The sequence below is a fragment of the Impatiens glandulifera genome, chromosome 9, assembly GCF_907164915.1.
Source record: "Impatiens glandulifera chromosome 9, dImpGla2.1, whole genome shotgun sequence".
Taxonomy (NCBI): domain Eukaryota; kingdom Viridiplantae; phylum Streptophyta; class Magnoliopsida; order Ericales; family Balsaminaceae; genus Impatiens; species Impatiens glandulifera.
In genome coordinates, this window is record NC_061870.1 from 33,941,056 (window position 1) to 34,171,989 (window position 230,934).

Here is a 230,934-nt window from a genome sequence, read left to right on the forward strand (position 1 = left end):
TTTTTATTAAATATATTTTATTTATATTTTTATTCATGGTGTAATGGCACACTATAATCTTTAAAGTTAATTAATAATGATAACATCCCTTTAGAACTTATCAGACAACATTTATTGAGATTATAAATAAAATACAAGGACTTTAAGGACTTTATTTTTATTGTTTTAATACATACTAATTAGTAGGGCAAGGATTCCTAATTAATTATTTTGCTAAAAACATCCATAAATACATGTATTATACTATATGTACATGAGTATTACTATAAACTATAAAGTATGAACTACACTTTCCATTTCTTGCTCTTCATGTCCCTGTTCTTCTTCTGGTCGCTGCGGTGAAATTTCTTCTTCTGGTCGCTGCGGTTGAATTCCACTTTTCCCCCAAAGGAGAGTGAACAAACCCGTAACAATGAAAAATGTACCTATTAGACTGATTAGAAAAGAGCAGTTAGGATTACACTATACAAAATATTTGTTGTTTCTGAATAAAATTTCATTAAAAAGAAATCAATTGAAATAATTTAAAACCTTCCAACATGAATGCTTTCACCAAGTGCGATGAAACCAATAACCATCACAAGAACCATGGATGTTGGGCTAAAGGCGGCTACAAAAACCGGGCCCTTTATTTGTGTCAACGCACTTATAATATATGCAATTACTCCCGAAACAATTACTCCCTAGAATTTGCAGTAACAATAAAGTTAATACTTTTTTTCGCTTAAACTACCTTATATTGACAAAAAAAAAAAATTACAAATATTACTTACTGTGTAGACATATGCCAAAAAAATGACATCCCACCCGATCATCCAAGAGCAACTCCAACATTCATAATTGCTCCCAAGAATGAGATTAACGATATTATTGCCAGAGGAGATGGATACTCCACGAGGACATTACCCTGGAAGGAAACAACCGACTCACCGAAGTTAAGACCAAAACAAAATTGGATTAAACAATCATAAGAAAAAAGATATACCAAGGTAACACAATAAACAACATAAGAGACATTCGCGATGATGACAAACACGGGCCCTTCAATCCAATTCTCTGTAAATCCTTCATGGGTAGTTGATGATTGAGATTTGGAAGAGACAGCAATAGCTGGTCCATTGTAAAGACAAATGAGAATAGCACCCCCAGCTGCAATCACTGTTCCTAATAACTTTGCTTGGCTGCGCCTCTCTTTGAAATTCACTTTCTCCATTCTATTCCATTCAAATTTGTTTAAAATGATTGAAATATATATCCCTTAAAAACCATTATTACATAAACATTTTAATAATAATTATATACCCAAAACTCCATGCTAGAAGAAATATGAGTGATGGAGTGACACCAGAAAGACATGTTGAGAAACTAGCTGGTGTCATCTTTGAACCAGCATAAAGGATGTTTTGGTCTATTACAGGTCTGCACCATAAATTTTTAAAAAAAAATTCAGAAATTTAATATAAAAGTTAAAGAATATTGATGATTACAATTCTTACTCGAGAATAGTTAGCATTAGAATTTTCCACATCACATTCCTACTCATTCTGGGTAGTGAATTTCTGTCAAATATAATAGATTTTAAATTAATTTAAAAGTATTTAAAATGATTAATAAATTATTAATAGAAAAATAATTAATACCTTTTGAAATATAGTAAAGGGATCAAGAATGCTGAAGCTATTATATTTCTATAAAGGGCAAAAACTGCAAATTGCATCCCTTTATTCAATGCTGCTTTGGTAATTAAGGAATTTGCTGCAGATAAAACTTGAACAAGAATCACTCCTGCCCATGGTATCAGAGCTTGTAATCCCGCAAATGACCTCATAACTGCTTCTTGATTACCACTGTATTTTTACCCTTGTATAGAAGATTGGACAATTTCAATTGAAGTAGAATTAATGAAAGTAAAATGGTTTATTTTGATTGTATTTAGAAAGTTCTCAGACTTGTCCATTTATATTATTATTGTTGCAAAGAATAATTAATAAATCTGTTAATATATTTTTATTGATTTCTTCTCATGACCAATAATTAATTATCCTCATGATAATTAATTAATTATTACATGACATAATAGATTCTCATAAAATCAAGTAAATCTTATATTCACCATAAATAAAACATAGTTAAATGGTAATAGATTTCTTTGATTTTTTATGTAAAAGAAAAATAACTAACATATTTTTTTTGTATTTTTCAGAAAATAAAAAATAACTAGCTTAATATGTTCTTAAAACATAATACCTCAAATTCAAGAGCTTCTAAATTATAATTTACATTCTTGATAACTCAAAATGTAAGAGCAGTATCAAAAAAAACAAAAATCCTTCATAAATTAAAAAAAAAAAAAATCTTAGAATAAATAACTTTTGACATTAAAATATAACTAATTTGAATTAAAATGCTTAACATTTATAATTTAGTATTTGAATTTGAATTTGCTCCATAACAAAATTAAAGAGCTCATATATATATATATATAACAAAGAACATAATATACCTTGTAAACACAAACAGATAAACAAACCACTATACACAATTTTGATGAACCAAATTGAGGAAAAAGAAATAAAATAGAAGAAAAATAAACTAAAATTTCCAGCAAATTGTTTACTCTCTTTCAATTAGACAAGGAATATTAATGTTCCACAGAAAACATAAAGAGTTGTTACTTCTTCTTCTTCAATTAGGCAGCCAAAGGTTCTTCCAACACTGCAAGTTCCATTGAACAAATTCAGATCATCGCCAAAGGATTAAACATTAACATGTCTTTGAGAGAAAGAGAGAAGAAAGACAGACCTTTCTTCTTTGGTACAGCTTCTGAAGCAACGGGTGCCTTAGTTGGCACATCAGGAAGGTCCAAAGTTTCAACTTCTTCTTCCTCTTTAGCAGGCAGAGTTGTTTGAGGAACCTCTGGAAGATCATTTATTGCCATCTGAGCCCAAAATTAAGAAGAACCAATAATGATGAAAAAAATTGAGATGTTGTTGTAAGAGACAATAGTTTTTTTTCAACTTTTAGCTTCATTCAAGGGGAATAACAAATCAATCAATTGGCACCATCTTCTTAGTTTAACATGTTATCCAAATTTTCTTTTGGTACTATTTGTAAGAGTTTTGAGTTTAACTTCATTGAAATGGAATTACAGCAAGAACAACAATGGTTATTGGCTTTTTGGCTTCGAGCAAGAAAAAAAAAATTCTTGTAATCTCTTATTTTAATGTGATGTTTTGAGTTATATTCAATGTCATTTGCTATAGATTTTTAAGAATACTAATTAAGGAAGAGACAAATCCAAAGGAAGAGAGTTTCAGAGAGATTTGTCTATAAAAGAGAGCATGTGAATCCTATGAAAGTAGGAGAAAAAGTTCATACCTGAGCTTCCAAGTTGTCAAATTCAGCTAGAACCTCTTCTTCATCCTCGGCAGTTAGCTTCTCACCCAAAATAGCATTCATTTCCTGCAAGAAGACATCAATATGAAGAGAAGTTGGTTTTAATATGGTCATCTTAAGTATATCAAAAGACATAGATTTGGAATTACAAAAAAAAGGTGATTTTGCAATCTCTTTATAAATGGGTACTTACATCTTGGTATGCTTTTGCTTCTTCAGTGTCATCCATCAGTTTCTGAACATCCTCCAACTTAACCTCACTTTGGATTGCTTTCATTGCACTACTTCCAGCTTTCAAACTCTCAAATACAGCTTTTTGCTTGTTTGCAAGTTCAATATCTGCCAACTAAATAATAAAAATGGTTTAAAAGATACATACTCATGTAATAACTTGTATTGAACTGTTTTTTTGATGGGTTTTCACCATCTTCTTGTGCACTCCACAAAAATTTGGATTAATGAAATAGGTTTCATCGTTTCAAAAAACATAAAATACATACTTGCTGCTCAACATTAATAAGCCAGGCGTCGATTTTCTTCAACAATTCCTCCTGCACCTTTTTCTTTTTCAATGCCAACAGTGCCCTATCTTTCTTCTTTTCGCGAAGCAAGTCTCTTGCAGCCTGTTTTTCAGCCTCAATCACAGTATCAAGCTGAAATAAAAAGGATACTGGTTTCTGAGTAACTGTAATAGTGATTTTCTGTATTCTATAAGATGCGTTGTGACAGCAACTTGGCCAGTATTGGCCAGATAATCCATTTAAAAAAGCAACTGAAGTAAACTTATGCATCTTACAATTGAAATGTCAAACATGCAAAAAAAACAAAGCAACTGAAGTGAACTTGATCTTGACCCTGCTAACAATTCAAACATTGGTGTCTTTTTTAGGTGTATCTGGTTTGAATATGGTCCGGGTTAAATTCGTATACACCTCATTATGTCTCATCCTCATCCATGAAATGGATTGATCAGCTTTTGAAGTAGCTTGCAAGAGTTTACATCTATGAAGTTCATATTCATAGTTGGTTATAAGCCCTGCTAACATGTATATTTGGCTGCCATAAGTTGCAAAATATGGAAAAATTGACCAGTTTTGGTAAGACAGTTATTGTTTCGAATCATAAGCGGGACATATCATTCTAACCTAACATTCAACCTTACAAACTACTACCACACAAAACCAAAGGCATGTGTTAGTTTAATTAGCATATTCCAACATCATGATTAACACTTAAACAAAGTAGTGGGGACATCGATCTTCAGAATTCAGATGAAGAAAACGAAATTCAGTTGAAAAATATGAAAAAAACAACAAAATTAGGTGAATCAGATCTACAGGAAACGTTACCTGGCGCTGATAGTCGGCGAGCTTACGTCTTTGGGTCTTGAGAGAAAGAATTGCTCTATCGACCTCCGTGATCTTGGGTTTCTTCACGAATATGTTACCCATTTATTTAATCACGAATTTCTCTACTGATTTATGGATGAGATGACTAATAGCGAAGCCCTAGGCGCAAGTCCCAGGTTAAAGATATCGCAGGTACCCGCCTCCTCCGATGATCTTTTAACTGAAGGATAAATTAAAAAATCAGAATAGATGAACCCCAAACGATAGTATTTGCTAGAATATCGAAGATTGTTAGGGTTAGGGTTTGGATTGAGAGGAATCTTAGTTGAATTTGACCCCCCAATAATGGGTTTTTTTGTTGCCCCCTGTTAAAGTGAGAAGAAGAAGAAGAAGAAGAGGGCCAACTTCAACCAAGATCGGATTTTTGGCTTTAGGCTGCACCTGATAAGTTGTTTCTTCTGTTTGAAATTTATTTAAGTTATAAATAAAGAAAATTCATAAATATCATTAGTTTTATAATTGTGTATAATTTTTAAAAAAATAATATTGATATATAATATATATTTTAACTATATAATTTTTCTCTTAAAAAAATAATTATATATTTAAAATTTTATTTTATTATTTACCAATAACTAAATAAAATAATTTATTGTTTACTTGTATAGAGTATATATATATATAATTATTAAGTTTATTTATTTCTCAATAAATGACTAAAATGTTATTTGAAGAGATAATTGATATTTTCCTTTGTAACATTGACAATTTGATTTTTTTTATTCCAATTTGTTTATTAAAATATATTCACCTAAAGAAAAAGGAGACCCACATCTGATATTTGATTAAATGTGAAAATAAAGTGATCTTAAATTTTGGTAATGTAAACAACAATATTGAACTTGGTAGTACAAGGAAGGAAAATAAGAACAAGACTGAAACTATACATGCATAGATGACCAACTAAAAAACTAGACTGAAAATAAGCATTACTCTCTGATGAAGCATTACTCATTGATCATCTTTTCCCTGATAAGGTATCCAGAAGGGCTGCTTCTTCTTCCTACAGAAGAAGATTCAAGTTCAACCAACCTACTGAGAACTAGATTAAACAAAAAAAAAACAAATAGCGGATCGCTTACCACCAAGGCATTGAATTCTGTCTCCTCATCTATCGCACCAACAACAGCCGGGTCCTCGAGTAGATCCTGCCCACCAAATGATCAATCAGCTCAAATAGTAATAATAAATTCCCTTTTTCATCAAACTTCTATTTCCAAATATAACCCCATATCAAACAAACCCAAAAAACCAAATACTTATGTCACTCACTCCCTACATAATTTGGTCAGTGAGGATCTGTAATTTGATTAATATAGGGCTTTCATTGTATTGATAATTTACTTTAGAATGGGTGATCAAGCTATAATATCTCTATATGAGTAGATCAGTCTACTTTTTCATGTCCTTCTGTTGGAAAAAATGTCAAGGCAATGGATAACATCAAACTGATAATTTACATTTCAGAAAAAAAAAATGATTTAAAATAATAATATCAAATTGATAGCTTACATCATCAGCAATTTGCAGTTGGCCACTCTGATCCTGTATCAAAAGAAAAATGAAAAAAAAACACCCTTAGCCATAATTTGTACCTAGCATTAGCAAAACTCAATCTCAAAAAATACACTATAGCAGAAGCAAATGCATCAAAATGGACACGAGTATTTGGTTTTCAGGTCATTTTGTGGCTCATAATGTAGGTTGTGATTCAAAGTATTAAAAATCCTGAAGCGTATCTTGCACTAGCTAGAAACTAGTTTTTTTTTTTGAAAAAGAGCTAGAAACTAGGTTGTCCAAGTTAAATGTGACAACTACTTCTTTGGATTCTCCTTTTTTTCATTTATCTTCTCAAACTATTTTACCCACTTTCAAATCAATGTGAATCTCAAGCATCATTTTTCTTCATCCCATGGATTTATCAGCAAGGAAGAAATTAAGGATATGCAAGAATCTGTTTTTTTTTTTAAATTGCAGATTGGTTAAGGATTTGCCAGCAATGTCTGGTGAGTGAACAAAGCTGTACAGTACAGATTCTCACTTGATCCAGAATAATGACCGTAGTTCCAAAAACTTACTGGTTATAATCAGAAAAGAAAAATTATTCAGAAAAACAAAATTATCCAGGAGGGCTGGTTCATACCTTCTTGACAACGAAGAGAAGGGGATCAGAAGGTGTATAAATCATATAATGGCTTCCATCCTGCAAGTGAATTTTACTAGTTAATGGACTTCAAAGTCACTTTTGTTCTAACATTAGAATGAAATGAATATCAAATACCTAATTTACATCAATGAAAAAACGACATCAACCATATAACTATATTCACAACCATTACCTCTACAAGAAACAGTACCAAACATAATGATATTGGTAGAGACACAATGCATTAAAAAAATCGACATTTGACATTCTCTGATCATTATAAAAAGCTATAGACTTCACCAATGTTCAAGAAACTGGTTGTGTAATAATAATGTGGGTCTGATGAGTGTAATGAACTGAATATCATTTTCCCATCTTAAGACATGGATGGAAATTACCTCCATTAGCATCAAAAGGTAGGACAAAATTTTATTCATTTTGACAAAGAAATCTTCAAAACAAGGATGGTTTTACAATAATTGAATTCAGCTACAAATATGAATTGATGAAATATAATACTTTTTTTTCACATTAAATCCACATCTTGTATGGCATTCTACAGAAAACCATAAATGTTTCCTTGAATATGTCCAAAAGGATGATTATAAAAGTTGCTAGGACTTAACTAAGACTAATGGTAAGGTTAATTTCAAGAATGACTATAATGGCAACATCCTACTAATCGTAATCCTTTAAGAAAGGTTGAATGTTTTTCTCCTCCACCCCCGGCAGTGGTACTTAGGGAATATTTTATTTTATTTTAGGAGTATAAAAGGTTAAATAATCAAGTTGGAGTATAGACATTCAACTGCACTGTAACTTGTTAGGATATCAGCATTTAAGGTATCAACATATATCCATTGCATCTCCAATGTGAAAATCACAGTGTATGGAATACGCACGATCTCTGCAAGCAGATGAGAATAGATCTCAAAACCTTACCATATGGAAGCATGTAATCTCTATGCCTTCAGTTGGCAAGCCATCCACATCTTGACCATCATCTATACAAGATCAATAAAAACATCAGTGACTGTCAGAGTAGAAAACACAAGTATTAACTATTAATAATGCAGATAGCTGCTCTGCACAGGAAAAGTACTTCTTTAATTAGGTGTCAAAGGCTCATCTTTTGTTAGCAGACATGAGATATAAAAAGCATTAATCTTTGAGACACATCATCTATAACACAAGAGTACAATTTGGACCAATCTACTCACTTAACAACTTCGGTATCTTTCTGTTAGAGTTCAAACTCTAGGGCTTAAAAAATCCAAGAAAAGGGGGTGAAAACCAAGAGTGGAAATTTGAGACGAATGTAGAACCTTTCATAAACGATAACAGATGATTATATTGCTAATACGAATGATAATTGTCCTAACCAACTAAATAAATAAGTAACAATAATTAAATATAATAAACTAATAATTTTAATTTGATGGACATGTTTCTTCATTTAGAACCCTAATTTCCGTTCTGTTTCACTTTCATGGCACAAAATTTCTAACATGTTTCACTGCACCGAAATGAACAGACTTCATTAATATATAAAGCATTTTACAAGATAAACTGAGGAAACTAAAATTAGATCCCTTAGAATGCCAAATCATCGAAGAAGCAAGAACAAAGATCTTCACCAATATAATACTATATTATATTCTTCAAAGCTATTTGACAACCAAAAGATAGTAAATGTCAGTAGAAAAATGGTCAAAATTTCATATTCGTCAAATTATTGATGTCCTAAACCAGTCCCTATTAAACTCGTCTCTACCAATATCCAAACTTTGTCCATGTCTCCTACAAAGACTTGCATAAATTCACTCTTTACTTCTGAAGTATCTTCATTCATCATGTAGGACAATCTTTGAAGTCTTGACCATATACAGAGGAGACCATGTCCTCTCCACTCAATGCACCATAACTCGGTGTTCAATTTAGCAATACTCTCAGACCAATAACAAGCCAGTTTCAATGAGAATAATGTGAATGAGCAGTTTAGTTGACAGGAAAGATGATGCAGGAAAATCATAATAGAAAGATCCCTGATCGCTACTTTTTTTCAAATATGATCAACTAATACACATTTTATGTCGAACAATGGAAAGACACTTTTTTTCTAAAAATTGTAGGCTGTAAATAAAAACAGTTCAATATCTTTTTCAATGATTTTAGTATTCTAAAAAGATGATTACCTGTATGGAATTCAAATATATCATCCTCAGTATAGCAAAACCCACCCCTTGCTGTATAACAAAATCTGTTTCAAAAAAAGGCACAAGAGAAGCTGTTTTAGCTCGTACTACATAAAATACATGACAGAAACAAAGGTTTGACAAAGAAAATAAATCTAGATTCAATGAAGAGTCATCGCCATACCCACTATGTACCAAATGCATGTGAATCTTGGCAAGTGCGTACGCAGCTGTGGGAAGAATAGCTTCAACTTCTTCATCACTAATCTAAAGTGAATCATGCAGAGAATTCAAACCAACAATTAGAAAGCAATGTGCATATAAAATTTCAGACAATTTCAAACAAGCCTCCCTTTTAACAAAGCCCTCTCTATTGCCAATTTGAGGCCGAGTTTCACAATTAAATAAAGAGAAATGAACAGAGGTAGATTCCACATAGATTAAGTTCAGTGAGTAACATACAGCTGACCATCCTTCAACGTTCTTGCTCTTCAGAATTTGAACAGGCCTGCGTTTACACCAAACTTAGCATTAGATTTTTGTTGCAATTGAATATATTTTGGGAGACCACCCAAAAACGCGATAATCCTTCCTTACGTATCAACAGGGCAAAGCAGCATACACTCATCCTCTCCTGAACTTCTAAACACCCTTCTGACAGAGCACTCCAGTGGGAAGTTATTACTGGGATCTATCTGTGGACCATTGTAACCAAAAATTAACATCAATAAGAAAGCTATATATAGTAGCTACTACGTAAGCAAAGCGAAAGAGAAAGATACCAAAGTTACGATTCGTTTGTTGGAAGCTATGAGAACCTTCCCTTGTTCATCCACAACAAAACCAGCTGGGGGTTTAGGAAGCGGCAACGGTTGGTAACGAACCCCGGAACGTACAATATCATGTTCATCCAATTCATCACCGAAAACGTCGCCCTCGTCTTCAATTTCTTCATCTACACTCCATTTTTTCGAAAACCCACCGCGGTCGTCTCCCTTTTTCTTCTTTTTGTTGGTGGCAGTGGATGAGTTCTTCTTTGTCGACCCGCTCTGTTGCTTGGCTGCTCGGCAGAGAGATGAGCTATGGGTTTTGGGGCAAGAAATCGAGATTGAAGTAAAAGAGAAAGATTGGCTCAAATGGGTCCTGAAATGTGTGAGGATAGTGGAAGCAGCGCTTGAAGGGGGATTTCGAGCAGAGAAAATGGAAGATGAAGCCATTTTGGCGGTGGGTATCAGTTGATTTGATTATTCCCGCTGTTCTTGCCTTGGGTTTCTGCTCATCCGATTTCTCAGCAAAACAGGGGAAGATATTTTCACTTCTTTTAGCGGTTTCTCGAGAGGTTTTCTGATGATAAAACACTTGTCAGACAGACAAAAGCCCTTCTGACATTATTATTATTATTATTTATTTTTTTATTTTTTTTTTTTATTATTTTTTTTTTTGGCTAAAATCAATTTTCTTAAATTTACTTTATACATTATTATATTTTTTTATTATTAAATATACAGTTCAAAATTATTTGCATAATTTAATTTATAAATATTTAAGAATATAAATTTTAAAATTCATGTGAAAACAAATAAATACAAGGGCTTGTTCTCTTTGAGTTTTTTTAAAAACTCAACTCAAATTAATTTTTCAATTAATCACTTCTCAACAATCACATCACTCATTTTATTAACCAAAATATCAAAATACCCTCTATTTTAAATTATTATTTATTATTTTATTTATATATATCAATACCATTTAAGTTTTTTTACCAAAAATAATCATCACCTCCTCAAAATCATTATCAATCATTATTTTTTTCTCCCTCTAGGTTTTTTAAATAACCCCAATCCAAACAAGGCCCAAGTTGTCAATTGGCATACGCTTCTTTCAATTTTCATTTTCAAGACCTTGTTTGATATATGGTTATTTGATTTGTTTTTGAAAATGTTCAGTAAATTATTAAAAATTACAATGACTTAAGTACAAGGAAACTAGGTATGTCATTAGAAAAATGAAAATCAATAGATAAAAGAACAATGAGCTCTAAAATGGATTTTTAGTTTTTCATATAATCTCATAATAACACTTTAGATGATATAAACAGCTCAAATACAATTAAAGTATTTTCAGGCAAATAATTATAAAAAACAATAAAAATATTAAGCCAAGATTCAAATTTTATATTTAACATCTTAATTCAAATCTAAAAAAAAATTAAAAAAAAATACATAGAGAAAAACTCAGTGTCTACTAATAATAAATGACCTAGTAAATTTAATTTTATATTTTTAGTGTATCTATCAAAATTTCATATCAAATAATTATTAACTAAGTAATATAATTCATTAAGTTAATTTCAGTGTCAGAAATTATTTCTAAAAAAATTAAATGTTACTAATTTTTTTTTACTTAAAAGTTAAAATGTCATGCATTAAAAATCATTATTCAACCTAATATTAGTTTTCTACATTATATAAATATTAATATAAAAAAGTTAAGGTGATCCACTCCTAATACATCTTAACAAAGTAATTAATTCAAAATCCTATTTATGTAGATACATTATTATTATTATTATTATTATTATTATTTCATTTTCTTATGAAGATGAATGAAAATAACTATGAACCAGTAAATAAAATATAAAATAGGCTCTACTAAGAATAAAAAATAGCCTCAATAATTCATCTTGCATTCATTTTTGCATTGACCTACTTTATAGTTTATAGCAATTAAACCAATATTGAATTGGGGATTACTAATTTACTATATAGTTGACCACATTAGATTCAATCTTACATCTAACGGATACATTTAATTACTTTTGTTTAAGGTCATTATTTAGTGTTAATCTCTATTAATCCCTAAACTAAAATTCTTTTTCATAAGTTAAATAAGTATAGAAATTAAAATGTTATGACTTAAGTGAGAGAAAATAAAAAAAGCAAATCTAGAATTAAACATTAAATGAAAGAGGTGTTATTTAAATAATCTAAAGTCTTTAATGATGATTAGTATATGAGGTCGCTACCCAATGGAATGGAGACACGTAAGCAAAAATACGTCGACGGGGATTCACGTGGCGGAATTGAGGTGAGTTAGAACAGTTTGTTGTCTCATTCACTTGGGATGGGGGGGTTTCTATTCTCTTTAATACCCGTGGGTTTTCTCTTGACTCTTCTTCATCCAAATTACAGACGACGACGACTTTAAGAAGACGATTGATCGGAGAACGGAGAAGAGAAGGTGCGGCGATGGTGTCTCGGTCCGGTATCTGCTTCTTCATCTTTGCAATTTCCATTTTCGTAAGTATTTCGTGTTCCGCTTCAGAACAAGAGCATGTTCTCACTCTTGAGCATTCAAACTTCACCGATACTCTCAGCAAACACGACTTCGTTGTCGTTGAGTTCTACGCTCCTTGGTATAATCTCTAATTTCACTTGTTATTTACCACCAGATCAAGCATTTACTTATATCAATTATCATCTGCATGTTTGTTTATTTCAATCAAGGACATGCCAATAACTGATTCGATTCGATTCAAGTCGATGTTCTTTAATTCATCTATGATGTATAACTAGTAATGTTCATATGGATAATCATCTTCATCTGCATCTGCATGGGGTCTAATTTTCATAACTTTGCTTTGTTTACACATAAAGTTCAGATCAAGCAAGATCCTTGCCAAACATAACAAATCAATTGTATATATCATCTATAAATCACTTAACCAGTATATATAGATAGTTTTTTTATTGCATGAGCTCGTTTATTTCATAGTTTAGTCAAAAGAGCTTATTTCCTAAATTAAGTATATATTTAAAATGGATAATAATTATCAGGGATCAATATTAATAGATCCATTGAATTAATCTCCATAAAGTTGCTTATATGGATAGAAATTGCACCTTTTTATCATAAAGAACCTGATATTATCTGTCCAGAGTGACTTTTACATTTATTTTGGCTAAATGTTTTCTGCTCATTTAGGAAATAAACAAGTCATTTTTGCTTCCACAGGAATTTCAAGATTCACATGCTATTTGTTTACTTTTCATAAACACTTGCATGCAATAACAGCAATTTCATTTATTTAGATTGGCTAGTGAGTTGCTGATTTTTATGTTTTCATATTTACCTTAAACATCATTTTCTTGAAGAAAAGACTGTGACTATAATGAATATATTTGTTGTAGTTGATTAGATTATAGATTCTTAATATGTATATAGCCATAGTAATTTGTCAGATACAAGAAAACATTAAAATTTAGATTAGATCTTGATCCGTTTTGTTTTAGTCCTTAAGTTTGATTGTTTTTGTTACTCTTATGACAGGTGTGGACATTGCAAGCAGCTTGCCCCAGAGGTGAATTACATGTTTCTGTTGAAGTATTAACAGAGATTTATCTTCTTGTCTAACTTAATAAATGCTATATCATAATCGGTGACATACAATTTGTTCCTTGTTTGTAGTACGAGAAAGCTGCATCTGTTTTGAGTAGTCATGATCCTCCAATTGTCCTCGCTAAAGTTGATGCAAATGAAGAAGCAAACAGAGAGCTTGCTACACAATTTCAAGTTCAGGGTTTCCCTACCTTAAAGATCTTTAGAAATGGAGGAAAGAACATTCAAGAATACAAAGGCCCTCGAGAAGCTGATGGTATAGTAGACTACTTGAAAAAACAAGTTGGTCCTGCTTCTTCTGAAATTAAATCTGCTGAAGACTCCGCCAGCAGAATTGATGAGAAAAAGATTTTTGTTGTGAGTAAACTTAACAAAAAAATCCAGATTTTAATTCATTTTCTTGTTCTGTTTCAGTAGCTAAAATGTTTACTTTTTAGGTGGGCATATTTCCTAAGTTCTCTGGAGAAGAGTTTGAGAACTTTACAGCTCTTTCTGAGAAGTTGCGATCTGATTATGATTTCGGCCACACTTTGGATGCTAAACTCATTCCTCAGGGTGAATCATCAGTCAATGGCCCCATCCTTAGGTTACTCAAACCATTTGATGAGAAATTTGTTGATTTCAAGGTATTGTAATCTGTTTCTGTCAGTTTAATTATTTGTTCATGCTTCCCTTAACCCCAAGTCCCTAACCTCTGTGATATTCGATGCATTTTCTTTTCTTTCCAGGATTTTGATGCAGAAGGTATGGAGAAATTTATTGAAGAATCTAGTCTGCCTACCGTGACTATCTTTAACAAAGACCCAGATAATCAACCTTTCCTAATGAAGTACTTTGAAAATCCTAATGCTAAGGTATACTCTAATTGAGCTGATTTTCTCAGATATATGTATAGTTTAGTTATTTCCATACATTTCCTAAAGAGTATGTGTTCAATATGTAGGCGATGTTAATTGTGGACTTCAAAAGCGATGCTTACAGTGGTTTAGAGTCAACATTCAAAGATGTTGCAGTGGCAAACAAAGGGAAAGGTGTAAGCTTCTTATTGGCTGATCTGGAAACAAGTAACGGTCTATTGCAGGTTATCTTTTCTTTTCATCTTATTAGATGTACTACATTATCAAAATGCATTTATCATAATCATAAAGACAGACAGCTAACCATTTTGTTTCCTTTGGCAGTATTTTGGACTAAATGGTGATCAGGCACCTCTAATATTCTTACAAAAGACTACCGGTGAGAAATTTTACAAGGCTCATTTGGAAGCTGACCATATTGCTCCATGGGTGAACGATTATCTGGTATTTGCTGCAACCTTCCAATGCTCTATTCCCCAAATGAATAACGTTTTCCAAGATTTCATTTTTTTTTGTCAAACTCGTTGCAGGAGGGTGCTTTGAAGCCATTCATTAAATCTGAGGCAATTCCAGAAGTAAACGATGAACCTGTGAAAGTAGTTGTTGCTAATAACCTCCAGGAACTTGTGCTAGGCTCAGAAAAAAATGGTTTGTATTTTTTTTATCCTTTGCCTGAAGTCTTACACAACTCACCCATAGATTAAGTGGTAAAAGTCTTGATAGATCAAGTTCGATTCTCACTTAAAACACATTGGTCTAAAAACAAAATATCTCAGACAACAGCTTAGTGATTAATCGTAAATAATTTATTTTTGTGTGTATGTAGTTCTACTAGAATTCTATGCACCATGGTGTGGACATTGCAAGCAATTAGCACCCATATTGGAGGAAGTTGCTGTCTCCTTTGAGAAAGATCCCAACATCGTTATTGCCAAACTGGTATAATTCTTCTTGAACACTATTTCTTATAAAAAAAAGATGATTTAGGTTGGTTTAAATAATAAATATGGATGATAAAATTGGTAGGATGCGACTGCCAACGACTATCCAACTGAGATATTTGAAGTTCAAGGGTACCCTACATTGTACTTTAGAACGTCAAAGGGGAGTCTAGTGTCATATGATGGAAACAGGACAAAGGAGGATATTATCGACTTCATTGTGAAGAATCGGGATACAATTGCCCAATCCGAAGAAGAATCCGCTAACGAGTCTGACCCATCCGAATTGAAAGATGAACTGTGATAAAAGAGAGGTTAGTGTAAATCTTGATGTTTAAGAATTATCTTCTTCTTCTGCTTGATGGCTGCCATTGATTTTTGATTAATAATTTTGCAGGTTACAAAGTTGATCATCGCAGGCGCTCTTTTTGTTTTGTTACCTTAGCCGAGTATTTATTTCCCACTATCCTGTCTTTGCAGCTCTTTGTTTTGTCGCGTTTTTTCTTTCTTGGAGAATATAGATAGATAGATGAATTAAGCAAATAATTATGTGTCCTTTGTTTTCAATTTTCCTGACTCTATCCAGTTTTTGAATAATATGCATTTTCATCAACTTTCTATTTTGACAGTTTTTTAATATGGTTGTGACTAAATAACAGTATTCAATAGGCTAACTAATTGGTATATAACCTTCATATTTGTGGTATTGATATAAGAGGGAAAATAATATCTTATTGAAAAGTACATCAGAATTATTTGAAAACTGATAAAATGATCCTCAAAAGAAGATTTATTTGAAAACAATTTAAATCTTATGTATTATCAAACTAAATGGGCTTTGATGAACCATATTGAAGAATTAATAAACTTTTTATGCAGTCACAACGTTATATGCGTTCATCTCAATTCCGTTGTGCATTTCTTTTTTAATAAAAGCTGATAAATATTTTAACGTTAAAAATGATTTAACTTAACTGAAAATGCAAGAGAATGAATACCACTTACCAAGCTAGTAAGTTCTCATATTTATAATAACAGAAAGGTTTTACTGTAATACATATCATGTATGTAGTTTCTATTATTACTATTTGGAGAAGAAGGATTTTAACAGTCAAACTCCATTAAAATGTGTAGTAAGAAAAAAATTGAAAATGGTTCGGGACGAAGACAATAATATATATATAGTACTTAAAATCGCCTTGATTTTGGTTGCGGAGGATATCCTGGCATTCCTTGTTCCTTTCTTCGCATCTAATCCAAATAAGAATCATAATTCATAACAAACTGTTTTATTATAAAAATATTCAAAATCTATGGCGACGAAACAAATAAAAAGAAGGAAAAAAACCTGCTGCTGCTGTTGAGGAGTAACACCGCGTTGCATAGGCATGTTGGGATTCATACCGCCACCCATCCCACTTTGTTGACCCATATTATTATTATAAGGTGGCATTCCTTGACCTTGCATTCTTTGCATACCTACCATATGTTGCATCGGTCGAGGTGCAGTTCTAGTTTGTACAGCATGAGAACCCGACACATTTCCAGATGACACCTGTCCCATTTTCATTCCATAACACAAATGTTAATTCAACAGATAGATTGATTTCTATTTTACTTAGTAACAATCAGTTATGGTTACTTCCTATAACTCTGAATTTCCTACTATGGAAGCAATTCATGAGAAGAGATAATATCCTTAAATGTGAAGAAAGTAGGCAGTTCAGTTTAGAAAGTAAGACTAGTATTAATAAATTAAAGCTTATTTTGACCTGCAGAACTAAACCCCAATTGGATGATGAACTCCGTCAATCTTGTATACTAGAGGAAGCTTGAAAAGAACCTATTGATAGAAAATCATGATGTTGGTTGAATTGAGACGGGGAAGCTCAAGCAAGAAGTGTTAACTTGAATTCACTCTTTAGGCTTTATTCAGGAGGAGGATTATTGAAGGAAGAATAATTTGATGTTTTAATTAATACGGATAGAGACAGAGAGGTATCCAACCCCTTAGCTCTCAACTATGTGTGTGGGAACTCGCAGGTAGCTAATAAAAGAAATAATTGGCTGTTTTATAGTTATCACATTTGTTACCAAAATACTAACTTATGGTTACTATTAGGCTGGAAATCAAGTAGCGGGAAAATAGCTAAATTAGGGTATAAATCGCCAATACTTTAAAAATCTCTATTGCTCATCTATATATTCTCTTTGTCATCTCCTTCTTAACCATTATGATTATGATTTGATCTTCTGGCGTCGGATTTCTCAAAACAAGTGTTCTTATCATTAATCTAAAAATATTACACACTTCATCAGCACCCATGTGTGTAAGCTACTAATATCCAATAGTCAATGTTTCTCTCTTGATTGTTGAATATTCACACAAGGCATATGAACTATAGGATATTACATCTGGAAGCTAATAACATAAGATGGAATTATGATCTTCACAAAAGTTCAAAATAAATAACATACCTGTTGAGAAGAAGATTGAAGGACACTTGTGCCTTCAAAGTCTGTTGTTGTATCCACTGGACGGACAGGATAATTGACAATTTTTTCTCCAGGTTGTATTGGGTGCAGGGAACTGAGAATTCATGTTTATATTGTCCAAGAAAATTGAGAAAATATAAAAAAATAAACTGAAGGAAAAGGTAGAAAAAGATGATTCCTCCTAATGTATTATAGATTAGGCACGTTCAAAAAAGGGAAAGAAAAAAACACTGAAGAAATTACTTTATGGAAAATGTAATACAGGATCATTAAACAGAAAGACAAAATATACAAGGGAATAGGATAATACATACTTTCGTCCATGAACAGGTTCGAGCTTGAAATACCTAAGAAAGACATGTTTCGTAAGTTCATGATAGGGTAGACAAACAAGCAATTTGACACAATCTTCATTTGAGATTGAAAAGAATAAAGAAAAGAGCTAAAATTTAAAAATAAAATAAAAAGAGAAGCTAAAACCAATCCAAATTGAACCAAAACCGATCTTTTTTCTTTTAAGAAAGGTCAACTTTCATTAACGGAAATAAAAAGGGGAACGCGAGGAACATTCTAATTACACAAAAAAAGAGCTAGAAATTACAGACAATTTTCGAGGAAACAAAATAGAGAAGAGTGACAGGGGTCTATTAAGATTTTCCTTTTCATTCCCGACTGAGAAATGGAGAAGGGGAGAAAAGTTCCTCCAGGCACTAGTGCAACTTTGTGTTCTTCTGACTAGAGGAATTCACTCAAAGTCCTTGAGCCTATATTTACTTGTGATAGCTTTGACCCAGAGGCTGTCCCCATTCCCTATTGGAATCTCCATACCATTTGCTATTTTTTGTGGTGTCCCACTTGATGCGAGAGGTCCTCATACTGCCCCAAAGGAAATTTTGCATCATCGTCTCAATCCTCTTAGCTGCAGCCGATAGAATGGGATAGACAACAAAGTTCTTTATTCTACCCTTTTTAAGAGTAACTTACACTAACAAAGTGCAAACCTTTGCTCCATCTACCGTCCATGGACTCTTAACTTCCCATGGCTCGCAGGGCTGCCTCCATAAGTTTGAGGCATTTGGTTTGTGGATTTAGGTCTGCGTGTTTCCATACACGCACACATGGCTGCCTCCATAAACATTCCGGAGAGTTAGAAATGGCATGGTTTTAGGATCTTAGGTTGTTAGGCAGGGTAAGGAGATTGAGGAAGGGAGGTCAGGGGTGGAACTCTCGCTCAGGTTCTCTCTCTCTCATAGTGTGTTAGATAAGTTATCCAAAATCGCATCTAATAATTGAAGTTGTTGACAACGATCTAAAAATTTTACAACAGTGAAAATAATAATATGGAATCCACTTGGGAATTGAAAAATAAATATTTGTGCACTGGTTTTTTTATCTTCCTCACTGGCAATGAACAAAATACTCAGTATGTTTCTCTGGTTCAGCTAAAGCATATCGAGCAAAGATAAAACATGTAGAAACAATCAAAATATTCAAAGTGCTTTAATGCAACGACTTATATGATCTAATGTAATGCAAAGTTGCATATAACAGATATAGATTTCATACTCATGGTCAAGAGCTTGTTGTGCAGTTAAACGCCTTTTAGGATCATATCTGCAGAAAAATATATACATTAGCCATGGACATAAACAAGGGGAGAATTTATAAGTATGGCTTAGAAAATAGAATACTGAGCGATAGTAAGCTACAACCCCAAGGAAACAAATATACTATGTGCTCTGTAAGTGGGAATGTGAAATTGGCGGTTATGTCACAAGAAAACAGGGGAATATAAAGTTAGGCAACTAAAGGTGCTTCTAAGATTAAACGAATAACCATAATTATTCCTTATCTCATCATTTATGAGAGAATTAGAACAATTGAATATAAAGTTAAACCAACTAGAGTTCCATACTCCAGCATCTTGGAAAGCAGATCAAATGCAGCTGACTTTGGAGACAGGTGCACAACACTGTGAAGTCCAGGACTCTCGCTGCAGATAACACATATATAGGGAAAAGTAATTAGGATGAATGAAAGATGAAACATCAACAGAAAGGACAAATGCTAGCAGACATAGTTACAGTCCAGAAGAAACATCGTACTATTTATGAGATTGAATATGTTGAACGTCTGCTTGCCAATGTGGATGATTCACTAATGTTGGCCACTTATCTGTTGTGGGATGACCTAGTACCACCATCAACAGAAGTTTAGAATGGAAAAAAATAGAAAAGATTGAGCAGACTAATTTCTTACCAAGGACTCGGAATATTTTGTCAAGTTGGTCAAGCTGCAAAAGTACCATTTACATGCATTATGAAAGACACAAAGAGGAGAATGCACAAAATATTTCAAAAATAAAGTTCATAAATAAAAGGTCAATAAAATCAGAGACATTCTATAACCTGAAAAGGATTTGGAATGGCTTTCACTTCTTGCCCTTGGAACAGTGGCTTCAATGTTAGAAGCTCAGCAAATATGCATCCTACAGCCCAAATATCTAATAGAAATTTTAAGTAAAACTATTCCCCTTAAAGAACGAATAGATACACACAAAAGTACACGAAACTGACAGGATGAATGGTGTATGCTAAAGAAAAATACATATTTAAACGCAAAAGGATACCAACAGCACTAGTATAGTGCTTTGCCCCAAGAAGCAACTCTGGTGCACGATACCAAATAGTCACAACCACCTACAGTAGTCAAAAGGTGCAAAAACATAATACTGCGTAAATAACAAAGAAATAAGCAGGGGTCCCAAAAGTTACTAACTTCCATTCTCTAACAATTTAATTAATCTTTTCCTCATTGAAAATCCACGCATAGTACATGGAGATAATTTAACTAATATAGTGACAATTTTGAAATTCCATTGAGATTTCTGCAAATTTATGGCATGGATCTAAAGTACCAACTAAACTTAACTAACATGTTAAAAGAGAAGTCATGTTTAGCTGTACTTCAATAAAAAAAAATATGAAATGACATGCTAAGGTCCTTAACAGTCATCCAATATCAGAAATAGCATTACCCCATTTTCGGATAATGGCTTCAAGGGACCTAGATAAATCCTTGCAAGTCCAAAATCAGCAATTTTTACTACTCCATGCTCTTCTCCCTCACCCATAACCTAGTTATTGAACAAAGTATGAGCACCTTTGGATATTGAAGATATATATTCCCATAACTTCAGAGGATGTTATTATTGATAAAAATCATACTAAGATATTTGACGGCTTCAGATCTCGATGTATGATCCAGTTGCTGCAGCAAAAGATGTAATCCACATAAGCACATACAGAGTTGTTGAAACTTTATCCAAAATTAGTGTTTAACAAAATACATCTTACCTGTGGAGATAGTTCAGCCCATTCAGTAGCTGCCAAAGCAATGACTTGACAGTATATGGATTGATCATTTGGCTAACCTTGTCCCTATGATGTCGAATTATTTCCTTCCATAATATGTACACAAACATTACTATTATTGCATAACAAATAATTAGATTCATCTTGCTTGGTCTTCCAAAACCATTAAAAAGTAGTGGTTTTAGTATTCAGAATAGGATTAAGAAATTGTTTATTTCCATTCTTTTGACTCATCTAAGGAATGGCTATACGACCCCTTCTAAAGATATTGTAGCCTTTAAAGGGACTGAGGGTAGAAAAGACTTTGTTTCGTTGACTTTACAGATTTTTAAGGCAGTAAATATAACCATGTAGAGTTTCTAAAATGCACCTCAGCATCATTGTTATTACAAATAAAAGCTCTAATCAATATTACTATTTCTAAGTTTTCCATGTTATGAAAAAAGTGATCATAACTTATTGAATGTCTACAAGGATAAACAGTTTACAAGGATTCTCATCTGAACCACATAAAGTCCAGGAAAAAGAGTTTCAGCTGAAACAGGTAGCTAGAACAGAAATATTCTTTATTAAGAAATAGCAATAATTTGTACTCACATAGAGATCATGCTCAGAATAATCAAAAGCCAGATAGAGTGACATGTCCATATGATTAATGTGCACATTTACAAGCTTCACCACATTCTCATGATTTATCTCTCGAAGCAACTGCATTATAAGACAACAAGATGCCATTATAATATGTAAATTGATTATACTCTCAAGTCCAATGTGATCCAAAATAGAACACCCATCTCATTATATGGCTGAATAAAACCTCTTAATACGTGACATGTTTCGATCTTATTGTTTTCATATTAAACACTTTTTTTTTCAGAACACTCTCAGGTAGATAGATAAGGTGGGAAACCTGCCCAACAAATAGTTGTCTCTGTTTTGAAATTATGCTTCTGATTCTGTCTAAACTTAGCCACTTTGCACCTCTATCAACCCTAACATTGACAACCAAAAAGCAAAATTATTGTCTTTACATTTCATTCCAAGCCAAAGAGAACTCATCAAATAAAAGGAAAAACTCAAATTTTGCAATGAAGGGTTGTTTTCTATGTTAAATAAAGTTTGAAAAATAGTTTCCCTTTCTCTCCCGTGAGTAATGAGTAATGGGTTCTCTCAATTCGACTTAAGAACTCATCCAATAATATTCAACAACCCAAACCCTTATAACAGAAGAAAACATAGATATCAAAAGAGAATAATAGATTAACCATGATTTCGCGGATAGCGGTAGGGGAAACACCGTCTCCATCCTTGGACTGCTTAAACTTTTTAATCGCGATACACTTGCTCCTATTGGACTTAATCCTCGCCAGAAAAACCAACCCGTAAGTGCCTTCTCCGATCTTCCCAATCAGATCGTACTGTTGCAGCCATTCGGGCTTATTACTGTTGCTGCCGCCGCCGCTGTTGCCTCTATTGCTAGAGCTAGAACCGATGTTGCCGTCTCCCATCTTTACCCTTCCCAATTCGCATTCACACAATCACTTGGAAGAGGAGGAAGAGATGTATTTATATTCAGTAGGATCAACACCAATTTATTGCAAAGGGATCAGCTTTTTCAAGCTTTCGTTCCGTTACCTAGTGTTCATAGAAGCGATATGGACTCACTAGTTTAAACTAATTTATAACATAAAATTTTGAATGATTTGTATTTATAATTGTTTTCAATTTATTTATTTTAAAAAATATATATAAAGAATTAATTAAAATTTAATTGAACACGCAGTTCATTAATTAGTAAATAATATAAAACAAAACTTATAAAATCAATATAAATAGTTAATGACCTAAATGAAATTTTATAATTAATTTACAATAAAAAAAATTCTCAATAAATTTTTTAATAATTATGTCATTGGTTAAGTGTTCAATTAATTGATAAACTCGTTTTTAGTTAAACAGAGCATTTAGGTTTAGGTAGAACAAGTTGAACTAGTAATAGTATTGCTCAAGAATATTAAATATTTTGAGCAATAGTTACAACTTACAATTATCATTACTCGAATGGTTGATAAAACGCCGAAAAAAAGTTTTGATATATATATAGATAAAATATTGAAAAACTCATGCAATTTATAAGAGGATGCCTGTACAAGGGTTTTCATATAAAAGATAAAATCAAAAAAGTTATTATTGAATATATTAAAATAATTCCAAATCCGATAATTTCGTCTTATTTGTTGTTAAAAGGTGACGAATACAGATTCGAGAAATAATCATCAACACAATCAAAGGGTATGAGTAATAAACGATCCGCGAATGGTTGAAACTATTATTCAGTTAACAAAAAATCAAGATAAAAAATTTAATTCAACTAAATAAGATATCGCACCTAACAAACTCAACACTAACTCAAATACATGAGTTTTCATTTTTTAAGGGCTAACAATAATAAGAAAAAGAGAAGAAAACATATTGTTTTTAATTTTATCTTTTGCTACTAATTAAAATAACATTATTTATTAAGATACACATAAAAAAATAAAGTATTATTATATTTAAATTAATGAAGTAAAATAATATATTCATGAATAAATTAATATTTGTAATAATGTAAAACAATATTAATAAATCATTATTATTTTACTATAAAATGATAACAGTAATAATATAATTTTGAGTGTCACTACTATTATTTGTTATGTAATTAGTTAATATTTAAGTTTAGAACAAATTATAAATATAAACTAATAACCCATAGTTATTAAAATATTATTCATAAAAGAAAATTTAAACATTAATGATAATTAAATAAATATAATAAAATGTACAAAAATATATATTACACTACAAAATCATGTCTTCATTTAGAATGTTTTAAGGGAGAATCGATCTTATTTTTTATTAAATTTATAATTTTTATTAAATAGTAAAATAATAATCTCTTTAATATAGCTGTAAAGAAATATAATTTAGAATGTTTTAAGGGAAAATCGATCTTATTTTTTATTAAATTTATAATTTTTATTAAATAATTAAATAATAATCTCTTTAATATAGCTGTAAATAAATTATATTTTTGGTATATAAATTGGATACTTTGACAAACAAAAATTGTCATCTAATGATTAAAAATATTAAAAAAAATATTTATTTATATTTATTTTATCCACCTTCATTAAATTCAATAATCATTAAATTCAATAACTATATTTTAACAAATATAAAAAAATTGTATGCATTTTTTTTTATCTTTTTCATTAATTTCATACTAATAAAGTTTCAATTCAATCACTAACTTTATATTAAAAAATTAAACTTATACTAGAAATCACTAACTTTATATTAAAAAATTAAACTTATACTAGAAATGTTGAAGCAATGATAACTAGATCTATTAACTTGTACTATTTATATTTAATTATAATTTATATACATGGATGCAACCTTTTATATTTACTATAACTATTAAACTAAACCTACTACTTGACTTTGATACTTTGAAAGTATATATATATATATATAAATCTAGATTTCTGAGTAATTAGAATAAATCTAGATTTCGGTATAATTATCTTAGTATTTTTTTAACAAACAATTTGACAACATTAATTTACTTTTGTTGGAAAGGCATAATTATTTAATTAGTCATTAAGTTTCATGAAAAAATAGTTGTCTTGCTCTATTACAATTTGAGTAATTATTTAATTTAACAAAATAGATATAGTAAGATCCAAAAGTAAAATCATGACTTTATTTTAAGTTAAAACATTTTTAGTAATAATTAAATATTTTTAATAAATATTACTCACCTCATTCATACAAATTTTTAATTTGTATATTAAAAAGAAAAAAAATAGGTGATTTCATCTACTTCTCTTTCTCAGCTCATAATTGATACCTTAAATTATTTAATTTAATTTAAATAAATAACCTCTTCTTTAATTTAATTAAATTAACAATTACTTTAAAATATTAAATACTATTATTTTAATTATTAAACTTAAATAAATTAAGTTAGTCTAGTTTCTTTATCAAACTAAGTTTTTTTTAAAAGAAAATATCTGTTTTTTTTTAAAAAAAAAAGCATAAATCAAACAACCACTAATATATAGAAAAGTGGTTGCCTACTTGCTTCTCATATTTAGGATTGAACTATTTTATTTTCTCCTTGCCTACCTGGTAGGCCTGCTTATAATTTGGCACGATTTGAAAACTATTGATTCACAAAATTGGCTAAAAAAATTCATTTTAAATGAGATTTTGTGAAAATTTAAAATCTATTGATTAATTTTCATCCTAAATTGAATTACATAATTGATTTAAAAAGGTCATTATGACAATAATAGTTTGGCTTCTTTCATACATTTACTCAAACCAAACAAATAAAGTAGTTACAAAATGGGTCTCTTCGATTTGAGAGATTATTCCAAGACTTTTTCACTATATAATTTAAGTATTTTTAGAATAATTTTGTTATGTTTTTAAACGATCAAATTATTTAATTGATAGTTCAGTTTCATGAAAGCTGCAAAATTATGGTGAAGCGAATGTAAAATATTACAAATTAATTATAACATTAAGAAATATAATAAATTTATGATAGTGTACAAAAGCAACCTATTGAGGGGTCTGGTGGTTTAGGTTTCATCTTGGGAAAAAAAAAATTACTTTCATTTATTCGTTTTTATCCATAATTTTTATTTTAAATTTTTTTAAGACTCTCAATTCTAATTTTTTAAGTCTATTATGATAATAATGTAATATATATGTTCTTAAATTTGTTTTTGTATAATAATTCATTAGAATATTTCAAATGACAATATTTTCGTAAAATAGATTTATAGTTCAATTTTCACAAAAGATGGTCTTAAACTAAAGTGGGTAATCATAAATTCTTTTAAATGTATAAAGTTTAGTTCACATATTTTGAATAAAATAAATTACTGAGTAATTTAAGATTTTTGAAGTTTAAAAAAAATAACTATTTTTTTTAAAGGAGGTTGATTAACAACAATTTTTTTTTTTATAACGAAACAAAATGATACAAAATAAAATATGTAAGTAAAGGAAAACTTAAATCTCTTATTTGGTGGCATTGGTGCCATCTTTTGCAAATGGAAAGTCGAGTCAATTTAACACATACATTATTAAAATATGTTCTTTTTTCTTAGGCCATGTAATAATGTATCCTTTACCTTTTTTAAACACAGACTTTTGTATTATTGTCTTCCCTACTCATTATTATATATTATTTTTTGAATGTTATTTTCTTATTTTAAATTTTATTATTTTTAGAATTAAAACTCAATTATAAAATCATTTTTCAGTTTTTTTATTGTTGTTAAATGAGGTTTTATTTGAGATTTTTTATTATTTTGAGTTAAAAATTAATTAATTAAAATTAATAAAAAAATCACTCGTTATCTATTTCTACACTATTTATTAATTATACCATTTAAACAAATTAATTAAAAAAATAAAATATATTTATACTTTTAATAACAAAATCATATCAAAAATAACTAAAATAAAACATTATATATGAATAAGTTAGTTAGGTGCAATTAAATAACAATATGACTGTTATATTAATTTTAAATATATAATTTTAATAAATAAATTAAATAATTTAAACAAATATAACAAATAATTTGAATCAAACTAATATTATTTAAATAATTAATAAAAAAATTTAAATGAATGATTAAAATAAAGATATTAGGTATAAACAAAAATAATGTTTTTATTGATATTTTATTTAAAATATTAAAGTAATAATAATAAAAGTCCGCCAACAGCTTACCAACATATTTAAAGGAGATGGGCCCCACTGGCGAAGATCAGTCCAAAAAGCAAAAGTACAATTTTTTTTTTTTTTTTTTTCTTTTCAGCAATCCTATTTGAATATACTAAATTCTTTTATTATATATTTTTTATATTCTCTTTCTATACCCCCACGACACGACCAATCTCTTTCTTTCTTTTTCTTTTTCTCTCTCTCTGTTTGTTGTATCCATGAATGCAGAAGAGAGAGAACTTCTTTTTCATCCATCCATCCATCTTCATCCCAAATAACAGTGAAAATTAAGCTGCCCGCGCCGACGATGGACATGGCGACCACCAAGCTCGTAGTTGAAGTTCTTGATGCAAGCGATCTAATGCCTAAAGACGGACAAGGATCCGCCAGTCCATATGTACAGATCGATTTCAATGGACAAGAACAACGAACACAAACCAAGCAAAAGGATCTCAACCCACAATGGAGCGAAACCCTTTTCTTCAATATCAACGATCATAAAGATCTCAACGACCAAACAATCGTCGTCACAATCTATAACGATACAAAATCCGGCCACCATAAGAATTTCCTTGGACGAGTTCGAATCTCAGGCGTCTCTGTTCCTACCTCTCAATCAGAAGCTTCAGTTCAACGATACCCTCTCGACAAGCGCGGGATGTTTTCTCATATCAAGGGAGATATTGCGCTCCGGGTTTATCTAGCCATGGTTTCTCTTCCGCCGCAGCCGCCGCCTGTCCAAACCCAGAATTGGTCTGTACCACAAACCGTCGACACCCAATTTGAGCACAACCACAACCACCACCACCAGCAGCAGCAGCAGCCGCCGCCATCAATTCCTCTCCGGGAAATTAATACAAACATGGACCCGATCGCCTCCGGCGGCGGGGGCGAGCAGAAGAAGAAGAATAAAGAGAAAGAAGTCAGAACGTTTTACTCCATAGGAGTAAACGGACCTCCTCCTCCAGTTCCAAATCCAATTCCGGCTCCCCTGCCTCAGATGAGACCAGCTACAGTGGAGATGCGGACTGACTTTATGAAACCAGGCCCGATTCCCATGATGCATATGCAGTTTCCAGGTCAAAAACCAGATTTTGGAGTTGTGGAGACGCGGCCGATGGTGCCGGCAACCGCTATGAAAATGGGTTATTATCGAGCCGGCGACAAGACAGCAAGTACATACGACCTTGTTGAACCGATGCAATACCTGTACGTTAGAGTCGTCAAAGCTAAAGAACTCCCGGCGATGGATGCAGTCTCCGGTAGCCTAGACCCTTATGTAGAAGTCAAGCTAGGTAACTATAAAGGACTCACTAACCATTTTGAGAAGAATCAAAACCCGGTCTGGAACAAAGTGTTTGCCTTTTCCAAAGACAATTTACAGGCGAATGTGGTCGAAGTCACTGTTAAGGATAAGGATATTGGAAAAGATGATTTAGTTGGAAAAGTTTGGTTCGATCTAAATGAAGTTCCTGTTCGAGTTCCTCCAGATAGTCCATTGGCTCCTCAATGGTACAGATTGGTTGATAAAAAGGGATTAAAGAACGGCGAAATCATGCTCGCCGTTTGGATGGGTACACAAGCCGACGAAGCCTTCCCGGAGGCATGGCATTCAGATGCCCACGACGTCGGTCATCAAGCCCTTCATTATACGAGATCGAAGGTCTATTTCTCTCCCAAATTGTACTATCTTCGTGTTTTAGTAATCGAAGCACAAGATCTCGTCCCTAGCGATAGAAGCCGGCCGCTGGAGACGTTTGTCAGGGTTCTCGTTGGAAACCAGACGAGAATGACCCGGCCGTCGCCACTCCGGCATGTAAATCCCGTCTGGAAGGAGGATTTAATGTTCGTCGCCTCGGAGCCGTTTGAAGAGATGTTAATGCTTAGCGTAGAGAACAGAGTTGGACAAGGTAAAGACGAGAGTCTCGGTTGTTTCTATATCAATGTTAAAGACATTCCACGAAGATTAGACACAACTAAAATGCTTGAACCAAGATGGTTCAATCTTCTTGATAATCTTGAAAGCGATAAGAAGAGGGAACACAAATTCTCTAGTAAGATACACCTCGGACTATGTTTAGAACAAGGGTACCACGTTCTAGACGAATCCACCCCTTTCAGCAGCGATCTACAGCCGTCATCAAAGATTTTGAAGAAACCCCCCATCGGAATTCTCGAACTTGGAATCTTAAGCGCCCGGAATCTCCTCCCAATGAAGGGCGGCGGCGGAGGAGGAACAACCGATGCTTATTGCGTGGCGAAATATGGAAACAAGTGGGTACGAACTCGAACTCTTCTCAACACTCTTAACCCACGATGGAACGAGCAATACACATGGGAAGTTTATGATCCTTGTACTGTCATCACTATCGGCGTTTTCGATAATCGCCATGTAAAGGGTAATCATGAGGAGATTAGAGATGAGAAGATTGGGAAGGTGAGGATTCGTCTTTCCACGCTAGAAACAGATCGAATCTATACACATTACTATCCTTTACTAGTTCTTCAGCCCTCCGGGCTGAAGAAACACGGCGAGCTTCAACTGGCGGTGAGATTCACATGCACGGCGTGGGTAAACATGGTGACTCAATACGGGAAGCCGTTACTTCCTAAAATGCATTACATCCAGCCAATACCCATTCGCCATATCGACATGCTTCGTCATCAGGCCATGCAGATAGTGGCGGCTCGACTTATCAGGGCGGAGCCGCCACTTAGGAAGGAAGTGGTTGAGTATATGCTCGACGCGAATTACCATATGTGGAGTTTGCGTCGGAGTAAGGCGAATTTCCAACGGATAATGTCGCTTCTATCCGGTGTGACGGCGGTAATTAGATGGCTTAACGACGTTTGTAATTGGCGAAATCCGATCACGACATGTCTAGTTCAGGTCTTATTCTTGATATTAGTGAGTTGTCCTGGTTTGATTCTCCCGACGATTTTCCTCTATTTATTCGTGATCGGGCTCTGGAACTACCGGTTCAGACCCCGACACCCGCTTCACATGGACGCGAGAATGTCCCAGGCGGAGTTCGTTCATCCGGACGAACTCGACGAGGAATTCGACAATTTTCCGTCGAACCGGCAGCCTGAGATCGTGCGGATGAGGTACGACAGGCTGAGAAGCGTCGGCGGAAGAGTGCAAACCGTGCTGGGCGATTTGGCGACGCAAGGAGAAAGAGTGCTGGCGTTACTGAGCTGGAGAGATCCAAGAGGGACGGCGATCTTCATAATGATATCGCTGATATGGGCGGTGGTTTTGTATGTAACGCCGGTTCAGGTTGTGGCGATTATTATAGGGCTTTATTTGCTCCGACACCCACGGTTCAGGAATAGGATGCCGTCGGTTCCGGTTAATTTCTTCAAGCGATTGCCGGCTAAGACAGATATGCTTCTATAACATATATTATTATTATTGTTAATTTTGTCGATAATAACTAAATTATTCTGAAAATAAAATCATTTTTTATTGCCACGAATGCTAGCTAGAGTATATATTTATATTATTTGTGAAATATTTAATATAGGTCGGAATGTCGGATACACATATATACTAGTAATGTCTGATCATGTATTTTTTGTTATATTATTTATATTCCTCATTTAGATCTGGTTGAAAATTCATCGAATGCTTATGCACAATAATTTGTTTATTATTTTAATTTTAGGGAGCTTTCATTGTTTTTTTTTTTAATATTTCTCTATCAACTTTAAGTAGTTTTTATGAAATTATATGGGAACAAAACTTATGAATTGTAGAATTCGGATTAGGGCATTGATACCATCAGGGATATACCATTCGGAGGATAATGCAATCATCTTAATTTTTAAGAATAATATTGGTGTTGATATTGCAGCTGAAGTCACTACAAATCAGAGTTTCGAGACTAAAAGCGGGCGAGAATGGAGTATGTCATGATGATAGAAATCGAGCGAGAAGACGACTCCACAAAGAAGACAATCGAACCAAATTTTGAGACACAATTCTTTTAGATCCTAATTGAATGTGATTTTTTTTTTAATATTTGGTGGGTGTTGATTTTATTATTATTTTTTGAATAATTTTGTTAATGAGGTTTAACTATTTCTATTTTTTCTGCAACCTTTAAAAATAATATTTTTTTTTATAAATTGTTAATGAATGAATTTATAATACTTTAGTTTTTTAGTTATACACTCATGTATCATTCAAATAATTATATATTTTTACTTTAATGTTTTTTTTATTAAAATAATTTACTTTTTGAATATTTAAATATAATTTCAAATAATTCAAAACCAAGCAAGGCCATAAATATAATATTTTGAAATAAAATAATTGATTTTTTCTCTATAAATTAAATTATTCACTAATAACTAACCATTGAAATTGAATACCAATAATACAAAAGTTAATGTGGGTGTCATCATCATTTCAATGAATATATATACAAACTTTTTCTATTTTTATTTATATTTTTATTTTTTGATTGTGACTTATTGTTGGTATACATGTGCTTATGGGGACCATTATTCATTTCTCATAATAACTCCATTTAATTATAGACAACAAATTTGCTTCTTTATAAAAGAATCTTATATATTAATATTTTTATATTATTTATTTCTCAAATTTAATTTATTAGAGTAGTTACTTGAAAAAATAAGGGATAATTAACTATAGAGCTTAGTGGAAAATAAATCATTTCTCAAAATTAAATTAATATACTCATATTCATCTAATCATCTTAATGCTGGTAGAAAGATATTCCCATGAATTTGATATCTTAATTATTGCTGAAAATGAAATATCAAGACAAAACAACAATTCAATTTATAAGATGAACTATTGAGAATGAGATTGAATTTTAAATTAAATAGTTAAAAGTTTTTTTAAAATAAAGAGTAAAATATATGGTTATATAAGATGCATACAATCCTCATCAAGTGTCATATATACCATTCAATTCAATGTTAGATCACATGTATTTAATAACAATTATACAATTATTAAAAATGTTAATTTTGCTATAAATGCGTGCAAGTATTTGAAAATATTATAATGATTGGATCTCAAAAATCTATAGACAATATTACAACTATTAATAAGTTAATTACCAAATTTCATATGTATATTAGACAATTTTATTGTAATATGAAATCCATATATGGAATCTTTATTAATTAGGTGATACCATTAAATGTTAATATTCTTATCACACATGTATTTAATAACATTAAAATAATAATATTAGTTACATAAAATATATTTAGTATAATAATATTTAATGATATGACATATTTGAAAATTTTATGCAACTTAATTTTACTATAAATTTTGTTTTCATCTACATTTTAGTTTACCAAGCTATTCACATTCTAAATCAAATATTTAAAAAAAAAAATGAAGAATCATTATGTTTTGATTATGCTTGGACTTGTCTTTCTCTCAATTGTTGGTATGATTCATTTTATTGTGTTTTTCTTTATTTATTTTAGTTCAAATCAATTGATATATTTGTTCTTAATGTTTATTCAATATAGCTAACATTGAGCTTTAAGAAAACTGAAAATCTTTTGTAACGACTTGCATTGAAGGAAGAGAAGTATCGGGATTAGCATCTGAGCTTGACAAGTATGAAATTGATTATAAGTATCCTTGGTGCGAGCATGCAATTGTTTATCCCGGTTTGTGTCAAAAAGACCAATGCAAAAAGGATTGTGTCAAGCTCAAGGGATCTCTAGCCGAAGGTTATTGTGCTACAGTGGATGGTTGCACATGTGGTTTCCCATGCAGTTTGAAATAATAACTATTATGATTGTTTGAAGAGTCTCTGTTTAAGAAGCTTATGTTTAGATACATATATTGATTTTGCAAAATTATAATAAAATTTAATGACAAATGAATAAGTTTATTTATTATTTTCTAAATCAACAAACTTATTGATTGGAAGATCTTCTTGTTACCAAAAAATAGATACTTGTTAGTCTTGTCAAATTGTTTTGAATTATGCAATACATCATGAGAATGACGGTAAATTTTCTGATTGTCTTCTATCATTGTTATTTACGACTCGATTATAAATGAAGTGTCAACAAATTTCACCTAAAAGAAAGTATGAAAAGCTAAAATTCTCTCCAAAGTCTATTTTTTCGACTGAGAAGATATTTAAGAAGGAGAATTTTGAAAACGGTTAAAATGAATATTCGCCTAAGAAGCTATTTACGGGGAGTTCTATAAACTGTTAAAATAAATATAATATTCTTAATTTTCAAATATATTTTATGGGAGCGAACATTACAAGCCACACAAATACAGGAATTTGAGTTTGAGTGAGATTAAAAAAAAAAAATTGTACGTGAACTTTAAAAAATAACGAAAAAATTATTGATAAACCAATGAAGAAAGGTATGTTTTTTCTCAATATTCAATAATTAAAGAAAATATATTTGTTTAATAATTAAAGAAAAGAATAATAAAATAAATAAATAATTAAAAAAATTATAGGTCATGTCACATTAATTTTTTTATCTGCTCGTTTATAACGAAAAACTAGATATTAGAAGTATCACGAAATTCATGTTTTAATTTTTATTAGGAAAAATAATTTTGTATAGGATAAAATTTCTTTAATCTTAATTGACACATCTAATATTTCCTTTGGTTTTATGATTTTTATTTTTTCACATTCTTTTGTTTTATTATTTTTATTTTTTTCACATCCTTTTGATTTATTGTTGGTACCTACATGTGCTTATGGAGACACATGGTCCCCATTTTTTTGGGCATCCCATTATTCATTTCTCATAATAACTTCATTTAATTATAGACAACAAATTTGCTTCTTTATAAAAAAATCTTATATATTAATATTTTATACTATTTATTTCTCAAATTTAATTTATTATAGTTACTCGAAAAATAAGGGATAATTAACTATAGTAGCTTAAGTGGAAAATAAATTATTTCTCAAAATTAAATTAATATACTCATATTCATCTTAAAGCTGGTAGAAGACGTCACAATTGGATATTTTAATTATTGCTGAAAATGAAATATTAAAACAAAACAACAATTAATTTCTAAGATGAACTATTGAGATTGAAATTTAAATTAAATAATTAAAAGTCAAAAAGAAAAGAAAAGAAAAGAAAAGAGAGAAAGCCAAATATATGGTCATATAAGATGCATATACAATCCTCATTAAGTGTCATATATACCATTCAATTAAATGTTAAGATCACATGTATTTAATCACAATTATACAATTATTAAAAATGTTAATTTTGCTATAAATGCATGAAAGTATTTGAAAAGATTATAATGATTAGATCTCAAAAATCTATAGACAATATTATATATATTTAAAATTGGAAACAAAATTATTAAAATTTACAACTACCAAATTTCATATGTATATTAGACAATTTTAGTGTAATAAGAAATGCATATATAGAATCTTTATTAATTAGGTGATAATATTAAATGTTAATATTCTTATCACACATGTATTAATAACATTAAAATAATAATATTAATTACATAAAATATATTTAGTATAATAATATTTAATGATATGACATATTTGAAAATTTTATGCAACTTAATTTTACTATAAATTTTGTTTTCATCTACATTTTAGTTACCAAGCTATTCACATTCTAAATCAAATATTTAAAAAAAAAATGAAGAATCATTATGTTTTGATTATGCTTGGACTTGTCTTTCTCTCAATTGTTGGTATGATTCATTTTATTGTGTTTTTCTTTATTTATTTTAGTTCAAATCAATTGATATATTTGTTCTTATTGTTTATTCAATATAGCTAACATTGAGCTTTAAGAAAACTAAAAATCTTTTGTAATGACTTGCATTGAAGGAAGAGAAGTATCGGGATTAGCATCTGAGCTTGAGAAGTATGAAATTGATTATAAGTATCCTTGGTGCGAGCATGAAATTGTTTATCCCGGTTTGTGTCAAAAAGACCAATGCAAAAATGATTGTGTCAAGCTCAAGGGATCTCTAGCCGAAGGTTTTTGTGATTCAGTGGATGGTTGCTCATGTGGTTTCCCATGCAGTTTGAAATAATAACTATTATGGTTGTTTGAAGAGTCTCGTTTAAGAAGCTTATGTTTAGATACATATATAACGTTGTTTTGCAAAATTATAATAAAATTTAATGACAAATGAATAAGTTTAACTTATTGATTGGAAGATCTTCTTGTCACCAAAAATAGATACTTGTTAGTCTTGTCTAAATTGTTTTGAATTATGCAATACATGGTGAGAACGGTAAATTTTCTGATTGTCTCCTATCATTGTGTTAGGATTTCCAAATTAATGCATCGGTCCTAGAATAATTCCAACACCTTCATCGGTCCCAGTGTGCACTTAGGCTACATTTCTGTTTTTTGTTTTAATATTCTGTTTTGTTTTGTTTTGTTTTCTTATATTTCTCAAACCAAATTCTGTTATGTTGTTACAACAATAATTTTGAATATTGTGGGGGCAAGACAACAACTATATAAGACTGATCTTTTTCCCCAAGGACCTATGAATGAAAGCTTTGTGAAAGTTTTTACTCATAATTATCTGTTCGGTCTTGAACCTCTATCTCGGACTGCTAGGTATATTCTAGTAGTATTCTCTTCTCATCTTGGTTTTTTCTTTCCTTAACCTCGAATTCTCTTCTCATATTATTTTCGCTGCGCTTGATTATAGAATTCCACACTCGGTCCCATCAATCAAGAATTCGTTTCTTGATATCAAGAACTCAGAAAGCTAAATTATAATTTCAATCTTAACAAATGTTAGGGTATCCAAATTAATGCATTGGTCCTAAAATAATTTCAGCACCTTTCATCGGTCCTAGTGTGCACTTGGGCTACATTTCTGTTTATTGTTTTATTATTTTGTTCTGCTTTCCCTTTCTATTTTACAAATCGAATTCTATTATTTTCTAAGTAGTTCTAATCGAATATTTTGGGCAAGACATCACCTATAAAAAACTGAATATATGAATCCCCAAGGACCCATGAATGGAATAATGAATATATGAAATTACTTGTGAAAGTTCTTCACTTTTTCACCCCCATTTGTCTATTATGTTTTGATTATTTATTTTGGATTGTTTTGTATAGACCAACAGTATTTCTCTTCTCACTCTTGGTTCTTCTATCCCCTCATCCCAAATTCTCTATTACAAAATTCTTCCGTTGCCCTTTGATTATATATTTCCACCCGGTCCTAGAGATCAAAAACTCAATTCTTGGAATCAAGAACCATAAACACAACTTACGAAATAAGGCGTAACACATTGTTATTTACAACTCGATTTACGACTTGATTATAAATGAAGTGTCAACAAATTTCACCTAAAAAGAAGTATGAAAAGCTCAAATTCTTTCCAAAATCTATTTTTTCGACTGAGAAGATATTTTTTTTATTTCTTTTAGAAAACGGTTAGAATCATTTCATTAAAATCCCAAAAATGGGAGGGTTAGAAATCAAAGTTAGACAAACCTTAGCTATGATTAAGGATGACAATCAAAAGACCCTAAAAAAACTGATTGGTAACATTCATACATTCTAAAAAAAAACAGAGATTACAAACAAAAAAGACTACATTCAAACTTAAATATCCCAGCCTAGCATTTCCCATGCCATCCGTTTTCAGACCTTCTTCCCCTTCCTCTTCCTTTTTCCGTTCCTCTGACGATGAAAGGAGATTGTATTAAAGATGATGATGAGTATTGTTGTTTCTCATTTTGAATTCTCTCTTTGTACGAGCCCGTTTTAATTTGATAGAAAGAATTGTTTCTGAGAATTTTAGGGCTTTTATCTTTGTTATCTTCAACTTGAATTTATGTGTTCTTGTCTTCATTATCTTCGGTTTCAGCTTCAAGCTCAGACTCCACATTGGTTTTAAAATCTTCTTTATCGCCTTTAGAATTCTCTGTTTCAGCTTTGAAATTTTGGGTATCTTTCTTTTGATTTCCTCAACAACAACTCGAGGTCATCTTCCATTTCCATTCTGATCTTTCGCATTATAGAATTTTGTTTTCCTCTTCACTTTGATTCCCTTTATTTTTTTTCCTTCACTGTATTCCTTTTTCTCAAAATCTTTCTTGCTTTTCCTCCTCTGCATTTTCCTCATTTTTGTCTTTTTTATCACTATCCTTTACTTTCACAATATGCTCCTCCATTTTTTATTCTTCCGTTTCATTTTCCTACTTTTTTGCTTCCTAACTTTCATGATTTTTTGTTCTTCTTCAATTGCTTTTGCATATTTAATATTAGCATGTTAGAAAGTATTGTAAAAAGCACACCTGGTTGGCCTCCATTCATATGAGATTTCCATTCTTATCAACAATGCAAAAAGTCATGTTCTTTGACAGTGTATTTTGAGGATGCACTTCAATGCTTATAATAGTAAAAATTGAGAAGATATTTAAGAAGAAAATTTTTGAAAACGGTTAAAATGAATATTCGCCTAAGAAGCTATTTACGGGAGTTCTATAAACTGTTAAAATAAATATAATATTCTTATTTTTCAAATATATTTTCTGGGAGCGAATAATAGTATCGATAATGATTATAAAACATGGAACATTGCAAGCCGGAAAGCCGGACGAATGCAAGAATTTAAGTTTGGATGAGATTAAAAAAATTGTTGTGCACTTACGGAAAAATTATTGATAAAACGAGTGAATAAAAGTTATATGCCCAATTTTTATTAATTATTATTTTCAATAATTAAATAAAAAAAATTAAAAAATTATGGTCCATATCACATTTTCTTGTTCAACCCACTTAAGTCTTAACATAAATTTACCCCTATTACAAGGAAAAACTAGACATTAAAAGTACCAAGAAATTCATGTTTTAATTTTTATTAGGAAAAATAATTTTGTATGGGATAAAATTTCTTTAATCTTATTTGACACATCTAACATATCCTTTGGTTTTGGTTTTATGATTTTTATTTTTTCACATCCTTTTGTTTTATAATTTTTATTTTTCCACATCCCTCCTCTATGTAATTTCAAAGCGCTTCTGAAAATGACCTTTTAAAAAAAAATAATAAACTTATCAGTTATTTTCTAACATAATTCAACTATTTTTTCCCTGGTAGAATAATAAATAAATCAAATGAAGTCTTGAAACAAGATATTGTACTAATGTATGGTACAGATTCATGGAACACAAGCTAAGTGAAAATAAAAAGATTTATACTACAATAAAGACAATGAAAGATCCTGAATTTCTTCTCTTCTAATAATGTAAACTATATATTATATATATTCTAGTCATTAACAATTGCCTATCAAATCTCCATCTAAATCATCAAGAAATTAGGTCAATTATTGATGTTGAAAGCAACTGTGCCGCCCAATCAATGAAATATAATCCGATGACAAATTCATTGCATTAGTCAAGTAATGTGGAGGATTGCGATACCTGCACACACACACATAATTTATTGACCACAAAATTAAATAGACAAAAAAACTAAGTATCGAGTGACATAATCAAGTGTTGTACCTTCGTCGCGTTGTCTGCTGAACAAAGTTTTCAGCCAGTCGAGAGTTTTCTGACCTTAAAATTTGACCTAATGAGCCAAGGTACTCGTGCAATGCATTTCCTCTTATTGACAAATATGATCTTGGGGGAACAATTGACTGAACTACAGAGCAGAGTCTTGATTCCAATCCACTGCATCAACAAAATATTGCAGATCTCACTGTGTAATTTTCTTATAAAAAAATCAGAATCAAGAAAATAGGAACATTAATTTCCTTTTTTATTATTAGGAACGCCTTCAACCTTTCATGATCCACTTGAGAATAAAGTCTTCCAAGCTTGTTAGATGTAAAGAGAGGTTTATTTGAATTATTTGGGTAAAATTATCAAAAAAATATCTTTAGTATTTTAAAAAGTTAGATCGGTGATTTGAATGATGGGATTGAGGATGTGGCAGTTAATGAGATGATGTGGAAATAATCACAAAGAATCCAAATCAAACAAGCTCTTACTCTACCAATTGGAATCTATGAGTAATGACATAAACATAAAAAGTTTGTGCTACTGTACATACATTAGTGTTCCAATGGGTCAATCACACGAGGGATTTATTAGTAGTAGATAATTATTAGTAATTGCATTAATATTTATTGTTTCATGTTTATCACTTAGATTAGCCTATAAATATGTATTGCTCTTATTTTTCATATATGATTGTTGATAATCATTTGATTAAAGTCTTGAATATCTCTATTATAATGACAGTGATTATTTTATCTCTTCATAAGAAGTGTAATGTGGAGTTGAATACCTGTCTAAATTTACAGCACATTCCAGTATCTCATCAACAGAACTTCTAATCGCCCCATCATTTGATGTGTCTTGACAAACCAACTTCCCTAACACCATTGACTTATTAGAGAATGCTAGCATGTCTGCAGCCAAATCTTTTAAGCTCAAGGAACCCATGTGAGCTCCTACAGATGTTATTTCTTTTGCGTAGAAAGAGATTCCTTGATGTGCAGTTACCGAAGCCATCTTCAACTGTTCATCGTACCAACAGAGTGAATGCAATTTGTCATCATGAATCATCTGTGGTTCTACATTGTCCTGAAATTAGTACAAACAGTCACAGATCAGAGGCTCGCGTTTTCAAAAGGTAAATGAACAATTGCATTTTATATATGCTAGGGAGATGATGAAATACTTACACAATTTAACTGTTGGCAGTCTCCAAGTAATAAATCAAGTTCCGAAACTATATTACTCACTCCACAAGCAAGTTTTAAGACATGGGAAACACCATTCAGCTCTAGTGAGGCACGCTCTTTTAAATCCGAGGAACTCTCACGAAGTTTTCTCCATGTTTCTTGAACAGAACTGGAGGGAAGTTTAGGCTTGTATATGCGACTGCATTCATCCATCACTTGATATCTTCTTGGATCGGTTTCAACATAAGCCACTTCTGTGTGTACATCTTCAGTAATTTCCATCATCTGTGAGTTGATGGTCAGCAATGGGATCAACGAGTCTACATGAGGATCATTTAACACAGTTGGCAGCTCATTTTGGTTTGCATAATTTGGTGTAGAAAATATTTCTGTCATATCAACATTGATCTCAGTCTCCGCAACAAAAGATGATTCTGATACATAAGACATATCAACTATATTGCATGCCATGTTGGTCCGAGAAGAATCTACAGTTTTATCTTCAAACCATGTTTCCTCCAGCACATGCCCTATAGAACCAAGCTGCTCTTGTGGGTAACTGATTTGTCTATTGGATAACAGACAATGAGAAAATATTGTGCTGTCTACTTCAAGGAGCGTGTTATCATTAGCACTGCCAGATATTTTATGATCATCTTCCAGAAATCCATCATTTAACTTCTCATCTTCATCTTCAGAACTGGAAAATAATATTGTGTCCAATCTTCTTCCAACGTTTCGGCGAGTAAATGCAATAGGCGAGCCAGAGGATTGGGGCAATTCACAAGCAGTATTATATTGAGTCATAAATATATTCTCACTATCAACAAGACAATGCCTGCTTAGTATGGCCTCCTTTTTAGCCTCAATACTGTTTGTTTCAATGTGATGCATGGCTGAGTAGCCATTAGTTGTTTTACGATGCAAATCTTCCTCAATGACCATCTCCAATGAATGGATGTCCATGAGATCATCAATCATTAAGGAACTTGTAATCTCTTTATCTACAAACTCAGATAACTGAGAAGGGAAGCCCCAAGGAATCATCTTTGGTAATATCTGATGAGCTGCATCAAGATCAAATAGCTGAGGACTGCATATTTCCAATTCTTCTTTCTCTGGCCCTGTATTTTCAGATATTAGAGGAACGGGAACAACATAATTGATAATAGAAAATTGATTGTATAACATAGATTTTTTTTACTTACTCTTTTCCTCCTTATGACCCTGACACCAAAATTGGATAAGCATGATTGTTTTACGAATATCTCCTCCACAAAGATCAACAAATCGTTTTGCTACAGATGATTGAATTATGGCTTTCTCGGTTGAACATACCTACAGAGAAATATATTTAAGTGAAAATAGAACCTACTTTGATTTAAACGAAAAAAGATGTTCAGCAAGTGACCTACCTTATTTATATGCCAAAGGACCTCTTGCAAGGATGGCGTCTCAAAACATAACTCAAGTCTACGCAAATTAGTTGGCAGGACAGGGTCATCTGAACTTTTGAGATGCTTGGTTAGAATCACAGGAAAGAAATTTTAGTATCAAATATAACCACTCAAACCAGTAAATGTTCTTACTATTGCAGGTCAATATTATCGGCCACTTTCCTTTAGATGCAATTTGTTGGATTGAAGCAACAAATCCACGGTCTTCAGGAAGAATGACGTCAACATCTTCAAAAAGAATCAAACATAACTCATTGTGATCCTCGGTGACTCTCTTATTTTGCCAGACACATGAAGATGTCATTTCACTTGTATTTTCTAGATTTTCCTCGTTGAAGGATTCCATTTGAATCACTCCATACTCAGATTGTGCTAACGTTTTAGTAGTTGAGTCTGAGAAGAATCCAAATACATTCTCAGTACTGGGACCTATGGAAGTTGCTGATTTACTTGAAGAAACCTCGCCATTTGGAATAGCATATCTAACCCATGACATAAGAAATGTCTCAAGAAACAAATATAAACTTCCAAATAAATAAATAAAACATACAATTTAATTGCTTTGTACTGCTTCACTAGCTTGACAGAATTGCAATGCAAAAGGATGGCTATTTTAGTTGAGAAGAGGCCATTAAAGTACATGAAAACAAACGACTATATGATGGTTTTTCCAAACAATCAGTGGATTCAAAATTCTGACTTTGGATAGATAAATGATTAATTCTTTCAGAAAGGAATATGCATATCATAGAAGACCTCTCTCATACTATGGTTCCAAGTGCTTTTTTTCTTAGAAAAGGTTCAAAGTGATTTTATGGTGCCCATTACTGAACCAGGGAAAATGTTCCAGATGAAAGGTTGAACCCCTTCCATGTTGGTATTTCCAGTGTCTAGGCAAACTAATTTTCCTAATAAAAATATAGGATTGAAAATGACAGCATTCTACTGACTAGGATTAATTTAGAAAATTCTCTACAACCTGATAATAAACAACATGAAGATGTCTTTTCCAATTGGCATATAAAAGAATCATTATATGATGATATAACAGAATAATAGATTGCTACTACCACCATTGATGCACCATGAATATTCATGAAATTAATCCCAACCAGCTTATACTAGAATTTTCTTATCTTCAAGGAGCAGACCTAGTGCAGCATCAACATTAGCCATAATTTTATAGTTTTTACAATACCTTAAATCTAATAAGAATCTGATATATGGATAGCAAAAAAATGTTGATCAGGAGTAACCTATTTCTGAACATATGTATGACTAAATCATCAAGAAACAAAGATAAGTTTATATGAATCAATTGGAGTTTTATCCAAGTACACAGAGTCTATCTTCGGTAAAAGAAAGATACTTATATTTAATCTGTCTAATTGACCATATTTAATGCCTTTATGCAAGCCTGTGAGAGGCTCATACTTTCCATGGTCCATGCAGTGTTTCAACATACATATACATGTTGAACATGTGGTACATGCTCAGGAAGAACTTAGGGACGAAGGAAAATAAAAAATTCCTAATACTCGATCTCTCGGACATAACATTTGTCAGTTAGACAAATGTGACCTCAAAATTTTATTTGTTCTATTAAAAACTTAGCAATGTTAGATGTTGAAATCAACTTGGACTCATTTCACCAAATCAAGAAAACTGCAGATTAATGCATGCAGATCCTCCATCAAAGACAGCACAAAAGGCCATACAGGATAATCAATCATCATTTAACAAGTATTTTCTGTGAGCAAGGAGATGTCGTTTTGAGCTTTGGTTTGCATGATAATTAGCAAATGTAATTATCACCCTATTCTAATTTGTTTCCCTATCTCTTTCCTTATTCAATATTATATATAAAACACATAAAAAGCAAGTACATAAAATCAACAAAGTTTTAGCAAAAACATACCAAAATAGTACTTCATTATATTTACAATTAGGATTTAACTTGCACAAAAATATAAAAAATAAACTAGTAACTATTTAAATTATTTTATATACTTCAAAATTAAAATTCTAAATAGATGGATGGTTTTATATAGATGCACACTTCCATGAATTTGTAAATTTAGATACAATTCTCTTTTTACCCAACATTTGAATTGGACTTGCATCCCTAATTCCAATTCTTGAGTGAAACAAACATAGCCTTTGACTTTTACATGATACAGAAGCTTTGGGGTTCGACTTCACTATTTGTCTTCTTATTCCTTACTTGAATTACTTTTTTTTTACAATATCTACCATCTAATTGTTTTTTTTTAACTACAGTTTATTCTCTGAAGGAAGCTAACATGACCCCTCAAGTTATGGTCACCCACTTCAATTTAAGGTGTTCTTAGTGCAAATCGAACCTGAGACATATAGTCTATTGGGAAAGACTTTTTTCACTTGAGTTATCCTAGTGGGTTGTCTACAATCTAATTGGAATTCTACATGATAGTGAATGACATATACTATATATTTCTTGGGGAAATAAAAATATTCTACAAATCATGGGTAGTTCTGAAATCTCTGTTTAGTCACAATACAGTACATCAAACACAAAAATGGGTTTATTTTTGCATACCTTTGAATTGAATGATTCTTAACACCCTCACCAAATCTTTCCAGGAGAAGACTTCCATTTCTCCAGTCAGATGTATTAACCTTCAAGCAATAGATAAGATATTTCAGTTCTGATGCTACCGATGCATTAACAGTTCCAAGTTCCAACAAGCAAGCATACAAACATTATATATCACAGAAAGTCAGTAGCTGCTCTTGAGGAGGGATGATAAATGTATGATATGCACACCACCCAGAAAGTCAAACAAAAAGCGGTAAAAACCCACCCAAGACCAAGCAATGCAATGGATCATTTTATGGGAATAAAGAAATTGTGCATAACAATTGTAAGTGCATTTGATATACCTCCAAAACTCTAAACTGGTGCTCTTTTGCACATGCATAAATAGCTGCAGACTTCCCACTCTGCATTAAAAAAAAATAACTTTTAAACCCTTACAGGTGGTGCATCTGTGAACGTATAGAGGGGATATAGGATGAGATAAAGTCCAAGGACAGTGAAAAGAATTTCCAGCATCAACTTGTCAATGCTCCAAAAGTAAAATTAGCAAAAACTTGTACCATGTCTAAAGGTCTAATATGTATCATTTCCCAAATTAGGTTACTATAGTTGTTGTATTTGCTGATTTACTCCATAACATTGTAGGAGAATTTGTAAACCAATGGAAAACCTTTGCATATTGATTCAAAAGCTCTTGGTACAAAATGTGACAACTTTCAATATGGCTTTTGTATACATCAAATTATGAGCTTTAATCATCAAGATCAAGCTGTACCATATGTTCTTCAGTTACATGGATATCCAAATATATACACTTATGATCATGGATATTAAGGATCTGTTAGCGAAGTTATGCGACTGATTACAATATAACAAACGAGGCGAGGCTCTTGCAAATAACTTTATCATTAAAAACTTAGGAAACATGTTCTTACCCCAACTGGACCTGTAACAAGAAGAACATTATCCAATTTTGTGTCTTCTTCTTCATCCTCATAATCAGTATCACTGTGGTAACTAGCATAACCAATGTTTTCTATCTTGTGTTTATCACTTAAAGTTGGATCTTTACATGATTTGGAACCTTTTTCACGCCAAAGACGTAGCCAATCACTCAGGAACCTAACGGGAGTTTCATTCCCACAAACCTGAGAAAAATACCAGTTACAACAGAAAATATGTTTTACAAAAATAAGTAAATGTATTTTACACATGCCCAACAATGTTGGGAATTGGGATGGCTATACCCATTTGCATATCTAACCTCAGTTGCCCTATCAGGACGATATTTGTTAGTCCACATGTTGTGTTCCTGTTGACAGTTGTTGCAAGTGTGATTGTTGGGCGATGCTCTGTACAGGCAACAATGAAATTGAACCCAACTACAGTCAAATGCTAGATCATGGTTTCAATTATCTCTTACACAGTAAGTATAGAAACAAATCAATGCACTATTCTGGAACATAAAAAGAAATTATGTAGCTGATAATAGAAGTCATGTTTGTACAAATACATAATCAACATCCTGATTTATGAACAACAAACATCTAAACAACTATGAATTTGCCAATCCAACACATATTTGAATGTTTACCTTCTCAAAAATAATTATAGTGACATCAGATATTGTAATAGTTAGAAAGGAATGGGATAATAGAATATAATAAGAGATGGGAAAGGAATGGTGTAAGCCCTTAGATGAGAAGCTTGGAGAAAACCCCCATAGCCTATATGAAATAGATGAGATAAGGGACAAAAATAATTGTGGCTAGTTTTGAAAGCGGGGGAACCAACAAGGGAGAACTCGTCAATGAGGAGTTATGTTGTGAGGATTTGAAGTCAATGAGGATTGAACTTTAGAGTAGAAGATGTTGCCTTTAATTTTTTTTTCCCTGTTTTCATACTCAAACCGAATGTGAGGTGGGGTTGTATTGTTGGCAACTCTTTGATTTCCTTGATGGGCCAAATAATTTCAATTTCAATGGGTTAGCATGCAATCATTTGATGTGAATAGATGCCAGGAAGAATAACATGTTTTGTGAATCATGCAACGATGGAGGTACATTTTAATATTAGGTTGTCTCTTCTGCTAGGAATTACTCTTGTACTTAAGCATATGTTCATCTCATTATTGAGAAGTATTCATCATACACTATATATATATATATATATATATATATATATATATATATATATATATATATATATATATATACAAAAATTCACAGACAACAAATATTTTAATAATTTTTGCTATTGCTATAATTGTAGCTAACAACAGACAACATCAAAATATAATAAACAAAAACCAATGAGATATTAGTGCTTTGAAATCACATCCGACATGTTTTTACTATCAAGGCATGCTATAAGGGCTTCAACAAATGATACTCAAGTGATTTCACTCACAAGAAATATATCTACAAACACAACATATATAAGAGCAGGGTTCAGTTTTGGTAGATTGCATGCACAAAGTTTTTGAGTTATTAGGAACTGGATAATGATAATCTGTAGAGATTTGAATAGAATGGTCACCTTTCCTCAAGAAACTCAAGCTGCACAACTCTGTTTAAATTGCTTTCATGGCATGCATCCCCTGTGACATTTTTCATTTTATCCTGCTATAGATGCAAATCTCACATTATCTAAACATAAATTTGCAGTACATGACAGTTTATGCCATTTCAAGTGCTTTAACTAATAACTCCATATAACTTGAAAGTTTATTATGGATAAATTGCTAACTTGCCAAAACTGCAGGTAATCTTACCCATTCATTTGATTGCTGAATAGGAGATTGACCCAAGACAACTTCATGTTGAATTGCTTCATGGACAGACACAGATGTTTTGCTTTGGTGTAGGCTAGGAAAACCATCAAAAGATAGAGTACCACTAGATATTTGGTAAATTGGTGAAGATTCATACTCAAGCTCGTAACTGCTACTAATAAAGCTTCTATCTAAAAAAACCCAATTTCCCCAGTCAAGGGAAACAACACTATCCTGCAAGAGACACTACACTGTCTTAACTGAAGAAAAATACGCCACTGAAGGAAAAATGCATTTTAAGAGTGTGCATATATTGGCAGTACAAAGGAAATCAATGAGTTCATACATCATCATCTTTGAACACATGAATGGAGCTGAACTCAGTGGTTTTAGCCCCACTATTGCACGGTTCATTCTTCGTTTCCGTTGTCTCGTCTCTTTTCTTCATTGTTTGTCGTGATGAGAAAAATGGATGTATTTGTCTTCCTGCAGATATACGGGCATTTTCCTGATACAGGCAACAGATGGTAAAAAAATCAGTACAAGATTATAAACTAACTATGTTGAGAAAATCATACAAGAATAAAAGAACATGTTTAACAAATAAATTGATTTCTAGCCATACTTCTTCACTGGATGAAATCATGAAATAGATCAAAAAGGTATAATGTCCACAAAAGCTGAATCCAATAGGAGGCATACATAAACAGTAACTATGTAAGAGAAGGCTAGACTAACACGAAATAATTGAAAAGAAACCTTGACCAACCTCAGCCAAAAATTTTGCCTCTAAACGGAGATTTGGAATTGGTCGTATTTTGTTGTCACTCTTTACTTGTGTGGAGTATGATTCCTTCGGCATTGGACTAACACTATTCTTTTTAGGCGTTCTCCTCTTCACTGGCTTGTCAGGCGTACAATTTACCCGCCTTTTCCGCTGTGAAGGACTCTTTGTGGCTTCCAAAAAAGAATTAACCAAAAAAACTTGATTAAAGTAATAAAAATAATGGCCTTGAAAGTTGGAACATAATTTATAAAGCAGTCTGAAGACTTCATTATACTAGATAAAACTACACAGAAACCCAAGGTTCTACTCACAACCTTTTAACCCAAGGCCTCGTTATACTAGATAATACCCCTTGCTAATTTGGAGCATATGATTAGAGAAAGTAAACATACCTGGTTTGGATTCTGATGGTGAGCATGTTCTCTCATTTTCTTCAGGAGAACCTAAGCACTGCTGGTCTATTTGTTTGTTTCTCTGAGATCGTTTTTCTGAATTTTAAGAAGTATTTTGAATGTAGAAAAATGCATACATACATCAGAGAAACTTAGATAGTATGTATGTAAATAAAGGAGAAAAAAATAAAGTTTCACTTACTGAGAATAGCAAGTGAGTTATCGTCCTCCCCTTTTATACAACTTGAACCAACCTAATGTGAAACAGAATGAACAGATATAAAACCCTACAATGAACATAACTAGTAACAAGGAAAAAAAATTCTATTGTCATTCCTTCTGGTTTGTAACGAAGGCTCTTCACAATCACAAAAACTACTTATTATTAATACAAAGTTGGCATTCTTTTAAAAAAACTAGTAACAAGAGAAATTCAGTAATTTGCCATTAATCAATGTTGCTATACTCCATCTATGGATGTCATCCTTTAAGAGGAATATTGCAAATATGTTCTAGGAGCAAAAAGCTTAAATTTGAGGAGATACATTTTCTCACAATGATCTATACCTATCTTCACATGATCTTCTCAACACAGCATATTTCTGAATAATCTAAAATCATACAGATTAAGTGAGGTTTATTCAAAAACATCAAATTACATAAAAAAATATTGTCTCCAACTTATTGTCAGTAATGTTAACTTCCCCATCCCCGGTTGCAAAGATATATACTGTACCTCCACTATATTTGTATTACCATAACACATTTCAGTTGTCACTCATGCAAAAACAAAAACATGCATGAATTATAATACTTAGGCATCATCCGTGTCCATATTATATTCACAAACATCCATACAGCACTCAACATATGAACATAATTCACATAACACAAGTTCATGAAACCTGTACTGATATGCAGCACCCATGAAACTTTATGATTGTAGCAACGTGCCAATCCAGTCAATCAGAAGAATGTGAAACCAATTGAAATTAAGGCCCAAAAAATCTCACCTTTTTACAAGCCCTCGGCTTTCTCCTTCTCTTTTGGTCTTGACTAGACTGACAATCCTCCTCTATACCATTCTTTTCCTCGCATTCTTCAGTTTCTCTCCGTGTATCATCCTCCTGCGGCTTGTGCGGAAAAAGCGTCGATTGAACAAACCTCCTCCGGCCGTTTCTGAGCTCCGGCTGGGAGATGTGACCATCTGCAATGGACTCCTCCATGACTATTTCATCTGGAACATCTTCCATTAGATCGGATCAATTAGGGTTCTAAATTAGAGTTTTCCTGGCGCCAAATTGAAATATTCACCAGTTCTAGCCGATCGCGAGATGATTTTATATAGAGAGAGAGACTGATAAGCCCTTGCGCGATTTTGCTGGGGATTTGTTTGGAATTTGGATAATACCGAGAAAATCTAGCCCTTGAACTTTTGATAAATATTTAAATCATACCTATACTTTAAAATCATACAAACTAACCCTTTTTTTCTGCAAATATACCGATTAACATATACACATCAAGGTCCTTTTATAATTTATAGTTAATTTTTATTATAAAATATTAATAAATTTATGAATATATATTATATTCGAAAAAACTAATATTATCTAATAAATTATTTGAAAAATATCATGATTGCGATTTGCAAAATATCAAAATTTTCACTTTAATAAAACATATTTTTCGCATATGAGTTATTTTACAAGTTATTAAACTAATTTATATATTTTTAAAGTTAAGTTACATATTTGAACCTTTAATCAAATTTCAGGGGCTGATTTAGTATTTGAGCATACCACCGAAAACAATATTGACGAATTTCCCGCGCACAAATATTCCGTTTTTTTTTTTTTGTAACAAATTAATAATGATAAATTTTGTTTATAATTATAAATTTGCTCCTAAATATTTAGTATTTGTATATATATGACTCCAAGCTTTTAAAAGTTTAATTTATGTCCTTAAAGAATGACAATAGTCGGATTATTGGTGACAAGTTATAATTTGTTGTGGTTGTGAATAATATTCAATTGTGTTAAGAAATGTAGTTTATTATTAAATTTACAGTTTCCACTTTAATATAAGTCATGAAATTATTTATAAAACATATAATTAATTTTGTTTGAAGAAACAAATGATGAAATTGAAATACAAGGAAATTGAGTCATTAAAGGTGATTTCATTCTAAATAGCTTATTTTTAATAGCAACAAAATTTTGTGGACAATATTTTAAGAAAACAATATGTCCAAATAAATATGAACAAAGTAGTCAAAGTCAATAATTTATGACCAGTTTAAACTCGGAACCGTTTCATTTTAAAAATATTAATTATATATATTTTTATATATATAATTAAATATTTTATATATGAACAATTTTAAATATATATATATAATTAAAAAATAATAATAAGTAAATGAGACTACAAAAATTATATTTATAAAATTAATTATATTAATTTATTTATTTAAATAAATTAGTATTTTATTTAAAATTTTATTATAATAAATATAAAAATTTTATTATTTAAAAATTTATCTAAAATTAAACTATTTAATTTTTATGAAACCATAAAAAATATATAAGAAAAAAAATATAATTTTGATGCAAGAGATTAATAAAGATAATTTCTCCTATACAGCAAAATAAGATTTGTATGTAATTTGTTTAACTTTTTATACAATTTGGTTTGTTTGTTGGACTTTTTACGGATTTATGAATATCATGAAAACATAATATTATTGAATTTTTTTTGTTATAAATTTATCATATTAATTAATATCTAGATTCTCATTAACTTTTTTATTTTGTTGTTATTTTACAAATTTTGATATATGTGATTCATTATTTAAATTAATGATAAAAAAATCATTTAGTAAAAACCATTTTCAACAACTTCTTTTAGGATGATTTTAAAAAAGTATAATTTTTTTACTTTATAATGTTTTATATAATTCAATTACTTTTTTATTTTTTTAAATCGTAGGATTCTAACATAACTTCTAAATTTTGTAATATTTAGTATCTTGTCAATTTTATTGTTTCTTAAACTATATTAACGAGTTATCAAACAAACTAATTTTTATTTTATACTTGATAATATTTTTAAAAATAATTATGATATACATATATTTTTTTTAAATACTAGTTTTCAAATAACATTGTTAAAATATTTAAAAAGTAATGTTTATATCTGATAATAATCTCTATATTTAGATTAAAGTCGGATGGATCATGATGTTGAAGCAGTTGTCAAATTGGCTAATTTAAAATCAGTGGGATTTTCCTTTTTTTTTTAATTACATATCTATAGCATAATCAATAACTTTCGACAATTATAAAAGAGATCAATTCACAACGCTATTACCATAACGTTTTCTGATGTGAGATCCGGTAAGAACGTAGATTCGACGGGTGATTTTGTATTTTTTTATAATGTTGTTTTTCAATTTTCTTTGTTTCATATAATAGTTTTGTCATTGTTTTAACAACAATTTCATTTTCATGAAACCTTTAAAATAAAGAAATAAATAATTTTAAAATCCGTGCTAATTTCTTAAATAAATAAAATATGTTCATACTAGTCGAGATATTCCTCTCATTCATGTGACATTTTTGTTTCATTTAAAATTCAAACAAAAATTTAAAGACATATTAGATATTGATCTATCTTCATAATTTTCATTATATCATTTGGATGTTCTATAGATAACATTTTGATTGTTTTCCTTTAGGTCAAAGAGTTATCATGTGGATTTGAATTATTAGTTTTTTTTATTAATTATACATTTACTTTGTAAAATTGATTGAGATAGTTGAACATTTCTTGTATTCTTTATTAGATTAATAGAAATTATTGAAAAATAAAATTTTTAAAGATCACTTCTTGTTTATGAAAAATAAAAAATAACTTTTTTGAAAAACCAAAACTTGGAGAGGATCCCTATTTCTGTTTGAATGGCGACTTCTTAAGCTCTTTGCTAAGTAGTTGCCTTCTCCATCTCTCCCAAGTTCCAATTTTTCTTCAAAGATTTTTTGTGGGCATAGAATAGAACCATACTAAAGCAAAATGGCACCGGCTAAACTTGCACCCAAGATTTATACAGGTTCATCCCTTCACTTTCTACGCTCATTCTTATCTTTCCTTCTTATAATCTACTAGAAAACCCATCGATTTAGTAATCTGGTATTGTCCCATATGTGAAATCTATATTGTAATTATGAAATGATGATACAACTTCTTTGCCGATGCAGATGACGTTAGCCTATTGTTGGTCTTACTTGACATAAATCCCTTCTTCTGGACCTCTGTCGAAGATTCATCTCTACCCTTCTCCAAGCTTCTCTCTCACGTAATCCCTCCAAAACCCTTTCTGTATTTCTCTTTAAATATTAAACCCTAATATTTTCAGTTGCCCTGGTTTATTATTATTAACATTTGCAGGTATTGGCGTTCTTGAATTCGATTCTCCTCTTGAACCAACTCAATCACGTCGTGGTAATTGCCACTGGCTTTAATACTTGTGATTATGTCTACGATTCATCCATGGAAGAAGCTGGGTCAAATCAAAGAGCTGAGGGATTGTTGCAGAAACTGCAGGACTTTGTGGTTAAAGATGAGAAAATGAGCAAGGTGGATTTAGTTGATGGTGTTGGGTCGTCTTTACTATCTGGGGCTTTGTCTATGGCACTTTGTTGTATCCTTTTGATGATGATAACACACTTTAGTACAGTTGAATGTGTTGATTTATGGAAATTAAGTATAGTAATAAGGTGATGTTTGACTTAATTTCTGATAATGATTAGATATACAGCGAGTGTTTCGATCTGGTTCACTTCATCCGCAGCCTCGGGTGAGTTTCTTTTTTTGTTCTAATTTGTAAATCGGTATTGCAAATATTTCTCCCCATTGAATTGTTATTCTGCGAAATTCTCTAGCATAAGTGGTGTGGTCTCTAGATTATGTAAGCTGTGTAATCCCTCCATTCTATTATATATCTCTTTTCTGAGGAAAAAAAACTTCACTAGAAAAACATAAAGACTTAAAACCAGGGAAGAATTAAAACATAAACAGATTATGAACCAGAATTGCCATGTCTTCCGCCATATTACCTCGTTCTTTGAACCAAATTGATTGTGCATATGGCACTGCCTCATTGTAGAGAATTGCCTGTTATATAAGTCTAGCAATAACATGTGTAGAGAAATCCAGCAGACTTTGGTCATGTAGCGACCTAGAAAGCACTCTTTCCTTTAAGTAAACCTAGTCTTCCAGTTAAGAGCTGGATCACAATAGGTGATGTTAAGGATTCTATCACTTCTCTCAGTTAACTATTACGAAGTCTTTATTAACAAGGCATTTACTTTTTAGCATCTTTTTTGAATGTCCATTATATTTTGTCTATAACTTCCCCTAATCAAAGCGGTAACAAAATTTTACAGATATTATGTCTCCAAGGAAGCCCTGATGGTCCAGAACAGTATGTCATATGATCTGATCTTCCATGCAAATTAATCTTCTTTTGTTACTAGTATTTAGCCTGTTAGTCTTCATCTTTGCAGGTATGTGGCAATAATGAATGGAATATTTTCTGCGCAGCGTTCTATGGTAAACGAGTCTGTTGAGTAGAGAAGATACACGAGCTTTTGCTCATGATTTATATCTCTTCGATAAATTTACCTTTCTATAAATTAAATATGCAAAAAACATAATGATCATTCTAGAAGGTGGTTTTGACTCTGCCATTCCCCTCTTAAAAACAATGTTTACATCTATTTTAGAGCAGCCTGTTGAGCCTATCAGCTCTTAATATGGTCTGAATCAGTATTCTTAGATGCAAATATTGACAAATCTGTATGATCTTGTTTTATTGTTGTTTATCCTTTTTATATTTATTTGTTCAGTTTTTATATAGGCTTGATTCTGTTTATGTTACAGGTACCAATTGATTCATGTATGATTGGTGCCCAACATTCTGCTTTTCTTCAACAGGCAGGCACTGTTTATTTCTTATGCAATCAACTCATGATTACAAGCCTTTTTTTACTGAACAATAACATGGACTACAGTTGTGTAACAGGCTTCTTACATTACTGGGGGTGTATATCTGAAACCACAGCAACTGGACGGGCTGTTTGAGTATCTTTCTGTATGTTCCTAGGTTTGTTTGGGTGTTTTTGATAGCTATAGTTCTCTTGTGTACTGATCAAATTTTATTGGATTCCAACTATTTGGCTTGCACTTAGTTTTGTGTGGCAGTATTAAGGTCTCATTCCTCTTTGCTGATCTAGGATAAACAGTGCTGAACATTTTCATAGAGAACAATATATCTCTTGTTATTTGAAATAGATGTTTCCATTAGTATTTTGAATTTTTTACCTTGTTTGTTTTAGCTAATCAAAATTCTATCTAAGTAAATAAATAAACTCTCATTCTAATGTCCTTTTGGTCTGATTTGATTTATATGATGTGAGCAATCTAAAAGCAGGCATCAAAATCATGACTACTTTTTTCTTTTCCTTATTTAATATTAAAAAACATAAGCAACTTATAGCTGTATATATGCTTATTTTGGGTAGTTGCATAAATATAGCTTGAACTTCACCTTTCCACCACTGGTATTCAAACTTCACCTTTTTTCTGCTTGCGATATTTGTGGAATATTGATCTTTTTCATATCACACCATGAGTTTTTTTTTGGCTGAAGTCCCTTCTGCTACATGGAGATAAAGGGTTATGCAAATTTTGAATTGGTTTTCACTTTTTGGTCAACTGTATTTCTTCTCCTTTTGTTTTCCTCCCATAAGATCATCTATTTGATATTATGGAATAAATATACAAGTTCTACATGCATTAATAAGATGAGAAAGATTTTGGCATGTCATGGATTTTCCTATCTTTCAGCTCATAGGTCTATTTCTTTGCAGACGGTATTTGCAACTGATTTGCACTCCCGTGCATTTTTACAGCTTCCAAAGCCTACAGGAGTTGATTTTCGTGCTTCGTAAGTTCTTTACTCCCCTCTTCTGCTTTGTTGAAGATTACATGCCGTCTTATCATTTGTGGTTTTCTTTATTAGGAAATTGAATATCAAATCTCTTATTTGTTGTTGCAACTTGTCTGTTCTCTACGAAGCTCCTGGAACCTTTTTGGTCATTTTGTGTTTTTGAAGCCAAAACCCTTTTATCAGAAGTTCAAAAGGTTGTGTAACTTGGCACTCCACTTTTTTCTATACTTAGAAAAATTTAAAGGTGGCCCATAACTCCAAGGTTGCCATTTTTCTCATTGTTTAGGTATTCACTGATTTGATTGATTCATGCAGAAGGTTTATTTGTAATAAATTAAAAAACTGAACTTCTTGGACCCCAGTAAATGCCTAGTGAAACATATTTTGAGTTGTGTTTGGCATCTGACAGAAACATAAGACAGCTGGTGAATCTTGCCCTTTAAAATCCGCATTTTGTAAAATCAAATCAATCACTTATGCTTAAGAGTTTATAAATGGCAATTTTTTCAAATTTTGAAAAAGTTCAAGAGCATATTTACAAGGCTTACCCTTTCAGCAAGTTTACTCCTGTAACCAGGGAAAACTGATTTGAATTTTTCTTTTCAACGAATGAAGAGAACTAGCCAAAAAAAATGAAGCAAGTGTAAGAGACATTGATATGGAAGTAAAAGCTGAATTGAAAGATAGAGATTCTATGTAAAGTTTTCAGCTTTTACATTATTGCTTCACATTTATCATTTTTTTAAAACTTGCAGGTGCTTTTGCCATAAGAACACAATCGATATGGGCTATATATGTTCTGTTTGTTTGTCTATATTCTGTAAAAATCACAAGAAATGCTCAACTTGTGGGTAAGCCAGCTTCTATTCTTCCTTTGATGCTTCATCATTGCTCTGTTGTTTCCTTGCTTTCTCCTGTTCATTTTTTGTATGCCGCGTGTTCCTATATATTTTATCATGTGAAATGCATTTATTGTATGTGATTTTCTCTGGTGAAATAGTTTCTATGTTTTCTAATTCCTGCCTAATCATGAAACAACCTTTAGAGTTGCATGTTTTAAGGTTATATGTTTTTGAGAGGTTTGAGATTGTCCGTTATCGACGAGTTATCTGCATAAAATTCAGTATTCATTTCCAAGCAAATTTTCCTCTCTTACTTTTTTGAATGCAAGTTATAGTCATCAGAATATATTTGATTTGAAAATGACCAGTTAATCATTGATGACATATCACATGGTTTAAAGTATTCTCAAAATGTTATGTCTTTCAGTGAATAACAGATCTGCCCCCATTTGGAAATGCTATTTGAATCTGGATCCGGATCTAGATATACATATACAAAACTAAATTTCTGAATATATCTCAAACTAAGTTTAGTTTCTAAATGATTTGTATCTAGATCTAAACACGGAACAAAAACATAATGTGTTTTCAAATGAGGGTGTGGAGCAAATGTTAGATTAGACTCTCTAATGTAATTATATACTAATTTCCTTGTCTCTATTTGTGCATGCTTTTCTCTCACATTCCTCTTGGTTTACACAACACACACTGCAGTTCGGTTTTTGGTCAGGCCCAAGCAAGCGATCCATCAACATCAAATAACAAGAGAAAGACTCCAGATTTATAAGGGTCCTTTTCTCTTCTTTTTGTGTTGGACGCAAATGGATTGTTCTATGATACCAAGAGCAAGAAAAATCTTGTACCTAAACGGTATTGTGGGAGGAATTAACCTTCAGTAAACGACTTGGACGAATTGAGGCCGTTACTGCCCTAATTTTGATGTGTCAAAAGATTCTATCCTTGATGTTTTGAGGGGTTCTTATTTGCTTCCTATGGTTAGGGTGATGATGTTCCTTACCGTTTGTCTGACATGATTTATTTTGAGTTTGATCAAGGCTTTTTTAATGAGCCAATATAGAAACTTCTATTTGGCATGATCTTTTAAAGGGAATTTTGGGTTTTATTAAGAATTCTTATATTGAGGAAAAAAAAAAGAAAATGATAAAATTCAGTAAAATTTGTATGTGATTCATTTTATAAATTTGACCAACTGATGATCCGAAATATAGGTTATTTTTTATCTTTTATTTTGGTATAAAGAATATTTTTGAATGATAATGAATATTATAGTTTGATTTTTTACTTTAATTAAATAAACATACAAATGGACAGAACATCCTTAATTTAGACATGTCAAACAAACCATGTTAGTTATATAAAAGAAAACACATGAGATTACAAGCAAAACTAAAGGCAAATAAATATTTGATCAGTTTTTGGCAAAAATAGGACGAGATTTGCAAACAAAAAATGCTAACAGTGTCGATGTCATCGCCTTCTTCTTGTAGCATCAAATATGACACACCCTAACCTATCAATTTGACAATCTTCCTTCAATAATCTAATGGATTTCAACTTCCCCATCCATGACCAAGTCCATATGCATCCATAAAACCACCATGCCCATGATCATGATCATCGTGAATATGGTGTTGGTTATCAATCGCTTCATCATTAATCTTCTTCACACGCTGCTCTACCAAAATTTCTTCACTCTCCTTAATGGGTTTTGGTAAACTTGACAAAAACCCATAAATACTTTTAGCCAGTTCATGAGCATTATCATCCTAACCATCATTCACAACAACAAAAAAATTAAGTATGAGATTTAGCCCCATTTCTTAAACCATATTTTTTTTGGTAAACTATTATTAAGTAAGTTAGTTAATTACCTGAGGCCACCTTCCACCCGAATGAGTAAGGATCGATGCATGTGGAAATGCAGTGGCTACTCGTTTTCCCTCTTGAACCCATTTATCAGTTGAGCTACTTGACCAGATAACTTGAATAGGCAAATCTTTCACACCTTCAGAACCACTCCATTCCATCAAATCAAAACTGCAATTCAATCTCTTTCCCATACCAACAATAGCCTTTCTCCCTTCTTTTCCCTTCAAAAGTATCCTATTTGCCTCCAAATCCAACCCATTGACAGATTTTGAGCAACATGATTCGATAACCTTTCCAAATACTGATGTCAGCCCTAGAACAGCCTCCCTAACCACAGGAACTTGCAATAACCACAAAGGCAAAGCTGATTCTGTGTTTGAAGAGGTATCGATTAGTGTTACGCTCCTAACCAAACCTGGATTTTCCGAAATCCAATTAGCACTCAATACCAAAGAGGAATCGTGTAAAACCAAATCGACCGGAGCCAATTTCAATGAATCAATCACCTGCCCAAGAACCCTACCCATCTGTTCTGAATCCAGTTCTATAGCATTCAAACTCTCTCTAGTATAAACCCTATTATTCTCTTTTGGATCATCATAGTTTACATATCCTTGTTCAACTAACTGATCGAATCCCCAAAACAATCCCTTATCTTTAATGTCATTATATACATCCCAAATCGTTCTTAACCCTTCTATTTCCTCGACCAATGTAATCGATTTATCAGAAAACCCTGAACCAGGTAGATCTATAGCGACGGTATGAAGGCCTTTATTGGCTAGAGATTTGAGCAATTTACGGAAATTGTATGAACTGCAACCTAAACCATGTAGTATAAGGACATTATCGGAGTTTAAGATGGGTCCATCTTGGATAGAGAATACCTCGATTGTCGGCTGATTTGAGAAGATTTGTATCTTGATAGATCGACCTTTGGAGTAGTGATCGCGGAGATTGGTGGGGAGGGAGAGGAACCATGATTTAGGGTCTTGTGGGGAGAGAGAAGAGAGAAAAACGAAAAGGAGGGTTATGAGAGAGACTGTAAGAGTGAAATAGAACCAAAAAGTGAATGGATTTGGCGCGGACGATGAGGGTTTGGGTGGTGATGATGGTGGGTTGGGGGTTTTGCTAGTTGAAGGATTCATTGGGTTTGATTCTGATTCTTCAGTTATGACTGCCATTGAAATGGGGGGTAGTGAAGCTCTCTCAAGAGAGAAGAAGAGAGCTAATATAAAAGGCAAAAAGTGATGTACTACACTAGTGGGGAAGTGTAGAAAGGGAAAAAGGAGTTACCTTTATTGGGTTATTGGGACTTAGAATGAGTTAATTCCCACAATTTTAAACAACTGCTTAAAAGCTTCTCTTCATCATCTTCATCTTTATCTTCCATGGAACATCAACAAACAGTTTGATTCAAAGAGAAATTTTCAGAATATCAAGATTACCCGTCAGTCGTCGTCGTCATCATCATCAAGCTCTCGCTCTCTCTTTCTTCGACAGAAATTGCTTGGAACAAAAACATGTCCCCTTTAACTTAAACAACCACCACAGTTAGGGAACCTTAAAAGTCTGCCTCTGCTTGCTCTGCCATGGTTGGGATTTTTAAAAGGGAAATTGGATGAAATGATTTGTTCATTCAACTATATTATTTTCTTCATAAGGTAATCATATATTATCTTAAAATTATAATTTTAAATTATTAAAAATAAATATTTAAGTATATAATTAAAAATAGACATTTTGAATGACATATTTTATGTATCAATATTTTTATATTATTTGACATTTTTTTTTTTGTTTAAAAAGTATTATTAATAAAAAAAAATTGTAATTATAATTTTATTATTGGTTCAAAGAACTTTAATTTAAATTATTTAATTGTAAAATTTTGTAAATCAATTGAAAAATTAAGTATTATTTCACCTTAATATTAAAGTTAATCATATAATTCACATCTAGATAACTATTTATATACCAAATAGATAGTTAGTCTATTATAACTACACTAGATTTTTGAATTTATTTTATTAATATTAAAATGATTATTTGTCATATATTTTCATTTTCTTGATTATTAATTATTTTTAAAAATCTGTTTATAAAAAATAAATAAGTTAGCACAAAAAATTTGCTAAATAAAAATAATAATGAAGGACAATGATATATTTTATTAGATTTGAGTTAAGAAAAAAATTAATTTTGTATTTTTTCTTGAAATACAAATAAAATTCTTTAAAAAATCAAATTAATGGCTCTTTTAACTTAATTATAACATTTCTTATTTTATAATAAATAATTAATAATTTATGTTTTTGTATGTACCAATAGATAATAGAGTAATTTTTAAATAATTATAAATAAATATTTTTGGGAAATTATCTAAATTGTTAAAGACTAATTGAACTTTAATTTTTATTGTTAAATATATTTTAAATATTTAATTTTAATAAAATAAAATCATTATTTTTTTAAATCTATTATTTAGGAATATATTTTATTAGAGATAAATACCAATTGTGAGGAATGACACAATCAGAAGTTGTGCCAATATTTGAAAAAACTAATTTAAAAAAACTGGTATCACTTGTAAAATTTGAGTAATAATTTATAAGTAGATGAATTATATATAAAAAAACAGATCATAATATTTAAATTATAAATTTTCTTAAATAAAAAACATTAATTTAAAAAAACTGTAAAAAACTGATGTTCATCTCTAGATATTGGATTCAACTTTCGTAGTTTTACTTGTTCTTCGTTCCCTTCATTCCCATATTATTTTCATTGATGATTTATGTTCATTTCCAGACTTTCATTCAACCCTCGTGTCAAGTCTCAACAATTGTCTTGCAATGGTTAAAGTCACACCAAACATGGTTTGTAATCGTGCCATGTCACCACGATATCAAGTAAAACAATGTAACAACGTGAGACCACAAATCGTGTCATTTTTTTATTTGGACACTACATCAGTTAGAATAATTTACAATAAATAAATATATATATATATATATAGAGTAATGATATATACAACACTTTCGTACATAGTACCTACTTCATTTCATTTGAAAGAGAAAATATTTTTTTTTCTCTTGTATTTTAAAAAAAAATATATATTTTTTTTTTTCTAAATGAGGTAGGTGTTGTGTAAAAATACAGTATAAGATTGTAATATCATATTATGATAATATAAAACATATTATGATATATATATATATATATATATATATTTATTAAAATTTAGAAATAGTAAAATTTAATAATATGATAGAAAATTAATTACAAAGATTATATAGTATTGCCCAAGCCTCTTCACAATAAATAGAGAAATTAATTACAAAGATTAATATAGTGTTTTTTATATTTTATTTTTAAAGTTGTTTTAAAAATTACTCATTTCATAAATATGACTTATAATAGAGAGAGAATAATTGATTTAAAAGTTATGAAAATATTGTAAGTATTAAAGATATTGTACAATTTTTAAGTTTTAAAAAATATTCAAGATCAAAATATTTTATAGATATAAATAATATTTATAAAGATAATAATGTTTTGTAAAACAAACTCAGTATGATTGTATTAAGAACAAAAAAAATGATTTTTTAGATATTTATTAAATTAATATGACATATTTATATATTTAATTAAAATTTTAGAATAACATGTTACAAATATTTTTATAAATTAACAAAAACTATTTAAAAATAATAAATTATATAACAAAAATATTTTAATTATTATTATTTTTATAAAATATTATTAATTTAATTTAAATAAATGACATAATTTATAAAATTATTAAATGAATAAATTTAATATTTAACCCATAATTTATTTTATTTGCTTAATTTGATATAATTAATTTTCAATTTCATTTGGTTAACTTATCTATATTCTCAAATATAGATATTTTATTTTAATTTGCTAAAAGTGTTTAAACTTTTATTTATGAAATGAGAGCAGCAGTTAAAGAAGGCCTAAGAAATTCCTATATTGGATTAGATATCTCAAAAAAAAAAATCAAAGATCACAAATTTAATTTCAACTAAAAAAACACTTTAAATTGAAATTAAATTATAAAATCATTAGTACATAGATCTGCTAAACTAGAAAGAAAGAAAATAATAATAATAATAATAATAATTCAACTATCCCGTTCAAGACCTTATTATATTACAAATCATTAGTCCTTAAGTTAGGTTCAGATCAATAATCCCCCATTTTATCATCAACATTTTTTTTAAAAATTAAAATACACTTAATTTATTATTTACAACATTTTAAAATAAAATATTTTGATTATTTAACTCAAATAACTTCAAAAATCCCCCCTAAAAAAAGATAGCTAGAGATATATAAATAGATCATTCAACCAAACGTGCTTAAAGAGAGCTCATAACAGAATTCAGCCAACATAAGACAAGTTAGAGAGATCAAATGAATGGGTTCAAGAAAATGTTCAAGCCCAGTTTAATGGAACCCTAAATTTGGGAAATATGTCATTTGCCCAAGAACTAGTAGTTTCCATGTTCTTTCTGACATATTTATTGTCAAAACTAACAAAGGAAAGGAACCAACAAAACTCACCTCAAACAGTGTTTGTTTCCTAACCCGAATATTCATCCAAGTTGAACTACCATTTGAGGTCCAATTCATTTATCCATCTCTAATTCCAAGGATCTTTTGGACGCGAATACAAGCCAAGCTTTAGTCGAAAATACAAAAAAGCAAATAGATCCCTAGCGCTGCAGACATAGACACAACCAACACAATCTAATTTAAAAAAAAAAAAAGAAAAAAAAAGAGAGAAAGATATGGAGGTGTATTTTTCAATACTGTTGAAGTAAACACAACAATAATATAATGTTTTTTTTTTTTATCCCTATGCCTCGCCAAGTCCCACGTCAGAATTAACTTCTCGACGGGCAATAGCAGATTTTAACCTAATGAAGCATACTTTCTATCCCAAAAAAACAAGTCTGGAGACTAAACAGGTACAAAACCTAGAATCTGAATATGAGGAAAAAGGCAGAAAAATAAATCTCAAGCTGAAAAATCACAAATTACCAAAAAAAGCAATTTGTTTGGAGTATAACATAAAGGAATGTCTTTTGAATTTGACTTGCCTTCATCAATTGGATGTGAGTTCTTAACCAGAGGTGTTTTTCCTTGCAGCATAAACTCGGTAAGCAGCGAGCCCAACTACACCGACTGCGACTCCAACTATAGTGGAAGAAAAACAAATATAACATCCATTAGCAACCTCAATACATAAAAAAAATTACATACTAGAATCCTAAAGGATGAAGAACAAAAAAAATCTTGAATCCTGGTATACCTGACACAAACACGAGGGATCGGTTAATAAACCTATTGTATTGCTTTCTGCTTTTTCCAGCTTCAGTTTCAGGAATGTTCAGATGTGGACGCTCTGCAGCTCTAACAATCCTTTGGTATATATTATTGAAATCTCCCAACTTTGTGCTTATGGGTATTGGAGCCTCTATACCAAGATCCTGGCTTACCTATCAAAAAACAAAATTTCTATTGATGTTACAATTTAATACTGCAGAAGTAGCAATAAACAAACTATAGTAATTCCTCCTTTCCATTTTATGACAGGTAATTGAATAATTGACCCCTATTAAAGATTCAAGACTCAAGTGTCCAATAACTAAAATCAGACATCAGGTTTTCTTGTCTCATTTAATATGAAAATTCATCATCATCATCAACATCAATCAATCATCAAAATGAGACAACGGATTAAGTATGTAGTTCACAAACACACTTAACCAGGCGCAGAATTTGCCGCCTGACGGGCTCAAACCCTTCACTTATTCTTCTTCTAGTAGATATCTTTTCTTTTCAATGCAAAATTTGATACAAATGTCTCATAATTTCTAGAATTTGATACGTTTTCACAATCAAATCCAACATTTTTTTCACACTTAACTTTCCTACTTTTCAAACTCACGATCTTATGATATATTACCAGACTAGATAGAGAAAACAGTGAAAAGCAATGTGTAAATGGTCAATGATTATATACATTTGAGAGCCATAAGATACTACTACTCAACAAAGTATTTACCCTATGAATTGAGGGAGCTTTGTATGAACTCTCGGACTAATTGAGCTAATCATGGTCTAATGTTCTTTCTTTTTTAGTTTTGCATGTAATCATGTGCCTTCTCAAGTATCTTTACAAGATTCAACTCTTAACAACCCCAGCCCTTGTGAATCCATTTTGTATTGAATCAATGACTTAGGTCTAAATGGAGGGACTCTTTCACAATTGACTGTTTCATTACTTCAATAGAAAAAAAAATCATAATAAAGGTAAAGCAAAATGCTTGCAGGTATGAAAATGATTGCAACATTCATGATCTATTATTACCCTAGTTGAGTCTTGTATCTCGGTTGGAAATGGATCAAGGTCATCCTTAGCTGCAATAATGAGACAGGGAACCTCATATCCGGTAGCTTCTCCATGACTAGCTACTTCAAGAAGCAACTCTGCTGCTCTATTCCAAGAAGACTCAATTGAACTGGAGGGAAAAGTCAAAAGAGAAAGAACAGGTTTGTTAAATCAGACTAAATAGAGGAACAGATGCAGAAACCAACAGTTCTCAGATGTCTATGAAAACAATTGTCTTTACTTTAATGAAAACAGTATTTTGACATTCTCCGTTATAAAATATAGAAGCTTAATGAAAACCAGGAACCAAAATTTTCTGAGGAAATTTGTAAAACTCGGAACAAATATTTTTTATAATCCTCTTTTTAAAAAAACACACCGTAAATTCTCTTGGTGTCCTACATGGGAATCTCGAATGCTGCATTCATATTTTTGAATTCATGCCAGCCACGATTAAGTAAAGCATAAGTGGTTGATTACCTGTCATGGACAAATATAGCTACATCACAGTCTGCTAATGCATCCTTCTTGTGTAAGAGATCCTTAACATCATCTTCAGGAATATCCCTCAGAGCAAGAATTTTCTTAGTTCCCTGTCGAGGAAAAAACATTCTAAGCTAAAATACTTTGATGATCATTCATCAGTTATGGCATGCAAACAAAAAATTAGCACTTAAATATTGGGGGTGGAGTCAACATGTGGTGATTTGCTTCAGAGCCCAGACTGGGAAAGAACTATGGGTAATAAATTAGAATGATTATCATATTTCCAACATTATCACATGTTCCATGGGTAAGTTCAATAAATATGCATAGCAAGCTGAAGACAAAGATAATGAAATTATAAAAAGACTTGAGAAAAGTTTCTTACCCCGGGTTGGCTGACAAAGTTAACAGCATAACGCTCTTTACTAGTTGGAGTGTATGCATCAAAGAAAGGCCTGCATTTGAAAGAGGAGACAAGAGAACAATAAAAGACTGCAAACAAGATGAGTCTAGGAAATGACCCAAATAAGTGCATGAAGTAATGAATTAGAATGAATACCTCCCAATGAAAGAATTCAACAAGGAAGATTTCCCAGCCAACCTTGGCCCAAAAACAAAACACTTGTAAGAACTCCTATCTGATTGTTGTTTTTTGCGATCTAACCGCCTTCTTCGTGTGACACGGATGGCATAGGATGGATCACCAGCATATCCAATGTATACAAGATATTCCACACTACGGATTGGATCCAGAAGTGTCATAAGAGCCCACTGAATGTTAGAATTTTAAATAAACTAAATCAGTCCTTGTAGATAAAAAAGAATGAAATTCAAGTCAAGGAGAATTTGACAGCCTATTAAATGATTCAATAAACCATCAGATCTGATTATACTATTATTCTTGTACAGAAAATCTGAAACCATGTTGCAAAGTGTTGTGTGATAGGATATCAACTCTTGTTCTTCATTAGCCAATAGTTACCTATTTAGCTACTATATTCAAAAATTTTAATGTTAAGGGTTATTCGATGTGGGACATTGTTAGGTGTTGAGGTTAAGCCGCTTACATATCGAGTATTAGATAGTGTTTTACAAGATTATTCAATGATGAGAGTGAGAACAAGAACAGTTGAGACTTTAAGAAGACCAAGAGGAGACTCAGATCAGATAGTAATGAGAATCAGATATCTTGCCTAAAGGCCAACGCCATCATAATCTCCCCTTGGTCTTCAATTAACTATATAGAGAGAGTTTCTTACAACTGAGGCCACATCAATCCGGTTTGCCTAAATACCAAGTTTACCCTTACTAATACAATGTGCTAAATGTAAAGAGTTATCCGTCACTAGTCACTACATAGTCTTCCACATGTCACGCATGTGACAGAGGTATTATGATATAAAGTCAATTTACTCATCTATCCATAGTCAAACTAAGGCTCGAGACAAGCTTGTGAAGACAAATGGTCATCTTAAATCAAACATAATGGAATAGAAAACAATAAAATAGGATGAAATTGCCTCACTGAGTAGGCATCAAGTGCAACACAAAGAGAAGAGAAGCAAGGATTCTGCATTCATCAATTTTCAATTTATTTCTGTTGCGCGCTTACCAGTTTACACTTATGATCAGAAGATTTACATAAATTATGAACTCAAAGAGGAATTCAGCAATGTTTGGAGGAAAACACATAAAACATATCAAATTTAGTTCAGCTCAAATATTTCAATGACAATGAAGATGTGAAGATGACACTGCCTAGTAACTTCAGGTTTTCAATAAATCATCAAGATGTCTTTTCAGTTATAATCTTCTAGTCAATGTATAACTCATAGCATATACTTATGCAATCTCATTAATTATGCTAGTGAGGATTGCAGCAAATTTCAGAAAAATGGAGAAGCAACATATTTCTACCTAGTTTTACATCCATAGAACAAAAACATGCCAAATGAGGCAGTTGAATTATGGAAGATTGCTAAAACATGAAAGAAGAATTGAAGAAAGAAAAAATAGTACATAGCAAAAGGGGATTCAGGAGATGTACCTCTGACAAGAACCCATCAAGGGTTAGTCCACCCAAGGCCGTCTTCTCAGCAGCATCTGCATATGGAGCATTATCCCACGGACTGCAGGGAAAGAGGTGTAGTATAGATGAGTGAAAATGGAGAACACAAAGGTGAAAAATGATTAGCAATGAACAGGGGACCACTATATTTGGAAGTAATAAAATCATACCAAACCTACTTAGTATGTTCAAAACATTACAATACAATTACCTCCATTTTGTTAATTTCAATCGAAGAAGACAAACAAAACTCAAAGAGAGAAAAAGAAAACAATATTATGAAATGGGTGAAGAAAGAACACAGGACAACACCGACAGTTGCACGACAAAAATTAAATACCAGTCCGGTGCAGTAGAAAAAAGATCTTCCAGCTCAGCCAGTCGAAGGGCACCATCCTGGTAAAAGCACAATTTCATTTAGTGAAGGAAAATGGATAATAAACAAAGTGCCATGCGCGCCATACATCACTATACAATTTAGGAAATTACTAGCTTAATCATACTGCTTTCCATATTCACGAGGAACAACGCAAATGGAAGTACAAAAAGATTTTAAGTTACTTGCATACAACACCATTGAGCAGAAAGTTTCTTAATGAGAACTTGGAAGTAAATCAAACAACCTTTTTTTCGGGAAAATGTCGAACCATTGTATTAAAAAGAGTCTTTACACGACAAAGTAAAGAAATTGAAAACACATTCCGTTTCCAAGCAAACAAACAACAAGCAAAGAAAAAGAAAAACAGTTTTTTTAGCAAACAAACAAACATAACTAAGTTCTTTTCTTTGATTATCTTCTCGCATGGCTCTTCATCAAACAACTTATGGAAGTCCATGAAACATATCGAATATTAGGTTAGGTACAATAGAGCTACATTATTGCTCTTCGAGCCAATAGTTCCAATTAAAAAATCAACTAACTTAAAGAGCTGTTAGTCATTGTATAACAACAGGAATAAAATTAAATACCCTATAAAGATTATGAATCTAAGATAAACTTCAGTTCTTAAAGTAGCACATCTCAGCCATGCCCATGCACACTGAATCCAGTAAAATAAGCAATCAATAGATCAGTTATAAACTAAAAAATTACACCATTCAATTTTAGGATGATGCGTTGAAAAAAAAATGAACAAATGATGCTTGAAAGTCCAGTGATGGGCATTAGGAAGTCTCAACTCCCTGAAGATTTTCGTTGGCCCCAAAACAACAATGAATATGATAACGAAGTCTCTGGCAGTCTGTAGCATCTCAATATGCCCTTTAAATTTTGATATCTGGCTTCATTTTTTCAACCAGACATAATGTTGCATCATTAAACATATCAAAATGGTTTCATTTTCTTGAATAACTAAATAACATACTGGATTAATGTAAGGTTAAGCTCCGTATAGGTGACTCAACACTCTCAACATGTCATTTTTAAGCAAAGAATATGTTCTAAATGTCACGACCAAACCTCTGAAACCATACTAGGTGAACATTTTTGCGACTCGGTGTGCGTACATAAAAATGGACTGAAACCCAAAAACAAATAAGCATAATCTAGGAGCATGCCAATAAACAATATATTTGCAAAGAGAATAAATGGTGATTACCCCGTCAATGTCATACATCAAGAAGATTCCACGAAGAAAATCCATAGCTTCACTTGTCAGCTCCACACTCTACACCAATCATGACGTCAATGAAGACTTTAAAATACAAATTGCTTGCAACACACCAAGAAAACAAATGGAACACCAAGAAAGAATTAAAGAATCTAGACTTAATTAATCAGTATAGTAGCTACATGCTAGGCTAACCATGAAGCTCATTGCCCTTCTCGCAGTTACAAGACTAAAATATAAAGCATACGGAAAATAATCATAATGAAACATGCCATATAATATGGTGTGTATAAGGGAATTGAAGTGAAGAGTCAAGAATGTGTATGAGTGGGAGTAATATCCATATAAATGAGTATACAAATAAAATATACGAACACACATAATAAATCTTACTCTAGAAGCATTCATCAATACCAGCCAGTAAAGGGGTCCAGGGTGGATTTTTACCCCTTAATCAAGAGTTTACCTGATCAGGCGCAAAATTAATTGGGCCTGGAAGATGATCGTCACCAAGTCGGATATCATTATTATATCCAAACTTCCGCAGGACAGTCCATGTTGTCTCAAGGCGACCCTTTTCAATGAATAATGCATGGAGAAATAAGAAGCCTGACAATGTCAGGCCACAATCATTTACACCTTCGGGCAACTTTTCTTGAACAACCCTCTTGACACCAACTATTTCAGAAGGTTGGAGTGGAGCATTGAAACATTTAACCTGTTACAAAAACAATCATGAGAGTAAGTGAACTACATAGCATAAGACCACATACATACTATTTCATAATGCATACAGTTATCTACATAAGTAAAATATGCAAAGTACCTGAAAATCATTCAATTCTGCATCACTTAGTGCACCATCCCTGTCATTATCACAAAGAATGAATATTCGTTTCAGAGCCCTAACACAACGTGGCTTCAAAGTTTGTGCCTCCTGATCAAACAGTGGACCTGTAGGATGAAGTACTGCTTTCTGTGCATAATAGAAAACTTCGGAGATCTGCAAAACAAGGTATTGCATTTAAGTTAGATTATGTTTTTTCTCAGAAAATAAAAGAAGAAAAGAAGAGAGTTAGATTATGCCTGTGATTATAAAAAAAAAATGAAAATAGAAAAACTGAGATGACTCAAAAATAGGTGTTTGATGTCACCACTTTCAAATTAAATCAAATAAGAGTTAATTTGACATTGTTTTAGAATTAAATTTGGATTTACCTTATACCAAAGAAGGCCTACATTATTCATAGAATACACTGATAAACAAGATCATAGAACAGAAGGAAAAACATATATGATTTATAAGAATAATTACACAAGTATTTTACCAAAGATGAATGCACGAGCAATGATTTTACTAGTCAACAGTAAAATAGTTGAGTAGAAAGTCATTTTTAAAACAAGATACCACAAATAATTTACATCTATTTGAGCACTAGAAGATAGGGCTAGATCATAGACTCACTAGTGGAAAAAGTGTAAAACAGATTAATACAACGAAATAAGGAAGTGACCAAAAGAAATTTCAATATTCTCTATGAGATATTCAATCACAGAATGAGGGTGGGAAATTACTTAAAAGGCACCATTTTTTTAAGATTAAGCCATGAGACAGAGCCCTCAATTTGGTAGCAAAATGTCACCTAACCATACCTGAATATGTTTATAAGCAGAGCATTCGATACAAGTCTCAATCTCCCGAAATTGTTGCATTATCGGTGACATTACATGCTCCAATGTCACAGGATGTTGTTCATCTCTCAAATCCAGTTTACAACCAACTAATATAACCGGAACCTTGACCTGCTCAGATACAAGCAATCTGCATTAGTCTCGAAATATATTGTATGAAAAAAGAAAACCAGTTCCAAAAGAAGTCCAACATTAACCGATAATGCAATAAGTACTCAATATCTATTTCATTCCAAACTTCCATTTTAACATACCAACCTCCAATTGTCGAAGTTCTGGCAGCCAGAATGTACTCAATTTATCCAAAGTTGAAGGCTGATCACATGCATATGTAAGAACAACAGCATCAGCTTTCTTCAGTTCTTCTGCCAGTTTAGCTCTATTCTCCATACTGAATATCAAAGATCATAAATTGTCCAATGTTCAGCACAAAACAACAGATTTTAAACGGATATGAAAACAGAACTAAGTTTTGCTATAATATAACTCAGTTCTGTCATCAATCTTGTTCCGTTTACCATTTTATCTTAAGAATGAAATGCGGAGAGAGGCATACATAAACACATACAGTCCTCAATGAATGAATGAAGATTGAGATAGAAGAAGAGGGAAACCTAGAAGGTGTGTCAATGATAGTGACGGGAACACGGTCAGGATAGATATCATCTGGCATCCTCGTGGGCGGCAACACTGGAGGTACATTGGTAGGAAAAGATTCAGCCGCCGCAGTTACAATCAAGCTCGATTTGCCAGTGTTTTTGTCACCGGCGACGACGATGCGGACGCCACTTCGACCACCGGGTCCTGTCTTCACGCCTACGCCGCCCTTCACCATTATCACCTATTCACTCAGAGCTCAGCTTAGAAATCAAAAGTGAAGATCGATCATACACAATTACGGCGTGCAAATGGGCTTGGGTAGAAGTGAGTAACCGAGTTGATGAGGCGGGGAGGGGCCCACCCAAACCCTATGGTAAAGATGGAGACTTGAAGAAGAAGGTAAAAATAAAAATGGAGATCTTTGTTTTCTCTTGCAGTGTATAATAATGATTGATGATGCAAAACCGGATTATATTTCTTTGGGGGGAAATCAACGGCTGAGATCTTACGAACGGCGTACTCCTTTGTTAAGATGCGGAATGAATCTTCCTTTTTATTTTTAAATATTTATTATTTATTACTATTACTTAGGGTTTTATTTTATTAATTAATATTTTGAATGTGAAAATTATTTATTTAAATTTAGTTTATACATATTTGGAATGTAATTATCAGATATATAAGATTGAAAATATTTGAAAATAAAATATTTTATCAATCAAAATATAAGATCTTATTTTTTTTTATTTCATTATTATAAAATTCATCTTTTGATTCTATCACTATAAAAAAATAATATATAAATCATTTAAATATTTAGAAGTGTTAAACACGTTGATATTGAACACCAATCATACATTTAATATTTATGCAAAAACATAAAAAACATAATGTTTATTGAATAAGTCACATTTTTTTTCTTACCCATATCTATTTTGGAGGGTCGAAACTAATTACAAATAACTAATTTGTTTTTTATTTTAATTTGAAACGAACTTTTAAAAATACCGTTTATTTTATAAATTAACTTTATTGAATAAGTCACATTTTTTTCTTATCCATATTTATTTTGGAGGGACAAACTAATTACAAATAACTAATTTGTTTTTTATTTTAATTTGAAACGAACTTTTAAAAATACCGTTTATTTTATAAATTAACTTTATTGAATAAGTCACATTTTTTTCCTTCCCATATTTATTTTGGAGGGACGAAACTAATTACAAATAACTAATTTGTTTTTTATTTTAATTTGAAACGAACTTTTAAAAATACCTTTTATTTTATAAATTAACTTTATTGAATAAGTCACATTTTTTTTTCATTTTTTTTCCTACCCATATTTATTTTGGAGGGACGAAACTAATTACAAATAACTAATTTGTTTTTTATTTTAATTTGAAACGAACTTTTAAAAATACCGTTTATTTTATAAATTAACTTTATTGAATAAGTCACATTTTTTTCTTACCCATATTTATTTTGGAGGGATGAACTTAATTACAAATAACTAATTTATTTTTTATTTTAATTTGAAACTAACTTTTAAAAATACCGTTTATTTTATAAATTAATTTTATTGAATAAGTCACATTTTTTTTCATACCCATATTTATTTTGGAGTGACGAAACTAATTACAAATAACTAATTTGTTTTTTATTTTAATTTGAAACGAACTTTTAAAAATACCGTTTATTTTATAAATTAACTTTATTGAATAAGTCACATTTTTTTCTTACCCATATTTATTTTGGAGGGATGAACTTAATTACAAATAACCAATTATTACCAATTTATTTTTTATTTTAATTTGAAACGAACTTTTAAAAATACCGTTAATTTTATAAATTAACTTTATTTATAAAAAAAAAATAAGATATCTTAAAAAGAACGTTTTTTTAAAATTTAAAAATAGAATATTAAAGATTTTAATTTATAAAATAAATAAAAATATTAGTTTCTATTTTTTTTATTAACCGGATACTTGACCCGAATGAGACCGATTGTCATGCATGAATACCTCTAAATATTTTTAAATAAGTGAAAAAACAGAAACCCTGGTAATAGTAGTTCAGTTCTCACTTCTAAGCAATGTCAACTTTCTTGGAGAGTTGCATAAATTTTTCTCACAAGGTTCAAGAGAAATCCATCTGCACCATGTTTAGCCAACAATGAAACCGCCACCGGAAGATTATCGTGCATTCCTAACGGTATACTCACCTGCATATTCTCACCAGGTCGGTCTTCATCAATCAAACAATCACCATAGAAAGAACAAAAGAGAGAAAATAAATGAAACCTGGCAGAAACCGGAAATTCCAGCTATAGACAACAAGCTAAAAGCCCTTGAACGATACGTTTCCAAGCTACCACCTTCGGTTGCTATCTTCGGTGGAGGACCAGGAACTGTTGGAATTGCAAGCACACAAAAATCCTGCATTCAATCTAGTGGAATAATTAAAAAAAAATTCTGTTCTAAAAAAACAAGAAAGAATCTGCAATCTTTTGTTTCATACATTGACTAGGAGATTGGTGAGAGCAGCTCGTAATTCCGAGATCACCAACCTACAATCATCGACGTTCTCATCTGTGGAACTAACAGCTCCCCATATCCGTTCAGATAAACCAGGTCCAAGATCAGGCTTAACTGTATTCACCCACTGACCATGGTTATTCTTGAATTCATACCTCTGAAGCTTTCTCAAAGCACTCGAAAGAGCTGTCAAAGAAGGAATACTAAATTCTTGATTCACTTTCCCCCCATCTTCAGAAACGAAATGTTTCAAGCTGGGCACGTTTTCCTTAACATATTCACCAAGGTTAACTTCTCTTACAATTAGACCTGTATTGTTGTTAATCCAGTCAATTCATGAAGATTGCTGTTCAAGAATTAAAGCATAATCAATCTACTTACCTTTAAATAGCTTATGTAATGATTTAACTAGAATACTAGTCACTCGATCAACTGGAATGTTAAGAAGCTGAAAAGTGTCTTCTGCAATTATAACTTGATTGGGAATGTCAGGAACTGAATCAGGTGGTGATTTCAGAAGTATCTGTCCAACTCGGTGTAAAATATCAGGATCTCTAGCGAACCAACCTGGATTATAAGAAGAAACTTGAGACTAAAAGATACAGTATTGATTATTGAAAGAAAAGAAAGATGATCTCACCTACAGTATCGAAACTCTGTGCCATTGGGATAACTCCGTCCGTTGAGACAACACCATGAGAAGGCCGGAATCCTAAAATCCCACAAAAGGCTGCTGGGACTCTAACACTTCCACCAGTATCCGTACCTATTAATGAAATGGATTTTCAGAACAAGTATGAAACGTTTGAATCGGATATCATCAGAAGACAACTTGTTTTCAACCTATGGAAAAATCTACAAGGTTTGCACCAACTGCAACGGCGGAGCCACTGGAAGATCCTCCAGGAACTCGGTCTGCAGCCGATGGATTGACCGGTGTTCCATAATGTTTGTTTTCACCATTAATACTGTAACCAAAAAAAAAAGATATATATTATTTTATAAAACGGACATTTGACATACCTTTGTTTTAAGGAATTTGTAAGGCTTAGGAAAAGAAGCAATATAAGACAATGAAGTATTAATAAAGGAAAACAAGTTTAGTATTGATAGATTATGATAAAAGAGAATATAAAATTAACCTGAAAGCCATCTCATCCAAAACCGTCCTCCCCACACAAACAGCACCAGCCTTAAGGAGATCTAAAACAGCAGGAGCAGTCGATGTGGCTGCCGAATGAGTCCGTGACCAATCAGGGTTTCCAAAACCAGTAACGTATCCTTCCATATCAAATCTGTAGAAGAAGCTTTCATTCTCAGTGAATAAATCTCATGGAATTGAGTTGAATTATACGGCGATGGACTTACATGTCTTTGACAGCAAATGTTAGACCCTTTAGTGGAACTTCTTCGGTCGAGATGATGCTTGATGGATCTTTGAATTTCTCAACGAAAGCGCCAAAATCGGATTCTCCGCCCATTTTCGCTTCCTTTGCCCGTCGTTCTAGTTTCACTTCCATTTGTGGCCCAGCTTACAACTGAGAGGTATAAATCATTTTATTTTATCCATATCCGCATTGAGATAATTTATGTTTATTATTTTAGGTGTTACAATTTACAATAATTTATAAAACTGTCTCAATTATAACCTTTTTTTATATAAAGTTATCACCAACAACTATATTCATATCCCCGCATTAAAACACTTGACACAAAACAATAAATATTTGAAGAATATGTTAACAGCAATTCCGATTATGATTAAACTTTTTAACTTATTCAAAATCAATAATTTAAGGATCGATAAGAGAGACGGAAGTTAACTTATCCTAGCTTAAGCATGAAATATCGGTTATTTACTTTTTTTAATTGGTTTCTAAATTTTTAACAAACTTTGTAATGAAGTAGAGTTGTGTAAGAATATTGAAGTTCATAATTGTGGTTAACATTAGCCATTTAATTCAATCAAGAGACTATATAGGTTGAGAACCAAATTTAGTGGCCATTTCTAATATTGGGTATGGAATGAGTCATGGGTACCAAATGATCAGTCACCCAAGTTGGTTTGTATCGCGATCAAACGGGTAAGGGTCTTTGGTTTGGGAAAGAAACAGGTCGTGGTAAGCAAACTCGGTCCAGAATGTTGAATATTCTTTTTGTACTTTCTAAATATTTATAGAGATCTATAATAGTTTTGTCATGACGCAAAGCCAAAATTCTATTTTAGAACGTTCAGTCGTGACATGTTATACATATTGGTTCAAGAAAGGAACATCAACAAGCATAATAGTTTATTTCTCATTTAAACACAAACACATATACATTAATGACATGATTTCATCAAGTATAGTCATCATTTATATTCAAACAGTTTAACCTTTCATATAATTTCACTATTACAAACACTCTAGGTTATTCATAATATTGGTCAATAAATTTATTCATTGACATTTCTTATCTTCTAAGAACATCTATCATTTTCTTCGTCACAATACCCTTCCTAAAATCATATATCTTCATTAGACAATTTTTTTTTATCAATACTTCATTGTCTCATAACTACTAAGAAAAGGGCAGTATAGTAATTTGCAAGAGTAGAAGGGTTTGGCAAGTGCATGTCCTTAAAAACTAAGAAAGGACATCAAAGTTGAAAGCTTTATTTATTATGGTGAGGAAGTGACTTTACTTTGGTTTGCTTTTTGTTGGATAGAGAGAAAGCCAAAAACAAGAACAATGGGAGTGAGAGATAAAAGATAAAGAGAGGTCCATTAGCTTACAAGCAAAGGAAAGGAAAAGAAAGAAAAAAAATTAAATTAAGAAAGAATGCAATGTTCCCAAGAAACCATTGCAAGGCTGTTCTACAATGTCTCAAGCTCCTTCTTCCTTTTCTTACTCTTCTTCTACTTCACTTCCATTTTGCTTTCTAAATTCTTCCAATTCTTCGGCACACCCATATTTCACAGGTACATCCTCCGAATTCACCCATTAACTTATAACTATCTGGATTGTATTGGATCTATTAGCTATATATCTAGCTTGTTCTGTTTTTTCTAATCTGCAGAAATCAAGATGGGTATGAATTCAACACTCTCTCTGAGGAAGAAGAAGAAGATATGGAAGAGGAGGAAGAAGAAGAGGATAATAGCTATTTCCATGGAGGCGAAGTGAAGATGATGATCAGTGAAACAATCTATGCATCATCATCCACCGTTGATAACCCAATATGGCAATCAAATCCGATGGATATTATCCACGATCATGATCATGATCATGAACCATACGAAGCTTTTCTATCTCCGGCCAGCTCAGAATCCAAACAGACAGCGGATGATGATGATGATGAAGAAGAATCAGAAGCAGAGAATAATGAGATCCCATCTTGTGATTCTCATGCAGATGTGAATCATGCGATCCCCTGGCCCACACAGAATCATCATCATGATCACCATCACCATCATCATCATAAAACCCAACCTGGTAATCAATCAATTCTCTTTACTTTTAATGAACCCGCCGCCAATAATTTAATGCAATTGATGGGTAAACTAAAACTAGAAACTTTACAGAGAATCGTCCCACCATTAATCATCATCACGATGAAGAAGAAGAACAGAGAGAAAAACAGAGCAGTAATGGTGGTGTGGGTAGTCATGATCACGAGCCGCCGACAAATACAGAAAGCAGCAGGAAACTGCGATGGAAGGAAGAAGAAGAAGAAAACGGTGTCGTATTTGGGGATGCATGCACAGTGGGATCCATTTCAAGAGATTCATCAGAATGGAGAGATTCATCATACACAGAAGATCCATTTTCTTCTTCCTCTAGACGAAGTTGTTTCAAATGGGAATCATACCCAATCTTCCAAAAATATGAAGACGAAATGCTTCTCTTTGATAAAATCATCTGGGAAAAACTCCAAGAATCCGGTATTATTATTATCATTAACATTTCAATTTCCACACAACAAACAACATCATTCAATTAATTAAAGATTTGTTTGTATTATTACAGAGACACTTAAATACATTCAATCTCGTCCAAAATCAATGTCAAAGAGAATAGTTCACATATTCATCCCAGGAACAAAACACTCTTCTTCCACGACGAATTATCATCGGAGACATTATCACGAACTGGAATCTGCTTACGTTGCTCAAATCTGCTTAACATGGGAAGCTTTAAGTTGGAACTACAATTACTTCTGTCGCCTAAAAGCTTCCCGTCGCGACGCCGACCCTGGATGTCCGGCGTACGTGGCCCAGCAATTTCAACAGTTTCAAGTTCTTCTTCAAAGATATAATGAAACAGAACCATATGAACGTGGTAAAAGACCTGAAATTTATACCAGAAAGAGAATCTCTTCTCCCAAATTGCTCCAAGTCCCCGAATACAGAGGTAACATTTGTGTTTCTTTCTTATATTTAATTTGATTATCAAGAATTGAAAAGAAGATTCATTTTGTTTATTTTGTTTGAAGATTCAAATGATGAAGAGAGAGAAAACCCAGGTCCTGGTTCAAGAATCCCATCAAATTCATTTCTTTCGTTAATGGAGGAATCTATAAAGACATTCATGGATTTTCTCAAGGCAGATAAACAGAGTAGAATATCCAAAGTTGTTCTGTTCGAGAAGACCCGAATTAGAACAGATCAATATCATCATAACCCAATTACGGATCCAACTCGTATTTTATTATTGAAGAAAGTAAACAAAAAGGTCTGTTCTTTCTTTCATCATAACCCAGACTAGGATAATATTAAAAAAAAGATTGATAATTTTTTTACATGATTTATGCAGAAAAAGAGGAAAGTGAAAGAAATAAGAAGGGGAGGCCATAGATGGACGTTTAAGAAGAAGAGTGGAGAATGTAAAGGGGAAGAAGAAATGGAGATATTAATGAGTCTGATAGATTTAAAAGTGGTGGAAAGAGTTTTAAGAATGGGTTATGAATTTGAGTATTTGGATGAAGAAAAGCTTCAATGGTGTGAAGAGAAGATGAACAAAGTAAGAATAATGCATAATGGGAAAGTGAAAAGAGATTCTTCCACGTCACCACCGCTGCTTTTTCCGGCATCTGTTCATCATAATCAACACTGACTACCTAGCTATTATAATGCTTTTTCTTTGATTTCTTAATTTGTCTTTAGGGTTTATTTATAGGCAGATAGATAGATATCTATGATGGTGTGTAAAGCTTTAGGTTTTATTATATATAAGCAAGAAGATATCTATTATCTCTTAACTTTTCTTTTTTTTATGTGGGTCAAATTTAATTAGGGTTTATAAATTATAATAACATGTTAAAAGGATCAATTAAAAAGCTGAAAACAAAAAGCTATCATTATTCAATACTTGGGGTTCAAATTGCTATGATTAACCTAGGAATGAAACAAGGCCATATTCAATGGGTACTTATAATTCCGTCTCAAAACTCGATCTTATAAACTACTAAACTACTAGACTCATTCCCAATACTTATAAAACAGTCTCCAAACCCGATTTTATAAATTATTATTGACTCATTCCCGAACTTAATGTAGAGATATTTGATGTTAATATGTTAGTTCATCCCATTTTGAACCGTGGTTACTCGAAACTCGACGAATACTCGGAACCCGATAATTGTAGCTAGTTAAATATTTAAAGATACATTTTTAAATTTATATTAGAAATAATGTCTACCAAAACTTTAAATTGTGTACAAATGTAATATTAACAATGACGTGTCAATTGTTATTATGGAGTACAATAAATAAATAAATAAATAAATAAATAAATATATATATATATATATATTTATTTATATTTATACTAGACTGTTATCGATTATTACACATCTCAAAATATTTATGTATCAATTTCGGGACGGAAATTTCAATTTCTTTCATCGTTCCCGAAATTTCAATTTCTTTCATTATTCCCGACGTATTCAACTACAATTGAGATGTACCATCGAATTTTTAGGTACCCATTATTGTCATCCATACTAATAATATCTAGTGTCTTTTCAAAGATTAAATGTTTTCATATGACAGTGATAAGAGAATATATATGAGTCCGTCAGTTGGTAAATTTGCGTCTTAGTTAAATGATTAAATGTGTTTACGGGTATATATTTAACCCCACTTCAAAAGAGAAATAGAACCCAACATTTAAAAAAAGATATTAATTAATTTGATTAGTAATTGGTGGAATATATAAAGGGGTGTGAATTGAATTTTGGTTTCTTTAAAAGCTGATCCACCATTAGTTAAAAGATACTTTTGGTTAATATATTTATAAATTTCAAATTTATATGGATTTGGATCTGTAAAATGGGTTTGAATGTCAATAAATTAAGTTATATAATAAAAGGTTATCTTTTCTAAATTAGATAAAATATTAAAAAACAAAATACAAATCCAGATCAAGATTCATCCACAAAAAAAGTTTAGTGAGTTGGTGAAATGAATATTAATTATTTAACATTTTTGAAGTCATCAACAGCCCCTGTTTTACACATAAATAAAAACCCTTTTTTTCTAAAACTTAAGATTAAGAAGAAAAGGCATCCTATCGGAAAAGGGAGGATCGGAGAATTTTCCGGTGAGAATCTGAGACGAAACATATTGATTTGCAGATTCAGTATAATGAATCCCATCCCAACTTACATATTCCGTACTATCATCACACCCTTTTGCCGTCGCCGTATTATTCCCATCTATCACTTTCGTCTGTCCACAACTTACCCGACTGTCATAATTCAATGAACCTCCACCATACCCACAACACGCCATGATCGGTTGTTCAAACCCTAATCACAATTTCAAAAAAAACAAAACATAAATCAAACAGAACAAACTCCGGTTTGGAAATCGATTGTTTTTACCGTATCGTGAATAGTTAGCAATGAGATTTGATTTCACAGTGTAGATGTCAATGTAAGTAACGTTAATGTCGGGATATTGGCCTTGTAGTTTCTTGCAGAGGGCGTGAAATTGCAGGTTGAAAAGCTTGGCTGCTTGGTTATGGCCGATTACACATCCGAATTCGTCGAGTTTTGATGGGTCGGATCCGAATTTAGCAACGTTTTGAGTTAAGCATCCGAGTGGACCCGTGTTGTGAATCCATAGATTTCTTGCTCCTTCATCGTATAATTGCTGAAAAGTGAAAACAGAGAATAACTTAAGATTGTTGTTCTTGAAGAAATGCAAAACAGAGAAAAACAGGACCTTGATTTCGTTTCCGAATTCTTCCATGATTGTGGGAATTGAAGCTAGAATTTGATCTAGTGATTTGGAGTAAAATGCGCCGGCGAGATCATTCTGTCCGATGTCGAACATGTATAAACCCTTTTGGAAATATTCATCCGCAGGTAAGTATTTGTCGAATTTCTTGGCTGAAATTGGAAATTTAAATTGAGTTAAGAACAATCAATCAATCAAAATCAATGATTTGAAGTTTAAATAGTACATTTCGTTTGAATATCGTTAACCCGATCTTTGAATCTCAAGAACTGAGCTACTTGAACTTTAAATGAAAATGGGCTGACTGAATTCGCCGTCGCCGGCATAATAGTGGAACCGGCAACAGCAAAGTTGCAGCCTTTTTTGAAGACCGGAGCTCCGATTGCTTCTAAATAAGGATTCAGAAACGGAAGATTCATGGCGTCCACTGTAATGAAAACAGAAAATCAATTCATACCCAAATGGAGAAATTAAAACAGAGGAAGAACCAATCTTTTACTTAGGAAGTCGACGATCAGGCGGCCGTCACAAAACCGGCCAGAGGGTTTCTTGAAAAAAGACTGTCCATGAGGAGAGTTAAGTTCATCGCCAAGTCCTGCAATGAGACCGCCGGTGTCTGAATTGGAATCTCCGAAGTTAAAAACAGCTGGGTAATTGAAGGTGACGGAGTTGGAAAGAGTGAAGAAAACAGAGATGAAAATGAAGAAATATGGTATGAAGATATTGAAAGCCATGGATGGTTGAAGAATGAAGAATTAGACGTTGAAAGGGTTTCTTCACCTTCTTAAAAGAGGTCTGAATCTGTCTGGTTTGTTTGTGTTGTTATCGTTTAAGTGAAGTATACTTCATGATACTTATTAGGGAAAAAGTAAGCTTGTAAGCAAATAGATAATGATGCAGCGTGCGTGGCTAGGATGAATCTTTATCAAGATTCGTTGATTCTTACGAATACCGAAGGTCGATAGATATTGAGGAAACCTCGTTTTCTGATTAATAATCTTCTTCTCCCTTACAATGGAATACCTTCAGGGTATTTATAGGACTTACACGTATTAAATTAGGAATTACGTCTAATTATAATTTAATTACACTAATTTAGGATATTCCTTCCATAACAAGAATATCCCTACCTAATTTAGAATATCCCTTGTAATCTCTTCCTTAATTAGAATATATATTATAATCCTTTCCTTGATTAGAATATATCTTCCAATCCCTTCCTTAATTAGATTATATATTATAATCCTTTCCTTGATTAGAATATATCTTCCAATCCCTTCCTTAATTAGATTATCTTCCAATCTCTTCGACTCGCACCGCATCATTCCCCCCAGGGTAGAAAAGATTCGTCCTCGAATCTGGAACCGCATCATCCTCATCAGAAGAAGACTCACCCACAAAAGGAACAAGATGCTTCACATTGAACACATCAGAGGTACGCACATGGCTGGGAAGGCGTAAACAATAAGCATTGGGGTTGATCTTCTCCACAATCTCAACAGGACCAATCTTCTTAGCAGCAAGCTTGCTATATTCATGAGCTGGAAAACGATCCTTAGTCAGAATAGCCCACACAAAGTCACCAATTTCAAAATCAACAGCACGCCTTCTCGAATCAGCCTTCTCCTTGTACTTGGCAGTAGCAGCAACCAAGCGGTCATGAGTGGTCTGATGAACCTGAGCCAACTGACCAACAAAATCCGCAGCAGTGGAATGAGGACGCACCTTGCTGGGCAGCGCTAACAAATCAAGAGGAGCACGCGGAGACAGCCCGTAAATCACATGGAAAGGACTGAAACCAGTGGAGCGATTAACAGCATGATTGTGAGCAAACTCGGCCTGAGGCAGCTTCAGATCCCAAGCCTTAGGATGATCCCCAATTAAACTGCGCAGAAGGTTCCCCAAAGACCTATTAACAACTTCAGTTTGGCCATCAGTTTGCGGGTGATAGGCACTGCTAAAATTCAGCTGAGTATTAACCAAACGCCAAAGACTCCTCCAAAAGTGACTCACAAAGCGAGTGTCCCGATCAGAAACTATGGAGGCAGGAAGTCCATGAAGGCGATACACATCCCTGAAATAAAGCTGTGCAACAGCCACAGCATCAGAGGTTTTCTTGCAGGGAATGAAATGAACCATCTTCGAGATTCGGTCAACCACCACAAAAATCGAATCAGAACCACGCTGGGTACGTGGCAGCTCAAGGACAAAATCCAGTTTGCTAAACACAGAAGCACCACCCAACTGATCCAACAAGTCATCCAACCGGGGAATAGGAAACCGATAACGCACTGTAATCTTGTTGATAGCACGACTATCAATGCACATACGCCAAGACCCATCCTTTTTTGGGGTAAGAAGGGCCGGGACAGCACAGGGACTAAGGCTCTCTCGAATGTGTCCCTTAGCCAGCAAGTCCTCCACCTGTCTACGCAACTCGTCATGTTCTTTGGGACTCATGCGGTAATGAGGACGGTTGGGTAGGGCAGCACCTGGAACCAAGTCAATGTGATGCTGGATATCACGCAAAGGAGGCAAGGCACAAGGCAGATTCTCAGGAAAAACATCTGCAAACTCCTGTAACAGCGGCTGCACTGGAATAGGAACCTCAGAACTAGCACCACAGGTAATCAGCGAACAAAATAGAGCAAACACCATGTCAGATTCAACCATGGCGGTCTGAAAAGGACCCCGAGACAACAAGGTGGCAGGGGGGACGCATGATGAGTGGGGGCAGCACCCTTCTTGGGCTGATTTGGCATCAACACAATCTTGACTCAGCCAGGACAGACGATAAGGCTTGGGGTGAGGTTCAGTGGACAGACCCAGCTTCGAAACTGCAACCTCAGAAATCACATTCTCACAACTCCCAGCATCAATGATGAAGGTGCAAACTTTGCCACCGATGGTACAAGTGGAATGGAACAGATTATTGCGTAACCACTCGTTGTCAGGAGCACGAGGGGTTAAACATGATCGACGAATCACCAAAAGGGGGCCAACATCACCAGAAACATACTCCTCCGCTGCCTCATCATCATAAACATCATACACTGGGGCTGAATCTGAAGGAAGAGCAGAGTCAGGATCATCCACCTCAGTAAAAAGACCACGATTGGTGGACTTTGGGTTGCGACACTCTGCTTGGCGATGACCAACTTCACCAAGATTGAAACAACGCAAGCCACCGGGACGTCCCTGCGGGGGGGCTGTAGTGCCGCGAGGGGGGGCTAGGGTGGGATGGGCCGGCTGGGAAGAAGAACCAATGCCACTAGTGGGGACAACCTGTTTTCCAAAGCTACCCGAACCGCGCCTGGCAAGCTGTTTCTCAGCCTGTGAAGCACGCTGATGTGCCTCAGAAACAGTCAAGGGATCAAACATATTCAAAATATCCTGCAACTGGAGGCGAAGGCCACCAATATAGCGAGAAACCAACTGGAGAGGGGACTCAGACAGGTCAACACGAGCCACAAAGGTGTAAAACTCAGTGGAATAGTCATCCACAGAACGAGAACCCTGACGAAGATTCTGGAACCGTTGGTACAGGTTACGTTCGTAATTATATGGTAGAAACGCAGCCCTAATATGCTTCCTGAATTTGTCCCAATTCGTGAGCTTTGCCTTACCATGACGAACACGTGTCTGTTTCAACTGTTGCCACCATGCTTGTGCACGATCATGTAAGCGGGTCGTAACAAGGGGTACACGACGATCTGCAGGAACTTCCTTGAAATCCAGAATCTCTTCAACCTGAGAAAGCCAATCAATAAACTCTTCCGGTGGTAGACTACCATCGAACTTAGGGATGTCCACCCTAAAAGCCTGCTCCCAGCGATGATTGGGGCGTTCAGGGGATCGATTCCGAAGACCACCGAGAGGGTTTTCATCTGTCACCGTAACATCATCTTCAGGGTGGTGCATGTGCATAGATGCATCCATCCGTTGCGTCAACCATTCAACCTGCCGCCTCAAATCGTCGTTATCACGGCGAAACTCAGCGTTTTCACGTCGCAACTCAGCAAGGTCACCATCATCAGCACCAGGGGTAGGGTTGCGCGGCTGTCTTCGGGGCGGCATACCTCAGGGTCGACTGGAAACTGATACCAACTGATGCAGCGTGCGTGGCTAGGATGAACCTTTATCAAGATTCGTTGATTCTTACGAATACCGAACGTTGATAGATATTGAGGAAACCTCGTTTTCTGATTAATAATCTTCTTCTCCCTTACAATGGAATACCTTCAGGGTATTTATAGGACTTACACGTATTAAATTAGGAATTACGTCTAATTATAATTTAATTACACTAATTTAGGATATTCCTTCCATAACAAGAATATCCCTACCTAATTTAGAATATCCCTTGTAATCTCTTCCTTAATTAGAATATATATTATAATCCTTTCCTTGATTAGAATATATCTTCCAATCCCTTCCTTAATTAGATTATATATTATAATCCTTTCCTTGATTAGAATATATCTTCCAATCCCTTCCTTAATTAGATTATCTTCCAATCTCTTCGACTCGCACCGCATCAGATAATTAGCTATTATTTTCTTCTTTTGTTTAGGTTAGTTTTCAAAGGCTTGTGAGGGACCCTTTGAAGCAGACATATAAGCAAACATACAAATAGAGTCTTGCTTTTCAAGGGTGCCCTGTTTTTCAAAGGAATGATTAATCACTTAAATCCAACAACATGTGATATGAATCAATAACCGAATCCTTCCTTTTGTATTTTTGGCTTAATAATGCATCATACTGTATCATTCAGAAATCACAAAACCAGCCATCAGGGTAAGCCCAACTAAGTGGTCACCTGGCCCCCCCTATACTCCTGTAAAGGTGGCCCCGAGTTTTGGTCTCCCCAGGCCCAGTAGAAAAAAATATCGATATTTTTGTTGTACTAAGTCTAGTTTAAAAAGTTAATAAAAAAAAATTAGTGAAGTTCGAACCCATAATTAAATAAAAAATTTAAATTGTAATCTTAAACCACTAAACTACCTTCTTTTATGTTTAAAAATACCATGATTAAACATATTACTATTTGAAATAAATAGATTGCCCTAACTTGAGACTTGCACTTACCCAGGTCTGTCTGACCCTGTTCCTATATCAGAAATGATCCATGTTACGGATCCACTGTTTCCCTCAAAGATAAGGTTCCTCAAAGATAAGGGTAAAACAGTCCTTTTTTTAAATTTCAATTTTCTTTTACACTGTTTTATCCCTTTATGAGGGAATATGGGATCATTTCCTCTCCTATATACACTCAAAATCAAAACTAAATTTAAATTTGTCTCTACTATCATATAATGGGTATTTTTGACAACCTAGGTCCAATAATACATGTTGTAGGCTAATTTTAAACAAAATGAAGTAATAATACTATTATGATAACAATTCAAACAATAAAAACTAGTTTGGTTTGAGATTTGAAAGAGAAGTAACTTATGAAATAAAAATTTATTAAACTCGTTAATTTTAGTAAAATAAAATTATATAGATTATTTTATGTCCACTTATTTGGCATCTTATAATTGGATGATCTTATCCTCACCTCTCTGCCCATCCAGTGTCTTCCAAACAGAGAAGAAACAAAACAGAGTGGGGGGTTTTTCAATGGCTACATTTAGCTTCCTCCGTTTAACCAGAGCAAATCCTTTTCACCGGACTCGCATGTCCGGTGCCGATTCCGACGATATCCCCCGTCAGCCGCCTACTATATCTCCGGCGGAGCAATTTCCACCGATGTCCGCCACTTTCAATCGACGACTCTTCACCGGTATAGGTTCTGCATCAGTGGTAGCAGTTGGTGCCAACTTCGCCGGAATCACAAGTTTCCTTCTTGGGTTGTCGCCGGAGACCGGTCGGAAACTAAAACTCGATATAATCTATCCAATCGGAGGCTATAGCCGTTGTGTTCAACAGAGTGCCGGATTTGGTTAGTAAAGAGTTTAAATTCCTGAAAGATTTTGTATAACAGAGAGAAATGAATGATAATTGTAATGCAGAATTCATATATCCATCAAATTGGGTTGGAGATCAAAGATTGTTGTATAGAGCAGCCAAGAAATTAGAAAGAGCATTAGATGAACCGACAATAAACAGCCTTCCTAAAATTAGAGACAATGAAACCCTTATTAGAAGTGAACCCGTGGTCGCGTTCGGACCGCCGGGATCCAGCGGCGAGCTAAACGTCAGCGTTATCGTATCTCCAGTTCCATTAGATTTCAGGTTAATAATAGTTAAAAGTTAAAACCCACAATTCCTTTTTACAAAGAAATGACATTTTTGAATTTTTGTAACAGAATTGAAGCGTTTGGAGAACCGGAAGAGGTGGGGAAGACGTTGATCGGAAAGATAACTTCTTCGTCGGAAGTGAAAGGGACTTTACTGAAATCAAGATTAAGGAAGGATGATGATGATAAAGTGAAGTATTATGAGCTTGAATATAGAGTTGAAAGTTCTTCTTTTAAGAGACATAATATTGCTGTTTGTTGCGTTTACGATGGCAGATTGTTCACTCTTAATGCTCAAGCTCCTGAGGTTTTATGGAAGATTGTTGAATCAGATTTCTATAGGATTGCCAATTCCTTCGCCATTGTTTCTTATTAGAACATTCTCCACATTTGTAAGTAACCTTATAATGAAGAAAAGAAACGAATCGATTCGATTCAATCATCTATATATAACGTAACTCAATTGATGATCAAACTTGAAAAGCATAATGAAATGGATTAAAACCATTTTCTGTAATTTCAACCCAAAACAGATCATTCGTGTTTTCTTGTTAAGGGTTTACATCTTGTTCCATCGTCTATTCCAAATTCTAGCAGCTCAATTTGCAGTCAGACCGGTGATTATGGGTCTGCCAGTTAATGAACATTGTGACCTGTTCAAACCGCCCGATGAACCCGTCGATCATCATCCTGTTCCCGATGAAACCCTAGATTCAAAGTTAATAAACCCGGTTGAAGTTGAAGTTGCAGTTGCTGTTAATAATAATAATGGTGAAAGGAAATTAGGGCCAAAGAAGACGGTCAGCATAAATGAGAGAGTTGAAGTTATTGATTTTGGAAAGATGAGGAAGACGACGTCGTTTGATAGATTATCCATAGACAATACTAATAATAAGAAACCATTGAAATCTATACTTAGGGTTGGTTCCATTATCCGCTCATCCTAAAACATGCCGGAAGAATTTCGGAAATATTAATGTAATATTTTATCTTTATTATTATTGTTATTATAAATGTATATTTTTCATGTTTGATTAATAATAATAATAATAATAATAAGTTTAGATTATTTAAACAACCCAATCAAACAAGGCTTTAGTTTTTTTTTTTAATAATAAATTTAAAGGTTATATTCAATCAAGATCTTAATATGAGTCGGTTTGACAATTTTTGAATATAAGACTCCATATATTAAATATTATATTTGACAAATTTTAAAATAATTAATTAAATAAAATCAATAAACAAATTTTTTATTAATTAAAAATATAATATTATGGTATATTTATCAGTTAATCATAAAAAAAAATATATATTACAACTATCAATCAAATATATTTAATTTAGTTATTTGAATGACTTTATATTTGGCTCTACTAAGTTTAAGTTTGATTATAGTATAGTTGCAAACGAGTCGATCTGAGTTCAAATTAGTTTGAGCTTGAGCTCGAACTCAACTCGATTAAGTATTTTTTAGCTCGACTCGAACGTGTTTATAAATTTGAGCTCGAGCTCGACTCGAAAAACTTGAACTAAAAATAAATTTTTAAATATTTGTGAATAAAAAATAATTATTTTAAATTTTAGGTTTTAATATTAAAAGAAATAAAATAATATATTTTTTATTATCGGACATGAAAAAACTCGACAAGTTATCGAGCAAGTATTACATAAGCTCGAGCTCAACTCAAATATTAAACGAGTCAGCTCGAGCTCGACTCGAACTTTGTCAAAGTCAAACTTTAGTCGAGTTTTGACCGAACGGCTTATGATTCATTTGCACCCCTGGGTTATACTCAATAACATACCTTGACATATCAAATGTTTTTTTGATTGATATAACGATTTATCGGTTCAAAATCATTATATTCTTATTGTGGGTGATGAACATTTGATTAAGTTTTGGGACGAAACTTGGTGTGATGTTAATTAAATGTTTGGCGAATATTTTCTAGAAATTGCTTTTATTTCACTTTGTCAAGATGCATTAGTAAATGATATGTTTGACATTCAGTTTAGTGATTTTGCTAATTGTATTAGATATATAAGAAGATTGAACCAAGAGTTTATGATAGACTATTTATTCATACTAAAAAGTAAGGATTTAAACTCGTATTTTTGGGATTATATACGGTGATAGAATCTAGATAACTTTCATGTGAGTCACTGTTATACATCGTTCAATAAAGTTAGCCTCGTTGATTTATGTTGGGAAAATATTATAGGAGTCTAAAATGCCTACCAATATCTTATTATTTTTGTTAGAGTATTATTCACGACGAAATTCTCACTAATGATACATATATGCGAAAAAATATTACGATTGTGAGTCATTATCGTATATGTTACAAAGAGTTGAAGACGACTTCTCATATATTATTTTTTTTTACATTGTCACATTGTTGCATGTATATGGAGTATTTTGATAATTTTGACCTAAATCCAATGAGTTGTCGAAAATTGTCGGTGACTATTGAAAAATATAGATTGGGACGGCTAAAAAATGAGACTTACAAGATGGATCTCTATCCCTATATTTTTTTTTTTGATAGATTATTTGGTTAGAAACATATCGAAAAATATTTAATAACTAAAGTATGTTTATAAACATTATTCGCAATGTCATTATCTATATTTTCGTGTGAAGACTTTATTATTATTTTTTTAAGGCTTTCGAGTCAATTAATTATACTTATATTTTTTATTTTTGTTGTATTTAAACCATTTTTATTTTAATAAATAGATCATTTACAAACAATAATAATAATAATAATTAAAAGGTTAGAATAATTACCTTAATACTAAATAATTTGAAAAATATGAAAATTAAGTTAAAAAAATAATAAATATTTGTGAAAATTTAGGAGGAAAGGTAAAGAATTGGAAATGCGGATCGAATTTCGCTTCTGCCATGGCCGGCGGTCGGAGTATATAAACGAATCGCTTTCCAGACTAACAAAGTGTCGATAATGGGAGTTGGAAATTCTTCTCTCTCCCTTTCAGTGCCCAATAGCTCCTCATACTTCATCTCCTCTACTCTTTGTCCCCCCCACAAATCAAAATCAATCTTCTTTACTTTCCCTTCCAATCTTCCACACTTTTCTCTCTACCGGACTCCCATCATCAAGTTCTCCATGGAACAAAATCTCGTTCCCCTTAAGTGCGTTGGAATTAAAGAAGCTATCTTCCATGGAGAAGAAGAAGATTCTTCAAAACCCTTTTCTGATCTTCACAGTTTAGACACAGAATTGCTTCAGACGATGATGTATGATGCCCTGGTTTGGAGTTCACTTCACGGTCTAATCGTTGGAGACAGAACCGTTCAGGTTAGTTACTGCATGAATTGGCAAAATTTGTTGCATTTTATTGAAATGATTTTGGTTTAATCTGATAATAATGGGTTATTTATGTTTTAGAAATCTGGAAAAGTTCCTGGCGTTGGTTTGGTTCATGCGCCATTTGCTTTGTTACCTATGCCATTTCCAGAGAAACATTGGATTCAGGCATGTGAGGTGGCACCCATCTTCAATGAACTAGTTGATCGTGTCAGTTTGGATGGTGAATTCCTGCAGGACACACTCTCCAGGTGATCTTTTGCGATTTGATTTCATTATGAATGAATGTTTTAGCCACTGATGATCAATCCAAGAACTCATTAGCTGATATTACCTTTGCTTTTCATGTTTCTCAGAACAAAGAAAGCTGATGAGTTTACATCGAGGCTCTTAGATATTCATTCGAAGATGCTGGAAATCAATAAAAAGGAAGTCAGTAACAAAATCAGAATTCTATTTTGTGATAGAAGAAATATATTATGTGTATCTTGTGGTTGATCGATCTCCCTTTGAGATATGCAGGATATACGGTTGGGATTACATCGATCTGACTATATGCTTGACGAACAAACAAAACTATTACTTCAGATAGAGCTCAATACAATTTCTTCTTCTTTTCCTGGGCTTACTTGTCTTGTCAGCGATCTTCATAGGTTATATTAAACTTGAAAATTTCTTCGCAGTTTGTATGTTTTATTAAGGAATCAAGTAAAAACTGAAAATGATCATTCTGCAGGAATTTAATAAATCAATATGGAGGGCAACTAGGTTTAGACCACAAAAAGGTCCCAGAAAATGCTGCTGTGATTCAATATGCCAATGCATTAGCTAAAGCCTGGACCGAATTCAATAACCCTAGGTTGTACTGGAATAGAAGAATCTATATTTGACTTCTTTTTTGTGTGTGTGAATATCAAGGTTAATGTTAGTCTTTGACAGGGCTGCGGTTATGATTGTGGTTCAAAACGAAGAGCGCAATATGTATGACCAACATTGGCTTTCGTTGGTGCTCAGAGAAAAATATCCTTCTTGCTTAGCTTCTTCTTGACTTCTATTAAGGAAGACTTTGTTATTATATAATGTGCATAATCCCACTTCTGATTCTTTTTCCTCAACTTTAAGACACATATGGTGTTCAAACTATTAGGAAGACACTGGCTGAAATTGATGCACAAGGGAAGCTTCAACCTGACGGGACTCTCGTCGTGTATGTAATCATTGTATGCTCTTAACAGTTCTTTGTTGGGACTTATTTTATCTGACAAGTTAAAGCTTTGTTTAGTGGCGATGAAGCAATTTCTGTCATTTATTTTAGAGCGGGATATGCTCCTACAGATTATCCTTCTGAATCGGTGAGCAAATATTCCTACTTCTATCGATTTTTAGGATAAACATGTTAAAAGTTAAAACTGAGAAATATCTGAGCTTTAAATTGCTCCTGTTCTTTGTTTCTTTTTCAGGAGTGGAAGGCTAGATTATTAATGGAGCAGTCTTCTGCAATTAAGTGCCCTTCAGTTTCTTATCATTTAGCCGGCACAAAAAAGGTGCAACAAGAACTTGCAAAACCAGGTGTTCTTGAAAGGTAATATGGTTGACTCCTTATTTTATGCTAATTTTGAAGAAAAAATGTTCAGCGGAATCAATTTCATAGAGTTGCCAATTTCTTTCTGAAACAAACACAAGATGGAGTTAATTTGGTCTTGGGTTGGCTTCATGATGTAAGTTAATGTCATAAAAGGGTCAACACAATTAACTCTATTTTAACACGTTTGGCGCTATGTATTTTATTTCGATTCTAGACAACTCTTATTTAAACTCTCATTATTTTGTGCATTTTGCTTATGTTCGAAAGGTGACAACACATTTATTGTGATTCTCTAACAAGTGTTAGGGTTAGGTATAATAGAGGGTTGAGATGAAGGGAGATCTAACAGTTAAGGGATGCAACGGGTCCAGATATTAAAACAGAAATGTTTGGAAACAAAATCTAGTCTTAAACAGCTCTGTTTGGAAATACATGTAGGTCTGGAGTTGGAGATGGGTTTGGGTTGGTTAAAACCCGAAAAATAATTTATGGATGTGTTCCTAGAAGTTCTTGAACACAAAGTAATTCAAGAAGTATTAATTAAGGATACAATTTTTATTATTGATTAATGATTTGTATAAATAGATTATAGTAAACTTGTACAAGGATAATATGTGCATGAATTGATATGGTTTTGATGTTGGAAACTCATCCACAGCCTCAATTTTCTCTAGTTCTTATTCACTCTTAAATAGCTTACACATCTAATCGAAGTATTAGTTAGGGTTCATAGTTTGACATGACTACCTATTTGTGTCTCATTTGTATTAAGATGATTTGACTTGACTTCTAAAGAACATTCTTTTACATAAATATAATGGTCTATTTTCTCCTGAGCAGGTTTCTTGAAAACAAAGATGAAATAGCCAAACTACGAAAATGCTTTGCAGGACTGTGGAGCCTAGATGATACAGATGTGGTCAAGGATGCGATTGAAAGACCTGAACTATATGTTATGAAACCGCAAAGAGAAGGAGGAGGTTTCTTCCAGTTGAACACATCCATCATTTTAATACCGCGTCTTTTATGTTTATGCTAAAGGATTAAAAATACAATCGTAGGTAACAATATATATGGGGACGATATAAGTAAAACCTTGCTAAAATTGCAAGAGGAAGGAACAGAAGGAAGTGCAGCATATATACTTATGCAGAGAATTTTCCCAACTGTATCTTCCACTCTTTTGATGCGCGAAGGTGTTTGTCACAAAGAGAAAGCAATCTCCGAACTCGGAATATATGGTGCTTATTTGAGGTGTGCATTTATTTTATCAACACTCTAAACTTTATTTTAAATGTAGGAAGGAAAGGGTCTAAGAGCTAGCACGATCCCCACAGTAATACCTACCCTCCTGAGGCTTGAGTATCGTTGGTGGACTATGGAACTTTAATTTTTTTTAATTAGTTAGTTAGCTATCTTCTGAATAAGCTTGGTTGTATAATTTTTATTTTTATTATTAGTGACCCTCTTTCGGGTGATCTTGATCATATGTCAATGCATAGATTGTATTATCCTAAGGCATGTCCTGACTATAATGTTGTTTAATTTCCTTGTGCAGAAACAAAGAGAAGGTGATTTTGAATGAGAAAAGCGGTTATTTGATGAGGACTAAGGTATCATCATCTAACGAGGGAGGTGTTGCAGCTGGATTTGCGGTTTTGGACAGCATATATTTGACTTGAAGGAGGCTAATATCAAGATCATCTCTTTATGTGATTTTAATTACTTGTTGCTTTTTATTGATTTTTATGTTTGAAACATGGTGAGAAAGATTTGCAGTAGGGAGGAATAGGATTCCAGCATAAATGATGTTAACCTCTTTAGATTGGGCAGAAGCATATTCACCCCCTTGAAACTCTCCATTGATTGTGACAATAATAAAACAATAAAAGTGTCAAATATTTCAATATGTTTTGAGTGTTGACTGTTTCATATATATTTGATTTAAAATACAATTTCATCCAATTTACTGAAACTGATAAATTGCATCAATTATCAAGTCAAATTGGTTTAAAACCAAACATTGTGAAAAAATTTGCATCAACTTGTAACATGTCTTAAAGTTGTCCCATGATTGGAAACTGATAAATCCAATACAAACAGTTAGATTCAAGACATTATCCAAAACATTCTAGTTTCTTATGGTAAAAAAATAAACATCCTTGGAAGGGCATAATCATAATGCAAAACCAATAAAGATCAAAAGAATCATCATCAACTAATGATCATCTTGTTGAAGAATTCAGCTTGCTCAGGGAAATACTCCAACAGCTCATCCTTGGTCACCCACACAAAATCTTCACACTTGCTAATGTCAAACTTGTTCGTTGCAATCACTTGTGATTTGAAGAAGAATCGCTGAAATTCAAGCACAACTAGTAATTGTCATACAAAACTAATGGATTCATTGACTACATGTCCAAATCAACCATATTTGTCACCACTGGTATCTCTAAATCCGATAATATTAAGATTTGATCACTTTTTGTCTAGTAAATTAGGTACCTTAAATTGTGCAACTTCTTGTGTTTTATCCGAAGGCTGCTGGATCATATGGCCCATGGGAGCATTTCCGACAAAGTATGTATGAGAGAGATCGCCTATTATGGAGGTCAATGCAGATTCTGCACACTGGAAACATCGGGAATCCCCATAAATACAAGAAAGGTAATAAAACAGATATATTTAGCAATAATTATTAATATTACTTTTCGCAATGTCTCTTCAGACTCATAGATTTTTTCAGGGAAATGCCAAACGGGACTCCCACTTGGAGCTCCATATGTAGTTCCAAGTACTAGAAGATAAAGCCTTCTGTCTAGTGCTCTCTTCAGTGACCTTCATCAAACAAAGTATAAACAAGCAGACTGTGAATATATAATTCATGACTTAAATAAAGTACATAATCTTTTCTTTAAATTATTATAATTTTTTTACATAGGAACCACTGAATTACAAGTTAAAATATACAACAGGTTGTAATAATGCAATTTTGCAATTTAGAATTTTCAATACTGATGAAGGACAGGAATAAACATGAAACCAACATTCAATCAAAGATAAGAAGTAAGATTGAAAGATCTGTTGCACCCAATGATGAACAACTATGGTCTCACCCGAGAAAGACAAGGGGAGAAAATATTAATGAAAGATATGATAATTCTTTCATCTACGGGAAATGGTACCTTTTATCATTATTCTTATCTGCTTCTGTAATCCTTGGAGCAGGCACATACTCAACCTGATAGTTTCCTTTCCCTCTGTTTGCAACAACAAATTAAGCTAGATCTCAGATGTGAAATGTTTCAACATCGTATTTCACACCAACATATCAGAAACCAATCACAAGTATAAAGAACTAAAACAGCAAACAAAGTTAGATTTTACTGTGGAATTTGAAAAAAAAAACACTTATGTGAATTCACATAAATAGAAAAATTGGAATTAACTAAAAAGATGATTCTGCAAGAAGAAAAACAGTTATATGAATTTGCTAACCAGACCCAGATAAGATCTAAATGGAGTGGCTTTGAACCCTCTAAATAAGTAGAAATGCCTTAATAATGCAAGACCATTGTTTAGTTTTAGGTAATTAACAGAGATTAAACAGCATGAAGCTTGGAATCGAAACATCAATTAATACCATGCAAGATGATAAATCTGGTTCTGAAACTTATTAAATAATTGTGAAGAAAATCAAAAGCACTCATATAAACTCCATGGCTTCACCTTGCTTCAGATTTATTCAAGAATTCATCAGGATATGGCTTTCTATATTGTTGTCTCCACTGGAACCTATTACATAATGAGAAAACATAATTAAATAAAGGTGACAATTAATCAATAACAACCATCCACAGCCAAATTTAAACACATCGCCTTGCACTCTCATTACAAAAACAAAGGAACTATGGAGTGGTTGCTATGAAACCAACTATTTTGCCCTATACTAGAATGTTTCCCTTGTGTTCGATCATGTTATGTAGACAACAACAGCTTTCATAAAAAACAGGCCAAGAAATCTGTAACTATCAGTCCCTACTACAATCCCTAAGAAAACTATAATTAAATTTTTTAAGAAAAACAACAAACTAAGCATCCCCTTTCTAGTATACCAACAACTCCCCCTGCCCATAGCTTCAAACTTCACTTTAACCTAATCTTTTCCAATAATATTGACCTCGTTAATGCTTTGGTTGAGGATAAAGTGGTTTAAGATTAATTTATTACTGAATTGGTTAGTAATCTCCTCCCCAATAATCAAACCTAAAACCATAGATAGATCAAGCATGATTGATACTGCCTATGTTTTGGATTCAACTCAGCTTGATGACTAAAACGCATAATGCAAACAATATATGAATGAAATAAACAGGTAACTTACGAGAAATCCTGGAAAGCATAAAGAACGGGATCAATTTTGGGAATGACGACGGGAAGTCTTTCGAATAGGACAGAAGCTACAATTTGATCGTGAGCAGTTGAGGTGGAAAAGGTTCTGGCAGTTGATAGGAGAGAACGACGAATCAGCGCACTGAGAGGAGCTGGAGCTTTGTACATGTTTAATTAAGTCCTAGCAAGAATCTGAAGAAAATGCGGGAGCCTCTTAGAAAGGAAGAAGCAAAGAAAGGAAGTAAGATCCCTGGAACAGTCCAGAAAGATAAGTGAGAGTGAAAAACGTCTTCAATTTCGTCTTGTAATTCTGGATAACAAAAGAGGAACTCAGTTCCCTCACATAAAGCAGCTACGCGAAGCATATATAATACAACGCAAAAGCCGTCTCCTTCCTTCTTATTCACCACCCACTGAATGCCTTCTTCTGCCTTCCTTCCACACGGGGATTAATTTTTTCCTTTTTTTATCAAAAAAAGAAAAAGAAAACAGGGTTTTTGGAATGAATGAATGAATGAATAACGGCCCAACAAATGATTGGGCCATGGCTTATAGATCCAATCACTTACAAAAAAAAATATTAAGTTTAGTTTAAGGCCTTTAGGGTATCTATCCATGTGTAAATATTAGGAAGGAATGGTTGGGTTGGGTATAATGTTTTTTAAATAATTTATGGGTTATTAAAAAAAAACTGATTTGTGATATTTTAATAAAAATATATATATATATTGAAAAAAGATATTAATATATAATAATATATTTGTTTAAATAAGTAATATTTTATTTAATGAATTAAATTATATAATTGATATAATAAATATTTAATTATATAACTTTTGTTTTGATTAATTCATTTGTTGAACTGATAATAAATAAATAAGAATCCAGATATTCTTATTAGCAAGACAATCAACTATCAAATAAGAAACTTTAGTCAAGATTGGATCATTAGTCATGCATTAACCTTAATACACAAAGTTCATTAATTCTTTTACTTTCTTTAATTTTCAAGTTTTGAAGAAAATTTTGTTTGAAATACAAAAAAGTTGATATTTCCCTATTTAAAGTCAAATTTGTAGTTATTCTTTATTATTTACCGATGAGAAATATAATTGATATTATTGAGAATGAAATTAATTACAATGGATATCTGATAGTAAGACTTTCTATATAATTGAGAATAAAGATATATAGTGCAATTTTAAAGAAAAAAATAATTATCTTTTAATACATTCATCTCTCATGCTTTTTCTTTTATTTTTTCTTTATTAAAATATATATATATATACATATATATTTATTTCAAAACTCAAAACAAAATCCTTTTATGTCAAATTTATCAGAATTAACATTAAACCTGGTATCTTGATTGTAACAGATGAATATTATTAAATTAAGGTTTATGTTGAATTAAATCAACAACATTACAGATTTCCAACTTAGTAAGATGTACTGAATTTTGAACAATCAAATTACTATTGGAATATGAAGAACACCCAAAATTGATTCCAACAATTAAAGGATGAAACCCTTGTAGTATATTGTACTCATTGACATGAAAGAGATAGAAACAAAAATGGGGGTGTTTTGCTTACATGCCATCATGAGTAAGAAAGTTGAGAATTATGAAGAAGAAAAAATACAAAAGAGTTTTTGGCACACTGATAATAGGTCAAGAAGATTTAGCCTTCTAGAATTCCTGTGAAGCAGAACCAATCTCACCCTTTCCATGGCCAGCTTTCTTGGGAAGAAGAGTCTGATGAATATTAGGCATCACACCTCCATTAGCAATTGTAACTGAACCCAATAGCTTGCTCAATTCCTCATCATTCCTAACAGCCAGTTGAATGTGTCTTGGCACAATCCTATTCTTCTTGTTATCTCTTGCCGCATTCCCAGCCAGTTCCAAAACCTAAATCCACAATTAACACCAAAACACAATCAATCAAACTATATTCAAACAGAATAGACAATAGATCGAGGATTTTGTGAGATTCAAAAAGAAGATTGATCTTCAGAAAAGTTTATATACACAAGATTGATCACAGATGCATAATTGTTTGTTTCAAATGATCTAGCCATCGAGAAATGATGAAAGGCGAAATCAATTGCAACTATGGAGTGGATTTAGTTAAGATCGGAGAAAAAACGGTAAAAGAAAGCAAGATGATTAAAGAATATATGAAAGAAGAGATAAAATAAACAACCTCCGCCGCTAGATATTCAAGAACAGCAGATAGATAGACAGGAGCGCCGGCACCGACACGTTCGGCATACTTTCCGGCCTTGAGAAAACGGGCGATCCTGCCGACGGGGAACTGTAAACCGGCTTTGGAAGATCGCGATACTGATTTTGCAGCCTTCGGCTTACCACGGCCGCTCTTAAGTTGAGTAGATCCTGATTTAGAAGACATATCTGCTATACGTATGGAAGAAAACACAAAAACCTAGTTTTCGCCTGCAGGTTCTTGGGCAAAGGTAGGAGAGATAGAGAGAAAGATGGGTTTTGTTTAAGAGAAATACAGGATTTATAGAAAGGGAAAACTCTTCTCTGATTGGTTGTAGATGTTTCACTGGGATCGCCACGCTGGCACGCGTTTCATTTCTCGCGGGAATGTACACACGACGCTTCATTTCTCGCGGGAAATTCTTTATTTTTCTCATCTTCTTATCATTATATTTTTACCCCCTCTCATTTTATTCATATTTAATATTCACCCTAAACTTTTAAAATGCAACTTTTTTAATTTCTCTTTTAATTTTTAATGTTTATATAAAATTATAATAATAATAATAAAACATAAATTAACTTATAATTATTTACAATCACATTAATTTCAAGATACATAAGAATGTCTCAATTATATTATCAATAATTAAAATTTATAATGTATGTAATAAACTTCTTAATATTGTATATCTCTATTAAGATACAAAATCTTTAATTTTATTTTGAATTTGCAAAGTAAAATTATTATATTTCCTTTAAAATATATTTTCTATATTAAGATACAAAATATCTTGAATTCTTTTTATGGATCTTGCTAAATGCTAATTGCTACTTAATATATTTTTCACTACAACCTCACAAATTCCTATTGAAATTTATTCTACATATAAAATGAATAAAATAACATTGTTTTCAAAAATAAATAAAAATATACCTACTCAAGAAAGATTAGTAGATTAATTTCAAAACACTTAATTAAACCTAATTTTTAATATATACTTATATTCTCTAATTAAATTTTTGCTCATATTCATACACACTAACTATATATTTAGAATTTGTTCTAATGATATAGTTGTTATTGTTATTGTGAAATTTTGTTGTCGAGGTAGGTGTCATATTTTACATAGCTTTTTTTAAACGATATATGAATTATTTGTAAATATTTTATTGATGATAATTTTGAAAAATATATAATATTTTTAGTATAAATAAATAAATAATTATTAATATATATATATAAATTGATAATATTTTATTATTTCGGATTAATGTTGTTAATTTGATGTGATTAATGAGAGAAATAAGTGTAATGATATTTGATTAGATTTATATTACTTTTAAGCTATTTAAAATTTTAGGTGAGACTACTAGTTACTAGTAAAACACAAAGTTCATTTTTTTTAGAGTTTTTTTTTAATTACTCATTTTTAATGGTATAAAATTAATATCTTTAAAATAGTACAGGTATATTAAAAATTATAAGAAGGGTTTAAGCACAGCGATAAAAATATGAAATAAAGGAAAAAAATACTTAATAAGTTGTCGAACTTGTAGGTCATCGAGAATAACGATTAACTCTCCGACCGGCTCTACCGACTTTTTTTGAACAAATTTCAGAAAATGTCATTATAATAGCATTATAAATTATACAAACCAGACGATAACGATCATTGAAAGTTCAATAATTTATTTAAACTATATAATTAAAAAAAATAGAGATGTTAACTCAATTATGTAACCTACCATATTAGTTAGTCAGGTCAATTAAAACTTTAAAACTTTGGTATGACTAATTAATCACAATAATACTTTACAAAATGCTTTATATACTTGTTATCTCTAAAAAAATGAAAAAACAAGTGAGTTGTTAATTCAAAATTTTCGTGACTAATACGAATAATCACACTACAACATATTTTTCATGCATATATCATCCGTAAAATTTTAATCATGAATAACACTATATTTGACTCTCAGTCAAAATAAAAAAAAAAATGAATAGAATAATTTTAGCAAACAAATTATATCATCGAGCATGGAAAGGTGGATACCTCAGCCCTAAAAGTTTTGAGTTAGAGTCTCAAATTTAGCGAGTTTTGTATAAAGTTGAGGGACTATTTTGATATTGATAACTTAATCCAAAAATATGTATATATATATTCCGCAAAGAGCGAGAGGATAGGCCGGGTTTGATATATTTAGATAAAAACAGTTAACAGAAAAGAAGGGGGCGGGGGGAGAGAGAGAGAGAGGAGAGAAGAAAGGGTAATCGGTTTCGGGGATTGGGGCAAACCAATTTCATCATTTCCTCCATCCCTTTCTCTTCTATCTTTCTCTCTCTCGCTCGCTCGCTCTTCCGTTGCCGTTTGCCTCCCTGAATGCCTCGCCCGTGTTCAGGGTTAGTCTCCGTCCCTTCCTCGGACCGCCATCAATTTCATCATATGCATATTAATGTTCGCTTCAAAATCATCGAGGAAATGGAACTTATGCATGCATTTTATTGATTAATGTTCTTCTTACAGTGACGAATACACAATACTGATTTGAGATTTGATGATTCATTTTCTATGTTAATCTTTCAATTTCAATCATGATCTAGTCGATATTTTGTTTCAGCTTCATACGAACATATTTTTCTTTTCCATAATCACATATACTCTGATTACTTGCTTAACATGCGTTTATAGTTTGATAAAATAATATTAGGTGCATGCATCTGTGTATATACGAGTTTATTGTAACAGATCTGAAAGACGGTAAACACGAAGTATATTTATAATGTAATTTTAAGAAACAACTAAAATTGAGAATTTGGTCTTCTGTAGTACATGGTGGCGATTGCTAAGCGGAGCGAGGGATTTGCAGGTAGCTAACACAACTTTTGTTTTTCATATGTCACTAGTTCTGGTCAATTTATGTGTCCCCATTTTACTATTTGCAGGAGACAACCAACTGTTAAATCATTGATGAGTATGGATGGCTCTGTATTTTGTAGGTGATCATGGAAACTAAAAGCTCCATGGTTTTCAGTTGTGAAGTGGTGCATGAGTAAGACTCTATATCATACTTATCCTCCTCATCTTTGTTTTTATAACTTTTTGACATGAAGAAATCATGGACAACTGATCTAAGTTAAAGTTCATCTACATTATGATATAAAGCGATATTTTGTTTAATAATTTTCAGTTGTCTAGTGCCTTGATCATTTGATGTGGAATGATATAGTGTGTACTCAAGAAGGTTTATTAACTACTTTTAATAGCATGATCTATGTATTTTATTTATGATGAATGATATGTCATGTACTGAAAAATTGAATGAAATATGTGATTGGGAGGAAGATGTAGTGATAATAAAACATGCAACAGACAGGAAAAGACATAAACAAGACTGAAATAAAGGATTTATGACATAATATATTAGGGCTTAAATCTTCAATATAATGACTTTTAAGTGGCATAATTGCATTCCACAGAGTTAGTAAACATTCAGTTGTTGGAAAGAGATTGTGTGACTAATTAACTGAGTGATGGATTTGCAGAGCGTTTGTGGATCATGTTCTTTGGGGAGCATAACTGTCCCAAAAGCTCCAAGCTTTCTCTTTTGGACATTATTCTATAGCCTACACCATTCTCAATGAAATTCTTTAAGATGGCTGTAGCAGTTGATCATCAACATCACGAATTCAAGTCAACAATAGTCAATCCTTCTAGATGCAGACTCCAATCATATCCTCACCTTAGCAACTCCATTCTCGAATTTGACGAGACAAACATATCTCGCCCCTTAAAGCAGCAGCAGCAGCAAGACATTAATGAGCTTAATAATATCGGTGTCCACAGAAGCTTCTCCACACCATGTCTATCAGTACTTGCCTATAACCAAGAAGAAGAAGATCTCAATATTAATCATGAAGGAATTGAGGTAATCGGTGGCCACCAAGATCCAAAATCTCGTGCTCTCATAACAAAAGTTATTCTAGCTTTAAAATCTGGTTCTGCGGACCCTGTCCCAGCTTCAAGTGGGCTAAGTGGTGCTTACTTACTGCCTATTCAAGACAATGGTACTAGTACTACCATTGCTGTTATAAAGCCAACAGAAGAACCTATAGCTTCCGGAAGTCCTAAAGGCTTTTCTGGACGAATGCTTGGTCGACCTGGAAAAAGTCCCTCCGTACGAATAGGTGAAACTGGTCCACGTGAATTGGCAGCTTACCTCCTCGACCATGGTGGATTTTCCGGTGTTCCTCCAACTGCATTACTCAGAATATCTTCTGATGCAATATTTCCTACAACACCACATTCTGAATATAAAATGATGTCTGTTCAGTGCTTTGTTGACCACGAATCCGATGCTGCAGATTTCGGACCTTCATGCTTCTCTGTGGCCTCTATTCATAAGATTGGAGTTCTAGACATCCGTCTTCTCAATCTTGATAGGCATGCAGGGAACATGTTAGTCAAGGAAAAGGAACTCGTGCCAATCGATCACGGCCTTTGCTTGCCCGAGAAACTCGACGATCCATATTTCGAATGGCTGCATTGGCCTCAAGCGTTGGTTCCATTCTCAGAGTCTGAAATTGCTTACATAATGGATCTCGATCCCACGAAAGACGCAGAGCTTATCAGGAACGAGGTTCCATCCATTAGGGAGTCCTCCATTCGGGTTCTCGTCGTATGCACTGTTTTCTTAAAGCAAGCTGTTATTGCAGGGCTTTCGCTTGCCGATATAGGTGAAATGATGACCCGCGAATATCATCACAGCGGGGAGGAAGAAATAAGTTTCAGTTTGCTGGAGAGTCTTTGCATGAGAGCAAAGGCTACGTCGATGATTTGCATGGAGGAAGGCGCGGTCTCGTTTGGAGAAGCGAGTGAAGAGGAATGGTTGCTGTTCTTGAATGTGTTTGAAAAACTCTTGCCACAGTTCTTTGAGGGAAGAAAGAAGAAGAAGGGAAATTGCTGCTGAAATTTATAGAAGAAGGTATTTCTTTCAGTCTGGCATACCTTTCTCTCTCTCTATATATATATATATATTTGAAATTGTATATGATTAACGGGCCGAGCCAAATTTGTCATAGGAAAAAATATAGAATATATATTCTATGTGTGGTTATTATATATATATATATAGTATATATGTATGTACTGTACATGCATTGGGGATTGGAAACGTGATTGGCAGAATCAAGCCATCCTTTCTTAAATCTTTATTTGTTTTTCCCCTTAAACCTTGTAAAACAAACCACCAGGGTTTAGTATTGTAAACTAATCTTGGCCTGATCACCTTTTTGTCTTGCCAAATTATCATGTACTTTGTGGGAATCTCTGTTGGAGATGACAAATAAGATAACTTTAGTTAGCCCATTTCATGACTAAGTGTTTCATTTTTTTAGTTAGGCCTTATTTGATCTTGGGTTGGGTTATTTGGGATTAATCTAAAATAACCCCAAGTAAATTCAATAGATTAGGAAACATATAATATGCCTTGTTTGTTGTTGTTGTTTGCACAATAATAATGGTTCTCAAATAAAGAAGAAACAAATGGAGAGGGCACTATTTCATACAACAAATAGAGAACAACACTATAAAAGTGTTGGTTAATTTTCTTTATAGCATCTTCCAAGCATACAAAATCAACGAGAAACCTTGATTTTGTTGAGATCGAGTGTCGAGAATTCTTTGAGACCACGACGAGTCTTGGTCGGACAACACCAGTTCACGGCTAGTCCACTGTTGTTTCTCAGCCGAAACAATGGTCTTGAACATGAAAACAGCATTTCCATTCGAGGAAGAACCGGAGAGCCAGTTATGAACATCCCAAAGCACTTCAACTTCCAACCCATCAACCAAAATAGTATGGTTACCTCTGAATTTCCATTGCAGACGCTTCACCTGCATAACGATTTTGCTGTCCACCCGAATCACCAAACAAGGATCTGAAACAAAACCGGAGGTGTCACACTCGACTGCAAGGTCATGAAGATAACCGTTGATGCTGCTGCAGAATCGAACCTTGGTGCTGAAATTCTTCTTCCCGTAAATGTGTTCTCTTTTGGCAAAGGGAAGTGTTGTTGGTGGAGGATATGCATAATTAGTTGTTGTGGGTGATGTTTTCTTGAAAGCTTCTTTTGGTGGCATGTCTCCTAGAAGAAGAATCATTTGTTGATCGGTGGCAATGGCAACATAGAATCCTTCAAATGGTTCGGGACTGGAACCAATAAACTTGGCGGATGATAGATCCCAATAGATGTCAATTTTAGTTGAATAGGCTTCTAGAGTTTTTGATCCTTTCCTCTTGGAGAAGAGCCATGGGTTTATATCAATCTTACAGAGGCATTGATCTGTTTTAGTATCATCAATTCCAACGCTAAACCCTTGACCAATCAAATTCTTACTCCATCCAATAGTAATGAAGCAGGAATGATGATGACGACCTAATTCGCATTGGTAAACATTAGTAACTAGATTATGACCGGTTTTGTTGCTGCTACCACCACCAGCACCGGAGGATGAGGATGAGGATGAGAAATCGGAAACCTGAACTGCATTTTCACCGAAACATGAAGGGAAATCCTTCATTGTGAAAGTAGTTCAATTCCACAAACAGTTGGCGTGCGTACTTCTGTAGAAACGGAATACGTACGATTTACAAGTTACAATTCAGAAGAAGAAGAAAAAGAAGAAAGGAGGAAATCGCTGGAGTGTAATTACCTCAATCTGTGAGACTTGGCGGATTGATGAGAAGTTGGATCTGATCGGTGGTGGTGGTGGTGCGAAGAAGAAGAAGAAGGGATGAGAATCGCGAATGAGGAAACCCCTAATTCTGGGGTGAAGGGGGGGATGAGAGAGAGGAGGAGGGGCCCTCCTCCTCCTCGTTGATACAATAAGGGACAAAATTGGGGAATGTAAATGCTAGTTGTATGTATGAAAATGGTAATTCACGGCTCAGACTCTAACAGCTGCAATATTGAAAAGGAAATGAAACCTGCAACTAGAGAGAGAGAGTGAGCTGATGAAGAAGAAGAAGACGGAATTGAATTATGAGAAACGGCATTGAAGAGCTTAATTAGACTTTACTGGTTTTCTGCACGCGCAACCGCAACTACTCCATTAATACGGCAATTATATATATATATATAAATAATTATATACTTTCTCTCTTTATAATATTATTATTATTATTTTATTACTTTTACAATAATAATCAATTTTTAAAATATTATTTTATAAAAAAAATATATTAATAAATGAAAATAATGAAAGGAAAACTAGGCTCTTCTTGCATGTCGGCATGGAGCCCACTTCACGTGGAGAATGATATATCCGTTAAAGGTAAATTAATTGAAGTCCCATTGAAGATAGCATATTTGTTTAGACTTTTTTTCCACTTTTTCTATTTCTTAAATCCAACACTTTTTCCTACTTTTGTTTACTACTAGTCTCTTACAATGTTAGTCATATTATATTTGTATAAAATTTTCTTAAAAAATATAGTTGTATTTATCAAAATTCATTTTACTTTTTTATTTTGACCAATTTTAGAAGTGATGGTTAATGTGATTTTGACAAAAATATTCTAAGATTTTTCTAAGTGTCAAAAAAAAAAAAAAAATCTTTTAGCAAAAAAATAATTGTTTAAAAAAAAATCTATTTTTTATATTTTTCTTTAACTTTTTACTTAAAAGATATTTTATCAATTATACATTTGTTAACAAATATATACGAACTCATTTTTACTTTAATAATAATTAAAATTAGTTTTTAGAGCTTAGTATTTTGTATTATCACAATCCCAATATTTTTAAAATTTTAAAATATAAATGATCTTATTTGTATTTAGTATAAAACATATGATTAAATTCATATGAACTTTTTAAAAAAAAATTATATATATAATAAACAAATTATATTTTGATAAAATTTTAAATTATGCTACATAAAATAAATCTTAATCAGAAACTTTGACAAATAAATTTGTGTCATTTTTTATAAAATAATATTTTTATGATATTGGGATGATTAAAAAGTTATGTAAGAGTTTTAAAATAAATATTATATATATATATATATATGTGTGTAAATTATATATAATGGTTAAAACAAGTATAACATATATTTATTGCCTAATTGGGAGAAGTATGAAATAAATACCTGGATCTTTAAAAAAAGAAGTAAAACATATACTCATTTACTAATTGGGAGAAGTATGAAATTGCTTTCCTCATTGCTTTCTTTGTAACATTCACATCTTGATCTAAGTTTGAAGAAAGAAGAAATTTGTTTCATATATATTAGTGTATATTCTAGCAAAAAAAAAAGAAATAAGATGTTTTAGTCTTTTAGATTCTTCAACCAATTATGTCTTCTTCTTATGGTGTTGTGTTCAAAAATGTAGAAATATATATTTTTTTCCGAAAATGTCTCATTTTTGTGTTGAATTAAAAAAATAAATATATATATTAGTTTCATTTTAAGGAAGCTCATTTCAAAATTTAAATAGAACATCAAAAATATATATATATAATATAAATAATTAGTCAAAAATAATAATAATAAAATAGAGGGCATTACAACAATAAAAGGACAAGACTTAATAAATTATTATAAGATTCAAAATATGGTTATTGCATATTGAGGCTTGTAACAACATTTAGATCCCATTTCAGTAACTTAAGTAGTTAATTTTTTATTAGTTAAAGTGTTTAACTTTAGTTTTAACAATTTACTTGATGGTCTTAATGTGTTTTAACAATTTTCCATAATTTATATTTTATAGCATCGGAAATAGTGTAATTTTATAAGGGAATTCAATTTGTCACACACATATAGTCTTTATTTAACCCTTAACCAAGTTTAAGTCATCCTTCACTGTTTTGTCCAATGAATATCAATTGTGCATGTTTACACATTTTTATTCCATTTAAAACAAATAAAGAAGGGTTTTGTTTTATTAATGGGATGAAGGTAATGTTCTATAGATGGTAATGGTAAAGCTCAAACTTTAAAACTTTTGATAATGAGGTTTGTATTTTAAAATAAGGCATTACAAAAATTTGAAAGACTTATTTAACTATTTCATATCTCTTGAATTGCTCTTATGTTAAACATGTTTTGAGGAGTATTTTGGGATTTAAACTAAGTCAGATAGGTGACTAAAATAAATTTATGAACAACTTTGATGAACCAATGTAAAATCAACTTGACATAATAATAATAATAATAATAATAGTCTCTAACATGCTTATTATCAAGCTTTGTTTGGAAACACATACAATTGAAGTGAAGTTTTGTTTCAACGAATATAAATTATTAAATTTCTTAATATATACCTAATTAAAATGTATTTCATAGCATTATTTCGTATAACATAATATCTCAATAAATAAAATATTATATTGTTTAATTTTCTCTGTAAAAATCTTCAAAAGAATATAAAAAATTCATTTTGTTCTTGTCCTGTTGTATTTTGTTCGGTGGGACGTCATCTTGTTTGGTCGAATCGGATTTTTCGTCGAATAAAAATTGTAGCTTTGAGTAGATCGTTTGTTATTCAAACCGGTCAATTGTTTTAGTGATATTTTCTCAAATTTGTGTACGTCTCGTTTTTAACAGCAATGAGATGAAATTACCAGATTTGGAGTTATTTATTTTTTTGTTTAATAAATAGTTTTTTTAAGTTGATATTCCATTTAAAATCCCTCTTATATTATACCCTCTTATTTTGTACGGGATTTTCATTATTTCGACCATATAGGTAGATAGTGAGTTATTACATTACGAAACATTTTTCGGCATTATTTATCAAACTATTGACAATGACAAATTTAATTACCGTTTCATTTTTTTTAATAGAGATTCTCCCAACACTTCATTATTGATTTGTTAAACTTGATTTATTTATTCACTCATTGTTATGGAGTTTTTTTTTTTTTTTTTTTATATTTGTAGTTATCTCGACATATTTTAAGATTGTTAGATTATTAATTTTTTAAAATTTGTCAAATTATTGAATATTTAGTTTCTCATTTAATTATTTAACTTATTTTAATCTTTTATGTTAATTTGTATTATCTAATAATAATTAATTTCCCAATAATAAATCTCAATAAGATATTAATTTGTTTATTTTTATTAAATATTTTCTTTTGTCAAAACCCAAACCCATAACCAACTCAACCTAGAGTTTGGGTTCAAATTTGGCATAAATATTTTTCTCTAATTAACTAAAATATTTTCATTTCATTTTTAAATTAAAATATATTTTTGTAAAAATTAAATCAATTAAAAATCTAAATAACATATTTTTTTATCAATTTTTTTTTTGGAATAAAAACTTAAAAATCCCTATAACCAAAATCAAACGAGCTCTTAGTGAATTATTATTTAGTTAAAAATAAACAAAAGAATAACTTATCCTTGTCATCTGATTTATTCCAAATTTTATAGATCTTAACTTATATGATGTTATTCATATATTTTGTTTGATTTTAAGTTATTTAAATAAACAATTATATTTGATGTAAATTATTAAAAAGTATATTATTTGAAAGAAATTTAGGTATAAAATCACCCACAAACAAATCTCAATTATTTTGCAATCTTAAATAATAAAATATAAAAAAAAATAAAAATGATAAGAAAATCTCAAAATCAGACCAGCATAATAAACATGATGAAATATTTTGAAAATAAAAAGAAAAGAAAATGACAAAGAAGTGAAGATCATCAAAAAATTTGAATTCAGTAGTCTGTCTGGTTTTCGACTGCGAGCGAGCGACCTAGCGAGCGGCTTCACTCTTTCCTTCTTTCTTACTTATTCGATTTGCTCCGGCGAATTCCCGACTCCATTAATCAATCTCTCTTTCTACATCCATTTTTCTCCCTTAATTTTCTTTCTAGGGTTTCTATCTATCTAATCTATCTATTGATTCAAAAACCCACTTCCTCCCGCTTCTCCTCACCCTCTGTAGGATATTCTTTTTTTAATTTTATCTTCCTTGTAGGTTTATAGATTGTACTATAAACTATGGAGGCTATACTTGTTGATTGTGTTCAGAATAGTCTCCGTCACTTCACGTACAAGAACGCCATTTTCATGTGCGAACGCCTATGCGCCGAGTTCCCATCGGAGGTCAGTTTCCTTCAATTGGAACAATAATGTATATAGATTTTGATTTCCGCTAAAGCTTACAATTGGGTTGGGGAAATTGGTGTAGGTATGTATGAGAGAAAAAATCAAGTCTTCATTTGGTATAGATTAGATTAAATTAGATTATTGGATCTTATCAACAATTTACTTGATCAGAGAAGAAGAGTGTGATGATGCCTTGAATCATCATTATTATTCACAAGAATGGCTTTGGATCTCTGCATGTAGCTTTATGATCATAAGAGTTTTTCTTTTTTCTGAACCAGATTTTCATTTGATTAAATCATCTTCACTTATATGATTCTTTAATGTGGTTAATCCAGACAAATCTGCAGTTACTTGCTGCCTGCTACTTACAGAACAATCAAGCTTACTCTGCCTATTATATCTTGAAAGGTACTTAACCATATTACCATGGTTTGTTGACCATTACTTCCCCCTAATTTACTTGTATCATATTACCATGGTTTGATTGAATCTGTGTGTTAGCATTTCCCTTTTCTTTGTTGTTCTCTACAAATTGGACTCAATTTACTCTTCCTATATGAAGGAACTCTCATGGCGCAATCCCGTTACTTGTTCGCGTTATCATGCTTTCAGATGGACCTTCTTGTCGAAGCTGAGGCAGCGTTATGTCCTGCCAATGAGCCTGGGGCTGAGGTAGATCACTTGCTAATGGGAAATTATTTAATCTAAATTATAAATTGAAGTTGAACAAAGGCATTCTCCTATTTCCTCATTATTGTTTATCTTGGCAAGATAGGTTCCAAATGGTGCATCAGGTCATTATCTTCTTGCGCGTATTTATAGGTAATCATTTCTGAACCACCATACACATTATGCAACGTTATTTCACGTCTGCTTATATTATTTTGCATGTAGTACACTTCAAATCTTTTACATATTTCTTCACCTTGTCTCTGTGCACATAGGTCTTGATACGATTCCACTTCTCATGATTTAGATCAATATCAACATGCTGGTCATTATTAAGACTTTGAAATTTAGTGGATATTCTATGCTTGAACATGAATGGGGGTTACCTAATTTATAAAATTATTACTAATTGTCAAAGAGTACTGGAGAGACAGGATGCAATGGGTGGAGACCTAGTGTGTTCCCCTAGAATGTAGAGGCTCTCATATGTCAATATTTGGGTAGTCCTTTCCAAGTTGACTTTGATAACATATCTGCAAAAATTGAAGGAAATAGTTAACTTCTATTAAAAAGTGTTCTCTTTAAATACATGCTTTCATCCTCTAGGATATATCTTAATCCGTAGTGACGGATAATAAACTACTCTTGATTAGTAACTAATCTAAGTAAGGATCTGCAATATCCAATATGTACTAATTTACAGCAAAAGCACTGCAAAATGCCAGAATATGTAGAATACGACATAAAAATGGCATTATTATGTAACGTGAAGCATAAGATAACTTCTATTAAAAAGTTTTCTCTTTAAATACATGCTTTCATCCTCTAGGATATATCTAAATCCGTAGTGACGGATAATAAACTACTCTTGATTAGTAACTAATCTAAGTAAGGATCTGTAATATCCAATATGTACTAATTTACAGCAAAAGCATTGCAAAATGCCAGAATATATAGAATACGACATAAAAATGGCATTATTATGTAACGTGTAGCACAAGATATATGTCACAATCTATAAAGAGTTAAAATCTCATTATCAATGATTCCACAAGTCCCAATTACTTATTATTCGAGTGTTATTTGAACTTCAGAGAAATAAGGACTATTTTTTGTTCCGTGTTTCCAAACACCATTTTGTATTTCTTTGCCATTTTGTATTAGGTATTTTGATTCTTTACGATCCCAGTACGATGACTCCTATGACGCACCTATAGGTCTATGCGCTTGAGTATAAGAATTACTAATTTCACACTTCATTTATCATTAATTCTTCCTAGTGAAAAGATTATGGAAAATCTGTCTATAGTCTTGAATTTTTGTTCAGAGCTTTATAATTCTAAATCGGAAAGATTGGCATAATCATGTTTATTTAAATGATATCGCTGTTGTTTAAAATGTGAAGAGGAGTTAAAGTAAGGATATCCAAAATAATATGATACGAGAGGACGGGTTAGGTTATAAGGAAGGGTGGTAAGCGGTATAGTAGTATAAATAGATAATGAGTTGTATAGTAGTATATGATGAACTTAGCTGAAGTTCTATTTAGTAGTCATGTCAATGATGCATACAAATCTAGAATTGAGATGAGAAATATAATGATTTCATAGAAGTAGATGAGAAGAGAAAACCCTAACTGGTGGTTATAATTATATAAGATGAGGAAGTGAAGAATTACGTTTAGGTGAGAAGAGAGAGAACTAAGAGGAGAGAAATACAACTTCAACTAAAGAGAGAGAACTAAGAGGATGGAAATAGAACTTCAACTAAATTCATCGTACTAGACTAAACAACTCCTTATCTGTTTATACTACTATACCTCTATTCACCCTTCCTTTCGTATCATAATACATCTGATTTTTTTCTAAAAGAGAGTTAATCAACATGATCCATTCTATTTAAAGTAATTTTTCTCTGGTTTGATTACAATGTTAATTATCATTTTCTTAAGTTAGCTTTTATCATTATAGTTACCATGTTTAATTACTTAAAGGTTGGGTTTGATAATTATAATTGTGGTTATGCTTCCTTTATTTTACTTTTTGATGTATGCACTGTCTCACTGTTACTACTTATCATATCAATGTATGATTATCTTGCTCTCTAGTAAACTATATTTTTGTACTCCTGATTTTCCTAAATACCCTTTTCATTGAATTTTTTCTTCATTCCTTGACTATCTCATTTTCTTTACTCTATAATTTATAATTTTTTCTTGTGCTGGCTCTTTACACATGGAAGCTATAATTTCAACACATGCATCATCTTTTACAGCCAGTTAAAATGCTTTTTTCTTTTTGCTTACAGATATACAGATAGAAGGAAGAGTGCTATTCACCACTTTAAGCAAGCGTTGACACTAGATCCATTACTTTGGGTTGCTTATGAGGAGCTTTGCATTCTAGGTGTGTACACAAATAGGTTGTATCATTGCTTTACATTTTTTAATTTTAAACCTGATTCGACTAGCTCATTATCAACTTATTTGAGCATGACTCACAATGGTTGAAATAGCATGCCACACTTTTAATTTTTTTTGGTGTGTGGATGGCTTTGTGAACTAGTTATGAAGTCTAGTGGACTGATCGATATTAATGCCATAATCTTTCTAATAGCACTAGTGACAAGTAATATGAAGAAACTTATCTAGCTCCCATATTAGGACAACCTGGATCTTCTTTCCCTATATGGTTGTTATATTTCAAATGTGGGTGCATGCACACTTTGGAGTGTGGGCCTTACCAAACATGGGTGCAGACTGGCTTAGCAAACAAGTGCCGAAACATATGCTTAATGCTTACCATTACTCACCTGTAGATAACTCAATTTAACATTATACAACACTTATTTTGACACTAAAAAACAAAAACTTGGTTTATTTGTATTTACGATGCTTGGAATTTCATACATGGATTGACATTTTATCATTGAGTTTTCTGACATCTTTTCAGTTTCATATCTTCAGTCCTCTCATATTTGGGCAAGATTTTCTTACTGAAGATATTTGATTTTGTCAATCATTCTATTATTTAAATCAATAACTAGAAGAAGGTTATCATCTCTAGTTCTCTTGTTACATAGTGGATTTCTCAAGTGCCAGTTTATTGGTAGGTGTTCCTTGTATGCATCTGTTATGTGGCTTAAGCATATCATGTCTAGGAAAGTGATTCGTCGCTTCATGATTTTAAATCTGGGTCTGAACTTTCCTGCTTTATGAAAATGTGTTGTGCCTCCACTGATGTATACTATTACAGTGACGCAATATTTTATTTAGAGCAAATACATTACAATTCTCTGAGCGAAAATTAAATAAATTGCAATTCACCTTGCAGTTTGTACAGTTTTATTTTCTAATGCATAAACTTCTGTCTGAAGATAGAGCCATGGTTGTATATTGGTACGACCTAAATGCTAGTTTATGTTTTTTGCATTATGAAATTCTGATTTCAGTACATCCTTTGAGTCAATATATCTACCTTGGAAATTGTAGGCGCTGCTGAAGATGCGACTCTTGTTTTTGGCGAAGCGGCTGCTCTTTGTTTACAAAAGCAGCAGTTGGATCATCTAGTTGCAGAACAAAATTCACAAGCAGCTGCAGATGATCATAATATAATATTGTCTAGAAACTTTGGCTTAGAAGATCTCAGTCAAAGGCAAGTAAAACCGTTAACTGTCAACAACATACGGGATATTCCTGGGAATTATTATGGAGCGGTTACATCTGGTGGAACTGCCAGTCAGAGTCTAAATGGTGCTCCTGCGGGCATTTCATTTTATAATACTCCTTCTCCTATGTCCACACAGGTATTCTGACGCAGCATAGTGTTTTCAGTTTTACTTCACACCACCAGTTTAGTCTTAATGCTGAATTGGAATCTACTGGAAAGAGGAATCATTCAAAGTAAAATAACCAGCAGTCCCAGCCCCAGAAATATAAAATTGAAGTCTGCACATGTCCTGATTCATGTTGTAACATGTTCATTATCAAAACTAACTCACCTATTTAAATTCTATTGATGATGGATTTTAGCCTGATTTCCACCAATAATTTTTTCTTATAAATAATGGTATCCAATAAATAAGCATGAATGTAGTGAATACGTATTGTGATTGAGATATGTTGGATTAGTACTGTCTTTGGGCATATAAAATTTGTGGTTTTATTACTTTGTTCTTCAAGTTTTGCAAAGTTTCCCGTAATCAAATCCAGATTAAATAGTTTAAGTACTTATGGAGTTAGCCACTTAACATTTGGACCATTTCGAAGCAAGCTCTTGCAATTGTGATGCATGTCAAAGTATTTTGTTATTTGATTTTTGGTTATCATTTATGGATAAGATTTTTTTTTGCAACAGTTAACCAATAAACGTTTTATTAGAGTTATGGGTTAACAATTCTGTATTAACAAAAAAATGCCTCTTCATAATGAATAAACATGATATGTAGGTGAGGATAAATCATTTCTTTTCTTAGCTGTTATTTATTTGCAGTTGTCAGGTATTGCCCCACCCCCTGTGGGAAAACTTCTGCAGCATAATGGTCCAAATCCGAATTCAACAAGTACTGATGGTGCGCCAAGATCAACTGTGAACTCCACTTTTCAGGCCCCTCGAAGAAAGTTTGTAGATGAAGGGAAACTGCGAAAGGTAAAAAATGTTCTCTTAAAATTTCCCAATCTTCAATCATTAACTAGTTGTCATGATATGCTAACTTGTCTGCATTTATTTGCCTATTTTTTTCTTTTTCCTTGGAAATTCTTTACTCGTAATTTCTTTTACATGTATTTAACTTCAACTAAGTATCTGTGATGTGAGATTCACCTTCCATTTAGGAGTTAATGCCAGGGAAGAGCTTGGTCATGTAATCTATATTTTACCTGCCTTGGTAACATACCTATGTTCTGGGTACATTGTAGCAGTACATTGATATCCTCTGTAATTTGATAGCAGTTATTTTGGCTTTTCATGTCTATTATATGCTTGTATTTCTGGCTTGTTCTCAGATGTCTTGGTTAGGTTTTACGAAATGGCTTATATAATGTCTGTTTCTAATTTCTAGTTTTACCCTCCTCCTATAGTGTTTAATTATGTTGTATCATTGCCATATTATTTACCTTCTTTACTTATATTTTAATTTTTTATCTCATGTTTGTTTACCAGTATTCTTTCCATCTAATTATTGGTTTCTTTATGTATGGTTTATACATGTTTTTGCACTGAGGTTTGCAAATTATATCAGGCAATACCCACAGCTTTGATTTTGTATGATTTGGTTTCAGATATCAGGTAGACTGTTTCCTGATTCTGGTCCTCGTCGAAGTTCAAGACTTGCCGGAGACGCAGTGGGCAGTAATAATTCGAGCACTTCTGGTGTGTCTGGAAATGGGACTAATCATTCTTCTAAAGGTGTTTCTAAGTTGAATTCTGTAACATTTCGGTCTGTTACCATTCGCAAGGGACAGTCGTGGAACAATGAACACAACATTAGTGAAGGTGATGAATCTGTTAAAACGCCTTAGTAATTGACTGATTTTATTATTATTCCATGACCTGACATTGAATTTATGCATCATTGAGCTCCAATTAATATTTTTGAATCCGAGCTAGTAAATTCGTGCATCGGATAGAGTGCTAGGTACTGTATTGCACATTTATTACTTGTACCAACATCATCCCATTTTGTACCATAGTGATGTTATTTTCTTTTGTCCCGAATCTATGTTATTTAAACTTTATTCTGGTAATTTCCTTAGCCAATTCAACAGCTAAACTTATTTTCATGAAACATGAGTTTGTAAATCTCCTTGTTGAGGAAAAAACTAATTAGAGCATATTGGTCGCATAATTTCACTGCTGTCTTAAGTTTGTATAGTGATATTACATAGTATTATTTTGGAGTCTAATGCATCAATTTAATCATTCCTGTACGGTGAATAATTTTGAAATCATTTGCATTTCTCTCTGCAATAAAATATTTAAGAAAACCCACAATATTGTTTCTTATAGGGATGCGCCAGGATTCTTTTGATGATTCTCAAACAAGTTTGTCTACTTCTTCATGTAATATGAGAACTTTGGAGCAAGAATTATCTACAATGCCAATGTGCGAGGTTGTCTCACATAGTTCAAAAGTTTCAACAGGCACTGCAGAACTTTTAGACCTCTTAAAAGTTCTTGGAGAGGGATTTAGACTTTCCTGCATATACCGATGCCAGGTAGAAATGTTGGTTATTTAAGATAATTCATCTTCTATTCCTATTACTATCTTGGAACTTTGTATGTTTATCTGAATGGAACAGGATGCATTGGATACATTTTTGAGACTTCCTCCCAAGCATTACAATACAGGATGGGTGCTTTCTCAGGTAATACTTTGTCATTAATTAATCTTGTTGCCAAGCATGCAATTGGTCTATTTATTTATTTTTATTTTTTAATTTGCATTATGGATAGCAAAATATCTGTATCTTTATTCTATGCCCACACATAGCATCACCATTTTACCTCGGTGCCTTTATGTATGGATGATGGATAGAATGTTCCATAGAATTGATTGAGCCAAACATGAAATAGAGTTGTCTCATCTCTTTAAGGACTTGATTTGCTTCTACCCTTTAATTGCTCCTATGTGCTAGTCCATTTATATCAAAACACATGAGCCTATTTTAACATTTTGTATCACATTTTATGATCTGGAAAATATAATGTGAATCATGATCTATAAATAATCTGGATAGTGATCCAAAAATAAGCTTTATACCAAATGAAGCAAAAAATCACTCAATAATGATTCAGAATCGAAAACATTCTTTTGACTTTGGCGTCTTTCCAACGGGATCGTGACTGTGCTACAGAATGTTGTGACAAAATACTAGTTTCCACATAGGCTCATATTGTCATTACTAAAGTTTTGTCCCAAGGTATAGAATAATTGACCCATCTTTGCCTGCTCTTAGCTTTATTTTATATTATGTAAAACTTCTTACTTTGGTGACTAATCCGTTCTTTGAACCAAGACTCTTACAATTATCCAAATATTGATGTGAGAATTTATTATGCAGGTTGGCAAACTGAACTTTGAACTAGTGGATTATCTTGAAGCTGATCGAACATTCAGTCTCGCCCGTCTGGCATCTCCATATGCTTTAGAGGGAATGGACATATATTCTACAGTTTTATTTGTAAGTTGTTTTTATTTGATTTATAAAGAATATTGTATTAAGGATGAGAGCTTAACTTGAAGAGAAAAACAATCCTATAATCTGGCAAGATAATACAAAGCAAGACCTCACACAAACTACCATAGCCATGAACTTATTTAATAACATATAATGTACAGAGGTTACATGACTTAATTTTCCCCCTCTTCGGCAGCATCTGAAGAAAGACATGAAGTTAAGTTATCTGGCTCAGGAGTTGACATCAACTGACCGCCTATCTCCTCAATCTTGGTATTTCCTTGATCTTTTATGAAAATTCTTTAGAGGTTCAATGTTCTTGTTAGTTACTTTAGCTTACTCCCACTTGGAGATCTAGTCTGTTTTGATTTTCCTTCACGTGAAGAAATTGCAAGAATGAAATTGCATCTTTTGATGTTTCTCTTATAATTGTCAACTGCATAAATATGACAGGTGTGCTTTGGGAAATTGCTATAGCTTGCAGAAAGACCATGAAACAGCCCTTAAGATTTTCCAACGAGCTACACATTTGAATCCAAGATTCACTTACGCATATACCCTTTGTGGTCACGAGTATGGGCAAATTCTGTTTTACCTAAATAACTCATTACCAGAACTATTTAATACTCTGGGTAAAAATAATTGACCTGGTAAAGATGATGCACTTTTCTGTTTTGCAGATATGTGTTGCTTGAGGATTTTGAAAATGGAATTAAGAGTTATCAATCTGCTCTTAGAATTGACGCAAGACACTATAATGCTTGGTATGGTCTAGGCATGATCTACCTGCGACAAGAGAAACTTGATTTTTCTGAGCATCACTTTCACATGGCTTTTCAAATCAATCCATGTTCTTCCGTCATAATGTGTTATCTAGGGATAGCATTCCATGGTTTGAAGGTTCGTGAGTATTATTAGAAAATCGTCAAATATAAAATTTGAAATGAGTTTTATTATTTTTTTGTTTGGATCATGATCATTCTTTTTAATCACACTATCATACAGTGTTCTTTTTTTCTCGACGATTGTTGGCAAATATAAAAAAAATGGTAGCAAAATGGCGGATTTATTTATTTAAGTGGAAAATTGACAGAGAAATGATGAAGCTTTGAAGATGATGGATAAGTCTATATTAGCAGATAAGAAGAACCCAGTACCAATGTATCACAAAGCTAGAATACTTGTGAGCATGGAACGGTTTGACGATGCTCTTAATGTTCTAGATGAACTGAAAGAGTATGCTCCACACGAAAGCAGTGTTTATGCATTGATGGGTAAGATTTACGAAAGGCGCAATGCTTTTGATATGGCCATGCTTCACTTTGGATTTGCACTCGATCTTAAACCTCCTGCAACTGATGTTGCTACTATTAAGGTAATTTCCATTCTTCTCCCAACTCATATAATTTGAAATCACTTATTGTTTAGATTACCCGCAATCAATTCATATAATGTCTCCTAACAGGCTGCGATTGAGAAGATGCATGTACCAGATGAATTAGACGGTCCTTTATAGGTAATATTATTACTCTGTAAACCTTCAGACCTAGATTTCGTGCGAAGATGGAACCGAAAAAGGAAAAAAAAAAACAGAGAGAAGTTAACTGCAGAACGGCACAGATGATTTAATATGATTTTCTGTTAGTAGTGTATCAGTAGTCAGTTTCTTTATCTTTTTACTGTATGATGTTTTATTATTGGTGAGATATTTTGCTCATCTAACCAGCAATACTTTACTATTAATCCATGTAATCTCATTTTTAATTTCAATCAGTTTTTCTAACTGTTTTCTAAGCTTACATTACAGATATTCACAGTTATTTTTGTTTTTACATTTTTATTTACTTAGGAAACTAGTAACCCTTTCAAGAGTTACAATTTTTACTGTCTTTGTTCATTTGTATTTTAAAATAAGTTTGCTATTTTTCATCTTTAATTTATTAAATAATAAGTATTTAATTTCAAAAAAACTCTAGAGTTTGTTTTAACCTAGGACATTTTTCTGAGTATGATTCTTGTAAAAAAATAAAAATTATGTTAATAATTTTTAACAAAATTACAAAATTATATTAATAATAACAGAAATCATATTATGATTATAATGTATCTTCAAGAAAATCGAATGAATTTTAGAGAAAGAAGTCATACTGAAATTTGAAATCCAAATTCAAAATAATTTTTAATTTTCTTTAAATATGACTTAATTTAAGTGTATTTATTTTCTCATTAATAAATTGTATTTGTAAACAATTGAAATATATATATATATATATATGCAACTTTGACCCAAATTAATTAATATTAGTTATTTTAATATGATAAATTATTTAAAGAAAAATAAAACAACTATTCGAAAACAACAATTAAAAACAACATATTGAAACTTGTTTGAAATGTAAAGTTAATTTTGACAAATAAATATATTTTACCAATTAGGCTATTATAAATGATAAATTTGAACATATCTATCTATATTTATTTATTTATAATGATACAGATTAAAAGAAAAAAAACCCTTTCTGGACCCGTTTTAAAGTCTGGGCCTTCAGTTTGCGATAAAGCCCAGAAGGCCGAACACAAAAGCGGATGAATTTCCAAATAGGCCCAATGAATATATATACAAGGGTTTAGCAGCTAGGGCTTCTTCTTCTTCTTCAAAGAGCTCTCCATATATTGTTTTTTGCTGCTCACTATAACCACCTTTTCTCTAAGCACTCGTTAGCAGCCAGTAATCGCCTTCACATCCAAAGGTCAAGCTATGGCGGAGAAAGCAGTCACGATCCGTACGCGGAAGTTCATGACCAACCGTCTTTTATCCAGGAAGCAATTTGTAAAAATCTCTCATCTCATCCTTTTTCTTCTTGAATTTCCATATTTTCTTATGAGATTGTGTCAAAATTCATTTATCTATAACTGTTTCTTAGTGTAGCGATTGATTATCATATTTGTTTCATCTGTGCAGATCATTGACGTTCTTCATCCTGGAAGAGCTAATGTTTCCAAGGTAGATCTGCACTTCAGCTCTTCATTATTTAACTGTTTTTTTAATGATCATAATATAAACATATTTTATTTTTCATTCAATAGACAGAGCTTAAGGAGAAGCTTGCAAGGATGTATGATGTGAAAGATACAAATGCTATCTTTGTTTTCAAGTTCCGCACTCATTTTGGAGGTGGAAAATCAACTGGATTTGGTTTGATCTATGATTCACTTGAGAATGCTAAAAAGTTTGAGCCTAAATACAGGCTTATCAGGGTATGTCTACTGTTTTTGTTAATTGAATGATTATTATTGGTGCTGTTTGTATGTATTGGTAAACATTATTTTCATGAATTCTATTGGGTAGCTTTGATCTTTAATATGATTTATTTTGAAACTTAAGTGTCTAGATTACACTTATTATTACTCACCCATTATGTTCATCATTTTATAATTACTTCATCCCATTATAAACAAAGGACCCCTTAAGGTTGCTTTGGTTGGTTGAAGAGTTACTAGATACACTTATTTCTTACCTCATTTGTTCTTGGTAGCACGTTTTCAAAATTGCTTCATCCCATCTTAAACAAATGATCCCAATTTGAGGCTGATTTGGTTGTTTGAATAGTTACTATTAGGCAGCTTTGATTTTGAAACTAAAGTGTTTACTTCTAGGTAGCACATTTTCAAAATTACTTTATCCCATGATAGGACCAGTCAAGTTTGCTTTGGTTGTTTAAAGTCTAGTATATACCAAGATAGCTGTTTGTAGTATATAGTATGACCCACGATGGATAAAGAGATGCTAAATCATAACAGTCTTCGTGTTTTGTGTGGATGAATGATTAGAATTCCAGTTTTTCAAAAGGGTGTGGGAATAATTTCTCCATTTCATCAAATCTGTGTGAATTCTATCATCATTTGAATATATAATCATAGAATGTTAGTACTAGCTTATTAACTTGAGAGTTTTGAAAATGCAGAATGGACTTGCAACCAAGGTTGAGAAGTCAAGGAAGCAAATGAAGGAAAGGAAGAACAGAACTAAGAAAATCCGAGGAGTTAAGAAGGTAAAGAGAGATTATAACCTAACCAACTTCAATCCTCAATTCTTTTATCTGTTTTTGTTTCTCATTCATAGTTTATTTCCATTTTCAACAGACCAAAGCTGGTGATGCTGCCAAGGCTGGAAAGAAGAAGTGATTTATTTTTGTTAGTCTTTCCTTTTATTATGACCACCACCCCCGGAGAGGAAGAAGACATCTTTTTTGTTTTGTTTTTGGTTTGATTTCTATAATCATACTATGAAATTTTAATTCAATCTGAGATTTTTGGGTATTGGATAATTCTATATTCTCATTCAATATGTTGTTACCTTTTTTTTTGTGTGTCAATTGTTAGTTCATTCATATTGAGAAAGTATGAAAGAAATATATATGTGACAGTAACAACAAAAGACTAAAATTTGCAGAAATTGAAGTACACTCTCATTCATAATAACTTTAAAGATGATTTGATCCTTCAATGGAAATGAGATCTGTTAATACATATTTAATATGATCTTGAATCAATTCTAAACGCTTAGAGTAAACTTCCAATTCCAGTATCTGCTGTTTTCTCCACTTATCTGACATTGTGTTCTTGTCGAAGTCTTCAAAATTCAGTAATCCGAATGGTAGAGAATTCAGTGCCATTGAACTTACAGTAGTAGTAGTAGTATTTGGAGTTCGAACTGGAGCTGCTGCAATTTCTTCTTCTTGTTCTTCTTCCAGTTTCACTGTTCTTGATCGTTTTCTCGACTGCTCGGATCTGTTGTTGTTTTCTTGAATTCCGTTTTGAGGAGGAGGAGGGGGAGGGATTTGATTGAGATTTGTTTCAGCATGTTGATGATGAAGAAGAGTATGTGCTATTCCATTTTCTCTCCAGATTCGGCGAGAGATCTGGAAGGTGAGTTGATCGTGAGGGCTTTTGAAGGCGTAATTCTTTCCAGAACGGATCTTGCTTTCGACGTTCCTATACTTTTTCTTCATCCTTCGTAGCTTCCGTACGAGCTGATTCTTGTTGAAATCGTGGTGAAGCTTGCCTCTTATCTGTTCGTAGAACATGGTTGTATCTTGATGATTTGACCACGAGTTTCCGATTGGAAATCCTCGCTGTGAAGAATAGTGAAGAAAACCTTGCAAAAGTTGGATCTCATCTTCGTCGGTCCATAGGCGTTGGAACAGTCGCCGCGGCTCGTCCAGCAGCAACAACGGCGGCGGTGTCTGCTTGAGGTGGTTGTCGTGTTGTTGATCGATCGTGGTGGTGAGGGTTTCAAACTTAGGTCGTTTGAGATCTGGCGTGGAGTTGATCATCATCGATCGTAAGCAAACAAAGAGGTTGCGTTAGGTTATAGTAATAAGAAGAATAGTGAAGTGAGTGGAGGTCATTGTCTTCTTGTTCGCTTCATCATCATCATCATGATCTTCTTTAGCTAAAGGATCTTCTTCTTCTTCTTCTTCTTGTTCTTCAGCCGAAGACATATAAGGGTTTCTAGAGAGAGGAGATATGAAGACAGCTGTTGGTAAAGAAAGGCGTTTTTGAGTTTGCTAGCACCTAGGAAGGAAGGAAGGACTGGCTAGGACCACCCACCGCTTAGTTGCAGGTTTTCTTTCTTACCTTTCTTTCTTTTTTACAAAAAAAATAAAAAATAATAATAATAATAATAATAATAATTTATGAAGATAAAAAGGGCATACAAAACATACTCAACATGATTAATAATATTTAATGTCTAATAAAATATTTTAATGCCTTTTATTTTAATTTTTATTTGTAAGTTTTTATTTCGAATTTTATGTGCACATTTAAATTTATAAAATTAATCATATGACAAGGCTATTTATTGAGAATATTTAGAGAAGTTACATACAAAATTAAATATTTTAGAAAAGAAAAAAAGGAAAACATCGATACAACAGTAATCAGAAATCTTTTGTTATAAATGTTTCTTTTGAGTCATACAAAACCATCATATCAACATAAAAGGGACAACAAACATTGAAAAGAAGAAATTTCAATCTTTTTGAATAAAAACAATAAATTGGTCTTTAACACAAGGTACAAACTACTAATAAGTTAGAAAAAAAACAACCTTAAGAGTTTTTATAAGAAACTAAATCATGATGATGATGATACTAATATACAATCAAATCAATTAGCTATATATGTAGTATTCAAACAACTTTTAACTCCTTTCTTCAAGTTCTTCTTCTTCTTTAATATCGCCGATTTTATAAATAATATCACCAATCCTCCATCAGCTGGCTGTCTGACTGGCCAGCCATCTTTAACACATCTCATCTCAGTTCAAGCTCTTCCATTCTTATGTCGAAGAAATAAATAACATATTTCCATTCAACAACAAAAACACTGTCTACTACAACTGCTGTGTGTTATCTGCTGCTGGGTCAGACGAGGAGCTCTGCCCCTTAATCACGTAAACTCTCTTCACCTGCTTCTGATTTGTCGAAACTGACGGCAACATCTGTTGTTGCTGCTGCTGCTGCGTAAATGATGATTTCCCACCTCTGGATCTGTTTATCCATTCAGGAGGAGGTGCAGGAAGTGCACCACCACCACCCCAATTCATAGAATGATTTTGATTATTCTGAAACTGTCCCCTGTTTCTGCTGTTGTTATCAACCGTTAAACTAGACATCCGGGCATTTAAGACGTCCTGATTATATTGATCTTGGTAAGAAGATCTATTATTGCAATTCTGCCTGTTAGGCTGATGCAATTCAGGGAGATACTGTTGCTGCTGCTGCTGCTGCTGCTGCTGCTGCTGCTGCTGCTGCTGCTGCGGGAACCTAGGACGGGCCATGATGGTTCGGTTAGTATTTTGACCGCCGCCGTAGTTATTGTTGTAGTAGGGTTGGTTAGGAGTAGGACCCTCAAGGTGACTATTACTATCGTATGGAGACTGACCAAACGACACTGGCCTATTCACATGGTGGTAATAATTGTTTGAAGAATTATTATTATTATTATTGTATGAATAAGGGCGTTCTGATGATCCAAATTGGTTGTTGCTGCTGCTGTGATTTGGTCTCATATTTAGTGTATTCTTTACCAAACGCTTTGCGGCTTCTCCCAACTGAGGGCCGCGTATTGCTCCAGGTACTTGTTGCCTGAAAATAATACTATTATTAATTATCGTACTCAGAAAACGCAATTTTACTTCCATGTGTACATCGTCTATATATCCTACAAAAGTTAACAAAAACTCCGGAATAGACTACCAAAAGAATAGAAGAATGAGGAAATTGAACAATATAAGGAATTCCGGAATAAAATAACTCCAGGGTATCAAATAATAGCAAAGTGTTTACCAATCCAGTAGTGGGTTGAACAAGGATATCAAATAACCTCTTTTAAGAAAGTAAGGATATCAAATAACCTCTTTTAAGAAGGAAAGGGATTCCAGATCAGTACATACCTTTCTCTGTTATGGCGTCGCCCACTATTATCCTCATGCCATAAGAGAGGGAAAGGTTTCATATCCAGGAAAGTTATAATCTGCATTAAACATATGAGATGTAGTTGGAATATGATATATATATATATATTTACATATATAACTAACATAATGAGATTGTGATATTTTCTTAAGGTCATTAGGCTGGAGGTACAAGATGTACACAAGGGATATATAAATAATTTTGTGTTTGATATGGGAAATAAGGATGTTTTATAGTGATAAAAATACATGTTTTCCCTTTCAAATTAAAAAGATTTAGTTATTATTTATTTTAATTTTCATATTCTCAAGTGATGAGATTTTCATTTAATATATAAAAGTTGATTGTAATCTATATTTTCAGGTTATCTGTTAAATATGAATTTATTTAAATTAGTATAAATATTATTAATTGGTTGTATACAAATAAAATAAAAAGTAATAATTTTAATTTTAATAATAACATATTAAAATAACTAGTCATAATAATATCATTGTTTTAAAACTATTAACTATAGATATCATTTTATTAATAATAATATTGTAGTTTTTTTAGGAAGCTAGCATGACCGACCCCCTACCTAGTATAAGATAATTATGGTATGATTGAGAATAAGCATATGTGATCGGGATATTATAACTTCTAGTAGTGCATACATAGGTGATTTCTATAATGTAGGGATGGTATGTAAAGTCACATACCTTTACAGGCATTTGCACACCTGCAGGAGGTTCTGGAATATGTTTGTGCTGAGAGGGATTCAAATAGGTAATGTTTCTGAAGAATGAGCACAAATTTAAGCATTTACTTGGTACAAAATTTGGAAAATTGACGGAAAAAAATTAAGAGAATGGAAACTCACAAAGTTCGGTTGTTCACGACGTCAGGCAGTCCATTGACAGGAGAAGAAACAATATACCAGAACCCATTTCTTGCACTTAACCAAATAGAACCGTTCATTTCCTCGCTGAAAATATTGCAAACAACAGTATCAGAAAGAGGCTGACCGCATACTCTTGAAAATTGATTAAACTAATATACCAACCTAACATTAGTGTCAATTGGCCAAGCAGGCCTTTGTTCTAAGGGAAATTGACTATAATGATGGTAGTATGCCCCAATCTGATGTGTAAAGGGATGAGAAGGATGAACATATAGCAAGTCAAACATAGTATTATTCCGCATTTGCTCCTCCCCCTGCAAACGTGTATATCAGCTTATTTGAGCATTTCAAAACTAAGAACTGAAACCAAGAAAATGAGAAATAACATTATAGCAATTGGATATAACAAAGGGATGGATTTCATTTGCCAAGAAAGACACCTTGCTCTTATAGCAATTGGATAACACTTTCTAGATTGAATAAGCTAATTAACTAGCTCACATCACTAGGAGTTCTACATAATGACAATAAAGGAGTTCTACATAATGACAATAAGTTTATTTATTTATTTTAAAAATTGTCCGGGTATGAAAACTCAAACCCATGACCTTGCAGATATGAGTTCTTGTGCTCTACCATTGAGCTAAATGAGTCTTCATAATGACAAGAACTTTATATAATTTAATTGACATCTAAATGTGAAAGGCAATTGTTAAGGAAATAATATAACACAAAAAAGTATTCCATTTTAAATTTACTTGATGAGCTCTTCTCATTCAATCCTGGCCAGGAAAAGGCGAACTGTGTCTTCCAGAAACCCTTTCTGGGCTTTCTCAATTGTGAAATTTCTCCAATTGCACAATGTTTGGTTGAAAAACAGACTAAGTAAATCTTGTGAAGTTTAAATGGAGCATGAACAGAGAAAAACAATAAACAGTTTTATCTTTAGCATACCGTCAAAGTTCCGTCCAGTTTCGTAGTCTCGGCAAGTAACCTCTTCTCATCAATGAAAGGTAATTTGGCAATGCCCTGATTTTGAAAAAAAAAAATTGGAAATTAGCAATCAAATGAATTGATTGTATCAGTTACAAGGTTTATGTCAAGAAACCAAGCCGGAGTGCTCCTCCATCTCCCCAACTCAATTTTTGTAAGCTCTCTTTGGGTTCATATTTCAGGAAGAACTTTGAATATTATATTCAGAGTTGAAAATATCGATCATAACTAGTTAGACTATATTTTCTAATTAGTCTTTTGTGTGCCTATTTAAGGTAGAACTTCATAATGTAAACACATTCAAGCAATACAACAAAATCTTCACTAAATTCCTTCACGGTATCAATACAGTGTTTACATTCTTAACCAGCCCACGACTTAGAGATGAAGTTGCTAAAGACAAAGTGAGCTATTGATAGAGAAGCCGCCAGAAATGAGGCAGGATGGAGACCATGAAGGAGGCACCGGAAGAAAGCAATGATGCTAACTAAAGAACAGAAACACTGCTATGATACCATAAAGGGATTAGTAAAGTTTTTACTGCTATAATGCTTGAATTTATAATATACTAATTAGAAAATCCTAATTAAGGGTAGCCAAGTTGCGAACATTTGAAGAGGTTCATGTGCCAAGACATTTAGATTTTCCGTCAACTAGGGGTAGACAATTATCGGCTAAACTAGAGAACTAAACTGATATCTCGTACAAGTTCGAGGATAAGGATGAATATCTAGCACAAGTTTGAGTGTGTACGGAAATAAAAAGACATGGAATACCTGCCATGCAAAACGCTTGCCATGCATGTCAATGTCAAATTCTGAAAGAAATGGAAATTACAATGTGAATTAGGGGGGGCCAAAGACAGTGAGAAACTATTATCAGGCAACCAAACTTCTCTTGTATTACCAAAAGGATAGAAGTCAAGAATCGGCGATGCAGGATCAGTCATCAGCTTCCTGTACTCAACAGGCAGGGCCTTGGAGCTGCAACAAAACATAAAGCCATATTCACTACCCAAAAACAAACCAAAGTGTACATAAGAACAAAAGAGAGATTTTCGGTGAAATAAACCTGGCTGCTGGAAGAACTCCCATGAGCTGATCAAAAGGTTTAAAAGGCTTCCCAATGAAAAATGTTATTTCCAACTCAGCTAAACCTTTAAGATCAGAGGCAAATGGAGCATAATGATATGGATAAAACCTGAAACAAATCAATCAGAATAATGTTAAATAACTAACGAGGCAATAAACTGTTGGAACATAGAAATCAAATCCATCTAAAAGGACAAATATGGAGCATCATAAATCCAGTTCTAAGGATTACCTCATTGGGAAGAGCACAATATCTACTTCCATATCAAAATTCTTACAGTATTACATGACATAAAGCACACTACTCTAGATTCAAGAAATATCTAAGGGATCCGAAAAGGCACATGTCCATTAAGGTAACATTAAAGTGGATAAATATAGTTTAAAACTATAAGCACAGGGCAATGAAACATTAGAAAAAATTAATGGAGTACTTTGGAAGAAAAATGAACACTGACCATTGCCATGAGGAAACACCTTGATAGTAATACCGGCAAACCCAGCACAATCCCTCAACATATTTTTGAACCTACAAAAGTGCAACAAAAGTCTAAGAAATGCATAACCAGTGAGATTAAGAAGTCTGCTAATCTCTTTTCCGTAAGGAAGACAATAGACTAAACCAAAAAACATGATCAGACTTTTTGCAAATATATGAGAGACATACAAACCAATAGCAGCTACTCAACATGACAAGCTTACCATATCTTTCTTGATAAGGTTTATCTCATCTGGTTCTGACACATTAAACTTCTCAGAATAGTATCTTTCTTTATATCCAGGTTCTCCCAGTTTAATCTGCAAAGTTAAAGCACAATTTCTTCATCAAGCAATGAGCAAACAGTAGTAGTGCATAGGCTAATAACAAAATATTGTATCCACCCCAACAGAGGTGAATCAATTTCTGATCACATAAGATGACATGCATGAGCAACAGTTAGAGAATGTTTTTATGCTTATGTTATTTCTGCAGGTGATATTTTGAATGAAAGTTTTTTAGGTTAAACAGCACGGAAATCACTAGATAAGAATTTCTCACACATATATTTCCCAAGAAAATATGTAATAACAGTATTACTGATATATTATCCAATTAACATCCTTTATATATAACCAGTGTTTACTTTGAATAAAATGTTTGTATAAATAAACTACAATATGATTTAAAAACTTTGGCACAAACCTAAGCATTTATAAATCAGGCACAGTATAAAGGATGTTAAGGGATATATTCTAATGTCTATAAAGGATATTGAATACATATTGTAATTATGAAAGAGCTTCAATAATTTAATGCTTACTAGCAAGGGTTTAGTGAAATTGAGAAGAAGAATGGTGAAAGCCTTAGATGAGTTATTTCCCTTCTAATATTTTTTATACCGTATTCCCCTATCTATTTTGTTTAACCCATGTCGAATACTTTTTTTCTCTTGTCCAATGAAGTATGATGCCACGTTATAATTATCGACAATTCTCTAGTCAAATCAAAATTTTCATACCTTCAAATTGACTTTCTCACTTCAAAATATTGTACCAGTGAAAAACATGTGAAAATACTAATATGAACAAAATGGTATAGGGAATAGGGAAGGCATATGAACCTTATCTATCATAGGAGATGGAGCATCTTCTTCAAGGTCTAACTTCCTCGCTTTATGTGTCATTAGTCCATTGTTCTCCATTGCCTAGCAACAATCATAGTAAGAAAACAAGGGTTAGTACTTTCTACAACGCGCTTCAGTGGAGTTAGATTTTATAATGAAACTGGAAACTTGTATAAAGCATTAACCAACACAAGCTCTAGTCGTCATAGTAAGCACAACTTGTTATTAAATGGGTATTACTTTACATGCAGAATTCCAAAATATCTTATACAATTGCAAGCATTTTAAGAAATCCATGAGTCAAGAAAGTTGCCACAAGTCCATCTTCCAAAATAATAGAATATGAAAATAATAACAAATTCAGTGCCGTGTAGTATAAAACTGCCCTTCTCCATGTTTCTCCATAGAATGCAATATTCACCCTTTATAGTTTTCAGTTTCAGTATTTCATGTTCAATCTCATTGTTTTTGTCAAATTCACTTGGGTATTTTGATGTTCAATCTCCATGCTTCAGTAAAATCTTATTTGTTATACCAGTCCAATACCTTTGGAGGATTAAGCTTTCTTGGGTTGATTTGTGTTTGCATTCATTTGGTCCAGATAGAAGTTGAACAGAAGTTAGATGGATAAGAGGAGCATAAGGGATAATATCAGGGAAATTTCACCAGATTTTATCTAATTATTATTTGATATTTGATCATATCCTATATATGGAGATCTTCGTAAGTTGTGATCTAACTATTATTTGATATTTGATCATCTCTTATTTTTCTTTCTTAAAAGTGGTGCAAAGAAGAATGATACCTGCTGTATACGACCACGTTTTTGGAAGATTTGGTCCTCAAAAACTGCAACTGACTGGATAAAATGTTCCACCCTGTCCAGCAACACCTAATAACAAAATGTTAGTTAATAATGAGACAAACTGATTGAATACTCTATATTTCACAGAACAAGAAACATTGAGTTGAAACGGTACATGTTTTCAGAATAAATTGCAAGATTTAGAAAATACCCCATGCATGTGCATCTCAACTAGAATTGACCAGGAAGTAGTAGGAAAATGTAGAGCACATTAACATGGCTTCATAGATGTAAATAGCAGTCATAATAGAAAATTATCAAGCAATGATAGTCCAAATAGTCAATTTTTTATACACATTCTCATCCATTTCAAAGCAACTATAATCCTGGTTATCATTATATACACTCCAAAAAATAAGAGAAAAAACAGTGTGCATTTTGTTGCATAATGCCTATATAGGGAGAACCTGCATGTAGCGCACACACATAGCAAATATAAAAAGGCAATGAATCAAGTAGATGAAAAGCCTGTATTTGCCTCACCCACGCCATTTAAGGAGCTATATGTGCCAGTTACTCACATGAAAATAAAGTAACTTAAAGAAGCATATTACCTCACCGGCGTCTGTTAGGTAACCACCCATGGAGTTAAACTCCTTTCTATAGGCATGCATAAGTAGAGTAATAGCACCCTGAAAAAGAAAATAATTTCTTTACAAAACATAAAATGATAGCACAATTGACAAAAAATGGAACAAGACTCATCACATGCAAATGGGTTTGAGACGCTTCTCTTTTTTAAATAAGGTCAACTTTTATAGCATAAACAGGGTGAAGACAAAGTGTGTTCACAAATTACAAGCAAAAATCTAAAAGAAAGTTACATGAAAGTCAAAAGAAACAAAAAAAAACGCAAATATATCCCAATCAACTCAAAGAAATCAGATACTGTACTAAGTTATATAAAACATTGTTTCCAAAAAAAATTAACATGTCTGAGTAGATGATTTCTCAATCATTCATTGAATGATAAATTACTACAATTGAGGGGGATACGCGATTTAAATAACGGAAAATCCAATATTTTAAAATTGTATGAATTCTTTAATCAAATTAAGAAAATAAACTTTCATAATACATAAACTTTTACTGAATGCATTATGAATAGTTTGTCACTTCAAAAAATTTAATTGCCTTACTTGGATTACAAATCAATATAATTTCTGTTTAATGACCAAGATGTTTAAACCAGACTTTTTAATGACAACTATCACTTCAATACTGTGTGCTTTACATATATTTTATTATGTTTGTTTCATAATTTATTATTTTTATCTAACATGCTTTTTCAAATACAATTGAAATCTAAGAACATATAATAAAAAAAATCACTGCATGTTATATAAAAGATAATATTGGTTTAACTTTATTTTATATAATTTACCTGCAGTCTTACATGGAATATAAGTACATGTTAACTAGTTTTGTAATAATCAAGCATGGTACTGCTAAGTCTTAACTTATTTAATAAGTCAAAATCTTAGAAAATTTAACTGAGACAAGTATAAGTTGTTACCACACGATTCAGTTAGTTTCCAACCCTACAAATATCTAAACAGATAACAAATGTTGTAACAACACATGGAGAAGATTCCAATGTTTCTATCTAGTATAGTCATTCTGATTCAAGAACAAAGCTATAGAATCCACTAGCTACATACCTCGCGGATTTCTAGTGTAGGCATATGTGGAAGGAAGTCATTTCCAACAAAAAAACAGAGAAATACGAAGTCATCCACCAATCTCTCAATGTTAACCTCAAATTGAGGGTTGGGAATCATTAAGTCATATTCCAAATATTCTCGCAACACCCAGATTTGGAGAAACTGCATGTCATAGTAGAGCAAGTATTACAACATATACAGGGAAAAAAAACTATCTGACGTAATGAAAAAGGATTTGAAGAAATAAAAACTGATGCTTCAGAAAAAAGGACAGTGTTAGCAAAACCTGATATTTCTTCTTATGAATAGGTGTACTTAGCACTGTCTTCCCATTCAAACCATTAGATTGAATATGATTTCTACCACGACAGTCAGCTGCCAGATGACCAACTTCACCACATTGATAACACTTTTCCTGCTGTCCAGGTAGAGTTATAACCTGTAGGATTTGGTGGAAATCTCATCACATCTTCCATTATTGATCAATAAATTCGAATAGAAAGAGTTTTCAAAGTGTCATACCTCTCTCAAAACACAAAAGTGGACTTCATGGGTTGCTAAAGAGAGCATAATTAGGTCAGCATCCTGCTCATTAAGAATCATGACTTTAATCTAGATCCGATAAAATTGAAAATTGAACAAATATTACCCATTTTTCTTGCCCAAGCCAGGATTGCACAAACAAGAAAAATCAAGATGTTTTTATTCCTTTAATAACCTCAAGAACTATAAAAGAAAAATGCTTACCAACCCATACAGAACATGTCGAGTATTTGGATTGAAATTAGGAAGGTTACGTTGCAGGCGGATATAAGACATGATTTTATGTTCACCCTCACCAGGAACATTGGAATCGGACAGAATAACCTTCAAATAACCACCAATGTATCCCCATAAATAAACTAACAGAGAAAGAATCATGAAAACCAGAAGTATAATGGAAGACGAACCAGAAGGGATTACTCTACAGGAAAGGAATAAGAAAATAAGAAAAGGGTAAAAAATAAGTTGTGGAACCTTTGTGTTCTTCCACCCAATATTGTGGTTCAACCTAGATTGTATATAATACTGAAGTGCAGTAGAGAGAACTGCCATAAATGGAGTGCCTGGTGTTATGACGTTTGAGTCAGAAGTTTCTGTTTTTTCTTTAGGAGGTAAGCTTCTTCCTTCAGCTTGAAACTCCTCCCTAAACATCTCCTCTTCAGCTTCCTAAAAGAAAAATGTTAAGGACACGAGCAAACATATTCCCCATTATGCAGCGCATGGTATGAAGCTAAAACAAACTTACAGCTGCAGCAGCATCTTTTGCTGCTCTAAAGCGTCTGGAACGCTGTTGATTCATCTTAGCTCTTGGGGCCACACCATCTAAAAAATCAAAGAGATGGAACAGTTGATTCTATAATCATGATTGATAATAATTAAGTTGAGGAAATGCATCTTACCAATTGCCATATACAGGAGCTTTCTTGGACGAACCAACGTGAATAAATGATCAATGTAATCAAAAATTGATTTAAACACTTCATCATATGTGGTGGGAGCAGGCTGCATGTTCCAGAAAGGAAATAAGTAAATGATTCTCCCTATAGGTCAACCAGTGAAATATTTACAGTGCAGAAAGATGAGAAACAATATATCTATCAGGTATTTTGCCTGATCGAAATGCGATAAGGCGAGTCATTTTAGCATTTTAATCGAATATATAATATTCAATATCTACTACAGCTTCTGGTACGAAATACATACCCTGCCTTCGGGAATGACAACCCTAAGTACTAAGTATAGAGAGAAATAGGGAGGGAGATGGAAGGGGATACGTACCCTGCCTTCGGGATGGAAGCACGGATGAATAATGCCATTCATATCAAGGTATAAATTGTCAAATTCCATTCCATTAGGGTTTGGATTGGAGACATCAACGGGGAACAAGACGCCTCTTCCGTCGTCCCTAGGCTCTTCCTCCACAACGTCGACGATGCACTTAGGGTATCGATCGGAGAGCCACCTGTAGAAGGCCGGAACACCCATGCCTTCTTCCGATGTACTTTATCCGACCAGTCAACTCGTCGGTCCAAGAAGGCTGCCTCCTCTCGCTTTACACTCACCGTTACAAATTCAGATCCGGCAGAACTCGATATATATATATATATTTATTAACAAGTGTTTTATTTTATTTTTGCTCTTTTCTAAGCTAGGGGTTAGTTCAATGAATATTGTTGATTAACATTTGGTTGGATATTTTTATAAGATTAAGCCCTCAATTTATTTATTTTTATTTGTAATAAAAAAAAAATGTATACTATTTTCATCATTATATTAATTTATATATTGTTTTAAACTCATTCTATATTTATATATCTAATTTTATTTGTTCTAAAAAAATCTATTTAGGTTAAAAATGATAAATATCGTTGTCAAATTTTTGTGATTGTCTATGATGTGTCAAAATGACATGACAACTTAAGTCATTAATCCATGTGAGTTTATAAATCCTAATTCCAAGAATTTTGATAATTCTTTTGAAATTATAAAAATTACAATGAGCGAATATTCGTAAGTTTTGTAAGTCTATAAACTCTAGCCCGAGTATTTGACGATTTTTTTGAAATTATAGAAATTAGAATGTAAATGCATGAGAAATGATATAAAAAACTAATAAAAAAATTAAGTTAAAAATGTGACTTTATAATTTAACGCAATACATTTTTATCTAATTATTAAAAAATATGACAAAACTTACATTTCTCCCCTCGTTTTATTTAAAATTGTTTTGACTTTATAATTTAACTAAATTTTTTTTATCTAATTATAAAAAAATATAATAAAACTTATCTTTATTCACTCGTTTTATTTAAAATTGTTTTGTTATTTTTTTAAGGCTACCTAAAATCATGTAAATTGAAAACATTCATTAATGGAAAATAAAAGTAAATTAGATATAATAAATTTTCAAACATTGAATTTTGGATCAAATTACCAATTAAATATAAAATTATACTGGGCTTAATATTATTTATTATTATATACTTATTTGAAAAAATAAGAATATTAAAAAAATCATATAATCTCTCGGCAACATTCTACTTATTTGAAAAAATAACAATATTAAAAAAAATCATATAATCTCAAGGCAACATTCTTTGAAAAAATAAAAATATTAAAAAAATCATATAATCTCAAACAACATTCTCGGCTTCATCTATCAAATGTTTGTGCACTCACATATAATTACTTATTTTAGAAGGATTCAAACCCTAATTTTAGTATGAAATTATAACACTTTAACCGCTAGTCCACCTATGATTGTTGAAATAATTTTATATTTTGTGTATGTATATATATTTTGTAAGTTAGATTTTGAATAATTATATAAATTATCTATTGGGTCTAATATTATTTATTATTATATATATTTATTTTAAATAATAAAAATATTTTAAAAATTAACTAACCAATTTATTTAATTTTTATATCTATAATGATTTTGATTATTTAATAACCAAATTCGAGATGCATTCTTAAACATTCGATTACACCTTTAAGCATAAATTTTTAGATTTTTTATCACCAATGTTTGTGTTATTTAAAACAACATTCCCTCCATGGACGAACCCTTAGGTTTTCTCACCATTGTTCGCGTTACTCAAGTCTACATTCCCGCCATGGACAAACCCTTAGGTTTTCTCAAGCCAACATCCTCGCTTCCGCTTCCGCTTCATCTATCAATGTTCGCGCACTAACATATAACAATTATTTCTTTTAGAGGGATTAGAATTATGATTTTTAGTATGAAATGTTAAGACTATTAATTCCATTTTTTTCTAATGTATAATTTATACAATATAAAAATTATTGCAATTTAAATTATGATTAATAATATGAACAAAAAGAATTACAGATAATGAGCTCACAAAAAAAATATATATATATAGGACAAGTAATTTATCACTCTTTAATTATAAATTATCTTTAATTATAAATTATTCCAAAATTACTCTCTTTTCAAAATTTATTATTTAAAAAATATTTAGTAACTTCTTACTCTTCACTTTTTTTTCTATTAAATTATTATTAATATATTTTTAAAATATATTATATATATATATATATATATTAAGTTTATTATATATATTTGTTATATATATATATATATATATTTTATAATTTTAAATGTATTATTAAATATTTTTTTTTGTTATTATTCATTTTATTTGAGATTAAAGCATCATAAATAAATTCTTAATTATTATGATAATTCGACTGAAATCATAAACTACTAATATATATAATTTAAATTATGAATTATTAATATTCAACATAGATAAAAATAAAATATTAAGAAATAATAATTAACATAATAGAATAGTATATATAAGAGAATATATAACATTGTATGCTAGTTAACAGTGGTTGATTGATCTTATGTATTTTTTATAAAATACAAAATCAGATATGAAAAAATAATAGACTTTTAAAAAAGAAAAGTGTAAAACAAGTAAATAGTTTGAGTAAAATAATAATATTTATAATTTAATATATAATATATATTTATATATCTTATTAATTTAATTTATTCATTTTTTCTATTATTACTCATTTTAAAAATATATAAATAAATTAATTATTAACCCAAAAAAATTAAATTGATGAGAAAACTAATTAATTAATTAAAAAATAATTAAAAAAATATTTAATTTTTTATTCTCTTATATATATATTCATAAGTTAACACAAAATATAAAAAATATATTTAAAAAATAATAAATATAGAGAAGATAATTAAATTATTAATGGAGAGATAAATAAATATTTTGTATTATACCATCTATGCTTACTCATTAATCATAATCACTCTCATGTGTCATTATTTTTGAACTATATATTATCATATATAAAATTTATATTCACATAGACTTTAAATATAAAAATGAATAATTTTTTGTCACCAAATTTATAATAAATTGATTTTTTATTTGTGTCTTTACAATACAATACTAATTCTCTAGAATCTAAAAAATAATACATGAAAGCTAGATTTCAAATTTTTAACAATTTTTTACTTAGGTCGCTCATTGTCTTTAACAATTTGACCGAAGGAGGTGAATTTTGCGCCAAAGTTCCTTTTTGTGGTTGACCTTTGTCTCTAGTCACATCTTTTCAGACAAAATATTTTTTTATTTTCTAAATAATATACTTAAATAATTATGTGATTATTATTAATACCAAACAAAAATAAAATGAATATTTTAAATTTAGATATCATATTTTATTTTTAATAATATATAATTATATTATAAGTATTTCAATTACAACATTTCAAAATTAAAGTTTCAAACAAATAAAAAGACATTATTAATGTTTATTTATTTATTAATAATATACCGTTTAAATGAAAAGCATATCAAATTATAAAGATTTTAACTATTAAATAATGAATCTTAATTTACATTTTTTTTTATATGGATACGATGAATGTAATACATTTACACTGAATTTTTAAATTAATAAAAAAAAAAGACAACTAGATAATTAAATAATAAAATATATACAACATATCAACATTTCAAGAATTTTAAGTTAATTATAAACTCAATAAAAATAGATAAAAAAAGAAGAAGAGAAAATCGAGAGCATATATATTCATTCGTAGTTTTAATGCAAATTTGCATACAATATACTAACCAATAAATAGGAGTTTATAATATATATAATATCTAATAAAATTCATAATAATTTAAATTTTAACAAAAATATATATATAATAAATTTTAAAAAAAAAGTATTGTTATAATAAATTAATGTTTATTAGAGTTTTCCAAATATGATTAATCTATTATTATATGATTAATTTTAATATTAAAATAAAATAATGTTTAAACTTTAAGAATTGTATTTTATTTTTAATAATATAAAGAAAAGTTAAGAAATATTAAAATATTTTATATAAAAGGTTAGAAAACATAATAGGTACAAATCATCTAGCATATAATAATAATTGATAATGCTAGCTAGTACTAGTGAAAACTAACTATTTTCGTGTATATATAGGTACAGCAAATTTTAATATGGGCTTAAAAAACAAAACGTCGTGTTTCCGAGGCTCAAACTTGGGTCACTTAGGGGATATGTGAGATTAATTACTACTATACTACACCTGCCTACGTGATATTATATAAACCTATCATGGAGTCAGCCGGAGCTTGCCTGGTTCGGTTCCGACAATGTATAGGTACTATATCACATTTGGATGTCTAAATTATTTTCACGCCATGATTTATAGCGTGAAGGATTGAGAATTAGTTGAAGAACTTGCTTTATTGAATCAGAATCCTAGCTTCCGTACACAGAACCAACGTCCTAAAATAATTCAGCAGGATGGTAAGAGTTTGTGTAACACCATTCACATAGAATGGATATGATGTGGACAATATTATCATTTATTTCCATCATATATAATTGGTCATTTATAACAATACATTACACCATGGTAACTTTCTTAGCTGAAAACGCGGACAGTGAAAAGGACGTTGGGGATGACGAGAATGACTTTTGGAAGCAGTTAAAAAAATGTTGATGGGTAATAACTTTTTGATTAGTTTCCTTACTTACCATAACATAACATGTATTGAACAACTTTGTTGTGTTGTTTACAAGTCTATTGTAAATAGAGCTGAAACATTGAAATGATGATGATGGTGTCTCTAAATTGAAATCATAATCTTATATATATAGTTACTTATAGGAGGATCATTTTTTGAGATAGCGGTTGACATCTCAAATTCCTTCCTTCCTTCCTTCTTTGCTATTGTATAACGAAAATGAGACTTCACCACATTCACAATTTGTAAATCTTAGCATTAATTGTCGCCATCATTGATACATTTGATGATATGCATGCAATTAGAAGAATGGCAAGAATAATGTTGTACTATTCATTTATTTATTTGTACATGCATTTGAATTGAGAAATTAAACAAGGGTTCAAATTCCTAAGTTGATGTGAAATTGTTTGAAATCATAACTGATTATATACATAGAAGAAGGGATCACATGAATCATTTATATATGAAATTAACTTGCAAATTAAGCCTAAAACCCACAATCAATTAATTAATTAATTAATGATATGGTCACAAGTATAGTATATAGTTGTGATGAAGCCTGAGACATCTGATGGATGGATGATTTAATTATGAGTTGACCGAGTCAAGGGAACAAAGACCTGGAATATATATATATATATATAGCCCTGTTCTCTTTGGGTTTCCCAACAAAAATCGGTTTTCCAATCAATTACTTCTCAACAATCACATCACTCATTTCATTAACCAAAATATTAAAATACCCTCTGTTTTAAATTATTATTTTTTATTTTATTCATATATATCAATACCCTTTAAGTATTTTTATAAAAAATAATCATCATTTACTCAAAATTATCACCGATCATTATTTTTTTCGTCCTCTAGATTTTTTAAAAAACTCCAATCCGAACAAGGCATATATATATATATATATATATATATATATATATATATATATATATATATATATATATAACAGTGAGTCAAGCAAGACCTTTAATTCTTTGGCTTACAATAATTAACTGGACAATTAATGGTTGTAGATATTATATATGTGTGGTACTGTTTGTGAGAGGTTGACGTTGACGTTGACCATGACTTTGATGATCAATTATATATATAAATCATTGCATTGATTAATTGAATTAAGCACACAGAGAGATAATATAATAATAGTTTTGGATTGAAGATAAAGATATGGTGATCAGGTGTAGAGGGTTTTGGATGGTGATGATTATAATAACTAGTCATATTCATGGTTATTTGATAATGGCGGATGAGATTGATGGGCGACGAGTAATTCGTTGCATTGAAGAGGAAAGGATATCTCTCCTCCAATTCAAAGCTGCTTGGCTACCGGTGCTGCTGGATTTATGGGGAATTGATCACTTATTCAGTTCCTGGGTAGATGATGATGACGACGACTGTTGTGACTGGAATAGGGTCACTTGTGATCCCGTCTCTGGCCACGTCTTACAACTCTCATTGTCATTCCTTCTTCTCTACCGAGATGTTAAACACGAATCTACTGGGAGTATGGAAGCAATTGCAACAGGTAAACTAAATTCATATCATTATATATATATATATATATATATATATATATATATATATATTACTCTAATCAATTATTATTTAATTATTTTTATACAGGAATTCAGAAATTATCAACTCTTAAGCAATTGGAGAATCTCGATTTAAGCTATAATCAACTTAGTATTAGTATTTTGTCATCTTTGAGTACACTTAAATCTCTCAAGATACTCAATCTCAGTAGAAATTATTTATCCGAGGGTGTTTTTTCATCTAAAGGTAATTTTAATATTCTTTTATTATTTTGTTTGTGATTATTTTTAATTTAATGAAAATAATATTTTGTTAAATCAACCACAATCATTCATACTATTTCTAATCAAATCAAAAGTACTATTCTCAATCATGCTTCAAAACTTTAGAAAAAGACAATACAAATTTGAGTATTCGGGATTTATTACATATTAATTTCAATACATCAATATTGAGCTTCAATTTAATGTACATATGACATAAAATAAATAAAATCTTAAATATTGTGTTTTTGTGTGTGTGTGTGTAAGATATAGCTCTTAATTACAAATTGTATTTTTTAAAATAAACAAAATGAGATAAAACTCTTAATTACGATATTGTATTTTTATTTGTGTTTGTTTGTTTGATTATTTTACAAAATAAGAAACACTATCAAGATTAACAAAATTAGAAATGTTATCATTTCAATTAGAGTTGGCCCTGAGTTTGGAGCTGCTCAGCCACGGTAGAAAAAATGTCGATATTTTTTTTGTCTTAAATCTAGCTTAAAAAATTGATAAAAACAATGTTTTTCGTGAGATTTGAACTCATAACCAAATAAAATTTAATGGTATTATGTCGAACCACTAAACTTATGTTCAAAATTACAACAAATTTAATAAAATATTTTATTATTTTTAATAAAATATATTATTTTTTTTAACAAATTTAATAAGGTACTTGATATCAACAAAATTATTTGTTCTATGACATATTTTCATCACAAGGTAAGTTTGGTAAATTCATACGTAGTTTTTTATATTTATTTAAAATTTGGATATATGTTAATACATTTTTTAATTTTATTTTGAAAGGACAAACCAATTAATAAATTTGAAAACTCTAAATTTAATATAATGAATATATGAGTAATTCTCTAATTTAATCAAAAATGATTTTTCTCAAACCTGATTAAAATATTATTTCTGCTAACTCATTGTTTGTTGGTTTATAAGTAAATGAGATACATCTCAAGTGAAGTTAAGAAAATATATTTTAGTTTGTTAATTTTTTTTTTTTTTTTTTTTTTTTTTTTTTTTTTTTTTTTGTATAGAATGTGAACCTTTATTGAAATTAAAGAAATTAGAAGTTTTATCTCTTTCATATAACAATTATTTGAAGCCCAAGAAAATAAATGTGTCTTGTTAGGGTTCGTTACCATCCCTAAGGAGACTTTCTCTAAGTGATAATAATTTAAAGGATGGTTTTCATAGTAATATTAACACATATGCTTTTTAAATAAATATTGAATTTATCAAAATAATTTGTTCCATTTTGTTTGTGGACTGAACTTTGCATGTTTATACATAATATTTTTTTTTTTATAATGCTGGATTTAGATTCACTACAACAGATAGAAGAATTAGATCTATAAAGATGTGACATAACAATGAGAGGTAAATTAAGAAATAAAATAAAATAAATAAATCTCTAACTACTAATTGCACGGCCCTCTCACTCGATTTCTTTTTTACATATTATCCAGTTGGTGACGGTTTGATGAAATCATTTTCTAAGATGGTCAAACTTAGGAATCTTGATTTAAGTTATAACAACCAATTACCGACAGATGTGCTAGTCACACTTGGTGCCTTGCCATCCCTTCAATCTCTCAACCTAAGCGGTAGTCCTTTAGAAGGCCCACTCACCAATCAAGGTATATATCATGAATAAAATACAATATTCATTCATTCTAAAGCCTAGCTAGCTATATTGCATGCTTAACTATATATTCATATTTGATTTAACTCGATTAATAATTATATATTTTGATGATGCAGATTTAATAATTGGGTTCCATCATTTAGAAACTCTAAAGTTAGCTCATTGTGGATTAAATGGAACTATATCAGCTCAGAGTAAGTAATTAATTAATTAATATACCTTTTTTATAATAATTTTTAGATTTTTCATTAATAATATTAATATCTAACTCTTATCATTAATTACACACTTAAAAAAAAAAAAAAAAAACATTTTATAATTAGGATATTATGGTTCTTCCAACAATAATAATGATTAAATTAAGAATTTTTGTACAATCATATCTAATTTATTTGTGACATATTTATTTATTTATAGGTTTGTGTTCAATGAATAAACTGCAAGAGTTAGATCTTTCTTTCAATCTTCTACGAGGAGACATCACAATCTGTCTAAACGAGTTATCATTTTTGAAGTATTTAAACCTTTATGGGAATCAATTGAGTGTAAACATCTCTTCCATCTTATTCAGAGATCTCAACTCGTTAGAAAATATTGATCTAAGGAACAATAATCTACAAGGATCCTTGTCTTTGAGAACATTTGCCAATTTTTCTAAACTTGAAAATGTCCTAATAAGTAGTTCCAGTGATAAGTTGGTGATAGAATCGGATGTAGTTGATTGGGTTCCTAAGTTCCAGTTGAAGAGTCTTATGTTATCCAATTGCAACTTGAAGGAATTCCCCAAGTTTCTTCTTTACCAGAAACATCTTTCGTTTCTAGATCTCTCTCACAACAGATTAGAAGGTTCATTTCCCAACTGGTTGTTGGTAAACAATACTAAGCTCCATACATTATCAATGAGAGATAATAATTTAGGTGGCAATATACTCTACAACTTTTACAATTGGAGTACAGGAGGAGGAGGAAGAGGAAGAGAAGGAGGAGGATTTCAATATTTCATTGACATAAGATTTCAATATTTCATTGACATAAGCGACAACAAAATGTCAGGTCAAATTCCAATAACAACAACAACAACTACTAATCGTTCCATGTTGGGAATACTTATCATGCGACACAATTCGTTTTCTGGCCCTTTCCCATGCCATCTAGTTGGGGGTTCTTCTTATTTGGACATTTCTTATAACTCCTTCTCGGGAGAATTACCAGCTGATTGTTCAAGCTTTAAAGACCTCGAACACCTGAACTTGTATGGGAATAAATTCACAGGATTGGTTCCGAAAACTATTTTGAATTCATCATACCTCCAGACATTAAACCTTGGAAATAACTCCTTCTCTGGAAGTATCCCAACTCATCTCAGTAATTCATTGCAAGTGCTATCTTTGAGAGGAAATCGTTTCAGTGGAGAAATTCCAGATGAGTTATGCCAATTGAAATGGTTAAATTGGTTAGATTTGTCTCACAACTCCATCTCGGGATCTATTCCTACTTGCTTAGGCAATATCAGATTTGGGGAATACGCATACTATCTAGGTTATGAATTTCAAGCAGAACTTGATGGTGTTGGATCAAGTATATCGTTTGATTATACGGCTGATGTGCTGATTTCGACTAAGTACAGGGATGATTCCTATACTGGTAAGTCATTGGAGTTGATGTCTGGATTGGATCTATCATGTAACAACTTGGAAGGAGAAATTCCAAATGGACTCGGAAATCTGAGTTCCATCCATGTGCTCAACCTATCACACAATTGGTTAAGTGGACCCATTCCTCAAACATTTTCAAACCTAAAGCAGATTGAGAGTCTAGATCTTTCTCACAACAATCTCAGCGGAGAAATTCCATCCAACCTAGTGAATCTGAATTTTTTAGAGACATTTTCCGTAGCATATAACAATCTATCGGGAAGACTTCCAGATATGATGAAGGGTCAATTTGGAAGTTTTGAAGGAGATAGTTATGCAGGTAACCCATTCCTCCTCTGCGGACCTCTATTGAAGATAGATTGTATGGTCGATGTCAAGAAGGATAAGGATGATGATGATAATGATGAAGTGCATGATGATGAAGCATGGTATACCATTGACAGAGAGGAATTATATGCAAGTTTTTTGGCAACCTATATTGTCTACATTTTGGGATTCATCACCGTGCTCTGGATCAATGCCCGTTGGCGTAACATGTGGTTTAATTTCGTAGAGAATATATTGTTTTCGTCTTACTATTTTCTATCAGATGCATTGTATAAGTGTTTTAGGGTTCGAATATGATCATCATCAATCGAACAAAACAGTGTGTTGTATGTAATATTAATGAATGAATGAATGAATGAATGTATTTCTTCTTATTTCTAATGAAATAAATTGTGGGATTGTTTTGTTGTACTTAAATAAGTTAAGAGTTAAATTCAGTGGGAATAAATTAAAATAGAAAGAATTGGGTGCTGAAATATATATATATATATTTATAAAGACGGAAGAATTCTATGTGGATTTAGTGTTTGAAGTAGCTTGATCAAGAAATCCATCACTATCCATGGTCACAAATATTAACTGTGTCATAAGTAGAATCTGCTTTTATAAGTTTTTTTTTTTTTTTTTTTATTTACGGGAGTCGAGAGTTAGAACATCTTGATTAGAAAAGACGGCAGGCAACAAGATAGCTGATCTGATTTGACTTGGGATGTTCTAAAAATGGGCATACACCGATCAATGAAAACCAAACCAAACCAAATATGATCAGCCACAATATTTCGATATCATTTGCTTTTGATAAGGATAAGAAAAGTCAAAAGAAGGTAGAAGACGGAAGTGCCTTAATTAGAAAATAAGATAGCTTAGAAATAATGTTTTCAAATAATAATAAATTCTTCTTTTGTGGGGTCTTTCTTTTAGATCTTGTCACTAACTCAGCTACAAGTCTTATCTCTCTACAGTGGAATTGAATCCGACCATAGCTAAGTATTAATCTTTCGATCTCCTCTTCTTCATCTTCATATAATATATTGACTTGTTATGAACACTCTGTAGTTTTTATAGCTATTTAGGGTCTTCCCTTTTCTGTTTAATCTACAGATTAATAAAAGAAACATCTATTTAGGGTTCTTCACTAAATCTAAATCTTAATGAAATAACAGATGGAAGAAGACATGACCAGAATTGCCAAAGATGCTACTGAGGTCAGTTTATGACACCACTCAATTCAAAACCATACTTATTTTCATTAGCTCCCCGATGTTGATTCTTTGGATGTAGTATACTAGTATATATGTTATTTTAATGGGCAATCTTCTTTTCTGGCTCGATCCATGGCATCATGCATGATGGTCTCTGTTTTTAGTAGTTTCACTGAATTGAAGATGACTTTCCATATTTAGAACAACACTAGTCAAAGGCAATAATAACAGTCATAACAACTAGTTTAGCTTAAATAAACCAAAGATCTCGATTCAGTTCTCGCTAAGAACGCCTTGATTTAATGCAGCTAATAGGAAATACTCCAATGGTGTATCTGAACAACGTTGTAGATGGGTGTGTGGCAAATATTGCTGCCAAGTTAGAGATGATGGAACCATGTTCAAGTGTCAAAGACAGGCAAAGAAAAATCATTCATTTTGTTTAGTTATTTACTTTTTCATTCAGAAATGATATAATCATATAAACATGACTTATAGTATAGGCTTGGATATGCACTGATCAAAGATGCAGAAGATAAGGGTCTTATTACTCCTGGAAAGGTATTAATATTGAGTCATTTTACATGCATGATCCAAAAAACAAAAATAAATCAGTTTCAATTTTAACTTTTGACGATTTTCCAATGGCAAGTGAAGTCGGTTCTGGTAGAGGTTAGCAGTGGTAATACTGGCATCGGTCTGGCATTTGTTGCAGCTGTGAAGGGCTACAAACTAATTGTTGTAATGCCCGATAGCTACAGCATTGAGAGAAGGATAATTCTCCTAGCATTTGGAGTAGATTTGTATCTTTCTGATAGAACCAAGGGAATTGAAGGCATCTTCAAGAAGGCCAATGAGATTATTGAAAGAACGCCTAATGCTTATTTCCTTAACCAATTTGAAAATCTCGCCAATCCAAAGGTAGACTGTCTATAATTAATCAATTTATAATATTAATAGATTTGTAACCATTCAGCTTGTCCAATAGGTTCATTATGAAACAACCGGTCCAGAGATTTGGAACGGTTCTAAGGAGAAAGTGGACATTTTGGTGGCTGGAATTGGGACTGGAGGCACGGTTACTGGTGCAGGAAGGTTCTTAAAAGAGAAGAATCCAGATATAAAGGTTTATGGCGTGGAACCAGAAGAAAGCGCGGTTCTGAATGGAAGACAACCAGGTGATCAGTAGTAAAAAAATATAGACCTTATTGAATGTTGTAAGATGTCATTTTGTGTTGCTTTGTAGGTTCACACAAGATACAAGGAATTGGTGCTGGTATGATCCCTCCTGTGTTAGACCAAACTATTCTTGATGAAGTTATTACAGTAAGTTTTGGTTTTGATCTTGGTATAAATTGATTTATATCATAGAATTAAATGAAATAAAGTTTTGAATCATGTGAATTTCATATACAGATATCTGGTGAAGAAGCCATTGAAACTGCCAAACTTCTTGCACTAAAGGAGGGATTACTGGTACATGATTGATAACTTGTTAATATGATAATTTTTGTTTTGTTTTTTTGTAACAACGGTTCGTGTTTTGAACAGGTTGGAATTTCGTCGGGGGCGGCTGCTGCTGCTGCAATAAAGATTGCGAAACGACCTGAAAATGCTGGCAAACTTATTGTTGTAAGTTGGAAACCTTAACAAAAAAGCAAAGATTTGTTTTTCATTTCATGTAATTTGTGTTTTCTAGGTTGTATTCCCCAGCTTCGGAGAGCGTTACCTGTCAACTGATTTATTCGATTCCCTTCGACACGAGGCAGAGGGCATGAATTTCGAGTGACGAAATTGGCCAATGTTGTTGTATGCAAGTGATATTGAAATTTGAAAGTTATATGGAAATAATGTGAGATATTTTATCAAATAAACAAAAAGATTGAACTTGGGATTAAATGAATAAACTGATATTTGTATTTAATATTTAAATTTGTCATAACAAAATTTCTATTAATGGACGTGATGGTTTGTAATTATTTGTTTGAAAATAGTGATAATAATATTGAAAAACAACAAAGTTTACATTATGTTTAAATATTAGATTAATTATAAATAATTTAAAGTAATTATTAATTTTTATTTTTTTGTAACATAAAAATATAAATTACTTTTTATAGTTATGATATCTTAAATGTGGTTCTTAGTGTTATAATTATACAAAAAATAAATTTTTAGTTTAACCGTTAACTTATTGTTTATAAATTTGTATTTTAACTACTTAATTTCAAAAAAATTAATGTTTTAACATTGATTTTTTTTTTTCAATTCAATGCTTAAATTAGTAATATACATATTTGATCAGGGACAAGTAGATAATAAATTAATCAATAAAAAATTGAAAAATTTGTTTAATAATTTATTTTATTTTGAAATAAACTCTCAAATCAAAATAATTCTATAGTTTCAATTTTATACCGGTAACTTTATATGTGTTAGTAATTAATCTTTGAATCACATGACTAATTTTCATTATATTTTATGGATAATATTTATTGTATATGTAATTTTTTATTTGAATTAAATGAATATTAAGTATTTATTAGAAAAAAATAAATGAATCACCTTTCTCTCTTCTTCTAAAGAAACCTGAAATTTCGATTTCAATCGGCGTACGGAGAAGCCCTAATATAATTCCACCACCAGCGAGCGCATATTCACGGCCACGGGACTTCAATTAATTGAGATTCTCTATCGTATCCACCATAGCCATAGCCAGTAAACGTTTAACCTTCTTTGATTGATTGTTGGAGTGTTGTTCATTTGAAATTGTAAATTCACCAATCACTTGTTTTTCATATCTTTGTAGCTTTGGGAATTGTAATACGAGATGTTCAAGAACACCTTCCAGTCAGGGTTTCTTTCCATTTTATACAGCCTTGGGTACAAAATCTACATGTATTTATATCTTTCTATTTAGTTTTTGTTTGAATACAACTGATGATGATGGTCTATTTTTCTCTTAAATTTCAGGAGCAAGCCATTGCAGATCTGGGACAAGGAAAGTGAGTAGTTTCTAAATTTATTTATATTTTGAAACTAGTATGATATACAACAGAAACTTGGTTCAGTTGGAAGATATCATCTTTGTCATGGTTTTTTATATTTTGAAAGAACTGATCAATTCTCTTGTTTATACTCATAATCTTCTTGCCCATCAATGATTATGCTCAATCTCCATTACATATTTCTTCTTCTCAATATGTATCTCACTTAACTGGTCATCAGAGTAGGGGAGATTAGTTTTTAACTCATTTTCTTATGGTTAATTTTGTATTAATAAACAAGTCAACCTCATGGTCTTTATCGTGGTTAAAGAAATTCATGCAAGTGACTCCCTTTCTTTTCGTGCAGTTGTTGATGGCCAGATTAAACGATTACAAGATGAAGACATACACTCCAATGTTCTTGAACTAGTAGGAACAAACGTACAATCAACCTTCATCACTTGCCCTGCAGATCCAGCCGCAACACTTGGTATAAAGTTGCCCTTCTTAGTTATGATAGTTAAAAATATGAAGAAGTATTTCACGTTTGAGATCCAAGTGCTGGATGACAAGAATGTGAGGCGAAGATTCCGAGCTTCTAATTTTCAAGTAAGTTTTACCTAATTATTTTGTAGTTCCAATGCATTCTTTATGGTGTAGTTTTAATATAAAGATGGATGTTTTTAATAGCAAAGATGAATACATTAAAGATAGTGTGGTGGAGATGTGGCTAAGTTTCGGGTTGCTATGCGGGCTCCTTTTTGTGGAGCCAGGATTTTTTTGTAACATGTCTCTTGTGTGCATTAAACCTAAATCATATATCTTGTTCTTTCCAATAATGGATACATAAGGGATCTTGCTTAGTTCTTAGGCCTTCTTTGATACTGGGTTATTTGAATAATGAAGTGGTTATTTCCAAATGATGTAGGTTGCAAAAAAAAGTCAGGTTATTTGGTTAAAAAGACATTAGGGGTATACATATATAATGGATAAATAATTTTGTATTTTAAAAACTAAAGAGTATTTTGGTTGATGATTTCATTGATGTGATTGATGAGTAGATAGATTGTTGATTGGATAGCGTGTTATTTAAAATTAATCCCAAATAACGCACATCAAACAAAGCCTTAATTCGAATATAAAGATTACTTATTCTACCTTGCTTTGTTCATTCATTGGCATCTGCATATAAAATTGTCTTTCTGGTTTATTAATCTGTCATTGTAGCTCATTTGTTACAATGTCTTCTTTATTCATCATTCTTATTTTTTTGAAAACAATGGGTAGTATATGATCTTTTAATCACTTATTCTGATGTGTAAATATGGATGCCCTGCATTGGTAGGCTTGTGAATGATTAACACCAATTGGATGGTTTTTATTTTTGTAGGCTGTGACTAGAGTTAAGCCATATATTTGCACAATGCCCTTGAAATTGGACGAGGGATGGAATCAAATTCAATTAAATCTTGCTGATTTAGTTAGACGTGCATATGGGACCAACTATGTTGAGACATTGAGAGTTCAAGTTCATGCAAATTGTCGGCTAAGAAGGATTTATTTCTCTGACCGCCTTTATTCTGAGGAAGAACTTCCTCCAGAATTCAAGCTTTATCTGCCTATGCAGGTAAAATGATTACCAACTCAGATTTCTCTACTACAGACACATGTATTCTATGTGCAACCCTGTTCCTGAAAATTACATTGCCAATATGTTTATATAGAGCATATTTGGGAACATTTTAGGTATAGAGATTCAGATAAAACTGTAAAAAATCTCTATATATGTATCATACTAAATTCAATGAAATAACAAATAATCTCTATAGTCCTAGCATTAGGACTTCACCGCCTTTATATTTCTTGGCTGATTGCAGAAACCATAAAGGTTCATCCGAAGGCTCTCGGAAAGCTGTTAAACAAATGGGTCTGCTCGAATGGTGAGCCATTCAATGCAATATTGTTGCACTTTATCTTTTTCTTTTTAGTTAATGACTGAAAAACAATTTTATCTTTTGCCTATGTATAATGCATGTGTAACAGCTTTTATATGTTCTTAATGCAAAACAATTGACATTTAATATTGAATTAGGTAATATATTGATTGTTTTATGCAAATTAGTATAGCTTATAAATTGAAGATCAAAGTTTGTATAGTATACTAATACTTTTTTGTAAAGTAATCTCTATCTATAATGAAAATGATAGGATGAGGAAATAAAAAAGTCGCAAAATATATAAATAAAAATAAAAACATAAATGCATTCTATAGTATACTAAAGAAAGGAACAATGGACACATTTTTTTTTCTAAAATGGGATCCAAAGTTTGTTTTGTCATGTTTATTTATGGTATGTTTGTTTGCTAACCTAATGACTTTATGGTCGAAACAAAGATTTTGTTTTTTTGAAAACACATTGCTAAAATGAAATTGAGTTTTAAGAGTAAAATATTATTATTAATATATTTATATATATATAAGAAATATTCTAAAAACTTACCTTATTTCAATCAATATTTGAATAAACAAAAAAAAAATATTTATTTTTGTTCAAATCAATCTAGCTTTGCTGGATCTAAGTATTTACAAATAATGTAGTTAAAAACAAATGATAAATTAGAGCTTCTTAATTTTTTTGACCAAAGAAAAAAAAAAGAGTTTAATTTTTAATTGTAATCTCATCAAAATACTTGCTTTGAAAATCTTTACATATTTCTTAATGAAGTCTCATTTTCTTTGCCTCAAATAAGAGAAAAAGTGAAATATATGTTTTCCCCACTCTCTAACACAATTTAAACATATATAAATGTAATATAAAAATAAGAATAACTTGAAACATTAAATTCATATATTAAAAACACAAGAAATATTCTTACTTCAAAGTTTAACCATTTTCATAACAAAATAACACTAATTAAGATCCACTACAAAAACAAAGGTGACAACCCCACACCCCATGCAAGCTTCAATCCTCAAAAGTATTTTTTCAAACCTCATCATCATCATCTACAATAGATAAAGAAAGGACGATATAAATATTATAAAAAACATAAATTCAAATTCAAATGTATAAAAATATACCCATTTCATCGGCATCATAATCGTCGTCCATGCCTATATCATGCATCTCCCTTGAAATATCACCTATAAAAATTAATAATAAGTAAAACTTAGCAATAAAAGAAAACATCAAACGAATTTGCATACCTGATTCGGATCCACTTAACCAGCTTTTCGAACACATGAGAACCTCCAATATGTTCAGATCAAGTCCACTACGGGCTGGAGATAAAATCCTATTGCCATCACTAAAAGCAGAAATCCTATCGCCATCCCTAAAAGGCGACTTATAAACAACTCTTGACACTGACATAGCTAACAAATCTCTTGCAATTGCTTTCAATGTCGGATACTTTAAGTTTGCCTTCCAATAAGCAAGAATGTCAAAATCTGATGTTCTAGACTCCAAATCATCTTCCAAATAGTACTCTAGCTCCGATTTCACCTCAGTCTTTTTAATTCTCTGTTGGATATATATTTCAAATTCAGGAGATATCTGATATCTTGGATTTGAAGATACATTAGTATCTGGATTACTAGAAGTAGATGTGTGAAGAGAAACCCTAGTTTGATACTCCTTCACCAAATCATTACATATTTGGACCACCCTTTTCACTTTTTGATCAGAATCACTTGGAAAGAGTTTTGCAAAAGAAAACTCAACCAAGTGTAACTTAGTCCTTGGATCCAATACAGCAACAACACCCATCAATATATGCATATGATCCAAATATCTAGTGAACTTCTTCATCATTCTGGCTGCAATATTCTGAACAACTTGATTCGAACAAGCTAACCAATCATTTAAAACCAACTTAAGATCACATACCATTTGAAAATATAGAAAGGCTGTGGGATACTTAGTTTCAAAGAACAACTTGGTAATACTACAAACTGATTCTAATCGAACACATGTCTCATTCGCAAGATCCCACTCAGTATCACTTGGTTTAGTCTTATACTCATTATCCAAAAGAGAACATTGATTAAACACCAACTTATATGGCAAAGCAGTTTTAAGCATGGAATAAGTAGATGTCCATTTATGATCGCAATCTGAAACCAAATAAGTACTCATACTTAATCCAAGTTCAACACCGATCTCTACAAATCTTTCCCTTCTGTCTAGCGATTCTGTCCAATAATCACAACTTTCACTTATGTTCTTAACTGAATCACTAATTGTGTCCATACCATATTCCACAATGGAGTTGACAATATCTGCACAACATCGCACTTTGACAAAATCAAAATCACGCGACAGTATCAAAGAATTCTTTTGCAACTTCCAGACAACGGATTCAAGTATGCTGTCACTTTTGCTGCGACTATCACCAGTGATTGTTGACACTTTCCGATCCAAATCCCATTCCAATAAAGTTCTCAACAACACCTCGCCCACTTGATTCTTCATATCTGGATCTGGCAAATTCACAAACCTATATATAGAACAATGAAGAATACAATACAATTATAATATAATATGATATGTTTCTTGGTGCCCTCAAACTATAATACTAAACAATCATACCTTAAGACACAACTTTGCAACACCCAATTACAGTCAATGAAATGTGCATTCACCATCATATAATGGAATTCATCGTGACAAGTCCAGGAATTCGTGGAGATTGCAACCCTGGATTCATTAGCTTGTAACATTCGCTTGACTCTTACTCTTTCATGGTCATGGATTTTAATAATGTCAAGTTCAACCTGCTTTCTAGAAGGAAATCGAAGCAATGGTTGAAGAGATCTTGAAAAAACTCTGAAGGAGTTATTATCAACTATAGAAAGGGGAAGCTCATCTGTGATGATCATCCTAACAAGAGCTTTTCCACATTTATCTTGATCAAATACAAATGCATGATTACTTTCTTCATCATCATCATCTTTCAATGCTTTAACAGATTCTTCACTTTCAGAATGATCAAACGAGTGTGATGTGGCATTATCTTGCATATCTTGATTTGATATTGACATGCTTATGATGAAGAAAAGAAAAAACAAACAAACTGCATTATTATTAGTTACTATATATAATAAATACAAGAGACTGTAAACACTGTTATGGTGAATCATAAGCGAGAGAGAAACCTTTTGTGGGTTTTGTAGTGCGTCGACGTAACGAGAAAACGGAAGTCGGTCTTCTGCTTTCAGAATGATCAAACGGTGAAGTATTTGGGCATGCTTGAACTGAAGAAGAAGAAGATGATGAAGAAGATGAAGAGTCGGGCTGAGAATAAGAAACGATATTTATAGACGGGTACTGACCCGAATACATTTCGGACACCATACGGGGCGGACCGCGTACCTAGATTGCCGAGAAATAACGTCTTCTTTTTTTATTATTTGAAATTTTATATTTTTTATTAAATTTTAAATCTATTAAAAAAAAGAAAATGACACATCTCAATTTATTTTTTGTTGAAATTTTTTTGTTTTAGAAGAAATATTATTAATATATACACAATTAAATATATTTTAAAATATTATTTAATTAAAATAATTAAATGATTTTTTTTAAATTAAAATTGAGCTTATATATTATATATATATAATAGGAAAGTTAAATTTGTACACTAATCTTTTAATAAAAATATAAGGATTAATATATTTTTTATTATTAATAAAAGACAACTAAATATCTTTTTAATTTTTATCATTAAATATCTTAATATTTTAATTAAATAATATATTATATAAAAAATTTAAATATATTTATACTATTCTTTCAAATACACATTTAAATATATAATTTTAAATAAAATGTATATAATTTTAAATTTTATTTATTAATTTATAATTTAGGTATCATTTAATAAAACTATATATATATATATTTTTTAAAATTATAAATTAAGAAATAATTATAAATATATATATATATACTAAAATATATAAATATTTAAAAAAATATAAATGAATATATTTAAATATTTTATAAAATGAATTATTTATTATTTATAATTTGAAAAAAGAAGTTTGGAGATATATAATATATATTAATTGAGAAAATAAATTAATATATATAAGGAAGGAGAAATAAGTAAATAAAATTAGTTTTTAACGTTTAAAAAGTGTATTTTAAAACAATTAATTCAAAATATTTATATTTTAAGAATTTATTTATTTTAATTTTAGAATTCAAATATGAACCTTAAATTTATAGAAAAGATACAAATTAATCCTTAATATGTTCTATCAAGTATCATCAGTTCAATCAGCTTGTTAGTTCTATCTTTCGGCTTTTCTTCGCCGGTTCTCCCGCCGCCCGACCCGCCTCTGTACTTCTTCTTCTTCACTAGTTTGTGGTCATGGAGAAGAGTCTTTCAAGTATATGCAATTGGGTTCCTTGTCCCCGCTCCTCGTCGTTTTTAAGACCGTTTCATTTTTTCAAAGGAAGGTCACCAGCTTTATCTCCATTTTCTTCCTCTATCTGTTGCAGACACCTTCATCCCTCTTCTTCTTCTTCTTCTCCCGTAGACAGAACACTTTCAGACATAAAGAATTCGGGTATAATTGCTTGCCTTCGCGCGGAAAGGTAAACTTCATCCAAATACATTTCTACAAAATACCCAATTGGGAGGATAAGTGTTGAGGGAAGCATTCTCCAATTCCATAATCATTCTTTTTTGTTCAATTCATGATTCATATACTGACATTTCTACAGTTCACAGTTAGCCATTGAAGCAGCTCGTGCTGCAATTTCCGGTGGTATCTCAGTTGTAAGTTTTCTTCTCCACTTAAATTTAAAGTTTTGTTTTTTTGGGTATATTTGCAAACTTATGTGGCTAGATATAATGCAGTTTGTAGATGATGTTGATAATATAATATCTTCTTTGTAGCTGGAGATTGTGATGTCAACGCCTGATGTGTTTGAGGTTGTTCTTGAGCAATTAATTAGATGCAACATTGATTTCTTATGTCTCAGGTCTATTGTAGAAATAACATGCTCTACTCTTCTTATTTTTTTGCACAGATTTTGCAGCAGCTAGTTCAGGAGTATCCTACAATAACATTTGGGGTAAGAATAGATCATCCTATTATATGCTTTATAAGATTTTAACTCTTTGAAAGACGAATTTGCTGGACCTTTTCATGGATTAGTTCATGAATTTGCTTCACCCTTTTGATATACAGTATCTGTTATTTGGAATGTTGGAACATCTTTTCTGTGATTTTAACTGCATTGTCAAATACTTGAGGCCTTGTTTGATCTGGGGTTATTTGTATAACCAAGTAGTTATTTCCAAATAACATTATTTGGTGTAAGAAGTGGGTTTTTTATTTAATATTATAATAAATAAATTAAGTAATTTTGTATTTTGATTCATGGTTAAAATGATATAATGGTAGATTTGGTTGGGGTATTTTGAAATAACCACAACAAACAATAGCCCAAGTATTATCACCTTATGTTGTTCTTGGATGATTATTATCAGTTTAAAGTTTAATACAGGATAGTTCATATTTTTCTATCAGTGACGAGGTAGAATAGACAAATCCTGTAAAGATTAAGTGGGGGTAATTAAGATTCTTCCCATAATCATTGTAGAATGTGCTTTATTTATCTATTACTGTAACAGTTTCCTAATTTAACTTATCAATGGTGTTTCCTTTGTAGGTTGGGACAGTTTTAAATGATAAGGATGCAAAAAAGGCCTTACTATCAGGAGCAAAGTTTCTCATGAGTCCTGCTATAGTGAAGGTGCATAATTGCATATGGATTGTGAAAGAAAAAATCACATTATTTTGATTGAATTGGCTCCTAGTTTGGCTCCAAAAAAATGTGCCTATTTATAAAATAGGTCAAAAGATTGTGATGATAATCATTCATTGTAGCTGATCTGGTGAAGTATATTCTTGTTTAGGAAATCATGAGCGTTGTTCATGCTGGTGAAGCTCTGTACATACCTGGTGTAATGACGCCAACAGAGGCAAGTCATTTTTGCAACCTCGTTTTTTCTACAATATTCTCATAAGTACTAAAGTTATATACCCTCTCCGTCACATTTTATGGGGCATTAAGTATTTGGTCTAAGTTGTAAGGAATGGATGTATCGAGGCTTGTTTGATCTAGGGTTATTTGAATAACCAGGTGATTATTTGAACCTAACCTAGTTTCAAGTAGGTTATAGAACTTAGGTCATTTGGCCATTTGGGTAAAAAGACATGTTTAAATAAAGAATATATAGGTTAATGATTTGAACATTAATAGATTGTTGATTGGATAATGATTATTTGGAATTAATCTTAAATAACACACATCAAACAAGGTCTTGAGTTACAATTTTTAGTTGTTTTTACTTGATTTATGAAAAACATAATTCCTTAAGAAATATTCCACTAACTGCTGAATTATTTTATGAACAGATATTGTCTGCATACAATATGGGTGCCAAAATTGTGAAGGTTCTTCCTTGGGATAGATATCTAGTTTTAAATGAATCTCATTTAAATGTTGGTTTTAAATCAATCCTTCTTCTTGTATGGACTAGGTTTATCCTGTTTCGGCATTAGGCGGTGTTCAGTATATTGCAGCTATAAGAAAGCCATTTTCGCATATTCCAATGGTTGCCTCTCAAGGAGTAACAATAGGTTTGCAGAGATTTAACCCTTCATCCTTATTCTCCATGCCTTTCTTATCAGTTTTAGTTTTTCTAACTTGCAGATTTATTAGGGGATTATATTTTACAAGGAGCTTCTGCAGTTCTTCTTTCGGATGCAATATTTAGTAAAGAAGCTATGGGTAGAAAGGATTTTAATGCAATATACAGATTGGCTCAGCTAGCAGTGTTTGAGGGGAAGAAAGCTTTAGAAAGGAAGAGAAATGAATTGCCTTGAATCTTTTGATCATGTCAGACTCTAGAATTAGGTTTATATTTCACTTTCTAACAATCAATGGTTTTTGGATATTTACATTGACAAAAAATTTATGCCTATTTTTCAGTTGTATTTTTTCTTTGCTGAAATATTTTTAGGAATACTACTGTACTACCCCTTGTTAAATATTTAAATGATGGTCAAAAACACTTATAATCTGGAAAACAACATGAATAATGGATATAAATAAAGAAAAACATTAGACTATAATATTTATACCAAATCAAACAAAAAGTTTTTGTTTTTGTTTTTCAGTGACATTGTAAGTGTAAAAAAAACAATTTCAAAATAGGCTCAAAAAGAGTATCAAATGAGCTTAAAACCTCAGCTATAAAATCAAAGTTTGATTGAAAGTAGTAATCATCATGAAGCATATAATAGCAGTAAAACCAAAATCAGAAGATAATAAAATTGTACTCAAGAAAGAATTGTAATAAACAATAAAGAGAATCTAATCAATGACAAAGATCAAAATTGGGACAAATATCTTCCACAAGTTAATAATAATAATAATATCACTCATCAGCTAGTATATAAAATTGCAAATTAAATAACAAAATTGGACATGTCTAGTGTTTGATCAAATCAATCATCAATCTTGAAAATACCTTACACCTTCTTGCTTCTGAAATTCTCCTTCATAGAAGTAAGCTTCTTCTTACACTGGTTCACATTCTTCCCAGGAACCGCAGCAGCAACACGTTCCCATCGTTGATTAGCATCTTTCGGGAATGTCTTCAGAGCTTGTATAAGAGCTTGTGCTTGAACAGCCGACCATACATCTTGATCACCAGTCACTACTTCATCAGCAGCAGCAGCAGCTTCTTGGCTATTATTATTAGCGCTTTCGCTGGCTGATGATTCCTTACTAGCAGCAGCAATCACTGGAGGAGCCTCGGTTTCATCCCTAGCAGAAAGAGGGGAAGCAATAGATGGTGTTGGCTTTCTCTTCTCAAGAAACGAGTCGAACGATTTTGAATCGTCGGGTTTTTGAAGAAGAACAGTTTTAGTTGCCTTGAGAATCTCTTCAACAGATCTGTTAGTGCCTATGTATTCTGAGATAACCTCCCACCTCCTTGAGGTTCCTTTTGGATATTTCTGAATCCCTTTTCGAAGTAGCTCAATTTCTTCTTTACCCCATGGCTTCTTTTTCTCAGAGCTAACATTTCCGTTCATCCTTGTAGGAGTTGGAATAACGGTTGAAGACCCATTTGGTGGTTTCAGATTGTCTGCAGTGATGTCGCTGTTAAGGGACTCTTTAATGAGTTGTGCTCTCTCTGTACCTTCTTTTCCTTCGACTCTATCGCATAAACTCTTGAGCTGTTCCATGTCGAGTGAAGCGCAAAGGGTTTCTATACCGGCTTCGGTTAGGTTGAATGGCTGGAGGGATAAAACAGGAGCAGAAAGGGTTCTCAGACGAGTACGCTCCTTTCGCAACAGTTTCTTCTCCTTTTCCCTAGCTTTCTTCTGGTTTGAAGCAGCTTCAGCTGCTTTCTTATCTTCCTCCTCCTTTATGCGTTTCTGTTCTTCAACAAGCCTGGCTGCTTCTTCTTCCTGTTGCTTCTTGGCGTTAAGTTTAGCCTCCTTTTTCATCAGCTTCTCGGCTTTGAGCTGTTCCTTCCTTCTCTGGATTCTAGGGTCTTTTTTATAGGCATTGTCCACGAGGGAACGAATTCTGGCATAATCATCCTTCCTAGCCTTCTCAGACATTTTCGCATTCTGCCTTTCCATCCACCTTCTTTCGTCACGAGTTTCAGCATGATCTAGATCATGCTCTTCCTCTTGAGGGAATTCTCTCCAACTCTTGAAGCTGTACCAGAAATCATAGAATTTGTCCACATCTTTAATCGGAGTACTGTCGTCGCCTAACAAGAGGGGCGGTTGAGTCACGGACCATCTCCCATTTCTAGTGAAAGCAGGTCCAAACACCTTAAAGAAGTCGCGGGGAGAACAATCTGTGGGTATTTCGTCATCAAACTCGTCAGTCGAGTCATAGATCCGCCTTTTCACAGGGTCAGTTAACAGCTCGTATGCTTCTTGAATGGCTTTAAAGCGGTTTTCCGTTTCGTCTTTCAATGCTTGTCTTGCCGCTTCAGTTTCCTCCGCAAGAATAAGAGCAGCTTGCTTATCAGGATGAAACCTCAAAGCAGTCTCTCTATAGCTCTTTTTTATCTGATCCTCAGTAGCCAAGTACCTTAAATGACCCAAACCAAGTAAAGCATAATGATCTTGTTGATTCTCCTTTGACTTCTTCTTACCCTTACTGCTACTGCTATAATCCGTCGATGAAACATGTATTTGCTCCTTAACCTTTTCATCACTCACAACTTCTTCTTCCTTGCAAAACCCAACAAGCTTAAGAGCAGCATCATTAAAAGAATGACCAGCCGGTTCATACTTCAATGCCTTTATGGGAGAACAGTTTGATGAAACATATATGGACATCCCATCTTTAATCTCATCTGAATAGCATATAAAAAGCATCTTTCCTGTTTGATTAGCCATAACAGTAGATACTCACACCAGGTGGGTGTCAGATCTACTACAAGAATAGGCCTTCAAGGTCAAAACTGCAATTAGTATACAGTTCCAAGTCAGTCAATTTACAAAAAGGGATAAATCTAGGATATTATTTCAGAATAAGAACAAAACAAAGATTGAATTTGACTTTAATGTTACTAATATTACATAAAACCTAAAAAGATCAAACATAAGGCTTTAAAGAAACTTCAACAATATGAATAAACAAATCACATCCCAATCGAACTCTAGTATGTCTAGGTTTACAAAAAAAACTAAACAAATACCAATGATTGAATGAGAGATCCGATGTAATATATAAATTAACGATCCAAACATTACTTCAACCATGTTTGTAAGAAAGAACATCATCGAAAACATATGAATACGAACGATTACGAAAGCAAACTATAGACTATGAAGAATCATAATAGAAATTGTGATATTAGAGATTGGAATTACTTACTTATCGGAATCTGCTTCTTCAGGAGAACTTTGAAGAAGGAGAAAGAGAACAGCCGCCTCCCTCGTCTTTCTCTCTCTCTCTCTCTATATCGAACTCTAAGAAGTTGTTCTACTTCGCATTCACTTCTTCTTCGCTTTCTTGTGTATGTATATATGTACCCTATAGGTCATGTCGGTATAATTGGGCCTCAATTTTGGTCCAATTTGTTATTGGGCCTATAATTACCGGCTTTTCTTTTCCTTATTACTTATTTTTATGTTTTTTAAAATTTATTATTTTTTATAATTGAAATTATATAATATATAAAATATTAGTTAATGAGATGTTAAATCATATCAAATAAGTTGAATTAGGGTTTGTACTTTGTACTTGATTGTTTGGATTTGAGTCTAAATCTTTATCTTTTTTTATGGAAAGAGTAGTTTCCTTAAAATAAGGGTTTTCTCTAACCTATTTCACATGTTGATTATTTAGAAATATTATCAGATTTAGTGAAATTATATTATTAAATTTGTTAAGATGTATCATTTATTTTAATTAAATATTTAATAAAAATAATAATTTAAATAAAATTCTTTAAAATAATTGTTTTCTCTATAATTTAAGTCATATGGAGATGTATGTTACCCTCTCTTTTTTCATCCTATAATTTTTATTTAAAAATAATGTTACTCACTAAACTTTGTACTTGATTGTTTGGATTTAAGTCTAAATCTTTATCTTTTTTTATGGAAAGAGTATTTTCCTTAATATAAGGGTTTTCTCTAACCTCCTTCACATATTGATTATTTAGAAATATTATTAAATTTAGTAAAATTATATTATTAAATTTGTTAAGATATATTATTTATTTTAATTAAATACTTAATAAAAATAATAATTTAAATAAAATTCTTTAAAATAATTGTTTTCTCTATAATTTGAGTCATATGGAGATGTATGTTACCCTCTTTTTTATCATCCTATAATTTTTATTTAAAAATAATGTTACTCACTAAACTTTGTACTTGATTGTTTGGATTTGAGTCTAAATCTTTATTTTTTTTTTATGGAAAGAGTATTTTCCTTAAAATAAGGGTTTTCTCTAACCTATTTCTTATGTTGATTATTTAGAAATATTATCAAATTTAGTGAAATTATATTATTAAATTTGTTAATATATATTATTTATTTTAATTAAATACTTAATAAAATAATAATTTAAATAAAATTATCTAAAATAATTGTTTTCTCTATAATTTGAGTCATATGAAGATGTATGTTACCCTCTTTTTTTTTCATCCTATAATTTTTATTTAAAAATAATGTTATTCACTAAAATTTGTACTTGATTGTTTGGATTTAAGTTTAAATCTTTATCTTGTTTTATGGGAGAGTATTTTCCTTAAAATAAGGGTTTTCTCTAACGTACTTCATATGTTGATTATTTAGAAATATTATCAAATTTAGTGAAATTATATTATTAAATTTGTTAAGATATATTATTTATTTTAATTAAATACTTAATAAAAATAATAATTTAAATATATTTTTTTTAAATAATTGTTTTTTCTATAATTTGAGTTATGGAGATGTATATTACCCTCTTTTTTTTCATCCTATAATTTTTATTTAAAAATAATGTTATTCACTAAATTTTGTACTTGATTTTTTGGATTTGAGTCTAAATCTTTATCTTGTTTTATGGAAAAGTATTTTCCTTAAAATAAGGGTTTTCTCTAACCTACTTCATATTTCATATGTTGATTATTTAGAAATTTAGTGAAATTATATTATTAAATTTGTTAAGATATATTATTTATTTTAATTAAATACTTAATAAAAATAATAATTTAAATATTTTTTTTTTAAATAATTGTTTTCTCTATAATTTGAGTCATATGGAGATGTATATTACCCTCTTTTTTTTCATCCTATAATTTTTATTTAAAAATAATATTACTCACTAAACTAAACATCACTTAAAAGACTATTTTAAAATGATTCAAAAATACACTGAAAAAATCATCAATTCAACGAGAATATGGTTACTTTTTTTTATTTTATCTTTTAAATAGTGAAAATCTTTGAATTCATGATCACGAAGTTATAATACTTTGTAGACAAGAGTCTTCACTCGTATTGACAACTAATGATATAATTCTATACTTTAATTTTAAGAATATTAAAATTATAAACGAGTTCGAATTTTTACATCTGAGTCCTTGTATTAAAAAAACATTATGTTTGATAATTCATTATAACCTCATAATATATATATAATATCAATTTGCGAGTGTTTTTGATATGGTTTCGCACTTAAAAATCATAATCTAAGACCCCATTATTATAATCTCTAGTGCACCAAAAAGTTGGAAGACAAATTAGTCTTAAATGTCCAAAATAAATTAGGATTTTCTTTTAAAAATTTGTCAAAATACCCTCCAACCCTTTTTGACAAAAAAAAATATTTGTCACCCCTTCTGATCTAATTGTTCTTTCAATATGGAAACGCTTGAATACTCATTTTATTATGCCAATAAAATTTTGCTACATGGTTACTTGCTTTTTTTTTTTTTTTTATAGAAACTGCACTATCTCAAATATTTGTTTTAACAAATAATTTTATTGTCACTTTGTGTTGAAATCCATGAAAAACAAAAACCACTATTTGGTTGATAAATCAAAATTATTGTCATTAGTGTATTAACTTAGTCTAAATGATGTGTGAGACTATTTTAATTACATGATGATAAACGGAAACTTTCTCATAGTTATTGTGCTTTGGACACTGGCCGGATAAAGATCAACTCCAATGTCTATTTTCTTGAAGCCTGATCAAACCATTTTCCGGAATCATTATTCGAGATCATATGGACAATCTTGTCATAGTTTTTATCCATATTTTCAAATGTCTAAACTCTGTTAAGGTCGATGTCAGAGAAATTCGTCAAATAATGTGGTGTGTTGTGGACAAACAATGACACAAAATCATTTTCGAGTCATAATGCAAAAATAAAATAAAAATGTAAGTCTCTTTCATTTTGAAACACCAAAATGAAGTCATTTGAGCATCCAACCTCTTATACAAGACATTAAACAAATTATGTCTCATGACCACCCTTTTAAAGTTCAATTCATCCATCATAGTAATGAACCTATAAATTAGGTAGCAAAATACTCGTTTTTCTTTTATATCCCAACACTACTCGTTTTTCTTTATATCCCAACACTACGTAAATTTAATTTATAATATATTATATTTTTTTAACTAATTACAAGATAATTTATCCCCCAAAAAATGGTAAGTAAAAATATATATTATAAATGGAAGAAATCAACAGTTGAAATATTTTTTATTATAAAGGTTAAAAATATAAATAATCATTAAACTTTATTAACTCAAAAGTCAAAACAATATAAAAACATAAAAATAGGAAAGCCCAAAAATTTGAACAAACCCAAAAAAAAGAAAAAGAAAGTGGGAGTGAGGTCCCCGGCGGCGGTGGGTGTTATCGTCGAAAGTTCTTCGCCGGTGGTTATTAGGTGCACCGTCGTCTTTTCGTTGGTCTGTCACTCCACAGTTCCGGTGACCTAAGTTTTCTAATCTCAATCCTTATTCACAAACGTCACTTTGGTAAGGATTTGCCATTATTGTTCATTTATTATTCCTGTACTTGTTATCGATATGTTCATTACTTTTCTGTTGCTATATTCAATTGCTGTCCCTGTTTAGGGTTATACATTGAGCTCGCGCTTGCAGCTCTTCATCTCTATCTTTCTTTTTCCGTCTTACCCACATGTTTCTCTAAATAAAAATACAGAATTTGGCTGAAAAGAATCATCATTTGCCTGTTAGTAGGTAAATTTTGGGGTTTAGTTCCGTCTTGCCCCCCTTTGATGTGGAATTGTTGCATGCATCCATGTTGGCCCCAGTTCTGAACATTGAGATATGATGAGAAGCTACAGTTGGCCAGTTACTCAATAGAGGTAACTGTGATGTTAATTATTAGATTATATCACCCTTTTCTTATGATTGTAAGCCATTTGAATGATTTCATGTGTTTTCTTTTTCTAGAAATAAGCCACATGGTTGTATAATAAAAAATGGAGGTAGAGGTAAAGGAGGCTGCAAAGAATAAGAGTAGAAGACAAGTTCTCCGGAGAGCAAAAGTTTCACGTAATATGATTGATAACCAGAGTATGAGTGAAAATTCTTCTGAGAAAGAGGCTGCTAACGAGGATGATGATTCTATTGTGAAGCCTTATGTCGGTATGGAGTTTGAATCTGAAGAAGCTGCCAAGATATTCTATGATGCTTATGCCAGGCATGTGGGTTTTAGTACCCATGTTGGTCAATATAGCCGTACTATGCCTGATGGACCAATAATTTCTTGGGATTTTGCTTGTCCTAAAGAGGTATTCAAAAGGAAAAATGTCGAAAGTTGTAAAGCGATGCTTACAATAGAGAGAAGGGATCCAAATTGTTGGGTTGTGACAAAGTTTGTAGCTGATCATAACCATTCTACTGTAAGTCCCAGCAAGGTAAAGTTTCTGCGACCTTGGAAACATTTTGCTGGAGCTGAAAAAAATGTGTCTGAGACCTTAGACTCCACAGCTGATGTTCTTGCATATACTCATGGAAATAATACATTTCTTGATTCCATTCATGGATGTAGTAGGAGTGCATCATTAGAACCAAAAATCCAAATAACTCCTGCAAATGCAAGCGATCCCAAACACATTACGAGGATGCCGGCAAATTTCATTGAACCTGTCTTCAGAAAGAAAACCCTTGGAAGAGATGCTCAAAATATCCTCAACTATTTCAAAAAGATGCAGGCTGAGAATCCTGGATTTTACTATGCAATTCAACTAGATGATGATAACCGAATGACAAATATCTTTTGGGCAGATGCAAGATCCCGTATTGCTTACAGTCGGTTTGGCGATGCAGTTACTTTCGATACAATGTATAGACCAAATCAGTATCAGGTTCCATTTGCTCCTTTTACTGGTATAAATCATCACGGTGAAATGGTTTTGTTCGGATGTGCACTACTTTTAGATGAGTCTGAATCCTCCTTTATTTGGTTGTTTAAGACTTGGCTATCTGCAATGAATGATTATCATCCTGTTTCTATAACAACTGATCAAGATAGAGCCATTCAGGTAGCAGTCAGTCAGGTGCTTCCAGAGACGCGTCACTGCATTTGCAGATGGCACATCTTGAGAGAAGGCCAAGAAAGATTAGCTCACATATTTCTCGCTCATCCTTCTTTGTATGGAGAATTATATAACTGCATTAACTCTTCTGATGCAGTTGAGGATTTTGAATCGACATGGTGCTCTCTTCTTCACAGTTATAATATCCAGAAGAATGAATGGCTTCAAGCTGTCTACACTGCTAGACATCAATGGGCTCCTGTATATTTCCGGGATGCTTTTTTTGGTGCACTCTCGTCAAACCATGGCAATAGATCTTTTTTCGATGGATATGTGAATCAACAGACAATTCTTCCAATGTTTTTCAAGCAGTATGAAAGGGCTTTGGAACATTCACTAGAGAGGGAAAATGAAGCAGATTTCGATACAATTTGCACAACACCTGTCCTGAAGACACCATCACCTATGGAACAACAGGCGGCAAATCTTTACACCAAGAAGGTTTTTGCTAAATTCCAAGAGGAACTGGTTGAAACATTTGTATATACTGCAAATAATATCGAGGATGATGGATTTGTCAGCAAATATAGAGTTGCAAAATATGAACATGATGAAAAGGCATACATTGTTAGTGTGGACATGGCCGAGGTGAGAGCAAGTTGCAGCTGCCAGATGTTTGAATACTCAGGCATTCTCTGCAGACACATATTAACTGTTTTCACAGTGACGAATGTTCTCACACTTCCCTCACATTACATATTGAAGAGATGGACAATGAATGGCCGGATTGGCCATGGAATTGATGAATATGATGCTCCTACTCAGGGAATTGAGTCTTTGACGGCTCGATTCAATAGTTTATGTCGAGAAGCCATTCAATATGCAGAGGAAGGGGCTGTTTCCATGGAGACTTATAACACAGCAATGACCTTTCTGAGAGATGGGGCAAGAGAAGTATCTGCTGTTAAAAGAACTACTGCGAAAATTACAAGTGATGACAGTAACAAGAAAAATTATTTATCAACTCCTGTGGCGAGTCCATCTTGGCCCTGGCAAGATGCAATTCCTCAACGTTTTAATCTTAATGCTATAGGAGTTCCTGGAAGTGATCTGAATAAGACAAGTACAGCTCCTATTTCCATTAATGGGGACAATGTCTCTTCAGATAGCCAGGTATAATGTGGAATTGTTTCGTTTTTGTTACTTGGACAATTTTTGTAGAGAAATAAATATATTGTTTACTTCTCATTTTATTAGGTGGTTCTTACTTGCTTCAAGGCCATAACTTGGCTCATTGAGAATCAGAATTCTTCTGTTTCCAGTAAAGCTGCTGTAATTAACCTAAAGGTATGAATATGTCATTTTGAAAAACTGTCTTGAGATTTGATCTAATTTTAGGATAGTGTAAGTAATTTGTTGAGATGCTTTGCCAGTTTTTTTTTTTAAAAAAAAGCTAGAATATTTTCATTGAACCATAATCAACGTGACCGTGGCAAACCAAACCAAACCATTATAATACAAGTTGCGCCATCTGGTGGCAGTAGTTAATAAAAAATGGACATAGATCGGGAAATTAAGAATTAAAAGCCCAAAAACCTAACAAAAGAAAAAGAAACGTTTTTGTCATAATATTTTTATTTGAGTAAGTTGGATTCAGCTAAGGTGACTTGCATTTGAGTAGTTTTTCAATTTTCGGAAAATAATATTTCAGTTGATTAGGTTTTTAATTTTTATATTGCCATTTAATTGTATGCATTAGATCTTTGCATGGCAATTACTTAAGTGTATTCTAACTGATTGCTTGTATTATACTGTTCTTTTTTTAGAGCTGCTTGTTTTATATATTGTCATTTATATTCTTGAATGAATCTCCACTTATTAATGCTGCAACATGAATTAAAAGGTCAATTGATTCTCTCATCTTATGTGACTTGAGTATTGCAGTTGCAAGATTATGGTAAGATTCCTTCAGGGGAAAATGATGTTCAGTTTAGACTCACAAAGGTCACCCTTGAACCTATGTTGAAATCCATGGTTTACATCAGTCAGCAGCTCTCAACACCAACTAATAAAGTTGCTGTTATCAATTTGAAGGTACACCTCTTTGAACTATTTTGATTTTTTTTTGTTCATTTTCAGCCAAAATGTTGCGATATGATCAAGTTACTGAATAGTGTTCTCTAGTTTTCATATAAATATCTACTTTCTTGACTTTGTCAGCTTAACTGTTCGAGTTTTTTTCTTCTGTATCAGCTACAAGACATAAATACTACATATGGGGAAACAGAAGTGAAGTTCCAAGTTTCAAGAGATACTCTTGGTTCTATGTTAAGATCAATGTCCTACATCCATGAGCAACTTTGAGATTCAGTGAGTGATAGATCTATTCTAGTTATTTTTTGATTATCTAGCATATTTTGAGATTAGAAACACATCAGTTGTTGACATGTTTCTCTACTTTGAGTTACAAATCCTGCAGAGTTCTTGTAGAGACAGAAAGTAATTTATTTTATTAAGAGGGAACATGATTACAACTCTATAGTCTATACACATGCCACATAAAAATAAGCTCAAGGAATACTAAATAAAACCAATCTTCATAATCTAGATAGATTTTATCTGCTTTTATAGTAGAGAAGTTCATTTTACTAGCTAAACTGCCCCCAAAAGCCCATTTTGTTTGCAGAACTTGTGTTACAGAACTTTTAAAAATGTCTCAAGTAGGAACATGACAAGTTTTAGAATATCAAATGACATAAAGTGCTAAAATTGGGAGTTGCTTCATTTAAAAATACTATTCAGCCCGTTTTCTCATATGGGTGCGAATCCAGACAAGATTCTCTTTAGAAACGGAGTGTATAAACTATGAAGTTAGTCCGGCCATATTCAGATCTCCAGACCTTTCATACAAAAGGTATATAAAACTGTATCCATAAACTCTTGGCAAACAGTAAGTATCTCGTTTTACAGATGCGATTGAAGCAGAATTTACAATAAATGATTGATTTGCCATTTTCAAATCAAAGATGAAAAAGAATGTAAGGTGGTCATACCCCCACCACCACAAAGATGCAAATTACCAGACTCGATTCTATTCCTATGTAAGACTCTCTCATACAGAAGTTCTTCAGCAAGACTACACAATTTATAATCATCTATGTTGAAGCAACTTGATCTTCTCTTTTCCATGTCATCCCCCACAAAGTATTTTCCCATATCTTTCGAATCATTTCTAATGTTCGGTTGGTCTGAATAATTATCAGCCAACTTCTTCTGGTCAGAGGAGAACTGAAATTTCATACCCAATTCTGTAATTTTGCATCCACTTTGGTCTAAACAAGACTTGGTGCTGCTACTAGCTACTAAATCTGACTCGAGAGGATTATGTGTTGGCTGATCAAACATCAATGATCCCTGCATAATAGTAAAAATGAATAACTCCTGATCAAACACTTTCTGTCTCTGAATCCGGATTGCCAATCAATTTCCTTGGAAACACTTGATGTGGATCCATTTGAGATCAAACACAAATTCAGGAATTTTATTTACTGTTTCTCATCCAAATCCAGATCCAGGAAGTGTTTCCAAATTGGTAATATAGTAAAAGAATTGATAAATGAACCTGTCTATCACTGAAGCGACTGACTGGGTAGTTGGAGGCGGAGACACTTGTTGCATCCTCTGCTGCTGAGAAATCAGAACTGTCGAAAGTTGATATGGAAACACACTCATCAAAGTAAGTCATTGCTTCTTCAGCCAATCTTCTTGACATCCTTCTTCGTTCACTGCTTTTCTGTTGTCATATTATCAGATATTAAAGACATCTGAAACACTTAGTATTTAAAATAGCTATAGATAGAACCTACTTTTCTTTCTGTAGGAGACGACTTAACATTTGTGGTAATTGTGATTGGCTCCGAAAGAATATCTTTTAGAATTCTACCCAATTCATGTTCATGATTCTCTTCTGCAGCTAAGTCTGCTCGAAGTCTTCTAGCCCGTTCATGGCACTGCAACACACATTCAATGTTCAAGTCAATACACGATTGATTCAATAATTTATATGTTTGTTCTGGTCTATAGAAGTAGTAGGCATAAACCTCATTAAGCTTTCTAGCATAATCACTTCTAACATCCACAAGAATCACATCATCATCAATAGGCACAGGATTGGTCATGTCTATTTCATCATTTGACATGTAATCTCTGGAATCATCAACTGCAAGAGACTGCAAATGAAAGTTAATTATGATCACATCTGAAGAAGAGTGGATGATCTGCAATCTGCTTACTTACCATGGTTTGTTCCCAAACAGCATTTATAGTTTTCTCTTCAATTTCTGATAGAGAAGCTACAGATATTGCATCTTCCCAAATGGGTATTCCTTCCACTGGTGACTGAAGAAGAACACGAAATTGAAATCAATGGTGTCTTCTTTTTCTACACATAATAATCATGACAGTTTCACTTACCTCGTTGGATGAAATTGAACGGGTTCTTGACACGGATCGATGGCGTCGCCCAACCGTTTCCTTCTTCTCCTCATTTTTGTTACTGAATAGATCTGCATTCCTAGTGGATGATCGACCTCTCTGGGAGGGATTACATGCAACAGGAGTTTTGGGGTGGAAATTAGAGTTTTGCTCAACTTCTTCATTATCATATCCGGTAGAGAAGAGGGGATTGTCTATTTTATTGAGGAATTCCGATGAGAGGTCTAGCTGCTTGGTTCTGGAAATGGCGCTGACGCTTTGGGAACGCCGGGGCGGAGGTTTTTTCTTTGTGTTTGCGGTGGACGCGTTCTTTTCATCAGATGATTTGGGATTGTGGTTGCTCTCTGTTCTTGTTCTTGTTGTTGTTCCTCTTCGTGAGGTTGTTGATTTGAAAGACGATGTCGCCATTTTCCTGTAAATTCTCTTCTCACCGAGTTGACTCTGTGGAAGAGAGAGAGAGAGAGAGAGCAGTGGCTATATGGACGGCCGTGGTGGAGTTGCCGAGGAGACAAAGAAGAAGAACATGGGTCGAAATCAAACTGATCCCTGTAATTACTAATATACTCAATTTAATACTTTAAATCTGTATTCATATCAGACTTTTTTTTTTTAAAACATAAAAAAAAAACATTAATATTTTAATTATATATTTATATACCCTTTTTATATTTATACACTTACTTTGCTTTTTTTTACATTTTTCACCATTAAAAATATTAATATAATTTGCATGTGTTTTTCACCGTTATCGTGACGATGAAGGTTGGTGTTATGTTAGTTCTCTTTTTATTAAAAGAAAATATACATGTTAATTTTTTATTTGAACCATTTTCTTACAAACAAATCAAAGACTATTGAGGAAACTTGGGTGCAAATTATGTTTTGAACAATGGAGAGGTGTGATTTATTTAACATTTATGACGAATATTTCAATGTATTGAACAATGAGTTGTGATTTATTTAACATTTAATGAGTTATGATTTATTTAACATTTATGACGAATATTTCAATGTAGGATAAAGTATTTATCATTCTTTGATTTAGATTTTTGTTTTTGCGATTAAACAATTTATTTTTTATTTTTTAATATTATAAATAATAAAAAGCTTATAATTTGAGAAACTGTCCAAAAGGATCACAAATTATACAAGGGCTGATTTGTTTCAATTAAGATAGTTAGAGGACATCTTTATATACTTTTGACATCTATAATAAATATGCTTACGACTCTGCAATCCTTTGAGTCAAGTGATATTAACTTCATGATTCGTTTAATTTATTTCTATATATTTAAGTAATATTACATGATCTCATTAATTCAATGAATAAAATCTTCAATTATAGTTGATCTAAACAACATTGAATATTTCTTAACAAACATATGAGATTTTAAATATTTTCATTTCAGATATTTTTTATATATTTCGAGTAAATGTAATCTAATTAAGAACAATGAAATAAAATTTTGGATATAGTTTATCTCAACAACATTCAATATCTTATCAACATCAAAGATTTTGAATATTTTTGTGTAAGATTTTTTTTCTCTATATATTTAAGCAATGTAATTTGATAAATATAATAAAATAAAATATTCTTTATTTATTTTTTCTAAATTTATCCATCTATGATTTATTTCTTCTTTTAGGTTACTCCGGCAGAAATTACGGTTCTTTATAATTTGTAAAAATGTTGAGGAATATGTGTGTTTTTCTTCTAGTTTTTGTAAGAAACAAATATTAAGATATATAATATGTTAACAATAAATTTAACCCAAAAAATGATTTAATCTAGGTTAGTTGTCTTATTTATAAAATTAATAATATAAGGGTGTGGGTTTAAAAATGGTAAAATAAAAATAAAAATAAATAGTTTCTTGTACTTGTATTAAGAAAATGACATTAAAAATAAATATAAAATTAATTAAATGAGTTTATTTAATTAAATTTATGTCAATAAGTAATATATAGTTTTTACATATTTATAAATTTAATTCACTTAATTTATATATAATTATAAATTTAAATAATTTAGAAAATCTTAAAAGTTAAAATATCATAATTTTAAAGTTTTAAGTAGTTTAAGAGATTGAATTACATCTCACATTTGGACTTAGAGCCTCTTTTAATCGAGATGAGATAGGTTGTTTGAAAATTTATGTTCAAAATATGTGGGTTTTTTTCTTCTCTTAAATACTTTTGACTCACAAAATATATGTGGGTTTTTTCATTCTCTTAATTACTTTTAACTTATTTTTTGAAAAAATTAATTTTTGTGAAGGTGGTATAGGGCTGCAAATGAGTCAAGTCGTTCGTGAGCTGCTCGCGAGCCGCTCGGTCAAAGCTCGGCTTGAGCTTGGCTTTGATCGAGTTCGAGTCGAGCTCGAGCTGGCTCGTTTAATATTCGAGTCGAGCTCGAGCTCATATAATACTTGTTCGATGGCTTGTCGAGTTTTTTCGAGCATGATATTATATAATATATATATTTATTTAATTAATATAAAAAAACTTAAAATTTAAAACAATTCTTTTTTTTCTCTTTTTTCAAAGCCTATATAGAAAGCCCACAATCCACATTATTGTATTCTATTGTTAATTTGTCATAAAGCAAAACCCTAATTTATGTATCAAATCTTTAGTCTCTTCTTTCTTCCGTCTTCACCTCTTCTTCTTCTTCCACTTCTTCGTCTTCCACTTCTTCTTCCTTTTCTTCTTCCACTTCCTCTTATTCCGTCTTCACATTCATCATCACTTTCACTCATTCATAATAGGTTAATACATTTTTTTATGTTATTTCTCATCTACACTATTTCTCTCATTCATTCGCAAGAAATCTACAGGTAAATTAAAATCTATTTCATTTCTACTATAACTATTGCTCATACTATTAGATAACCTTGATTTTTTATTATAAAAAATTTATGCTTATATAAATCGTGTTCATAGATCTATAGAAAAATACAATTATATATAGTTCAATTAGTCAAGAACAAAATATGTTTACAATTTGTATTAGGGTTAGATTGGTGATAGAAAAAAAGTTCGAAGAAAATAAAAAAAAAATATTAATATATTATATATAATAAAAGATAAAAAAATATTAGTATATATTTTATATATATTATGAAGAGATAAAAAATGTTGGTATATATTATAATATGTTGAGAGAGAAAATGAATTTAAAAGATTAATACTATATTATAATATAAATATAAATTAATAGATTCTGACTATAAATAAGTTAATAAATTATTATTATATTTTTATCCAAATAAGAAATATATATATATATATATAATATTTAATAGAAAATAGATTTTTTTTGTATCTCCCCTTAAAGTAAGTTAAATTTTAGTTATTTTTTTTTAACATGTATTTTTTATATTAATTATTTTGAAGCTTAAACATTTCATATTATTAAATGCAGGTAATTGTACTTGTGTTATCGGCTTTGCTTGAAGAAACGTGACTTAAGAAATATTAATATATTAAATGTTCAAACAATTTATATAATTTTGTACTTTGATTTGAAATTTTATATTTTAGAATTTTAATTAGTAATTGTGTTAATTAGTAACTGCGGTTTGATGCTTTTTGGATTATCATATTTTTGGAATTTTAAATAGTTATGACCGTTTCATATTTTCATTTTAAAATATTATGTTTTAAATGTTAAATATGTATGAAAGTTTAATTTTTCATTTATAAATAAATTTTGGTTTGATTTCGAGTTTGATTTCGAGTTTGAGTTCGAGCTTGAGTTCGAACTCGAGCTTGAGTTCGAGCTCGAACTTGAGTTCAAGCTTGAGTTCGAGCTTTTCGAGTCGAGTCGAGTTTATAGGTAAATAGTCGAGCCGAGATCGAGCTCAAATTTATAAACTCGTTCGAGCTCGAGTTCGAGTCGAGCTAATAAATGCTAAATCGAGTCGAGCTCGAGCTCAAGCAAATTCGAGCTCGACTCGACTCATTTGCAGCCCTAAGATGGTACATAATGAAGACTATCATTTGAAACAACAGATTTGATCCTTTTTATCTACCAAGAACTATATTAATGAAAAATAAATATTTATTATGAAAAATTAATTTTTGTGAAGGTGGAACATAATGGAACCAACAGATTTGACCATTTTTATCTACCAAGAGCTACATAAAAGAAAAATAAATATTTATTATGAGTAAGTTTTATAATCTTAAATAACTTTTAAAATATTATAATTTTACAATTTTATAAAAAGTTAATTAATATAATTTAAAGTAACTTTTACCATTTTAAATTTATGGTGATAGAATTTTTATGATTATAAATTTATAAATATCTTGGAATTTATGTAATAAAACAAATTTATATTTATAAATTAAAAAAAAAAATTATTATCTAAATAAATAAATAAATATTATTAATTTTGTAAATAATTTTTTTATAATTTTATTTTTTTTATTAATTTATATTTAAATATTTAAATACAGTATATCTTAATTATATATATATATATATATATTATATATATATATATAATTAATACTTTTCAAATTAAAGGAAATACTGAATTTTCAAATCAATGAGATTGTAAGTAATGGTCCTAGTCCATTGGGCTTAATGGGCTTATTCTGTGTCGAGCCCGTAAGAGATCCAGGGAAAATGGGAGGACCGGCGTTTATCTCACCGGAGCGGCGGACGATGGCGACTAGGGTTGGCGTTCGTGGCTGCTTCTCGCGTCTGTATGAACGATGACGACGAGTTCTGAATCGTAGATATGTGTATAATGAACGTAAGAGGATTGGAAGACATTTTTGTACCATTGTTGCATAAATCCATAAGCATAGCAAAATTGAAGAAGCTACATTCCCAAATTATAAAATTCTCTCTATCTCAGAGCAACTTCTTGGTCACAAAAATGGTTGATATTTGTGATCGAAATGACAATATTGATTACGCAACATTGTTGTTCAAGCAGATGGTCTACCCAAATAGCTTCTTGTACAATGCAATGATCAGGGTTTATACCCGTAACACTTCATATCTACATACGATCAATGTGTACAAACAGATGCTAAAAGACCATGTTTTTCCAGTCGAAGTCACCTATCCATTTGTGATTAGGTCATGCGCAGGTCTATTAAACATTGAAATAGGAAGGCAAGCTCATGGGCATGTACATAAATATGGGTTCGATTCCAACACAATAATTAAGAATTCTTTGCTTGACTTGTATGTGAAATGTGGGTCTTTGATTGATGCACATAACCTGTTTGAAGAAATGCCTGATAGAGATGTGGTTGCTTGGAACAGTCTAATTACGGGACATATAAAGTTGGGACATGTCAGAAAGGCAATGTCTATATTTGAGGAAATGCCTGATAAGACAATCGTATCTTGGACGGTTATGATTTCAGGGTACATCGGAATAGGGTGTTTAGCCGATGCACTGGATGTTTTTCGACGAATGCAGAAAGCAGGCGTGAAGCCTGATTGGGTTAGTTTGGTTACGGTTTTGCCAGCATGTGCCAAATTGGGAGCTCTTGAGCTTGGGAAATGGATTCACTTTTATGCAGAAAGGAATAATCTCATGATCAACACTTGCATATGTAATGCTCTTATAGAGATGTATGCAAAGTGCGGAAGCTTGAATCAAGCCCGACAGGTATTCGATAAAATGATGCACAGAGATGTGATTTCCTGGAGTACAATGATCTCGGCCTTAGCTAATCATGGTGGGGCTCGCGAAGTTATCGAGCTGTTTGAGGATATGAAGAAGACTAATGTTCAGCCAAACGAGATAACATTTGTTGGTCTTTTATCGGCTTGTGTCCACGCAGGTCTCCTGACAGAAGGTCTGAATTACTTTGAATCAATGAGAAAGAACTACAGAATCGAGCCGGGGGTCGAGCACTATGGTTGTTTGGTTGACCTTTTAGGCCGCACAGGCTGCCTTGATCAGGCTCTTGATGTTATAAAGAGCATGCCTATGGCCCCCGACTCTGCAATTTGGGGGTCCTTATTGAGTTCGTGCAGAACTCATGGGAACCTTGAAATGGCTGTTATTGCGATGGAACAGCTTCTTGAGCTGGAACCGGATGACACTGGGAATTACGTGTTGCTTTCGAATATATATGCTAATTTACGAAAATGGGATGGTGTTTCCAGAATGAGAAAGCTTATTCGAAGCAAGGGGATGAAGAGAAGAACACCTGGGTGTAGTCTTATTGAGATCAATGATGTTGTTCAAGAATTTATATCAGGCGATGATTCAAAACCTTTTTCTGTTCAAATCTATGAGATTCTTGATTTGCTGGCTATTCATCAAACTGAAAATAAGGATACTGAATTACATCTTTGAGAAATTATTGTTCAAGAATTTTATATAGGTGATAAGATTCCGTTTTCTTATTTTGAGAAAGTTAGCATCTGAATACCGATTGGTGAAGAACAATTTCAAATTAAATGTTGGGCTACGCGAAGCAATTGAGAAGAATCCAATCAAAACATGAAGCACAATAGAATTAAACTGTGTCTGAAGAGAAAATATGGGCGATACGAAGATGTAATGACAAGTATTTCAAATTTTGATGTATTTTTTTTATGTTTATTTGTTTGAAATGTTGTATAGTGTATTTTATTGTGTTGTTCATAAAAACGCGTAACCAACTCTAGGGTTATTTTGATCATTGAATCAAATGTTACATTTTCTATTTAGAAAAAGAAAGAAGAATAAGAAATCTAGATTATGTTAAATAAAAAGGGGAAATTTGATCAAATAACCTGATGGTAATTTATTAATTTTATTGCGCTCGTGGTAATTTTATTTTTTTTGGACGATTTTGTCCTTGTCGCGAAACGCTAAGTGACTTAGCGTTTCGCTAAGTGAATTAGGTTTAGTATAAATACTCTAATTTTTCATTTCTTTCATTTTCTTTCTCTCTCTTCTTTTGTTCTCTCTTTCAAGGCGGCGACGGCGGCAACGGCGGCGACGAAGGCGACGGTGCTTATGCAGATACAGATTTGATTCATATTCAAACCTAGGTATTTAGGCGACGATGCTTCTTTTCTTCATTTTTTCAAACCCTAACTTTAAACCTATTGTTATATAAAATAACCTGTTCTTATTTGGTTCATATTGATTTATATTTGGTATTTGATTCATATTGGTTCATATTTGTGGTTCATATTGGTTCATATACGTCGATGATAATATTTGCAGATAATCTCGGATCATATGAGTTCCGTTTCAGGGAAGTTTCTCCAAGAACTTACCGTTTCGCTAAGTGCTTGCCGTTTCGCTAAGTGCTTATCGTTTCGCTAAGTGCTTACCGTTTCGCTAAGTGCTTACCGTTTCGCTAAGGACTTTTCGTTTGGTGAATTGTGATACACTATTTGATATTAAATTATGTTAAAACTACATACATAAACATGAGTTGTCTTAGCTCAGTTGGTAGAGTGTGTTTCTTTTAAGTATGTGGTCGTGGGTTCGATTCCCACAGACGTTGTTTTTATGTTTTTTTTTTTTACTTTTGCATAAATCAAATTCTCATTTGTAGAGAAATGGTTATGTTTATCCAAGGACTTATCGTTTCTCTAAGTGCTCAGCATTTCGCTAAGGTGAGACTGAGCTCAGGATTCCTAAAGGCTCCAGTTAAAGCCATAAACCCTTTGATGGTTGCAAAAGCCTCAGGTGGAAAGTTTACATGTTATGTATCATGTATGTATGTAATGTAAGAAAATAAGAATAGAATTGAAATTTGTTTGTTTGATTGATTGTAGTTTCGAGAGGGATTGGAAAGATCTGAACGTGATTGGGTTTGGGTTGATCGGATGGTTAGCACCTTCCAGTATTCCGGCGATCAACGACAACAGTTTGACCGGACTCTTCTTTTCCAGCATTGGGACTGAGCTTGCTCACTTCCCAACTGGCCCTGCTCTCACTTGGCACATGAGATTGTTCTTGGCATTGACTTTTGGACAAATTGGATTCAAGAGTAGGACCGAAGATTACTTCAATAAAATAAATTAATTCTAATTAAGAAAATAATAATATGTAAAAAGTGAACTACTTTCTTTGGATATTTGTTAATGAATGTTTAATTTGCTTTTGTTTCATTTCTTTCAATACTATTTCATTTATGCAAAAGTAAAAAAAAACAAACATAAAAACACCATCTGTGGGAATCGAACTCACAACCACATACTTAAAAGAAACGCACTCTACCAACTGAGCTACCAAACACCAATATTTCAATGTAGGATAAAGTATTTATCATTCTTTGATTTAGATTTTTGTTTTTGCGATTAAACAATTTATTTTTTATTTTTTAATATTATAAATAATAAAAAGCTTATAATTTGAGAAACTGTCCAAAAGGATCACAAATTATACAAGGGCTGATTTGTTTCAATTAAGATAGTTAGAGGACATCTTTATATACTTTTGACATCTATAATAAATATGCTTACGACTCTGCAATCCTTTGAGTCAAGTGATATTAACTTCATGATTCGTTTAATTTATTTCTATATATTTAAGTAATATTACATGATCTCATTAATTCAATGAATAAAATCTTCAATTATAGTTGATCTAAACAACATTGAATATTTCTTAACAAACATATGAGATTTTAAATATTTTCATTTCAGATATTTTTTATATATTTCGAGTAAATGTAATCTAATTAAGAACAATGAAATAAAATTTTGGATATAGTTTATCTCAACAACATTCAATATCTTATCAACATCAAAGATTTTGAATATTTTTGTGTAAGATTTTTTTTCTCTATATATTTAAGCAATGTAATTTGATAAATATAATAAAATAAAATATTCTTTATTTATTTTTTCTAAATTTATCCATCTATGATTTATTTCTTCTTTTAGGTTACTCCGGCAGAAATTACGGTTCTTTATAATTTGTAAAAATGTTGAGGAATATGTGTGTTTTTCTTCTAGTTTTTGTAAGAAACAAATATTAAGATATATAATATGTTAACAATAAATTTAACCCAAAAAATGATTTAATCTAGGTTAGTTGTCTTATTTATAAAATTAATAATATAAGGGTGTGGGTTTAAAAATGGTAAAATAAAAATAAAAATAAATAGTTTCTTGTACTTGTATTAAGAAAATGACATTAAAAATAAATATAAAATTAATTAAATGAGTTTATTTAATTAAATTTATGTCAATAAGTAATATATAGTTTTTACATATTTATAAATTTAATTCACTTAATTTATATATAATTATAAATTTAAATAATTTAGAAAATCTTAAAAGTTAAAATATCATAATTTTAAAGTTTTAAGTAGTTTAAGAGATTGAATTACATCTCACATTTGGACTTAGAGCCTCTTTTAATCGAGATGAGATAGGTTGTTTGAAAATTTATGTTCAAAATATGTGGGTTTTTTTCTTCTCTTAAATACTTTTGACTCACAAAATATATGTGGGTTTTTTCATTCTCTTAATTACTTTTAACTTATTTTTTGAAAAAATTAATTTTTGTGAAGGTGGTATAGGGCTGCAAATGAGTCAAGTCGTTCGTGAGCTGCTCGCGAGCCGCTCGGTCAAAGCTCGGCTTGAGCTTGGCTTTGATCGAGTTCGAGTCGAGCTCGAGCTGGCTCGTTTAATATTCGAGTCGAGCTCGAGCTCATATAATACTTGTTCGATGGCTTGTCGAGTTTTTTCGAGCATGATATTATATAATATATATATTTATTTAATTAATATAAAAAAACTTAAAATTTAAAACAATTCTTTTTTTTCTCTTTTTTCAAAGCCTATATAGAAAGCCCACAATCCACATTATTGTATTCTATTGTTAATTTGTCATAAAGCAAAACCCTAATTTATGTATCAAATCTTTAGTCTCTTCTTTCTTCCGTCTTCACCTCTTCTTCTTCTTCCACTTCTTCGTCTTCCACTTCTTCTTCCTTTTCTTCTTCCACTTCCTCTTATTCCGTCTTCACATTCATCATCACTTTCACTCATTCATAATAGGTTAATACATTTTTTTATGTTATTTCTCATCTACACTATTTCTCTCATTCATTCGCAAGAAATCTACAGGTAAATTAAAATCTATTTCATTTCTACTATAACTATTGCTCATACTATTAGATAACCTTGATTTTTTATTATAAAAAATTTATGCTTATATAAATCGTGTTCATAGATCTATAGAAAAATACAATTATATATAGTTCAATTAGTCAAGAACAAAATATGTTTACAATTTGTATTAGGGTTAGATTGGTGATAGAAAAAAAGTTCGAAGAAAATAAAAAAAAAATATTAATATATTATATATAATAAAAGATAAAAAAATATTAGTATATATTTTATATATATTATGAAGAGATAAAAAATGTTGGTATATATTATAATATGTTGAGAGAGAAAATGAATTTAAAAGATTAATACTATATTATAATATAAATATAAATTAATAGATTCTGACTATAAATAAGTTAATAAATTATTATTATATTTTTATCCAAATAAGAAATATATATATATATATATAATATTTAATAGAAAATAGATTTTTTTTGTATCTCCCCTTAAAGTAAGTTAAATTTTAGTTATTTTTTTTTAACATGTATTTTTTATATTAATTATTTTGAAGCTTAAACATTTCATATTATTAAATGCAGGTAATTGTACTTGTGTTATCGGCTTTGCTTGAAGAAACGTGACTTAAGAAATATTAATATATTAAATGTTCAAACAATTTATATAATTTTGTACTTTGATTTGAAATTTTATATTTTAGAATTTTAATTAGTAATTGTGTTAATTAGTAACTGCGGTTTGATGCTTTTTGGATTATCATATTTTTGGAATTTTAAATAGTTATGACCGTTTCATATTTTCATTTTAAAATATTATGTTTTAAATGTTAAATATGTATGAAAGTTTAATTTTTCATTTATAAATAAATTTTGGTTTGATTTCGAGTTTGATTTCGAGTTTGAGTTCGAGCTTGAGTTCGAACTCGAGCTTGAGTTCGAGCTCGAACTTGAGTTCAAGCTTGAGTTCGAGCTTTTCGAGTCGAGTCGAGTTTATAGGTAAATAGTCGAGCCGAGATCGAGCTCAAATTTATAAACTCGTTCGAGCTCGAGTTCGAGTCGAGCTAATAAATGCTAAATCGAGTCGAGCTCGAGCTCAAGCAAATTCGAGCTCGACTCGACTCATTTGCAGCCCTAAGATGGTACATAATGAAGACTATCATTTGAAACAACAGATTTGATCCTTTTTATCTACCAAGAACTATATTAATGAAAAATAAATATTTATTATGAAAAATTAATTTTTGTGAAGGTGGAACATAATGGAACCAACAGATTTGACCATTTTTATCTACCAAGAGCTACATAAAAGAAAAATAAATATTTATTATGAGTAAGTTTTATAATCTTAAATAACTTTTAAAATATTATAATTTTACAATTTTATAAAAAGTTAATTAATATAATTTAAAGTAACTTTTACCATTTTAAATTTATGGTGATAGAATTTTTATGATTATAAATTTATAAATATCTTGGAATTTATGTAATAAAACAAATTTATATTTATAAATTAAAAAAAAAAATTATTATCTAAATAAATAAATAAATATTATTAATTTTGTAAATAATTTTTTTATAATTTTATTTTTTTTATTAATTTATATTTAAATATTTAAATACAGTATATCTTAATTATATATATATATATATATTATATATATATATATATAATTAATACTTTTCAAATTAAAGGAAATACTGAATTTTCAAATCAATGAGATTGTAAGTAATGGTCCTAGTCCATTGGGCTTAATGGGCTTATTCTGTGTCGAGCCCGTAAGAGATCCAGGGAAAATGGGAGGACCGGCGTTTATCTCACCGGAGCGGCGGACGATGGCGACTAGGGTTGGCGTTCGTGGCTGCTTCTCGCGTCTGTATGAACGATGACGACGAGTTCTGAATCGTAGATATGTGTATAATGAACGTAAGAGGATTGGAAGACATTTTTGTACCATTGTTGCATAAATCCATAAGCATAGCAAAATTGAAGAAGCTACATTCCCAAATTATAAAATTCTCTCTATCTCAGAGCAACTTCTTGGTCACAAAAATGGTTGATATTTGTGATCGAAATGACAATATTGATTACGCAACATTGTTGTTCAAGCAGATGGTCTACCCAAATAGCTTCTTGTACAATGCAATGATCAGGGTTTATACCCGTAACACTTCATATCTACATACGATCAATGTGTACAAACAGATGCTAAAAGACCATGTTTTTCCAGTCGAAGTCACCTATCCATTTGTGATTAGGTCATGCGCAGGTCTATTAAACATTGAAATAGGAAGGCAAGCTCATGGGCATGTACATAAATATGGGTTCGATTCCAACACAATAATTAAGAATTCTTTGCTTGACTTGTATGTGAAATGTGGGTCTTTGATTGATGCACATAACCTGTTTGAAGAAATGCCTGATAGAGATGTGGTTGCTTGGAACAGTCTAATTACGGGACATATAAAGTTGGGACATGTCAGAAAGGCAATGTCTATATTTGAGGAAATGCCTGATAAGACAATCGTATCTTGGACGGTTATGATTTCAGGGTACATCGGAATAGGGTGTTTAGCCGATGCACTGGATGTTTTTCGACGAATGCAGAAAGCAGGCGTGAAGCCTGATTGGGTTAGTTTGGTTACGGTTTTGCCAGCATGTGCCAAATTGGGAGCTCTTGAGCTTGGGAAATGGATTCACTTTTATGCAGAAAGGAATAATCTCATGATCAACACTTGCATATGTAATGCTCTTATAGAGATGTATGCAAAGTGCGGAAGCTTGAATCAAGCCCGACAGGTATTCGATAAAATGATGCACAGAGATGTGATTTCCTGGAGTACAATGATCTCGGCCTTAGCTAATCATGGTGGGGCTCGCGAAGTTATCGAGCTGTTTGAGGATATGAAGAAGACTAATGTTCAGCCAAACGAGATAACATTTGTTGGTCTTTTATCGGCTTGTGTCCACGCAGGTCTCCTGACAGAAGGTCTGAATTACTTTGAATCAATGAGAAAGAACTACAGAATCGAGCCGGGGGTCGAGCACTATGGTTGTTTGGTTGACCTTTTAGGCCGCACAGGCTGCCTTGATCAGGCTCTTGATGTTATAAAGAGCATGCCTATGGCCCCCGACTCTGCAATTTGGGGGTCCTTATTGAGTTCGTGCAGAACTCATGGGAACCTTGAAATGGCTGTTATTGCGATGGAACAGCTTCTTGAGCTGGAACCGGATGACACTGGGAATTACGTGTTGCTTTCGAATATATATGCTAATTTACGAAAATGGGATGGTGTTTCCAGAATGAGAAAGCTTATTCGAAGCAAGGGGATGAAGAGAAGAACACCTGGGTGTAGTCTTATTGAGATCAATGATGTTGTTCAAGAATTTATATCAGGCGATGATTCAAAACCTTTTTCTGTTCAAATCTATGAGATTCTTGATTTGCTGGCTATTCATCAAACTGAAAATAAGGATACTGAATTACATCTTTGAGAAATTATTGTTCAAGAATTTTATATAGGTGATAAGATTCCGTTTTCTTATTTTGAGAAAGTTAGCATCTGAATACCGATTGGTGAAGAACAATTTCAAATTAAATGTTGGGCTACGCGAAGCAATTGAGAAGAATCCAATCAAAACATGAAGCACAATAGAATTAAACTGTGTCTGAAGAGAAAATATGGGCGATACGAAGATGTAATGACAAGTATTTCAAATTTTGATGTATTTTTTTTATGTTTATTTGTTTGAAATGTTGTATAGTGTATTTTATTGTGTTGTTCATAAAAACGCGTAACCAACTCTAGGGTTATTTTGATCATTGAATCAAATGTTACATTTTCTATTTAGAAAAAGAAAGAAGAATAAGAAATCTAGATTATGTTAAATAAAAAGGGGAAATTTGATCAAATAACCTGATGGTAATTTATTAATTTTATTGCGCTCGTGGTAATTTTATTTTTTTTGGACGATTTTGTCCTTGTCGCGAAACGCTAAGTGACTTAGCGTTTCGCTAAGTGAATTAGGTTTAGTATAAATACTCTAATTTTTCATTTCTTTCATTTTCTTTCTCTCTCTTCTTTTGTTCTCTCTTTCAAGGCGGCGACGGCGGCAACGGCGGCGACGAAGGCGACGGTGCTTATGCAGATACAGATTTGATTCATATTCAAACCTAGGTATTTAGGCGACGATGCTTCTTTTCTTCATTTTTTCAAACCCTAACTTTAAACCTATTGTTATATAAAATAACCTGTTCTTATTTGGTTCATATTGATTTATATTTGGTATTTGATTCATATTGGTTCATATTTGTGGTTCATATTGGTTCATATACGTCGATGATAATATTTGCAGATAATCTCGGATCATATGAGTTCCGTTTCAGGGAAGTTTCTCCAAGAACTTACCGTTTCGCTAAGTGCTTGCCGTTTCGCTAAGTGCTTATCGTTTCGCTAAGTGCTTACCGTTTCGCTAAGTGCTTACCGTTTCGCTAAGGACTTTTCGTTTGGTGAATTGTGATACACTATTTGATATTAAATTATGTTAAAACTACATACATAAACATGAGTTGTCTTAGCTCAGTTGGTAGAGTGTGTTTCTTTTAAGTATGTGGTCGTGGGTTCGATTCCCACAGACGTTGTTTTTATGTTTTTTTTTTTTACTTTTGCATAAATCAAATTCTCATTTGTAGAGAAATGGTTATGTTTATCCAAGGACTTATCGTTTCTCTAAGTGCTCAGCATTTCGCTAAGGTGAGACTGAGCTCAGGATTCCTAAAGGCTCCAGTTAAAGCCATAAACCCTTTGATGGTTGCAAAAGCCTCAGGTGGAAAGTTTACATGTTATGTATCATGTATGTATGTAATGTAAGAAAATAAGAATAGAATTGAAATTTGTTTGTTTGATTGATTGTAGTTTCGAGAGGGATTGGAAAGATCTGAACGTGATTGGGTTTGGGTTGATCGGATGGTTAGCACCTTCCAGTATTCCGGCGATCAACGACAACAGTTTGACCGGACTCTTCTTTTCCAGCATTGGGACTGAGCTTGCTCACTTCCCAACTGGCCCTGCTCTCACTTGGCACATGAGATTGTTCTTGGCATTGACTTTTGGACAAATTGGATTCAAGAGTAGGACCGAAGATTACTTCAATAAAATAAATTAATTCTAATTAAGAAAATAATAATATGTAAAAAGTGAACTACTTTCTTTGGATATTTGTTAATGAATGTTTAATTTGCTTTTGTTTCATTTCTTTCAATACTATTTCATTTATGCAAAAGTAAAAAAAAACAAACATAAAAACACCATCTGTGGGAATCGAACTCACAACCACATACTTAAAAGAAACGCACTCTACCAACTGAGCTAAGACAACTCATGTTTATGTATGTAGTTTTAACATAATTGAATATCAAATAGTGTATCACAATTCACCAAACGAAAAGTCCTTAGCGAAACGGTAAGCACTTAGCGAAACGATAAGCACTTAGCGAAACGATAAGCACTTAGCGAAACGGTAAGCACTTAGCGAAACGGCAAGCACTTAGCGAAACGGTAAGTTCTTGGAGAAACTTCCCTGAAACGGAACTCATATAATCCGAGATTATCTGCAAATATTATCATCGACGTATATGAACCAATATGAACCACAAATATGAACCAATATGAATCAAATACAAAATATAAACCAATATGAACCAAATAAGAACATGTTATTTTATATAACAATAGATTTAAGGTTAGGGTTTGAAAAAATGAAGAAAAGAAGCATCGTCGCCTAAACACCGCACCGTCGCCTAAATACCCAGGTTTGAATATGAATCAAATCTGTATCTGCATAAGCACCGTCGCCTTCGTCGCCGCCGTCGCCTTCGTCGCCGCCGTCGCCGTCGTCGCCGCCGTGAAAGAGAGAACAAAAGAAGAGAGAGAAAGAAAATGAAAGAAATGAAAAATTAGAGTATTTATACTAAACCTAATCCACTTAGCGAAACGTTAAGTCACTTAGCGTTTCGCGACAAGGACAAAATCGTCCAAAAAAAACAAAATCACCACGAGCGCAATAAAATTAATAAATTACCATCAGATCAAATAACCTCATCTTTGAGGTTATTTGATCAAATTCCCCAATAAAAAGACTACATTTTTAGCAACAATTTGTTATAAGACAATAAAACTATACTATTCAAGTTTAAACAATAAAAGAAGTGATGAGGTTGTTCTTTATATTATAATCAAAAGCTTTATCTTCTTCTATCACTCGTTGTCTTTCCCTCCAAAATTTCTATGACGAGCGCCTGCAGAATACTAACTTCATCGTGTTTCTTTCTCAATCGGCAGCCATTTGGTACTCCGACCCATGAAAGATTTTCCTTTCCCATCAAAACCCAACATAAGTTATCCTTCAGAGCAGAAATCGGAACCAACGACGAAACAACCTCCAATTCCCCGAAGGGAACCGACATGGATGGACCCAAAAGATACAGTGGCGGTAAAGTGAGAAGAAAGTCATCACACGGTACCTCTAGAAGGTCCGCTTTGAAGAAAACATTCAGTCAGGAGCAGGTTGTGTTCGATGGGCCTATTTCTGATGAACCTGTTGTTGGCATCATCGGTGGAGGGATGTCCGGTCTTGTATGTGCTATGTATTTGGAGAAGAGGGGAATCCGGTCGACAGTTTTTGACACGGTATTGTAATTTTGAAACTTCTTTAGTAAATACATGTATTGACAGGATTATATTTTTGTAGGGAAATCATGGGTTGGGAGGAAGATTGGGGACTAGAACGGTGGATGAACAACAGTTGATGTTTGACCATGCTGCGCAGTTCTTCACTGTAAGTGATCCTCAATTTGCAAAGTTGGTTGATGGATGGCTTAAGATGGGTCTGGTACGACAATGGGAGGGAGCAATTGGGGAGCTTGAACCTGGTGGTGGATTTCTTCAACTTCCTTCTTGCTCTCCGAGGTATATAGGTGTTCAAGGAATGAGGCCTCTTGCAAATTCAATACTTTCTCAGGTATTTTCAAATTTTTTTGTGGCTTGACCTGTTTTGTTTTGTTCTTCACTCTTAAATTGGTTTTAACAAATATTTGTTGCAGACTTCCATGGTGGAGGTGGTAAGACCTTCTTGGATTAGTAAGCTTGAACCGTACAATGGGAAGTGGCATTTGAGTGAGAATGGAAAGCCTCATGGAAAATTTGATGCCATTGTTATTGCTCATAATGGTGATTCTTCTTTAATCACTTATTAGTTTTCCCTCCATTAAGATTTTCCAGATGTCTTCATCATAACATCCTCAAATTAAATATTGTTTATAGAGATGTAGGCAAAGATGAAATAGAAAAGAGGTAGAAGTGGAAGGCTAAATTGCGTTTGATAAAACTGAATACTTAATTAGTTGCACTTGATTTGTAAGTTGGTTTGATAAAAGGTGGGACTAAGGCCGAGAAAGTACTTAAAGACTATCTTTGATTCATTTTCAAGGATTAAAGTTGTCTTTTGTAAACTCTTACTATATTACTGAATTAAGCAAGATTTTATTTTTTAATAAAGGGTCAGATTTTGTTTTTTTAATAAAGTGTAAACTTTTCATTCATGAGAAAATTGTTTGAAAATAAGCACTTCATTCTTTGATTCATAAATGCATCTGATCATATACTATGGTGTTTTGCTATGCATCATCACCAGGAAAATGTGCAAACAAATTGCTTTCATCATCAGGTTTGCCACTTATTGCGAAGCAAATGAAGGTAAATTTCTGAACTGGCCTAATAAATGTGTACAATATACATTTCTTTAGGGTTTCTTCACTTTTGGGGGGTTATATATTTGCAGCGGTTGGAATTAAGTTCTATATGGGCTCTTCTTGCTGCATTTGATGATCCTCTTCCTGTCCCAATGACTGGTGATGGTGCACCTATGGAAGGAGCTTTTGTGAAAGGAGTTGATTCTATCTCTTGGATGGCAAACAACACAATGAAATTATCACCAGCTCATAAAGGTGGACCTCATAGCTGGACATTTTTCAGCACTGCCACCTTTGGTAAAAAAAATAAAGTTCCTCAGGTTAGTTATATATTATATGTGAAAAGGCTCAATCTCTTTAATGAATTCTTTATTCGTTGATAAGAATAATTTGTGTGTTAATTATTAGGAAAACATTCCAACTGTAACTGCAGAGAGAGTTAAAGCATTGATGCTTGAGGGTGTTGAGATTGGCCTAGGACTGCCTAAAAGCTCACTTAATATCCCCATCTACACTCGATTGCAGTTATGGTATGTATGGATGAACTACTTTACTGCAAGAATAAATTTGACGTTATCTATTATCAAGTTTGAGTCGTATTTTCCTTTTCATATATCAAGGAAATGTAATTGACAGACTAATGGGAGCATAATTGCACTTCTTTTACTTTATTTGCTCAGTTTGGTTCTTGTAGGTTGGAAGTTGCTATATCAATTTTGTTTCTATTTAAAATTGTGTAGGGGTGCTGCTCTTCCAACTAATAGTCCACGTATCCCATGTATCTTTGATCCTCAAGGAAGGGCGGGAATATGTGGCGATTGGCTATTGGGTTCGAGCCTAGAGGCAGCTGCCTTGAGTGGCATGGGCTTAGCTAACCATGTAGTATTTCATAGTCCTCTATTTTCTCCTTTATCTGCATCTTTTGTACTTGAAAATTATTTTTAACAGCATTGAACATTTTGGGTAATGCAGCTTGCAGATTACTTTGGAAGTGATGGTTCATCCCCAGAAGAGTTTGCAGTTGGCCTACATAATGAATTTTGGCCTCTTGATGGGAAAGATATTGGGCAATTTCCTGGGTTAGAATCTAGTGAACTAACAGATAAGGTTCTTGCGATTCAAGCTTAGATTTTCAACACTATGATTAGAGGTATGACTAGCATAGCTAAAGCTTCTCTTTTATTATTTCTTATGTTGTTTTCTTATTTATTGTTTTGTTTTTTACTTATCTTTTGTAACGTTTGAACGCATCTTGCGTTCTTTTCAATAAAAGTTGACATTTTTCAAAAAAATATATTTATAAGCTAGAATTGCTGCTTCAACTCAGTATTGCATAACAGATGTTAAAACTATTTAGAAAAAGAAAAAAAATGAATAGTTAAATGTAGTTGGTTTTGAAATGCAGAAATTCCATGTTATTTATATATATTAGTAATTTGTAAATGGTTATTGACTTTGATTTTTCTGTAATGCAGCTTGCATGCATCTATAACTTTGTTGCTGGGGGGTGAACGTCTGCAAATTGAAGGACATGATGATTTTTGCAGAACTTTCTAGGTCGGGTCCAATGTTATTTGCCAACAAGTTTTGACAATATTTTTTGTTGCAAATCTTCACATGAGACAACTGAGGGAAGATGTATGAATCATGTAGACAGTCCTATTTCATTTTTAAGGTTAATTATGTTGTTACAAACTATCTTAGAATTATACAAACTTAATTTAAAAATAGACATGAAGCTTTCTAAAAACTCGGTTTGATCACTCAAATAACCAAAAATCGACATAATTTTTATATCAAAACTATGAACAAAACCAACCACACTACAACTATCTATCTTCAAGGCAAATTGAATGACTGTTGTTATTACATAAGAAGATGTTAAACTAGAATTGAAAATCCATAAAACTTTTTATAATATCAAAATAATGCAATAAAGATACCTACCAAGACATGAAAGTGATATTGTTGGAAATTTTAAAAAAAGAAACAAAAAAAACTATCCTTAGGTTGTCTGGAGCTTCCTGGAGTAGGAGAGAACCATTACAAATTCCTTAGCCGAGCTGCCCACAGAAGCTGAAACCTTTCTCGATGTGGCAGAAGGTGTTTGTAGCCAGAGATCCAACACATTCTGCAGTTGTAATGTTGGAAGGACTCGATTGCCTTGGCATGTTATCTCTACCTGCAAATTATAATAATAATGAAAAAAAACTGTAACATTCAGTGAAAAACAAAGTTGGAGTTGGATGAACTCGCCTCAGCTTCACTTGTTAGATCAAGTTTCTTCATTAGATACTTCTGAATGAAGGAGACGGGCAAATTACCATCCCTATTCAGGAGAGGAAAACTAAGGTCAATATCATTGAAAAAAAATGCCTTGAGAAAGTAAAGAAAATGAAAGAAATAAAAAGACATTAGACCAAGAACAAAACAAACTCAACCATCACACATTTTCCATATATTTAGATTAGTGAAGAAAATCAATGGCCCAACCTAACCCTAGATATATCATTCATAACTGCCTCGATCCTCCATTCTTAGATAAATCTTGTTCAAAAGCACCAGAAAATATCTTTTCGGGGCCTCAATTCCCTGGTCTTCCACACATCCTTCCAATGCGTCTCACGGCTCACTTCAACATACACACCTTGGGCACCTATTTCTAAGCTCAGTTTGTGATACACTAGTTCATCAAGCTCAGACTTCTGGACTGCATTGTACCCACACAGAACCATCACTTCATCACTCAAGCCATACACATCCAGCCAATTCTTGAGAGCATATACTTCACTTTTCTTCATTGTCGAGTTGTGTTGGTTGATAACTCCTTCCTCACCGACCGTACAAGTCCCGTTTTCTCGCCAGAGCCTTCCATAGTAAGCTGTGAAACTAGGGTTCTTCAGCATTCGCATCTCTTTTTGAACTGCCAAGTCACCTGCAGCACACTCCCTCATCTTGGAGACAACCCTGCAGAGCAGTTCATGGATCTCCTCACAGCCTAAGAAACCAACCTCAGAGCCTATCCTACCCTTAACTTCTTCATAAAACCGGTTCATCCTACCATAATCAAAGAATCCTGATTCTCTCATCAAACTATCACCCACAGAACAATCTTCACTACCCCAATTACGGTTCATTTCCTTGTTCGCTAGACCTAACTCATCCGATACGTGGAGAAGCATATTCCGCATCTCAAGTCCCGCACCCCAATCACAAACTAGCTCACCTAATGAACACGCAATATAGGTTGGCTCACTTACCGAATCTGTCTTAGCCAGCTTTGAGCCCATAAACAAACTCTTACAACCCCTAGTTTCAGGTACATCCAAAGTCATCCGAAAATCACTTACCCCGAGGATGTCTAACCCATCCAGCCAGCTACACAACCCATGAGTTGCCCTAAAAGCACGGACAAGGTCCTGAACTGCCCCCAACTTACAAGCCAAAACCACAAGAGCATTCCACCAACTCTCCGGCGATGGAATCACCCTTTTCATCAACGAGATGCGATCCCTCCCCATGAATGTAACATCACACTCAGGCAGGGATATCCTGCTGTAAACGCATGGAACATCATCAAGTCGGGCAGCAACAGAGGGGTACTGCAGTGAGCATAGCATGGCCACTAAGGCCTCTTCATTGTTCAAGCAGTCAAGGTCAATAAAGCAAGGCTTATGCCCTAACTGCCTCACTTTAGCCTTCATGTCACCTTTAACATAAACAGGCATGATCTTGGGGCCTAGAACTTTAGCACCTTCAACCGAGTAAGCCACACTTATAGTTCGGAGTATCAAGACCCCTTTTAAGAACAGAAACGTGTAGTTTTCCCCACTTGAGAGGCCATCCAGTATTCCGCCCATTTCTATCTGATCAAATTGGGACAGAACGAAAAGTTCAAACCACTCAAAAAGCAATATGTCCAGGCTCGGGTCAATCCACCCTACTTGTTCCTGTCCTCTACCTGTTATAGGTTCTAAGAAGAGCGTGCACCCATCCTGGAACCATTTTAACTCAGTGGTCCTCTTTCCAGACAGATCACGTTCGCCCAGGCCGCTCATTTTCTGAATGTGATGATGTACATTGATAGTCGGGCACCCTGTATGGAACTTACCCAACACAGGCCCCTTATGTGTGGTTATGATTGCCCGTTCTTGCAGCGGGTACAACAAGTCGTTCAACTCTTGGCCAGTATACGAAGGCATCTTCAAAATACAGGAATGTTGTGGTTGATATAATACTAATGCTGGAGAGAATGCTTAAATTTGATATATTTTAGGATGATTAAACTATTAGAACGAAGGCTGTAATTTATAGGCAAATACTAGAATAAATGACATTACAACTTCCTAAATAAACATTAATATGTCTTTATTGAGAAGGCAAACCATCTTTCACTTGGAGTAATGGATCATGGGAAGGCAAAGGGACACTTTAGGAATTGACATTATTTGTATTCCACAATTAACATACATCAAATATGAATTCAAAAGGAAATGATTGCAAACAAATCATAGCAATGTGGTGTTAGAAGACTTACTTTACCCTCAAATAACCTGCTGGGATCTGTGGCAAGGCATCAATCTCTCGCCTGAAAAATCCCATCAAGAATTAAGGTATAGGCCTTGTTCATATAACCTTTGTTCGTTTTGGGTTACTAAAAAGCGAGTTATTGGGGTAAATACACTTAAAGGGTATAAATATATATTTAAAAATAAAAAGTACAAGTTATTTTGGTTGAGGATTTGAATGATGTTATTGATGAGAGGATGTAAGATGAAATTGTGGGTTATTTGAGATTACTTTTAAATAACCCAAAACGAACAAGGCCATAATTTCGGATTAACTTAATCTTTATAAATAAAAGACCATCTTACTGGTCTCGTGAGGCAACTAAAGAGAACCAAATTGGACAGTTTGGTCTGTTTTCTTTAGCTCCCTTAATGCTAATCATAGATTGTCCTGAGGAGGAACTCAGTAGTCCACCAGATGCATTATTTCGATCATGCAATCTTTTGCGTTTAACAGGTCTTCCGTGAACTGGGTTTAATTCGTTGTTAATCTTGTTATCCAGCTGAGATTTAGATTTTTGCGGTTGTTCCTTTATTCTGGTCTTAGACAGACGTACATTGTCGTAGTCAGGAACATCAGGAAGCTCAAGTTTCCCTGAGAAAGGCGAATCTTGATGACACAATTTGGAAGGCTTGGTCCTGTTTGCGGCTTCAACCAGACAGTTCAATGGTTTCCATAAATCAACATTCCTTTCCCATGTCTGAACATCTTTAGCTACTTCTTTATTAAGTGTTTCTTCTTGTGGGGAAGGGTTTCCAGGAGAAGTGTTCTTCTAAACAAACAAACAAACCAAATTATTCATCCTATGAATAATAGTGAATCCGATGATGAAAAAAAAAACAAAAAAGTTGAAAATCTTTTCAATACCTGTAACTTATCAAGAAAATCTTCTGAAGGAGCAGATTCCTTAATAGAGGAGGATGGCCCACGAAAATTCATCTTTCTTAAGGCAGGTTTTGCTGTCCGGCCTGTGAAGACAATATGCATAGGAACTTTAGGAGTAGTTACAACCAACGATGACAAAGATCTCTCCTTTCTCTTGACTGGAGGTGAAACTGAAGAGGGTAAAACAACTTGAGGAGTCTTTGACTGTCTTCTTTTGTAAGGGAATATTTTAGCTCTTATATCCTGCAAACTATGGTCTGGTCTGCATATTTTCAAAATTAATGGATATCAGAATAGATCACCTTTCCCTACATGTATTTGAAAAGAGACGGATTATATCAAAGCGATATATATATGCTTGTGTATAAAATGAATTGCCTGCAAATCTAACAATGAAAAGACATCCAATGAGAAAGCTTCTAGATTCCAACTAGGGATCTGATTACAAGGCCAGTGTCACATTTGGGCTGTTTTGGTTTAAAGGAAATTCATGTTGATAGTGATCCAGAAAAATCAACATTTGTTACGTTTGTAAAATGACACAATGATGTAAAATATAATTTGATTGTGATCTAAAAATTAATTTGATCATGATGAGAAAAAAGTCTATACCAAATGAAGCAAAAAAATACAATCATCTAGAAATGAATTGTTTGTCAAATGAAGCAACAAGTATCACACTATAATCTCCCTCTTAGTTCATAAAGTAATTTCATCATGATCTAGTAACAATCTTAAACAGAACGAACAAAATCACTTTTGATTTTAAGTTTTGACGATTTTCAAATGAGATTGTGAAAAAACATTAGTTTCAGATAATCAATCTAAACATGCGTAAAAGCTGGAATGTCTCATTGAGAGAGAGATCACATGCCTGAGTTTATCCACGGGCACACAACCAAGATCAACATTGCATACTGGACAGGAATCCACATCTTCATCAGACAGTTTTTCATATATACATTTCCTGCAAACTGGTCAAAATCCACAACCCAAGTATTATTATAGAGTATCTTCAAAAGAAAAACTATAAGCTAGTTATTGGTTTACAAAGAGTAATGATTTTTTTAAATAAAATTAAACGCAGGCCATTTGGTACAAAGATGGTCATCCTGCTCACTGGACATTTGCCTCGAATATCTAATCTTTACTTCAAAGTATCCTCAATTTTCAGTGGGTCATGCCTCGATCTGTTGTGGAATTTTGGGCTCAAATGATAGGATGGTGTTTGGGCTTAATGGAAGATCATCACCCTCATTATGTGGTGCACGATATGAAAAGAGTTCAAGAAAATGACACTCCGTGGTAAGAGAGTGCTGAAAAAGAGGATCAAGGTCTTCTTCCTAAACACATTTGCTTCAATATAAAATGAAGAATTAGCACATAATGGGATTTCTTTGAATTGGATCGTAATCTAATTTTTACTCTTTGTTATTGTCTTTCCGTTTTCTGTTTTCCCTTTGACTGTAAGAATGATCACATCTCACGTTCATAAACTTTTCCAATACAAAGTTGACTCTCTTTTTTTCCGCTGCCCTTTTTACCAGTTTAGTAAATATCAGTTTCTCTTGTCTCAAAACTAGGCTCCTTCACCTCTCATCTACATTTCTTCTATAAATCTTCAGCTCTGATGCCACTGTTGTAACTTACCAGCCTAGAAATCTTGAAGTTTGAAGAAATGTGAAATGGAACTACAAATTACAGGCTCAGTCTTTGTCCTAAGAGAGAACTGGCTCTGAATCAGACAGACAACTCATATGAACTAGAAAAGATGAGCCAAGTAAAAGAGAAATGAGAAATGGATCTACATTCCCCAACATAAGCTTAAAATCATCATAATCTTGTCATGCACACAGAAGGCAGAATAGCATTCATAAGGCTAATCTAGAGACAGTGTTTTGCATGATGATCAAACTCAAAAGAAAAGACATATGATACTTTTCTTTCTTTTTTTGGAAAAGATAATCTCATTAAAACCTGCAGAAACAGAGATCGGATAGTCCACATGAATGAGTACAAACAAAAAGGGGCATGAGGCCAAAAAATGGAAAAATAAAACGAACAAAAAATCACTCACATGCAAAAACGAAACAATAACCACAATGAAGAAAAAAACAGTATGGTACTTGATATATATCCCTTGTTGAAGACATATGGAACAGCTAAAAAATCCTAATATTGTGAAAAAAACACACTGTTTTGACAATTTCTTTGTTCATTCATATGTAGTTGAACACTTGAACATGTTTACACGTGCTTATAATTGATTCAATCCAGAAATACCATCTTACTTACAGAACATGAGTGATGCTACTACCTACCTCTTCTCGTCTGACATAATCGAAACCCAATTTCATGAACTCAATACACAGAGAAGAAATCAATTGAGCAGATGAAATAACAAAGGGGAAAACCCATAAAGAAACAAACTATAATACGCAAAGTAATAAAGAAGAAAAAAACAAGAAGATGATGAAAACAAGGGAGACTCTAAAAACCCAATTCTTACATCAAATTCAGTATAGCTAAAATAAGCAAAAGAAGAATGTGCTGGTTTAAAGGAGGGACTCACATGTGTGAAGACATAGCGAAATAGTAGTAGCTTCTCTCAAGAGCATGTTACAAAGAGGGCATTTCATGCATGCCGCCAGCGCCTCCTTCCGCACTTTCACCAACTGGCCACTCATCATCTTTCTCTTCTAATAATAATAATAATATTATCTAAAACTGCATTGAATGCGGGACAGGAGGAGGGAGGAACACACTATGTAGGATGTAGTCCAGATTCGAGGAGAAAAGATAACGATTATGGGTAAGACGCGATCTGATAAATGGAACAAGATTAAGGGATTTGAGCTGCAGATTGGAAGATGGGTTCAAATGTCAGAGCAAAAATTTACGTTGAAATTATCGGATCTATGCAGACGTTGGAGGATTGGGTTTGATCTGATCGGATCGGACGGACGTTAGAGAGAAGATGGGAGGAAGTTTCAATGTGTAAAACCATGCGTGAAGAAACGCTAAATCGCGAATTGGGAATGCCAGCCACCGCAAGCATACAGTAACAATGAATAAGGCTGTTTCAAAGTTTGGGCTTTTACTTGTCTCCATTCTCCACTCATCAAATTTATTCTTTTAAATATTTAATCATCATTAAGTAATTGTAAAATAAATATTCATTGTATAAATAATACATTAATTTTTTTCAAAGAGGCATTAAGAAAAAAAATATTATTTTGATCAAGGAATATCTCTTTTGAAAAATGGACCATTTTTAGGGTTTTTGAATTTATTAAAACTAAATTTTATGTTAGGTTTGTTATTGAACTTTTTTTTCTTTATGTTTTTATTAATCTCAAATAATTAATATTGATTTTTATGTTTATAAGAATGTGAACACTTAATTATTTTTTATTTATTATTTTAATTATTATTATTTATACAGGGTTGAATTGATTTTCACTATAAAAGTGTCTGATTTTGAATTATTTAATTATTTTAAAATATATATTATCAATTAATTATAGAACTAAAATATTTTAATAATTTAATATAAATATTTTCAAATAATTGTTTTTTTATTAAATAATTTTTTAATTGATAACCCAAAAATCAAATAATAAATCATGTTTTAAAACAAATGAATTAGTTAGAGTTAGTTTAATAAAAATGTTATTAAATTTGTTAATATATATTATTTTATCATGGTTAATATTTAAATGAAAAACCTAATAAAAAAAAGTAAAAATCATATATATATATTTATTTATTCAAATTCTATCCAATTCCAAATTTAAGGATTTATAACTAGTTAAATTAATTTTGCATTTATCATGCATTTTTAATCTCAATTGAAAATCAATACACAATAAATTATGGAATATATATAAAAATGGATGATGAACCAAATAAAAACAAGCAAAAAAAGATTTTTTATTTTTTAAAATTGAAACAAAAACAAATTAACTACTTCATTGAATTCAACTCATAATTATAAAATTGAGAATTTTCTTTCTACAGTTGATTAAAATATGAGTTCCACATATTCATAACTTTGCTATTGTTAGAAGGGAAAATCGCATTAAGATTATAAACTAGGGTCGGGGCAGTAAATTCTATAGCACATTTAATTAAAATAAAATATGATTTTAATTAATTTTTTTTAACATAAAAGGGTATAGTCTAGTTGTTCAACTTGAAAAATAAAAAATAAATTTGATTATGAGTTCAAATTTTTTAAAAAAAATATATTTTGAAATAATTTTTTAAATTAAAATTAAGATATCCAAATTTATTTTTTTTACATTTTTCTATTTGGGATGGCCAACCCAATTTTCTGTATGGACATAGAACTAGGGTTCAATTTTATTTATTGTTTGTTTGACTCAATTTTAGAAAAAAAAAATGTGTCACATATATAGTCATGAAATAAGCTGCATGCTGCAGGCCAACCACGCCACCACGAAACTGAAAAGCTTCCTTTTAATTTGTTTTTTATTATTTTAATACAAAAATTTCGTCAACAATATAAATAAATTAGCCAAATTAAATAAACTAGCATGTATCTCGTGCATTTGCACGAGTAATAATATAAAAAATCGTTAAAAAAAAATATTACAGTAAAAATTTTATGGACGGGTAAACCCACAATCCGACCCAAGTATCCATTTATTCTCACATATATCCAAATTAATCACAGTTCTAGACTTTCAAACATTTTAAAAATTAAGCAAATATTATATATATATATATATATATATATATATATATATTAGTTAAAAAGTTGAACTTATATTATTAAAAGTTGAACTTATATTGTTAATATAAGATTTGTTACAATATTATATAATATGTAAATAACTACGTGTAAAACACTTCTTTTCTCTTGTTAAAAACTGTATTGGATTAGGATAGGAATGATGAAAATGTGAGGAAAGACCCATTAATTAACATTTAATTAAAGGACAATCTTAACAAACCACTTTACTTCTTATTTCTATTTACTTTTTTAATAAAAACACTAATTAATTGTAAGTTCGCATATCTTTCACGAAATCATTTCTTTTATTCCATGTATTATACTTTCTTTGATATTGAAATATAATATATATAAAGATTATATTTTGACCATTTATTCAAAATGCATGCCTTAACCTTGCATGTAATTTAAGTTATTTCCTATTGACCAACAAAATATTATATTCTTTCTTTAAATAATAGTTGCCACAATCTAATTAATTTGTAATCTAGATTCAAATCAAGATAAATATTTTCTTAAGAATAATATTACAGATTATTATAGATTATCTTGCTTTTTTTGATTTAATCCAAACATTCTTATCACTTAAGTTATCTAGTAAATTATGTTTATTTATTTAATTAGAATAAATTAAATTATTTTTTGTTGATAAAAATAAAATAAAAAATATTTTGTAAGAATATGAAAATATAGTTTTAATATTTATAATAATAAAAAATAATCCATTTAAAACAATACATTGTTACCAAGTCTGAACAGAAAATTCGGCAATGTAAGTAACAGACGGAAGAATTTATTCGACCCTCTCTGTGGCTAAATGTATAACTTGCTTGGAAGGCGCCGGGAAGATGCTGGGAAATTTCTCAACTTCATTACCTATTAATAAGGTCATTGATCGACTATCGTTATCAACCCTAGACAGTAATTAGCTCCAAGAATAATATCTCACTTGTATTATCATCTAAGTTTGTCTTCATCTCTTTACTATCAACATTATCATGTTACCACCTGATCATGAAAAATGTCATCTCATTGAACCACCATACAAGCGACTGCGTAAAGCATTCAGAGTTACCTACTTCATCGTTTCCTTATCCAACACAGCCCGTCGAGCAGCAGCCGCTGCTCGAGTCCTTCCCGTTTCCGTCGATGCCGAATACCCACTCCATGTCGCACTCGATATCTCTATGGAGATCGATCGGAAAGCGCTGTCATTACTTGTGCCGGAGCGTAACATGGAGGCCCTGGCAATGTTCGGGGGAGGAGTTGAATCATTGGCTGTCGCCCTCCAGTCCGATACGAAGCTAGGAATCAGCAGCGGGGATGTGAAGAGACGGGTTGAAATGTTCGGTTCGAACACGTATGTAAAACCGCCGGTTCGGTCGTTTTTCAGCTTTGTGGTGGAGGCGTTCAAGGATATCACGATCATAATTCTCTTAGCGTGTGCGATTCTATCGCTGGGATTTGGTATCAAGCAGCATGGAATTAAAGAAGGGTGGTATGACGGTGGAAGTATTATAGTCGCGGTTGTTCTTGTAATCGCAGTCTCTGCTGTTAGTAACTATAGACAAGGAACTCAGTTTCATAAGCTGTCCGAGGAGAGTGAAGATATTAATGTTCAAGTATTGAGAGACGGAGGCCGTCGACAGCCGATCTCTGTTTTCGATATTGTCGTGGGCGATGTCATTTTCTTGAACATTGGAGACCGTGTGCCGGCGGATGGGTTGTTCTTGGACGGCCATTCGATGAGAGTTGACGAGTCGAGCATGAACGGCGAGAGCGATCACGTTGAAGTGGACGCAACCAACCCGTTTTTACTATCAGGAACGAAGGTGGCGGATGGTTATGGTCACATGATGGTAACTTCGGTGGGGATGAATACGTCTTGGGGAGAAATGATGAGTTCGATTAACCGAGATTCGAATGAGCTGACGCCATTACAGGAACGCTTAACAAAACTAACATCCTACATCGGGAAGATCGGTTTACTCGTGGCATTTGTAGTTCTTGCGGTTCTTATGATCAGGTACTTCACCGGACACACCAACGACGATCAGGGACGTCGGGAATTCACCAAGGGGGTGACAAAATCCGACGATATCATGAACGCGATGATTCGTATCGTCGCGGCTGCGGTTACTATAATCGTCGTCGCCATTCCGGAAGGTTTGCCTCTAGCTGTTACTCTTACTCTGGCTTATTCAATGAGAAGAATGATGGGCGATAACGCGATGGTTCGGAAGCTATCCGCTTGCGAAACAATGGGCTCCGCCACGACTATCTGTACTGATAAGACCGGCACGTTGACATTAAATCAAATGAAAGTGACGGAAGCTTGGATGGGGAAGGTATTATTAACAGATAACTTCCCACAAGAAGTTCTTCAATTACTACACGAAGGAATTGCTTTGAATACGACTGGAGAAGTTTATAACAAGAAGGAGATTTCTGGAAGCCCGACTGAATCAGCCATCCTGCACTGGGCAGTGTTTGATTTGGGTGCAGACATTGAAGAGCTAAAGAAACGCCATGAAATAGTCCATGTGGAAGCTTTCAACTCGAAGAAGAAACGGAGCGGAGTTTTGATTAGAAGAAACGAAAGGGTGGAAGCGCATTGGAAGGGGGCTGCAGAAATGATTCTCGACATGTGCACGAATTACTACGATCAAAATGGTGTAACTAAGTCGATGAAGAATGAAGACAGAATGCAAATCAATGGCATCATTGATGATATGGCTGCCAAGAGTTTAAGATGCATTGCTTTTGCTCATAAAGAAATTGGAAGAGTTACTGAAGAAGGAATTGAGGAAACCGGATTGACCTTATTAGCAATTGTGGGTATTAAAGATCCCTGCCGCCCGGGGGTTAAAGAAGCAGTCTTGTCCTGTAAACATGCAGGAGTAGACGTGAAGATGATTACCGGAGACAACAAATTCACAGCCACGGCGATTGCACTTGAATGTGGCATCCTGAGAGTAAACGAGGATCTAACAAACGCTGTTGTGGAAGGCTCAACGTTCAGAAACTACACCAACGAAGAAAGAATGGAGAAAATCGATATGATCAGAGTGATGGCAAGGTCATCACCAATGGACAAACTATTAATGGTGGAATGTTTGAAGAGGAAAGGTCAGGTGGTGGCTGTTACAGGAGACGGTACAAACGATGCACCAGCTCTTAAAGAAGCTGATATCGGACTCTCAATGGGGATTCAAGGAACTGAAGTAGCGAAAGAGAGTTCAGACATAGTAATCATGGACGATAACTTCACTTCTGTTGTTACAGTTCTGAAATGGGGGAGATGCGTTTACAACAACATCCAGAAGTTCATACAGTTCCAATTGACAGTAAATGTAGCAGCACTTGTTATCAATGTCGTCGCCGCATTATCCTCAGGTGAAGTCCCACTTACAGCAGTCCAGCTATTATGGGTTAACCTTATAATGGATACTCTTGGAGCCTTAGCGTTAGCCACTGAGCAACCAACAGACGATCTATTGACAAAGAAGCCGGTGGGGAGAACAGAGCCACTTATAACAAAGGTAATGTGGAGAAACCTAACAGCTCAAGCACTTTATCAAATCACGGTTCTTCTGGTTCTAGAATTCAAAGGGAGAGATATATTTGGGGTGAATGAGAAGGTGAAAGATACACTTGTTTTCAACAGCTTCGTGCTTTGTCAAGTGTTCAATGAATTCAACGCTAGGAACCTGGAGAAGAAGAACATATTCAATGGGATATTGAAGAACAGACTGTTTATTGGAATCATAGTGGTGACTTTGGTACTTCAAGCTCTAATGGTTGAGTTTCTAAAGAAGTTTGCATCTACAGAGAGATTGGATTGGGGACAATGGTGTGTTTGCATTCTGATCGGATCTCTTTCATGGCCTATTGCTTGGATTGTCAAATTCATTCCAGTTTCAAGGAAAGGTGTTCTTCTTAGCCTCCCAACAATCAGAACAATGGAAACCTGAATATCAAGCAGCAGCAGCAGCAGCAGTAAATACTTTTATAATCAAGCTTTACTTTACTTTAGTTATATTATATTATTTCTTCTGTAGCTATGAACTTCTTTAATCAATAAATGCTAAATTTTTTATTCTAAAATTCATTCTACAAGATTGATTCATCGTCTTACCTTCTTCAATGCTCGTGAAAAAGCAAGAGATCGCAATGCATGCCACGTTCTGCGATCAATAATATGTTAATCTATCGTTCTGAATCATCATCATCATTATCTGGAGAACGGACAAATTACAGGACAGATAAGAAATTGATAGATTCAAATCAGAAACAATCTACTAGAATGAAATGCAATACTAACATTATCAAATCAGTAGCTACGAGCGATAGACGATTCCGATGGGAGATGATTCGTGGTCGTTAGAGATTTGGAATTCGCCGGAGCGGATTGTTCGATCTAGGCTAGGGTTTTCATTCGAGATGATAGATAGGTTCAATGAATCATACCGGAAAAGAACCCGATGTTCACGTCCAAAAGACGCTGGAGTGCGGCGGTTTAGATTAATTTTTATTTTTTTATTCAATTGTATTAAGTAAAGTTTTTGCCGTGAATTAAATTTTCAAATTGTATAAACAAAATGATTGATTGAAGGGTTTATTTCTATCGGGTTAAACAAGCAAATTTAAATTGTAATGAAAACAAATTGTTATCTTTATATTTATAAAATTAGTTATGATAATATAAATGAAATTATTATCTAAAAAATAAAATATCTTATATTTGATTGTAAAAGTAATAAAGTCGTGTTAATTATGTTCAATAAATAAATTATAATTAAAAAAATTACAACATAATAATGTAGACTAGAGGTAGAGGTGATTGTGACGTAATATCTTTTAGGTTCCTATAGTTGGTATCATTGTATTCTATGTCCCTATCAAGCATATTTTTTTTTTTATCACTTTTTAATATTCTTCCAAACTCTCCTGGTTTATCTATAATAGGTTATTCTTATTATTTTTAACAAAAAAAAAAAAAAAAAAAAAAAAATAATGTAAAAACTTTTCATATATATATAGAGAGAAATGATTAGATGAGGGAATTTGGTGAGGGAATGACGTGGCATAATCTTATTCGCTGAAAAAATCAAATAATTTCTTATTATTTTTAACAAAAAAAAAAAAAAAATAATGTAAAAACTTTTCATATATATATATAGAGAGAAATGATTAGATGAGGGAATTTGGGAGGGAATGACGTGGCATAATCTTATTCGCTGAAAAAATCAAATAATTTCTCTCTTTCCTCCCACTTTTACATTTTTCAACCAATGAAGGTGATGCCACGTCATTCCCTCACCAAATTCTCTCACTAAATTCCCTCACTCTATCACTCCTCTCTCTTGTATTTTTTTTAAGATATATTTTCTCTTTTTTTCCAAATGAGGTAGGTGTTATATGAATGTGCTATATAAGGGTGTTGTATATAGGGCTGCAAATGAGTCAAGCCGCTCGTGAGCTGCTCGCGAGCCGCTCGATCAAAGTTCGGCTTGAGCTTGACTTTGATCGAGTTCGAGCCGAGCTCGAGCCGGCTCGTTTAATATTCGAGCCGAACTCGAGCTCATATAATGCTTGCTCGACGGCTTGTCCAGTTTTTTCGAGCTTGATAATATATAATATATTTATTTATTTAATATAAAAAAAACTTAAAATTTAAAACAATTTTTTTTTTCTCTATTTTCAAAGCCTATATAGAAGGCTCATAATCTACATTATTATATTATATTGTCATAAAACAAAACCCTAATTTCTAATGTATCAATACTCTTCATCTCTTTTTCTTCTACTTTCTTTCGTCTTCATCGTTTCTTCTTCTTCTTCCTCATCTTCACCATTTTTTCTTTCTTCTTATTCTTCCTCTATCTTCACCATTTCTTCTTCTTCTTCCTTCTTCACTATTTCTTCTTCTTTCGTCTTCATCATTACTTTCACTCATTCATAATAGGCTAATACATTTTTTTATGTTATCTCATTTACACTATTTCTATCATTCATTCACAAGAAACCTACAGGTAATTTAAATATATTTCCATTTCTACTATAGTTATTGCTCATACTTTTAAATAACTTTGATTTTTTTGTATTATGAGAAATTTGTGCTTATATAGATCGTTCATATATCTATATGGAAAAACACTATTATATATATTAATAGCGTTCATAGATCTATATAGAAAAATATTTTTAATATATATTGATCATAGATCTATATAGAAAAAAAACTATTATGGTAAACAATATTATATTATATTATATATAATATTGAAATATTAATATATTATATATAATAAAAGATAAAAGATAAAAAAAAATGTTAGTATATATTTTGTATATATTATGAAGAGATAAAAAAGGTGAGTATATATTATATATAATATGTTGAGTGAAAAATTGAATTTATAATATTAATAATATATTGTAATATATAAATAAATTAATACATTCTTTTTAATAAGTCAATAAATTCTTGTTATATTTGTACCCAAATAATTTAATTATATATAATAATATTTAATATAAAATAGGTTGAATTTGTTTTTGTCCGTATCTCCCTTAAACCTTAAAGTAAGTTAAATTTTAGTTATTTGTTTTAACATGTATTTTTTATATTAATTATTTTTAATCTTAAATGCAAGTATGTGTACTTGTGCTATGCTTGAAGAACGTGACTTAAAAAATATTAATATATTGAATGTTCAATTAATTTATATAGTATTGTACTTTAATTTTAGAATTTTATATTTTAGAATTTTGACTAGTAATTGTGGTTGAATGCTTTTTGGATTATTATGATTTTGGAATTTTAAATAGTTATAATTTTTTCATATTTTCAATTTTAAATATTATGTTTTAAATGTTGAATATGTATGAAAGTTTGATATTTCATTTTGAAAATAAATTTTAGTTTGAGTTCGAGCTTGAATTCGAGCTCGAGCTTGAGTTCGAGTTTTTCGAGCCGAGCCGAGCTTATAGGTAAATAGTCGAGTCAAGCTCGAACTCAAATTTATAAACTCATTCGAGCTCGAGTTCGAGTCGAGCTAATAAATACTAAATCGAGTCGAGTTCGAGCTCAAGCAAATTCGAGCTTGACTCGGCTCATTTGCAGCCCTACTTGTATATATCATTACTCTATATATATATATTTAAAATTGTCAATTCAAATTTCTTACCCCGAATTTTTGTAATATAAATAATTTTTCAATCTTGGTGGTTTGTTTACTCATATTTTTTTATTATATTGTCAATACTTTTTTAAGTTTATGTCCGTTCCCTTTTTAACAACAGAGAACACAAAATTTTTAAATTTAAAGTTGTTTTTACGTGTTTTCAATAATGAGTCAATAATGAGTGGTTTGATTTAATCTTTAATATGGAGGTCTCTTACATGTTTCCTCACATTATTTGTACGAGTTTTTACTATTTCGGTCATATATGTAAATTATCAATTATCATTTGGCATGACTTTTTCGGCGTTGCTTCCTAATCTTCGGCTAAGGATAATTTCAACTGCCGCTCAAAATATTTGGTAGAGATTTTTTCAATATCATTTCATTGGTCCATTCAACTTGTTCTACTTCAACATTCATCGTTTAACAACTCAAATAAGTTCAATTTTAAAGTGATCCTCAACAAATGGTTGGATCTTATTTATTGAAAAAAATAATTTTATAAATTGTTATTACAATAAAATATATATATATGTATATATATATATATATTAATTTTATAATTTTATATAACTCTCAAGAAGTAATGGCTTTATTAAAAATATATATGTCTCATACATAACTCCAAGAATTTAATAAAAATTAATTACTTATTTAAAATTGAACTCATATCAAATCATATTTAGAAAGAAAGAAAAAAAAAAAATCTGTGTAATTTCATTCTCTAAGATACATATAAGAAGGTTAAAATTCATTTTGTTTTTCTCTTACAACACTTCTTTAACATTATAAGGTGTCTTTCTCTCCCTTTTATATTTTCTTTGGTTCAATATTATATTTAGTTGTATTGGATTTGTCCTTTCAAATTTATAATTCTAATTTTTGATATATCGTTATTTGTTTGTTACTTATATTTGATCATTATTTTGGCAATTCTTTCTCGAGTCTATATTATAAAGTGTTACTCAATCAAAAATGAAATTTGCATATTTTCTTATCTTTATTTTCTCTTAATAATTTGGATGTATTTCTCATTATTTTGACCGATCTATGAATAATGACAAATTTCATTGTCTTTCAAAATATTTTGTGGAGTTTTTTTCAACACAACGTAATTGATTTATTCGTTTTATTTTACTTTCTCACTCATCTTATGATATTCAAACGAGTTTATATTTGAAGTCACCTTAAAATAAATCAAAGTTAATTTTAGATTTTCTTCATTAAAATTTTATTATTTTACAAATTTCTTATACTGTTTAACATCAAAAAAAAATTATTTAGTTTTTTAATTTTGTACAAATTATTTTTATATTATTTACAAATTAATATTTCATATATAATTTAAATTTAAATTAATGAGAATTATTTTTTATAAAAATAAAATAAAATGGTCCCACCAATGGATTAATGGATACTCCTCAAATTGGTGTCACATATTCCATCCTATTTGGTATTGTCCAAATCAACCAAATAGTTAGGTACTTTCTTTGTAATATTATTGAAATCACAATAAACTAAGATTGCTAGGTTTGTATTGTATGACATTCTTGTACCACATTGCTTAACCATCAATTAATGTATATATATATATAATTAAGAATGAAGTAGTGCACGTCACACATAATAAATTACACAAAGAAAAAACATGTGAAATTGTCTATGATTTTTCAAAAAAAACATATTATATAAGTTTCTCAATTCACACCACAATATTTGTCAATGGCTACTGTATTCTTTTCACATGAAGACATCATAAGTCTTTCTAGTATGAATGGTTGACCTTGTATATACATTATGTGCACAAATAATATATATATATATATATATAATATTATTATTTAATTTATAAATAAAAATACCCTAACTTTTTTAAAAATAAAAAATCTAACTATAATAAAATAACATTTCATATACTCTCTTATAAATAACATAATTTATGAGGTAATATTCGTTATACACTTAACTAAATTTAAAATATATTTTTATATTTTATTTTGTTTGAAACTGTTCATTATAGATTTATTTTTTGTTTGAAATTACTCTTTTTGTAAATTTATTTTTGTTTAAAATTGTTTATTATACATTTATTTTTGTTTGAATTTATATCATAAATAAATACAACCATTTAAAATATTATAAAATCGTTAATTTATGTTGAAAATATACACAAATTTATCTTATACGTGGTATATCTAAATTTTTATTCTTATAAATTTTGTTGCTGACAAAACTTTCAACTTCGTTTTGAGATTATTTCTTCAACTGAATTTTCAAACGACGATGCATTTATTATGTTTCATTTACATATTTACATACAAAGATGTTGCATGTTAAAACGATTATGAGATTGTTACTCATTTGTCTCCTTCATATTTAGATATTGTGTGTTTGTGTTGTACTCAAAAATCATCTCTAAACAATAAAAAAAATATTGATGTTAAACGAGAGAAAAATGTATGATAATCTTATAATTAAAATATTAATAATATAATAGAAAATACGAAATATAATATTATAGTATAAAACTCGTAATAGACTTAGGGATCAACAATTTTTAAATATTCTATAAATTATTTTAAGAAATAAATTTATTTTACTCTTTATAAATTAAATTTTAAATGCAGAATAATATTTTAAATAAATCTCAAATAGCAAATATTTTTTAATAAACCCTAAAAAAACATTAAAAAAATCCATGATAGAGGTGCTATTAGAAACAAATAATGTATGCAAATTATACAAATTAATTAAATATGAAAAAAAATGATTTGAAAATTGAAGTATTAACTATCACTAGTAGAAAAAGGGGCATTAGTAAGGGCTAAAACCGTTACTGAAAGCATCTAACGCCGTTACTGAAACCTATTTGTAACGGCAAACAAAACCGTTACCAATCGTTACTAAAAATTACGTTACAGAAAATATACTAGTATCAGTAACGGCGTTCGAAAACCGTTACTGATAGTCATGTAATAACAGTAACGGTTCTAGCCGTCTAAAAACCGTCACAGAAACAACACTAGTATCTGTAACGGTTATCTAAAACCGTTACAGATAGTAATGGGACAACAGTAACGGTTTTAGCCGGCTAAAAACCGTTACTAATAGACCTTAGTATCTGTAACGGTTTTAGATAACCGTTACAGATACTAGTGTTGTTTCTGTGACGGTTTTTTGTTTATTAAACCGTTACAGTTAGATTTATAGTAACGGTATTTCAAATTATTTAACCGTTACTAAACCCTAATAGATTTTTTTTTTTTTACAAATTTTTACCTATTTAAAACCTCAATCAATAACCAATAACCAAAAACCAAAAAGCACACAATCATCAATAACCAAAAACCCAAAACTACAATCATTAATTCAAAACAATAATCATCCACAAACTACAACCCATCCAAAAACTACAATCCATCCAAAAACTACAATCGTATCACAAATTCACAAAAACCATTAATTAATGTAATTCAAATTACATTCAACTAACCAGAAGCGACGATCACGAGGAAGGGGATCATCTCTAAGTAGGAGGGGCATCATCTCGAGTGGGAGGGGCAGGTGGAAGTTGATCACGGGGAATCCTGGCTAATAAGAAGTTCATCGTCGATCTCAGCTCAAGCATCTCATCCCGCATTCTCTCACGCTCCCTTCGAGCTTCTTCACGTTCATCCTCACGCTGCATCAATAACTCTTCGCGTTCCATTTCACGCTGCCTTTGTGCTTCCTCACGCTCCATTTGACGCTCCATTAAGGCTTCTTCGCGCTCTCTCCGTGACTGAAGCTTCTCAGCTTCACGCTCCTCTCGCATCCTCTGTATCTCCTCAAGTAAAAGTGCGTTTTGCGTGTCACCGCGCTGTGTGCTAGTACCACCCCGAGCATCAGGTCTAAAAGATCTAGGTGTGACACCGGAGCCCAAACCCACAACTCGCCCATGTCCCTGAGACCCGAATGCGCACTCAGCCAACTGCAATTCATTTCTATTCGGGTCTTCTTCTATAGCAGTTCGCAAGGCAGTCTACAAACACAAATTACATTCGATTACATACATACATAAAATAAATAAAAGAAATATAACTAATAAACACGACTTACCACTTTTTCTTGAATAATAGGGGGAACCTCCGGATTTGGATCTTGCAGAGTCGGTTTCTTTGTATGAGTGTGCAGAAATAATTCTGCAAAATTAGGCGACGTACCGGTAGTCTTCTCCTGTACAAATTTAATTATTAATAAAAACTTAATAACTTTATAAACTTTGTTATTCAATGATAAAACGAACCATTTGCTTCTCCACTTGAGAAAATGAGATGCTGCCCGCATGATTCTTGTACACAACATGCGACCTATTTTGCGCATTCACAGCACTTGTTTTCTGCAAATAAGAAAACATTTGTGTTTAATGAATGATTAATGTAAGAGCTATTTATAAACACATTAATTTACCGCGGCAGCAAAGACAATGACAATTTGAAACAACAAGAATTGAAATTTATGCAACCTGATTAAACAAATAAAACGCAAAAAGTGAATCAAACTAATCAAAAACGCAACCTGTTTCAATTAGTTGATCAAGCAAAAGATTTCCCCATTTTATTAGTTCCTAACCAATTCATTACTAAATAATACATGTGTACCTAAATTATTATTTTTAAAGCATAGCAACAGTAATCTTAATACAAATAAACCAATAATTAAAGTACAAAAAAGCCTCCAAAAAGTCCAATAACAGAAGAAACGGAATTCCTAAAATCTAAACATCCAAATTTACCTACTTTGTTCTATTCTTCCTTTTTCTATAATCAAACTATATATATCATCATCTTCTTCTTCAACAAGCTCAAACAAAAAAATAATCCAATAAACCAGCCAAACCATGTTTTTTTCAGCATTCTCAAGTGGCTTACCATCATTAACAAGACAATCATCATACCTAATCCTATTGAAAATTCTAGGGTTTATCAATTCTAGAATAAATGATGGTGAGTATACTCACCAGAATGAGGGCGCAGCTGCAATTGGGAGAACCAATTGGGAGAACCAAATTATGAACTAAACCTGAATGAGAAATCAGAAAACAGCCCGTCTGTTATTACCAAAATTATACAATGTCAAATAAACCTAAACGTAAATACAATAAATATATACCTGATCGGCTTGATTGATTTATCAGCTTGAAGGAACAGAGGGAAGAGTGAAGAAGAGAAGATGCGGGCGGGCAGATTGATCGGAACAGAGAAGAGGGAAGAGGGAAGAGTGAAGAAGAGAACTTACCTGATCAATTGGATGATCGACGTCTTCTACCAGCGGCGATTTCAGAGATGCAGGCGCGCGGTTGAAGAAAACGGGAGCGCGGAGAGAAGAAAGAAGAAAAGAAAAGAAAGAAAGAAAGAAGGAAAGAAAGAAAGAAGCGGGCGCGTTCGCGGGTTTTATAACTTATCTGTAACGGTTTTTATATAACCGTTACAGATACTAGGCAGAAGTTAAAAAGGCGGTTCAACATCAGTAACGGTTTATACTATAACCGTTACTAATATGCATTCCCAAAACTATACTGTGATCCAGTATCTGTAACGGTTTTTATATAACCGTTACAGGTACTAGGCAGAAGTTAAAAAGGCGGTTCAACATCAGTAACGGTTTATACTATAACCGTTACTAATATGCATTCCCAAAACTATACTGTGATCCAGTATCTGTAACGGTTTTTATATAACCGTTACAGATATTGGCAAAAAGATGAAAAGACGGCTCAATATCTGTAACGGTGTCGTTATAACCGTTACAAATATGATATCAGTAACGGTTTGTGCAAACACCGTTACTAATGTGCATTCACAAAAAGCTATAACTTAAGCCTTATCTGTAACGGTTTCCTATATAACCGTTACAGATAATAGCAGTAAAGAAGAAAGACGTCCCTCATATCTGTAACGGGTCATAAGGAACCGTTACAATTACTCTATTAGTAACGGCGTTTGTATAAAGCCGTTACTGATGTACTCTATTATCTGTAACGGTTTATATAACCGTTACTGATGTACTCATAATAGTAACGGTGTATTAAAACCGTTACTGATATAAAATATTAGTGAGGGCGTTCGAGCGCCGTTACTAGATGTCGTTACAAAAAACGTTTTTTCTACTAGTGTATTAAGCCGAAATTGGGTGTGGTTCTGAGAAATACGTGTGAAATTAAGCTGGCAAAGCAATGGTACAAGTCATCTACCTGTAAAGAGATATGCAGCTTTAACCGATTTTTATTTTATTAAAAATGAGGTGTTATAATTTATTTATTTAATAAAATATTTTTATTTAATTTAATTTTAAATATAAAAATATTATGATAATTTAATCAATTAAAAAATTAAACAGTTTACTTTCTAATTAAATAATATTTTTCTATTACAAATTTAAATAATCAAACATATAGCCAAAACAATTCACTGGACGTTTTTTAATCTTATGGATTAATATCTTTATAATTTGCTTTAATTTTGATTATTATTATTTTTTAATTCTTTAGCTAGCATTTTTGTTGCATTTTTTTTTTCTTTCTATCTATAAATGTAAAAGTAAAAAAAAAATTAATCATTTAATTTTTCTATGGAATCAAATTTCTTTCAATAAAAAAACTTCTGTATGAAACACAAAGTTGTTCTTCAAAGAATATTACAAGGAAATTCACCTAATTAAATATAAGGACTTTCAAAAAATACAAAATAATATTTGAGGTCTTCCAACAAGAAAAACACTCAAATATTTAATACAAAGTAACAAGACCAAAAATAAATTAATAAAATAAAACTCGATACAATGTGTAGTATTTGACTAGAATGTACAAATTTATTCTTACCTGCATTTCCAATACTATGTCAGAGTTCTTTGTTGACGTATAAATGGACACTTTTTTTTTTTTTGATCTTTTAAATACCTTAATTTAGTTTAGGTTTGATTTTTTTTTAAAAATATGTTATAGCTTAATTTTGTTCACTATTTTTTTTTTCCTTTTTATCTATGTAATTGAGGCGATAAATTGTCTACTGTAATGAAAAAAACATTAAAAAAATTCAATCATTTCATTTTCACATTTAAGCACAAAGTTATTCTTAGAAAATATTACAATAAAAGTTCATCTAATTAAGAATAAAAGTTTCCCAAACACACAAAACAGAGATTTGTGTAGGAACCTGTTTCATATTGGAATTTTGTAAGAATTTTACTTAAAATTTAATATTTTTCTTCTTTTCACTTACAGTTTGTTTGAGGTAGTTTTTTAAAATTCTTATATCATTTCATCACGTATTTTATAAACTTTCTTTATTAAATCATTATCATTCTAACTATTAAATCACTGATCTCATCAATTAAAATACTAAAATATTCTCATCAATTAAAATACTAAAATATTCTTACTTTATTCATATAAATTTAAATTTTAAATAAAAAAATATTATTGTAATTTAACAAATTAAAAATTTAAATATTTTTCCATGGAACAACTTTTTTTTACAAATTCTTAAAAAAAAACCTCAAATAACCGACATGAAAGAAGCCCTTAGACCTTCTTATTAGAATAATGTAAGAAAATTTGTATTAGAATAATGTAGTTACATAATTATATATGTTATGTCACAATTTATTATATTGTGATAATATCTTACAGAATTAAATTTATAAAGAAACTAATATAATATAATATTGATATTATTACAATTTATTTTACTGCGATAATATATTACAGATATATTATATTATATTCTATACTTGTCTGAGAAAATGATATTTTTTTTTTAAATCTTGTTTGATAAATACTTTAAACTAAAACAGGTTTTTTAGTTAAAATATCAAAATATAATTCTTATATTTTATTTTTGCTATTTTTAAGTTAATAAATGACGATTTTAATATTTTTAATAGATAAAAAACGATTAGATAGATAAAATGATATTTGTATTTTAGGAAACAAAATGTATGTACCTCCTTTACTCCTTTTATGCATCCAAATATCAAAAATACTTTTTATTTAATATTTTTTCTTTCAAAAATGTAGAATGATATATATCAAAATACTTTTTATTTGATTTTTTTTAATTTAAGTCAAAAAAATATTTTGTTAACCCAGATAAAACTCAAAGATAAACAAGTTCTAGATCTTACTCTTGGCTAGCTACCTCCTAAATACATATTTTGAATCTTCTTAAATATTTTAAATTGTTTTATCTTTGATTTTTTTTTAAAGTAAATTATTTTTCTTTCTATTTATCTAATTGTTTGGTTTTCTTAAAGGATTTTTTCAATAAAATAAATCAATCATTTCATTATATATCCTTTGAGATGCATTTCTTTTCTTTGATAAAAAAATTCTATATGAACTACAAAACCATTTTTGAAAAGATATTACAAAGGTTCAACTTATAAAAACAAGGGCTTACAAAAAATTACAACTAATATATAAATAGAGGCATCCAAAAGAAGCATCAACTAACATATATATACGACTATATTAAATGTGGTGAAGACACAATTACTCTATAAAATCACAAATATAATTCATTTTAATGAACTTTTTCCCAAGATTATATATGTCTGCCCAGATTGTTTTAGCTTTGATTTTTTTTTAAATGTTTTTAGCATACCAATTATACAAAATTTAAATAGTGTTATATATACAATTCTCCCTTGCGAATATATTAAGGCCTTGTTCAGTTTTGGGTTATTCAAATAATCTAAAAAATTAAACATCATTTAACTCCATTTTTATGTATCAAATTACTTAATTTATTAATCAAAATACTAAAATATTATTATTTTAAATTATTATTTTTTATTTTATTTATATATATCATTAACCTTTAAATATTTTTACAAAAAAAATCTCAAAATTATCATCGAATCAATTTTTTTTTTCTCTGTTATTTACACCCAAAATAATATGAACCCATATGTTTTTGTTTAGATATGTGAAATTAGCTTAGCTAGCTAGGTCGGCAAACAAGCAAGAAAAAGGGTACAAATATTAATCAATATCCAGCTGTAATAGAAATATGCAGCTTTAACCATTAATAATATGACTCAAATGAGACAATTCATTGGCACGTTTTGTCACAATCTCTTTTATTTGTCCAAAATATATGACAACAAGAACAATCCAGAATACCCCCCATAAATCATCATCATCATCATTCATCAAGTCAGACTCAAATTTTCTAAGAATTATTCCAATTTGCTTCTTTACTTTAAAGTCAACTAATAACACCTATTGTATTAATTATTAAACCAGAAATTAATCACTAAGATGATCACCCAATATATATATAGATATAGAGAGAGAGAAGAGAATAGATAATTTTTAGGGGACCATTTAAGCTGCTATTATTTATCATCATATGCATTTCCCCAAGAAGGAAGAAAGACAACGCACAGATAAAATTAATCCAAACATGAGTAGTACTACCTCTACTATCGTATGTATGATCGATCATATATGGTAAAACCAAATCTGCTGTCTAATGTCTAAATACAGACAATAAAACCTTAACACAAAACCAAAAAAAGAATTCAGAAGATAAAATAATAATAATAATAAAACCCGAATCCCAATGGCACGAGTAAGGAAAAAAAGGATCTCAAAAGCTCCAAACCGTGTATAGGAACATAAATGATGTCCCTCAAAACCCTAGCAACCATCATTCTCGGGTTCTTCACATACACTAATAATTAAGAACTTGTTCGGTTGGATTTTTTTGAAAAATTTAAACATCATTTCATCATCTCTCATCAATCACATTACTAATTCATTCACAGACACCATAAATCAGAATTAATAATACCTGAATGAAGAAACCGTGAAGATATATGTGATTAGGGTTTAAATCTTTCATGTTCCATTAGTAGGTGAAGCTTCCACATGATCTAATCTCTCCCATTTGTTTGATGGAGGAGAGTCCAGATCATGCTGGCAGCTTCAACTGCTTGTGGTGCATGATCATGACTATCATATATATATATACTAAATCTAGGGTTTAATTAACCGTGGACGGCGGCGTATTGGATCCTCCCTCTCCAGGATCTATATATCATCATATACTCACTAGCTAATTATAAGCATATACTTCTTCTTTTGTGGATAAGAATGGGATGAGATATTGGAGGAGGAGGTGAAGAAGAAGACCTATAAATAGATAAGAATACTGATGGGATCGGCTTTTTCTCTTTCTCTCTCTAAATATTCTTTATTTATTTCCAGTCATGGTTTTGCTATTGCCACTTCTTTATATTCTGTATTTATTTGGGGAAAATATAAATATACCCTTAAACTATTTCAATATATATATTTTTTATTAGTTTATCATACCTTCGTTTCGGTTATGAGTTTTTTTAAAAACTAAAAGAGATAAAAATTGAATTATGGGGGATGATTTTGAAGAGGTAATAATTATTTTTAGTAAAAATACTTTAAAGGTATTAATATATATAAACAAAATAAAAAATAATAATTTAAAATAAAAGGTATTTTAGTATTTTGGTTAATGAAATAAGTGACGTAATTGATTGAAAAATTGATTGAAAAATTAATTTGATAAAGATTAAAATAAAAACAAGTAAATAATAATACCTGACCTGAACTCAGATTGTATGTCGTTGATAAGTAAACAAAAGACAAATCTATTGTAGTCCGATTCTACACTAATAATAAAAAAAAAGGTTTATAGTTTATTTGTGAATTTGATATTTTTAGACATTAATTTATATAAGTAATAACATGTTAATTAATTTAAATTGATTATTATGAGTTCAAATAAAAATAATTTGGTCTAAATGAACAAATATCTCAGTTTTGATTTATACTAAAACTTTAAGTTAAAATGAAATAATTTTGAAAGGTTTAAGTAATTTATTAAATTAAAACAAATATTAAATTACTTATTTTTAGTAAACATTCCTTTTTTTTTTAAATACATTTTGTTAACTAATTTTTTAAGATGCATACAAAAAAATAAAATTGGTTATGATATTTACTTTGTTTTAGATTTGTAATTAAAATTGAATATTAATTTCTTAATTTTTAGACAGGAAACTCTAACTATTTAAACTATCTCATAAATTAATATATATAATCATATAGTTGTTTTTTTTATAAGAATGGTTATATTTTGACGGTTGATTTTGATAAGAATGGTTATATTGTGACTTTAATCATACGATAATTCACATTATAAAAAATTCAAATTATAATTAACAATATTTTATTTAAATTTTTATCATTCACAATATATTATTTAATTAAAATATTAAAATACATTTTTTTTTAAATATTTTATTATTATAAGTTAATTCTTTAAAATAAATATTAATACTTTTTAATACTCTTTCAAAACTTGTTAAATTAATTTTAAATAAATTCAACTATAATTAAATATTACTTTTTATCACTCAATTCATTAATTAAATTATTATATTTATACATTATAATTAATTTTATAATTTTATAATTATATATTAATATCAATTAAACATTTTTATTAAAAAAAAATCTTTCACAAAATCATCATCAAACAATATTATATAAATAAACAATTTTTTAAAAAAAAAATAAACTCTAAGTTATTTACTTATAAAAAAATACAAATAATCAAAATCATTATTTTTTCTTCTAAAAATATATTTATTTGTTTATTAACTGTTTAATGTCCGATAAACAAAATGATCTAAAAAAATCATATTTTATATTTGTTTATCAGTATAATATTTATGTTTATATTTTATAATAAAAAATTTGTTTAAAATTGATATTGTGGTGTGGTATTTATTTATTTTAAAAAATATTTATTATATTAAAAATGAAAAAAATTGTTTAAATATAAATATAAATAACATAAAAATAAGAATAAACCATACTTAAAAAGTTATGAAACTTTTAATTCTCGAAAAAAAAAATTCATTATTCATCCAACTCCACTGCCTTTCTTGAACCCCTTTTTTGAACGAATCTCATAAAATAATAATAATAATATATATAAAATTTTAGTTTATTAATAATAAATTTAATTAAAATTAGTGTATATTGTTCTATCTAATACAAATAAATATTTGGATATATAGAGTTATCTAAAATTATTAAAATTATTAAAATTATTTAATATTCGATATATTAAATAAAGTAATAAAAATATAAAACGGCTTACGATTGTTGAGTTCAAACAAACAAACAAAGAAACCCTAAGAGTGTTCTTCTATGTATAGTCAGTCTCAACGATTTAGGGTTAAGGGGTTTGAACTTTGAACTGCGATAACGAGCGAGAAGAATGGCTCGTAGGAGGGACGACGATTATAGATTTCTTCCGTTAGTTTCCGCCATTTCCGCCATCAATCAAAAGGTTAACCTTGTTGGTGTCGTTTTAGAAACAAGTATTCCTCGTCAGTCCAAGGGCACCGGTAACATATTTTTGCTATTTACTTCTTTGATTGATGTTTCCATTTTTATGGTATGAAATGGATCGATCATCCTTAAAACTCAACTCTCTTGTACTTGTGCAGATTGTTTTTGCACTGTCAAGATAATAGACGAATCATGTTCTTCTCCTGGGCTACTTGTCAACTGCTTTGAAGAAAATATGGAAAAGCTCCCCTCCGTGCAGACAGCTGGAGACATAATAATCTTCTCTCGTGTTATGGTATTTTATTGTAATCTGCTTTCTTCAAGTAATCATTTATGTAAATTGCTGAAGTTTGTTCTTATATACAGTCTTGATTTCCTATTATTATTATTGTCCTTTAATGTTGCTTTTCCACTTTGCCTTCTTTTTCGTAAGTCAGTTATATTATTGTAACAAATGCTCTCGCCTCTAGACAGTGGTGAACTCTGTTATTCTTGGGTTTGGAGTCACCAATGTGTACTGTTTTAACATTTTTGTTCAGCTGTGTGTGTTATCCAGAAGGATATCCAGTAATATGACTTAACCTTTGCAGATAAAATCTTACTGTGGAGACGTTAATGCTGTTTTCAACAAAAAGTTCTCCTCATTTGCCATATTTGAGGGAAAACATGGCACTCAGTTTCAACCCTATCAGGCATCAGCAAACTTTCATTCAACAGACCAGGATAATAAGTTTTTGGATTGCCTAAGGAAGTGGCTTCTTAATCATAACCAGGAAAAAAGTAGGTAATCCTGGTTTTACTGCTAGCCTAAAATAGTAGTACATGTTTTGTAGTGAAAGAGCTTATAGAAAGAAAAAAAACAGTTAATTTATCTCTGTTAACTTATCTTTCATTGCTTTTACATAGCTGTGAAGTTACTTACTTTATGTGTACAAAGGATTCACTGTTTTTAGAGGCAAACATTATATGACATGGCAACTCTTTGGTTGGCAAGCTAAACACAAACCATATTATCTTATTTTTTTTTACTAATATAGGATTATTTTGTCATCCTCGGCAATGCATTTAATAGCACTTGATTTCATATAGGTGACTTATTTTTAAACATGTTAGAGCTTTATTGGACACCTTAATCAAAAGATAAAATGTTATTAGGATCATGCATCTTAGTTCAGACCTGGGCCATGGATTTATAGCACAGAGTTATATCCATGAGCATGAGGTTTTACATTCCTTATATTTGTTTATATTTTGTTAAAACTATCGCAAAACATGTTGCTAATTTATAGCACAATGCCACACTATGTAACATCTGGATAAAAATCTTGTGGAATTTTTAACACTTATTTTTTTTTTATTCCAAGGCATTTCGTTGTTCGGGTTGAATGAGTATTTACCCTTGGAAGATATCAGAGTTGGAGACCACCTTACTTTGATATGCAAGGTAATGCAACAGTTTGCTTACCATATTCAGTGATTATGCAGTGTGTAAAATGTTCATATCCAAGAATTTGTCCATTTCTTTCAATCTGAATTTTCTGGACACTTTTGCTATGGCTTGTTATGCTTTATATTGAACTCTTTTCCATAACCAGGTGCTTCACATATGTAAGGTTCAAGAAAACAAATGGATGGCCTTTGTTTGGGATGGCACTGATGCTCCACGAGCTAATATGCGAGCAAAGTAAGGCTTATTATTTGTGTTTATCATAGGAAGGGCAACATTGTGTTCTTTTGTCTTATATGATCAGTTAAATTACCATCAATCATCTAGTTCATCAGATATCACTGTTGGGGTTTAGGTTGTTTCCTTTTTGGAAACTAAATACCAGATATTTTTTTAAATGTTTTCCTTTGTCTAGATTCACAAAAATCTTTCGAGTATCTATTTGAAATTATAGAAAATCAATACAAAATTGTATTGTTAGAAATATGTTTCATTTACATAATAGAGATCATCTATGGATACCATTAGATAATAGCATCCTTATTAAATTCAAGGCCATAATACCTAATTGAGTTCTAAAGTTTTGCGATATTTTCTAAATGGGACTTAAGCTCATTTGCATCCCATAGTGAGACATAAAGTGTTGAAAAATGTTCAAATCAAGTTAATGTCTTACTTCATTAGAAGTTGTCTCATGTGTTAGTTGTTTAAACAAAAATAAATAATTACATGTCATCCTTTCTTCTTCTATCTTCCTTCTGAATTCATCATCCTCTTCCTTGAAAAGGTCTTATCTACTTTAATGTATACTATTTTGAAAGGATAAAGTTTCATTCTCTTGATGTAATCAGTCTATTTTCTTATCAAATAGTAATGAAAATCTATGTTTTCATAAGTGCTTCATTTGTTAAAAACAGGAAAGAAAATGAAATTGAAGAGCTGCCACCTTTACAGTTGGAACCATTTCCTTTGCCGAGAGACGTTCTGCGTAAATTCCCAACCATTGGTACAATATTAAGGGTGGTGATTGAAAACGATAATCAAGGTTTTCAATTACTAAATTGTGACAGATGGGTGAAATTGATCAGTGTTACATGTGAACAACATGTTGGACTCTGGCGGTGTATGTTAATGCCTTATAGCAAACTTCAGTATCTGTCAGACACCGAAAAACTCATATCTGAATCACAAAGGTGTTGATTTCTGCTTTATTTTTGCCATTTTGTTGTTTTCTAAGAATATCTGAATTTAGATTTTTTGCTTGGCAATGAATACATAGGAACTATGAAAAGCGGTTAACCTTAAAACGGCGTCGAGAGCCATTTTCTGGCCACTTGCCTCTCTCTTCAATAATGACAGGTTGTCTTTGTTTCTTGTCCTATAATATACTGCTGTTACATTCTTTGATTTCTTTGCTAATGTAGATGTTTCAGAACCCTTTGGACTAATGATTTGTATTTTTCTTTACAGAGACATGTTACATAAATGCGCCTTTAGTCACTTTAATGGATGTTCTCAACCATCCAATGGTATTGTGATATTCCCTCGCCATTACAAGTAGTCAAATAATTTTTTGAAGATGCCCTTTCTCTTTTATTAGTAAGGTTTTAGGGTGCATTTGTTTAGTTTATTTGTCACTTCATTAAATGAAACTTTTTTGTGTCGATTTCTCATATGGAAACTGAATTCTATGCATAAACAAAAAGTTGATGCATTTTTTATTAACCAAACAAGCCTTAACCTCTAAGCACAAACTAATAGAAAGGAAAATCGATAAAAAGACTTATTATTGAAAAGATGAAGCCCTCTTAATGTTGAAGCCTTATTTGCAGGTAACTGGTAAGTTTAAGTGTGCGGTTAGGGTTATTTCAATACGTCCATTCCAGACAGAAGATTTCTGCTCTCCACAAGGAATATACAGGATAACATTGACCCTGGAGGATGCAACTGCTAGAATCCATGCATTTTTATTTGCAGAAGATTCGGTAACAGACCAACCAACCATCCTTTTTTTTTTCTTTTGAGATTGAATTGAATTCCTAACTAATAATATATTGTTATGATAGGAGTATTTTTTCGATGGGTATCCTTCTGACAGGACATTGAAAAGAACAAGGAATGCTTTGCTTGGAGTGATGATTCCAAGTGGGAGGAGCAATGAAGAACAGCAATGCGCCCAAAGGAACCCACCATGGGTGGAGTTTTGTTTAAAATCCTATTATACCGATAAAAATGACAAATGGGGAACCAGGAAGTATAGGATCTTTGGAACTAAGTTTGTGGACTGAGTCGACTGACCTTTTAATCATGTAAATGTTTTGTTTTGCTACAGTTAGATTTGGTGGTTTGCAGTTAATTGCAGATATTTTTGCAACTAAGGTTGTGGGCTGATCTTTTCATCATGTAAATCTTACCTCAATGGGTGTTGGTTGTTTGAAGTTAACAATGCCAGACTTTTTGATTTCTCTGTTTTTACTACAAATTTCCATTTTTTTTCATCATTATTCTTACATTTACTAATATAATAATAAATAAAATTTACAATATATTTTAAGAGATAAAAATAAATAACAAAAAATATATGTTTTCAAAATTAGTTAGAAGGATAAAGTCATTCCATTATACAGTATTTTTATATCACATGACAAATTTAAAATTATAAAAATATACAATTTACATAATTTATTATACTTCAATTTTCAAATTAATTTAGTAAAACTTGGACCTTTAATCTTGATGAGTTCACAACTTTTAAGACTTACAGCTCCTTCATCATTTGAATTTCAATTTACACAAAATCTAACATCTAAGAATTCAATATCTTGAATTCTCTATTATGTAAGTAATTTTCTCCTTGTCGAAAGTAAGTTAATCTAGACCCGCTCTTTCAACAAAACCGAGAAACATGCCAAAAAACAATTAATAATTTGTACAGACTAAGGGGACAGTGATCTTCTAGACTTTCTTGAACAAACTGCAAAAGTTTCATGGAAATAAGTCACCATTTCAACATGAGATTCACTACAAATACATGCATTGCAGAATATCATACCTTTTTTGTAAACCAACTCACTAAAGTCAACACATAATTTGTATCTCCATATCTGAAGCTAACTCATTACTTCATATTGACCCAAGCACAACCCATTGACTTGTGTTTTTATTATAGTAAAGACAACAATAATGTCTATCTTTAATAAATGACCAGAACAATGGCATTTACAAAAATGAGAAAAAGAAAAACTCGAATCTTGCCGAGATCTCAAAAATCAAATAAACATGTTGTAAGTTATCAACAAGGAGAAATCAGAAGTCAAGATACATGTAATGAAGGTTTGTGCCAAACATTATCAAAGTCAAAAGATCACCATCATAGAAGATTAACCAAAAAGGCAGGTGCAGAAAATGCCTCATTCTTCTTTACAAAGAAGCCCAGTTAAGGTATGAGTTAAGAAAAGAATGTCAGATCCTTCCAGATTTAATATCTCGAAATCAGTTCCCAGTTCATATTGTAATAGAATACATCGATTGAAATAACATAACAAAACAAGGCCAAAATCATTGACAGGAGACAAAAAAAAGTTGTTTGGCAACAAAAATATTACTATCAATCAATATGATCTACAAAAGACACAGAGAGAGAGAGAGGGGGAGGTCTGAACTAAAATCAGGCTATACAATTTTCAGTACCAAGAATGATGATACTAACCCTAACCTACCAAACTGTTATATCATCCTCAAGTCTGCAAGCTTATTGAAGTTTTTCCAGCTAAATTAGCAATAAAGTTTCAGTTATCAGTACAAAATATTGAAAATAATGACCCGACAGACAATAAACACGTTTCACAAACCATAATCAGAGTTGGAATTGTACAGCATTTTCAGGCTGTTGACGTTGCAAGGCAGCTGCAGCATTCCTACGCTGTCGCTCGCGGAAATAGAGGACAGTTAGCAAGCACACAACAAGGGTGAGTATTGTTGCATTTCCTTCCTCCATAAGAACATCTTCCACCCATGCTTCCAGTTTAGGAAAGAATTCCGGCAGGGAATTGATCACTTCTACCTACAAATACACCAGCTAACTATTGTGAACAAAATTACCCAACGCGAACTTCAACAGTTCAACCAACTCTTAACATCCAACAGAGAACAAAATTAACAGAATCACCCACTTATTTACTAATATGACACTAACCCTATCCCTACTATTCATTCCACAACAATGTTCCCTCCATTTGATATCCTTGTGCTTTTGGCAACTTTGTGCAATGGCATATCCTCATTTTAAAAATTGGCAACTTACATTTACAATTTTATATTAAGGCCTTGTTTTATGGGATTCAATCAACAATCTACACACCCACCTAGGGTTGCTCAAGTTATAAGAGTCTGTAACTTAAAGATTGAGCTCTCAAGTTTGATTATTACTGAAAACACCTTGATTGAAGTGTGGAGGTCATGGTGGTGGGATATTTGTGCTAGCCTCCTTTAGTGAAAAAAAAATCTGGACTTTAAAAAGTCAACTCATCTCAGATGATTCAAATATTCCATTAAATTACTCTATTTTTTTTTAAATATTCATTATATATTTACTGTATACCTTAATATCTTTCTACCCAAATAACCTATTTTTCTACAATCTACATCAAACAAGGTTATTGGTTATTCAAATAACACCAGAACAAACAAGGCCCAGTTATCCAAATAGAGTCCTTCCAACTTGTGAATTTTATCTCCACGAGTTTGTATCATATGTAGGATCATTTTGGTCCTTACTCAAGAAGTTGTACAATCAATTGTTCATTATGGGAAAAAATATATTACAGAGTAACATATACTTCAGGACAAAGGAAGCATGAAAATAAAGAGAAGGAAGAAGAAAACACTCACCAAGAAACTATCTGCGTAATTCGTTCGTATCCATAAACTAGCAAGAGCCAGTGTAACAGGTAGTTTTGAATCAGTATCAGTCTCCAAGGCTTGATCATAGTAACGCTTAGCAAGATGAAGATCGAATGGAAGACCTTGACCATGTTCATGCATGAAACCGAGATTGAACATAGCTTGTGCATTGGCCTGAGATTTAGCATGCAAATAAGCTTCTGATGCACGCACGTAATCTCTCTCAGTACCCTGACATACAGAAGGAGCTAATATCAACTTACAAATGGATGAATTTAGAAAAAGAAAATTATGTGACATGTGAAAAAAAGAAAAGGTCTTAAAATAAGTAAATAAATAATTATGGCAATAAGTAAACACGTACTCGACCATAGTAGTATGCATCCCCAATTAACAAGGCAGCATGTTCATTTCCTTGTTCTGAAGCTTGCCACCATAAAGTATGGGCAAGTTGATGCCTTTCAACATCAGTACAAAATCCTGTTTCCCCCATACACATGCTTTGTTCTCCAATTTTGTCAAGTATCCATGCGGCATTACTCTGAGCCACTTCATAACCTAGCTCAGCCATCCTTGAATACAAGAAGAGTGCCTTACCCACATCACCTTTCAAGTATGATTCCAGGGCCCACCGTGACAAAGAACTCCATGGTCCACGTTCTGCAACTAGTTTATATAGAGAAGTAGCCTGGAAGAAACCCCAAATATAAGCATGAAGAGATTCAACAGTTTAATATAAAGTCAGGGCGGGATGTTGTTCATAGTTACTAGCAGATATGCCCTAAAAATGTAAATTCAACAGTTTAATATAAAGTCATGGAAGTGGGATGTTGCGCTGGCCTCCTCCGAGGATAAAAACCATTGTCTCAAGAAAAATATAAATAAATAAGGCGATTAGCTGACCAGGAATAGCTGCTACAAGTTAGCTATTAATTGGAGTTCATAACAACTCATTAATGTCAAGAACATATTTGTCCGTTTGACTTTAACAGGTTCACACAAGCTTGAATTTATTAGAAATTTGAAGACAATTTTCACCCAAAATAATTTTCATATCGTTATTACCATCTTTTATTCAATTGCGTTTCTGAAACTAATAACAGGTTTGGTCTATGGTGGATTCATGCGCTACTAACAAAAAAGTATTTAGCTACAGGTTTGTCATTCCAAAAGTACTTTTGAATGCCTCTCCTCCCATTGTTGGAAACAAATCCAATAATAAAATGACAAAAGCAGAGACTTACCATTTGAAGGTTTTTCTTCAACCCAATGCCAGTTTGGAACATCTTTGCCAATTGGTAAAATGCTTTAGGTTGCCCTGCATTAGCAGCAGTCATAAAGAGCTCACGAGCCACCTTCACATCCCTCTTTACGCCGATTCCTTTGAGATACAAAACTCCGAGGTTGTAATAACCACCAGATTCCTTGTTTTCAGCAGCCTTCTCAAAGTATAGTTTTGCCTAGAATCAGGAAACAAGATAATTAGAATCTAACCAAACCAAATCAACATCTCTTTACTAATTAAAGAATGAAAGAACAATATGAGGAGTCAACAATGTAAGTGATTCTTAGGAGCCATAATAAAATTGAAAGAGAGAAAAGTATAAGTGACTATGCCTATATTGCCAATCAAATGGAGAAATCTTGAGAAAACTTTTTAAGACCTTGACCATCATTCAATCCTACATCCCCTCATTAATCACATAATTAAAAAAAAAAAAAAATACCCTCTATCCAAATAATCCATGAATGAACAAGGCCTAATACTTTTGGCGTAAGGCATAAAGAAAGATAATATAGTCCAAATAAAGCTAAATAGAACCACATCAATAGTCATTCAAGCAATAAAAGTAATATAAAGTATGGAATGTGAAGGAGAAGGAGAAGACAAGACAAGTTTAAAGATGAGAATACTTTACTTACTTTTGTATAGTTCTTCTTGTCCACTCCATAGCCCTTAACATATAAATATCCCAGTCCATTATATGCAGAATAATGATGCTGCCTGGAAGCCAGTGTTAACCATTCAAGTGCCTTTGTATAGTTTCTCTCTACACCAGCTCCCCTCATATATAACTCACCAAGAAGTTCCATTGCCCTCGGCTCCCCCTTCTCCACAGCTTTGGAGAACCAAGACAATGCCTTGACATGATCACGCCTTATTCCTCTCAGTCCAAAGTAATAAAATATCCCAAGTTTGTACATTGCTCCTGCATTTCCTTTCTCACCCTGGTATTCTAATATCTGGAAATCCTCATCATCTTCTCCTCTCAACTTTCTTAAGTCCTCCTTGTTCTCCTCAGCTCCAGTATGAATCCTCACCGGATCATTCACATGCGTGTTCTTTGATATCAAAAAGCTATTAATAGCCACCTCGGCCAGTTCAGCATATAGCTTAACAGACTTCTCATGCATCTGCACCCAAAAAATAACATGACTAAACATCAGCTTCAATTTAAAATTTTGATCTCAGGATTCAATGATCATGTGGACACTATCAATTACGGCCTCCGGAACTAAAGGGTTATCAATTCCACCTATAGAATAAAGTATCCTGCAAGCAGCAATGGCTCTAGAAGTCCAGTTAGGGAAACTATTCATCCCAAAACAAGCTGGAAAATCATACCTCTTGTCGATTATATGTATAAGCAAGAACCATCTTTGACTGCATATTCCCACCCTCAGCAGCAAAATGATGGTATGTAAACGCCTTAGCTCTGTTCCTTTCTCTCATCATCCCAGTATCATATAGAAACCCTAAGGTTGACTGCGCGTGTGGGTATCCAGCGGCGGCGGCAGCCTCAATCTCCGATGCCGCCTCCTCCATTAGTGTCGAATCGCCGGAACTGACGGCAGAAGAAATCTTACTTATTCCAGAGTAATACAACGCCTCGTCCCCGCTTGTAACTGCGGGATCGGCGCCAGCTGTCACGGTATCGTCTTCGAAGATCGACCTCCATGATCCTGGATCAAGCTCTTCATCGGTCTTAGAGTCGTATTCACCAAGCTCATCCCAATCTCCTGATGAGTAAGATAGGTCGCCGTCTTCGACGGAAGGGATGGGTGAGTCGGAGATGTCATCCTGCGTGAGGACAAGGACGTAACGGGCAGTGGATGAGAGAAGTAGTATGGAGAAAACGAGGAAGACGAGCAGGATACTACTTCTGCTGCGATTTCGCATGGCTATATCTTCTCAATTTTCTCTGATCTCTCTCTCTACTTGTTTTTCCCTTGTCTGACTCCCCTTTCTTTGGTATGTTTGATCAATTGATTTCGATGGCGAATGAGATAGCGGGAAAAATAAAACAAAATTAGAAACCGGCTTTTATTGCCAGGTCATGTTTGCGTCTTCAACCAGTAATAACTTGACATGTCAAAGCCAGATGGATGCCGTCTTACACGCTGGACGTTTTTATTTGGTAACTATTAATATTTTTAAGTAAAATATTATTTTGATAAGTTATTCGGATAAAATTATCTAAATATCTATCCATATAAATTGATGTTTAATTTTAATTTTCCTATTTCTGGGTTAGATATATACGAGAATAAATGAATATTTGTGTCGATAAAACCCTTTCAAAATTTAAAACGATAAAAATAAAATTAAAAATATTATATATATATATATATATATAACTTATCATTTATACAACTGTTTAACCAACTAAGCTAATAAACTTTATATTTTAAATTCAACATTAAATTTAATTAACGCATAACATTTTAACAATATAAAGTTAACTTTTTAACCAACTAAAAAATATATATATAATTATGCTCAATTTCAAAGTATCTTGATTGTTGGGTCGAGAGCCGTGGTTAATTTGAATATATATGTGAGAGTAATTGAATAATTGAGTCGAATTGTAGGTTGACCCGCCCATAAATTTAAAACTGTTAAAATAAAATTTAAAATATTACATTTATGTTTCAAACTTATCACCTAACAAAAACAAGTACAACTTTTTAATCAACTAAACTAATAAAATTTTATATTTTAAATTCAACATCAAATTTGATAAATGCTTGACATTTTAACCATATAAGTTCAACTTTTTAACTAACTAATATATATATATATATAATGATGCTTAATTTCAAAGTGTCCATATTATCGGGTCAAGAGTTGTAATTAATTTTAATATATATGTAAGAGTAAATTAATACTTGAGTCGGATTGTGGGTTCACCCGCCCATAAATTTAAAACGGTTAAAAATAAAATTAAAAATGTTATATGTATGTTTCGAACTTGTAATTAAAAAAACAAGTACAGTCATTTATTCAAATGTGATTGGGATGTGGTTTGTCGAAAGATAATAGGCCGGTATTAATTGAAACTGGTTAAAAAATATAAATCAAATATTTGATTGACCAAATAATGAGTGTACGATGTTAAATATTAAAAAATATGAATCAAATATTTGATTGAACAAAGTGTAAGGTCAGGAGATGAGAGTTTCATTTGAAAAAATATTAATGTGATATGTAGAAGATAAATTGTTTTACCAAAGTGAATAAAATATTGAATAAAAGTGTTTTATTTTTTATTTTAATATATTATTTGTGATTTATTAAAAAATTTAAACATTGAATACACATTATTATATTTATATTTTTATCTGTTTGAATCGTACGGGAATCTTCCTCCCGAATCCGTCGGTTGTCTGCGGACTGCTCGAGCTGCTTTCGCGGCGAGAGCGGGTCGCTGCGTGCCGACCGAGAAACGAATTGGGAACGGCTCCTCACATAGTCTTCCCCGATCAATGAACAATCAACACAGAATTGATACGGCCAAGGAGAATCCTAATAATCCTAATGTAATTAAAAGAATTTAAGACAGAAACACAAATATTTTAATGAATGGAAAGAGTATTATTACATTTTTTAATTAAGATTACAAAAATAATTATTCTTATAACTTGTGTCACTTATAATTGACACGAATTCAGGAATTAAATTTTTTTTTGTGGGATTGAAAAAATATTAAGGTTTACTTAAAAAAACAGAATAAAGGTAAATTTAACATTTTTAATAAATAAATAAAAAGCAGTAATTATAATGAATTTTAAAATAAATATGCATTTTTATCGTAGAATAATTTATTTTATTTTTTTTGTTTGAGCCCCTACATATATTTTCTCTGTCTAAAATGATATTATAAACTAAATATGAATTGTAACACAGAATTAAAAAAATAAAATTGTAGGATATAATAAAAATCATATATTAAATAAATAGATGGTACATTGAATATATTATTTACACTAAATATATTAATTAAGTTATGATATACATATCTCTATTAATATATATATATATATATATATATATATATATTATATCATCTTGTTTTTTTTAAGTATTTGTTTAAACTTATTATTTATTTTAAAATTAATTTACACTAACTTAAAATTTTGATAAAATAAAATTGACCTAGTATAATCAAACTTAAATTTAGTCGATCATAATTGCAACATTGAGTTAGTATTAAATGGTTTCATTTGTTTTTTCACTAATTTAATCAGTTTAAACTTAAAAGATATTAAAAATATATATATATATATTTTTTATATGATATTTAAATTTATAAACTCACTAGAATATTTAAAGTGACAATAATCAGTTTCTAAAAATCTAAAAATCACAAATTTATATTTTCATTTTAAGTATTTTAAATTGAAGTTAAATTATATTTATATATAGACTTGGTATTAACTATTAAAAAAACTAATAAGTTTTTTTTTTTAATTCTTACTATATTACATGTTACTATCCTTTTAATAAATAAATATTTTAATTATCAAATATTTTAATTTTATTTTTTTATTCAATTTACATTTTAAATATAAAATAATATTTTAATAATTTGTCATAAAAATACCTCAAATATTATTTATTTATTTTTTACTGAAGTCCAAAATAAATTATAAAAATCAAATATCAAACGAGTTATTTTGTAATCAATGCTGAAATATACAGAGAAGTATCATTCACCAATGTTGGAGCAATACTCTTTTTATGGCAAATATTAGTCGAATATTACTTGGATGCGACTACGACACCATGCTATCTATCAATATCGTCTATTTGGTTGTGTGAAATTTTATTTTATTTTGTACAAAGTAACATATAAAATATAAAACAATTAAATCGAAAATGAAAATCTAATTGCCCTATTTTATATATATATATATATATATATATATATATATATTATAATTGAACCTATTTTCAAACTTATAAATAAACTAACATATTAAATATGCCATATTAGATGTATTTATCAAATTTTGTTAGATTTATATAACTTATATATACATGGATTCATTCACATTTCACTTGTTTACAAATTATATTCAAAACAATTAATTAATTAAACAAAACAAATAATAACATTATTAAGATAATAATTTCAAATAAATTATATAATTGTAAACACAATCTTATGAAACAAGTATGAATGCTTAAGCCATTTGAATGAAGTCGAGCTAATAAGAGGATATCGATATGATAAATATATAGTTCACACTCAAAATTAATTTAAAATAAAAATTAGTATAAAATATAAAGTATTGTAAAAGAAATAAAAGAATAAAATGGTGAATAAAAAATATACAAATTATATAACCATTGGAAACATGAGATGATATATGTTTGAGCAAAAATTTCGATAAGGGTTTTAATTTTGTTCGTTTTTTCTAAATGGATCTCGAAAATTGAATTGTTTCATAGGATGTTGAAATATCAAAATTTTAGTAATTTGAAATATTTTCACAAACGAATAAAACCCCGTTTTTTTATGTTTGCGGGCTATGTGCTCAGCCTCTTTGGCCACATTTTAATTATAATTTAAAAAAAAAATAAAAAAACAAATTATTTTTATATATTACACATATTTTAAAACACTCAAAACATATTCGTAAATTTTGAAAAATATATATAAAAAAAAAATACTCAACTTAAAATAAAAATAAGTCTAAATTCACCGTACTTTACACATAGTTATGTTGTTTTAAATTTTTTTGAAAAATAAATAAATAATCTATGTTGTTTTAAATTTTTTTGAAAAATAAATAAATAATCAATCTCTTCAAAATTTTAAAATATTTTATTTAATATTCATCGTTTTAATTACCAAAACCAAATTCAATTAATTAAAATGTGTAAATCCCAAAAATAATACTAAATTATTAAAAAAAAATACGTCGTCTCTAAATACAATTTCATTTAAAAACGTGACAAGTTAATTAGATAACCGAAAATAATACTCTAAAATAATATGACAAACGGTTTATTCATTTGAAAAAAATCTCAAATGACTAAAAATTTGATAATTCGAACCCACAATTAATAAAAACGATATAAATTTGAGTCTCAAATATAAATTTGAAACAATTTTTAAGTACGTATTTTTTAAATATCTTATTTAGACATTAATTTAATTAAAATAATATTATGATACTTTAATGACGTACAAAAATGTTAAAACTTAATTTAATTTTAGTTTTAGGTCTTTTTAAACATGCCCACCTTGTTATAAAATATAATTTAATTTAATTAATTACACCCAATAAAAACAAATCACTTTGAGATATTATTTTATTAAAGTATGACACAAATATAATAATTATTAAGATATTATATATTTAGAAGTACTTTATTTAAAATATAGAATATTAGAATAGATATTGAGATATTATATATT

At 31.7% G+C, this 230,934-nt stretch overlaps 37 protein-coding genes and 1 pseudogene across 52 annotated transcripts; 19 read left to right on the plus strand and 19 right to left on the minus strand.

Moving 5' to 3' along the window:
• Window positions 1–270: 270 nt before the first annotated feature.
• Window positions 271–1,828, minus strand: LOC124916311 (WAT1-related protein At2g39510-like). The gene is made up of 6 exons (XM_047457036.1): window positions 1,641–1,828; window positions 1,303–1,419; window positions 986–1,214; window positions 833–907; window positions 532–683; window positions 271–433 (listed from the first exon to the last, which is right to left on the minus strand). Exons 1-6 carry the CDS (start codon window positions 1,826–1,828, stop codon window positions 271–273), a joined length of 924 nt encoding a protein of 307 aa, XP_047312992.1.
• A 621-nt stretch (window positions 1,829–2,449) lies between these two features.
• On the minus strand, window positions 2,450–5,175 carry LOC124914886 (vacuolar protein sorting-associated protein 20 homolog 2-like). Its single transcript, XM_047455508.1, has 6 exons — window positions 4,746–5,175; window positions 3,897–4,049; window positions 3,590–3,742; window positions 3,379–3,462; window positions 2,803–2,938; window positions 2,450–2,715 (listed from the first exon to the last, which is right to left on the minus strand). The coding sequence occupies exons 1-6, from the start codon at window positions 4,845–4,847 to the stop codon at window positions 2,690–2,692; spliced, it is 654 nt and encodes a 217-aa protein (XP_047311464.1). The 5' UTR covers window positions 4,848–5,175; the 3' UTR covers window positions 2,450–2,689.
• A 382-nt stretch (window positions 5,176–5,557) lies between these two features.
• On the minus strand, window positions 5,558–10,492 carry LOC124915560. The gene is made up of 10 exons (XM_047456309.1): window positions 9,929–10,492; window positions 9,744–9,841; window positions 9,609–9,654; window positions 9,331–9,413; window positions 9,147–9,211; window positions 7,894–7,955; window positions 6,949–7,008; window positions 6,318–6,350; window positions 5,888–5,953; window positions 5,558–5,808 (listed from the first exon to the last, which is right to left on the minus strand). Exons 1-10 carry the CDS (start codon window positions 10,361–10,363, stop codon window positions 5,764–5,766), a joined length of 993 nt encoding a protein of 330 aa, XP_047312265.1. The 5' UTR covers window positions 10,364–10,492; the 3' UTR covers window positions 5,558–5,763.
• Window positions 10,493–12,313: 1,821 nt separating this feature from the next.
• On the plus strand, window positions 12,314–15,951 carry LOC124914534 (protein disulfide-isomerase-like). The gene is made up of 11 exons (XM_047455110.1): window positions 12,314–12,561; window positions 13,476–13,506; window positions 13,614–13,901; window positions 13,982–14,170; window positions 14,273–14,398; window positions 14,488–14,625; window positions 14,726–14,845; window positions 14,932–15,049; window positions 15,228–15,340; window positions 15,428–15,656; window positions 15,740–15,951. The coding sequence occupies exons 1-10, from the start codon at window positions 12,395–12,397 to the stop codon at window positions 15,644–15,646; spliced, it is 1,509 nt and encodes a 502-aa protein (XP_047311066.1). The 5' UTR covers window positions 12,314–12,394; the 3' UTR covers window positions 15,647–15,656; window positions 15,740–15,951.
• A 382-nt stretch (window positions 15,952–16,333) lies between these two features.
• On the minus strand, window positions 16,334–22,866 carry LOC124914929 (cyclin-dependent kinase E-1). The gene is made up of 15 exons (XM_047455563.1): window positions 22,478–22,866; window positions 21,810–21,920; window positions 21,195–21,298; window positions 21,066–21,108; window positions 20,876–20,974; window positions 20,468–20,537; window positions 20,247–20,341; window positions 20,098–20,131; window positions 19,944–20,028; window positions 19,754–19,831; window positions 19,405–19,452; window positions 18,153–18,185; window positions 17,821–17,932; window positions 16,691–16,897; window positions 16,334–16,593 (listed from the first exon to the last, which is right to left on the minus strand). The coding sequence occupies exons 1-15, from the start codon at window positions 22,718–22,720 to the stop codon at window positions 16,531–16,533; spliced, it is 1,425 nt and encodes a 474-aa protein (XP_047311519.1). The 5' UTR covers window positions 22,721–22,866; the 3' UTR covers window positions 16,334–16,530.
• A 4,314-nt stretch (window positions 22,867–27,180) lies between these two features.
• LOC124913668 (FT-interacting protein 7) lies at window positions 27,181–30,484 on the plus strand. Its single transcript, XM_047454080.1, has one exon. The coding sequence runs from the start codon at window positions 27,317–27,319 to the stop codon at window positions 30,407–30,409; it is 3,093 nt and encodes a 1,030-aa protein (XP_047310036.1). The 5' UTR covers window positions 27,181–27,316; the 3' UTR covers window positions 30,410–30,484.
• A 7,636-nt stretch (window positions 30,485–38,120) lies between these two features.
• Window positions 38,121–49,076, minus strand: LOC124914297. 2 transcript variants are annotated; one of them, XM_047454812.1, is made up of 18 exons: window positions 48,724–49,076; window positions 47,913–47,964; window positions 47,711–47,806; window positions 47,301–47,488; window positions 46,878–47,039; window positions 46,532–46,765; window positions 46,297–46,379; window positions 45,023–45,110; window positions 44,694–44,906; window positions 44,103–44,162; window positions 43,759–43,838; window positions 41,313–41,662; window positions 41,139–41,227; window positions 40,932–41,061; window positions 39,724–40,847; window positions 39,324–39,622; window positions 38,534–38,704; window positions 38,121–38,449 (listed from the first exon to the last, which is right to left on the minus strand). In XM_047454812.1, exons 1-18 carry the CDS (start codon window positions 48,961–48,963, stop codon window positions 38,353–38,355), a joined length of 3,756 nt encoding a protein of 1,251 aa, XP_047310768.1. In that variant the 5' UTR covers window positions 48,964–49,076; the 3' UTR covers window positions 38,121–38,352. The 2 variants fall into 2 exon arrangements, with proteins under 2 accessions (XP_047310768.1, XP_047310767.1); XM_047454811.1 differs by having other exon boundaries at window positions 46,297–46,382.
• Window positions 49,077–51,665: 2,589 nt separating this feature from the next.
• On the plus strand, window positions 51,666–56,665 carry LOC124914590 (general transcription and DNA repair factor IIH subunit TFB4). Its single transcript, XM_047455173.1, has 11 exons — window positions 51,666–51,824; window positions 51,973–52,070; window positions 52,163–52,415; window positions 52,525–52,571; window positions 53,161–53,198; window positions 53,281–53,326; window positions 53,657–53,710; window positions 53,799–53,867; window positions 54,646–54,722; window positions 55,481–55,576; window positions 56,282–56,665. The coding sequence occupies exons 1-11, from the start codon at window positions 51,788–51,790 to the stop codon at window positions 56,352–56,354; spliced, it is 888 nt and encodes a 295-aa protein (XP_047311129.1). The 5' UTR covers window positions 51,666–51,787; the 3' UTR covers window positions 56,355–56,665.
• Window positions 56,666–56,892: 227 nt separating this feature from the next.
• LOC124914111 (protein AUXIN RESPONSE 4) lies at window positions 56,893–59,056 on the minus strand. Its single transcript, XM_047454593.1, has 2 exons — window positions 57,460–59,056; window positions 56,893–57,354 (listed from the first exon to the last, which is right to left on the minus strand). The coding sequence occupies exons 1-2, from the start codon at window positions 58,639–58,641 to the stop codon at window positions 57,139–57,141; spliced, it is 1,398 nt and encodes a 465-aa protein (XP_047310549.1). The 5' UTR covers window positions 58,642–59,056; the 3' UTR covers window positions 56,893–57,138.
• A 2,756-nt stretch (window positions 59,057–61,812) lies between these two features.
• LOC124914125 (mitochondrial Rho GTPase 1-like) lies at window positions 61,813–70,685 on the minus strand. Of its 2 annotated transcripts, XM_047454608.1 has the most exons (15): window positions 70,355–70,685; window positions 69,999–70,131; window positions 69,702–69,851; window positions 68,875–69,051; window positions 68,515–68,766; window positions 68,037–68,105; window positions 66,779–66,834; window positions 66,418–66,499; window positions 64,930–65,141; window positions 64,756–64,825; window positions 64,365–64,477; window positions 63,864–64,014; window positions 62,802–62,988; window positions 62,590–62,686; window positions 61,813–62,208 (listed from the first exon to the last, which is right to left on the minus strand). In XM_047454608.1, the coding sequence occupies exons 1-14, from the start codon at window positions 70,573–70,575 to the stop codon at window positions 62,613–62,615; spliced, it is 1,947 nt and encodes a 648-aa protein (XP_047310564.1). In that variant the 5' UTR covers window positions 70,576–70,685; the 3' UTR covers window positions 61,813–62,208; window positions 62,590–62,612. The 2 variants fall into 2 exon arrangements, with proteins under 2 accessions (XP_047310564.1, XP_047310563.1); XM_047454607.1 differs by lacking the exon at window positions 61,813–62,208 and having other exon boundaries at window positions 62,260–62,686.
• Window positions 70,686–72,281: 1,596 nt separating this feature from the next.
• LOC124914441 (amidase 1) lies at window positions 72,282–74,422 on the minus strand. Its single transcript, XM_047454991.1, has 8 exons — window positions 74,243–74,422; window positions 74,017–74,169; window positions 73,718–73,842; window positions 73,515–73,640; window positions 73,256–73,441; window positions 72,858–73,183; window positions 72,641–72,775; window positions 72,282–72,561 (listed from the first exon to the last, which is right to left on the minus strand). Exons 1-8 carry the CDS (start codon window positions 74,392–74,394, stop codon window positions 72,436–72,438), a joined length of 1,329 nt encoding a protein of 442 aa, XP_047310947.1. The 5' UTR covers window positions 74,395–74,422; the 3' UTR covers window positions 72,282–72,435.
• Window positions 74,423–75,608: 1,186 nt separating this feature from the next.
• On the plus strand, window positions 75,609–78,116 carry LOC124915005. The gene is made up of 6 exons (XM_047455645.1): window positions 75,609–75,837; window positions 75,936–76,351; window positions 76,441–76,800; window positions 76,886–77,269; window positions 77,352–77,590; window positions 77,672–78,116. Exons 1-6 carry the CDS (start codon window positions 75,698–75,700, stop codon window positions 77,969–77,971), a joined length of 1,839 nt encoding a protein of 612 aa, XP_047311601.1. The 5' UTR covers window positions 75,609–75,697; the 3' UTR covers window positions 77,972–78,116.
• A 1,201-nt stretch (window positions 78,117–79,317) lies between these two features.
• LOC124914231 (GDSL esterase/lipase At1g54790) lies at window positions 79,318–80,902 on the minus strand. The gene is made up of 5 exons (XM_047454739.1): window positions 80,600–80,902; window positions 80,327–80,527; window positions 80,086–80,252; window positions 79,743–80,013; window positions 79,318–79,667 (listed from the first exon to the last, which is right to left on the minus strand). The coding sequence occupies exons 1-5, from the start codon at window positions 80,832–80,834 to the stop codon at window positions 79,396–79,398; spliced, it is 1,146 nt and encodes a 381-aa protein (XP_047310695.1). The 5' UTR covers window positions 80,835–80,902; the 3' UTR covers window positions 79,318–79,395.
• Window positions 80,903–85,661: 4,759 nt separating this feature from the next.
• LOC124914637 (psbP domain-containing protein 7, chloroplastic) lies at window positions 85,662–87,366 on the plus strand. 5 transcript variants are annotated; one of them, XM_047455229.1, is made up of 4 exons: window positions 85,662–86,044; window positions 86,115–86,337; window positions 86,412–86,734; window positions 86,899–87,366. In XM_047455229.1, the coding sequence occupies exons 1-3, from the start codon at window positions 85,723–85,725 to the stop codon at window positions 86,716–86,718; spliced, it is 852 nt and encodes a 283-aa protein (XP_047311185.1). In that variant the 5' UTR covers window positions 85,662–85,722; the 3' UTR covers window positions 86,719–86,734; window positions 86,899–87,366. The 5 variants fall into 5 exon arrangements, with proteins under 5 accessions (XP_047311185.1, XP_047311184.1, XP_047311186.1 ...); XM_047455228.1 differs by having other exon boundaries at window positions 86,937–87,366; XM_047455230.1 differs by having other exon boundaries at window positions 86,940–87,366.
• A 1,869-nt stretch (window positions 87,367–89,235) lies between these two features.
• LOC124914066 (glutathione synthetase, chloroplastic) lies at window positions 89,236–93,171 on the plus strand. The gene is made up of 12 exons (XM_047454539.1): window positions 89,236–89,668; window positions 89,759–89,928; window positions 90,034–90,109; window positions 90,200–90,330; window positions 90,414–90,536; window positions 90,617–90,697; window positions 90,804–90,884; window positions 90,960–91,029; window positions 91,138–91,259; window positions 92,103–92,242; window positions 92,324–92,516; window positions 92,821–93,171. Exons 1-12 carry the CDS (start codon window positions 89,312–89,314, stop codon window positions 92,942–92,944), a joined length of 1,668 nt encoding a protein of 555 aa, XP_047310495.1. The 5' UTR covers window positions 89,236–89,311; the 3' UTR covers window positions 92,945–93,171.
• Window positions 93,172–93,302: 131 nt separating this feature from the next.
• LOC124914067 (54S ribosomal protein L17, mitochondrial) lies at window positions 93,303–96,074 on the minus strand. The gene is made up of 6 exons (XM_047454541.1): window positions 95,647–96,074; window positions 94,992–95,057; window positions 94,448–94,522; window positions 93,971–94,100; window positions 93,768–93,893; window positions 93,303–93,620 (listed from the first exon to the last, which is right to left on the minus strand). The coding sequence occupies exons 1-6, from the start codon at window positions 95,820–95,822 to the stop codon at window positions 93,477–93,479; spliced, it is 717 nt and encodes a 238-aa protein (XP_047310497.1). The 5' UTR covers window positions 95,823–96,074; the 3' UTR covers window positions 93,303–93,476.
• A 1,064-nt stretch (window positions 96,075–97,138) lies between these two features.
• Window positions 97,139–98,149, minus strand: LOC124914547 (histone H2AX). Its single transcript, XM_047455123.1, has 2 exons — window positions 97,862–98,149; window positions 97,139–97,566 (listed from the first exon to the last, which is right to left on the minus strand). Exons 1-2 carry the CDS (start codon window positions 98,066–98,068, stop codon window positions 97,345–97,347), a joined length of 429 nt encoding a protein of 142 aa, XP_047311079.1. The 5' UTR covers window positions 98,069–98,149; the 3' UTR covers window positions 97,139–97,344.
• A 1,939-nt stretch (window positions 98,150–100,088) lies between these two features.
• On the plus strand, window positions 100,089–103,244 carry LOC124915254 (phosphatidylinositol 4-kinase gamma 1-like). Of its 2 annotated transcripts, none has more exons than XM_047455937.1 (4): window positions 100,089–100,285; window positions 100,713–100,752; window positions 100,829–100,935; window positions 101,429–103,244. In XM_047455937.1, the coding sequence occupies exon 4, from the start codon at window positions 101,524–101,526 to the stop codon at window positions 102,850–102,852; it is 1,329 nt and encodes a 442-aa protein (XP_047311893.1). In that variant the 5' UTR covers window positions 100,089–100,285; window positions 100,713–100,752; window positions 100,829–100,935; window positions 101,429–101,523; the 3' UTR covers window positions 102,853–103,244. The 2 variants fall into 2 exon arrangements, with proteins under 2 accessions (XP_047311893.1, XP_047311894.1); XM_047455938.1 differs by having other exon boundaries at window positions 100,883–100,935.
• Window positions 103,245–103,350: 106 nt separating this feature from the next.
• On the minus strand, window positions 103,351–104,953 carry LOC124914608. The gene is made up of 2 exons (XM_047455195.1): window positions 104,598–104,953; window positions 103,351–104,508 (listed from the first exon to the last, which is right to left on the minus strand). The coding sequence occupies exon 2, from the start codon at window positions 104,463–104,465 to the stop codon at window positions 103,494–103,496; it is 972 nt and encodes a 323-aa protein (XP_047311151.1). The 5' UTR covers window positions 104,466–104,508; window positions 104,598–104,953; the 3' UTR covers window positions 103,351–103,493.
• Window positions 104,954–108,616: 3,663 nt separating this feature from the next.
• LOC124914938 (cell division cycle protein 27 homolog B) lies at window positions 108,617–118,636 on the plus strand. The gene is made up of 16 exons (XM_047455571.1): window positions 108,617–109,017; window positions 109,359–109,431; window positions 109,586–109,695; window positions 109,799–109,845; window positions 112,000–112,097; window positions 113,183–113,496; window positions 114,183–114,338; window positions 114,971–115,184; window positions 115,698–115,906; window positions 115,991–116,056; window positions 116,753–116,872; window positions 117,066–117,142; window positions 117,323–117,442; window positions 117,550–117,769; window positions 117,963–118,244; window positions 118,335–118,636. The coding sequence occupies exons 1-16, from the start codon at window positions 108,913–108,915 to the stop codon at window positions 118,383–118,385; spliced, it is 2,262 nt and encodes a 753-aa protein (XP_047311527.1). The 5' UTR covers window positions 108,617–108,912; the 3' UTR covers window positions 118,386–118,636.
• An 894-nt stretch (window positions 118,637–119,530) lies between these two features.
• On the plus strand, window positions 119,531–121,231 carry LOC124913710 (40S ribosomal protein S24-1-like). Its single transcript, XM_047454127.1, has 5 exons — window positions 119,531–119,699; window positions 119,832–119,873; window positions 119,957–120,127; window positions 120,835–120,921; window positions 121,013–121,231. Exons 1-5 carry the CDS (start codon window positions 119,628–119,630, stop codon window positions 121,052–121,054), a joined length of 414 nt encoding a protein of 137 aa, XP_047310083.1. The 5' UTR covers window positions 119,531–119,627; the 3' UTR covers window positions 121,055–121,231.
• Window positions 121,232–121,284: 53 nt separating this feature from the next.
• On the minus strand, window positions 121,285–122,429 carry LOC124913709 (probable transcription factor At3g04930). Its single transcript, XM_047454126.1, has one exon. The coding sequence runs from the start codon at window positions 122,206–122,208 to the stop codon at window positions 121,354–121,356; it is 855 nt and encodes a 284-aa protein (XP_047310082.1). The 5' UTR covers window positions 122,209–122,429; the 3' UTR covers window positions 121,285–121,353.
• A 374-nt stretch (window positions 122,430–122,803) lies between these two features.
• Window positions 122,804–133,579, minus strand: LOC124913708 (5'-3' exoribonuclease 4). The gene is made up of 22 exons (XM_047454125.1): window positions 133,275–133,579; window positions 132,896–132,998; window positions 132,742–132,818; window positions 132,471–132,662; window positions 132,201–132,320; window positions 131,976–132,038; window positions 131,740–131,892; window positions 131,451–131,615; window positions 130,344–130,421; window positions 129,730–129,816; window positions 128,922–129,005; window positions 128,023–128,118; window positions 127,779–127,849; window positions 127,301–127,429; window positions 127,136–127,212; window positions 127,006–127,046; window positions 126,191–126,265; window positions 125,399–125,550; window positions 125,216–125,320; window positions 125,055–125,130; window positions 124,332–124,411; window positions 122,804–124,023 (listed from the first exon to the last, which is right to left on the minus strand). Exons 1-22 carry the CDS (start codon window positions 133,479–133,481, stop codon window positions 123,270–123,272), a joined length of 2,985 nt encoding a protein of 994 aa, XP_047310081.1. The 5' UTR covers window positions 133,482–133,579; the 3' UTR covers window positions 122,804–123,269.
• A 5,622-nt stretch (window positions 133,580–139,201) lies between these two features.
• Window positions 139,202–143,831, plus strand: LOC124913973 (receptor-like protein 56). Of its 2 annotated transcripts, none has more exons than XM_047454424.1 (5): window positions 139,202–139,592; window positions 139,691–139,849; window positions 141,351–141,521; window positions 141,646–141,723; window positions 141,947–143,831. In XM_047454424.1, exons 1-5 carry the CDS (start codon window positions 139,235–139,237, stop codon window positions 143,806–143,808), a joined length of 2,628 nt encoding a protein of 875 aa, XP_047310380.1. In that variant the 5' UTR covers window positions 139,202–139,234; the 3' UTR covers window positions 143,809–143,831. The 2 variants fall into 2 exon arrangements, with proteins under 2 accessions (XP_047310380.1, XP_047310381.1); XM_047454425.1 differs by lacking the exon at window positions 139,202–139,592 and adding an exon at window positions 141,205–141,261 and having other exon boundaries at window positions 139,733–139,849.
• A 588-nt stretch (window positions 143,832–144,419) lies between these two features.
• Window positions 144,420–146,674, plus strand: LOC124913975 (cysteine synthase-like). Its single transcript, XM_047454426.1, has 10 exons — window positions 144,420–144,498; window positions 144,675–144,716; window positions 145,022–145,131; window positions 145,217–145,274; window positions 145,371–145,634; window positions 145,702–145,891; window positions 145,960–146,039; window positions 146,130–146,189; window positions 146,265–146,345; window positions 146,413–146,674. Exons 2-10 carry the CDS (start codon window positions 144,675–144,677, stop codon window positions 146,500–146,502), a joined length of 975 nt encoding a protein of 324 aa, XP_047310382.1. The 5' UTR covers window positions 144,420–144,498; the 3' UTR covers window positions 146,503–146,674.
• A 609-nt stretch (window positions 146,675–147,283) lies between these two features.
• On the plus strand, window positions 147,284–149,788 carry LOC124915003 (cilia- and flagella-associated protein 20). Its single transcript, XM_047455642.1, has 6 exons — window positions 147,284–147,431; window positions 147,523–147,596; window positions 147,687–147,718; window positions 148,068–148,309; window positions 149,091–149,327; window positions 149,578–149,788. The coding sequence occupies exons 2-6, from the start codon at window positions 147,544–147,546 to the stop codon at window positions 149,584–149,586; spliced, it is 573 nt and encodes a 190-aa protein (XP_047311598.1). The 5' UTR covers window positions 147,284–147,431; window positions 147,523–147,543; the 3' UTR covers window positions 149,587–149,788.
• Window positions 149,789–150,549: 761 nt separating this feature from the next.
• On the minus strand, window positions 150,550–152,744 carry LOC124916312 (zinc finger BED domain-containing protein RICESLEEPER 2-like). The gene is made up of 3 exons (XM_047457038.1): window positions 152,293–152,744; window positions 150,909–152,200; window positions 150,550–150,845 (listed from the first exon to the last, which is right to left on the minus strand). Exons 1-3 carry the CDS (start codon window positions 152,742–152,744, stop codon window positions 150,763–150,765), a joined length of 1,827 nt encoding a protein of 608 aa, XP_047312994.1. The 3' UTR covers window positions 150,550–150,762.
• Window positions 152,745–153,991: 1,247 nt separating this feature from the next.
• Window positions 153,992–156,758, plus strand: LOC124915221 (KHG/KDPG aldolase-like). Of its 3 annotated transcripts, none has more exons than XM_047455897.1 (9): window positions 153,992–154,305; window positions 154,435–154,489; window positions 154,610–154,645; window positions 154,744–154,788; window positions 155,389–155,472; window positions 155,636–155,701; window positions 156,138–156,176; window positions 156,263–156,362; window positions 156,436–156,758. In XM_047455897.1, the coding sequence occupies exons 1-9, from the start codon at window positions 154,079–154,081 to the stop codon at window positions 156,606–156,608; spliced, it is 825 nt and encodes a 274-aa protein (XP_047311853.1). In that variant the 5' UTR covers window positions 153,992–154,078; the 3' UTR covers window positions 156,609–156,758. The 3 variants fall into 3 exon arrangements, with proteins under 3 accessions (XP_047311853.1, XP_047311854.1, XP_047311855.1); XM_047455898.1 differs by having other exon boundaries at window positions 154,442–154,489; XM_047455899.1 differs by lacking the exon at window positions 156,138–156,176.
• A 317-nt stretch (window positions 156,759–157,075) lies between these two features.
• LOC124914069 (dnaJ homolog subfamily C member 2) lies at window positions 157,076–159,751 on the minus strand. 2 transcript variants are annotated; one of them, XM_047454543.1, is made up of 2 exons: window positions 159,634–159,751; window positions 157,076–159,217 (listed from the first exon to the last, which is right to left on the minus strand). In XM_047454543.1, exon 2 carries the CDS (start codon window positions 159,150–159,152, stop codon window positions 157,257–157,259), a length of 1,896 nt encoding a protein of 631 aa, XP_047310499.1. In that variant the 5' UTR covers window positions 159,153–159,217; window positions 159,634–159,751; the 3' UTR covers window positions 157,076–157,256. The 2 variants fall into 2 exon arrangements, with proteins under 2 accessions (XP_047310499.1, XP_047310500.1); XM_047454544.1 differs by having other exon boundaries at window positions 157,076–159,203; window positions 159,634–159,728.
• Window positions 159,752–163,082: 3,331 nt separating this feature from the next.
• Window positions 163,083–167,249, plus strand: LOC124915021 (protein FAR1-RELATED SEQUENCE 3-like). 3 transcript variants are annotated; one of them, XM_047455663.1, is made up of 6 exons: window positions 163,083–163,249; window positions 163,437–163,602; window positions 163,691–165,951; window positions 166,036–166,125; window positions 166,723–166,872; window positions 167,032–167,249. In XM_047455663.1, exons 3-6 carry the CDS (start codon window positions 163,720–163,722, stop codon window positions 167,140–167,142), a joined length of 2,583 nt encoding a protein of 860 aa, XP_047311619.1. In that variant the 5' UTR covers window positions 163,083–163,249; window positions 163,437–163,602; window positions 163,691–163,719; the 3' UTR covers window positions 167,143–167,249. The 3 variants fall into 3 exon arrangements, with proteins under 3 accessions (XP_047311619.1, XP_047311620.1, XP_047311621.1); XM_047455664.1 differs by having other exon boundaries at window positions 163,472–163,602; XM_047455665.1 differs by having other exon boundaries at window positions 163,475–163,602.
• LOC124915022 lies at window positions 167,183–169,769 on the minus strand. Its single transcript, XM_047455667.1, has 6 exons — window positions 169,252–169,769; window positions 169,075–169,176; window positions 168,879–169,007; window positions 168,645–168,788; window positions 168,401–168,571; window positions 167,183–168,192 (listed from the first exon to the last, which is right to left on the minus strand). The coding sequence occupies exons 1-6, from the start codon at window positions 169,678–169,680 to the stop codon at window positions 167,794–167,796; spliced, it is 1,374 nt and encodes a 457-aa protein (XP_047311623.1). The 5' UTR covers window positions 169,681–169,769; the 3' UTR covers window positions 167,183–167,793.
• A 4,188-nt stretch (window positions 169,770–173,957) lies between these two features.
• On the plus strand, window positions 173,958–183,034 carry LOC124916313 (annotated as a pseudogene).
• Window positions 183,035–184,035: 1,001 nt separating this feature from the next.
• Window positions 184,036–185,246, plus strand: LOC124916314 (photosystem I subunit O-like). Its single transcript, XM_047457039.1, has 3 exons — window positions 184,036–184,172; window positions 184,255–184,469; window positions 185,185–185,246. Exons 1-3 carry the CDS (start codon window positions 184,036–184,038, stop codon window positions 185,244–185,246), a joined length of 414 nt encoding a protein of 137 aa, XP_047312995.1.
• A 310-nt stretch (window positions 185,247–185,556) lies between these two features.
• Window positions 185,557–188,786, plus strand: LOC124914327 (renalase). Its single transcript, XM_047454846.1, has 9 exons — window positions 185,557–186,027; window positions 186,089–186,358; window positions 186,441–186,567; window positions 187,031–187,092; window positions 187,178–187,408; window positions 187,497–187,618; window positions 187,829–187,967; window positions 188,061–188,238; window positions 188,564–188,786. The coding sequence occupies exons 1-8, from the start codon at window positions 185,626–185,628 to the stop codon at window positions 188,214–188,216; spliced, it is 1,509 nt and encodes a 502-aa protein (XP_047310802.1). The 5' UTR covers window positions 185,557–185,625; the 3' UTR covers window positions 188,217–188,238; window positions 188,564–188,786.
• A 105-nt stretch (window positions 188,787–188,891) lies between these two features.
• Window positions 188,892–195,568, minus strand: LOC124914329 (E3 ubiquitin protein ligase DRIP2-like). Of its 2 annotated transcripts, none has more exons than XM_047454848.1 (7): window positions 195,115–195,568; window positions 193,417–193,516; window positions 192,525–192,804; window positions 191,963–192,426; window positions 191,626–191,676; window positions 189,345–189,417; window positions 188,892–189,270 (listed from the first exon to the last, which is right to left on the minus strand). In XM_047454848.1, the coding sequence occupies exons 1-7, from the start codon at window positions 195,230–195,232 to the stop codon at window positions 189,094–189,096; spliced, it is 1,263 nt and encodes a 420-aa protein (XP_047310804.1). In that variant the 5' UTR covers window positions 195,233–195,568; the 3' UTR covers window positions 188,892–189,093. The 2 variants fall into 2 exon arrangements, with proteins under 2 accessions (XP_047310804.1, XP_047310803.1); XM_047454847.1 differs by having other exon boundaries at window positions 191,963–192,429.
• Window positions 195,569–198,226: 2,658 nt separating this feature from the next.
• On the plus strand, window positions 198,227–201,294 carry LOC124916610 (putative calcium-transporting ATPase 13, plasma membrane-type). Its single transcript, XM_047457349.1, has one exon. The coding sequence runs from the start codon at window positions 198,300–198,302 to the stop codon at window positions 201,273–201,275; it is 2,976 nt and encodes a 991-aa protein (XP_047313305.1). The 5' UTR covers window positions 198,227–198,299; the 3' UTR covers window positions 201,276–201,294.
• Window positions 201,295–216,710: 15,416 nt separating this feature from the next.
• LOC124915520 (protection of telomeres protein 1a-like) lies at window positions 216,711–220,792 on the plus strand. Of its 2 annotated transcripts, none has more exons than XM_047456247.1 (10): window positions 216,711–216,932; window positions 217,035–217,171; window positions 217,467–217,656; window positions 218,241–218,320; window positions 218,472–218,560; window positions 219,241–219,516; window positions 219,603–219,682; window positions 219,794–219,852; window positions 220,156–220,308; window positions 220,390–220,792. In XM_047456247.1, the coding sequence occupies exons 1-10, from the start codon at window positions 216,803–216,805 to the stop codon at window positions 220,609–220,611; spliced, it is 1,416 nt and encodes a 471-aa protein (XP_047312203.1). In that variant the 5' UTR covers window positions 216,711–216,802; the 3' UTR covers window positions 220,612–220,792. The 2 variants fall into 2 exon arrangements, with proteins under 2 accessions (XP_047312203.1, XP_047312204.1); XM_047456248.1 differs by having other exon boundaries at window positions 220,422–220,792.
• A 1,273-nt stretch (window positions 220,793–222,065) lies between these two features.
• LOC124914113 (ERAD-associated E3 ubiquitin-protein ligase component HRD3A-like) lies at window positions 222,066–226,478 on the minus strand. Its single transcript, XM_047454594.1, has 6 exons — window positions 225,852–226,478; window positions 225,149–225,640; window positions 224,470–224,685; window positions 223,590–223,913; window positions 223,214–223,456; window positions 222,066–222,386 (listed from the first exon to the last, which is right to left on the minus strand). Exons 1-6 carry the CDS (start codon window positions 226,404–226,406, stop codon window positions 222,180–222,182), a joined length of 2,037 nt encoding a protein of 678 aa, XP_047310550.1. The 5' UTR covers window positions 226,407–226,478; the 3' UTR covers window positions 222,066–222,179.
• Between the last annotated feature and the right edge of the window lie 4,456 nt (window positions 226,479–230,934).

Excerpts from the sequence above, each read along its gene's own strand:
- LOC124916311 (XM_047457036.1), bottom strand. The coding sequence starts at position 1,828 with ATGAGGTCATTTGCGGGATTACAAGCTCTGATACCATGGGCAGGAGTG. Across the intron at positions 1,215-1,302 it reads CTTCTAGCATGGAGTTTTGG|AATGGAGAAAGTGAATTTCA; the intron begins GTATATAATTAT and ends TGAATGGAATAG. Across the intron at positions 908-985 it reads TTGTTTATTGTGTTACCTTG|GGTAATGTCCTCGTGGAGTA; the intron begins GTATATCTTTTT and ends GTTTCCTTCCAG.
- LOC124914886 (XM_047455508.1), bottom strand. The coding sequence starts at position 4,847 with ATGGGTAACATATTCGTGAAGAAACCCAAGATCACGGAGGTCGATAGA. Across the intron at positions 2,939-3,378 it reads TTGACAACTTGGAAGCTCAG|ATGGCAATAAATGATCTTCC; the intron begins GTATGAACTTTT and ends TTTTGGGCTCAG. Across the intron at positions 2,716-2,802 it reads AGCTGTACCAAAGAAGAAAG|TGTTGGAAGAACCTTTGGCT; the intron begins GTCTGTCTTTCT and ends TGGAACTTGCAG.
- LOC124915560 (XM_047456309.1), bottom strand. The coding sequence starts at position 10,363 with ATGGCTTCATCTTCCATTTTCTCTGCTCGAAATCCCCCTTCAAGCGCT. Across the intron at positions 9,414-9,608 it reads ACGTTGAAGGATGGTCAGCT|ATTAGTGATGAAGAAGTTGA; the intron begins GTATGTTACTCA and ends GATTCACTTTAG. Across the intron at positions 7,956-9,146 it reads TATATTTGAATTCCATACAG|ATGATGGTCAAGATGTGGAT; the intron begins GTAATCATCTTT and ends GATCTTGTATAG.
- LOC124914534 (XM_047455110.1), top strand. The coding sequence starts at position 12,395 with ATGGTGTCTCGGTCCGGTATCTGCTTCTTCATCTTTGCAATTTCCATT. Across the intron at positions 12,562-13,475 it reads GTTGAGTTCTACGCTCCTTG|GTGTGGACATTGCAAGCAGC; the intron begins GTATAATCTCTA and ends CTCTTATGACAG. Across the intron at positions 15,341-15,427 it reads ACATCGTTATTGCCAAACTG|GATGCGACTGCCAACGACTA; the intron begins GTATAATTCTTC and ends TAAAATTGGTAG.
- LOC124914929 (XM_047455563.1), bottom strand. The coding sequence starts at position 22,720 with ATGGGAGACGGCAACATCGGTTCTAGCTCTAGCAATAGAGGCAACAGC. Across the intron at positions 21,299-21,809 it reads ATTCTGAGCATGATCTCTAT|GAAATAATTCGACATCATAG; the intron begins GTGAGTACAAAT and ends ATATTATGGAAG. Across the intron at positions 19,453-19,753 it reads CTGCTTTCCAAGATGCTGGA|ATATGATCCTAAAAGGCGTT; the intron begins GTATGGAACTCT and ends ATTTTTCTGCAG.
- LOC124913668 (XM_047454080.1), top strand. The coding sequence starts at position 27,317 with ATGGACATGGCGACCACCAAGCTCGTAGTTGAAGTTCTTGATGCAAGC.
- LOC124914297 (XM_047454811.1), bottom strand. The coding sequence starts at position 48,963 with ATGGAAGATGTTCCAGATGAAATAGTCATGGAGGAGTCCATTGCAGAT. Across the intron at positions 44,163-44,693 it reads TTGTTACAGGTCCAGTTGGG|AGTGGGAAGTCTGCAGCTAT; the intron begins GTAAGAACATGT and ends TTTTTAATGCAG. Across the intron at positions 41,062-41,138 it reads TCCTTTGGCATATAAATAAG|GTATGTTCAACCGAGAAAGC; the intron begins GTAGGTCACTTG and ends ATTTCTCTGTAG.
- LOC124914590 (XM_047455173.1), top strand. The coding sequence starts at position 51,788 with ATGGCACCGGCTAAACTTGCACCCAAGATTTATACAG. Across the intron at positions 53,711-53,798 it reads ATTCTGCTTTTCTTCAACAG|GCTTCTTACATTACTGGGGG; the intron begins GCAGGCACTGTT and ends GTTGTGTAACAG. Across the intron at positions 53,868-54,645 it reads GGCTGTTTGAGTATCTTTCT|ACGGTATTTGCAACTGATTT; the intron begins GTATGTTCCTAG and ends ATTTCTTTGCAG.
- LOC124914111 (XM_047454593.1), bottom strand. The coding sequence starts at position 58,641 with ATGGCAGTCATAACTGAAGAATCAGAATCAAACCCAATGAATCCTTCA. Across the intron at positions 57,355-57,459 it reads CGGGTGGAAGGTGGCCTCAG|GATGATAATGCTCATGAACT; the intron begins GTAATTAACTAA and ends AATGATGGTTAG.
- LOC124914125 (XM_047454608.1), bottom strand. The coding sequence starts at position 70,575 with ATGGTGAAGGGCGGCGTAGGCGTGAAGACAGGACCCGGTGGTCGAAGT. Across the intron at positions 69,852-69,998 it reads CAGAACTTCGACAATTGGAG|GTCAAGGTTCCGGTTATATT; the intron begins GTTGGTATGTTA and ends GTATCTGAGCAG. Across the intron at positions 62,989-63,863 it reads AGATACAAGACTCAACTAGG|GTAAGCCAGGATCTTGGTAT; the intron begins GTAATAATAGAT and ends GTTTTTTGATAG.
- LOC124914441 (XM_047454991.1), bottom strand. The coding sequence starts at position 74,394 with ATGGAAGTGAAACTAGAACGACGGGCAAAGGAAGCGAAAATGGGCGGA. Across the intron at positions 73,843-74,016 it reads TTGGATGAGATGGCTTTCAG|TATTAATGGTGAAAACAAAC; the intron begins GTTAATTTTATA and ends TTTTGGTTACAG. Across the intron at positions 72,562-72,640 it reads GAATTTCCGGTTTCTGCCAG|GTGAGTATACCGTTAGGAAT; the intron begins GTTTCATTTATT and ends GAGAATATGCAG.
- LOC124915005 (XM_047455645.1), top strand. The coding sequence starts at position 75,698 with ATGCAATGTTCCCAAGAAACCATTGCAAGGCTGTTCTACAATGTCTCA. Across the intron at positions 76,352-76,440 it reads TCATCATAAAACCCAACCTG|AGAATCGTCCCACCATTAAT; the intron begins GTAATCAATCAA and ends GAAACTTTACAG. Across the intron at positions 77,270-77,351 it reads CCAAGTCCCCGAATACAGAG|ATTCAAATGATGAAGAGAGA; the intron begins GTAACATTTGTG and ends TTTTGTTTGAAG.
- LOC124914231 (XM_047454739.1), bottom strand. The coding sequence starts at position 80,834 with ATGGCTTTCAATATCTTCATACCATATTTCTTCATTTTCATCTCTGTT. Across the intron at positions 80,528-80,599 it reads CCTGATCGTCGACTTCCTAA|TGGACGCCATGAATCTTCCG; the intron begins GTAAAAGATTGG and ends TTTTCATTACAG. Across the intron at positions 79,668-79,742 it reads TGCTAACTATTCACGATACG|GGTTTGAACAACCGATCATG; the intron begins GTAAAAACAATC and ends AATTGTGATTAG.
- LOC124914637 (XM_047455229.1), top strand. The coding sequence starts at position 85,723 with ATGGCTACATTTAGCTTCCTCCGTTTAACCAGAGCAAATCCTTTTCAC. Across the intron at positions 86,045-86,114 it reads TCAACAGAGTGCCGGATTTG|AATTCATATATCCATCAAAT; the intron begins GTTAGTAAAGAG and ends ATTGTAATGCAG. Across the intron at positions 86,338-86,411 it reads CCAGTTCCATTAGATTTCAG|AATTGAAGCGTTTGGAGAAC; the intron begins GTTAATAATAGT and ends TTTTTGTAACAG.
- LOC124914066 (XM_047454539.1), top strand. The coding sequence starts at position 89,312 with ATGGGAGTTGGAAATTCTTCTCTCTCCCTTTCAGTGCCCAATAGCTCC. Across the intron at positions 89,669-89,758 it reads TTGGAGACAGAACCGTTCAG|AAATCTGGAAAAGTTCCTGG; the intron begins GTTAGTTACTGC and ends TTTATGTTTTAG. Across the intron at positions 90,698-90,803 it reads TCGTTGGTGCTCAGAGAAAA|ATATGGTGTTCAAACTATTA; the intron begins ATATCCTTCTTG and ends ACTTTAAGACAC.
- LOC124914067 (XM_047454541.1), bottom strand. The coding sequence starts at position 95,822 with ATGTACAAAGCTCCAGCTCCTCTCAGTGCGCTGATTCGTCGTTCTCTC. Across the intron at positions 94,523-94,991 it reads TTGAATAAATCTGAAGCAAG|AGGGAAAGGAAACTATCAGG; the intron begins GTGAAGCCATGG and ends TGTTGCAAACAG. Across the intron at positions 93,621-93,767 it reads AAGAAGTTGCACAATTTAAG|CGATTCTTCTTCAAATCACA; the intron begins GTACCTAATTTA and ends CTTGAATTTCAG.
- LOC124914547 (XM_047455123.1), bottom strand. The coding sequence starts at position 98,068 with ATGTCTTCTAAATCAGGATCTACTCAACTTAAGAGCGGCCGTGGTAAG. Across the intron at positions 97,567-97,861 it reads TTGAATATCTAGCGGCGGAG|GTTTTGGAACTGGCTGGGAA; the intron begins GTTGTTTATTTT and ends TTGTGGATTTAG.
- LOC124915254 (XM_047455937.1), top strand. The coding sequence starts at position 101,524 with ATGAAATTCTTTAAGATGGCTGTAGCAGTTGATCATCAACATCACGAA.
- LOC124914608 (XM_047455195.1), bottom strand. The coding sequence starts at position 104,465 with ATGAAGGATTTCCCTTCATGTTTCGGTGAAAATGCAGTTCAGGTTTCC.
- LOC124914938 (XM_047455571.1), top strand. The coding sequence starts at position 108,913 with ATGGAGGCTATACTTGTTGATTGTGTTCAGAATAGTCTCCGTCACTTC. Across the intron at positions 116,873-117,065 it reads TATATTCTACAGTTTTATTT|CATCTGAAGAAAGACATGAA; the intron begins GTAAGTTGTTTT and ends CCTCTTCGGCAG. Across the intron at positions 117,770-117,962 it reads TAGCATTCCATGGTTTGAAG|AGAAATGATGAAGCTTTGAA; the intron begins GTTCGTGAGTAT and ends GAAAATTGACAG.
- LOC124913710 (XM_047454127.1), top strand. The coding sequence starts at position 119,628 with ATGGCGGAGAAAGCAGTCACGATCCGTACGCGGAAGTTCATGACCAAC. Across the intron at positions 119,700-119,831 it reads TTTTATCCAGGAAGCAATTT|ATCATTGACGTTCTTCATCC; the intron begins GTAAAAATCTCT and ends TCATCTGTGCAG. Across the intron at positions 120,922-121,012 it reads AAATCCGAGGAGTTAAGAAG|ACCAAAGCTGGTGATGCTGC; the intron begins GTAAAGAGAGAT and ends CATTTTCAACAG.
- LOC124913709 (XM_047454126.1), bottom strand. The coding sequence starts at position 122,208 with ATGATGATCAACTCCACGCCAGATCTCAAACGACCTAAGTTTGAAACC.
- LOC124913708 (XM_047454125.1), bottom strand. The coding sequence starts at position 133,481 with ATGGGTGTTCCGGCCTTCTACAGGTGGCTCTCCGATCGATACCCTAAG. Across the intron at positions 131,893-131,975 it reads ACTTTTGTGTTTTGAGAGAG|GTTATAACTCTACCTGGACA; the intron begins GTATGACACTTT and ends CAAATCCTACAG. Across the intron at positions 124,024-124,331 it reads CGACGCCATAACAGAGAAAG|GCAACAAGTACCTGGAGCAA; the intron begins GTATGTACTGAT and ends TATTATTTTCAG.
- LOC124913973 (XM_047454424.1), top strand. The coding sequence starts at position 139,235 with ATGGTGATCAGGTGTAGAGGGTTTTGGATGGTGATGATTATAATAACT. Across the intron at positions 139,850-141,350 it reads GGGTGTTTTTTCATCTAAAG|TTGGTGACGGTTTGATGAAA; the intron begins GTAATTTTAATA and ends CATATTATCCAG. Across the intron at positions 141,522-141,645 it reads AGGCCCACTCACCAATCAAG|ATTTAATAATTGGGTTCCAT; the intron begins GTATATATCATG and ends TTGATGATGCAG.
- LOC124913975 (XM_047454426.1), top strand. The coding sequence starts at position 144,675 with ATGGAAGAAGACATGACCAGAATTGCCAAAGATGCTACTGAG. Across the intron at positions 145,892-145,959 it reads TCTGAATGGAAGACAACCAG|GTTCACACAAGATACAAGGA; the intron begins GTGATCAGTAGT and ends GTTGCTTTGTAG. Across the intron at positions 146,040-146,129 it reads TTCTTGATGAAGTTATTACA|ATATCTGGTGAAGAAGCCAT; the intron begins GTAAGTTTTGGT and ends TTTCATATACAG.
- LOC124915003 (XM_047455642.1), top strand. The coding sequence starts at position 147,544 with ATGTTCAAGAACACCTTCCAGTCAGGGTTTCTTTCCATTTTATACAGC. Across the intron at positions 147,597-147,686 it reads TCCATTTTATACAGCCTTGG|GAGCAAGCCATTGCAGATCT; the intron begins GTACAAAATCTA and ends CTTAAATTTCAG. Across the intron at positions 148,310-149,090 it reads TCCGAGCTTCTAATTTTCAA|GCTGTGACTAGAGTTAAGCC; the intron begins GTAAGTTTTACC and ends TTATTTTTGTAG.
- LOC124916312 (XM_047457038.1), bottom strand. The coding sequence starts at position 152,744 with ATGTCAATATCAAATCAAGATATGCAAGATAATGCCACATCACACTCG. Across the intron at positions 152,201-152,292 it reads TTGCAAAGTTGTGTCTTAAG|GTTTGTGAATTTGCCAGATC; the intron begins GTATGATTGTTT and ends TTCTATATATAG. Across the intron at positions 150,846-150,908 it reads GTTAAGTGGATCCGAATCAG|GTGATATTTCAAGGGAGATG; the intron begins GTATGCAAATTC and ends TAATTTTTATAG.
- LOC124915221 (XM_047455897.1), top strand. The coding sequence starts at position 154,079 with ATGGAGAAGAGTCTTTCAAGTATATGCAATTGGGTTCCTTGTCCCCGC. Across the intron at positions 154,490-154,609 it reads TTTCCGGTGGTATCTCAGTT|CTGGAGATTGTGATGTCAAC; the intron begins GTAAGTTTTCTT and ends TCTTCTTTGTAG. Across the intron at positions 155,473-155,635 it reads TGAGTCCTGCTATAGTGAAG|GAAATCATGAGCGTTGTTCA; the intron begins GTGCATAATTGC and ends ATTCTTGTTTAG.
- LOC124914069 (XM_047454543.1), bottom strand. The coding sequence starts at position 159,152 with ATGGCTAATCAAACAGGAAAGATGCTTTTTATATGCTATTCAGATGAG.
- LOC124915021 (XM_047455663.1), top strand. The coding sequence starts at position 163,720 with ATGGAGGTAGAGGTAAAGGAGGCTGCAAAGAATAAGAGTAGAAGACAA. Across the intron at positions 165,952-166,035 it reads ATGTCTCTTCAGATAGCCAG|GTGGTTCTTACTTGCTTCAA; the intron begins GTATAATGTGGA and ends TCATTTTATTAG. Across the intron at positions 166,126-166,722 it reads CTGCTGTAATTAACCTAAAG|TTGCAAGATTATGGTAAGAT; the intron begins GTATGAATATGT and ends TGAGTATTGCAG.
- LOC124915022 (XM_047455667.1), bottom strand. The coding sequence starts at position 169,680 with ATGGCGACATCGTCTTTCAAATCAACAACCTCACGAAGAGGAACAACA. Across the intron at positions 169,008-169,074 it reads CTGTTTGGGAACAAACCATG|TCTCTTGCAGTTGATGATTC; the intron begins GTAAGTAAGCAG and ends TTTCATTTGCAG. Across the intron at positions 168,572-168,644 it reads CGTCTCCTACAGAAAGAAAA|AAAAGCAGTGAACGAAGAAG; the intron begins GTAGGTTCTATC and ends ATATGACAACAG.
- LOC124916314 (XM_047457039.1), top strand. The coding sequence starts at position 184,036 with ATGGTTATGTTTATCCAAGGACTTATCGTTTCTCTAAGTGCTCAGCAT. Across the intron at positions 184,173-184,254 it reads GCAAAAGCCTCAGGTGGAAA|TTTCGAGAGGGATTGGAAAG; the intron begins GTTTACATGTTA and ends GATTGATTGTAG. Across the intron at positions 184,470-185,184 it reads TGGACAAATTGGATTCAAGA|CACCGTCGCCTTCGTCGCCG; the intron begins GTAGGACCGAAG and ends TATCTGCATAAG.
- LOC124914327 (XM_047454846.1), top strand. The coding sequence starts at position 185,626 with ATGACGAGCGCCTGCAGAATACTAACTTCATCGTGTTTCTTTCTCAAT. Across the intron at positions 186,359-186,440 it reads CAAATTCAATACTTTCTCAG|ACTTCCATGGTGGAGGTGGT; the intron begins GTATTTTCAAAT and ends TATTTGTTGCAG. Across the intron at positions 186,568-187,030 it reads CATTGTTATTGCTCATAATG|GAAAATGTGCAAACAAATTG; the intron begins GTGATTCTTCTT and ends CATCATCACCAG.
- LOC124914329 (XM_047454847.1), bottom strand. The coding sequence starts at position 195,232 with ATGATGAGTGGCCAGTTGGTGAAAGTGCGGAAGGAGGCGCTGGCGGCA. Across the intron at positions 193,517-195,114 it reads TTCGCTATGTCTTCACACAT|TTTGCAGGAAATGTATATAT; the intron begins GTGAGTCCCTCC and ends GATTTTGACCAG. Across the intron at positions 189,271-189,344 it reads ATCTAACAAGTGAAGCTGAG|GTAGAGATAACATGCCAAGG; the intron begins GCGAGTTCATCC and ends TATAATTTGCAG.
- LOC124916610 (XM_047457349.1), top strand. The coding sequence starts at position 198,300 with ATGTTACCACCTGATCATGAAAAATGTCATCTCATTGAACCACCATAC.
- LOC124915520 (XM_047456247.1), top strand. The coding sequence starts at position 216,803 with ATGGCTCGTAGGAGGGACGACGATTATAGATTTCTTCCGTTAGTTTCC. Across the intron at positions 217,657-218,240 it reads TAATCATAACCAGGAAAAAA|GCATTTCGTTGTTCGGGTTG; the intron begins GTAGGTAATCCT and ends TTTTATTCCAAG. Across the intron at positions 219,517-219,602 it reads CTCATATCTGAATCACAAAG|GAACTATGAAAAGCGGTTAA; the intron begins GTGTTGATTTCT and ends ATGAATACATAG.
- LOC124914113 (XM_047454594.1), bottom strand. The coding sequence starts at position 226,406 with ATGCGAAATCGCAGCAGAAGTAGTATCCTGCTCGTCTTCCTCGTTTTC. Across the intron at positions 223,914-224,469 it reads TGAAGAAAAACCTTCAAATG|GCTACTTCTCTATATAAACT; the intron begins GTAAGTCTCTGC and ends GGTTTCTTCCAG. Across the intron at positions 222,387-223,213 it reads ATTACGCAGATAGTTTCTTG|GTAGAAGTGATCAATTCCCT; the intron begins GTGAGTGTTTTC and ends GTGTATTTGTAG.